General features: G+C 38.7%; 2 protein-coding genes and 1 long non-coding RNA gene across 26 annotated transcripts; 1 reads left to right on the forward strand and 2 right to left on the reverse strand.

Moving 5' to 3' along the window:
* Positions 1-12893: 12893 nt before the first annotated feature.
* PANK1 (pantothenate kinase 1) lies at positions 12894-132465 on the reverse strand. 20 transcript variants are annotated; one of them, XM_065521128.1, is made up of 9 exons: positions 132104-132465; positions 130543-130670; positions 123344-123421; positions 40509-40861; positions 29202-29455; positions 23711-23887; positions 23092-23215; positions 18530-18655; positions 12894-14350 (listed from the first exon to the last, which is right to left on the reverse strand). In XM_065521128.1, exons 3-9 carry the CDS (start codon positions 123390-123392, stop codon positions 14291-14293), a joined length of 1143 nt encoding a protein of 380 aa, XP_065377200.1. In that variant the 5' UTR covers positions 123393-123421; positions 130543-130670; positions 132104-132465; the 3' UTR covers positions 12894-14290. The 20 variants fall into 20 exon arrangements, 19 of the variants coding, with proteins under 19 accessions (XP_065377200.1, XP_073858276.1, XP_005565981.1 ...); XM_074002175.1 differs by having other exon boundaries at positions 123344-125352; XM_005565924.4 differs by having other exon boundaries at positions 132100-132465.
* On the reverse strand, positions 97883-108329 carry LOC141407708 (uncharacterized). The gene is made up of 2 exons (XR_012417925.1): positions 107435-108329; positions 97883-98942 (listed from the first exon to the last, which is right to left on the reverse strand). It is a non-coding gene; the product is annotated as an uncharacterized lncRNA (long non-coding RNA).
* A 120-nt stretch (positions 132466-132585) lies between the features above and the next one.
* On the forward strand, positions 132586-201768 carry KIF20B (kinesin family member 20B). 5 transcript variants are annotated; one of them, XM_005565917.5, is made up of 33 exons: positions 132586-132680; positions 136233-136380; positions 140116-140202; positions 140294-140410; positions 140867-141005; positions 141908-142092; positions 144981-145017; positions 145888-146115; positions 147365-147476; positions 148352-148423; positions 148506-148652; positions 149629-149791; positions 150337-150624; positions 155196-155335; positions 156289-156427; positions 157564-157792; positions 159133-159173; positions 160358-160477; positions 164127-164280; positions 168293-169529; positions 169870-170008; positions 174727-174846; positions 176778-176838; positions 181395-181520; positions 182613-182737; positions 184591-184746; positions 188820-188996; positions 190579-190689; positions 192674-192871; positions 195548-195649; positions 195997-196147; positions 199934-200076; positions 201529-201768. In XM_005565917.5, the coding sequence occupies exons 2-33, from the start codon at positions 136234-136236 to the stop codon at positions 201604-201606; spliced, it is 5469 nt and encodes a 1822-aa protein (XP_005565974.3). In that variant the 5' UTR covers positions 132586-132680; position 136233; the 3' UTR covers positions 201607-201768. The 5 variants fall into 5 exon arrangements, with proteins under 5 accessions (XP_005565974.3, XP_005565976.3, XP_073858272.1 ...); XM_005565919.5 differs by having other exon boundaries at positions 157684-157792; XM_074002171.1 differs by lacking the exon at positions 140867-141005.
* Positions 201769-288358: the final 86590 nt, after the last annotated feature.

Below are 288358 nucleotides of genomic sequence, written 5' to 3' on the forward strand. Positions count from 1 at the left end.
TTTAGGCTGATGTTAATGAAGATGTCCTGTGTCACTTCTAACTTCTACACTTGGAAGGAGAAAAGTGGCTCACCTGAAACGAACCCTAAACAATCTCAGAGAAACTGCCCCATTATGAGATTCTTTCTCTCCTGCAAACTAAACTCAGCATATTGCCTTCCTCAGGCCAAAGGAAGTACAGGATATTAGAAAAATGTGGGAGCAGAACAGAAACCAAAAACTAGACTACAAAAGTGTACTGGCAAAATCAGTTTCAACATATTGTGAGGGACACACTTGCCTCTATTGTTTTAAGGAGCTTTAGTTATCATGCTGCACACATGGTTGAATGACACTTGCGAGGTGCAATCATTTTGAACCTAGAGACAGCAGTTGGACTGGTTTAGTCGGTAGTTGATCAGCACATAGTGCTGGTTTCTGCCAATTGGGCATGGCCTGCCAAAGAATCAGGAAGGGTTATTTTAAGTGTGGATATACTTTTAAATGCTGGTAGTGATATATCCTTTAAGACAGGCATGGGACTTCACAATAGACTCAAGTATTTCTTCCTAGACAAATTTTAAGTGTTTAAGGATTATGTGGGGAGCTTTATTTAAAAATGCTTTTGGGGCCCCACTATAAGAGATGGATTCAATGCGTCAAGGGAAAGGCTCCCAAAGAGGCATTTTAAACAAACTCTCCAGGTTATTCTAAGGCAGGTGGGTCTAAGCTACACTTCTAAGACATTCTGTATTAGAAGCATCTCCCGGAATAAATGCCACTTGAATCTGAGACACTAGTGTTAAGCAATCATGTTGGGCTAAATTATTAAGAACATAGGATTCTATTTAAAAAGGAAAGCTATCTTTACTTACACCATTTCCAGGGATTAAAAAAACTGAACAGAAATAAAAATAACTCAACTCTTCTTAAAATAAACTTTAAAGATGGCAATGGATTTAGGAGACAAGTTTCTCATAATATAAGTTATAATGAGGCCAAAGTGGTAGGTCATTTAAAATATTAATTAGTTCTTGAAAGCAGGTTTACTTTCTGAAACCGAAAATTATCCTTAATTTTTTTTTTTTTTTTTTTTTGATGGAGTCTCACTCTGTCACCCAGGCTGGAGTGCAATGGCACAATCTTGGCTCACTTCAACCTCCACCTCCCGGGTGCAAGTGATTCTCCTGCCTCAGCCTCCCAAGCACCTGGGATTATAGGTGCACACCACCACGCCTGGCTAATTTTTGTATTTTCAGTAGAGATGGGGTTTCACCATGTTGGCCACTCCTGACCTCAGGTGATCCACTCACCTCAGCCTCCCAAAGTGGTGGGATTACAGGCGTGAGCCACTGCGCTTGGCCTACCCTTAAACATTTTAAACCTGTTGAGAAATACTAAAAGCCAAATACCATAATTTCTATATATCCTTCTCTTAACATGTAATAATTGAAAAATAAGAAAAAAGTCACATGAAATGAACTGGTTAAATGAGAAACACAAATATTCAAAATCAACATTAAAGCTAAGAAATGAAAGTTATTGAATAAAACAGAAAATATTTATTTCAAATTATAATAGAGAAAATTGATATAGGAATCAATAATAATTCTATTTTTCAAAAATAATTTCGGAGGCTGAGACAAGAGGATCCCCTAAGACCGGCCTGGGCAATATAATGAGTCCCTGTTTCTAAAAAAATAAAAACAATTAGCCAGGCATGGTGGTATGCACCTGTAGACCCAGCTACCCAGGAGGCTGAAGTGGGAGGATCACTTGAACCCAGGCATTCTAGGCTGCAGTGAGCTATGATTGCACCACTACACTCCAGCCCATCTCTAAAAATAATAACAATAATGATTTTGGCACAAGTCTTCATAATAGACTCAAGCGTTTCTTCCTAGACAAGATGGAATATATATTATTTTATCTACACAGAAGTTTAGCAATAAGGTTTTGTTTGTTGTATAAGTACTCCCATATGTACAAGTCTAGCATCAATGTTTGCGTAGAGGTAACGTGTAGTGGAAGTATGATGAAGGAAAGAAAAGAAATGGGCAAGTGGAAGAATTTTATTTTATTTTGTTTTGTTTTTTTGAGGTGGAGTCTTACGCTGTCACCCAGGCTGGAGTGCAGTGCCACAATCTCGGCTCACTGCAACCTCTGCCTTCCAGGTTCAAGTGATTCTCCTGCGTCAGCCTCCTGTGTAGCTGGGATTACAGGTGTGAGTCACCACATCTGGCTAATTTTTTGTATTTTTAGTAAAGACGAGGTTTCACCCATATTGACCAGGCTGGTCTCGAACTCTTGACCTCAGGTGATCTGCCCGTATCGGCTTCCCAAAGTGCTGGGAATACAGGCGTGAGCCACCGCACCTGGCCAAAGAATATTAACTAACTGAATAGCAGTAGGAGGAAGGCACTTGAGCTAGAACTTCAGACCAGCCAATGTGAAATTTTAAGCCTGGATATGCAGAAATTTCAATAATATGACTGATAAGGGTGTAGACACACATTCAGACATTGCCTTTATATACAATACCTTTTAGAAAATGGAAGCAAAGGCCGGGCACGGTGGCTCAAGCCTGTAATCCCAGCACTTTGGGAGGCCGAGACGGGCGGATCACGAGGTCAGGAGATCGAGACCATCCTGGCTAACACGGTGAAACCCCGTCTCTACTAAAAAATACAAAAAACTAGCCGGGCGAGGTGGCAGGCCCCTGTAGTCCCAGCTACTGGGGAGGCTGAGGCAGGAGAATGACGTAAACCCAGGAGGCGGAGCTTGCAGTGAGCCGAGATCCGGCCACTGCACTCCAGCCTGGGCGATAGAGCGAGACTCCACCTCAAAAAAAAAAAAAAAAAAAAAAAAGAAAATGGAAGCAAATCTCTGGATCATTTAGTCCCAAAAAAGCCTTGATTTTTCCCAGAAAGCCACTTCAGGAATTTTGAAGATTTGTTCATGGCATATTTCTAGCATGTTCCTTTGCCTCTTCAAGCTTTAGTCTTTTCTCCTGTAAAATGAAGATAAGAATCCCTACATTATTCATCATCTGAGTGGATTAATGGAGATTAGGTACATGGGTGCCAAGCACGTGAAAGGCTTAATCCATCAGAGCTGTCATTATTGTTGTGGACTTTCTTTCCTGAAAACATCTTTTATTCCCACATGGTAGCTTTGTGTTTTTTTGTTTTGTTTTGTTCTGTTTTTGTTTTTGTTTTTGAGACAGAGTCTCACTCTGGCGCCCAGGCTGGAGTGCAGTGGCACAATCTTGGCTCACTGCAAGATCTGCCTCCCGGGTTCACGCCATTCTCCTGCCTAAGCCTCCCTAGTAGCTGGGACTACAGGCGCCCGTCACCACGCCCGGCTAATTTTTTGTATTTTTAGTAGAGATGGGGTTCCACCGTGTTAGCCAGGATGGTCTCAATCTCCTGACTTCGTGATCTGCCCGCCTCGGCCTCCCAAAGTGCTGGGATTGCAGGTGTGAGCCACTGCACCTGGACCCCACATGGTAGCTTTGTAAAGGACAGGGTCAAGGCCCAGCTCTCAGACTTACAGAAGTCTGAGAAGTCTGGGAAGGATATTAAAGGTCACTTCTGGTCCAGGCCCTACCTCTCCATCCAGTGCCAGGTCAGAACTTGTGATAGTTCAATGCAGGTTAATAATTTGGCATCTTTTCTTACTGATATTCTCCAAATAGTTGTTCAACATTTATTTAGAAGTTTAAAAATTAGAATAATAGCAAAAAGTGTAATTTTCACTTCTCATACTTGGTAGGTTTATTTTGGGAGGGACCTTTAACCTATTTTGCAACTTACTCCTTAGTGATTAAAAGGAACTTCTCCTGAGTTGAAATGCAAGACTCAGTTAATATTTCCAAAGTCTCTTCTGCAGGACTGGATCAATGAATAAAAACTGACACTAAAACGTAAGTAGCGATTATTCAATAATTAATACTAATGAATTACTAAACCTCTACATCTTAAAAGTTTGAATACCAGTGTATTTAGAATTTGGTTTCCAAAAACTATGCATGGCATGGTGTTTTATTTTAAAAATTCAAATCCTAACGCTATATACCCTTTTTAAAGTGTTAATTTCTAATTTCTAAGTGTGGCTATATCTTCATAAAATCTCTCTCTATGGCCATTAAAACAGATTATGCCATAGATGAAATGGCCCTGAACATTTCACAGAGAGACACCCCTACAGCTTGATTTTGCTGAGCTAATCTTCATAGTTAATTAAGGACCACAGAAGACTACCATGAGCAGCAGAAGTCCGACGTGGACTGTAGAAACACAGGCTAAAGGACACTAAGGTACTTGACTAAATGTTCAGGGCAGAGCCAACAAAACTCAATTGTTCTGGACAACCACACATTTTCTCTACAGTTGCTGAAAGCTGTGTGGGTGGGATCTACAGATAATTGCCCCACTTCTCCATTTCATTTTGCCTGTCTAAACATTGCATAAATAACTACTTGATAAGTTCAATGTTGATGTTGGCATATGAACAGACATACAGAAAAGTGACTGCTCATTTTAAAATTTATAAAGCCAATATAAATAGTAATCAAATATCAAAGGAGAATACCTAAAAATGTTTAAAATTCAAAATGATGTTTAATTTGCCAAATTTCAACCCACTTATAGAGCTTAATTCAAAAATACTTTTGGCCGATATCTAAAATAAAGTGACATTTGACAGACTATTCAAATATTAAGTTTAAAAATATACTTTTCCTAAATAATAATTTTAATACAAACTCTAGATCCACAACTTGTAGGATTAACTATCTCTTCCCCAATATGCCGAAAACATGTACACATCCAAATATGCACATAGAATATGAATGCTAGAAAAGTTTAAGAATATATTATGAAAAAATTTCATGTCAGGATAAATAAACTTCAGTAGTTAATGAAAAATAATTATTTTAAAGTTTAAGTTGTCTTTAAAATTAAATTTTACGTATCTTTTCAAGATATATGAGAAGACATACCCCACCTATCTCACTATGGAATGTGGTAAAACAAACATAATTTATAGCTGTGTCATGGCAGCCAAATGGCATAAATTCTTCAGATGCTGAACCTTGCTAAAATAGCAACACCAAATTTCATGAACAAAGTGAAGTGGAAGAGCAAAGAGAAGAAAAATCTAATACAAAAACAGTTCTAATCTAATCTAATACAAAAACATTTCTTTCTGATTGCCTTATAGCTTAAAAGAAAATTTAAAACTCTCCTTAAACTGTAACTGCAAAAAATTTATAAAGAAAATCCATTAGTTAAAACAAATTAGGCAAATGGTATTGAGGCTACTTGAATTTATGTCACAGTGCCCTTAGTATATTAACCACACCAACCGTGGGCCACACACATTTGACTAAATGTACTTGGTGGTTGATTCTAGAAATGTCATAATTCAAGAAATGTACAAGGAAAAAAACTAGTGGAAAAGCAAAAGCAACAAGTGAAATATCTGACAAAATTGAAAATAATACCACACAGGTAAAAAAAAAAATCCAATTAACATATATAATTTCAGTTTTGTGCTATATTCCAATGGTTCTTTTCAGTCTTCTAATTTACATTGCTTTTCATATATTTCAGTAATATAGAGGGGTACCTTGGAGAAATTGCAACTTTGTTTTCAGACCCAGGCAATCAAGTCACATGAATTTATTTGTTTCATAGCAGATGTACATGTTATGTTCAGAATATACTGTAGTCTGTTAAGTGTGCAATAGCATTGTCTTAAAAAATGTAGATACCTTAATTTCAAAAATACTTTACTGCTAAAAAATGCTAATAATCATCTGAGCCTCTAGCTAGTACTAATTATTTGCTGGCAGAGGGTCTTCTCTCAATGTGTTTGGCTGCTGACTGATCAAGGTGGTGGTTGCTGAAGGTTGTGGCAATTTCTTAAAACAAGACAAAAATCAAGTTTGCCACATTGGTTGACTCTTTCTTTCACAAAAGATTTATCTGCAGCATGTGATGTCATTTGACGGCATTTTATCCACAACAGGAGTTTCAAAATTGATGTCAATCCTCTTCAACCCTGCTGATGCTTTATCATCTAAATTTATGCAATATTCTAAATCCTTTGTTGTCATTTCAACAATGTTTACAGCATCTTCACCAGGGGTAGATTCCATCTCGAGAAACCACTTTCTTTGCTCATCCATGAGAAGCAACTCCTCATCCTTTCAAGTTCTATCATGAGATTGCAGAAATTCTGTCACCTCTTCAGGCTCCACTTATAATTCTAGTTCTTTTGCTCTTTCTACCTCATCTTCAATGACTTTCTCCGCTGAAGTCTTGAACCCCTCAAAGTCATCCATGAGGGTTGGAATCCACTTCTTCCAAACTCCAGTTAATCTTAGTATTTTGACCTCTACCCATGAATCACACATATTCTTAATGGCATCTAGAATGGTAAAAACATTTCCAGACAGTTTTCAACTTACGTTGCCCAGGTCCCTAAGAGGAATCACTATCTATGGCAGCCATAGCCTTACAAAATGTATTTCTAAAATTATATAACTTGAACATTGAAATTATTCCTTGATCTGTGGGCTGTAGAATGGATATTGGATTAGCAAGCAGGAAAACATTAATCTCCCTGTACATTTACATCAGAATTCCTGCGTGAATAGGTGCATTGTCAATGAAAGAAATCTTTTGAAAGGAATCTTTTGTCTTAGAAGCAGGTCTCAACAATGAGCTTAAAATACTCAGGAAACCATGCTATAAATAGATGTGCTGTTATCCAAGCTTTGTTGTTCTGTTTATAGAGCACAGGCAGAGTAGACTTAGCATAAGTCTTAAGGGCCCTAGAATTTTCAGAATGGTTAATAAGCATTGGCTTCACCTTCAAGTCACCAGCTGCATGAGCCTCTAACAAGAGAGTCGGCCTGTCTTTTGAAGTTTTGAAACTACACATTGACTTTTCATCTCTAGTTAGGAAAGTCTGAGGTGGTCTTTTCTTCTAATAGAAGGCTGTTTTGTCTACATTGGGAATCTGTTGTTTAGTGTAACCACCTTCATCAATGATCTTTGCTGCATTTTCTGCATAACTTACTGCTTCACCTCATACTTTTATGTTATGGAGACAACTTCTGCTCTTAAACTTCATGAACCAACCTTTGCTAGCTTCCAACTTTTCTACTGCAGCTTTCTCACCTCTCTCAGACTTCAGAGAACTGAAGAGAATTAGAGCTTGGCTCTGGATTAGACTTTGGCTTAAGGGAAAGTTGTGGCTTGTTTGATCTTTTATCCAGACATAAAACTTTATATCAGCCATAAGGCTGTTTTGCTTTCTTATGATTTGTGTGTTCACTGGAGTGTACTTTTAATTTCCTTCAGGAACTTTTCCTTGTATTCACAACTTAGCTAACTGGCACAAGAGGCCTAGATTTTAGCCTATCTCAGCTTTCAACATGCCTTCCTCACTAAGCTTAATCATTCCTAGTTTCTAATAAGTGAGAGATGTGTGATTTTTTTCCTTTCACTTGGACACTTAGAGACCATTGTAGGGTTTGTAAGTGGGCTAATTTCATCATTTTTGAGTCTCAGGGAATAGGTAGGCCAGAGGAGAGGGAGAGAGATAGGAGGACTGCAGGCCAGTGGAACAGTCAAAACACATACCGATTAAGCTCAGTGTCTTACATTTGTGGCACCAAAAAACAATCACTGATCACTGATCACTGATCACAAATCACCATAATAATTATGATAATAAAGAAAAAGTTTGAAATATTGTAAGAATTATCAAAATGTGACCAAGAGGCATGAAATGACCTCAAGCTGGGAAAACAGCACCAATAGATTTGCTCAAGGCAGAGTTGTCACAACCTTCAATTTGTAGAAAAAACAGTATCAGCAAAGCACAATAAAACAACATATGCCTGTAATTCACATAGCATTCAATTAATCCATTCAAAGTGTACAATTCAATGACTTTTAGTTGAATTATGCAATCATCATTACAATCAATTTTAGTATATTTTCATCACCACAAAAGAAACCTCATACATATTAGCAGTACTCCTCATTTCTACCAAATTCTCAGCCCTAGGAGACCACTAATCTACTTTCTGTCTCTATAGACTTGGCTATTTTGGAGATCCCATATAAACGGAATCATACAATACATAGTCTTTTGTGACTAGTTTCTTTCACTTAACATGATACTTTCAAGGTTCATTTGTGTTGCAATTCTTTTTTATGGCCAAATATTATTTCACTGTATAGAAGTATACATTTTATTTATACATTCATCTGCTGATAGACATTAGGGAAATCTTAATTTTTTAGTTATTATGAGTAACATTACTAAGAATATGCATGAACAAGTCATATGTACATGTATATCTCCATTTCCTATGGGTATATACATATCTGAGAGTGGAATTGCTGGATCATATGGTAATTCTGTATTTAACTTTTTGAAGAACTGACAGACTGTTTTCCAAAATGACTGTATTGTTTTGAAATCCCAACACTAATGTATGAAGGTTCCTATTTCTCTATTATTGCCAAAATAATAGAGCCATGCCTTCAGAATTCTGAAGAAAAGTGGTATCTAACATAAAATTCTGTAGTCTGCCAAACTATCAACTAGGCATGAGAATAGAATGAAAATATTTCTAGAAATTTTTAGATATGCAAATACTCAAAAATTTTTATCTCCATCACCTTACCCTTGGGAAACCACTATGTCCACAATGATAAAATAAAATATGAAAAAGGAAAACTTGTGTGCTGCTGTTTTCTGTAGTCTTGTGCAAGTATTTGACTTTTAAAACTATATGCATGTAAAATGTTGAATTAAAAAAAAATACTTAAATTTGAAAAGAAGATGAACTCTTCTTATGGACTGGTTGAAAACTGTTTAGTGAAAACATTAACTGAAATCACCTCAATTAATTCTAGTTTGGAATGTTTATTTACTTGATAGAGCATTAAAAAAAGAGGCAAAGACTTTTATACAAATTTCCTTTTTATTTTTGTATTGCAAGTGACGAATACTTGTAAACTAGCCATTTGAAATTGACTTTAAAAGGCTCTACATAAATGGTTACACTAAGGAAACACCTTTTGGAATGTGAAATAATTGAGCTCATCATGGGAATAGGTGTTTGTGGCTGGGTTTTTAAAAACCCAGTGGTCAACACCATCACAGACAGATTAAAAAGGTATTAAATTCCAAACTTGTGCTGTGGAAACTATTAAATGACTCTGGTCATGACAAAATCATTAACAATAAAGATTCAAGTAAACAATTCAAATAATATTGTTTCATTAAATGAGCAGGGGGAAAACGTGCATTGCTAAATCAATATATTATTTTACGTGATAACTTTATTTTAAATACATATTACCTAAATTAAATATTCTAAGAAAAAGAAAATTAGCTATCAGTTTCCCAAAAACATCTTTCATTTTCATTGAGGTGGCAAGAATGAAAGCAAGGTGAGCGCATCATTCCTTAAAAGCTGAGGCCATGACTTAATCAAACTTGCATTTTATGACCATCTGACTGAGGAAGTCTCTCTCCTCCCTCTCTATCCTATCACCTTGTTTCTTTCCTTCATAGCACTTATCACTCCCTGATATTTTCTTGTTTATTTCTTGGTTTATATGCTTCAAGTTTATCTCTACCAACTAAATGTCAGCCTAATGAAAGCAGAGCTCCTGCAGTCTTGTTCACATTGGAATGCATCCTCAGTGCTACCCAATGCCTCTCAGATCATTGATATTTATTAAAAATTAAACAGATGAGCAAAAGAATGGGCAGCTGGTAGACATAATAAACAATGCACACTAATGAAATCTTTTTCACAAATGTGGGGTCATCTTCTGATCACTGCGAGGAAAACTGCTTTCTAACAATTCTTGTGAGTGATAGTCTACGATGCTCCCAGTATTGAAACCTTCTTACTCACTGAATAGACTCATAGTGGGGTTGTAGCTATTAGTAGCCTGTGTTCTCTGAGAAAGTTCTCAAGAATTTTTATAACCATCCTACTTACAGCGAAAGCATGGTTCACTCTGCAGCTACTGCATGAGGTCTGGCACAATAGGGAAAAAATGGAATAATGTTAGGTATTCAAAAGCACATAACTTGTTTACTCATTTACTTCAACAGGGCATTTTGCTTTACCGCTTTGAAGCCAGATCATTTCTAGTTTCACTTTCCTTGAAACTCTTTGATGGCTCCACAGTGACTATGGAAAAGTCCACAATGTTAGCATGGAAAACAAGTCCTTCCACAGTTGGGCTGCTTCCTCTTTCTCACTTTCTCACTACCTGGTTTCTCTCTCATGTATAGGATTTTGGAAGTGTGGACAAGGAGCTGTGGATATATATCAGCATACGGAGATTGGGGAAACCAGCTATAGCAAAGAGCTTCCAGTCCCTGAATAAGCCAAGGGGTTTCTTCCGTCAGCACTTCTGCTCACCCAGCTCCCTCTGCTTGGAAGCACTCCCTTCCTCTCCACTTAGGGGTTCCTATTCTTCGGTTAAGACTCCATGAAACCTTCTCTAGCACCTTCTGGAGGACAAATGACCAGCCTCTCTTCTGGGTGGAGGCCACTACCCTCACTTGCAGATTTCTCATAGGACCTGGCTCAAGGTTACTCCCAACACTACATCTCCCATCACTTTCTATTTTTCACTCCAGACACTGACCTCTTTGCGGTTCCTCAAATCCCTATTTTCATTTGCCAGTAGTGAAAAACATCTTCTCAGACATTTACACAATGTGTTCTCACCTCCATTCAACTCTCTGCTCAAAGGTGACTTCCTAGGAGAGGCTGTCTTTGTCCACCCTGAGAAATTCCTCCATTTCTCATTTTTCTGAATAGAACTACCCCTTCTTTAGCCTTTACACTAACTTACTTTTTCTTTGTAGTACTGATCTAACATTATATATTTAGTAATGTATCTGTCTTCCCTTCTAGAATATAAGCTCTGTGATGGCGGATCTTTGTTTTGTTTACTGCTGTGAATGTGAATGAACGAATGATTGAATGGCACTTGTGGCACTTGATGACTCATGTTGGCTTTGAGATTTTGCTGTCTTTCTCTGCAGGGATTGTATCCTATGCCTCTTAGTCTCCAGTTCCTTCCTGGCACAGGGTAACTTCTTAATATTCCTTCTATGACTGAACGACATCAAGTATAAGTTACCTGTAACAATTGTTCCCAACAGAGACTCTGAATCCATGTATACTGCATAATGTGAAGAACACAACTATATTTCCACAATCCCTTTATCTAAAACTCAGGACCAGATGTGTTTCAAATTCAGAATCATTTATTTATTTATTATTTTCTTTTTTGAGACAGAGTCTCTCTCTGTCTCCCAGGCAGGAGTACATTGGTGCGATCTCGGCTCACTGCAAGCTCTGCCTCCCAGGTTCATGCCATTCTCCTGCCTCAGCCTCCCAAGTAGCTGGGACTACAGGTGCCCGCCACCACTCCCGGCTAATTTTTTGTATTTTCGGTAGAGACGGGGTTTCACCATGTTAGCCAGGATGGTCTCGATCTTCTGACCTCGTGATCCACCCACCTCGGCCTCCCAAAGTGCTGGGATTATAGGCGTTAGCCACCACACCCAGCCAATTCAGAATCATTTATTACTTAACACCCCTGTCAGAGTCAGTATCCTGTTATCTAACCCATGAAGAGCCTTGCAACAAAACATGTGAAGAGCCATACTACATGTGAGAAATAATGCTCAAGTCAGAGTTTGCTGTCAAGTGAGTTGTCAAGATAGATTTCCTAAGTATGGGATTTTGGAAGTGTGGACAAGGAGCTGTGGATATGTATTAGCATATGGAGACTGGTGAAACATCTCCATAGTAACATGGGTTTCCCACAATCCAGAAGGTTAAGAATTACTGATTTAATACATTAGTTTAAATAATTTATTTTTTCATTGTAGCTAACATTAATGAAGCATTTACTTTATGTCAACCCCTGTGCTGAGCTCTTTAAATATGTATGTAAAACTATTATTTGTCCCATTTTACAGGGGAGGAAACTATGGTTTAGAAAGAGGCTTAGCATATCTTTGCACTGGTAACTGACTAAGCTGGACCCAGACTGAAGCTGCCTCACGATAAAAAGCCATGCTCTTACTTCATATTGCACAAGGTCAAAATTCTTTAGTCTTTCCAGTTTCTTTGTGATGTTGGGTCTAAGAAAAGTTTCTGTAATTCAAGTGAATGTGAAAATCCTCAGGCTACACGTTCTCTTTTGTAAAAAACAGGCTGGCTATATGTAGTCAACATTTAACTGATATTTGTATAATGGAATAATATATTTTCTCAGCTACACCAATGTTTTAAATGTTTGTCATCAGAGATCAAGTGATTTCAGATAATTAAAAAAATATACAGTCACACTAACTTGCCCTGATTTCCTTTGTAGAACCATGATCTGTAGAACCAAGGTCTGCTGTTACCTGATAGATGAGAATAGGAATAGTAGAAGAGGCCATCAAAAGGCACTAGTTAGAAATAATATGTAGATTTTTAACTTACCCTTTTCAAGAACACTTTAGCTGCCTGAATTTTTTAAAAGCCAGACAGAAGTTAATAAAATATATTTGTGATGACCAAATTTTGAAACTCCTTTGGAATTAACAAATATAGCAGTGATAGTTGGCATTAAGGAGTCACTTGTATAGAAACAATAAAGCTGTATTTTAAAAATCTATGCATAGGGCTACAGCTTCACCTGAAGACACAGTGTTTTGGAACATACCACACTCATGGGAAAGCCTCCGATTTTGAAATGTAGAGTAGCAAAAACACAACACACAGTCATTTCATGGTACAAAGCCGATACTATAAACATGAGAATTAAGAAATGAAAATAACATATACACTAAAAACATCACAACAGAAACAGGCTTTATTTCAACCAGACAAATGAGTTCTTCAATTAACATCAACTTCTTCAAGACTTGAAGATATGGAAATTAAAGGCGGTGCTCAGAAGGCAGAGAAAGGAAGATTCATCATGGAGTAATTGTTCTGTCCTTCAAAAATCCCTTTCAACAATAAGCTCAATACACAAGATCATGGGATCTCACGCATTCCGATATTTGTACGTGACCCTCATTTGAAAGTTACCCATCAATCTTAATGAAATCTTTCAAAAAGAAAAAATACATAGATCAGTATAAATTATTTTTAATTTTAGAAACTGAGATTGAAGTACAGTTTTTAGTTTAAAATATTAAAAATGAAAAAAACTTTAACATTATTAAAGATGTATTGTTACAAATTTCCTAGATATATACATGTACAAAACAAACAGATATTACTATCTGACACCTCAATCCATGACTTACCCTAAATCTCCTGATATGAACAATTAATCAACTGGGAGGCTTTTCCCAATAAGTTCCAAACTTCTTGCACAAAGATTTGCTGCCATTCATATTCTGTGCATGGATGAGGACATTTCATCATAGACTATTTCAACTTAATATCACCTAGCATAAAATAAATCCAATGAAACACTACATTTATAAGGGATAAGACAAACTTGCTAGACTCATTAAATTCATTAACATTCAGTCTTCTCTTCACCGGCATTTTCAAGAGCTTTAGATCTTGTGCTTAACTTTGTATTGAGCTGGTCAGCACCTTCATTGATATGAACAATTATGTCAAAGAAAGTTTACAGGTAGGGGAGGGAGATCATCCGAGGACAGAAACAGAGGGAAGGACTCTCTTTTTTCAAAAGACAACTAAAACAGAAAAACAAGACAAAAAAGGGTAAACAAACAAATAACAAAAGTGTTCACAGTAAAACATGCCAGATTTGTAGTTTCATTTGAAACCAACAGCAAATCATGAAACGTCATGAAAAATATGAGTCAAGGTAAAATCTCCTAGAGTAATTACTAAATGAAGTTAAAATCACCACACTGATCAGTAAACCCCAGAAGAAAAATGAACAGCGCTTACATATCAGGTCCTTCTTAAACATCAAACAACTTTTCAAAGTTAATGCATACAATTGGTAGGTTTGGCCACGCTGCACCATTTTTTTAAAAAAATACAGTATACAGAAAAAAACCTTTTATATTCCCCCGTTTTGAATCATTAGCTCAAAACCTAAGAGTAAAAGATCATCTGGAAGGATTTTAAATTATTTACAAATCCAGCAGGTTCATCTGCCATAATGGCTTGGTTTCCGTCCCAAAGCGACTTTCACCTTCTCCAGCAGCAATTTTTTAGTTCTCTGTCCTTTGGGGAGGCTGTTCCCTCCACTGCTCATCTCTACTTGTCATCGGTCATTTTGAACAGTTCCAACAGGGCCCCAACGGCTCCAAAATAACCCTATGAAAACAATACAAAACGATGATCTCTGAACCTTAGCCAAATACCTATTGTTTTTAATAATTCTAGGAATGCCATTAATGTAGATAAAAGAGAAATTTAAAACCTAAATTGTGCGTCACAAAACATGGCAGAATAATAACAACTATAATTTATTGGACACCTACTTATATATATTAAATAAATTCACATATGTAAGTGCTTAGAACTATGTCTGGCACATGTGTGCTAAGTGTGTGCCGGGGGTTGTTAGTAGTATAACTATTTCATCTTTATCTTCATCATGGCAAAACTCTGATTATTATTTCACATATGAGAAATGGAAGGTAATAAAGTAAATTACGCTTGCAGGGTCACAGGTCTTGTACCAGGGCTCAACACCAAATCTGTCTGACTTCAAAGTTATATTTCATGGGAGAAAACCCTAAACTTCCCTCAGTAGCTCTTGCATAGGCACTTAAATTAGTCCAAGCCTCACTTTGCCCATCTGTAAAATAAAAGACCATATGTCTATGAAAATGAAAGGAACTAAAAAAGATAAATTTGTAGAGAACTGTGTGTTAGTTTGTTCAGGCTGCTATATATAACAAAGTACCCTAGACTGGGTGGCTTATAAACAATAGAAATTTGTTTCTCACAGTTCTAGAGGCCGGGAAGTCTAAAATCAAGGTGTCTGGTGAGGACCCATTCCTCATAGATAGCTATCTTCCCATTATAATCTCACATGGCTGGATTATGTGGTGGAAGGGGCAAGGGAGCTCTCTTAGACCTTTTTTATAAGGATGCTAATTCCATTCATGAAGGCTCAGCCCTCATGACCTAACACCTCCCGAAGGCCATCTCCCAATACCATCACCTTGTAGATTACGATTTCAACATACACATTCGAAGTTGGTCGGGGCACAAATAATCAGTCCATAACAATCTGTTTCCAAAAGGCAGGAGGCTCCATGCTTCTGGCACTTGCTGAACTTAATAGTTATAACTGCAGCAGTAGATGTGAGTGTGGCAGGACGTGGATGGATCTTTGCTGCTGCTGCTGTCAGCTCACATTTATTGAGGCCCCACTAATGCTACAAGTGGTTCTAAGCACTTTACATGGATTTACTCATTTACCTATCACAATAACTCTATGAGACAAATATGATAATTGTCCCATTTTAAAAATGCTAAAACAGAAATGGAGAGCTAGAGTCATTGTCTAAGATCTCAAAGTCAGTAAAAGGCAGTGTTCTTAAGTATCTGGCTAGATAACATCTCCTAAGAGATGTTCTGTAACATTAGTTGAATGAATAAGAAATTAAGTGAGGACTCCTAAGGCCAGGGCAGGTGACCAGAAAGCCACCATACCACTGCTTCTCAAAAGTTGTCTCTCCATAGTATTCTCTAGTAAGGCCAGCGTAAGCCACAGTGAATTTAAGAATGTAGAGAATTTTCTGAGGACCACATTATGAGGGTTACAAGAGTATTCCATTTTCACTGGCCATAAAGACTGAGTTATGATATAGGGTAACAAACCAAAGCCAGAGTCCACAGAGGCTTAGGATTGTACAGGGTGATATAGGTGACTACATTTTTACCTATAGAAGTGGCTTTCCCCAAAACGTTGGATTTTACTTCCTATCTTACCACCACCTAACTTCCCACATGATGTTATAGAAGACTTTTTATCCCTGACAGTTTCCAGGCTTTGTTGTCTGCATTAGGCCAAGAAGATCTGGACTTATGGTTGCCAGATAAGACACAGATAAATGGCAGATAAAATAACTGGGCACCCTGTATTTTTTATTGCCAAAAATGGCAACACTATCTGGACTAGAACGGGAGTTTTCTTTTTCCTTTTTAATTATTTTTTTAAAGGCTGAGGTGGTTTTTTCTTTTTCAAACAAAACTTTCATGGAAACTCCATAAATAATCAGATATTCTGGCTCTGGGGGCTAGGGAGTGGAGGTTCTGGGACCTCATTTCCCCTCACTCAATGCCAAAAGCCTGCTTTAAAAACAAGAGCCTTCTTTAGTATGAATTTCTATCATTGGGCCTTAACTATTTAGTATTTAAGTACCTGTTTCATATGCTTTAATAAAACAAAATACAGGCATAGAGAGTTCTAAATAACTCTAAATGCACTGGTAACTTCTTACATAAATAGCTCAGTTTGAAGATGAGAAAAAAAATGGCACAGTAGTTATTCATTACAATTGAAACCGACAATACTAGCTCTCTCAATGTTTTTCTGCTGCAGTATACACAAGAAATTAGATACCTCCGATGATAGCTCATTACAGCACTGCAGCACTGATTTTAAAGGAGGGGACAGAGGAGGTGGAAGAGAGAAGGGCTTTTTTTTGTTTGCTTATATTATGGTAGAAACTCCAAGTAAGGGGGCCAGGATGGCTCACAACTGTAATCCCAGCACTGTGGGAGGCTGAGGCGGGCAGATTACCTGAGGTCGGGAGTTCATGACCATCCTGGCCAACATGGTGAAACCCTCTACTAAAAATATGAAAATTAGTCTGGCGTGGTGGTGCACGTCTGTAATCCCAGCTACTTGGGAGGCTGAGGCACGAGAATTGCTTGAACCTGGGAGGCGGAGGTAGCAGTGAGCTGAGACTACGCCACTGCACTCCAGCCTGGGTGACAGAGGGAGACTCTGTCTCAAAAAAAAAGAAATTCCAAGTAAGGGACTCTGAATTTACTGACACTTTCCATTTCGTTTGTAAACAGGTTCACTAATGGTCACGTACACCGACCTCTTAAGGCCAACAGGCTACTCTTAGTCGCCCAGGCACTTCTGTTCTTACCAGCTGAGTTGCTTACTTGCCAAGAGTCAGCTGTGTTTATTCTTAAATTTGTTTATGACAGGTTGATTGTAATGTAATAATCTAGTTTAACTATATACCACCTAAATCAATAAAAAGAGCACAAATTGATGGTCAGTTCTATGAAAATTCAGTTAAATTCTTGAGAAATATTGAGAAAGGTAGTCAGAAATAACTGCTGTCTACTTAGGTGGATGCCACAATGTGAAAGATAGAGAAAAAAACCTATACGAATTCTGCAACCAACTTGCTTCATAAGTATCTTTAACTTCTTAATCCACTTTAAGGAAACAAATTGGAAACCAAAGGAGGTGCATAATATTGTAGATTATGAAAGAAATATAACCACAGGACTCCAATCGGCAGAAACCATGCTCAAAAATAGGTGTTGGTCTCACATCAAAAGATTGGTAAGTGCACATTTACACATTTTAAGGTTTAATAAAATGTTTGAAGAAAGATTTTTTGAATGATTACTCATTTTATCTGACTTTAAAACTTTTTTAAAATGTTATTATAAATTGACAACTTATAATCATATATTTATGGGGTACAAAGTGAGGTTATGATTTATGAATATAATGTGAAATAACTAAAGCAAGCTAATTAACATGTATATAACTTCAAATACTTAGATTTTTTTGGTGAGAATATTTGAAATTTACAAGTTTGAAATGTATGTTCCCATTTCCCCTACCCTCCAGCCTCTGTAACCACCATTCTACTCTCTGCTTCTATGAGTTTGATTGTTTTAGATTCCACAAATAAGTGAGAATGCATATGTCTTCCTGTGCCTGGCTTATTTCACTTAGCATTATGTTTTCCAATTCCATCCATGTTGTTGCAAACTACATAATTTCTTTTTAAGTGCTGAATAGTATTCCATTGTGTATACGTACCACATTAAAAAAACCCATTCATCTGCTGATAGACACTTAGGATAATTCCGTAACCTGGTTACCATGAGTAGTGCTGCAATAAACATGGGAGTGCAGACATCTCTTCGACATACTGATTTTAAATCTTTTGGGTAAATACTCAGAGGTGGAACTGCTCGATCATATGGTAATTTTATTTTTAGTTTTTTTGAAACTTCCATGCAGTTTTCTATAATGACTGTCCTAATTTACATTTCCAGTAACTTTTTAAAAAAATTAAATTAACCAACTACCAGTCCTGGTTGTTGGATAAGAATGCTTCCATTTAATATATACTTTTTTATTATCCTTTGTGTAAATGCAAAGTGTAAATGGCAACTTTTCTACTTGACCAATTTAAAAAACTAAGAGACCTGCTGATAGGTTAGCCAAACCAAAATATACTCCACATATGACAGTAAGTCTATGCAAGCTCAACCTACCTCATGTTCCAAAAATAGAGCTTTTAGTTGTCCTTTGGACCAAAAATCCATGGCATATGCTAGCAGCTTCATGGAGACCATATTGATTCTGAGAAAATTTCCAACAAACACAACTCTGTCTATATTCTGGAAAAAATGTTAAAGAAAACAATTGAATCATGACATAAAAATAGCATTTGGCAAAGACCCAATGTTATGTATGTCTCTGTACAGAACCTTGAAGAGTAAATTTTCCTTGTTTTTTTTTGGTGGAATTATTTCTACGTTGCCAAAATGAAGTTAAACCAACCTTATAGTACATTCCACAAGAACAAGAGGCTGAGATTTTTGCTGGGCAAGGCAGAAACTGATATTGGACTTATTTGCAGGTGCTATGTCAGACTGCCTTAGGTCTGACATGAAATTAAGCTCCCAAAACACACCCATATGTACAATTTTAACTGGAGTTCAAGTTCAGCTAAATTTTCATGTGTAATACCTCAATCCCCCAACTTGTAGGTATAAAATACTCTTATAACCAACTCACAGATAAAATGGCTATGGTATGGTTTATTCGTGTAATGAATAATGCTCAATTTGCTCTGTGCTGGACACTGGAAATACAAAGAAGAAAGAATACTCAATCTCTGCCCTCAGGATATATGGTGGAATATCCTGTTTGGTCAACAGAGGAGTTAAAATATGGTCACAAAAAATACTCTATTTTTGTCATCATGGCTCTGCATTCTGAACATACACTTATAAACATTCCTCTCCTATCCTGTTCATGCAGACATTCTTTAAATCCCATAAGCTTCCAGCTCCAGTGCACTCGTTATACTTCCCACTCCCCCAGATATTTCTTAAGTTCAAACCAGAGCTCAGCCTGTCTACCATGCAGAGGCTGCTCACCACTCACTCACTCACTCACTCAGAGCCAGTTGCTATGGTCACTCACTCATATCAAAGGCAAGAGAGTCTTTGAAGCTGGTATTATTTTCTGCTTAGTTTATCGAGAGTAATCACGGTCTGGGAACATTACCTTTTAACTGCCTCAAGTTTTAACAATGAATGTTCATGAACCCATTAGCCACTGAACATTTTCCGTGGGTGGAGGAGTGGAGGTAGTTTTAATAAATTTTCATTAAGAAAAAAAAAACTAGCCACCCAAACTAAGAGGTGGCAAGGAACACTCTAAGAAACTCAGGCTAAAAAGAAATTTAATTAAATTGAGGAGCTTTGCCCTTTCTCCCAAAACAAGGGAGTCCAAGGGAGGATTTGCTGAAAGCCCATTCTTGCATTACCCTAATAGAAAGTCAGAAGGAGTAGAAGTGGCATTAAAACTAGAAGAGCATTTCATGTTTCAAATAAATTCCAGGTGGGTCAAAGATGTTAAAAAAAAGGGGGGGGGGAGGAAAAGAAAGAAAGAAAAGAAAAAGAGATTAGGGAAAAATATGGAAGAATTGGAAAAAAATGTTGAAGTAGAAAATGCATAATAAAGGAAATCATTTCAAAATAATTGCTATATTTACTTTAAAAAATTAAATTTATTTGGGGAAAAACATCACCACAAACAAATCCAAATGGGAAGCAATAAATGGAAAATATTATCATACATTTCACATCAAATGGATTTGTTACTTAAGAGTTCCATAAATCAATAAGAAAAAAAGGCCAACAACCCAATAGAGTAATGAGTAAATAATATTAATAGTTAATCCCAAAATAAGGTATAATTTTTAACCTATTACATTGAACAAAATAAAAAAGTTTGATAACTCTCTGTGGAGAAACTTGTACCCTTATAACCCTGCTTGGTGGGAATATAAATTTGAACTACCTTTATGGAGGGAACTTTATATCTGTTAATACTACAATCAACATATCCTATGACTCAGCAAGTTCCCTTCTAGGAATTTATCCTATTTATATACTCACATATAGGCAAAATGATATGTGTGTATACATATATGTGTGTAAACCATATATAAATATACCATGAATATTTAAACAATAGTAAAAGACTGGAAAAACCTAAATATCATTAGGAAATTGAACAAATCAATAATAGCATATCTATATGTTAAAATGCCATAGGGCCGTTAAAAATGAAGCAATTTAACATATACTGATATGATCAATTTCAAGACGCATTACTACATCAAAAAGCAACAGGCAGTATTTTTAGAGGTGCTTATTAAAACATATAGGGTAGATTGACATAATATCTTGGATTTGTTTTCTAGTATTTTAGCAAAAAAGAGGGAAGGAGGAGGAGAGAGGACCGGAGGGAGGAGGAAGATGAAAATACAGAGAGAGAAAGCATGTGTTGTGAAGCCTTAATGATTGCAGAATCTGCACTGATGGATATATGGAGGTTCTTTATACTGTTCTCTCTCCTTTACATATGTTTATGCATCTTCTTAATAAAAAGCTGATAAAGCAAAATGTAGAATAGTATATGCAGGGTGAATTGTATAGCATATAATTATATTTCAATAAAACTATTATTTTGTAAAAAGAATGTTACAACAGAATTTGTTACCTTTAGAAAGATAAATGTATCCTACATTACATACAATATAAACTAAAGATATATTGTAATACATACAATAAAAACAAACAAAAAAACCCTAAAAACAATGGCAGCTTCAACTGAGGTTAACACTGACAGACAGAAGTGGAAATGGTGACTCACTTCCTTGTGTATCCTTCTAATGTCTTAGTAGTCTGTATTATGTGTTTGTATTATCTATTCAAAAATTTGAATCAGAAAATTTAAAATTGATGGGGAAGCATTTCACAGCATCTCAAGAATCACGGCAAAAATGTTTTAGATTTGATAAATGTGGTGTCCCTCAATGAAATGGCTGAAATCAAAGGGTCTCAAATCAGTGACTCCAGAGAGCAAAGCAAGGACTGAGGGACTTGGTGGCTGCTCTCATGGGGAAACGCAACAATGCCAGTCACTGGCGCGGCCACTGGGAGTCTGCACTGACTGGACACCCTCTGGGGGAGCCTTGGCCCCAAGGCAACTGGTGATTCCCTTCACTCATTCAGCCCCACAGAAACATATAAAATAGTTGCTCAAACCAGTGTTTGACGTGAAAATGTAACATGGCTACATTTTCAAATTGGCACTCTTGCTATACTCCACCAATCGATAATATTGAAATTGAAATCAAAAGTGAATAGTAAAGTCAGTCGCTCTCTCCCAAAGGGATTCTGATACCTGTGAAAAGACCTGCTGACCTGCTGGCTCACTCCAGCCAAAAGCACAAGAAGCCAGCTCTGTGGAAAGTAGGGGAAAGGGCATCTATTGCTCTGTGGGGCAAGGGGTGTTACCAGCTGACCTTTGAGAGCCCATGAGTACAGCCAGCTACACACATATTGGTCTTGGGGCTTGTTTCATTACTTGGAAAAATTCCCTTTAAAGGTTAATGTCAAGAAATAAACTCTGTTACATTGAGTCCCAAGACTCAAGTGGACTTTGAAAAAACATCTCTGGAATGCTCTTTTCTCTCAGTATCAGCCTCCCATTTAAACTCCATCTGAACTGAGGGCTTCCGAAAAGGTATGTCCCTGATCTGCAGGCCAGTAACATACTCTGTTCAGTGTTATGCAAGGAGAGTGTGTTTTTTGTCAACCCAGAACTCAAACGCAGGGCTAACACCCATGTATCATAAAGACTGCCTCATACACTAACATTCAACTATTCAACTGGGAGGGGGCTCAAGGGGCTTTCTGAGTACCTATAATATTCTATTTCTTGATCTGAGTGATGGCTATATAGGGGTGCTTGTGTGGTGTAAATTCAACTGTAAGCTTATAATTTGAGCTTTCTTCTGTGTGTATATCACCTCTCTATTAAAAGCTATATTTATCAAAACTCCATTACAGAGCTACTATGGTTCTTTAATACTCTCCTATGACCTGTTCCATGCCCCAATTCTTCTTTCTTGTCTTTCTAATACACCTCAGTGTGAAGAGTTCTACTTTACACACCTTGTATTTCAGAAAAGGTTCAATTTTTTCCAAGCGAATCTTGCAGTGCTTCAAAACATGTTAATAAAACTTTGTCTGTCACCAGCTCCACCCCTTTTTGTACCTGGGGCTCTGGCTGGCCTTGGCTGTAGCAAGCTCTCTGTGCTTTGATAGCCCTGTACAATGCTGCTTGAACTCCATGCCACAAGGCAACACTGTAAAGAAGCTGAAAGCAGAGAGAATATCGAATATTGCAAGTCGAGCATTTTACCTGCAGTTATGTGCAAGGATGCTCAGACCTTTTCCTCACATTTCAGTGGACACATGGCAATAATGACGGTTAGAGAGACTATGACATGGGTTGTAATTGTATCATGTTTCCACATTATCATTCATTATCATCCAGTGCCTTCTTAAAAATAAAGCATATATTCTTCCCCCTCCCCCAACACACACCCCTCCTGTTCTGTAAAGTGTGACTATAGTAAAGGGAAGCTTTCCTAAGGATATGCAGCTGTGTAAGAGTCAGCAGGTATTGCACTGCCCAGATGATGTGTATGAATGACAAACAGCTTTCACCAGGTTGAGTAAGGCCTTACCTCATTCAACGCACACATCCGAGCAATGGAGCCAATGTTGTTGGTGATGGTGACCAATGTGGCCCGGGCGAGGTCTTCCTTGCTGATGGAATCTCGCTTTTCTTTACTCATCATGTTGCCAAAGCTATGTTGGAAATATTAGCGAAAGTGTTCAAAATCGTCCTCAGGCAGGGCCCATCCTTCCACCAAAGTACTGTGGAAGGCTCTATGAGTAACTGTTCAAACTCAAGTGATCCAATTTTGCTACTATGGTTTATAAGCAGACAAGATTATAGTATGCATGGCTGACTGCCCTTTTCTTAATAGGGACAAAGTAGCATGTCCATTGATGGGGGAAAAAACTTTAATGCCTCTAGATATCTGGACAAGAATGAAACAGGTGAAACTATTGCAGTTTTCTAGAACCTTCTTTCAAAGTTGCCTTATTTTAAGAACAAGCATCAAGAGCTAAATATCTCAGTGCTTCATCAAGGGCAGGAGATCAAGTCTGAGCTCTGATACAACAGGTATCTGCACCAGGCTGGTGGATTGACATTTTAAAACATAACTTAGTGAATGGCCAGGGTGGAGAGGCTGCCTTGTGTTTAATCACTACTGCTCCTAGCTACTTAATCTCTACCTTGATGCTACAGCAGATCCTTGAAGGCCAAATCGTTCATAGTCTCCTCCGTAAATGTCCTTCACCAGCTTATCAACATTGGTGCTGTCGCCTTTAGCTGCCATTTCCAGAGCTTCTTCAAAGGTCTCACAACCAGTCAGCAAGCAACATAGGCCTAGGAATGTTCCACCTCCAAGACTGAAGGAACAATAAGGTTTATTTTTAAATTTTACTTTAAGATATGCCCATCCAAGTCCCCAACTACGTCAAGACTATTAATATGGGTGAATAAAAGCAGATGAACAAAGGGGCACTTGAATTAAAGTGCTAGGGTGCAACAGAGCTTTAGGGTAGACTGGATATGAAAAGAGGGCAGAGACTAAAAATAAACATCAAGGAAAATTTGCCCCTAAATTTGAGAACAAAACCAAAGAAAGACTCTCACTGATTTCTGTTGTGAGACCTTCACCTAACCACTAACCTGAGTGCTTTGTTCAGCCTTCCCACCTACGAAATGGGGCCAAATCATGATCTCTTCTATTTGGGTGGTCTGAAAGCAGCAAACAACCAAGAAATAACTCCTATTAAAAAACCATATGCAGCTGAATATAAATACCTAGAAAAAGAATTTGTGTGTACATAAAGCATAGTTCACAGCTATGAAGCCAAACCCTCTGATGACAAAACTGACACAGGATTGTGCCAGGACTGGCCAGTTTTAAAAGCTGTCTTTGACCTGACCTTGCTTCTCTAGCAGAGATAATCTCATTTAGCCTCCTTGAATATTTCTAGAAGGGAACCATTGATCTGACACTGAATTTTTTTCTAGTAGACTCTCCAGAAGGTTTTTTAATATATTACTTACCACTCAATAGTAAAAAACAGTAACAAAGGTCATAAAGTGGTTCCAATGGTTGAACTACATTTAAAAACCTTTGACTTGTTTAGGGGGAAATTTCCTCTAAAATAGCCTAGACAAAATTAGAAAGTAATTACAGTAGCCAAGAATGAACTCAATTGTGTATTAATATCAAAGTTACCTAATGGAAAGAAAAGCAGATTCAGAGTAAAGTATTGCCAGTGAACTCCCAGCAGGAAAAGAAGCATTGATTCTTGAAGCTAATGGACATAGGTTTTCCTATTTCTTTACCATGTAGAAGAGTAAATGAAGAAGAGCTGCTCACATCCATCTGTTCTAAAGCCCCAAGAAGCTACTAGCTTTGGAAATTCAATTTGTGTTTGAGCACTGGCTTTTACTTCTAAGAATAAAATCAATTTGGGATTAAGGTTATGTTTAAGGTCAATAACTGTTAACAAGAAGGTACAAAACTGTAGACAGGTACATAGTTCTTGAAGATGCATCTAAAACGAAACTGACTGGGTGTGGTGGCTTATGCCTGTAATCCCAGCACTTTGGGAGGCTGAGACGGGTGAATTACTTGAGGTCAGGAGTTTGAGACCAGCCTGGCCAACACGGTGAAACTCCGTTTCTATGAATAATGCAAACATTAGCCAGGTGTGGTGGTTCACACCTATAATCCAAGCTACTTGGGAAACTGAGGAAGGAGAATCGCTTGAACCCAGGAGGTGGAGGTTGCAGTGAACCGGGATTGCACCATTGCACTCCAGCCTGGGCGACAGACAGAGCGAGACTCCATCTCAAAAAATAATAAAATAAAATAAAATAGCGAAACTATGTGTAATATTCTTAAATTGTCATTTGTATAAAAATATATGTGATTGAAGCCAGGCGTGGTGGCTCATGCCTATAATTCCAGCACTTTTGGAGGCCAAGGCAGGTGAATCACCTGAGGTCAGGAGTTTGAGATCAGCCTGGCCAACACGGTGAAACCCTGTCTCTACTAAAAATACAAAAATTAGCCAGGTGTGGTGGCATGCACCTGTAATCCCAGCTACTCAGGAGGCTGAGGTGGGGGGATTACTTGTACCCTGGTGGAGATTGTAGTGAGCCAAGATTGCACCACTGCACTCCAGCCTGGGTGACAGAGCTGGACTTCGTCTGAAGAAAAAAAAAAAAAAAAAAAATATATATATATATATATATTATATATATATATATATATTTTATATATATATATATTTTACTTAATTTACTCATATATATATATACACACACATACACATACACATACACATATATATATATATGATTGAAATTATGGGTTTTCATGGAAAATTATGTAGCTAGGCACCACCAGTAGCAGCCAGCCAAACTGTAGATGCAGTTCCATGAGTAAAAGAAGAGGTCCATGTACATTATTACCTTCACAACTTAGTCACAGTAGAAACTTTGGATTTCCTCTAAGAAAGTTTATCTTTATTTACATTTAATGCAGTATGTCATTCTACATTGCTGGTTTCAGCCTACCTACAAAGCTAGTGTGGGAACATGTTCTGGTTTGTGTGCCATTTGGATTTGGTTTGCTTTCTCCCTGTGTATTTTTAGAAAGACGTCTTTGCTCCCATTTCTAGCTTCTAAATATCTTTCACCCCCACGAATAACCTTTCTTTGGACATTAAGGATTTGTATTAATCGAGGCATTCAACAACCCACTCAAAGGTAGGCAACTGAAGACACTGGCTGACTTAGAAAGAAGGTAACTCATTGGCTGATGTGTTGGTATAAATGAAAAAGGGCAAGTGCCTTGTATGACTGGAAGATGACAGACGATTCCACATAAAGAATTGGAACAAATGAGGTAAAGCGAGCATGCATTTGACAGCGAGTGCACTGCAGATAGGAGGAAAGAATGCACAGCTGCAGAGGAGCCAAATGTCTCCCAGCACTTTATTAATGTCCTCAACCTGCTAACCATTATTTAATCAAGTGATTTCCCTGCTCACAGTCAGATACATCTGTTTGTTTCAGTAGGCATACAGTAAAAACCCTCAGTGTATAAGAGACAAAAAAAATGCAAGAAAAAGCTGTAGAATATTATCACCATTTAAAAATCAAACAAAACAACATCATAGTGGGGGATTTTAGGAAACAGCAGAAGAAACCTTCAGTTAAGTGCTCATGCCCTTAAAACAGATTCCAAAATAATGAGATGAGATGTACTGCTACTTTCACCAAAGTTTCAAAATCATGTGCATTCCTCTTTTAACAAACTACACATTCTAATGTCAGCTATAAAGTACTATTTTTTCCATTGACTTCTATAATTGGAGTTGTTTCACTAGGAAAAAAATGTTGCTACCCAATCTGGGATGCAACAAAATTATATGTAACACTGAAATAAATCATTTGAAATCATGTTTAAAAGGAAACATCCTGTGTAGCTTCTTGAAAATAAACAACTTTAAAGTTTAATGGGAAAATCAGGTATAATACAATAAGAAAAAACCTGGAGTGACAGCTATCAGTTCACAATAGGAGTAGCAAAACTTAAAGCTAAGCCATTTGCTAAAACAGTGGTTCCTAAAATGTGTTTTACACACTCACGCTAACTGTAGATACTAACTTCACTGCCAACTGTAATCGTTTATGTCAGAGGTTTCCTAACTTGAATTAAAAGAAACCTTTGGCAAAACAACTCTGGATCAGGATCACAGCCCCACAGACTTGATATTTCATTCCCCTCCCCTCTCGTGGTAGCCCTGAAAGGGTTCTCTATTAACCTGCAGGCTTCGGTAGCACCTTTCCAAAGCTACTGATTGAAGAGAGAGTTTATAGGGAAGCTGGAACATCCAGACAGAACTTGTTGATGACTGGAGGATACTGGACATTAAAGGGCATTTACCAATATTTATAGACATTATTACACATATAACAGAAGCCAAACACGACAGTTTGCTTCTTCGCAGCTATTCAAGATGACCCAGATCCATGGAGCCTCCAAGTTTAAGAAAGGGTCCCTGTGATGTAATTCATTAAATTGTTAAGTGTTGATAAAACTGTAAATATCTCTAATTGTGAACAACGCATAGCTTGCTCTTACCTTGGGACTAGCTTTACCAATTCAATTACTCCTTCTGGGAGGATGTCTGTAGTTTCTTAAAAATTATATGTTTATCAAATCACTCCCTAACGTTAAACCAGCTAGGCTGAAATATTCATGTCTCTGATACTCCTGATAGTCCTCATGAGGTCACGGAGTCAGTTTTGTTTCTTGTGTGAGCAAGCAAGCTTCTATATTCTCAATAAGAAAATGTATACTTGGTAGCAATTAACTTACAAAACAAAGCCTATACTCTGGACACAAGTAGGCTTCAGTTAGAATGTGTATATGTGTGTGTGTGTGTGTGTGTGTGTGTGTGTACATGCATGCCAGGGTTTCTCAACAGCAGCATTACTGATATTTGGGGCTCGATAATTTTTTGTTGCCTTATGTACTACAGGATTTTAGCAGCACCCCTGACCTCTACCCAGTAGATGCCAGTTGTAACAACCAAAGAAAAAAAATGTCAAACATATCCTGGGGGACACTGTTAAATCTTCGCCTCTTCAGTGGGGAGCCACTCATCTATCACAAGTCATGGAAATGTACTGCAAAAGCAATGTTCTCCTCCTAATGGGTGAGTAGTCCTGCAGAATTTCAGTACTGGAGAAGTCTGTAGAAGTAATCTAAGAAACAACCCCCTTCATGGCAGAAATGATGATACTGAGACCCAGAGAAGTGACATATCTGCAGCTATCAAAAACCCAGGTTTCAACACCAAATCCCAAAGTACATTCTGCATGGCACTAATCTCCTAAGATGCTCCTCTAAAAATGGGTTCTACGGTTCCACATGCTGGAGAAATGCTTCATACCAAATTCTCCTCCTAGAATTAAGGAAAACCTATTTAGTTTTGTTTACACTGTGATGTTTTAGAGAGATCTGACCCCAGATGTTTTTCCCATGTTGAATCCCCATTAACAGGAAGCTGAGCCCCTTGGCTCTTACATGGGCCTTGGGGTGTGTGCACTAAAAAACAAGTCCCTCTGCCTCACTGTGGCCATGGTGCTGTTTCCCTGTCTACTCCACTCCAAAATTCCCTACGAGGTGTGCTGACTATTCCCGTTTTCAGGTGGAGCATTTGGCTGAGGGTAAAAAGACATTCTTTGTAGACCAAATTTGGTTTGTTGTTTGGATTGGTATATTATTTCAAGCAAGTCATTCCGAGCTAGGCATCAATGAAGGTCCAAAAGAAGGTTTCTTCTGAAGTCATCTCTGACCATCCCAAGTATTCTTCCATCTGAATTCTACTGACCCTGCCAATCATCTGACACTTAATGTATACCCCCTTGTTGGCAAATTTCTGGTGTGTGCAATCCTTCTTCCCTCAATCTAACCAAAATTTCTATCAAGGCAAGGACTGTGTTTTATTAACATTTATATAAATCACCCACATACCACTTTAACACACCATTTGAGATATTCTTTTTGGTTGGCCAAGGAGGTCAAGATATTTCTTTTAAAGATGTATTCAATATGCATAAACTTTTACTATAAACTGATCATCAAGAAAGAGGTCTGGGTTCAAGCACAAGTGGAAACATGTTTACCTGGTCCCTGTAACTCTTTTATAGTTGTCCTTGGAGTACACAGCTAGAATGCTGACACCTGAGCCCATGTTAACCAGCAACATAGGGTATGGGTTATCAAGGCAGTACGGCTTTTTTTGACACAATTCAGGATTTGTGGGATTTTCAAAATAGTAACATTCTGGCTTGCCGTTGAAGCCAACAGAGTCGACATAAAGCAGGCCCTGAATCAGACAGTCCAGTTCATCCAGTTTATGCAGCTGCAGGTCAGCAATCTAAAACAAAACAAACAACAAAATAAAACCTTTTGAGATAGGCAACCACTTAAGGGGAAGCCCCAGAGGTTTTAGTTCTAGTTAAGTTGGGGTCATTCATATTAAAATCTTGGAGACACCCTTAAAACAAGTTGTAAAATCTTGCAGATAATCAGCCACTGCACAGGAAAAGTAGCTTTGGCTAGATGTCATACCTGCCCACAGTGCATGCTAAAGGACAAGAGCTTGCCTGGTTGCTTGAAATGCACCCATCAGCATGTGTCGTGGGTTGAATGGTGGTCCCTGAAAGATGGCACTACGTCCTAATTCTCAGCACCTGTGAATGTGACTTTATTTGGAAAAAGGGTCTTTGCAGATCTAACTGAGTATCTTGAGAAGAAGTGACCATCCTGGATTATTGGGGTAGGCCCTGAGTCCAATGGCAAGCATACAGACACACAGGAGAGATTTAAAGGATGCAGAAGAGAAGGCCATATGAAGACAAAGGCAGAGACTGGAGTGCTGCTCAACGGGCCAAGGAATGCTGACAGTCACCAGAAGCTGGAAGAGCCAAAGAATGGCATCTCCAAGAGCCACTGAAGGAAGTACGGTCCCGCCAATGCTTTGAATTTGAACTTCTGGCATTAAGAACTGTGAGCAAATAAATTTCTGTTGTTTGAATCATTAAGTTTATTTGTTACAGCAGCCACAGGAATCTAATAGGGGATGCTGCCAATAAAGAGGTGCTTGCACAGGGTGAGCAGACTGAGAATACTCAGAAAGCAACAAAAATGCTATACTTCCTTGGTAGAGCATGAAGTCCCGAGGGACTGGGAACTGGGGTGAATCACCTTTGAGCCCACAAAGCCCAACTCCCCTTTTTCCAGGCTTCGGCTTTGGAGTTAGATCTGGCTTTGAATTCTAGCTCTAAAATTTACTTAACTGAAAGATTTCTCAAACCTCAGTGCCCTCATGTGTAAAATGGGGAAGATAATCATAACACTCATTGCAGAGTGCTGCTGTGAAGATTACCTAAAAATATAGGTAAAGTGCTTACATAGGCCTTGGCAAATACAAAGGGTTAAAAAAAAAAGTTGGCTCTTTTATTAATGTCTGGGGTGGTCCCCGAGTATCCTATTATGTTCCTGTGAGACAAAAATGGACAGGGGCAAAAAGGTAAAGGGGAATGACCTGGCTGAGGGCTAGGCTTAGGGTCTGGTAGCCATTTTGCATTCTCAAAAGTTTAATTTATGATCCTCAAATGTATTACTACTGGCCCAGAGATCTGGATTCATGATCATTTTCCATGGACCAAAGAAAGAAAAAAAATCTAACAACCACAAACATGAAACTGAACAAATGAAGATAATTTAAAAGACCCAATATAATTAAAAAAAAAAAAACTCTTTAAAAATATAATAGCAAGTATTTACTGTTTACTACATGCCAAACCCTTGTACCAGATTATTTAGTTCTCCCTAAAACCCTAAAAGTAGGTACTATCAACCTTATTCTATGGTTAAGATTCACAGAACTTAAATAACTTTCCTAGGTGACACAACTAGCAAATATCTCCCAATGACTTGCTGTGTACTTCTCATGTCTTCATTGTCATAATGGGTACTGCTTCTGGAGTCTGGAAACAGCCTACACAAGTGCTAGACTTAGATATTTTGTCAAAAAGATATTATCTTCATTATAAAAGTTAAGAGCTAAAAACGGGCTGGGGTGTGGTAGTTCACACCTGTAATTCCAGCATTTTGGGGCGCCGAGGTGAGAGGATCACTTGAGTCACGGATTTTGAGACCAACCTGGGCAATATAGGGAGACCCCATCTCTTAAAAAAAAAAAATTTGCCTGACGTGGGGTACATGCTGCTGGTCCTAGCTGCTTGGGAGGCTGAGGTGGGAGGATCACCGAGTCTTGGGAGGTCAAGGCTGCAGGGAGCCATGATCATGTCACTGCACTCCAGCCTGGACAACAGGTTGAGATTCTGTCTAAACAAGCAAAAAAAAGAGCTAAAACATTTTTGAATTCCTGTTACTCATTTGAATTTCCTATTTAACAAAATCCTCTGATTATATACCTGCAGAACAGAATTAGTTAGAATAGGTTACCAACCAGATAGTGGATGTATTCTTGAAATAAACACTCTAAATGACCCATGGTGCTAAGTAAATCTACCTCATAAATGGTTCTAAACATTTCTTTTTTTACCAAGTGAAACTCCTGGATGAGATATACATAATTATACATGTTTTAAGAAGCAAAATTACAGACATAAAACTATCTGGAGACCTGAAAGACTATAGCAGGGCATAGCAGTGTAAACACTATTTCCTCTGTTCTCCCTGATTCCACAGCCTTCCATTGCACTTACAGCACAGGTCACACTCTGGCTTGGTTTCTGGGTCTCTCGCTGCCCCTTAGCACTATGCTCAAAGGCCTGCACATAATAATTGCTTAATAAACATTTATTACGTGGAACAGGGAGTTATTATCTCTTGGATCACCCCAAACTGAAAAGTAGCAATTTCATCAGCCAGTTTTGGAAGTATAGTTTAACTGCTTAAAAATTAATCAGAGGTTCATCAACAATATTGACAGCCAATTCCAGAGCCAACATAACAAACACAAACACAAAGTCTGCCCTGCTGGACCTCCTGAAACTATACTAGGAAAAAAAGAAAAACCTGCCAAGGCAAATAATCTACGCATGTACTACTTTGACCTGAAAAGAAACATCATTATTTTACCTTTTCCCTAAAAATCATTTTCTAACAAAGTACTAGCAGCAAACAAACATCTCCTCTACACATTTCACTGAGGGGTGGATATCTCAAGCTTGAGGTCATGCATCCTCAGACAGGGAAACAGATACATGTCACTTTCACTGAACCCTACAGAGAGCTCCCTCAAAAACCTTCACCATCTGGGAAAAATGACAGGGTGCAGGCAGTGAGTCACACTGCTACTTGGATTTTCATATAGGCCATCTGAAATTCAGGACAAGTTGGGAATCAATTATCAGACTTTGCAGTCCATTAGTACAACTGAATTAACTTTGTGCAAAGCTTAAAACAGCATGTTGAGATTTCAGCTAGTGAGAAACACTCTCTCTCAGGGCTTAGTTTTCTTTACATCAAGGGCCACAGACTCAAATGCCTAAAGGAGACTGTAAGAAAACAAAGGAGCAAAGGCTTTGACTAGATGTAGAGTCACAGAATAAGAACTGTAGCAAATAAGTCAACCTGCACCTATTTAAAATTCACCTGCCGCCCACTGTTGCCATGCGATGTTAGGGGCCCAGTGTTACCAGATGACCCTATTTTTTAAGAGCCAGAAATCCATAAGAGGGTTCTTTTCTTTTCACAAAGGAGACCTACAGAGACCTGAGAGAGACGAATTTCAAACATGCTCGGTGACTGAGAAATATAACAAAAACCTCAAGGATAGCTTTTTCCTCCCTCTATCAAATGATGACGGGGGCCATCTATGAGTGGTCAAGTCTCAAGCCAGAATGAAATTGAGAATGATAGTGTCTACCAAATCTTATGCTCCTGCAATATCACAAATCAGTCCTCAGATTAATAACAGGGACCAAGGTAACAAGTGTTCGTAAATGATGCTCTTAGGTTTAGACATTCCACAGATCCATAGGTGTCCTACCCGCTCATGATGACTTTTCCACCACTATACACTTTTTAAGACTGGTCCCTTGGAGATTTCTGGCATAAGAAAAGCCAATTCTTAAGTCCTCACACACTGAAAAAAAAGTGATGAAAGTAATCAGAAAACCCTTTCTGCTGCCCTAAGTTTCATGTCAACCGAATAAGACTATTGTTATATCCTACTTGTTCTAAAGGTAGGTAATTTTTTTACATTTAAAGTAACTAAAAGAGTTACTTCTGACTTCTAGTCAATGTTAGGTTTGGACTGGACAAAACTCACAAGTATCTACATGCATACTTCCAAGATGTTGCAGGTTGAGTTCCGGACCATCTCAGTAAAGTGAATACTGCAATAAAGCAAGTCACATGAGTTTTTTGGTTTCTTAGTGCATATAAAAGTTGTTGACACTGCCAGGGGTGATGGCTCATGCCTGTAATCTCAGCACTTTGGGAGGCCTAGGCAGGCAGATCACTTGAGGTCAGGAGTTTGAGACCAGCCTGGCCAACATGATGAGACCTCTGTTTCTACTAAAAATACAAAAATTAGCCAGGCGTGGTCATGATGTATCTGTAATTCCAGCTACTTGGGAGGCTGGGGTAGGAGAATCGCCTGAACCCAGGAGGCAGGTGTTGCAGTGAGCCGAGATCACGCCACTGCACTCCAGCCTGGGCACAAAGCAAAACTTCGTCTCAAATAAAATAAAATAAAATAAAAAAGTTGTTTACACTATACTGTAGTACATTGAGTGTGCAATAGCATTATGTCTTTTTTTTTTTTTGAGATGGAGTCTCACTCTGTTGCCCAGGCTGGAGTGCAGTGGCACAATCTGGGGTCACTGCAAGCTCTGCCTCCTGGGTTCATGCCATTCTCCTGCCTCAGCCTCCCGAGTAGCTGGGACTATAGGCACCTGCCACCACGTCTGGTTAATTTTTTTGTATTTTTAGTAGAGACGGGGTTTCACCGTGTTAGCCAGGATGGTCTTGATTTCCTGACGTCATGATCCACCTGCCTTGGCCTCCCAAAGTGCTGGGATCACAGGCGTAAGCCACCGTGCCGGTCTACAACTATGTCTAAAAAAAAAAAAGTACATACCTGAATTTTAAAATATTTTATCGCTAAAAAATGCTAATAATTTAGTAATATTTTTGCTGGTGGAGTCTTGCCTCAATGTTGAGAGCTGCTGACTAATCAAAGTAGGGTTCGCTGAGGGTTGGGGTGGCTGTGGAAAGTTCTAAAAATAAGACAAAAATGAAGTTTGCTGCATTGGTTGACTCTTCTTTTCACAAAAGATTTCTCCACAGCATGGAATGTTGTTTGATAGCATTTTACCCACCATAGAACTTCTTTCAAAATTGGAGTCCATCCTCTCAAACCCTGCCACTGCTTTATCAATTAAGTTTATATAATATTCTAAATCCTTTGTTGTCATTTCAACAACGTTCACAGCATTTTCACCAGAAGAAGATTCCATCTCAAGAAACCATTTTCTTTGCTCATCCGTAAGAGGCAACACCTCATTTATTCAAGTTTTATCATGAGATTGTAGAAATTCAGTCATATCTTCAGGATCCACTTCTGATTCTAGTTCTCTGGCTAGTTCTACCATATCTGTGGTTACTTTCTTCACTGACATCTTGAACTCTGTCCATGAGGCTGAAATTCACTTCTTCCAAACTCCTTCTAATTCTATTTTACTCCCCCCACTTGAATCTCAAATGTTCTTAATGGCATCTAGAATAGTGAATCTTTTCCAGAGGTTTCTAATTGATTTTACCCAGATCTATCAAAGGAACTGTAATCTATGGCAGCTATAGCCTGTGAAAAGTATTTCTTTTAAAAAAAAAAGTATTTCTTAAATAATAAAACTTGAATCTTGTAATTATTCCTTGATTTATGAGCTGCAGAATGGATGCTGTATATTAATAGGCATGAAAACATTAATCTCCTTTTACATCTCCGTTAGAATTGTTGGGTGACTAGTTGCATTGTCAATGAGCAGTAAAACTTTGAAAAGATTTTTTTTTCTGAGCAGTAGGTCTAATTAGTGGGCTTAAGTATTTAGTAAACCATGCTATAAACAGATGTACTATCATCCATGCCTTATTGTTACATTCGTAAAGCACAGGGAGAGTGGATTTAGTATAATTCTTAAGGGCCACATGATTTTCAGAATGGTCAATAAGCATTGGTTTCAACTTCAAGTTACCAGCTGCATTAGCCCTTAACAAGAGAGTTACCCTGTCCTTTGAAGCTTTGAAACCAGGCACTGACTTCTGTTCTCTACTATGAAAGTTTTAGGTGGTCTCTTCTTCCAAAACAATATAAGGCTATTTCATCTACACTGGAAATCTGTTGTTGAATGCATCACCTTCATTAGTGACTTTAACTCTATTTCCTGATTAGCTTGCTGCAGCTTCTACATTGCACTTGGGACTTTATCTTGCACTTTAATGTTATGGACATGGCTTCTTTCCTTAAACCTCACAAACCAACAACCTCTGCTACCTTCCCACTTTTCATGTTTTTTTTGAGACAGGGTATCACTCTGTCACCCAGGCTGGAGTGCAGTGGCACAATCATAGCTTACTGCAACTTCTGTCTCCTGGGCTCAAGTGATCCTCCTATCTCAGCCTCCTGAGTTGCTGGGACTACAGGGGTGTACCACCCTATCTAGCTAATTTTTTTGTTTTGTGTAGAGACAGGGTTTCACTATGTTGCCCAGGCTGGTCTTGAACTACTGGGTTCAAGCGATCCACCCACCTTAGCCTCCCAAAGTAATGGGATTACAGGCATGAGCCACAGGACCCCGCCTACCTTTCAACTTTTCTTTGGCAGCTTCCTCACCTCTCTCAGACTCTAGAGAATTGAAGAGTTAGGGCCTTGCTCTGGATTAGACTTTGGCTTAAGGGAATGTTGTGGGTGGTTTGATCTTTAATCCGGACAACTAAAAGTCTGTATCAGCCATAAATCTGTTTTTCTTTCTTATTATTTGTGTATTCACTGGAGTAGCACGTTTAATTTTCCTTTGCATTCACAATCTGGCTAACCATATGGCACAAGAGGCCTAGGCTTTGGTCTGTCTCGGTTTTCAGCATGCCTTTCTCACTAAGCATAATGATTTCTAGCTTTTGATTTAAAGTGTGGGACATGTGACTCTTCCTTTCACTTGAATATGTAGAAGCCAATTAGGACAACAGTAAGACTATTAACTGGCCTAATTTCAATATTGCTGTGTCTCAGGAAATAGGGAGGCCTGAGGTAGGGAGAGAGATGGGGGGACAGCCTGTCAGTGGAGCAGTCAGAACATACAACATTTATCAATTAAGTTTGCCATCTTACATGGGCATAATGTGGTGCCCCAAAACAATTACAACAGTGACATCACTGATCACTGATCACAGATCACCATAACAGATACAATAATAATTAAAAAGTTTGAAATACAGCAAGAATTACCTACATGTGACATAGACAAATGTGAGTACAAGCCATTGGAAAAATAGTGCCAATAGACTTGCTCAATGCAGGGTTGCCACAAACCTTCAATTTGTAAAAAACGCAGTATCTGTGAAGCGCAAAAAATGAAGCATAATAAAGCAAAAGGCAATACAACAAGGTATGTCTGTATTGTAATGAAAAGCTACATGGGCAGAACTAATGACTTTTGAAAAATAAATTTTCTGATGTTAAAAATACCTTGCATTCTTGAGAATACGGTTGTTGAAGTTAGAAGTGTGGTTGTGAATAAAAATACTAGAATCTGTACATAAAATATTCTGCCAGGTTATTTAAAACAAAACCCACAGAATATAGACAATGGGAATAAACACAAAATTCACTGAAACCTACAGGGCCTTGGTGCACTGTCATGCAGAGTTCTCCATCTTGAAAGCCACTTTTTAAATGGTGGGAATTCCTCATCGGCTTATCAACATCTTAGCCTATTTGAAGTTAGGCTAAGTTTTTCTTCTGTGTTCCATTGTGATAAATCATTGATTTTGAAGGCTAATTTTTGCCAGTCAAAAATTTGGTTGTGATAATGATCCTAAAATGTTAAAAAAGAAAACAAGAAAGGAAAGAAGGAGGGGAGGGATGATGGGAAGAAAAAAAAGAAGGAAAGAAAAAGGAGGAACAAAGTGCAGATCTGTTCAACTGAGAGTATTCTACACAGGTCTAATTTAATGATTGTGTCATGGTTTATAGTTCTTTCTTGTATATTTTAAATGGAATGAAGAATAGTTACATTATCTAAGGATTCAAGTACATAGAGTATGTATTTTAAAAAAATATTATTCAAATATAACAATTGCTTACTATTCAGGGTCTGTTGAACATCTTTTACCTAGCCCTAATCACTCAAATAAATCACACAGATGGACTTTTCAAACTCCTATCTGCAAAGTTGTGTTATACCAAAAACAGTGATTTTATGCAATAACAAGAACAGGACTTTATAGGTATGTAGATGCACTTCTGTATGATTTGTCAAATTGTATGAATATGTACAGTAGTACATATTGATCCTTTACAATTAAGTTAACATCTTTGATTTTCTATTCTAGAAATGAGGAGAGCTTGGATTAATAGGACACTAAGGGCCTTAGCACTCACTGCTCCATCTGCTTAACATACTCTTTCTTTGCATGATTTGCTGTCTTATTTCTTCAGGTCTCTGCTCCAACATAACCTAGTCACATAAAGACCCTGCCAGCACTCCCTATCTTCTTTGCCCTGGTTTTTTCCCTCCATTCATAGTAATTATCACCATTTGACATATTCTGTATTCACTTTGTTTTTTGAGACAGTCTTACTCTGTCACCCAGGCTGGAGTGCAATGGTGCGATCTCGGCTCACTGCAACCTTGGCCTCCCAGGTTCAAGACATTCTTGTGCCTCAGCCTCCTGAGTAGCTGGGATTACAGGCGTGTGCCACCTCGCCTGGTTTATTTTTGTATTTTTAGTAAAGACAGGGTTACGCCATGTTGGCCAGGCTGGTTTCAAACTCCTAGCCTCAAGCAATCCACCTGCCTCAACCTTCCAAAGTGCTGGGATTACAGGCATGAGCCCCTTTCACCCGGCTCTATATTCTCTTTTTAATTTGATTATTGACTGTCTTCCCCCACTAGAATACAAGATCATGGTGAGCAGGGGCTTTATTTTGTTCATAACAGTACTTGGTGCATTGAAAGTGCATGATAAAGTATTTGTTGAGTGAGTGAATGAATGCTTAGGAAGGAGGATAGCACCTATTCATCCTCATAAAATTTGGAAAGACTCAGGCACATCACTAACATAATATCAAACAGGCTATAGGAAAAGATCTATCTATTTCAATTCTGTCTTCACTTTGGCTGAGACTCAGCCTGGATACAGAAGGCAGTCCATAGACTCTTCTTTAACAGATGGATGCCCAACCTGGCCAGGCTATTTAACAAATGCTACATACTTGCTCCCTACTCCAGTCTCCTCATTCGGCTTCAAAAGCCTGTCCAAAGGAGGAGAGGCTTCTTTATCTTGGTCGTAATGAGATGTGACTTTTCTCAGCTAAGAACCTTGAGAAATACACCTGCTCGTGGCCAGCACATATTGAGTAACTTTCTCCCAGGGTATACATTACCCCAGGGGGGAGATGGAGGCATTGACAGAGGTTGCATAAATCCTCTGGGTCACTCTGGTTCACTTCAGGCTCTCCAGTGCAAATGGACAGATAGGGTGTCCTTGAGGGACCTGAGGAGCTCAGAGCAGTAAGAGTGGATCAGTATTTCCTTATGAATCAGAATTGAGTCCAAGTCCCAGCTCTTACCTAAGTGGCATTGCTAGAAGCTTTTGATCTCTCTGGCAGCTTTAGTTTCTTATCTATATAGCACAAGAATGCTACACTTTCTCACCTCCAGAGGTTACCTTCAGTTCTGAAGTCTTACTCCCACCTCTTTGCAGATGACAAAATGAGGCCCAGAGGAGGGACAGGTCTTGCCCAGTCACCTAGCTGATGAAATCTAGAAACAGGACTGGAATTCAGGTTCCATTATGGACTGAAACTTAGTTCTCAAGCCCATGGATCTCAAACGTCTCAGTTTTAAAACTCTTTGATCATGAGCCTCTTTGGTGAGAAACGGATTCCATGGGTCATTTAAGTAAGTGGCAAGTCAAACTCTATGATGGGTAATAGGAGGGGACATAGAAGAAAAAAACAAAACCTGAAGATAATTAGTCTCACTTAGGATACTATTCTAGGACTCTGTTGTCTGCTCTTACAGAAACTTACTATAATCAATGAGGTAAATGGGGTTACTTTTGATGGCACAAGTAAAATTTGCATTTATAGCTTTATTAAATATCATGAATGTGCACTGATTCATTAATGACAGACTTTATAGCAAGACTGGATTACATTAGTTGGGCACAAAATGGCAGTAATTTGTACTACAGGCTTTGAGAATATGTGTTTTATGACTTACCTAACTATATGTTCGACTTTGTAGTAAGACTAATCCTAAAATCTCCCAACCCTTCCTTCTTCTATATTCAATCACTTTTGTTTATCTAGCTTCCTTCCCTTCCTTTCCAAGATATATCTACATCTATTGTTTCACTTTATTCTCACTTTATAAAGACTACACAGTATGGAGATTATTATATTGATGGTAGAAAATGAAGAAATTGGAATGCACAGATGTTAAAGGAATGCTAAAAAAAAGAGAAACATTGGACTGCATGTTACCTATCCACGTCTTCCATTTAGCTTCATTTGTTAAATCTAAATAAGCAACGTACAGTTTGGTATGTACTACCAGTCAGGATACAGCATTGTCTTATCCTTACTATATAAAATTATACTCCCTAAATGGTATTCATTAATGAAGGAATTCACTGATAAATAATATTACAGACTTCACTTCTGTTTGTGAGCAAAACTTCTGAATGGCATTCATATGCTGAAAAAAGGCACTTGAGAGCAAATGCGTAGATAGAAGTAATCATTTTTGATAGGAGTCATAGAAGCCTTCCCGTGGGTCTCTGTTTATATACGCATAAAATTGGCATCATGATTATATAGTAAAAGTCTGTGGATAATTCTAACTGAAATACTTCAGAAGGGATTTTAGCATCTTGCCTTTAGCATATTACCCAGTAATAATTGTAATAGAAATGATGATGATGATAACTATATTGAGCACTTACTAAGTGCCAGGTACATATTATCTCATTTAATCCTACATGTAACAACCCTGTGAGGTAGGAGCTGTTTTTATTCCTGTATAGGTGAGAAAACTGAGGCACAGAGAGGTGACATAAGCTTGTCCAGAGTCCCAAGGCTAGTAGTCTGGTTCTTAGGTGTGAGTGGCCATGATTATGGACATGTGAAAGGTTTTGCTGTTTTAACAAAGACAAACCCGACCTACCATTCTGAAGTCCTCTTCAAACTTGAAAGCTCCACCTCCTGTAGCACACAGGGTGGTGTGAAGGCTAGAGAAGTTTTTCTCGCTGCCCATCTGAATGAACCTGTGCATAGCACAGCTGGGAAAGCGGATGAAGTGCAGGTTCCCTTTGCGTCCACACATGGTCAGGTTTTTCAGTTCCAGGTGGACGTCCCGGATCCCAGTTTTCCCATAAGCAGTATTAGAAGTCAAATACTTCCGGATGCTCTTCAGGTTCTCTACTTCCTCTTGCTCCTCTTCGGCTGTAATATCCTTCGGTTCGAAGTAGACCAATTTAACCAGCGTTCCACCGATGTCCATGCCAAACCATGGGAATGCTAAAGGACAGAAAGAAAGAGCGCTGCTGAAAGCTATGCATGCAAAGAAGTGTTCAGTTTTTCAATATTAAATAAGGAAATGCAGTGGTGTCATATCTACATGTGCATTTAACATTCAATTTATTTGAATTCAACTATATGTGCCTAGAAGGAGTCACAGATAGAGAAAATTTTACAATTGAAAGAGTGCCCATGGCTCTGCTCACACGCCACTGCACTCCACTCAGAATTGAGTGAGATGAGAAATAGGATTCTGCAGTTTCCTAAGGCAGTCTCAATTCCTGTGTGCTTCCTAGGGTTCAAGTATCTCACCAAGCTGAGTGTTATTCTAATATTTAAATATAGATATATATATTTTTTGCATACATCCTGGATCCCAATTGCTAACTATTTTTTGTCAGAATCTTCACCAAAGAAACTGATCTGCTTCAATCCTAGAGGAAAAATTGACCATGCTGGGTGTACCAAGAGATGGTATGTTGGTCTCTAACCTAGGGCGCATTTCGATGATTCCATTTTTTTGCTTTATGAACTGACTTTAGAAGATGTGATTCCACTGTTTTAATCTATACAATATATAGAATGGGGAAAGAGAGAGGAAGTAGACTACGAGAGATGATGCGCAGACACGAAATTCTAAAAAGAACAACTCGCATTATATCTGATTTCTTTCTGCATCAAACAGAGACATACTGTCTATTCCAAATAGCCTGCTCAGAAATTCTCAACCTGGCTGTCTTTTAGAATCAGCTGAGAAGCTTTTAATATTCAATTTCTGGCCTCCTCTCGCACATACTCGTTTAATTCAGGCATGGTATCCAGACATGAATATCTTTTAAAAGTTCCCTAGTGGTTCCAATCTGCAGACTTGGAAACTAGTAAACCAGAGGAACCATGGCCAGGTCTGAAATACAAAGGCATGCCTCTAGGTGAAAGTATACTTAATGTGCTTGTGATGCTTATCTATGATAATATGAATCTCCATCATGATGATTTTTATTGTTATAAAAGTTCTTTATTGTTAAGAGCTGACATGAGCAGAGGTGAGCTACCTAAACAGTCTGACTTTATTTAGAGACAGCCTGGAAAGTTAATGCCATACTGTCAAATGCTCTGCAACGAACACAGAGCAAACCCAAATGGGAACCCAAAGGCTGGAGTCTTCCTTTTTATTTCCCTCACAGAATCCATTGGCAAAACCTGAAACTGTAATATTAAAGCTGAGTTTAAAGACTCAGGGTGCAAAAATAGCTTCCTTCCAAGTTTCTTTTATTTCAGCCCTAGAGAACATCCATATAAACCCTTGTCAAATTCTCTACACTGCCAGAAACATCAATGGGCCCTACAGAAGGTCTTTTTTCTAGGCACCCCTACTAATACTTAGTTTTCAATTCAGGAGGGCAGAGGGAGGACGGCCAGGCAGGAAACCATTTCTGTAAACAAAATCTTCTTTCCTCTGCCTCACTATTGTTATTTCGGTTATGATCCAAGATAGCTGCTTCTCGCCTGTTGAGCAGAAACTCTAGCATTATAGAAAAGTAAAATTCCAGGCCCTCAAAAGATTAAGAGCAACAAATTTCACTGAGAAGACCAAGTTAACAAATGTCTTGTTTTCTTTGCAGACGTTTGCAAAGCAAATTCCACAACCAGTGTAGGCTGGGAAACTCGCTTGTCCTAGCAGGAGATGAAAAAACTGGAAACTGGTCATCTCCATTTGTTGATTCAGCTCACAGATGAAGTCTGTTGGTTTATTCGCTAAAACTCACTGTCAGCATGGGCCCCAGTGCAGGAGCAGCATGTTGTAATAAGTAAAGCCCCAGACTGGGATTCGGAACATCTGCTTCCCTGAAGCAGCAAACAGTAAGTAGCTCACTGTAACTCCTTCCACCTCTTTGGATTTTAATTTCCTTATCTGTAAAAGGAATGGATTGCATTAAAATGATCTCGAATTTCTTCCCTGCTGTCAACTTTCTATGAATTCTTTAAGAAATACAAAAGAAATATTGCAAGTAACCCAAATCAAGAGTCTGACCACAGTTTTTTTGGGTGGAGTTTTAAACTCCCCGGAAATATACTATGGCATGTTAACAAATGCCTGGGCTATGCCACCAGTGCTGCAGTTGCAATCCCTTCTTATCAGAGCGGGGAAGCTGCCTACAATGGATAGGATGGGGGAAGGGTATTTTGGAACATTGCTGGGAAATATTTTGGAAATATTTTGACAACATCTATTACAATTGAAAGTACACATGCATTTTTAACTCAGCAAAGCCCTTTCCTGGGCCATAAAAAAAACACAAGTATTCCAGGATAGGCATAAGAATGTTCACTGCAGCATCTTTTATCATGCTCAAATCAAAAAACAAAAACAAAACCAAGGCAAATTGGAAATAAGATGAGTGTCCTTTAACAGGGAAACTGTTCAATAAAATATATGACTTCCAAACTGTAGAATATTAGGCAGCTATTAAAAAGAGAGTGAGGCCAGGTGCAGTGGCTCACACCTGTAATCCTAGCACTTTGGGAGGCTGAGGCAGGCAGATTGCTTGAGTTCAGGAGTTTGAGACCAGCCTGGGCAACATGACGAAACCCCATCTCTACCAAAATACAAAAATTAGCCAGGTGTGGTGGTGCACGCCTGTAGTTCCGGCTACTTGGGAGGCTGAGGTGGGAGGATCACATGATCCAGGGAGGCAGAGGTTGCAGCCAGCCAAGATTGCACCACTGCACTCCAGCGTGGGTGACAGAGTGAGACCCCCCCAATCCTCAAAAAAAGAATGAAATCTATTCCAGTAGGCTAGAAATATTTCCCGAATCTTCTGTTAATAAGAAAAGCAAGAGATGCCTATAAATGTAAATAACTTTTTAAGCCTATTTGGTTTAGGGAGAAGAAGGGAGGAAGGAAGTAAGAAGGAAGGAAGGGAGAAGAGAAGAAAGGTAGGAAGCATAATCTCTAATATGTTCATGATTATATGAGCCTGCGGAAAAGCATAGAAGGCCCCCAGTTGTTAATATGTATAGGAGTGGCAGAATGAGTAGGTTGTATAGCTGGTGGCTAGAGATCCAGGAAAAGGGATTCTACACTTAGAGCTTTCAGTACATGCAGATAAGAAAAAAAAAAAAAAGAAAGAATTATGCAGTAATGGAAAATAGGAGATACTTCAGCATAACAAGAACTGAACAAGCTGTGTAAACCCCAGAAAACAAACTAGTTCTGTACCAGAAATGCAGAACTGGCCCAGGTACAGCTGCTGTCAGACGTCTGGAAGGAAGAGCCCGCACATAACCTTTTACGTGGTTGGATGTTGGTAAATACAGGTAACTGAAAAGAGGTCTCACTTTTAAAAACACTGTAGGTGACGCCTGAACATTTTATGTTGTTCAGAACCCTGGTTCCTTCTTCCTGCTTCATCTCCAGCTCGTTCTGAAACCATTTCAAAGTTTTTCTTAGCAACTCAACAAAACAATTGGAAAAAGTATAGAGTTTTGAAATTTCAGCTAAATGTTATATCATTAGTTTGGATTAAGGTAAGAGAGATAAGAATTATCTTATCTCTGGGGTTTCATCATGTTGCCCAAGCTGGTCTTGAACTCCTGGACTCAAGTGATCTGCCCACCTCAGCTTCTTAAAGGAACTGTAGTATTGGTTTAAGTGGCAAAAGAAATTGGCTTTTCTTTACCTATGTTTATTTCTTACCTTCATGAAAAATCTAATGCTCTTCTAGTCACATTTATTGCTTTTTCAGGACACTGTCTTACATTAAATGTACAATTTTATTCATCTTCCTGATATCAAGATCTACCTAAACCTAGGCTTCCCAGGCACAAGCTGTGGATGGAGACAGGAAAGAAGGAGAAGGAAGAACATCCTAGTGCAGCTATGATCCATGACTCACGTTTTCTTTAATCCAGGATACTCAGATGCTTTGATCAATTCAGCTGAACAACTAATAAGAGCTTATTCTGTGTTTGCCAAGAGGAGTGATGTTGGTTTTAGATACAGGAAGTTTGTATTCACCTCTTACTCCTCCTTGAACCAGATGTCATTTTAAAATATTTCTAGAGTCTTCATCAACAACGTACAGCAGGAAACCAGGCTCAAACTTCACAGGAAGACTTTTGCAAACAAATAAACTGACCCACTCATTCAAAATGGTTTTCACTGTGGTGAGATACGTATAAGCCAGAAACTGATGTTCATAAAACCAAGTGCTACAGATAAAATGGCTGTACATCCATCTTTGATCAACATATTTTAAATAAAAAGAACTAATTCCTAGAGAAAATTCTGTACATGTGCATGAGGAGACATACGCAAAAATGTTCACTGCAGCAATTTGTAATAATAAAAAATGGTAACAATCTAGATGTTCATCAATATGTAAGTAAAATATGACATATTTATATGATGGAATACTACATCGTTATGAAAATCAATTATATTTATATACCTCAAAAGGCATTTTAGAGCTGTTTGCCTGTAGTCCCAGCTTCTCAAGCAGCTGAGGGAGGAGAATCTCTTGAACCCAGGAGTTCAAGGTTGTAGCATACTGACTATACCTGTGAATAGTCACTGCACTCTGGCCTAGGCAGCATAGCGAAAATCCATCTCTTAAAAAAAGAAAAAAAGAAAAAAAAAGGACAGGCGCAGTGGTTCATGCTTGTAATCCCAGCACTTTGGGAGGCCGAGGCGGGTGGATCTTGAAGTCGGGAGTTCGAGACCATCCTGGCCAACATAGTGAAATCCTATTTCTACTAAAATACAAAAATTGGCTAGGCGTGCTGGTGGGTGCCTGTAGTTCCAGCTACTTGGGAGGCTGAGGCAGAAGAATTGCTTGAACCCGGGAGGCGAAAGTTGCAGTGAGCCGAGGTCACTCTACTGCACTCCAACCTGGGTGACACAGCGAGACTCCATCTCAAAAAAGAAGTATCTTACTGGATAGGAACTCAAAAACAATGTTGAAGGAAAACTTTAGTGGTAGACAAAGGTGATAGATACATTGTTACTTCCAGGCCAGAGCATTTAATTACAGGCATGAGACCCTCCGGGGCTTTCCCTCTGCTATGGCAATGGGAAGCATTCCAGGTAGTGGCTGATCTGTCAGCCTAGGTCCTGAAGTGAGGCCACAGCTAACCCACAATGAACATAGAGCATAGGCACAAAAGAAACCTTTGTTCTTTTAAACGATTGAGATTTGGATGTTGTTTGTTACTGCAAAAGATATTGTTTGTCACTGCAAAAGAACCTGGCCTGTTCCAACTGATAAAGTGAAGTGCTGCTTTAACCACAACAAAATGTGGTAGTGGCTTAGCAACAGGGAGTGAAGAAATTGATTCTGGAGACTGGCACAGCATTTAGTAAAACGATCATGTATGATAACTTGGAAGGCAGATAATACACCTAAAGAATGAGCAGATCTAGTGAAAGACGTTGAAAGTCTAATGTTAGTAGCATGTATTGATTACTATTGACTGCATTTTAAAAGGTATAATGAAAAAAGAGAGAGATGAGCTCGTAATTGACTGGTTTATAGATGAAAGAAAAGGGAATAGAGTCCATTAAGTTGCACTTGTATGGCTGGAAAAAGCAGCCGCTTCTCTCTCCCAACAGATAGAATGGCTACCACACCCACTGTTAACACTCTGAAAGGGTTAAGATGTCTCCAATAAAGATATAGTTGACATTGTGGCTTCTTGGTTAATTCTTTCAATTAGAATAGCTTAAGGGAAAACATGCTAAACTTGTAGCTCTCTCAACAAAGCCATCATCAATAAATAAAGGCATGGAAACAAAAACACAAAGGAATAAGCAAATACAAATATGCTTAGAAGGAATTGAGGGCTTAACTCTTGGCATATGGAAATAAATTGGAATAAAATAGATGAGAAACCAATTTTCTTTTGAAAAACAATTGTACTGCCAAAGAAACTGCAATCTCACACCTAAAACAGCTGGGAAAACTGTTCAAGACCTAAAAAACCTCTGGAGCCCTCAACTCTCTAAAGTCAGGAAGCAGCCGAGAAGGCTGCTCAGTCTCTAACACAGGCATATTCTTCAGTGTTCACTTTAGATGCAATCAGAGTCTACCGGGAATAAAAGATACCTCTCAAGGGGTGGAGCCAAGGGCTGAAGACAACAATGGACTGGGAAGGCTCTTCCAGGGAGAAGAATCGGGACCCTAAAGGACCCTTCACCTACAAGGCAGGGGGCCCAGAGGGATTTCAGAATTGCTTCAGCATTTTAGAATGACTGAGCACCAGTGACTGCTGGGTATCTCCCATTCACCCCCTTTCTGAATGTGAGTATAGATTAATTTTCCAATCTTTGTTTCACCATTATATACTAATATACAATGTGGGGGGGGTGGTGAAGAGCAGATAACTTGCCACTTTAAATTCAGAAGTCTCTAGATCAAGAGGAATCACATCCAGAGTTGATGTAGAAATGACTTTATATCATCCCCTGAGTAAGAGCCTAAATTAGGCATCATCCAGATACTGTGCTGGGTGAGACTTTGGGTCAGTCTCCTTTGGGGAACAAATGAATGTATTTTGCCTGTAAGAGGGAGAGTGAGACAAATATCTGGTAACCAGAAGAGCAACCTGTGTCACTAGTACAGCTGGCCAAGTATTTCTGGTCTCTTCCTTCCAGGTCCATGGGGTCAGAATGCAACTCTTGGCCATTTTATACTTGAGCTGGGCAATGTTCCTAACCTAGCTGGTAAGTTGTGAATGGAAATGGTGTACATCACTTTCAGGCAAGAATACTTCTGGCTAGTGTGAGACCCTTCCAGATTCTTTCTGTTACCTTAACCAGCAAAATTTAAGACAATTGTTCTATCATCTGGGTCTCAAAATAAAGATGAGTCAGCCACCTCTCAATGAACTTGTGCTGCAAGAAATAAACTTTTGTTGTTTTAAGCCACAGAGATTTGAGGGTTATTTGTTACTGCAGAATAACCTTGCCTATACTGACTAATATACCCCTAAATCAAAATCTTTTGCTGTTTTTAAAGCTGGAAAAATTCCCTCTCTGGCAGAACTAGATATAAGAACTGTCATGATCACAGACAAACATGTGGTAGCTGAGTGATAGAAAGGTATATAGGTCCTGTTATATTTATTTCTGTCTAAAAATTTCTTAAAATACAAACCAAGATTGTCAATCTGGTAGTAGTTAAAACTGAAATAAATCTGCATTTCAAATATTGTGGCTAAAACATTTTAAAACTTTATTGGTAGTTGATGTTTTAAACAAAGCCTATTTCTTGAAGGCTTTTTGAGAATTCTAGAATAGTCTCTGGGGGTCATTTATGCTTCCTGCAGTAGCTATCAAGGGTATACAGTGAACTCCAAATAGCCTAAATGAGCAAAGACATGAGGTGAAAAAAAACCCGAAAAGATTTCCTATCAATCGAGAAAAAAATTTTAAAAAGCTAAGGGAGCATGGCATGAGAAAATCAACCTCCTCTTGGTTTCACAGTATAAACTAAATGTAAAATCTCAGTCTCTCTATAACCAGCTGCAGAGCTTTAAGAAGTGTTCCTGGTGAGGGACAAGTGTTCCTGGTGAGATTCCCTAATGCCAATGTCTTCCTGAATGTAAATCAGGCACCCAAGGGCTCAAGATGAGCTTCTGTGGGCATGGATCTGACTCAGCAGCCAGTTGCTGCCATGGAGAGTAACAATTCTCTCAAGGTTCTACCAAGTTGGAGTTATGTGTGATTACTGTGAATAGGGGGCAGCAGGACTGAAATTTCTTTTTCCAATATTTGTAAAGATTTGTTAAGCAAACCAACAGAGGGGAAAGATGTTTAAGGATCATGTGATCAACAGAAAAAAAGCTTTAAAGCACTTCTGTTGCAGGAAGTCAGGGACCCCAAACGGAGGGACCAGCTGAAGCCATGGCAGAAGACCATAAATTGTAAAGATTTCATGGACATTTATTAGTTCCCCAAATTAATACTTTTATAATTTCTTATGCCTGTCTTTACTGCAATCTCTGAATGTAAATTGTGAAGATTTCATGGACATTTATCACTTCCCCAATCAATACTCTTATAATTTCCTATGTGTCTTTACTTTAATCTCTTAATCCTGTCATCTTCGTAAGCTGAGGATGTATGTCACCTCAGGACCCTGTGATGATGGCATTAACTGCACAAATTGTTTGTAAAACATGTGTGTTTGAACAATATGACATCTGAGCATCCTAAAAAGGAACAGGATAACAGCGATTTTCAGGGAACAAGGGAAATAACCATAAGGTGTGACTGCCTGAGGGGCTGGGCAGAACAGAGTCATATTTCTCTTCCTGCAGAAAGCGAATAGGAGAAATATTGCTGAATTCTTTTCCCAGCAAGGAATAACCCTGGGAAAGGAATGCATTCCCGGGGGGTGGTCTCTAAAATGGCTACTCTGGGAGTGTCTGCCTTATGTGGTTGAAGATAAGAGATGAAATATGCCCTGGTCTCCTGCAGTGTCCTCAGGCTTGCTAGGATTAGGAAATTCCAGCCTGGCGAATTCTAGTCAGACCGGTTATCTGCTCTCGAATCCTGTTTCCTGTTAAGATGTTTATCAATGACAATGCGTGCCCAGCAGGACATGGAACCTCATCAGTAATTCTAATTTCGCCCTGGCCTTGTGATCTTGCTCTGCCTTTCTGCCCTTTTGATCTTTTATTGCCCTTTCAAGCGTGTGATCTTTGTGACTTGCTCCCTGTTTGTACCCCCTCCCTTTTTGAAATCCCTAATAAAAACTTGCTGGTTTTGCTGCTCAGGGGGCATCACAGAACCTGCCAATACGTGATGTCACCGCCAGAGGCCCAGCTGTAAAATTTCTTTCTTTGTACTCTTTCTCTTTATTTCTCAAACCAGCCAACACTTAGGGAAAATAGAAAAGAACCTATGTTGAAATATTGGGGTTGGTTCCCCCAATACACTCCAAAGATATTTTACACCAAATGAATATTAATTATGTTCAAGTTGCCTAAGGATGTCCACAAGTTTAAAAAAATTCCTTGTTAAGGCCGGGTGTGGAGGCTCACGCCTGTAATCCCAGCACTTTGGGAGGCCGAAATGGGCAGATTATCTGAGGTTGGGAGTTCGAGACCAACCTGACCAACGTTGAGAAACCCTGTCTCTACTAAAAATACAAAATTAGCCTGGTGTGGTGGCACATGCCTGTAATCCTAGCTACTCAGGAGGCTGAGGCAGGAGAATTGCTTGAACCCAGGAGGCAGAGGCTGCAGTGAGCCGAGATCATGCTACTGCACTCCAGCCTGGGCAATAGGAGTACAAACTCTGTCTCAAAATAAATAAATAAATAAATAAATAAATATCCTTGTTAAATCTAATTGTGTAATAAATTATGTCTTTAAAAATTTCCTATCTCTGAGGACTAACCTTCCTTTCACTACGTACAAATTTGGTTGACAGTATAACAAAATTATTTGATAATATATTCACAGAAACATTTAATGTTAAGAGGTGGAAGGAACCTTAGGTTGAGTCCAACATCCTGTTTACAAATAAGAAAACCGAGACTTAGAAAGATCAAGGAATTGTCCAAGGTTAGTCACAATAGGTATCTAAGCCCATTTTCAGTTTCATGAACCAATAAATCCCCATTTTGGTAAGTTGGTCTGAGGTTAGGTGTCTATTGCTTACAACCAAGAATATTCCAACAGTCAGAATTTGTGTGGGCAAGTTTCTTACTTGAGCCATTTACTAGTCTTTATTTTTACTTTTGGGGGGATGGAGTCTCACTCTGCTGCCCAAGCTGGAATGCAATGGCAAGATCTTGGCTCACTGCAACCTCAACCTCCTGTGTTCAAGCAATTCTCCTGTCTCAGCCTCCTGAGTAGCTGGGTGACCTGGTGTGTCACCACGCCTTGCTAATTTTTGTAGTTTTAGGAGAGATGGGATTCTGCCATGTTGGCCAGACTGGTCTTGAACTCCTGACCTCAAGTGATCCACCTGCCTTGGCCTCCCAAAGTGCTGGGATTACAGGCATGAGCCACTGCATCTGGCCCATTTACTAGTCTTTAAATGGAGGTCGACTAATCTATCACTAAAGTTCTGTCTAGTTCTCACATTCTATCATCCTAAATATACATATGCAAAGACCTCCAAAACCATACTTTTAATAGCATGAAACACAGTTGAAAACCTAATAACTATTTAAGGACCTTGAGGAAACTGTGAATATAAAATTTAATAAAAGTGTTTCTCTAATACTGTAAAGAAACCCATAATTATCGCACACAGAGCAATCTGTTGAACATTAAATACTCTATGAAAAGAAATTTGAGTCATGGGTTCTTTCAAATTAATGCGTACCAGATTTCCTTAGTTTGAATTTTAGTTACAAGGTAATTACCCAGTGTTGGCAAGGGTACAAGCTCATATACTACCACTGGGAATGTAAACTGGTGTAATCTTTCTATGGGTTTATTTGGAAATATATATTAAAAAGCTCCAGATTCCTATACCCTTTGGTATGTTGGTTCTATTTTACCCTAAAAGAAATTACGTGTGCATCCAAAAATTTAGCTTTAAAAAATACTGAAAATATTGAAGTTGTATTTATAATAAGAAAACTAATTTATTGTCCAACAACAGAGGGCTGATTAAACAAATAATTATTCATTAAAACAAAGGATAGCACACCACCATTAAAATCACTTTGTAGGACATCATTTAATGATGTGAGACAAATGTTCATTATCTATCATTAGGTGAAAAGGGCAGGGACTAAATGGTACATTTCATGCGGTTATAATTTTGTCTAAAAATTAAATGGCGATTTGGACACACACAAAAAAAGACTACAAACTCTAGACCAAAATATTAATAGCTAGATCATGGATTGGAGTGGTTTTTTTCTTCCTCTGGCTTTTCTGCCACTTTTCTTTCTTTCTTTTTTTTTTTTTTTGAGACAGAGTCTCGCTCTGTCGCCCAGGCTGGAGTGCAGTGGTGCAATCTCGGCTCACTGCAAGCTCCGCCTCCTGGGTTCACACCACTCTCCTGCCTCAGCCTCCTGAGTAGCTGGGACTACAGGCGCCCGCCACCATGCCTGGCTAATTTTTTTATTTTTTTAATTTTTAGTAGAGACGAGGTTTCACTGTGTTAACCAAGATGGTCTCGATCTCCTGACCTCATGATCCGCCCACCTCAGCCTCCCGATAACTTTGCTTCAGTGAACAGATAGCAGATCTGTGGTCCTGCCCATAGAAAATAGTATGTCTTCATTCCCTAACTCAACAATAGTTCCTTCTCTTCTCATGCAACAGCCTGCCCATATCAAACCAGTGATCAAAATCCACTGAACGCAAGCCATCGAGGATGGCAGCGGTAAGCCCAACTCCCAAGAGCAAAGTTGTTCAGCCTGTTAGAGGCTCGATACCACGAGGGTTCCCTCAGGGTGGGAAGAGGCTGATTCACCCACTGCACCACTGCCAGGGCAAAAACTGTATGTCAAACTTAGCAAAAACTGTATGTTAAACTTACACTGAAGAGGACACACACATGTTTGTGGGATGGAATCGCTGTGGGAAAGTGTACAGTCACAACCTCGTGTGACAATAATCTTTATTCAACTGGCACAGCCCCAGATTCCTATCAGCTTTCTCCTCTCACCCAGACACGGGCTGATCATATTCTAGTATTTGAGAAGGAAAAGGAGAACAGCAAGAATTCCTTCCAGAACTTTCGAGGCATGTGGAAATATTATCATTGGAGTCACACAGAGACTCAGGTCTGAATTTCATCACCGCTGCTGCTCAGGGTTAACCCATCTGTTAGGCTCAAGAGGCATAGTGGCTAGGACCTGCCATACTTTTAGGCACCCATGAAATAGTTTAATTTATTTTAAAATCAGAAGAAAATATATGAACTTTTAGGTTAAGGAAAATATAATTTACTATATAATATTAATACATTCATCTTTACGCCAACAATAATAAAATATAATTTTTATTTATTTTGTATGGAGGAAGGGGACCCATGAAGGCAAAAGTTCCTAGGCCCATAAAAGGCATCCTCTACATTTTGCTCCACACCCATCTTCAGGTTAAAACTGGCATGATACCATACCACCATCCACTTTGCACTTGCAATTTGAACCTGGCCTCTGTGACTTGTTTACAATCACATTTCCATAAAGCAACTTTAATTTTACTATTTAGTACAACTAAATTTTAAAGTCAAAGTTTTAGTTATATATATATTTTTTTAAATAACTGGCCACATTTAAGTTTCTCAAATTTGCCTAATCATAAAAAATCACCTAAGGCACTTGTTAAAAATACAGACTCCCAGGACATCACCTAGAGATTCTGATTCAGTGGGATAGGAGTCACGTCCCAGAAAATGCTTTCAACAAGGGGTCCCTGTAATTCTCGTCAAGTTCAGAACTACTATTCTAGTTGAAACAAAATGAATACTGTAAGTAGCTGGACTACATTTGTTTGTTTGTTTTTCTGAGATGGGGCCTCACTCTGTTGCCCAGGCTGCAGTGTAGTGGTGTTATCACAGCTCACTGTAGCCTCAACTTCCCAGGCTCAAGGGTTTCTCCCACCTCAGCGTCCTGAGTAGCTAGGACTATAGGTATGCACTACCATTTCCGGCTAATTTTTACATTTTTTTGGTAGAGACGGGGTTTAGCCATGTTGCCCAGGCAGGCCTTGAACTCCTGGGCTCAAATGCTTCTCCTCCTCAGCCTCCCAAAGTGCTGGAATTACAGGAGTGAGCCACCATGCCCAGCTTGGACTACGTTTTAAAAGTGAGAAACTGTAGTTTGAAGGAGTAGCTCTTGCTTGAAACTGAGGGCAGAACTCTGAGGCAGACAGCTGAGGGCAATGCACAGCCACCAACTGGCAGGTGTTCCCATTCCCAGACACACGTAATTGCTTGTTAATGAAATTACTTATTGGCAATTTATAGCATGAGTGCCATAGGTGATTTTCAAATTTTAAATACAGTTTTTGAAGTACTAGGTATTATCCAGCCATGACTAAACCCCATGGCTGTGGTTTAGAAATATTCCACATATAATTAAATTCCCTAGATGGGCTCCTCTCTCCCCCTGACTGCCATCTTAAAAGTAAGCATGCACTCCTCCATCAAGAGGTTAGCTCTGGCAACAGTACTCACGTATTTAGGTCACGCAGACAGACATTCTTTGATTTGCAACCCACGTGGCTGACCTTGACACAGACAACCATGTGAAATTAGAACAACAAACAGAAACACCAACATGAAAGCTATGTTGCTTTTATTTTATTTTTTAGGTTGAGAAGAAAAAAAAATAAGCTCTTGCAGGGGCAAAGGAAGCCATGTCATTCTGATAGCACCATGAAGTGTATTGTTAGCTTGGATCTGGGCCAGGAGGAAGCAGGAATAAGATGAAGCTAGAGATGAGGAGACCCCAAAAAATGTCAAATCCATGAGGTTAATAAAAAATTTGTTTTCCTTCAGTCTCTTCCTTAAGTCCCTGAGTAGCTCAGTGAGACTGGTTTCTTTCCCAAGGTCCTGAAACCTCTCCATGCCATCCTTACAGGAAAATCAGAGAAAGATGACTGTCACTCTAGGGACCAGTGAGCTCATCTTTTCCCCTTCATGCCTACAGTCAAGCTGTGTATTTCTGCTTCAAGTGTTAAGGAGAGGAAATGGTAGGCAGATGAAATTTGTTTCCCATTCCAAAGTTACATTTTCACGCTGTCCAGAGGAGGTGGGAGGAAAATACACTTATACAGACAGCTACAGTCATCACCCCTATTTCTCACCAAGAAGCTGCCAGTTCTGCCCAATCTAGAGGCAATAGAAGATAAGTATCAACTTTCTGTGTGGTCCTCAGCTTTAATTATGCCACTTTCTTCATCAGAAGTAGTCCCTGGACAAAAAAGAAGACTCCACAGTTTTGACCATGCAGGTGTGCCAAGGGACATGACCACCATGCGTCTATGTGGCTGTCTCCAATGTGATCATTTCAGCAACCAGAGCTGAGCACAGCATCCACCCAGGAATGGCTCCTTCAACCTCCTAATGCCCAGCACTAAGGCTCAAGATGGTAATCTCATTACCTGCTTAAACAAATCCCCACTTAAACCAGCAAGAGGTTTAGCTTTCTGTCTTGACAAGCCACCAGAGTGTGACTGCATACTCTAGGGATACTATTGACAATTTAATACCAGAGTGTGGTTAATTAAAGAGGCTTCAGGGAGAACAGCATTGCTGTGTGGCACAACCAGGTGGAACAACAGGTCTACCAGAAATGGGCCTTGTTCATTTATTTCTTAACTGTGAAAGTCTGGCAAATCTCTAAAGTTGAGCTCGGGGGCAGAGGACTGAGGAAAGGTATGCCAACTGCTCACATGGCAACGCAAGCTGACAAAAACACCTGCTTTAAATAATCTGAGACCAACTACAGTCGCTCCTTCATATCTGTGGCTCCAATCACAGATTCAACCAACTGCAGACTGAAAATATTTGAAAAAAAAAAAAAAATTCCACGAAGTTCCAAAAGGCAAAACTTAAATTTGCCACGTGCTGGTGCTATAAAGAATCCATGTGAATAAGGTGACATGTAGGCATTGTAGTAGGTATTAAATCATCTAGAGATGATTTAAAGTATATGGGATGATATGCATAGATTACATGCAAATACTATCCCATTTTATACAAGGGAGTTGGGCATCTGAGGATTTTGGTACCCATGGGGGTCTTGGAACCAACACAATGGATACTGAGGGAAAATCGTTCGGGCTTATTCACTCACCGATTGAACAGATACTTATTTTGTTCCTAGACAGTGTGAGGCACTCTGCTAAACAGAGTCAGGAAGCGGCAATGAGCCAGTCCCCTTGGCAGTTACATTCTAGTCCACAAAAACTGGTCATTAATTGAGAACAGTCTGGGAAGGAGTGAAAACTCTGCTGTGAGTGAAATCCACATTGTTAGAAAATCAGACATGACTTAATTAAAACAATTCTTTAATATTCACTAATGGTAGCTCTATGTAGGGCACCCTCCTAAGCATCGTAACTATCACAAAGTCAAGTCTGACATTCCCTAGCCATCAAAGAAACTTGTAATTTCACTAGATATGAGACTAAAACTTATACAAGGTTTAAAATAATAAGATATTAATGTTGGAGAGTATAAGAGCTCTGGCCCACAACAGGCAAATGAAAAGATGCTCAACATCATTGGCTATTAGGGAAAAGCACATCTAAACCACAATGAGATACGACTTAAAACCCACTAAGATTATAAGTTTTGAAAAATTGAAAACAACAAGTATTATGAAGATGTGGAGAAATGGGAATCCTCACACACCACTAGTGGAAATGCTAAATAGTACAGTCACTTCAGAAAACTGGCAGTTCTGCAAGAGGTTAAACAAAGAGTTACTATATGATCTAGCAATTCTAGGACTAGGTATATATACCCAAGAGAAATGAAAACTCATGTCTACACAAAAACCTTACATGAATGTTTATAGCTGCATTATTCACAATAGCCAAAAGGTAGAAACAACCCAAATGTTCATCAACTGATGAACATGGATAAATAATGTGATAAATCCACCCCATAAAATATTATCTGGCAACAAAAAGGGACAACATACTGATACATACTACAACATGGATGAATCCTGAAAACACTATGCTAAGTGAAAGCTGCCAATCAGAAAAAAATCATGTATGATATGACTTTACTCATTTGAAATGTCCAGAATAAGCAAAACTCTAGAGACAGAAAATAGATTAGTTGCCTAGGGTTGGGGATTGTGGGGGAAAAAGAGGAGTGACTGCTAATAATTTTCTGGGAGGGGATAAAATATTCTAAAGTTAATTGTGATAGTTGTACAACTCTGTGAATACACTAAAAACCATAGAATTGCATCCTCTAAATGGATGAATTGTATGGTGTATGTGAATTATATCTTAATTTTCTCATTTCAAGATACATTTTTAACATATAAATGCCAATTATGTTAGTTCTTGAAGATAATCTTTCTAAAATGCACAACCCACTTCCCCATATTTTTAAACAAAACAGACTGAATGACATTTGAGGTCTTCTTGATGATTCACGGTCAAACGAGAATCAATTATTGTGCTCACTGTACACTGATGTCCTCAGGAATCATGTAAACTTGTGCTTCCCTGGGTGCTACGGTTTGAATCTTTTGTCTCTATTATAGTTTTCTACGTCTTGCTTTTGGGCTAAAGCTGTTAATTTCTCACTGCTGTCAGTGTTACTGTAATATATCTATCCAGAACCTGCTGTGTCTGAATGCAGAGAAACCAGGAAAGCAAGTCTGTTGAAACTGCATGTACAGTTATTATTTGTCAATGTAAAAAATAAAATTAAAAAAGAAGAGTACATAGATTCTGAGGAGAGCACAGGAACCACTCTCAAGTGTAAGATGCATGAGCATCTCTGACTTTATCTACTTCCTAACAGTGATTTTTTTTTTTTTTTTTTTTTTTTTTTGAGATGGAGTCTCACCCTGTGGCCCAGGCTGGAGTGCAGTGGTGCGATCTTGGCTCACTGCAAGTTCTGCCTCTCGGGTTCATGCCATTCTCCTGCCTCAGCCTCCCGAGTAGCTGGGATTACAGGTGCCCACCACCACACCCAGTAAATTTTTTTTTTTTTTTTTGTATTTTTAGTAGACATGGGGTTTCACTGTGTTAGCCAGGATGGTCTCGATCTCCTGACCTTGTGATCCACCCACCTTGGCCTCCCAAAGTGCTGGGATTACAGGCATGAGCTATCACGCCCCCAACACTGATTTTGATCACTCGGAAGTGTTTGCTTCCGTCCAGTGCTCAGCTGCCTTCAGGGTTATCACTGGCATTCCCTGGGGTTATATGCATTGTAGTTAGAAGTGACGGGCATTGTAGTTACAAGTGAATTCTTTTTTACCATAATAATTTTTATCAAAGGCACAGCTAGATGTAATATCTGACTGAGAAAAGGGATTAAAACTTTATAAAATATAAATATGAACATTCAAAATATTTTATTCGCCTGGGATCATTTAGTTTGGGGGCATAGTGTTCTTCCATACCATTAAGAGTGAGATTTTTTCAAATTCTTTAGCGTTGGAACTTTTAAAAGTTCTATCTTAATTCTAATCCCAGATATGAAAGAGAGAAAAGCGACATCTTATTTGCATTGTCTCATTTTACAAATCATGTCACATCTAATGTAAAGTTAATTAATGAGAACAATGATGCTTGTTCAACATAAAGGCTAGAAACTGTCACTTACGGATGATAGCTGCAGTTTCATGAACTTCACCCATTTATTTCTGTACTTTATTTGGATCACACAATTTTGAAGAAAGTTTGAATCAGAGAGAGCAGCTGCAAATCATAACTGTTCTTTTGAACAGCTTCCTTTGCAATCTCAGGGATTTCTTGAATCAAAACTGATTCAGCAGCTTGAAAAGATTTACTGAAAATGTTTCAGCTTCTTGCTGAATACTAAAAATATCTAACAACTCCTCACTTTGCTTGCAACACATATAAAAATAAAAAAAAACATCCAAACCTTTTAATTAGTGCTAAAACTCTAAGATAGCATTACCAGGACTTGACAGGTTACCCATTTACTTGTTATGTAACTGACCTAAGCCAGGGTGAGAGGGTTTGCCAAGAAAATATGTCTAAGCCTTGACTAAAATTTAATTGATTCTGGTACTCATGTGCTGAAGTAGTATATTAGCTTATGCAATCTTAAGTGGACAGATATATACAGGCCAAACTTTAAGACTTTAGAGCTACAAACTTACCAATAAATAATTTATAGGAATTCAGAAGAATTTTATTCCAATGACTGTGAAAAATGAGTTAACCCAGCAGCCGCAGCAACAGTATATCAATTAACATTTAGGGCACACTATGTGCCATGTGCTAGCAGCGTTTCATGCATTATTTAATTCAGTTCTCAAAACCCAGTGAAGTTGGCACTATTATTACTCCCATTTTACAGATTACATAATTGAGGCTCAGAGAACTCCCCCAAACATTAGGTGATCTCTAATGTGCTTTTTTTTTTTTTTTTTTTTTTTTTTTTTTTTTTGAGATGTTGTCTTGCTTTGTCGCCCAGGCTGGAGTGCAGTGGTGCAATCTCGGCTCACTGCAAGCTCCACCTCCCGGGTTTATACCATTCTCCTGCCTCAGCCTCCCTAGTAGCTGGGACTACAGGCATCCGCCACCTCACCCAGCTAATTCTTTGTATTTTTAGTAGAGACGAGGTTTCACCGTGTCAGCCAGGATGGTATTGATCTCCTGACCTCGTGATCCACCCACCTCGGCCTCCCAAAGTGCTGGGATTACAAGCATAAGCCACTGCGCCTGGCCTCTAATGTGCTTCTTAAATTATAGCTTTTAAATAGTTAAAAAAAATTTTTTAAGGTTTTTGTATTAAACATTTGGACCCTTTAAAAGTTGCAACCAAGCTGGGTAGGCTGGTGCTTCCCTATAGTCTCAGCTACTCAGGAGGCTGAGGCAGGAGGTTTGCTTGAGCCTAAGAGTTGGAGATTAGTCTGGGCAACACAGCAAAACCACATTTCTAAACAAACATGTTTTTTTTTACATGCTGTATATAACTGTTGCACAACAAATATCCATGAATGAATAAACCCAAATGCTTATACACCATTACCTAAGACTTTCCTGTATTACAACCCAGTATAAAAGTTGATACTAATGATGTCCCTAAATTATTAGAATATGTTAAATGATACTACCTTGTCAAAGAAGGCAGTGATGTATAAAATGCATCTGAAGCACATTTTCATAAAACTGACAAGAGTAAACCAGTTCTGGCAGTTTATACAGACAGGAATTCACTGATATTTAACTAGCTTGATCCCAGGAATGTTCAACAACTTTAGTGATACTGATTCAGGATTTTTTTCTTTCCTCTTGTGGTAAATTAAAACACAGAGTCGTAGGTCTAAAGATTGCTTGAAATTGCAAATTTTAGCAATACCCCTTCTATCAACCCTTGGTTCAATCCTGAATCCAGCAACTCCAGATTCCTAGGCCTGAGGCCAGTCCTACATCCTAATTGTCTTCAGAGAGCTAGCTTGCCTGCTCCCACTGGCCCCATCCAAATGGCTTCAGAGCAAAGGAGAAGGGTGGAATTCTTTTAATACTGTTCTTTAGTTCTTAATCTATATTTCGAGACAAAAATTTTGTAGGAGATACCAATCACTCCTAGTCCAGTGATAATTGGGTGATTCCAAAAAAGCTTTTTGGCACAGGACTATTTCATTCTAAGAATGAGGTTTCAAATCTCAGACCATGAAGAAATGGTAAAAAAAAAAAAAAAAATTGATCATAAACAAACAACAACAGGTATGGGCAAATGAAAGAATTCTCCAGGGGCAACACAAATCAGGTTTTCATTTATCCACCTACGAATGAGATGTAACAATTTTAATTGTGGTTAGATAACTGAATTTATCTAATTGTGCAACATAAAACACTATAGTCTCAACTGGATATAGTACACTACTAACTTTTACAGCAAATAACAGATTGTGGGTTTTTTTTTTTTTTTCAAAAAAAAGTTCTTTTCTTTTGGAAATAAAGACAAAAACATTTAATATTGAACATATGATTTCTGAGGTCGGCTTCAATATTATAAAATTGGACATGATTTGGTAATTATAGAAGCTGAGTGATAAGTACTTGGCAGTTCATTATGCTATATTCTCTAGTTTTGTATAATGCTTAAAATGCAGAAATAGTTGTTAAAATCCCAACACTTTCCAAGATGCTCACTTAGGACAGTAAGAGGACAAGTGGAGCACAGTCAGTCACCTTTGGAATAAAAACCATGAGTCTGAATTGGGGAAGTCCCTTTTTTGCCACACAGATCCTGCTTATGGAACCAAATATATCAAACAGGTTTCCCTTTAGCTGGGACAAACTTCAATCCACTTATCCTAACCAGAAACATATAATGAAAATATTCTGGCAATTCCACCCTGACATTTCAGCAGCAGTAAATAAATTATAAATCACCCTAGAAAGGTACAAGCCTCAACTGGGGCCAGGTTTATATCTATTTAAGAAAAAAAAAATTTGGTGTTCCCCAATCCACAATGAACAAATAACTCAAAATAATTGAAGTCATTAAAAAACAAAAACAATAGTGAATTATGAAATAAGTATATAAGTCCAAATTTATAATTTTCCATGATTAATACTTAGGTGCATGCATGTCTACATATCCATACACAAAAAAGCACATGTATTATTTTCTGCTAGCATTGATAGAACAGTTAACACCTGCTTGGTCTACCTGCTGGGTAATCCAGCACTAAGCCCAGCTACATTTACAGTAGGAATTTAGGAAGGAGGAAGGGAGGAAAATAACGATGTGATTCTAAAGAAATTCTACCCTCATACTAACCATAGTGAGCCCTGAGGTATTTGTTGAATACTTTCTTTCCTGAGAATAAGCCTTCCTCATCAAACTTCTCATCTTCAGAGATTGTCCTACTTAGCAAAGGACATGCTGACCTTTACTCCCCTTCTCTACGTCAAATGCTTCAATAATTCAATTGGTATTACTGATGCCCGCTGGGACTTTTCTATGAGCTTCTTCTGTGAACTGTGTCCCAGTCATTGTGTACTGGTAAATGTTTAACAACTGGTTCTTTGAAAATAAAGCCCTGATTTCCAGTGTTTACCAGTTTCCATGGTGTATATATATATATCCATCATGGCCAATTTCAAGGTATCAGCATAAGAATATTGAAATGCAGAGTTGGGAAGTCATGCATATAAACACCCATAGCCTGTATAAGTTGGCTTTAGCACAACGCTGAGACTCCTGGTTTGCCTAGGATAGTCCCAGTTTATATCTGTAGTACTGGCATAATTAATGGTACCCCTACCACTCTTCAAAAGTGTTAATGAAATATTATGTGGTAACCCCAAAGAATAAATCACTTTTGGACCCTTTCTCAAAGTAAAAACCTTCCACAAAAAAACATAAGACCTTCCATAAAAGGTAAGAAGATGTGATTATCTCCTTAGTCAAATGTATACTAACTTCCTAGTATGGAACATCCTAAAAACACAACATCCTTTTAACTTTTTTTTTTAAATCAAACATAGGTAGTTGGGGGAGTATGAATAGTAAACAGGTTCCACTATGTTCAGGTCCTGACTCACACACAGGGTTTAGTGATTTCTGGAGCTATTACAGCATCTGAGTGAAGAAATCAAGCCATACAGTTGGCTTCAGGTTACACTCTAGCTTAGAGTCACATGAAACCAAATATCACATGCAGAGTCTAGCACAGTGCCTAGCCCAAAGAAATTAAAAACTGGTTAGTCCCTGTAGGTTTAATAGAAATCATTAAATCTCAGAGTTCAAGGCTACCCAGGTCAATACTTACTTGATCTCCTTTATGACTACCCCAAGAAGTCATCCTCCAAACTTGCTTAAATACTTGTCAGCAACCCAGTATAACCTGCACTGAGTCACATAGGTAGAATCTGGCAGGCAAGAGTATTGGTCTTGGTTCTTCAAAGAGGAGAACCCAAAAAAGAGTCAAGATAACATAACTATCTTTAAATATCTCATGAGCTGTTATGTAGAAGACGAATTGGATGTATTGAATTGTCCATGGGGTAGAAGTTATAGGAAGACAGATTTTGAGTTAGTATAAGGAAGAACATCTAACACCACCACAGTAATAATAGCTAACATTTATTGAGTGCTTCCATTTTGCTGGAAGCCTCACCATACTGCTAACTCATGTCAATCTTGAAGTCAACGAATCTATTCCTATCTCTGGTCGCCCCTGATGATCTACCTTGGGCTATAAAAGAGTTGTTTGTCCAGAAGCCCCGGAGGGATCCAAGTAACTGGCTGCCCAGGCTAACTACAACTCACAGAGGTTCATACAGGTCCAGTCTGTCCTGAGCCTCTATCTAAAGTCCTTGCAGCCTCAGATTCAATGTAGGATCAAGGCCAAGAGTACTAGAAGGTGCATGTGCTGGTGTTGAAGGCAAGCACCTAGAAATAGTCATCTCATTCATCATCTGCCAGAGGAAGATTCCAGAGTCTTGCACATATTTGCAAGGACATTTTTTCAATTATTGGAGAATGGGTTAAAAAAATGACCCAAGAACTGGATGTAGCTGTTCTGAATTCTGAAGTTTTGTTCAATCACATGGCTTTTATAAAGGAAAAATACTCACTTTTCTTATCTTTCTCATCTCCTTTGCATATAACTGCCTCACTCAAGGGCTGAGATATCAAACAGTTAAGATCAAAAGAGGATACTTCCTTTTTAAAAAAATAACCATGTCCTGACACAAGATTAGCAATCAAATAAATTCCACAGTCCTCTTATTCACTAATTTGCCAGCATCACTCTCAGAGAGGGTATGCTATACTTGGTGAGGCAATCTATGACAATCAGGTCAAGACTTGTGACATAGGTCATGTGTCCTGCTTCTAGAAACATGAGAGGGTATTAGGGAAGCTTCCATTGAAGAAATGGTATCAGATCGGGTTGGGGAATCCTCTGAAATCCAGTCCCCAAAAGATTCCCAGTCAGGGCAAGATGAGTTTGTGGAAATCCTGGTATTTCAGAGTCTTGGAAGCCTCTGTAATTAAATAACAGCAATGACATTAATATTAAATGTCTACACAGTTGGTCATTCAGCAAATATATATATAGATATATATATATAGAGAGAGAGAGATAAAATGTCCTCTATTAATATAAATAAAACTAGTATTAATAGTGACTTAGTCCATTTTGTGCTGCTATAACAGAACACTTGAGACTGGGTGATTTGTAATGACACAGAAATTTATCTGGCTCACAATTCTAGAGGCTAGTAAGGCCAAGACTGTGGGGCTGCATATGGCAAGGACCTTCTTGCTGCGTCATCCCATGATGGAAGTGTGAAAGGGCAAAAGAGCATGCATGCACAAGAGAGCAAGAGAGTGAACTCACAGCCTCAAACCCTTTTATAATGGCACTAATTATTCATGGGGATGGAGCTCTCATGACCTAAATGTCTCCCATTAGGCTCCATCTCCCAACACTGTTACACTGGGGATTTTCAACACATGCTTTCTAGGGGACACATTTAAACCACAATATTCCACCCTGGCTCCCCAAATTCATGTTCTTCTCACATAAAAAATACATTCATTTCATGCAATAGCTCCAAAAGTCATAACTTTCCAGCATCAGCCCAGAAGTTCAATGTACAGAGTCTCATCTGAATCAGGTATGGATGAGATTCAAGGCAGGATTCATCTTGAGGCACATTTCCCTCTAGCTGTAAGCCTGTGAAATCAAACAAGTTACTTGCTTCCAAAATACAATGGTGGAATAGGCACAGGATAGACATTCCCATTCCAAAAGAGACAAATAAGCAAGAAGAAAGGGATAGTCTTAAGTCAATCCAAAACGTAACAGGGCAAACAACACTAAATCTTAAGGCTCCAGAATAATCTTCCTTGACTCCACATCCTACCATCTGGGAACACTGGAGTGGCAGTTGGGCTCCCAAGGCCTCAGGTAGGCAGGCCTACCCTTATAGCTTTGCTTGGTGCTACCCATGCAGCGACTCTCACAGGCTGGTGTCAGATGCCTGTGGCTCTCCTGGTTGGTGTTTCACGCTGGTAGTTCTGGAGTTCTGGAGTGTTGGTGTGAGCCCACTCCTTAGGCTTTACTAGGCATTGCTCTAGGAGACTATCTGCGGTAGCTCTGACCCCAGGTTATGCTGCACATTGCCCTAGTAGGGGCTCTCTGGGTGGCTCCACCCCTGCAACACGTGTCTGCCTGGGCCACGAGGCTGTCTATGATATCCTTTGAAATCTAGCTGGAGAAAGCCATGGCTCCACAATTCTTTTTTTTTTTTTTTTTTTTGAGATGGAGTGTTGCTCTGTTGCCTAGGCTGGAGTGCGGTGGCGCAATCTTGGCTGACTGCAACCTCCACTTCCCGGGTTCAAGCGATTCTTGTGCCTCAGCCTCCTGAGTAGCTGGGACTACAGGTGCATGCCACCACACCCAGCTAATTTTTTGTATTTTTAGTAGAGATGGGGTTTCACCGTGTTAGCCAGGATGGTCTCCATCTCCCGACCTTGTGATCCGCCTGCCTTGACCTCCCAAAGTGCTGGGATTATAGGCGTGAACCACTGCACTCTGCCTGCCTCCACAATTCTTGTATTCCACATGTCTGTAGACTTAACACCACATGGATGCCCAAGATTTGCTGCCTGCACATTCCAAAGCTGTGGCCTGAGCCACACCAGAGCACCCTTGAGCCATGGGTGGGGTGAGCAAGAAGCACTGTACTGAAATGTGGAGAGCAGAGACTTCAGGCAGCCCTGAGCAGTGAACTCCACGATCCAGAGGGCACACTAGGTCTCTCTTTTGATATACAGTCATACGTCACTTAATGACAGGGATATTTTCAGAGAAAAGAAGTGTCATTAGGCAATGTTGTCATTGTGCAAACAGCATAGAGTGTACTTACACAACCCTAGATGGTATAGCCTCCTACAGACCTAGGCTATATGGTAAACCCTATTGCTCCCAAGCTGTAAACCTGTACAGCATGTTACTGTGCTGAGTATTGTAGGCAATTGTAACAATGGTTAGTATTTGTGTATCTAAACAGATCTAAATGTAGAAAAGGGACAGTAAAAATACAGTATAAAAGACAAAAAGTGGTGTACCTGTATAGGGCACATACAGGAACTTCCAGGACTGAAAGTTGCTCTGGGTGAGTGAGTGGTGAGTAAATGTGAAGGCCTAGGACATCACTGTACACACTGTAGACTTTACAAACATTGTTCACTTAGGCTACACTAAATTTATAAAAAGAAATGTATTTCTTCTGTAATCAATTATATTTAGCTTACTATAATATTTTTACTTTATAAACTTTCTAATTTCTAAAATTTTTTTACTCTTTTGTAATAACACTTGGCTTAAAACACAAACACATTGCATAGGTGTACAAAAATATTTTCTTTATATTCTAATTCTATAAGCTTTTTTGTATTTTAAAAATTTTTTATTTTTATTTTTTTTACTGTTTAAACTTTATTTGTTAAAAACAAAGACACAAACACACACATTAACCTAGGTCTACACAGAGTCAGGGTCATCAATTTCACTGTATTCCACCTCCACATCTTGTCTCACTGGAAGGTATTATGTATTATACATAATTGAATGTGCTATATTTTTATATGACTGGCAGCCAGTAGGTTTATACCATCATCACCAAAAACAGATGAGCAACACATTGAGTTATGATGTTACAATGGTTATGATACCAATGAGCAATAAGAATTTTTCAGCTCCGTTATAATCTTATAGGACTACCTTTGTATATACGTGTTCCTTCCTTGGTGAAAAGGTCTATATGTGGGACATAACTGTACTTCCTTCTTCGAGGTCATGGCACCGTGTGCCTGTGATGGGAGGAACAGCATCAGTCATTTCCAAAATGCCTTCAGAGTCATTCTTCCATTGTACTAATGAACAGCCTCTGGTTTCCTTCTATCCCTACTGATGTCCTTATCAATTGGTTGCTTGCCCACACCCTTGGTCTTCTTTCCTGAAAATGTTCTTTCATTCTCTACCACATGGCCAGGATGAGAATCCTTCAAATCCCTAAATTCTGTTTCCTTTTTAATTATAAATTTTATCTTTAAATCATTTCTCTCTTCTCTTTTCCTGTATGCAGTTAATATTTTGCTTAGAAATTTCTTCCATCAAATATCGTAGTTTATTGCTCTTACATTCTGCCTTCCGTAAAGCCCTAGGGTACAGACACAATTCAGTCAAATTCTTTGCCACTTCATAACAAGGCTGGTTTTTACTCCAGTTTCCAATACCTTATTCCACTTTTCCATCTGAGAGCTCATCAGAATTGCCTTTTTTGTTCTTATTTGTACCAACATTCTCATCACTATCACATAATTAATCTCTAAGCAGATTTAGACTTTTACTACAGCTCTCCTCTTCTCAGCCTTCACCAGAACCACATTTAATGCTCTGTTCATAGCAACACAGGTTTTTCATAGCCTGCTTCCCCACATTCTTCCAGTCTCTACCTGTTACCCAGTTCCAAAACCGCTTTTACATTTTCAGGTATTTGTTATAGCAGCAGCCCTAATTCTCAGTACCAGTTTTCTGTCTTAGTCCAGTTTGTGTTGCTATAACAGAATACCTGTGACTGGGTAATTAATAATGAACAGAAATTTATTTGGCTTACAGTTCTGGAGGCTGAGAAGTCCAAGATCGAGGGATTGCATCTGGTGAGGGCCTTCTTGCTGCATCATCCCATGGCAGAAAGGTAAAAGAGCATGCTTGAGAAAGAGCAAGAGATTGAACTTGCAGCCTCAAGTCCTTTTACAATTGGCATTAACCCATACATGAGGGTGGAGCCCTCATGACCTAAACATCCCCCATTACGCCCCACCGTCTAACACTGTTGCATTGGAGATTACATTTCCAACACATGGGTTCTAGGGGACACATTCAAACCATGATAAATAGTAAGATATCTTTTACTACGCATGTACTAGGGTCCAGGCATGGTACTACACTTGATATCCATTTTCCACATTTGGTTCTTACTACAGCTGATAAGATGGCCACCATTATCTCTATTCAACAGTGAGCCTTGATGAAGTTAAGAATCTCACCTAAGGCTTCACTGCTAGTAAGCAGGAAATGAGGATCTGAATCCAGGTCTGGTGGCAACAAAGCTCTTTACACCACAGAACCCAACCCATACTTGCTTCATGGAACCCACCAGGGCCCTGCCCAGGAGAGTCAAAATCTTAACTCAAATAGTTTTACCCTGAGTCCTGAGCCCTCAGTTTCCTCATTTGTAGAAGGAAGATAATGACAGCACCTATCTCACAGGCTGCTGGAAGTATTTGATGAGAGAATCTATATGTCTAACTTAGTGCCTAGCACATAGTAAGTGCTCCTCAATGTTGGCTACTGTTACCTCCACAGACACATGGATGAGCTTTTTGCCAGAGGTGTACAGATTACATGCACCTATCTTTTCCGAAAGTTTGACAGAACACATATCCTTTCCCCAACATAAATAATAGGCTTATTGTGGTAGAAAACAAAGCCAGTTGGCAAGGAAGATAGACTTGGGTTACAGTTTTGGCCCTGTCATTCACTGATTACAGGTCTTTGGACAGGTTGCTTTGCTCTTTTGAGCCTCTCTTTGCCCATCTTTAAAATAGAGAGCAGGAGTGGGAATTGCATGCTTTTGTAAAAGCACATACAGAACGGACACAGAGATGTCACTCAATAATAGCTACTCTCATTACTGTGTAAATCGAAGCTACTGTCATGACTTTTTCCACTTTCTTTCCTAACTATAGAGAAATCTGCTAGAGGTCGAGGTCATTATTTTGATGTAATTCTCTTTAAAAATAATATTTCTTTGCCCCTTTGAATCATCTGCTACTCTCAAATATACTCTCAAGGAGAGAATACACATACACATACACACACACACACACACACACACACACACACACACACACACACAATTACCCAACAACTCCAGGCATTTAAAAGGTGTCATAAATTAAGTAATGAGGTACCAAGCTTGACAGCTGTACTATCTAGAGAAAAGGTCTACTTAGAAATTCTGTACGCCACAGTGGTTACACTAAATACTTGTCATTCCAAGGTTCCAAGATGAATACTGGCTTACCTATTAAACCTAAAGCATATGTAATTAAATATATTAGAAGTCAAACCCTGATTAATTTTCATGATAATTGGTTCATACTTAACATATACACACACAAAATATTAAAACGCAGGCTATCACACACACACAAAACAGCTTGTCAGTTAAAACCAATACTCCTTTGTTTCCCCTACTTATTCTGTCTCCAAAACTGTGATAGGTTTTGTTTTAGTCACTTGTTAAATGTCTCACATGTCAAGAAGCAACAACACTGTTTGTGTCTTTGGTCACCATGCCAAATAAAATATGCTTTGTATTATATTAATGTTGAAATTCACTTATTGGTCTTTTGGAGGAAAAGCAGTGTTCTTATGTTTAATAGAATCCTGATCCTTAACCAGTTGGACACTGGACACTGGGGCCTTAAATTATTATGCAACAGTTCAAATGTGTATTGTACAATTCACAGCTTAATTGACAAACTTGGGAATTTGACCACGCCCTAGAAGGTAGCAATACTAGAATGTGCTCCTGCTTTCCATTTTAGTCTTTTGTGTTTTAAGTTGCAATGTCTCTCATTCATGTAGAAGTATTGATTATGTTAAAATTAATTGTTAAAAATACTGTATGCATCCATACTCTATGCAGATACAACCAATTTTCCTTATTTATCTTTATTATACTGGTTTTTCTAATTAGCCTGATTCAAGGGTAATGTAAAGTCCAAGTGCCAAAGCTAAACATCCCAATATTTAGGAACTTAAAGCCTTATACTTTCACAGTGATGGCTAAAACTGGTAACAGATTTGGGGTTTTTCAGTCTGTACCCACCAGTATGCTACGTGCATAATTAACTCTCATTTTCTGCTATCTGGATGATTTGAGAAGTCAGAACCTCCGACCAGAAGGCTGACTGCATTCATCTACTCATTATTCCTGCCTGTTGCCACACACTGGGATGAGACGGAATAAGGTAGCACATGTCCTTGAGCCCTTCAGATGATACTCACATGTTTGCCTTTCTGCAGTGTAGTGGTCAGTGACTCAATTATTTCCTTTACATTCTTCTCCTGTCTCCACTAGTGTTATGGCTTTTCTAAAACAGTGTCCTTGGTGTCTAAAATATCCAGGTTTTCAAGACAACATCTATATACCACTTTGTGTCATTTCTGTTCCTCCTCTAAAAAGTATATATTCACCAATATTATTGAAAATAACCTTAGGGAATAAGAGTTATGTAAAAAGTTGTCGCTGCCATACTTCTGCTTTCTAATACAGCAAAAATACTCCAAGTTCTAATCAAGACTACAATGTTTGAATTAGTGAGTCAAAGTTTGTGTTTGTGTGTGTGTGCTTTGTGATATAAAGACCCTGTGTGTAGCCTAAAGCTGCAAAAGATAGGTTAAATAGATTTTGGAATATCTATATAATGGAATATCAGAAATATAATCAACCATTAAGGATGATGTTTAGATGCCATAAGAAAATGCTTATACTAAAATTTTTAATAAAAAAGTTATGTTAGTATGATCCAAAATTATCATTAATATATGGTACATTTTAAACAGCTGCTTTCTCTAAGTGGTGGGATCACAAGTACTTTTTCCTGCTTTGTTCCTACATTTTTTGTGCTATCCAATATTTTTAGCTATATTGGGGGAAAAAGACCAAAAGACCAAAAAAAAAAAAAAAAAAAAAAAAAGAGAGAAAGGAAGGAAAAAAAGGAAAAGAAAAAAAGAATTGTGGGATAGGAATAGTATTATAGCTGATCAAATACAACTCTTTGATCTTTCTTATTCTAAGCCTGTATTTGTTTGTTTGTTTATTTATTCAGAGACAGGGTCTTGCTTTGTGTTCCAGGCTGGAATGCAGTGGCACAATCATGGCTCACTGCAGCCTCGACCTTGGAAACTCAAGCAACCCTCCTGCCCCAGCCTCCTGAGTGGCTGGTACCACAGGCACATGTCATCATGCTCGGCTAAACTTTTTTACTTTTAGTTTTTGTAGAGATAGGGTCTCCCTATGTTGTCCAGTCTGGTCTTGAACCTCTGGGCTCAAGAGATCCTCCTCCCTTGGCCTCCCAAAGTACTGGGATTATAGGCATGAGCCACTGAACCTGGCCTGTAGTTTTCTAAAATGAAGAAAGTCAGCCTGAGGTTGTATGTGCCAGCTCAAATGCCTTGTCCTATGGATTAATGGTGGGCAATGTGTAGTGTGACAGTGATGATGAGAGCTGCCATTTATCAATAAGTTCTACGTGCCAAACAGGATTCTTTATATATATTATCTCATTTAATCCTCATAGCAGCCCCACAAGGTAGTAAGATTATCTCCATTTTGTTGATAGGAAACTGAAACATACAGGTAAAGTAACTGGCTAAGATCATCCAGCTGGGATTCAAGCCCTTGAATGAGCATACCATTTACAACACATTAGCATTCACAGCACCTCAGCATTAGTTTCAAAATATTTGTTAAATGAGGTGACCCTATGAGGTGCTACTTAATTGTGCTTCAGAGAATCAGCGCACCAAGGAGCAGATCAAAGGGATCTCCCTACTGATACCTCAAAGAAACTCCACTGAAGGACTTTTATCAAAGTCTGTTGTGGAGGTGGAGATGGCTTCCTCAATGAGGTAGTGATAGGGTTACTTGTACCTTTTTTTCTGTGACATCAGTCATATACTCCTGTACCCAAGGTGCAAGGCATATGAGAAAAATGTATTGTCTATAATCAGACATTCAATTTAATTGGGGAGACAAGTAACACATAGAACACACATGATAAAATCAGCAAAAGGCGGCTGGGCGCGGTGGCTCCAGCCTGTAATCCCAGCACTTTGGGAGGCCAAGGTGGGCGGATCACAAGGTCAGGAGAAGAGACCATCTTGGCTAACACGGTGAAATCCCGTCTCTACTAAAAATACAAAATATTAGCTGGGCGTGGTGGTGGGCGCCTGTTGTCTCAGCTACTCCGGAGGCTGAGGCAGGAGAATGGCGTGAAGCCGGGAGGCGGAGCTTGCAGTGAGCCAAGATGGTGCCACTGCATTCCAGCCTAGGCAATGGAGCGAGACTCCGTCTCAAAAACAAAACAAAACAAACGAACAAACAAAAAATTAGCACAAGGCAAAAAAATCCATTTATAATTAAATGTTAAGTCAATGGCAGAGCAGATAACTAGTGTCATCTAGTAGGAGGAACTGTCAGCTCTGAAGTGTCATAGAATTCTGAAGGTACAGGAAACAGCACTTGGAGATCACCTAGCCTAGCTCCAGCAGTTCAAGATTTGACCTAGTAACTTGGTTAAGATCACACTGCTGCTAAGTAGCAGAGATGGGTAAAGTACCTAAGGAAGCCTGATATTAAGTAGTCTAAGAAAAGCCTTTCAAGGACAAGTAGAGTGAGGTGATGGCACTTTAGATGAAAAGAGTGGACAACATTCTCCTTTCCTGGTTTAGCAAAATTAACCTGCCACTGGTCTGATTTTTAGATTGCAGGATGGTGAATAGTCTCGGCACTGAGAAGTCAGATTAAAATTTGTTAAATAATCTAAAAATACTGATCTGTTTTATTCCATCCATCATTTTCAAACATGAAGTATTTTAATGTGTATTGTCCTTTGCCAGAATATTACAAAATAGAAACACACCTATCCACATATGTATTCCAGATGCCTTTACAAGTGTTAACACTGGCTGTCTTAACATACATCTTGTTTGGACAGAGGCCAAATTGTTGTAACTGACCAGGAGGAAATAATTATTTGTCTAGTTGATGCTTCGCCACTGGCACACACTAAAGTTTGCATTTAAAGCACCCAACTACTCTTTGCAAAAATTATTCCTGTAAAATCTGTCAGTCATCAGCAAATAGGAATAAGCTTAGAGTATGTAAATACTCACAGAGTGCGTAAATGTTCCTCTTAGAGTAACTACTTCCTCTTAGAGTAACTAAATATCAACTGATTGGACAATATTCTTTTTATAAAGATATGTGAATGTCAATAGGCAAGGCACAAAGATATTAAGTTAAGCCATTTTTAACTAAGAAATTTTGGTAGTGAAAGGCCAGATTTGACTCCTCGGAACATGTAAAATTTATTTTAGAAATGGTTGTTCAAATCTGAGAGAAGAAAACATGGTAAATAATGTAAATCCAATTTTAACAAACCATTTTTAAAAAATTATAAGTAACAATCATGTTCATGAAACTTAAAACAACTAGGATTTTTATTTTGTAAGAAATATAAACCACTTTAATTTCTGACACAAAGCACACAGGCAGATAGTTACACTTTCTTGTATTTTAAAATAATTTCTGTGGGTTTGCAAGCACAAGTTAAGGCTCAGGTTAGTTTTTCTCTGTCTTCAAGGTATTCTTAGAAGGTGTATTTTAAATTCCTCAGAAGTTATTTCAAGAGTTGTTATATCCTCAATTAAACATAGAAGATTAAGTTAGAAGCTCCCTTTCATTATATTTTAGCTATTTTCATTGCAAACTCTAGTACAATCTGTCAATGTAGAGCAGAGAAATAACTGAAATGTAGCTTCAAAATAAGTAAAACAGGTTTATAAACCACAGGTAATCAATATTAAGTCCTGACTTTTAAAATATTAATACGAATGAAAGTCATTTTCTAACAAGTATCAAAAACAAAAGCAAATAAAAATTCAGGTGCTAGATTACAACCTTACACCTTACAACCTTAGCCAAATCTGCTGTTTGGCTTCAAAGTTCCACACAAAATCTTAACCTACAAACTTAACATTTCGAACCCACAAGATACAAGTACCAGAGTCACCCACAGTCATGTCAAAGTCCTTTCCAAGGTCTTAGAAACCTTAATCCAATGCAGAAAAGTTAAGAGTCAAAAAGACATAGAAACAGGGAAAAGTGAAGGTGTTATTTGCCAAACATTAAACTTTTACAGAAATCCAAAACCTACTTAACAATTTCCCTATATCGAACAGCATAACCTCTATGCAAAAGGTGTGTGCTCAAATGCAGTCATTTATTAGCATTTACTGTACTTACTTTGATTTTTGCCATTTATAAGCTTCGTTAAAGATACCCACAAAGAAGTAACCAGTTGAATGAGGTTCAGCTAAGAAAAACCAGCTGTAAACTCGACCTACAAATTTACATCCCACAACGTCCTGTGGGGAAGGTACACTTTACAAACTACCATTATATATACAAGCTTTAGATTGTGAAATAATGCACTTCGGCTTTCTCCGGTGTACATTACAATTACAAACCCTCAACTCAACCTCCTCCCTTTGAAAAAAAAAATCCACCTCCAATCTTCATTGGTCCACATAGTTCCGGCCCACATGGTATCAGTAGGTGTGTCCCTCCCAAAAAACCCTGTCATTGGCTGTGAAGAAACAGCGTCTAATAGGCTGTGATTTTTGGGGGTTGTTAAACTCCACGCCTCCAGACTTGCGCTTTCCAATAGACCCGAGACGCTGCCGGCTACTCTGTGATTCAAAGGGCAGGCAACCCCAGCAGGACGCGCTCAAAGAAGCGAGAGGGGTGAGAAAGGAGAGGGCACCCTCGGTGTGCTGCCCACTTTATCCTCACTCCTGGACCCCAGCAAACGTTCACACACATGCTTTTCCCAGCCACCAGTTAGAAGGGCGGACAGAGAGCGTTCGCCTATTATAGATCCTTGACCTAGGGACCCGCTCAAGCTCCATGTCCAATCGCCCCATTCTACGGATAGAAGCGAGCAAAAGGCAGGCTCAGGCAACGACCTGTAGTGCTTGATGCCCCCTGGGAAAAGAATGAGTCCCAGGAACCCACTCTGTGCAGTCCCTCGACCGCAGACGCGGGGGCGCACGGGACGTGCTGCGGCGTCTGATCCAGCCGCTCCCAGTCCCGGGCCCCGCACGCTGCGTCTGCCTTGCGCCCGCGCTCCCCTCCCAGCGGGACTTACGCGGCCTGTTCTTTCTCCCCGAGTCCATCCTCCTCCGCAGCCGGCATTTCTTGGCCGGGGAATCATGCTGAGGGAGCAGTGGCTGCGGCTGGAGCTCCGGTAGGAGCGGGAGGCGCTGGGGCACTGCGTCGTTGCCGCCCACGGGACCCCGGCTGCAGACGAGCGGCGGCTGGACTGGCGGCGGATGGAAGCCGTTGTGCAGCAGCCCGTTCACAGCGGCGGCGCTGGTGCCCACGGGGGCCCCAGGGGATTGCGGGGCCGAGCGCTCCGGCTGCCCGCCGCGGTCGCCCATGCCGGGTGCTGGCGGGGCTGCGCGCGGGCCCCGGCTCAGGCGGCCTCGCTGGAGGTCATTCTCGGGCGTCTTTATTTCCCCGGATCCTCCCTGCGGCTTCCGATTCGGCAGCCGCAGAGCCGGCGCCTGGGGATGGCGAACCCGGCGCTCCTCCCCTCCTCCTGCCGACTCCCCCACCTCCTCCGCGCCCTGCCCCCCGCGCGCCGGCCCCACGACGCCGGCCTGGAGCACGCCAGCCCAGGGCTCGGAATCGGGGATCCCCGCGCACCCCCAGCCGGGGCTCCCGCCGCCCGCCTTCCCCCGATCCCCGGGCCGCGCGACTTCAAACGCGGCTTCCTCGCCTCCCAGACTGGTCCCCGCCACTGAGCATGCCCAGTCCTGCCCGCCACCGCCACCGACGAGTTTCAACATGGGGAATCAAGTTCTCTGGGCTTGCAGAGAGGAGATGGGCGGGTTGGGCTTTGTATGGCGGAGTGAAAACGAGAGGGGTCTGGGAGAGACAGCGAGAGGAGCGAACCGCTTCAGGAGGAATACGGGAGGAAGACAAATATTTGCAGAGGTTTCAGGTTTGCTAATCCTGTCCCCAGTGGGCAAGATACCTTTGCAAGGTCATTCACGTTATCCTCCCCGCTTTGTGAGTGTGTGCTTACGCGCGCGCGCGTGTGTGCCTGTGCGTTTGGTTAAGTGACCAAACTACTTAGAGGCCTGAGGGGCGGGAGGAGAACAATTATTTATAGAAAAGTAGGCAGACTTGGGGAGGGAGGGGAGTGAAATTTCTTTGCTGGCACACACACACACAAACACCATGTGGTTTCATGGAGTTGTCTTTTGCAGGGAGGAAACCTAGGAATACAGTGTAAGGACAGTGAAGGACAAAACTGTAGGCAGGATTAATCGGTGCTGAAAGAGACCAAATAAACAGGAGCAATTCCATGCTATAAAAAGCACTTTCCTCACCCAGGAAGGACTTCAAAAGACAATGTCATGTTATTTATAGAGTAAGGAGTTGCCTCTTCTAAGAAGGCATCACGTGGTGACCAACACCATGAGCTTTGGAGTCAGCAGTGGGTTCAAATTACAACTCGGCCACTGAGCAAACACAGATAACGTTATTGCTCAAGGTAACACTTCTGGCAATAGGAAACGGGACTGTCCATGCTCAGTATGCAGGACTAATTTGAGTGGTGAGTACCTTCCCAAAGTTATGCAATCTCTTGAGGCCTCACTTTCCTATCCATAACAGGAGGCTGTTGTGAGAAAACCTACTAAAAGTACCTGGTACAATCCTGGCACATAGTAAATGCTCAGAAAGCTAGTTTTCCTTATTATGCTGTTCGCCCTTTGTTTCGACGGAGGGGAACAAACCATGCTTACAGCCGTATTTATTGTGTGATTTATTTTGTGATATTCTCCATGATTTGCAATTAATCTACAGAGGAGTTAGAGTCTGGCAAGTGCTGGCTGGCTACTGGGTTGCTGGGCCCCTGGGTTTCAGTGCATTCAGCAGCATCTAGGGCTTGCATCTGGCAATTCCTTCCAGCAGAGCCTCACCTAGAATCAGAGCTTCAGAACCATGGGGGCCACTGGAGCACTCTGGTCCATCCACTCTTGCACACTTTTTTCACATCAGGAAACTGAGCTGCAGATAGATGGCTGAGATTAAGAGCAAAGGTGGAACTAAACCCTCAATCTCAACTCTCTTGGCTTCCCTAACCTTATGCTATTTAAAGGCAGACAAAAAAAAAAACCCCAGGTGATCTGGCCCCTCCCTACCTCTCCTGTCTCATCAGGGGCTCCCTGTGCTGCCTTCAATTCCTTAAACAACATTCTACTGTTTCCACTGCCTGCAGGTCTCTTCTCTAAGACCTCTTTTGTCTACTAGACTCCAACTTTAGATCTCCTGTTTAACTTCTCATATTTAGAGAATGTTCCCTCACCCTTAGGGCTACGTTAGGTTTCCCTGCCATATCCTCTTCCTACTCCTTGTACTCCCTTTATGACTCCTTATCAGTTTGTAACTATACAATGCATCTGTTCCCTCATTTGTAACTTAAGAGTAATAGGACACCACTGAGTTGTTAGACTGATGAAATGCGTAACACATGTGTAAAATTAAATAATTCAAACTTCAAGCTGTTGGAACTTTATTGTGAGACTTGAGAGAAATGTGGCTATGCAGCTACAACTTCTGCTTTTTTTTTTTTTTTTTTTTTTTTTTTGAGACAGGGTCTCACTCCTTCACCCAGGCTGGAGCATAGTGGCACAGTCTGTAACCTCCAACTCCTGGGCTCAAGTTATCCTCCCACCTTGGCCTCCCAAAGTATTGAATTATAGGAATGAGCCACCATGCCTGGCCTTGCCTTTTTTCCTTGTAAATAATTAGGAAGACCAAGCATGGCCAGAGATATGAATCCCTTGGATCATTGCCTCTCCTCACAGAGTAATAATCTTCCTTGGAATGCAGCAGTCTGTAACCAATCAAATCGCTGTGGCATATGCATTGGTTTTGTATGTTGAATGTAATTCTGCTGGAACTTCTCCATCTCTGCCGGTATAAGTGAAATCTTAACTTCTCCACTTTGGAGCACTGATCCCACTCATTTGGAGTTAGTGTTTCCAGGTGGCTATCCTCAAGCTTTGCACTCAAACTTCATAGTTAATCATATTCTCTAAATCTCATTATTTAAGGTTAACATATGTAAAGTGTCCAGTACATTGTAAGTGCTAGGAAAAGTTAGACGTTATTATTATTTGATTGCCCATCTCACCCCACTTCACTGTAAGCGTCTTTAAGGCAGATGACTTGTTCATCACTCTGTCCCTAGAAGGCACTTGGTAATAATTTGTGATTGGATAAATGACTTATATCAAGCTCGTCTAGCCCGTGGCCCACAGGCTGCATGCGGCTCAGGACGGCTTTCAATACGGCCCAACACAAATTCATAAACATGAGATTTATTTTTGCAACTTTTTTTTTAGTTAGCTCATTAGCTATCATTAGTGTTAGTGTATTTTGTGTGTGGCCCAAGACAGTTCTTCCTCTTCCAATGTGACCAATGGAAGCCAAAAGATTGGACAACCCTGACTTAGATGATATTTCACACAGAGTCCCCCTCACTTTCTACTGTAAATTTGCTAAAAATCACCAGTCACTCCTAAATATTCAAATATATCATTTTCAAATTCCCACGTAATTGAACTGAGTGGCTTAGGAGGCAACTTACATCAGAGATGCAAATAGAAGCTTTAGCATTGCAATATCTCCAAGGACATATTTTTTCAGCTTGATTCCCAGGCCTGCTGAGGAAGGCCTGAGCCAGGTGGCTCAGACCCAGGCAGGGCAAAAGTACTGGTACTGGGACAGAACGTCCTCCACCTGCTTCCTTTCTCCTACCCTTGTCAGGCTGGGTGCTTGGATCAGTTACACCCAGCGTATGGTAGGGAAGAAGCCAGGTGGCATCTCACAGGTTTATTCAGGGGTGTGTGTAGGAGGTGTAACTTTGGGGCGTGAGCTGTCATGTGCTCTAAGAGGGGCATGCAACAAATGTTTGGAAGACAGTGAGGGAGAAGGGAACCCACAAACCAGCGCACTCCCTTGGGTCTTATTCATTTATTTATTAATCATTTACTGTGTGTACTATGTTGTAGGCACTAAAACATGCTGGGAATACAAAGACAAGATAGATGGCTTCACTGCCCTCAAAAAGCTTACAATTCAGTAGAGAGAGAAAAGTCAGTGATTCTCCAGCATCAGTGTTATGTAAGAATAACCTAGGGAATTTTTCCTTTTTAACTTTGTATTAAAACTGACATACATACAGAAAAGTATGCATATCTTATAAAGCTCAAGGTATTTTGCAAAAAATGAACATGCAGTGTAACTTGCAACCCAGGATATTTTGTAAGCACAGATTCTGGGTCCAGTTCCATAGACTGATTCATCAATAGGTGATGACGATGATAACGATGATGATAATAAACATTTTTTAAATTAAAAAAATAACTTTTTCAAAACCAGGGGATTTGAGGCAGATGATCATCACGGTTTGGAGAAACAATGAAGGAAGCAAAGTATGCCGTCTATACTGCGGGAGGTAACTCCAGAAGACCCCAGAGAGTGAGCAATGACAGAGTCAGGGGTGGGGGATTGTGGGGGAGTGGTGCTGAGGTGGAAGCTAAAACAGGGTTCAGGGAGGAAATGACCCTTAAACTGAATTTTGAATAATATTGGCCTCTCTTCAGGTGAATAGGGAGAGAAGGTTTAAAAGAATCCACTCAGAACTGAAGGAGCCAAGACTCTGTGGGTGCATTTGAAACAACCTGGCATTTTTGGGAAACTGCCAGGAGTTCCACAGGCTGAAGAGCAGCTTGAGAAGGGAGAAGGTGAGTAGTAACGGCTGAAAAGTTTATGTAACCAACCAACAAGCTCATTTTATCTGCTGCCCAGATACAGCCGATTTATCAAGACAGGGGAATTGCAAAAGAGAAAGAGTTAATTCACGCAGAGCCAGCTGAACAGGAGACTGGGGTTTTATTACTCAAATCAGTCTCCCTGAAAATTCAGAGGCTGTGGTTTTTCAAGGATAGTTTGGCAGACCAGGGAATGGAGTGCTGCTGATTGGCTGGGGATGCAATCATAGGAGTGTGGAAAATGGTCCTGCTGCATGTGTGCTGAGTCTGCCTCTGGGAGGGGCCACAGGACAGGTTGGCAGGTCACGTGGAGCGACTGTTTGTCAAAAATGCAAAACCCTGAAAAGACATCTCAAAAGGCCAATCTTAGGTTTTACAATATGATGTTATCTGCCGGAGTATTTGTGAAAGTTGTAAATCTTGTGACTTCTGGAATAATGACTGGTAAACATTTATGTCTACACTTTTAGCAGAATTCAGGCTCCTCTTATCTGCCTAACCTATAAAGACGGTTTAGGGCGGGGCGCTGTGGCTCAAGCCTGTAATCCCAGCACTTTGGGAGGCCAAGACGGGCAGATCATGAGGGCAGGAGATCGAGAACATCCTGGCTAACACAGTGAAACCCGGTCTCTACTAAAAAATACAAAAAACTAGCCGGGCGAGGTGGCGGACGCCTGTAGTCCCAGCTACTCGGGAGGCTGAGGCAGGAGAATGGCGTAAACCCGGGAGGCGGAGCTTGCAGTGAGCTGAGATCTGGCCACTGCACTCCAGCCTAGGCGACAGAGCGAGACTCCGTCTCAAAAACCAAAAACCAAAAACCAAACAACAACAACAACAACAAAAAAAGACGGTTTAGTTTTGGGGAAGGGCTACTATCATTTAAACTATAAACTAAATGTATCCTAAAGTTAGCTTGGCCCAAGCCCAGGAATGATTAAAGGCAGTTTGGAGGGTAAAGGCAAGACGGTGGTTGGTTAGATCAGATCTCTTTCACTGTCATAATTTTCTCACTGTTATAATTCTTGCAAAGGTAGTTTCAATTGAATGGGACCCAAATCTCAAATAGCTTTCTATCCCATAGGAACGAGTTTGGACTTTTAACTGAGGGCTGTGGGAAACTATTGAAGAGTTTTAGGCAGTATAAAAACTACCAGATTTGCATTGTGGGAGTATCCTCAGCAGAAGCCTGGAAAGGAGATTGGGGAAGGAGATCCCTAGTCAGGGAGACCAAGTAGACTACTGAAAAAAAAACAGGTAAGAAGTGATAAGGGACTGAGTAAAGGACACAGCAGTTGGAATAAGAGCACTGGGTGGATTCAAGAATTATTTAAGGATAGAATCTATAGGACTTGATCAATGGGAGGGTGAGGGAGAGGTGTGGCTGGCTGATTTCTATGTTTCCAGGTTGTGCAGCTGGGGATGTGGTTTCAACATTCAAATCTAAGCAGATCCCCATTCCATCCTGAGCTGCATCACTCCCAGGCTGGGTTGGGTGCCTCTCTGGTGTAAGCCATATCACTCTGTGTATCTCAGTCTAATGCTACACTTAACATGTTTCATTGCAATTTTTTTTGGCAGGGGGATCCTCAAGGACCTGCAAACAATAAACCAAATCCTCCCACTCAAAATCCCCAAACAAAATGTGTTCATTTTGACTAGCTGTGTGTGTGTTTTAAATTAAAAGTTTGAATTAGAAAGCAAGTAGGATAAATTTATACACTTATATGTATAAATTTAAATACCTGGCCTCCAAAGCACTTCTGATAGGTCTCAGCTACCCAAACAAGAAGAAAGGAATCTTTGAATCCCCAGGACTCAACACAGTACTGGACACAAAATGGGAGCTGAAAAAGTGTGTGTGGAATCAATGAAGGATGCAATTTCCCTCCGTTGTAGAGGTGAAGAAGCTGAGGCTGCAGAGTAGAAGAGGAACAGACAGTGGGGATTGTCTTCAAAGTAGGTTCCTAGTTCCTGGCTCAGAGGTCCCAGTTTTTGTTGACCATGGACAGTAAAACTCCCTGGGAAAGTGGGCCCAGACTCAGGAGAGCAGTTTTGATTGGTCTAAGTTTGTGATTGACTTAGGAGCTGTCTGGCCAATGAAATATGAGGGAAAGCCTGGGGGATTCTGGGAAAGGTTTTGTAAACCAAAAAGTATTTGAGACAAGTCTCAATCAATTTTAGAGCATTATTTTGCCAAAGTTAAGGACCATTGCCCATGACACAGCCTCAGGAGGTCCTGAGAACATATACCCAAGGTGGTTGAGGTACAGCTTCATTTTATACATTTTAGGGAGTCAGAAGTTACAGGCAAAGACATAAATCAATACATGCAAGGTATACATGGGTTTAGCCCAGAGAATTGGAACATCTAGAAGCAGGAGCTTCCAGGTCATAAGTGGATTCAAAGATTTCCTGATGGGCAGTTTGTTGACAGCGTTAAGCTCTGCCTCAAGAGTTGATGTCAACTTAAGATAAGGGGGTGCTTTGTGGAAGCCAAGGGTCTTATCATGTACATGAAGCCTCCAGGCTTCAGAGAGAATAGATGTGAATGTCTCTTACTGAACCTTAAAAGTTGTCAGACTTTCTGGAAAAGACCTAATAAGGGAATCTTTACAGAATATAAATTTTTCCCCCACAAGTGACAGCTTGGCAGGGCCATTTCAATATAGGTAAAGAAATATAATTTGAGGTGAAATAACTTGATTTCCTTCAGGGCCCACTGGCTGTCATGTGATGTTACACCAGAATCAGATTGGAATCTGTTATCTTATTGCTACAAAGATTCTGTCTTGTCAGCCTTAAGATCCCTGTTTTAATGTCAGTGCTGGTCAGTTGTGTCTAAACTCAAAAGGAAGGGGAGGGTATAATGAGGCATGTTTCACCCCCTCTTTCCCATCATGACCTGAACTAGTTTTTCAGGTGTTTTTTTGAATCCCCTTGGCCAAGGGGGGTCTGTTCAGTCAGCTGAGGGCCTTAGAATTTTATTTTTGGTTTATAGTTTCCTCTTGATTAAAGAAGGAAGTCTGCAATGTGGGTTTGTAACTTAGTTTTTAGTAACTTTACATCAGACTCGTAATTTATTGTTACTTTCTGAAGACACACTGATAAAACCTCTGTACCACGATGTCATTGCATGTTTTCACTATAGAAATTCTAATTATTTGCTAAAGTGAAAATAAAGTCAAACATGCCCAAGTCTTTATCCACTTAACCACATAGCGATGGTGTGAGCATGGAAAAAGGGCACATGTCAAGACATAGTTTTAAAATAATTATTAGAATGTTGACTGCCAGAATAATATTGACCCAGGATGAACTTCTTTTTTTATTTTTTCATTTTTGCTTTTTTGTTATTGGTGTTTATAACTTCCTCAGAGATTCACCATGGGGTTTCCTCATACAAGAGACTACCTTCAGGTGTGGATTTTCATCACCGTACTTTCTGTAGATGCCCCAGGCAGTCAGAGCTTACCACAAACAAAAATACTTTGGTGAGTGGTGTTATAGTGAGATTCTGGTAACTCATTCATCAGAGCCTCTCGCTTAGGTACCAAGATAAGTACCAGAGTTACAATCCTGAGCAAAAGCAAAGTCCCCTGCCCTCATCTGTATTACAGAAAAGACAGGCCTTAAGCACACACTCACCAAAAAAGCAAAGACATTAGTGCATACTTCAAAATGCATAAAATATAAGACCCCCTAGTGCCATGAGAGTACATACCAGGCTGACCTGGCCTAGATACAAGCTTCATCAGAGAAGTGGTATTTAAACTGAGTTCTGAATATTGAATAGAAGTTAACTGAGGTTGGAGTAGATATAGAAGAGGTATTTACAGTGTATCTCACATCATAAATATGGTAGGTAATTCATAAAAACTTGTTGATTGAAAGAATGAATTGAACCTGTCTCCCCCAATAGGGCAAATCAAGTGTAAGAAAAATTATTTACTGGAACAAACCACTGGAGAAGGTTTAGGCCAGTTTGTCTAATCTTCCAATAATTTGTTATAGACCAGAGGCTCCCGATGTAATGAAAATTAACATGGGGCCATGCGGATTTCTCAGACAAAGCTTTCATCTGGGGATTTGTGCTTGAGTTCAAGGGAGACAGCAGAGGCACAAGGACCCTCTGGTGACTCTCTGAAAAAGAGCTGGTAGGGATTTTTTATGAGACAATGTGCTGGAATTGACAATAGGGGTAAGATATGCAGGCTGGGCTGGACAAAGCATGTGAGAGGTAGCGTATGTAGCATAGCTGGTTGCCATGGCTTTATTGAGTAATGGGCCAACTGGTTATCTGGCAGCAGCAAAAAGGGTTTAAATCAATTTTTCAGCATTCCTTCCAAGGTAGGACACTCTGCAACCTTGGTTTGATTTTGGATCCCCTAAAGCCAGTTTCTGAAATTCTGTAGGTAAAAGACATGGTTAAACATTATGAGAGCAAAGAAGAATGGCTATATTCTTTGTGTGACTAAAGCCTTGGAGTTAGCAGGTATAGCATCAGTGAGGTAGTGGTGTGGGTTTTGTGGTCAGTGGGAACGTATGAAAGAGTGCTCTACTGGGGCAAGCTGAAGTCAAGCCCAGGTCTTATGCTTTCTCAAATTGACCACATGAGAGTAATCTCTTTCTCTTTACTATTCTTTCTCTCTTCGTAATGGAGTACTTTCTTCAAACACATACCCAAGATACTCTTGTGGTCTATTTTTTTATTTTTCGTTTTATTTTGGTCAACAAAGAGGGGAAAATATAGCATCAGCAGCTGCCACTACCAGTAATAACTGTGGGTGCAGGAGTGAAACACACCCTACATGAATAAACCTCTAATGGAAAAAGGGCACATGTCAAGACACAGTTTTAAAAGAATTATTAGAATATTGACTACCAGAATAATATTGACCCAGGATGAACTAAGGCACTAATATTTTTTGAGCACCTACTAATTATGATATGGAGGGGGATGGTGCATGGCTGCCTAGAAATTTGATAGGCTATAATCAGAATGACCCCAAGTATTGGACATAATTTCAGGAATGGAGCTGAGTTTAGCAAAATTATAATAGTCATATTATCTAACATGTATTAAGTCCTCATGTGCCATATACTATACTCAGCACACTATAAATATCACAATAGCCATGTGAATTGGGTACTATTATTATCCTCATATTCCAGATTAGGGAACTGGAGCTTATAGAGGCTCATTAGTTTATGCAAGTTCACACAGTGGATGGCAGTGTCACTAACATTTGAACACAGCTCTGGATGGCTCCAGAACGTACTGTGGTATAAAACAAAATATTTTGGTCTTTGTCCCAATTCCTGTCAGAGATCCTAAAACACTCAAAATTTCCCAGAGTGTGGGGGAAAAAAAGGAGCGTTTTGTTATTCATAATGGTCTCTTTTTATCATACCTGACTTTATGCTAATAAGTTGACTTGTGGTGGGCCCCCTGTGATAGACTCAGGATAGGGCCAGACATCAGAAAAATCAAGTGATTAGATAATTAGAGGGTTGGAAATTTCAACCTCACCCACCAACCTCCAGGAAAGGGGTGGGGGCTAGAGATTAAGCTCTCTAAAACTATTGAATAATGCAATTTGATGAACTCCCAGGTTGCTGAACACATAAAGGTGCTGGGAGGGTAGTCGCCCATCCATGCCTTGCTCTATGTATGTATTAGTTCATTCTTGCATTGCTATAAGGAAACATTTGAGACTGGGTAATTTATAAAGAAAAGAGTTTTAATTGGTTCATGGTTCTGCAGGCTTCACAGGAAGCATGGTGCTGGCATCTGCTTGGCGTCTGACGAGGCCTGAGGAAGCTTTCAATCATGGCAGAAGGTGAAGGGGGCACGGGCATATCATATGGCAGCAGCAGGAGCAAGCAGGAAAGAGTGAGTTGGAGGGAGGTGCTACAAACTTTTAAATGACCAGATCTCACGAGAACTCACTGTCATGAAGACAGCACCAAACCATGAGGGATCTGCCTCCAGGATACAAACACCTCCCATCAGGCCCCATCTTCAGCACTGGGGATTACAATTCAAGATGAGATTTGGGCAGGGACAAATATCCTGACTGTATCAAGGTATCTCTTCATCAGGTTGTTCATCTGTATCCTTTATAATATCCTTTGTAATCAACTGGTAAATGTAAGTAAAGTGTTTCTCTAAGTTCTGTGAGCTCTCCTAGCAAATTGTTGAACCCGAGGTGAGGAGTCATGGGAACCTTAATATATAGCTGGTGATATGGTTTGGCTTTGTGTCCTCACCCAAATCTCATGTCAAACTGTAATCCCCAGTGTTGGTGGAGGGGCCTGGTGAGAGGTGGTTGGATCATGGGGTCAGTTTCTAATGGTTTAGGATCATCCCCCTAGTGCTGCTTGTTTAAAAGTGTGTAGCACCTCCCCTGCCACCTGCCAGCCATCTGAAGATATGCCTGCTTCCCCTTCACCTTTTGCCATGGTTGTAAATGTCCTGAGGCCTCCCTAGAAGCAGAAGCCTCAGAACCATGAGCTGATTAAGCCTCTTTTTAAAATAAATTACTCAGTCTCAGGTATTTCTTTATAGCAATGTGAGAATGAACCAATACAGAAAATTGGTACCAGAGAAGAGGGGAACTGGTATAAAAATATCTGAAAATGTGGAAGCACCTTTGGAACTGGGTAGTGGGCAGAGGTTGGAACAGTTTGGAGTGCTCAGAAGACAGGAAGATGAGGGAAGGTTTGGAACTTCCTAGAGACTTGTTAAGTTGTGACCAAAATGTTGATAGTGATATGGACAGTGAAGTCCAGGCTGAGATGGTCTCAGATGGACATGAGGAATTTATTGGGAACTTATTTGGAGCAAAGGTCATTTTGTTATGCATTAATAAAGAGGTTGGAGGCATCGTGCCCTGCCCTAGAGATCTGTGGAACTTTGAACTTGAGAGAGATGATTTAGGTTATCTGGTGGAAGAAATTTCTAAGCAGCAGTGTGTTTAACATGTGGCCTGGCTGCTTCTAACAGCATATGCTTATATTCATGCAAATTTTTGAAAATTTGCAGCCCCATGATGTGGTAGAAAAAAAAAAAACATTTTCTGGGGAGGAATTCAAGCCAGCTGCAGAAATTTGCATAAGTAAAGAGGAGCTGAATGTTAATAGCCAAGACAAAGGGGATAATGCCTCCATGGCATTTCAGAGACCTTCAAGGCAGCCCCTTCCATCACAGGCCTGGAGGCCTAGTAGGGAAGAGTGGTTTCATGGGCCAGGCGCAGGGTCCCAATGCTCTATGCAGCCTCAGTACATGTTGTCCTCCATCACAGCTCCTCCAGCTCCAGCCATGGCTAAAAGAGGCCAAGGCACAGCTCAGGCCGCTGCTCCAAAGGGTGCAAGCTGCAAGTCTTGGTGTCTTCTATGTGTTATTAAGCCTGCAGGTGCACAGAGGCAAGAATTGATGCCTGGAAACCTCTGCCTAGATTTCAGAGGATGTATGGAAATAGCTGGATGTCCAAGCAGAAGAAGTCTGGTGCAGAGGTGGAGCCCTCATGGAGAACCTCTACTAGGGCAGTGCAGAGGGGAGATGTGGGGTTGGAGTCCCCATATAGAGTGCCCACTGGGGCACTGCCCCTAGTGGAGCTGTGAGAAGAAGGCCACCATCCTCCAGGCCCCAGAATGGTAGATCCACCAACAGCTTGCACCATGCACCTGGAAAAGGCACAGGCACTCATTGCCAGTCCGTGAAAGCAGCCACAAGGGCTGTACCCTGTAAAGCCAAAGGGACAGAGCTACCTAAGGCCTTGGGAGCCCATCCCATGCATCAGTGTGTCCTGGATGTGAGATATGGAGTCAAAGGAGATTATTTTGGAGCTTTGAGATTTAATGACTACCCTGCAGGATTCTGGACTTGCATGGAGCCTGTAGTCCCCTTGTTTTGGCCAATTTCTCCCTTTTGGAGTGGGAGCATTTACCCAATGCCTGTACTGCCATTGTATCTTGGAAGTAACTAACTTGTTTTTGATTTTACAGGCTCATAGGCAGAAGGGACTTGCCTTATCTCAGATGAGACATTGGACTTGGATGTTTGAGATAATGCTGCAATGAGTTAAAATTTCGAGGGTCTATTGGGAAGGCATAATTGTGTTTTGAAATGTGAGAAGGACATGAGATTTGGGAGGGGCAGGAGTGGAATGATATGGTTTGGCTTTGTGTCCCCACCCAAATCTCATGTTGAATTGTAATGCTCAATGTTGGAGGAGAGACTTGGTGGGAGGTGATTGGATCTATGGGTTTAGCACCATCCCCCTGATGCTGCTTGTTTAAAAATATGTAGCACTCACCCTTTTTCCAGCCACGTAAAGATGTACCTGGTTCCCCTTCACCCTCTGCCTGATTGTAAGTTTCCTGAAGCTTTCCCAGAAAGCTTATACAGCCCACAGAACTGTGAGCCAACTAAACCTCTTTTCTTTATAAATTACCCAGTCTCAGTATGTCTTTATGGCAATGTAAGAACAGACTAATACAGCTGCTTATTCAGGAGCACAAGTCACAACTTAGGACTTGACTTGCAATGGCTATCTGAAGTGGCAGCAGTCCTGTGGGACTGAGTCTTCAATCTTTGGAATCTGGCATTATCTCCACGTAGAAATGTAGGACACTCAGTTGGTATCTACTGGAGAATTGCTTGGTATGTGGGGAAAACTCCCACACATCTGGTCACAAAAGTGTTCTGTGTGGTGAGTATGAGAGTAGAGAGAAAATCAGGGTTTTTTTCCTGTTTACACCTATACATTCCATAACTCAGCTGTAGTGCCTCCCAAAAGGCAGTGTATCTCCCTTTACCCGCAGACTTTACATCACGGTTGCAAATGCCTGGTATAATATTCCACTGCCTACATAGCATTACCTTTCATAAAAATTACTAGGTTCCTTTATTTCTCATTGATATTCTTCAAGCTATTATTTTTGTTTCTGAAAGAGCCTTTTTGCCCTTAAATTTTTTTTCTAACTATTAATATAATGATTTCTATTTGTATAGATAGTTCCCAACTTCCAATAATTCAACTTACAATTTTCAGCTTTACAACGCTGAAAAAGTGGTAGGCATTCAGTAGAAACCATATTTCAAGTACTCATTCAACCACTGCTTTTTACTTTTAGTAAAATGTTCTATAAATTACATGGCATATTCAACACTTTAGTACAAAATAGGCTTTGTGTTAGATGATTTTGCCCAACTATAGGCTCACATAAGTGTTCTGAGCACATATAAGGTAGACTAGGCTAAGCTATGATGTTCGGTAGGTTAGGTGGCAAATGCCTTTTTCACTTATGATATTTTCAACTTATGATGGGTTTGTTGGGGTATAACCCCACTCACTGCAAGTCAAGGAATATTTGTATGTGTGTGTGTGTGTATACACATATAGTCATGTTTCTGAAATCAAATTTCAAGTATTTTCAGGATTCTGGTGAATAGGATGTATGCACAGTTCTTAAAGAATGACAGCAGTGATAAGGAGAACCTTATATTAGGGTCCTAGCATGCTAGACATTCAGATTTTATTCAGATTTCTTATAGCTGTCTTGCTTCCCAGATGAAATCCCCTTTGAATAGTAAGGGGTCATCAGCTGCATATAATAATAAAAATCCACTTGTAAGGGAAAAAAACAAACTTCCTCCTTCTCCTCTCATACACAACACAACATAGAACAACCCTGTGGCTAATATATGTGGAGAGTTTTCCCCATACACTAAGCAGTTCTCCAGTGGACACAACTGGGTCTCCTACAATTCAGTTCTTACATCGGCTACCTGGAGATAACATCAGATCCAACAGGTTAGGGGCTAAGGCCCACAAGATTGCACCCTACTTCAAATGCCAATCACAAGTCCCAGGTTGTGACTTGTACTTCTGGCCAACCAGCTACGAATTCCTCAGGTCTGATTGCTAGGATGGCTTTCAGAACTCAGGAAAGCACTTTATTTATACTTACCAGTCATTTTACAGAGTATTATAAAGAATACAGATGAACAGCTAGATGAAGAGATACATTGGGCAAAGTATGTGGGAAGGAAAGCAAAGATCCCATGATCTCTTCAGGTTTACTACCGTCTAGACATCTCCACATGTTCAGCAGCCTGGAAGCTCACCAAACCCCCTAGTTCAGGGATTTGTATGGAGGCTTCATCACATAGACATGATCAATTAACCCAATCTCCATCTTTCCCCAAAGGATGGGGGGTGAGTTGGAAAGTTCAAAGCTTCTAATTATGGCTTAGTCTTTCTGGTGACCAGTCTCCATCCAGGAGTCCACCAAGACTCGCTCCATTAGAACAAAAGACACTCCTATCACCCGGGAAATTCCAAAGGATTAGGAGCTTTGTGTCAGGAACTGGGAGAAGAAACCAAATACACATTTCTTATTATATCACTATATCTCACCACTTTAACTCGTTTTAGCATAAAATGAATTAATATGGGAAACTGAGTGAGTAAAAATCACTGGAAAAGCTAAAGGTTCAGCCATTACTGGCTTGGCTCCCAGTAATGACTCTCTTGGGTGGTATTCTTTCCATGACAGAATCATTTTACTAAGGGAGTAGCTACTTCTGTTACAATCATAAAACAAGAAATCAGGGAGTCAATGCTCCTGTTGCTGGCTTCAGGACTGACCATCTCAGGTCGAATCTATACATGCAAAACACATGCCCCATATTCTGCCTCTCCAAGTCCATGATATTAAGGACAGGACACTGAGACCTCTGCTGCCACTGCACTGCCTTCCAGACAAAGCAGCAGAAGTGCAGCCTCCTCCTCAATCAGGCCTTCCGGATGTTGCCCAAGTGCATCTGCTTGGCAGAGCTACCCCATGTACAGGACCAAAGCTGTAAGGAAATCTGGGAAAAGACTTCAACTTTCTCACTTCTAGCATGCAATAGGGCATATTGAAAGTGGTTGAAATGGAGTTGAGTGAACCCATCTATTTACCTGCCACAAACCTCAATAAAGATTTTGATAATTAGGTAGCATGGTTTGCTGAGACTTTTCTGCATCCTGGGAACTTCTTCAGCCCAGGCAAACTGAGATAGTCAGTTAACCTATGCGGTAGTGAGGCTTGAATCCCCCTAAATTCCCCTAGAGAGACTGAAATTGAAAGCAAGACTAATCAAGTAATAACAACAGTGATGACTATGTTATGGTGTTATGAGTTCTATTTCTGAAGTCACTCAGACATAGCTTTGAATCCAGCTCCTTCTCTTAGTAGCTGTGTAATCTTAGTAACTATGACCTTGATTAAGTTGATTTATCTAATAGCCAGTTTCTTCTTCTCTCCAGCATTATCCAATAGTATTCAGTGATGGGGGAAATGCATTGTATCTACACTGTGCAATGTGATAGTCACTAGCCACACATAGCTTTCAAGTATTTGAAATATAACTAATGAGATTAATGAAATGGATTTTTAATTTTCTATTGTAATTAATTTACATTAAATTTAAATGTAAATAATGGATACTGTATTGGATGGTGGATACAATAGGAATAAAATGGTCTCTACCTCATTTGTTTTATTAATTCGACATATATTTATTAAGTAAATTTTATGAGCACCTGCAAATGTTGTGCTAGGGAAAACATCGTGAAGCTTACAACCCAGTGAGGGAGTCAGACCCTTAACAAATGAACAAATACAGTAACTACAGTTTATGATTACTAGTATAAAGGAAATAAACAGGATAGCATTCTGCAGAATAATAGGGGGTGCATTCTTTAGGTGGGGCATCAGGGGAAACCTCTTTGAGGAGATTATGAATGATCTAAACTCCATCCACTGCCATCTTCCAGCTCAGGGTGGCCATTTGACACAATTCAGGCCAGTGAGATAAGAGAAGAAACTGTCCAAGTGATGTTTCCGGAAAGTTTTGGGTTTTCTCATGAAGAAGGAACTCATAAATCAACTTGAGGACACTCCCAATGGCCAAAATTGGACTATTTGAATATCAGTAAGGCTAATAACTGCAATGCATTAACACACATCCAATATGTTTAAATCAATGAGTTCACTAAGATAATTTTTTAAAAGTCTGATTGGTTACCATTGGAGGATGCTAGTGAATCAATTCACTATTTTGAAAACTGGTGACTGGGCACCGTGGCTCATGCCTGTAATCCCAGCACTTTGAGAGGCTGAGTCGGGTGGATCACCTGAGGTGGGGAGTTCGAGACCAGCCTGACCAACATGGAGAAACACTGTCTCTACTAAAAATACAAAATTAGCCAGGCATGATGATACATGCCTGTAATCCCTGCTACTCGAGAGGCTGAGGCAGGAGAATCGCTTGAACCCAGGAGGTGGAGGTTGCAGTGAGCCGAGATCATGCCATTGCACTCTAGCCTGGGCAACAAGAGTGAAACTCTGTCTCAAAGAAAACTGGTAAACTAAGGAAAAGTATCAAGCATTAGTCGTTCCTTTATTGTTTGTACCTGTTGGGTAACTTAAAAATAGAATGGGAAAGTTTCTCTTTATAAAAGTATTCCAACTAACAAATGAAGAAGGAATGATAGACTTAAAACATTATCATTTTATAACATAAGGAATTAATGGATTTAGACATTAATCATCAAAAGCTGTTAATGTCACAAAAAGAGAGACAACCACTCATTAGGCACCTCTGGATAGCAGAACATAATACCTCCTACGAAGTAGTCTTGCCAAGAAGAAAAAAGGAACAATAAAACATCTGAATCTAATCAAACATGTATATTCAACTATTAACTTACAACACATACAGAGGACACCATAGGGATGCAATCAGAAAAATCCAGATTGTGGGAAACTCTATAGGACAAATGACCTAGTTTCTTCAAAAAATAAGGGGAAAAGAAAAGAGATGGAGGGGGATCCTATGGATTAAAAGGGACTTCAAGGACATGTCCACTGCATGGACTGCAAATAAGTCCAAATACTTATTTGCAAGTATTTGGATACTTTAAACTGTAAAAAAAAATGTTGCTTTTATTGAATTAGACATTTGAATTATTGTGGAATAATTGGAAATCTGATGATATTAAGGAATTGGTTTTCTCTTTCTTTTCTTCCTTTCTTTCTTCCTTCCTTTCTTTCTTTCTTTCCTTTCTTTCTTCCTTTCTTCCTTTCTTTCCTTCCTTCCTTCCTTTCTTTCTTTCTTTCTTTCTTTCTTTCTTTCTTTCTTTCTTTCTTTCTTTCTTTCTTTCTTTCTTTCTTTCTTTCTTTCTTTCTTTCTTTCTTTCTTTCTTTCTTTCTTTCTTTCTTTCTTTCTTTCTTTCTTTCTTTCTTTCTTTCTTTCTTTCTTTCTTTCTTTCTTTCTTTCTTTCTTTCTTTCTTTCTTTCTTTCTTTCTTTCTTTCTTTCTTTCTTTCTTTCTTTCTCCTTCTTTCTCTCTCTCTCTCTTTCTTTTTTTTTAGACAGAGTCTCGCTCTGTCACCTAGGCTGGAGTGCAATGGCACTTATCCTGGCTCACTATCCACCTCCTGGGTTGAAGTGATTCTCCTGCCTCAGCCTCCCGAGTAGCTGGGACTACGGGTATGTACCATCATGTCCAGGTAATTTTTGTATTTTTAGTAAAGACGGGGGTTTCACCATGTTGGCCAGGCTGGTCTCGAACTCCTGACCTCAGGTGATCCACCCACCTTGGCCTCCCACCTGGGATTACAGGCGTGAGCCACTGCGCCTGGCCAGGAATTGCTATTTTTTGTGTGACAATAGTATGCTGAAAAAGGGAAAGCTTTATCTTTTAGAATACATAGTGAAATACTTTGGAAAACAATGATAGAATGTCTAGATTTTCCTTCATAATAATGAGGAGAGAGAGAGAGTCAAGTGGGGGTGGATAATAGATAAAGCAAGATTGGCCACAAGTTGATAATTATTGTAGTGTGTGGTATATCCATGGGGGGCTTTCTATACTATTCTATGGTTTTTATATTTGCAATCCTGCATAATACAAAGTTAAATCAAAACTGGGTTTTACCCCTTTGCTTTCCCCCTTCTGCTTTAACAGTGCAGCAGCTGTCTTGTGATCATGAGGCAGCAAGTATGAAGTCAGACCTATGAGGCTATATGATTTGACTGTATCCCCTACAAGTTTATGTGTTAAAAGCTTAATCCCCAATGCAACAGTGTTGGGAGTTGGGGCCTACTGCTCTCACGGATGGATTAATATTATCATAGGAGTAGCTTAGTTATGAGAGAGGGGTAGTCATAAAAGGGAGTCTACCCCTCGTGCTCTCTCTGTCTCATGTGCTCATTTGCCCTTCCGCCATGTTATGACACAGCACAAAGGCCCTCACCAGATGCTGGTGTATGCTCTTGTACTTCCCAGCCTCCAAAACTGGGAGAAATAAATTTCTTTACTTTATAAATTACCCAGTCTGTGGTAGTCTGTTATACCAGCAGAAAACAGACTACGACATGAGGTCAATACATGAAGCATGATAAAACTGAAAGGTAGGAAGAAGCTAAGTCCCTATGGTCTCATGGAGCTGCTGTGCCGGCCCTAGGATGCTTACTTCTGGAAATTGTATAAGAAACAGACAAACTTTCCTGTGTTTAAACCACTCTTAGATGGGATTTATTTTATTTGCAGGCAAGGCTGTTCATAACTGACACAGCTAAAATACAAAATATGAAAAGAAGCTATCGAGGTGAAGAGCAAGCTAGATGACATCACAGTCAAAAGGGATAGGAAGGAACTGGAAACGTGCAGAAGGCCCATGTGATTGGAGCATCATGAGGAAGATGAGTGGGGTGAGATCAGGTTAAGGGTAGGCAGAGGCTTGAAGGCTTGGGACACTGTGGTCCATGGTAGGCAGTCTGGATTTCATCCAAAGCATTACAAGAAACTGCTGACAGTTATGAAAGCAGACAGATGACAGAAATTGATTTATGTTTAGAAAAATAACTCAGGCTGCTCCATAGAGAATGGACTGGGGCAGGGGCTAAAGGGAACGCATAGAGAGACCAGAGAGGAGGCAGCTATTCAGAGGAGAAATGATGGGAGATGGACAGAAGTGAACAGTTTTGAAATCTATTTTGGAAGTAAAATTAACAAATTATTAAATGAATGTGGAAAATTAAGAAAACGGAGAAGTCAAGGATGATTGCTTGTTTTCAGGTTTTAGCAGCAAAATAGAAAAGGTAACCATCAAATGTCAACTGGATATCCCAGTGACTAGGTCAATTAGACAATTAATTATGTGAAACTGGAGATAATGAGAGGCCTGAACAATCAGTATACATTTGGAAGCCATCAGCATAATATTGTATTGAGGATAGTGATAAGGAATATAAAGTCATTTGTGAGACACTCAGTAAACATTAGCTATCATTTTTATTTTTTTTATAGAGACAGGATCTCACTCTGTTGCTCACACTGGGGTGCAGTGGTGCCACTGCAGCCTCGAACTCCTGGACCCAAGTGATCCTCCTGCCTCAGCATGTCAAGTAGCTGGGACTACAGGCACTCTCATTATTTTAAAATGCTAAGTAAGTAAGGCTCATTTAACCCTAATTACAAACTTACAATGTTAGATGTTGTTATCCTCATTTTAAAGATGAGGAAATTCAGGTACCCCGAGTTCACTAAGCTGCCTGGAATCATGCAACTAATTCAGGTGGTAGAGCTGGGATTTGAACCCAAATTAAGCTACTATTAGAGCCAGAGCTCTCATCACCATCCCAGACAGGCTGGTAGTTTGGGGTATCCGGCAAACATCCTGAATGGCTAGAGCACCCTCTGGCAGTTGGAGAAACACCAGTTTTCATAGATCACTTGTGGTCCTTTGGGTTGAAGCAGCTGAAGAAGACTGCCAGGATAAGCCTTCAGCTGCCATCCTTGCTGCGGCTCTGGAGAGGTCATACACGTGACTGGATCAAAGTCAGTGCCACTGGTGAGCAACTGCTTTGTAACATAGTAACAAATTCTGTAGCTAGGATAGGAGTAGAACTTATTTTATTTTTTAGTGGCATTAAACAACATTTATTATACTCCCTACTTTATGGGTCTGGAATTCAAACAGGGCTCAGAAGGAATAGCTTATGTTTGTTCCATGATGACTGGGATGACTGAGATGACTCAAAAGGATATAAATGGTTGGAATCATTTAACTGGGACCACGTATCTGCTATGGTTTGATTGTGCCCCCCAAAATTCACGTTAGAATCCTAACCCCCAAAATGGTATGAGGATATGGAGCATTTGGGAGGTGATTAGGTCGTAAGGGTGGAGCCCTTGTGAATGGGATTAGTGTCCTTATAAAAGAAACCCCAGAGAGATCCTCCTCCTTCCACCATGTGAGGACACAGGGAGAAGTCACCAATCTGCAGCTTAGAAAGAAGAGGACTCCCATCAAAACCCGATTATGCTGGCAACCTGATCTTCGACTTTCAACTTCCAGGACTGTGAGTTTGTAAGCCACCCAGTCTATGGTATTTTGTTATAGTGCTCCGAACGAACTAAGGCAAATACTGAGGCCTTAATTCTGGCTATCAGTTGGGTTTCACGGTTTTCTCCACATCATAGCTACTGAAGCTGAAATGTACAAGGTGGCTTCATCATTTCCATGCCTGGCATCTAGGTTGAAATGACTGGGCAGCTTAGGCTAGCTGGTCATCATTCTCTCCACATGGTATCTCTGCTCAGGTAGCTTGGGCTTCCTAGTAGCATAGCAATTTCAGGATAGCCAGACTTACATGGTGGCCAGCTTCAACAATGTACAGTCATACTGCATAGATTAATCTATTTTATGGCATAAAAAATGTTATTGTGAAAACTGGTGCTGCAGTTTAACCACTAAATCAATATTTGAACATTTTGAAGCAGCAGCAACATAGAAGGGCTTTCCATTCTTTCATCCTAAAATTAGATTAAAAGCTGTATTGTGAAGCTAGGCCAACTGCTGGCCAGGGCTAGTTCACAGCAGTCTGCACCTTCCTGCACTGGTTCTGCAGCTGTCTTCAGAGTTCTTGATCCAACTTGCCCGATCATATCATGTCAGCCTGGGATGGGTGATGGCCTTGAAACTTTCACTTCTTTGGCATGTACTATATTATGTTAAGTAAAGTTCTCATTGGACATATGAAGATCCAGAAAAATGTCCTCATCTTGTAAATACATCTTAAAGCTCTACTCCTGGGAATTTATCTTAAGCCAAATTCAAAAAAGTCAAAAGAAGAAAGGTGGGGTGATTGGGAGGAGACAGACAGAGTACAAGTAGCTTATGTATTAGGCAATAAGATAATGGATTATACGTTCAAGTTTTTTTATGTAGTGTAGTTACTATGAACATGAACTCCAGAGTTAGAATCACACTACATGAGTTCACATGCTGGTGGTGCCACTCACTTCCTAGCTGTGCGATGATTTGGGGCAAGTTACCTAAGCTGTGCCTCAGTTTTCTCATCTTTAAAATAGTGATGATAATAGTATCTACATTATGGGATTGTTTAGAAGACTAAGTGAGATAATATGTGAAAAGCAACGTGAACAGTGGCTGGAAAACAGTGCTGAATTACTAGTAGTTATTAAGTTATTGAAATAACATTTACTGGAACCTACTATGTGCCAGATGCTGAAGTGCTGGAAATACCAAGTTGAACAGACCATAATTTCTACTCTGGTGAGAAAGATAAGCATGAAGCATGCATGGGAAGTACAGAACAAAATGGAGACATGTACAAAGACATCTAGGAGTGTGGATGTGGGAGCACCTCCTTTTTTCTGTGGAGGAGAGGAGATGCTTCCCATAGGAGGTGATGTTTATACCCAATGTTAAAGGGTGAGTAGGAGCTTGCCAAGTAAATAGCAGAAGGAGGAGTGGGAGAGTTATTCTGGGCAGATAATACACTACACTGTGTGCTTTTCAGGGAACACAGGAAATATGTACTGGAGAGGGAATGGGGAGGACAGTGATGAGGCTCAAAGTATAGGCAAGAGCCCATATCCCAAGGGCTGTGTGAACTATTAGAAGCGGTTTGGCCTCCAATGGGTAGTTGGTTGGGAGTCATTGAAGAAACATGTTTTAGGCCTGGCTGCTACATGATGTGTAGCTGCTGCATGCTGTTTGACAGATTGATAGAAGCCCACCAAAAAGCAAGGGCACCAGTAAAGAAACATTTGCAGTGATCTAGGTGAGAGAGTATGCTCTGAACTAAATCAGTGGCAGGAGAAACTTAGGCATAACTCAGGTTTCTGGCTTGGGTGCCTGAGCAGATGGAGGAAAGTGGTAAGTTAGAGGGAATGTCATATGATCTCTAAAATGATTATTAAAAAGGCTTCATAACACTGTGGGAAAATGTTCATGATCTAATGTTAACTGACAAAAGCACCCTAATCATGTTTATACCATTATGACTACAAACCAAACAAATATATTCAAAAATGAGCTGAGGAGGGGACAAAAAATAATCAAAATAGTTTGATTCTTAGGATATTAAGATTGTAGATAAAAATCTTCATGACTATCTCATAACTTTGAAGAGAAAATTAGTATAGCAAAATTATGAAATATTGTATTTGAAATTTTGCCTTTGTTTTAGATTTTAATTCTTTAACTTTTTAAATTAACACCTTAATGGAGATATAACACATATAACATACAATTCACGCATTTAAATGGCATTAATTCAATGGTTTTATTATATTCAGAGTTTTGCAACCATCACCACAATCAATTTTAGAACATTTTCATTACCCCCAAAAGAAATTCCACATCCATTAGCAGTCATTCATCATTATTCCCTAGCCCCCAATATGAGGCAAACACTACTTTCTGTCTCTATAGATTTGCCTCTTCTAGACCTTTCATAAAAACGGAGTCATACAATGTGTGGTCTTTTGTGACTGGCTTCTTTTACTTAACATAATGTTTTCAAGGTTCATCCATGTTGTAGCAGACATTGGTACTTCATTCCTTTCATGGCCGAATTATATTCCACTGCATGGATATACATTTTATTTATCCATTTATCAGTTGATGGCTATTTGGGTTGTTTCCACTTGGGGGCTATCACACATAATGCTACTAAGAATATTTACGCACAAGTTTTTGGGAAGGTATGTTTTAATCACTCTTGGGTATATATTGACTTTTAAAGTATAAAAATGCAAAGGGGCATGAGGAAATTTGGGGGGCCATTGATATATTCTATATTATGATTGTGGTAGTAGTTATATATCTGTATACATTTGTCAAAACTGAGCTGTACACTTACATTAATACATTAATTGTATCTCAGTAAAACTGACTCTGAAAATAAATGATGGAATGGTAGGGAGACAGATTTAAAGGCATGTTAATATGTATAATGTTTCAGCACTAGTATTTAATCCTTTTCCATATACCAATTATTTTCACATACATTATTACCTCCTAGAAACAACCAACCACCCAAACACTATGATCATTCCAATAACCCAGTGAGATAAGTAAGAAGGTATTATTATGTCCATTTTGGATATAAGGAAAATAAATGTGGTATGAGTGGTTTGCCCAATATCATAGAGCTGCCAAGTAGCAGAGGCAGAATTTCTCCCACCTTGCACCTCTATAGCTTTCAAATGCTTAATCAAATTTGCTTACTAAGGTTAAGGGACAAAGGAGCTACTTCTGTATAGATTTTATATTTGGATAGCAGAATAAAGAAGTTTCCCCCACATGCTGGGTCTTCCATGACCTAGAATAAAAATGAAAAAAAAGTGGTAACTTAAATCTCCAAACTAGAACAGGACCTCTAAAATGCAATAAAAATGTTAAATACCCCACTTTTGATTGTAATGCTCTTTTAAGTTGCTCTAATACTTGAGCTTTGATATTACTTAATAGAATGTCTTACTGTCTTCACCAGTTTCTGCTGGTCTTAAGCTGAATGTGTGCACAGACCCTTTGCCTGTCCTCAGTGTACCCTGCTCTGTAAGGAAGGAGAGCTGACTCCGGCAGGCTGTGTTTCTCAGGGTCCACTGCCAGCTGTCTTCCAGTTGGCGTTAGCCAGTGAGAGTCACTGGTGAGAGAATAGCAAAGTTTTTCTCTCCTTCCCTCACTGCTTTGGACAGCGTCACCAACAGCTGCTGCCCCTCTTCTGGAGTCTCTAGCACCTACAGGACATGTCTGCTCTGACTCTGCCTTCCTAACTCCTGGGCTCTGATTATACCACCTTTACCCCTTGCCTTGCCAGACCAATAGCTTCCTGCTGTTGCTAATGTCTGGGTTGCTGTCATCTAATTAGCTTGTCTGCTTCTTCCTACATCACATTCCCTGTCCCCTGAATACCCAGGGTGGTTTCTGTTCTCCTGGCTGAACCTTGAATGATAGACCATTTATAATGCTGACTCAGGATGTTTTTTTTTTTTTTTTTTTGAGATGGAGTCTTGCTCTGTCACCCAGGCTGGAGTGCAGTGGCCGGATCTCAGCTTACTGCAAGCTCCGCCTCCCGGGTTTACGCCATTCTCCTGCCTCAGCCTCCCGAGTAGCTGGGACTACAGGCGCCCGCCACTGCGCCCGGCTAGTTTTTTGTATTTTTAGTAGAGACGGGGTTTCACCGTGTTAGCCAGGATGGTCTCGATCTCCTGACCTCGTGATCCGCCCACCTCGGCCTCCCAAAGTGCTGGGATTACATTGAGCCACCGCGCCCGGCCGACTCAGGATGTTTATTAGTCTGTTCTCACACTACTATAAAGAAATACTTGAGACGGGGTAATTTATAAAGAAAAGAGGTTTAACTGATTCATGGTTTCACAGGCTATACAGGAAGCACAGTGGCATCAGCTTCCGGGGAAGCCTCAGGGAACTTAGTCATGGCAGAAGGTGAAGGGAGAGGCAGCACTTCACATGGCCAGAAAAGGAGGAAGAGAGAGAGAAGGGGAAGGTGCTACATGCTTTCAAACAGCCAGATATTGTGAGAACTCACTATCACAACAGCAACACCAAGGTGATGGTGCTAAACCATTCACGACAGATCCACCTCCATGATCCAATCACCTCCCACCAGGCCCCCACCTCCAACATTGGGGATTACAATTCCATATGAGATTTGGGTGGAGCCACAGATCCAAATATCAGGATTAAACCTAGGACCATACCTGAAAATAGTTTTAAGGCTTTAACCACTTCACTTGGCATCCCTTTCTGGTCTAACCCTTAGGCACATTTAGATATGACATCCATTATTCTAATATGAGTGGGTATATTTGTGTCAGAAATGCAACTGTTAGAAAATGAAAATGTATTTTTCAAATAGGCTGATCTGCAATCATCTAATAGCTGAAATAAGACATTTGTAGGTCTGGAATCTTAAATAAGTATTTAGCTGGCCATTTTCTCTTGTATAATTTTTCATATTAAATTAGTATAGTAAGAGATTTATTAGTTGCTCACAAACTGTTCAGTGTGGTCAGCTGAGGGTTTCTGCACCATGCAGTTATTTAGGGACCTTACGTGTTGACATCTAGCTAGCAGATGAGGAGCAAAAGAGAGCATAGAGGATTGTGTGGGATGTGTTTGGGAGCAGGTCTGGAAGTATTATACATCAACCTTTCGTACATCTAATTGGCCAGAACTCAATCACATGGTCCCTAATTGTAGGAGAGGCTGAGAAATGTAGTTCTAGTGCTTAGGAGGAAATGATTTTGGAGAACATATGACCAGTCTCTACCACAGCCTGCCCTTTTGGTCAATAAATTTTTATTTTATTCTTCATCTCATAAATAGAGTACACTCCCCCACCAAACTCGCCTGGAGGTTATTCCCAGTCATTGTGTTCAGCTAAAAGCCCTGGGACTCATGTCCATCTGGTATAGATGTGGTTCTTTCTGGTTGAGCAATTTATAAACTAAAAAGAAGAGCTTTCTATCTCCTGCTCCTTTCCCATCGCCAAATATACAATAGTAAGCAGAGACAAAAGAACTGCAGTGTCTCATTTGGAAAGGGGAAAGATCAAAGACACAAAGCCGTCACTTGTCTAGAGCAGGCTGGTAGGCACTGTGAAGTTTCACTAACCAAGAAGCATTAGGAAATTTACGTGGACTGTTTCTGTTCTATGGCAGAAATTATTTTGCCCATTTTTTTCTGTGATCCCTGGCTCCACTCTTTGGGAATTCTCTTCATTGCCATTATCCTCTGTGGTGATATCTGAAGTGGGTGATAGGGAGTAAGCTATCTCTGGGCTACGTAGATTTTGGAGTCAGCTTCCTTCTCATGGAAAGCTGAGAGCCCAAGGGTGGTTGTTGTTTTATGCCTTGACTATTCTTTGTCCCAGACTTACGTTTTCTTTGGAAATAAAATTTCCTCAGAAACTTAACAGGCTTCTCATTGACTTCTTTCTAGACAGATCCTGTGCCACAAACAACATCCCAAATACTTTCCTGACATAGCTTTTCATCTTCTTTATGTCTTTTTTCCCATGCCTCTCCCAAGAGACAGCCTACCTATTGGCAGCCACCTTGATTCCGTTAGGACCGAGTGGGAAGGCCACAACTTTAATGTGATCTTTGCCATAGGCAGTGACCTCGCAGGCCTTGGTTTCTCAGAGTTTGCCCAATCTCATTTCCTTCTATTTGGGATCTAGAAGTAGGAATCTACTTTAAGACTCCAAATTTATGTAACTTTCTTATTTTCTTTCATTTCTCTTTGTACATGCCTATACTCGCCAGCCAGTAGTAGCCAATACACACTAACAGTTTGGTTCTTTCCAACTGCTTCTCTTGGAGCTGACAGATTAGTAAACATATGGCCTTTCTATTAAGTTACTATAAGCGAGAATTTTTGCCAAATGTTTTACTGCTGCATAGCATGGATTGCCGCCTTTTCTGCCTCTGGCATTAGTTTCCTTTCTTCCCACAACTGGTATGCTAAGCCAGTGGCATCTATTTTAGGTTTTTGTTTTAGGAGCAACCTACTTCAAGGTCCCATTTGTGGTTTTAGTCATAATAGTAGTGCTAGTTGTATAAAAACAATCTCCAGATCTCAGTGGCTTAACACAGTACACACATAAAGTTCAGTTCCCACTCTACTGTCCAATGTAGGAGGGTGGGGTGGAGAGAGGGAACTCTGCTCCCTTCAGTCAAGCAGGGCCTAAGCTAACAGAGGCCCCACCATCTTTAGTGTATGACTCCCAAGGTTCACCAACATGCAGCCAGCAGCTAGGAGAGGACAGAGAACATGATCACACAGCATGTTTCAGGAGCCAGGCCTGTGAGTAGCATATCACTTCTGTATACTTGCTAGAGTCTATCACATGGCACTACTAACATCATGGGAGAATGGGAAATTTAATTGTATGTCCAAGAAGAAAACGAAATAGGTTTGATGAAAACATAGCATTTTCTCTGCCACAGACACTATTAATTGGCTTGCTCAATTTCCATTTCACCTTTCTAGTATTCATTTCTATACTTCCAAGGCTGGGAAGCTAAAAGTTATTATTTCTTAGGCTCCTTGCTGCTAGAGTTCTGGGGGCTAAGTTGGGTCTGCTAATTTGGTTCTGCCAGTTACCCAAATGAAATCTGGAGGGAGGAAATGAGGCAAAGGCCATCTTACCCTCTGGCTGCTTTCTACTGGTAAATGCATTATAAAAAGCAGAGATTTTTTTCTGCAGCACAACCCCCAGTGTCAATTTTTCAGCTTTCTGGGTACCAAGATTTAGTGGCAATTGCAGTGGCTTTGTGATTTCCAATATGTAGCTCACAGATACAATGGAGTGTTCTTGAATTCAGTTGTCTTGGCCTCCCATGTAGGGATTCCCCATGTGGTCAATTAGGTAAGGGCTTCTGGAAGCTCCACTGAGAGCCTAGTCTTTCAGTCCTTCTAATAAAATATATATTTTTTATTTCCTACTTCTATTTATTTATTTTTATTTCTGTGTTTATAATGATGCAATTAACATCCATAATTAGCATCCATGCACCCATCTTGAACTCAATAACCAAAACATGGCCAATAACTTATATGTCCTGTCTATGTGCTCTTCCTTCAGCCCATCTTCCTACCCCACCTCAAAGATAAGCACTATACTGAGTTCCCTTCCTTTTATTCTACAGTTTTATCTCATATGTATGTAATCCTAAACAAAATATTGTTTACATTTTGTTTCTGTACTTTACAAAGATGGCCATCTTCTGGGATTTGTCTTTTTCACTCACTATTATTCAGATCCATTCTTGTGTCCATGGTGTTGCATATAGCTGAAATTCATTCATTTTCACTACAGTATAATATTCCATTACACAAACCACAATTCTTACCCCAATATACAGTTAATCAGCATTTATCCGAGTGTTGTGTTATCAACAATGCTTCTGTGAACATTATTGGAAATAGGTTCTACAATGTATGTGTAAAAGTGACTTTCTGAATACAGGAGTGCAGTGCAGCTGCAGTATCCCAAGATATGTGCAAGTTCAATATTATAAACTCATGTCACCAGGTGCGGTGGCTCACGCCTGTAATCCCAGCACTTTGGGAGGCCAAGGAGGGTGGATCAAGAGGTCAGGAGTTCAAGACCAGCCTGACTAACGTGGTGAAACCCTGTCTCTACTAAAAATACAAAAATTAGCTGGGCATGGTGGTGCACGCCTGTAATCCCAGCTACTCAGGAGGCTGAGGCAGGAGAATCTCTTGAACCCAGGGGGCATAGGTTTGCAGTGAGCCGAGATTGCGCCACTGCACTCCAGCCTGGGAGACAGAGTGAGACTCTGTCTCCAAAAAAAAAAAAGATCATGTGAAATGATTTCTAATTTTCTAAAATGAATTTTACAATCTCACTCTGCAAAAACTCCACTGCTAGGTATCTCAGTTGCTGTCCCCTACCTGCTCTGGGGTCAGCTTTCATTTGCTAACTTAGGAGCATTGCTAGAGACCTTTCCAACCTTCTTGAGATAAGAAATTCTTCACACAGTGTGTTGTGTCTGGAATCTAGTTGTTGTGGAGTGGCAGTGCCCACACATTGCTCCTAGTTACTCAAAATATCGAAAGCAGAACTCCCCCAACCTTAATAAGTGGAATTGTATGCAAATAATTCAATGTATTAAGTCAATGTAATAATTCAATGTATTAATATTTGCAGTGGTCTCTACTTCCTGATCCCTGACTGACACAAATGGCAAGAACTCTTAAGCTTGGTGCAGATGACATGCCTTACCTTAGTCACTTAAAAAGTGGCTGCTTTGGGCAAGTACCTTAACTGCCCTGAGTCTCAGTTTCCTGATTTCTTTTTTTTAAATCTTTTCTTTTTTCTCTTTTTTTTTTTTTGAGACAGAGTCTCACTCTGTCACCAGGCTAAAGTGCAGTGGTGTGATCTTGGCTTACTGCAACCTCCACCTCCCAGGTTCAAGAGATTCTCCTGCTTCAGCCTCCCAAGTAGCTGGGATTACAGGCATGTGCCACCACACCTGGCTAATTTTTGTACTTTTAGTGGAAAAGGGGTTTCGCCATGTTGGTCAGGCTGGTCTGGAACTCCTGGCCTCAAGTAATCCACCCACCTTGGCCTCCCAAAGTGCTAGGATTACAGGCATGCGCCACCACACCCAACTAATTTTTGTATTTTTAGTAGAGAAGGGGTTTCACCATGTTGGTCAGGCTGGTATGGAACTCCTGGCCTCAAGTGATCCACCCACCTCGGCCTCCCAAAGTGCTGGGACTACAGGCATGGGGCATTGCACCTAGCCAGTTTCCTGATTTGTAAGTTGAAAAAAAAAAACACGAGTACCTTCCCTTCCTGTGAGGTGTATATGGAAATAAACAAATCATTGTACAGGATAGAATCTCTGTGAACAATGAAAATATATACTGCGTGCCTTCTGTCTACAACACACTATATTAAGTATTTAATGATGTTATTTCCTTTAATGCTCACAGTAGTCTTACGAGGTAAGTTCTACTGTTATCCTCATTTTACAAATGAGAAAATTAAGAGCTTAAAATGGCTAAGGTACTTGTATAGGTCACATGGCTAGTAAGTGGCAGAGCCAAAACTGAAACTCAAGGCCGTCTCATGCATGGATTTGCTGTATTATTCAGTTCCCAGCCAATTTCACATCTGCAACCTCATGGGACACCCTGAGTCAGCACCACCCAGTTATAACACTGTGAGAAAATCGATTTTTATTGTCATTTTAAACCACTGTTTTTTATTTTTATTTATTTATAAATTATTATTTTTTTAGAGACAGGGTCTCACTCTCTCACACAGGCTGGCAGGCAGTGGTGTCTTCATAGCTCATTGCAGCCCCCTATCTCCTGGGCTCAAGTGATCCTCCCCCCGCAGTCCCACAAGTACCTGGGACCACAAGTGTGTCCCACCACACCTGGCTAATATTTTATTTTTTTGTAGAGACAGGGTCTTGCTATGTTGCCAGGCTGGTGAAACCACTAAGTTTCTAGGTAATTTGTTCTACAGCAATAGGTATTAATAAAGTGCACAAGGAATTTATACCACTTAAACATTGTGCTGGTAAAAAAAATTTCCTTGGCCTGAATTCAGGTTGCCAGTTTATAGTATCTATAGAGAGAATGCCACCCAAAATATGCCATTGTGGTACAGGGATTCATTCTGAGATAGTATCTATAGAGAGAATGCCACCCAAAATATGCCATTGTGGTACAGGGATTCATTCTGAGCTGCAGGCAGTTAAGAAAAAGCAGACAAGGAAAACTCTCTGCCCTCACCTTCTCTACCAAGTAGGGCAGGATATACTTAATCACCAAACTCTAGACTCTTACCAGCCCAGAATGGCACCAGAGAAATCTATATTACAAACCTTGCTACAACAACATTTCTCTTCCATTAGTTTTTCCATATATTCACCTTCGTACAATTTGTTCCCCTACGAACTGCAAGCCCCTTTCCTTTGTCTTGTCACTTCTCTATAGGTTTGTTCTTCTGTGAAGATGCTAGATGAGCACCAAGTTCTAACCACCCCTTTGAGTTACGCATCACTGATGAGTGTTAATAAATAAATGTGTAAATAAATTTCTGTTTTTCTCTTGTTAATCTGTCTTTTGTCAGTCTAATTTGCAGGGCCCCAGCCAATGAACCTAAAATTGTAGAGGAAAAAAAGGTTTTTTTCTTACCTAAACTTGCTTTGAGTTGATTTTTTTTTTTTTTTTGAGACGGAAGTCTTGCTCTGTCACCCAGGCTGGAGTGCAGTGGCACGATCTCGGCTCACTGCAAGCTCCGCCTCCAAGAGGAAAACTGATTCAATAAACTGAATTATTTTTCCAGATTCAGTTAGACTTGTGTTCACATATGTTTCTACCACTTACTGGTTATGGGACCTTGGAAAATTTACTTAATAATTTCCTCACTTGTAAAAGGGGAATAACAATAAAAGTACTCAGGAAAATTTGTGAGATACTTTGAAAAGAGAGCAAAAAAAGATTACTGGATGTCCTATCTAGCTTATACTTCTGGATTTTCTCTGCATTTCATTGTCTTTCAGGTACTTTATGACTCTATAAATTGCAAAAAAACAGAGTAATACAAATAATTCTTATTCAAAGGAATGCAAATTGTGGGGGCCCGACCCTGTAATCCCAGCCACTCAGGAGGCGTAGGTGGGTGGATTCCTTAAATCCAGGTGTTAGAGACCAGCCTGGGCAACAGGGAGAGACCTTATCTCTAAAACAAAACAAAATTTAAAAACCCACAAAGAACTAGTGGTATGCCATTGATGATTGTCCTGTGGCTGTCTATCAGTTTTGTACCTATAAAGTAAATTCATTTTAGCATTCTTGATGGGTTACTTTGTCTGCTCTTTGGATCCTCATTTTAATATCTTACTGATTTAGTCATTGACATAAAATCATAGACACATGCTTATTTTATATTTGTGTGTGAATCATGATTCCTCTTACAAAACTTATCCTTCAACATATTTCAGAGTGTTATTATGATTAAATTAATCAATGCATGTAAATCAATTAATACAGTGCCTGGTACATAGTGTACAATAATGTTAGCTAACTTATAAGAAAGGAAAAAGGTAATGAAGAAGTGATAATGTTAGGTCCCAAGTTAGGTAAGACAAAGGTCCATTAGTCTACCTATCCTACTCATTTCTGTTTTCCCAAAACAGATATTCAGAGATAACAGTTTTGTAAATCAACAAAACAGCAATCACAATTCTAACAACACAGCTATTACACAAGAACAAGATCTCAGAAAAATCAGCTAACCTCTTGGATCCCAATGAGAATAATAATGTTCACTTCAGTAGTTGCTGTGGAGGCTTGCTGAAGTAAGGTATGTGAAATGGGAGTCTGCGAATGAGCTGGAAACAGATTTAGGAAGCAAACATCTGAGTGTCTGTTCAAATTCTATGCCTTCTGGCAGGTAGCTGAAATGCCTTAGTGGGCCAGGTATAAGAAACAGGCAGCTCTAGCCATCTATTTTTATTTTAGGTAAACATCAAATACTTGATAGAGATACAATATTTTTCTATTACAAGAAAAACAATAGAACAAACATGATGATAGATGGAAACAAATATTCTAGCTTAGAGTCAGAGAAGGAGCGTAGAATGGGATGGTGTACTGGGAGGGAGCAGCTCCGGTTATTTGTTGCCACCTAAGAATTCAGCTCCAGAGTTTTAAAAGAGCAGCAAGAAACCTTAATTATTAGTGATATTTATATGAGCTCAAGCAAGTTAGTAAACATACATGGTAACCAATCCACATTTATCATCCCTTTGTTTGTGACCTCTCTGTTAGGCCATTTTCTTGTGTGTGTTCTTTGGGTGGCAACTACTTGTTGCTGACACTCATCACGAGTTGCTTATCACTGAAGCCTTTTTTTACTGGCATGAATAGAAGATGAATGCCAGAGAACTGCGTGGTCATTTTGTTAATCAGGCTGGAGTTGTTAGTATTTAATAAAGAGAACATGTAAGAAATATTTGTAGTTCTGAGTCAAAGATATTGGATACTTTGTTTTGTCCATCACAGGTTGCTTTGCCATCACAATCTGTAGATGTGGGGAGAAAGGGTTCTAAATATGTTCATCCTTTTAGGAAACTTTGAAATATAGTAAAAAAATAAATAACTTTGAGGTAATATAAACATGGATTTGAACCCCAGCTCTGCGGTTTAAGCAGTAACTGACCAGGGATAATCAATGTCCCTGATCCTCAGTTTCCTCACTTATAAAAAGAGAATTAACAGCTGCTCAAGGAATCAGCCTGCTTTTATCTTCCTGCTCTGCTGTCTTCAATGTGGAACTTTCAGCTCTTTGATAAGAAGGTGGCTGTTGCATCTACAAGCATTGCTTCTGAGTTCTAGGCAGGAAGAAGGGAGAAGAGTGAAGGTTAAATGACTAGGTCAGGTGAGCATGCTTTCCTTATCAAAATTCAGTAGCTTTCTTAAAGTCACACCTAGTGGACTTCTGCTTATCAGCCATACTAGCCATCATTGGTTGCAAGGGAACTTGGGAAATTAGGATTTTTTTTTTTTTAGCTGGGTACATTTCCATTCACCTGGATGGCAGAGTTTTAATACTATCAGTGAGAGTTTGGCTACTGGGTAGAAAACAAAACAAAGAAAAACAACCAGCAGTATCTGTCACAGGGCTCAATAATCCAAAATATTATTTATATGGTGACTTTCATCTCAGCTAGTCTCTCTTCCTTGTCATATTATTCAAAATGCTGGGCATATAATGTGTGTGTGTGTGCGCACATGCATGCACATTCAATCTAGTTTCTTTGCCCATTTAGCTGGTGCATCAGAAGTATATTCTTCCTAGGTAATCTTCATAAAAAGTTAAAAATTAAAAAAAAAGAGAAAGGGTATTTTTTATGTAAGTATGCTAAGAAAGTAACTTTGGGTTTTCTTTATGCTGAAGGTTGCTACAATAACAACAATCATTTTCATGTCATAAGAACTAAAATTTACTGATAATTTACTATTTGCCAGACATTGTACAAAATATTTTATATTCACTATGTTCACCATGAAAACTCCATAATGTAGACTCATAATCCCTACCCTACTAATAGGGAACTGATGCTCAGAGAAGATAATGTACTTAAGATTATATAGCAACTGTACAGTGGAGCCAATATTTGAATTTGGATCTGTCTGATAGCAAAACTCCTGCTCCTGGTCACCATATTATACCATCAGCTTGCAAGATGTTTAACACCTACTTCTGAGGACTCTTTCCACACTTTATTCTAAATTTCAAATCTTGGTCTCACCATGTGACCAATACCACAATAATAATTGTTGTAGATAAGAATCATCAATCATTTCTAAAACTAGTGGGGAAAGTATGATGAGAAACAGAATATATGCATATTTTCAAAGTATTTCCACACATGATACTAGAGATACTACAAAGAGAATAAGAGTAACTTTATAGTGGAGAAGTCAGGCACACATCACCATAACCAAGTAATCAAACTTAACATCACTAGTAATGAGACATACCAACATCATGTGATTCTGGAAATGATGCACTGAGAAGAGCACGGCATCACTTAACGTGGTATCCTTATTGAAAATGTGTAACTTGAATTTAATCTTGAGGACACCACACACCCACCTTACGCGGCATTCTACAAAACAACTAGTTAGTTCTCTCTTCAAGGGTCAGTGTCATGAAAGGCAAAGAAAAAATGAGGAATGTCTTAGATTGAAAGAGACTAAGAAAATGTGACCGCTAAGTGCAATATATAATCCTGGATTGGATCTAGGACCATAAAAAGAACACTAGTGTGACAATTAGTAAAATATGAGTAATGCCTGTATATTAGTTAATAGTATGATATCAAAGTTAATTTCCTGGTTTTTATAATTGTACTATTATTATGTAGGGTGAAAAATATATGAGAACTGTTATATGCTTTCTTTGCTGATGGGTTTTTTTGCATCATTTTTGTAAGTCTGAAGTTATTTCAAAATAAAAAGTTAAAAAAACTTATCTCCTAGTTGACTTGTTTACTTATTAAAATTATGTCTGAACTAAAAGTAAATGGACTCTAAGTATATCTCCAGCAGCTTTCTCATCTGCTCTGCATTTTGTGTTCTGTCTCTCTCTAATAGGGTGCCATCTTCAGTGGTGGCAGATCTGACAGAGAGCTATTTATACCCTAGATAGCTTTTGTATGTTCATTATGAAAATTTTCTGGCAAATGAAAGAAAAATGTTTTGCTCTAACAAAATTAATATATTATGACAGTTTGCCATCATGTGAAAGTAGTGTCTTGGGAAGAAGCTTTAAAAAAATTTACATAAAAGAACTGTATGGGCTAGCAGTGGCCCTGCATTCTATCCCTTCCAAAGCCACCACCAAGGTACAACCTCTACTCTTCTAGATTAGATCTAGTCACATACTATCTCCTGGCAAGAAGAGATAATCCCTTTCCTTATCCCTCCTTCAGCAACAGAATGGAAACCTTTTCTCAGGATTTAAAAATACCTGAGGAGTGACATCCCCAGGTTGGTTGTTGAAAGACAACATTGACCAGCCAATATGTAAAGAGGAAATGTAGCAGGAGCTATTGTTAGACCTCAGAGGTGTAATACAGATGATTCTAAAACTTTCCCCCAAGTGTCCTGAACAGCAAGGGAGAATTGTATCAGGTAGGATGCTTTCGGCTGCAAGTAACAGAAAACTCAGCTCAAACTAGCTTAAACAATGAAGTTTACTAACAGACCATCCCGAGCTCAGAAGGGTTCCAGGCCCAATGCTATAAGGGCTCCATTCCATTTCTTTGATATTCTCTTGGGTGTATCAGGTTTGTCTCCAGATTAAGGCCCTAACTGTTAAGCAAGGGCTTTCAGCAGCAAATAGGTACACGTTTCTTTGTTCATATACTACAGAAAAAAAACAAAACCTTTTACCCAACCATACTACAGAAACCTTTCCCTTCAGTCTGACTGGGCCAACTTAAGTCACATGCCCACTCCTCTACCAATAACACTCCCCAGGGGAAAGTCATATATGAAATAAATGAAGTCTGAGTTTCAAAACCATTCACTGGTAAGGTGGTGGGATTACCACGAGTGGTTAAGAGTAAGCAAGATACATTGCTAAAGCTGGCGATGAGGTTAAATTCCTTTGAGTCATGGGCCTTGTGAAGGAAAAGTGGACACCTAAAGAAAACCAGGGCTCTGTCAGGGGAAGGAATGGGAGCAATGGAAGCTGAGGAAGTGAATTCCCGCCCTTGTCAATCTAGAGTGTTGGTCCAACAGAACCTTCTACCAGCAGAATATTTCTGTGATATCTCTCTTTTTAAAAAAGGGTTATACTACTGTGGAAATCAGTATGTCAGTTCCTCAAAAAATTAAAAATAGAACCACTATATGATTGAATAATTCCATCTCTGAATATACATCCAAAAGAATTAAAAGCAGAATTTCAATTTCCACACTCATGTTCATAACAGCATTATTCATGACAGTGAAGAGGTGAAAGCAGCCCAACTCTACATCAACAGGTGAATAGATAGCAAAATGTGGAAGACACTCACAATAGAGTATTATAAAATGGAAGGAAATCTTGTCATGTGTTACAACATGGATGAAGACATTAAGCTAAGTGAATTAAGCCAGAATTAAGCTAAGTGAATTAAGAAGACCAACATTGTGAGTCCATTTATATGAAGTACACTCATAGAAACAGAAAGCAGAATGGTTATTACCGGCGGCCAGCCAGGGAAGTGGCTGATAGGTGGAGAAGTGGAAGTGGAGAGTTACTGTTTCATGGGTATGGTTCAGTTTGCAAGATGAAAAAGTTCTGGAGATCTGTTCTACAACGATGTGTATATGTTTAACACTACTGAACTATACACTTAAAATTGGTTAATGTGGTAAATTTTATGTTGTGTCTTCTTAATCAGAATAAAATTTTATAATATGGAAAAAGAAGTTATAAAAGCCGCTTTATAAATCAATTCTTAAACATAAAACATGTTTCTGATAAAAAAGAAAATGATACAGAAAAGGAATAAAACTCATTTCAAATAATGCAAAAAGAGAAAAAATAAGGAAAACAATGCCAAAGTACTGAACAAGAAAGAGTTTCTTGTTTTATTATCTAAAATACAATCAAAGGATAGACATACTTAAAATAGAGCAGGAGTACAGATACACAGTTCTAGAAATCCTTCAGTGAAAGCAAGGCAAGGTTTTGTTTTCTTATGTAATCATACAGACTCTGCTTTCTTTTGTACACCTACAAAAGATGTAAAATTAAGTATCACAAAAGACCCTACACAGTTCTATTCATACAGGTTGCATCTATAATTCACAAATATATACACAAAATAGTTTTCAACCACATTGAATGTTTAAAATTATTTTCCTGGTTTATCATAAAAATTCATACACATTTCTAATTATATGTCATAATATATCAGAATTGGGTCTATTTTAGATGAATCTCTGCTTCCAATTTTGTGAACAATTTTTGAGTCTAAGAAGATACTTATCCTTTGGTATCCAGAAACTCCTGAGACTTAGCCACATACACCAAGGCTAATTTGAGAGGCAAAGCACAGGAATGAATTTTCTGGAAGACAATTCTTTCTGTGTACAATAATAGGGAATTAGTTAAGTAAATAATGCAGCCACATGAACGATTATTAGCCATTAAAAAGGATTATGAAGAGTCTATTTATTAAATGGGGGAAATACTTATAATAAGAAGTAATAAAGGAAGAAACAGAATACTACATAAATACTGTTTGAACATGACTATAAAAGAAACAGGCCAGGTGCCATGGCTCATGCCTGTAATCCCGTACTTTGGGAGGGCAAGGTGGGTGGATCACCTAAGGTCAGGAGTTCCAGACCAGCCTGACCAACATGGTGAAACCCTGTCTCTACTGAAAATACAAAAATTAGCCAGGCATGGTGGTGTGCGCCTGTAATTTCAGCTACTGGGGAGGCTGAGGCATGAGAATCACTTGAACCTGGGAGGCAGAGGTTGCAGTGAGTCGAGATCATGCCACTGCATTCCAGCCTGGGCAACAGAGGGAGACTCCGTCTTAAAAAAGAAAAAAAAAAAAAGAAAAAGAAAAAAAGGAAACAGACAATATTAACAGTGGTCAATATTTGAAAATATATATAAGAAGGGCCAGCGTGGTGGCTGACACCTGTAATCCCAGCACTTTGGGAGGCTGAGGCGGGTGGATCATGAGGTCAGGAGATCGAGATCATCCTGGCTAACACGGTGAAACCCCGTCTCTACTAAAAATACAAAAAATTAGTAATACTAGCTACTTTGGAGGCTGAGGCAGGAGAATAACTTGAACCCAGGAGATGGAGGTTGCAGTGAGCTGAGATTGCACCACTGCACTCCAGCCTGGGCGACAGAGTGAGACTCTGTCTCAAAAAAAAAAAAAGAAAAAATATATAGCAAAAGACTCCAAAAGAAATAGATTTAATAGATCAAAATATTAACAGTGGTAGTCTTTGGGTGGTGTATCTTTGGAGAGTTATTCTTTCTACCCTTGCTTTTGCTTTTGTCATACCCCATAACACATCTAAAAGGTTTACTGAGAGAAAAAAATGGACTAGGGTCAACAAAATACTGTTGGTCCAAAGGTCTCACTTACGAAAACCTCAACTTTATTACTTCTCTTTTGGCTGTTCAGAGGATCCACACCACCTCTTCCATCCTGCATTTTTAAATTTTTAACATGTTTTTATTAGCTGAGGTCAATATAAAAATACTATTGTAAACAAAAATAAAGACAGATATAAAATTAAGTGGCTCTGTTTTCTCAGAGCCTTTTGCTATTTAAAATTTTGTTTCTGAGTATAACAAATCCATATTATACTGCAAAAGTTAATTTAGAACAAAATGAGCTTCTTGGTTGTTTGAAACAGTATTAAAATAAGTCTTCTACCTGAAAATATGAAAATTATTGTTCAAAGGGATATACAGTAGACACTTAAACAACATGAGTTTGAATTGTTTGGGTCCACTTATACGTGGATTTTATTCCATCTCTGCTGCCCCTGAGACAGCAAGACCAACCTCTCCTCCTCTTCTTCCTCTTCAGCACACTTAATGTAAAGATGACGAAGACCTTTATGATCCAGTTCCACTTAATAAACAGTAAATCTATTTTCTCTTCCTTGTGATTTTCTTAATATTTTATTTTCTCTAGCTTTATTGTAAGAATACAGTATATATTTTGTACGTTTGTATACATACAACCTTACAAAATATGTGTTAATCGACTGTTTATGTTATTAGTAAGGCAGTCAACAGCAGGCTATTAGTAGTTAAATTTTGGAGGAGTCAAAAGTTACGTGTGGATTTTCCACTGTGCAGGGGGTTGGCGCCCCTAACCTCTGTGCAAGTATTAATATTACAGTTTGAGAAGGTGCCTAAACTTCTTCCATTTAAATGGTCTTTAATAGCGCTGTCATTCTGTTTCTGACAAGCACATCTTTACATAACCATAAACTATGTGGAAATTCCAAGATCAGAATAATTTAGATTCTGTCCTTGGGAAACACTGCATTTATCTGGTGTAAGATGACTGAATGTCCTGCTGTAGATGAGACAGCTCTGGGTTTGAATTGCAAACCCTAAGACTCAAGTGTGTGTATCTTGCCCAACTGTGGTCTCAATCAGAGTGGTCACAGGGCAGCTGTCAGCTAGAATCTGCAGCTGCTGCTTTTCCCTGCCCAGGAGCACCTGCCCAGCAACAACTGGAGCTCAACCTTCACATGAGTTTTCTATTTAGGTGGTGTGCATAACTGAAAGAGTGATTTTTAATTTTAGTTCTGCCTCTTATTACTGTGGGGGCATTGGATTAATTTTTGTGGCAGGAAAGTGTATTGAGATAATTAAATCTTCATATTCTCCATCCTATGCTCACTATCTTTTTTCTAAGCGGAAGACCCTTGGCATTTTCTTTCCCCAAGGTGTTTTGCACAAGGAAAGCAGAAGTTATCATGGAGCAGCTTTTATCATGTAATCGTTCAAACTCTTCTAGATTCTGCTATGTGTTTCCAGAAAAGAAGAAACAGACACGTTGAGAGCAACAAGAAGGATGAGACAAATACTCCCTATCACTAAAAAGGGGGTTTGTGAGGATGAGAGGATTCCTGTGATCTTGAATACCCTTGGTATAGTGGCCAGAGGAGAAAGCTCAGACAGGAGAGCTATGTGTTGAGGTACAGCTTGAGATACTGTGTTCTAAAGACTGGGATCCTAACCTCTCAAATATTTTTGGCATTGTAGATCACACAGAAGCCATGGAGCAGCACAGTCTAGAGTAAGCTTTTCTGGGCACCCTGCAGATACTCATGCAGACGGAAGACAGATGACAGGACAGGCACTCTCCATGCTTTGGCATGTTGGGCAAGATCCTAGGATCCCGAGTCATGTCTTGTGACAGAAGCCCTCAAATGGCTGAGATGTCATTTCCTGCCATTCCAATGTAATCATGCTAGTAGTTGGTTTTAATTAAAACTTAGGAAAATATCTGTACGTTTCTTACACATTTGAATTTGTACACATTCCTGCTATGCTTGTTTGAGCCTCTGTTTTTTCATCTTATCCTGTAGATCAAAACACTTGCCTCATTGTGAGGATTAAGTGAGGTGGCATGTAAGTTCCTGGGATGGTGCTTAGGCATATTTAGTAGAAGCTCAGCTGTTTATTCTTTTTTCGTTTCTTTTTTTTATTTTGAGAGTCAGAGTCTCGCTCCATCGGCCAGGCTACAGTGCAGTGGCATGATCTCGGCTCACTGCAACCTCTGCCTCCTGGGTTTAAGCGTTTCTGGTGCCCCAGCCTCCAGAGTAGCTGGGATTACAGGTGCCCGCCACCTCGCCCAGACAATTTTTGTATTTTTAGTAGAGACGGGGTCTCACTATGTTGGCTAGGTTGGTCTTGAACTCCCGACCTCAAGTGATCCACTCGCCTCGGCCTCCCAAAGTGTTGGGATTACAGGCATGAGCCACCGTGCCCAGGCTTTTCTATCATTCTCTCTGCAAGATGGGACTGGGAGGACAAACGGCAAAAGCTGGTATCAGGGCTTATAGCTGGCCTTGGGCTAGGAAAGGATGAGGGGCAACATTTTCATAGTAATAAATATCATTTTCATGATAGCTCCCACTTCTTAAGGACCTATCAGTGGTTTTTAAACTGCCCTGCAGAGTTCTAGGATTCCACGGACGGTCTCAGGAGCTGCAGTGAATAGAGGGGGGACCAGCAGTTCACGTTCAGGGCTGCCTCCTCTGCTTCAAGCAGATCAGTTTTGCTTTTACCTAATATATTGATCCTCTACATAACATTTTATTTGAAAAGTAGTGTATCTGTTAAAAATGTTTGAACATGTCTACAGAAGTATTGGATCAAATTGATAATATAAACAAATACATGTTTGTCCAGGTTTCTTCCTTTCCAAGCTTAGGAAAAGCAGATATGGGGAACAAGAGGCAGTCCCCAGTCAATATTCAGTGTGATTTTTGTAATGTTACAATAGTAGGAACAATTAGGCAGTTCCTCCCTTCATTCTTCCACTTGTGCTATGCAGCAAGCCGCAAAAGCAATATCCAGTGAATGAGAACACTTGGGTATTGCAAGCCGGGAGTACTCAGCAGGCATATATACCACCAAAAGAAAGTGGGGGTTCCCATGCCCAGAAGATGAGCTGATGACCCCCTTAGCTTGGTGGTATGTCCTACCTCTCCTCTGTAACCACAGGAAGCAGAACACAATACACAGATAAGCACTCACAGACAGAGAGACAGGCAGATTAGCAGGTAACTAAAAATGTAAACCTAAGGACACAACCAAGAATCACTACACATTTGAGGAAAACTGCAGAGGCGTTCCAGGAGAGAATGGTGGGAATGGATAGAGAGGGAGTATACAAAGAATAACAGAATAAAATCTCTTTTTTTCATTTTTTTTGAGACGGAGTCTTACTTGTCGCCCAGGCTGGAGTGCAGTGGCACGATCTCGGCTTACTGCAACCTCCACCTTTTGGGTTCAAGCCATTCTCCTGCCCCGCTCCCCAGTAGCTGGGATTACAGGCGCACACCACCATGCCCAACTAATTTTTGTATTTTTAGTAGAGACGGGGTTACACCGTGTTGGCCAGGCTGGTCTCAAGCTCCTGACCTCATGATCCGCCCGCCTCGGCCTCCCAAAGTGCTGGGATTACAGGCGGAAGCCACCACACCCAGCCTTAAAATATCTTATTATCAATCGAAGAAATAAAACTGCCAGTGAAAGGGCCCATGAGCTATTTAAAATAAATACAAACACAAACTGAAAGACTCCAGATCATACCTTGACAGTTCATGTAAAGTTTCAGAAAACTAAAGAGGAAGATCTTAATACTTCTGAAAAGAAAACAAAGCAAAACAAAACTGGATTACTTAACAAAGGAATGGAGGCTTTTAAGATAATCCAACTATATTCTCCAAGTATAAAATGAGACAATTTTTAGATATGCCATCATTTAAAGAAAACAACTAAATAGGCTCATAGGATCCTAACAACCTTAGGAGTGTAACATAGAGAAAACAGAAGTGTTATTTAAACCCAAACTGACCATAGTAACATCTGAATTCCAAAGATGGTGGTTGTGACAAAATTCACATCAATGAGGAAATCAATCTTTATTCTGATCCTCTCTTCTCAGGGCCTGGGAAATGGAGAAAGGAAAGTCTAAAATTATGAAGCCTCTGCTGGTTCCCCTGGGCTGCTGAAGGAAAGACCTGGACTACATTACCCCGCGTTTCAACATATTAATGAGTTTTTGAAGGTTAGCCTTCAGTTAGTAGAGGAGAGACAAGTCATTCTGCATGATAAATTGAGACGGATGACCTTAGGGAAGCCTGGAGGATGAGAGGTGTGGAGTGAGATGGGCTTGCATATCACGGCTGGAGCCTGAACCTGTAGAAAACAGTGGCTTGGAAGGAGGCGTTCCCTTCAGATGGGGTGGCTGACGGGCTCTTTATTTTCAAAACATCATTTAACTTTTTACTGTGAACAAACTTTAAGTTCATGAAGAAGATGCAAAAATAGTATAGTGGCTTTCCATACACCCTGCACATAGCTTCCTTAAATGTTTAACATGTTACATAATCATAGTACTATTATTAGAACCAGGAAATCCACATTGGTATAATATTACTTATTATACTGTAAGCCCTTATTTGAATTTTGTCAGTTTTTCCTTCAGTGTCCTTTTTCTGTTCCAGAATCCTACACAGAATCCCACATTGTATTTAGTTGTTATTTATTCTCAGTCTCCTGTTGACTGTAAGTTTCTTAGTCTTTCCTGCACTTTCACGACCTTGATACTTCTGAAGAGTACTGATCAATTATTTTGTTGAATGTCCCTCAGATTGTATTTTCTTTTCTTTATTTTTTAGAGACAGGGTCTTGCTCTGTCACCCAGGATGGGTGCAGTGGTGTGATTATAGCTCATTGTAATCTCGAACTGCTGGGTTCAAATGATCCTCCCACTTCAGCCTCCTGAGTAGCTGGGACTACAGGAATGCGCCATCACGCCCTGCTAATTATTTTTATTTTTAGTACAGATGAGGTCTTGCCACATTACCCAGGTTGGTCTCGACCTCAAGCGATCCTCCTGCCTCAGCCTCCCAAAGTACTGGGATTACAGGCATGCACAACCGTGCCCGACAAGTTTTCTTCTGAGTGGACTGAGGTGATGCATTTTTTACAAGAATGCCACACAAATGATACTGCGTCCTCACGTAATATGATGTGTGTATCACGTAATGTGATTCATGATTGTTGTACTACTAGTGATGTTGACCTACCACTTGATTAAGGGGGTTTTTGCTGAGTTTCTCCACTGTAATATTTTTCTCTGGATAGTTAGTAAATGTCTGGAGAAAATGCTTTGAGACTATGCAGTCTGTTTCAACTCAAACTTTCGCTCACAGATTTTAGCATCCATCTATATATCCTTTCTGCTACAATTATCATTGTGATGTCTGCCTAGTGGTCATTTTCTATTTCTCTCTATTCTTCTACCATTATTAGTTGGATTTTTTTGTGGTGGCCAGGTCTGGGCAAACCTGCCCCCCAAGTCCGAGGAAGCTGAGAGGCCAAAGAAAGATGCTAACAAATCCATTTTCTTCTTAGAAACATTTAATAAAACATCCAGTTTCTTAGAAACATTAAATGAACAGAAGCCATGTCTCTGTCTCAGATGGGCACAAGATGAGATGGTGGGTCCCCACGCCATTACCCCCAAGACCCAGGTCTTATATACCATAAAGGAGGGGTAGTTCAGAAAGGATGTGTAGGATAATTGAAGTATGATAACATCAAGGTTGTTTAGCCTAAGGTCAGGATTAAAGTGCCTGTTCTTGCAGAAAAAACAACAGATAAACTAGAAATCTTAGAGGCCTTCCCAGAGCAGGGGTTAATCAGAAGCCAACGTGGCAGAGCATCATCCAAGATGGAGTTGCTTTGGCCACCACAGAATTCTACTTAAAGGAAGAGTTGTCCCTTCTCCCCCACTTCTTTATTTAATCAATTACTTCAATATATGGTCACAGGAATATTTATTTTACCATGTGGGTTATAATCCACTATGGTCAATATGGTTATTATTTAGCTTGTTGTTCAAATTGTTCCAGCTTTGGTCTTTTGGAGATTCTTTAGGTTGATGCCTGTGTACCTCTGACAAATCTTACTTTATTTTAAAGCATTTCCTTACTTTCTGGCACCACGAGATATTACAGGCTCATTTTGTAATTTCCCTGACCTGCCTGGGACCAACAACTTCTTGAAGGAACCCTGGTTCCTTTTATTTAAGAATGGTATTTAAAAATCAAATCTGGGTACTAGGCATGCTCACTATTACTGGAGTATCATTGCTTTTAGGTCCTATGACTGGGCATATACATATACAGTGTATACTAACCTGTTAGTATACACTGACCTGTGTACAGTGTATACTACCTGTACAGTAGTATACACTGTATACAGGTGTACATACCCCTGTGTGTATACACTTCTATATTTCTGTATAAGTACTAAAAATGATGAGTTGACAGGTACAGTAGCTCATGCCTATAATCCCAGAATTTTGGGAGGCTGAAGTGGGAGGATCTCTCAAGGCCAAGAGTTTGAGAACAGCGTGGGTACATAGCAAGGCCCTGTCTCTAGAAAAAAATACAAAAAATTCACCTGGCATGGTGGCATGCACCTGTAGTCCCAGCTACTTGGGAGGCTGAGGTGGGAGGCTCGCTTGAGCCCAGTAATTTGAGATTGCAGTGAGCTATCATCATGCCACTACACTCCAGCCTGGGTGACAGAGTGAGACTCTGTCTCTAAAATAATAAAAATCATGATTTCATACGAATACATTAGATTCCTATTCAATATCAGAATGTTCATTTCATCTGAAGGACTTTTAAAGACAGGTGTGTCCAAAGTTAAATGTCTGGTTTATGTGAAAGTACCCTTTCCATCACTACAGCCTTTTAATTGTGACCAATATACACACAAATGGCTTGTGTGTATGTCAAGGAAAAGGGGTCCCTGTCCATGGCTAGAGCAATATAATGCAGAATAAGAATATGAGATTGTGAGATGACTTATAAATTACACCAGCTGAGCAAAGCAAAAGGTCTGAACCAAAGGTAAATAGGAAAACGTAAGGCCCCCATAAGGGACAGACAGCGTATGTTCTGCCATTTCTACTTTCTGTACCAATGGCAGATATCAACAAATGACCACCACACACTGACTGACTAAGCAAAAACATGGCTCCAAATTTTCAGACATGCATTTCAGACAGCCACTACTAAGCAACTGGAATTCACACTGTAGATGACTCCTATCCCTAGGTTAAACAAATGAACAGCTCATGTAAACCATATTAGCTGGGAGAGGAGGGAGAACATTATCCGTCATTAGATTTTTGCACAAATTACAGAAAAAGCCTGACACAACGTGGTCAATGATGTTCAAAAATTCAATGACATGAGGCCAGTTCCTAGGGTTTGGCTCATGATACAAGGTTTCATATCACCTGGTGGCCAGTTCTTCATTTTAGTTTAGATATCAGTGGGACAGACTGTTAACCATGTGCATAGCTGAGATTTCCAGGTCAGCATAGTGACTCCAGGCATCTTCCAATTGAATGGGACTTGTTTCTATGACCGATCCTAAGAGAATGGAATGGATAACATTGTGGACACAGGACCCACCCTCCATATTCCTACTTACTAAGATGGAGTTGCTGCTGTTTCTCTCCCCTCTGGGATTCTCTCTACCTTCCATGTCAAGCCTCTCCTGTGCAAATTTAGCTCACCCCAATTGAAGAAATATGTTGAGTAGAGAATGGGAGCCAATCGCCAGTCAGGTTGTATATGAGTTTACATGATGGTGACGGTTTCTTATACCTGGTAAGAGTAACCAGCAGAAAGCTGTGGCATGAGCTAATGGGAAATAAGAGGGACAACTATGATGGAAAAATGATGAGGACAATAGAGGAGGTAGGTACTCTGGCAGAGGGACTGCAGAATAATGCTTACCCTTGGGCCTGTGAGTAGAAAGTCCCAAAAGAAAAGAGGGTAAGTTGAATGCAGTGTAGAAAATCTGGCTTTGTCAAATCAAATAGAATTCATACGGAAAAATGCTCACAATACAGTGTTCACTAAAAGTAATGTGGCCAAAAAACCCTGTGAATATAGTTTGGTCCCTAAGTGTATGAGTGTGTGTTTTCTTTAAATGTGTTACATGCCTACTACAGTAAGACGGCAAGGACAGGGTGGAGAACAGGAATGAATGGACATGGTTTCTGCCCCCATAAGGCTTACAGTTTAATACAACAGATAGCTTTGAAAGTAAACAAATGTTAAGAGTGATTATATCATTGGCTATCACATTAGGGATGAGTTTATTTTCTTTATAAATTGTATTTTCCATGTTTTCTACAAGAATGATGTATGCCTTTTATAGTGAGAGAAAAGCAACACATCTTATATTTTAAATGAACAAACATTACAAAAAATAAAACAAAACAAAGAAGACCAGGCTACAGGTATCAATTCACATTCATCAGGCTTATAATAACAGCTTTCTTTACAAAACAGAACACCAATTTTATGTATTCAGCTATGTCAAGGTCTTACAATAGTAGCTGAAATTATACAAACAGGGTTAAAAAATCAATCTTTGCTCACAAGGGAGATTAAATTATTGTTTGTGTGGTGTTTGTGGCACAGGGAGGTGAGAGGATAGTTAGCATCAGATAAAAATATTATATTTCTTTGATTAATAAGAGCTAACTAGATGTGTTTATATTTTATCAACATGCAATTTAACTTGATGTAGCGTAACATTTTCTATCCTCTGACTTGCAAAATGTTTCCATTCTTGGATGAAGATTTAGGAGATACTCTAATACACTTTATCAGCATCACACTGCCAAAGCATCTCTTAGAGTAAGAAAACTTGAAGAATGTTTATTATTACCTATGCTATGTCAACTTCCTAACTTCAATGCCAGAAAAAGCTTGTCTTACATTTTAAAAGTAGAGTAATGGAATATTAATAATAGCAACTACGCTTAATGAGTATTTACTTTGTGCCAGACATTTTACATTGATCACTTCACTAGATCATTCACAACAAAAAAGAATCACAGATCCACAATCTCTTATCTAAAACTCTGGGGACTGGATGTGTTTTGGAAATGAGAGGTTTTTGGAATTCAGGAAGAAATTGGAATCCTTTCGAATACAGTACATAAATTGCATATATTTTGTAACATTCCAAATGGGTACAGGATAGTACTATGTAATGAAACACATTAATCTTACTATTTCTGCAAATAAATGTATGAAAATTCACACTAAATGAAACAAAACCATAAGTAATATTACAATTTACTTACAAAAATATATTAGTAAATTTATTGGTAAATAACATTTTTACATAAATAAGTTTCTTGGTGTATGAAATAGGAAGATAAATATAGACCACACATACTATAAGCTTTTAATGTGTTTTGTCACTTGTGAAAAAGCTTCTTATTTCTAAAGAAATTTTAAGTAAAATTTAAAACTTATACTGATGAAAACTAACCCATATCACATATACATGCAATGAATGTTCATTACCTCTGACTGCCTGAGAATCTTGGAGAAGAGGTTGTTCCAGTATTACCATGTCTATGAAACCAGGTTGGAGCTGGACATCTGATGAGCCAGAAACAGGATTGTCAAGAGATGAAGCGGCATTACCACAGAGAGCTTTATTAAATACTTTCCCAGTTTCACCTGCCTCCTTAACACTGGTTTCTGTCTAAGCAGTTTCTCTTTAATTGACTAAATTGTCATCAGCTCTTGCTCACTGATAAATGTACATTGTTCAAGGCCAGCAATTAATCAGTCACACATTTTCACCATATGATCTATGGAAATTTTTTTCACCCAAATGCATAATGTCATCATCATGACTACTACCACCTTCATATTGATCTGCATTTAACATCATCTCAGCAATTTCCCCATCACTCTTAGGGTGCACTATGGGTTCATCATTATCAATATTAACCATTTCTTCAATGTCAGCTTCTTTTAACTTATTTACACTTTTGGCTGATAAACTTTTGGCAAAGGTAATGAGTTATGCTACCATTGTCTTCTCATTAGAGTCATGAAATCCTTCAAAATCTTCATCAGCTAGGTCATTTTCAAACATCATTGTAGCCTAAAGTCTGTGCCAACCATTTGTTAATGTTGACTTATCAACATCATTCCAAGCATTAGCAACTGTGTAGATGGCATCCTTAAGACTAAATTCTTTAAGGAAGTCCTGGATTTTCAGGCCTCTGTTAACTGAAGCAAGCATACTTTAAAAAAAAAAAGTGTTTATACTTGCTCTTCACAGAGTGTAGAATTCCTTGGTCACAAGGCTGTATTACAGACATCACACTGGGGGAAAAGTCAATGCCAAAAGCATTGCTCTTCACAAGATGTGCAGGAGGGGGATATGCAGAACCGTTATCTAGAAACAATAAAATTTTGCAATTGTCTTCTGGTCCAGTTTGCAATGAGCTCATGCTGCTGGCACAAAGTGCCTATCAAACCAGTTGCAAAAGATTTTCCATTACTGATGCTTTCTTGTGTGCATAATAATGTACAGGTAAATTATGCACACCTTTTAAACAGCTTGGATATAGGCTATTTCCGATCACTGCCAATTTTATCTTGTGTGTGCCTGCAGCATGAGCACACCCAAGAACAGTTAACTTTTGCTTGTTATCTTTGACATCTGTTGTTGCTCTTTTGTTAGCCATTGTTGAGGTTTTTCTAGGAACACAGCACCAGTACAGAGCTGTCTCATCAGCATTGTAAATCTGTTCAGGGCTAAGATTTTCATGAGATATTATCTTAGCAAATTCATCAATGTAATTTTCAGTAGCTTCATCATCAGGAGAAGCTTTTTCACCAAGATTTTAAGATACTTGATTCCATGACACTTTTTAAATTTCTGCAGCCAGCCTTCTGAATATTCACACTCTCCTTCAACATTCAGTTCTTCATGGTATATTCTAGCTTGTTTCATGACCAACAAACCAGTCAGTGGTATATCTTTACTTCTTTGTTGTCGAATTCATTCACTCAACACAGGGTCAAGGTCTTCATTTTTGGCTCTATGCGTTATTTTTCTAATTTTCATTAGTTCCTGGTTATCACTGTCACTATAAAATTTCAACACCTTGTCTGTTTCTTGAAGTCATATATCGTGGTGGTTCCCATACCATATTCTTCAGTAAGACACCTCACAAACATACGAACATCAAGTTTCTGCAATAACTCCACTTTCTGAGATACTGATAAAGACAGATGCTTCCTTTTCTTCTTCTCACTGTTACCCGTAGGTATATCTTTAGCTCTTTTAGACATTTTCCATGGAATTAATCCCCAAGTCAGAAAATGTCAGCAAATAGAGGAATGTGTGACTTATGGATACAAGTGCTGAGACAATAGAGGCCTCATATTTGTTTACAGTAGGTTTTTTTTGAGCATATAATCCTGGTGCCAAACTTACAAAAACACTTTTGGGTTTCACAGTGTTTTTGTTTTTTGTCCTGTTTTGGAATTGCAGAGTAGAGACTGTAGACCTGCATTAAAAATATCATTTTAATGATGAAAAGACTGAGGCTCAGTTAGTATCTTGCTCAAGGTTATGCAGCTACTACTTGTCTTTTCTGCTTATATTTAGTCTCCTAATATTTGGTCACTTTAACAGACAGAAAAATGTTTGTTTTTCTGGTATTGTCTGCCAAGATGATTTGAGCTAGAATAGTTTTAGCACAGGAACCTGATACTCTTATTTGACTGACACAGTCAGTAGTTGAGCCCCAATGCTGAATAACATGGAGATGCTGTGGCAAGAGGTTAGAGTTCCTAAATTTATAGTTATTGAATATAGATTTTTCTTTTTGTACCAAATGATCTGTTTGGTACTTACTGCCTGTTACTTACTGCTTCACAATGAGCAATCAGGAAAAATGAAAGAGCTCACTGCAAATGTCCCAAACACTCCCACAAGTATTCCCTAAATATCCACTCATTTAAAAGGCTTTTTTGTTTGCTTGTTTCTAAACTGTTCTGAAAATTGTACATCCCAACTGTGACTCAGAATTGTTAATCAAGTTCAGAATTAAAATACATTTTATACATTCTAATAAAATGTTCTTTTAATTTAGAATTCAAAAAGAATTCATTAGCATTTTTAATGACTTTTAAGCTTCTGTGGTTTGAGCCTTATTTCATGCACTCTTTTATAAGTTCCTACTGGAAGGCCAGCTTTTCTTCCTCATTCTCATCTTCCCCATATTTAGATCTTCTTCATATATCTAATATGAACTGTTACAAATGCCTGAAGTTTACTGATTCACTCCCAAGTCTTTCTTTTTCTACTGGGTGTAACAGCAGTCCTTTTGGCTGGACTGTTATAAAAATGAGTAAAAGCACAGTTCTGTAAGACAAAATTCTAAACCCCCCAACTGACTGAATGAACCCCTCTGTTGGCCAAGGGCATTCCAAATTAAACCTGAAAAACTAGTTCAGGCCTTGATGGGAAGGGTGGTGGTTGGGCATACCTCATTGTACCCTCCTCCCTTTGGAATTCAGGCACAAGTGATCAGCGTTAACAATAAAACAGAGATCTTAACACTGGCAAAACAGACTCTTTGTAGCAATAAGATACCAAATTCTAACTTGACTCCAGTATAGCATCACATGACAGCAGGCCCTGAAAGAAACTGAAGTATTTTACCCCAAAATATATTTCTTTGACATATTTTGAAATGGCTCTGCAAAGCTGTCTCTTGTGGGGATAAGGATCCTATAGATAATCCTTTTTCTTTTCTAGATCTTTTCCTGATCCAGGAGAGACTAACTAAAGGTCTTACATAATACCTTTTCAGGTCTGATAAGAGATGTTTGCCATCTACTCTCTCTGAAGCCTGCTACTTGGAGGCTTTATCTGCTTAACAAGAACCTTGGTCTCCACAACCCCTTATTTTAACACAGACATTCCTTTCTACTGATTCCAGGTCTTTAGATAATAATTTAGCTCTTTCAACCTATTGCCAATTAGAAACCGTTTGAATCCACCTATGACCTGGAAGTTTCCCTGCACTGCCCACCGCCAATTCGAGTTGTTCTGCCTTTTCAGACTGAACCAATGGACACCTTACATGTATTGATAGTCTGCCTGTTAACTTCTGCCCCTCTAAAATGTATAAAATCAAGTTGTAACCCAACCACCTTGGGCACATGTTCTCAGGACCTCCTGAGACTGTGCCCCAGGCTTTGGTCACTCATATTAAGCTCATAATAAATCTCCTCAAATATTTTCCAGAATTTGACTCTTTTTCATTAACGGCTAGTATAATTCAGAAATGTTTCAATTCTAGTAAATAATTGGGTATTACGTGGAATACCTGGGTGACAAAAATTATCTGTACAATACCTGTGACATGCAATTTACTCATGTAAGAAACCTGCACATGTACCCCTTGAGCCTACAAGTTGGAAAGAAAAAAATCCTAGTAAATATGAGAAATGTATAACATTGAGACTATGTTATATAAAAATATATCATATGTAATATATATTATATAATTTTATATAATATATTATGTTTCTATATTATATATTACACATTTATATAATATATATTTTATTATAGATTATATATAATATACAAATATGTAATATATAACATAAATATTTTATATAATACACATGTATTATATAATGTATATTATATAATATATATTATATATAACATACTGTTATATATAATATATAACATATATAACACAACGTATTATGTTATATATTATGTTATATATAATTTACATGTTATATATAATATATAATATATATAATATATAATTTTACTCCTATAAACGCTTACATTTCTTTTAACTTTCTGACTCTGTAATCACACTTAGTTTAAAACACAAACACACTGTACAGCTGGATAAAATATTTTCCTCCCTTATATTCTTATTTTATCAACTTTTTTTAATTTTAAATTTTTAAAATTTTTTTTACTTTTAAAACTTTTTTGTTAAAAACTAAGATGTACATACATTGGCCTCTCCCTACAGAGGGTTAGGATCATCAATATCACTGTCTTCCACATTCACATTTTGTTCTACTGGAAGGTTTTCAGGGGCAGTAACATACTTCAAACTATCTTCTATGATAACAATGCCTTCTTCTGGAATAACTCCTACAGGACCTGTTTGAGGCTGTTTTACAGCTAACCTTTTGTTTTTCTTTTTAACTGCGTTTTTCCTGAGACTAAAGCTAGTCAAGTTGACTCTGAAGAAAAATCACCACCACAGCTTACAGATTCCTTCACTAAGGAGGTAATGGGATCTCATAGCCTAATACATAGTGAATGATTAACAAAGAAATGCTTCTTTTTTTCTCACACATTAAATTTTCTTTTCTTCTCTTTTTTTTTGGTGGGGGGGACAGGCTCTGGCTATGTTGCCAGGGTGGAGTGCAATGGTATGATGTTGGCTTACTGCAACCTTCGCCTCCCAGGCTCAAACCATCCTTCCACCTCAGCCTCCGAAGTAGCTGGGACTACAGGAGGACACCACTACACCTGGCTAATTTTTGTACTTTTGGTAGAGATACGGCTTCGCCATGTTTTCCAGGCTGGTCTTGAACTCCTGGGCTCAAGGAATCTTACTACCTCAGCCTCCCAAAACATTGGGATTACAGGCATGAGCCACCAAGTCCAGCTAGGACACATTAAATTTTAAAAAATGTTTATCACAAATTCAAAAAGATCTTATAATAAAAAAACTCACCCTTTCACATCTCCAGGCCTGCTTTCCAGGGGCAACTATTCTTATAATTTGTTTTTAGTATTTCTGGCAATTACTATACCAAATACTGTATCTTTAAATGATACGCTCCTCCTAATGTTATTTCTTCATGTATCAATTATAGATATCTATGTACTTCCTACAGACAAGCACTTAGCTCTAGATAGTTACATATATTTTTTCCTGTACCAGTTACCTTTGCACACTGAAATGATATGCTTAAACTTCTACATCCTGTTGTCTCATTTCTTGATTTGCACTTTGTAAGATTCTGGTATTACAGACTAAGACTCAATCCTTCTTGTTTCTTCTCTTCCTACACTTTTCCTTCCTACCTCTGCTGAGCAAAACCTAGGCCTTAGAGAATATAATTCTAGCTCTTCTTTAGCATGTCATACAGGGCCCTTTATGATCTAGCCTCTGCCTACTTTTCTTATCTCCTGCCATTACCCACTTCAGCTAATGTTCACAGTCATGCTGAAGTAGGTAGTTTTTGGAATCTTTTGTGAACTCTTGTTCTTTTTATCATTGTCTCACAGCTTTCCATGGCCTGGAATGGCCTCCTCCTACAATTCACTGGCAAATCCCAATCACTTTCTTCAGCCTACATGCTACATTAAGAAATCTTCCCTAGTAGATGTCCCTTATTACATCAAAAAGTATTTATTGAGTACTTGTTTTGTGCAAGGTACGGTTTTAGATGTGGGGGCTATAGAGGACCAAGATAATAATGAGCTTGGATTCTAATGACTTAATAAACAGATTTAATAAATATTACTACCTTACTACCATTATGAAACCTACTATGTGCCAGGATTATACTAAATAACTTACATAAGCTATTTTAATCCTCACAACAATTTTATGAGCCCTATGAGTGGCTGGGCTTGCACTCAATCTCAAGTCTGACTTCACAGCATTACCTTTAAGCTATGCTCACTCTGCTCCCATTACTCCTTGTTCATTTCTATTACAGCATTTGTCATGTTTTGAAATACTTTGCATATGGATTTCCCCATATGAACCACAGGAGATAAAAAAATTATTTTCAGGATGGTGTAGAACCAGTGCCATTCTAGATGTATACGAAAGAAGTTAATACATTATATATAATGGCTGCCTAAAGGCTTAGGGATTAATTGTCTCTTGAAATCCCAGGTTGAGAAGGGCTGCTTTAGAAAAAGGCCTGTTAAGGGCCTCTCAAGGGTAGAGAAATCTGCCACTTAGTGGGTGACTGATAAATTTTTGTTGAACTTGTTATTTAAACCTTTGTAATTAATACATCCTCAAAAGTATTATTTTGGGATTGAAAAGTGAGTTGCTTCAGTCTTGCTTCTAGAAATGGCTTTGCAGTAGGAGTTAAGCACTTAGTATTTTCTTAAGAGAATTCCAGGGGTGTTGGATCCAAACTTTGGGAGGAGAAAGAATGCATGGACTCTAAAACCAGATGACCCAGATTCAAATTCCAGTCTCACTGTTTGTTATATAAATTGAAACAAGTTATTATTTAACATGTGCCAGATACTTTTATAAATACTTTACACTATTACCTGATTTAATCTTCAACATTTCTATTTAGTAGATACCTTTACTCTTTCCTTACTAGCTCCACGCCTCAGTTTCGTCTTCTATTAATAGGAGTTAACAACAAATTGCCTTACAGAGTTACTCTTAGGATTAAATGAGTATAAAGTGCTAAGAATACTACCAGGCATAAAGGAAGTTAGCTATTACTAACAGTAGAGACTGTGGCCAGGGCAGAAAATCACTTTGATGTAACTTAACTTACCAAATTTTTCATTTTATGTTAATATTCACTTCAAGGGCACAGATGGAATTCTTTGGAAAGGGTACTAAATCTTAAGCACTTCCCAATCAAGCTGGCTCTGCATCTCCCTAAGGGAAAAACCCAGCAGCTGGTGCTGAAATGAAAAACGTAGGAAAAAATACCTCTAAAATCTGGTCACTTTTCTGCAACTCCTCTGCCATCTTCCAAGTCCACATTATCATTATCTTTTCCTGGAATCTCTTGCAACAGCATCCTCCTTGGCTGCCTCTAGTTTCTCCAGGAGATTAACCTTTTCAAAAGATAGACGCACATTGGATTGTACCATGCCCATGCTTAAAACCGGTTATCCAGTAAGCATTTCATAATACTCAAGTCAGTAACTTGGCTAAGACTCACAGGGTCTGGCCTCCGCCCATGCCTCCAGATTCACTCCCCCGACTCCTCCCCATGGTCTCTACCCAGCCACATAAGCCTTCATTCATTGTTCAACAAAGATTGATTTGCTTGTCTTGTGTTACAGTCATTGAGGATACATTAGTGACCAAACAAAACACAGTTCTTCTACTCACAGAACTTACATTTTATGGGGCAGGGGAAAAACAACAATTGCTAGTTGTAAAAAGTATAAAAATGAAATTGAACCTGCAAATAAAAAAAGAGTGCTCACTTGAGATACAGTAGTCAGGAAAGTCTTCTTTAAGAAGGTACTATTTTAGATGTAATCTAAAGGATAAAGGGAAGTGCCACGTGTTGAATGGCGAAGAGAGAATTCAGGAAGAGGGAATAACCCATGCAAAGGTTCATACATGCTGGAAAGAAGTTGTGTTTGAGGTATCCAGAGCAGATCACCTTACTGTACAGTTAGTGGGCAGTGAGGTTGGCTGACACCTGATTGTGCAGGGCCTGGGAGGCCATGGTAAAGATCAGAATTTTATTCCTTTTTCCCCCTTCTCTTTTTATTTTAGAAAATCTCAGTTATTTTAGAAAGTTGCAAGACTAGTACGATGTACACCATTATACCCTTCACCTAGATTCACCAATTACTATTATTTTGCCACATTTGCTTTCTCTATTTTATTTTTTTGCCATATCTTTTGAAAGTAAGCTGCAAACACTGTGACACTTTGCTAACTACTTTAGCAAGCGCCAGCGCCTTCCAAAAACAAAGGCATTCTTCCACTTAACCACAAATTCATTCTCACATGCAACCAATTTAAAACTGATTCATCTAATATGTAGTTCATATTTAAATTTCCCCAATTGTCCACAAATGTATTTCGCATTTTTTTTTAAATCTATAAACCAACTAAGATTCACAGATTTCATTTGGTTTCTTTTGACTCTCGACTAAAGCAATTTTCCACTTCATTTTTTTCTTTTTCCTGTCATGACACTGACACTTCTGAAGAAGAGCCTAGGCCTTTTGTCTTGTAGAATGTTCTACATTGTTTTTTTCTGATTGTTTCCTCATGATTAGATTCATGTCAAACATTTCTAGTACAAATAGCATCAGGTGCTATTAGCGGTGCTAAGTACCTTCACTTGGTTAAGGTATGCCTAATAAATCCCTTCAGTGTAAAATTCTATTTTCCCTTTATAATAAATGATCTGTAGGGTGAAATTCTTTGAGATAATAACATCCTCTTCCCCGACAACCTTTCAGTTAATGTTTTGTTTTAGCATCTTGCATTCATTAGTTTTAACATTCATAAGCTTACCTACATCAATTTTGAGACTGGCAGTTGCACAATGGGGATGCAGCGAGGGAAGTGACCCTCCGGATCCCGGGATGCCCAGTCTTTTCAGATCCCGTAGGGACAGGACTGGGAAGTGGCTAGCCCGCCATTCCTCGGCCAGTCCTTGGGGAGTCGCAGGACTAAGTGCAGTGGCAGCGGCCTCACTTCGGGCCTTCGCCACATCTTTAGTGCCTCGAGGACAGAATCGGAGATCGGTGTCACAGTCAACAGCGTGGGACTTAACGACAGCCGCGAGGAAGCACACTACTAGTGCCCGACTAGCCGAGCTGCTAGGTAAACGAGACCGTCGGCACCCGGGCTTCCCACGCCTGCTTCCGCTCTTTGGCTGCCCGCTTTTCAAGACCCGCCCCCACATTGGAGAGCTTCTTCCGGGAGCCACTAGAAAGTCCGCAGCGCCAGCCGGCGGCGCTCCCTGGCGGAGCTCCGGACGCCACACCCACTCCCAGCGTTCAGTGCGGTGCCCTGGCCGCCATTGTTTGAATTTGAAAACGCTAACATCGCAGTGCTTCTCGCGGGTCCGGCTAACCAGGCGACGTTTGCAGGTGAGAAGGTGGCCCGGGGGAAGGTGTAGGGAAGGAGGTGGGTGACTACATATTTATGGGGCCTAAGGTGGGGAAACGGCTTTGGCAATGTGGACATGTTCCGACAGTGCTCGTACCCCCGTGGAGGTTACTGTCAGGAACTGGGTTGCGGAGTGATGGGAACACCGGGTACGCAGCGAGCATTGAGTCATACTATTTCGGTTAGGGTTTAAATCTCGCCTCCAGTGCTTATTAGTTGAGTGACGCAAGACAATTCATTTACTCTCTCTGTATCTTAGTTTTCTTGTCGGTTAAAAGGCGGCAATAAAGTATCGATTTCTTTCGGCTTTTGTGAAGATTAAATGGTAATGTGTAAAGTTGTTAGTGCTGGCACACAGTAGTTACTAAATGTTTGCAGTCATTAATGTTATTATTGTTGTTGCTTCTGTTGTTGAGAAACAGGCCTCTTTTGCCACAGCTAGTTTTCTGAAGCTCTGAGGTGAGCAGTTTGCTCGGCAGGTAGGTAACACGGCCTTTTTGCGGGGGGAGCCGTGTGGTGGCCTCTGTGCACTTATTTCCAGACTACTCCTACTGGTGCTTGAGGCTTGCCCTTCTAGGGTTTTGCAGTGCCAGGCTGAAGAGTTCGTGGCACAGTGACTGCTGTTATTTCTCAGTTTAGAAGGCTTTCTCCATCTCGATTCGCTTCCTGGTTCAGTGATGCCTGTCTGGCACAATTCTCTAATATTTTTTGCTAAAGTACTAGTTTACACAAGTTCATGCCTTATGGGTTAGGTAGTGTAACAGTGTATGTGTTTTATTACATGTCCAAGACTCCAGATTTTAAATTGTAAAATAACGTAAAATACTCATCAGTTAGTTGTGAAGACTTTTTGAGGCTGTGTGTTGTAGACCACATTTAGAAACCTCATTCAGTAACAGATTCTACTATTTTTCACTAAAGTCTCCAATTGCGAATTCTTATTGGAGAGAAGATAAATAAAGATGCAGTTTTCCAGTCAGAGCAGCCTTTTGAAATGAAAAATGAGGTCTTGAAGCCTGCTGTCACGAAATATAGTATTGCAGATTAGGACCGATTTTTTGGGGGGGGGAGGGGAGAAGAGTTTTTTCTTTATAACCATTATTTTAAGTCATTAGTCAGAGAGTCTTTATCCCTACATAAGTCACTGAATTTGTTGTAGGGGCTACAGAGTGGTATAAGATAAGGTTCTTGCCATCAAAAAGTTTCCAGTTTAGTTGGGTAGGCCATGTATAAGTAGTAGTCATATAAAATTGCAAGAAGTTACATCTCAACACTTTTAGAAATGCTAGGAAGTAGTTTGTTCATTGAAAAATGAGCATATGAACAAATACTTTATTATAACTGCTTTTCGTACACAGGAATATTCTTGAAACCACAGATGTTTTTTAGTTTTCTGGGCATTTCCATGAACTCTGTGTTTTGAAATGTCAAGCCGGTACTTTAACATTTTGCAAATGCTCCCCGCTCTGCACCCCTTTCCCCATGATCTAGATCGGTGCTTTCCTTAGTCCTTTTGCAATTTAGGGGAAAAAATCCAGCCACGTTCTTGTGATACGTTTAGGAATTTCAGCCTGATCAAGGAAAAAGATTGTCAACAAGGTGACAGGAATAAACAAGGACTTTGACAGAATTGTAGGCAAAGGAAATCCCTCTCAGTATGGGACGTTTTCTAGACCAGGGTGAGGGGCCACCATCCAGAGGGGAAAGAGGGCAAGGGGGATGGGGAGTGGGGAGGAAAGAATCATAGAGGGGCTTACATGTCTAAGTGATGTTGCACAGTGGAGAGTCTCTAGATCATAGAACTCTCAAGGGCAGCAGCAGCTTGGGGGTCTTGATAATCCCAGGTTTTATGTGTCTGGCAAATGTTGGGTGCAGTTTCATGGGGCGTTCAAACCTGGCAGGCTCTAAATGGCTAAAAATATGCTTATTTTGGGCCATATTGAAAGTAAATGGATGCTTCAGAATTTGAGTTTGGCACCCCAGCAGGCTTTTTTTTTTTTTTTTTTTGAGACAGAGTCTTGCTCTGTTGTCAGGCTGGAGTGCAGTGGCACGATCTTGGCTCACTGCAACCTCTACCTCCTGGGTTCAAGTGATTCTCCTGCCTCACCCTCCTTAGTAGCTGGGACTTCAGGCGCACGCCACCACACCCGGCTAATTTTTTTGTATTTTTAGTAGAGATGGGGTTTCACCATGTTGGCCAGGATGGTCTCGATCTCCTGACCTTGTGATCCACCTGCCTTGGCCTCCCAAAGTGCTGGGATTACAGGCGTGAGCCTCTGCTCCCGGCCATAGGCTTTTTAATTTTTATTTTAAACATTTATGGTCTTTGATCCAGTGGGCGTTTGAGCTCAGATCCCTACCAGCTGTGAAGAAGTATACAATTTAGGGCCGTCATGCAAGGGCCATCTTTGGTTCATTTTGTATAATACCTGTGGGTTTTGCTCGTTACTACTTTCTTGAGCTAGGGACCTTAGTTTGGGAGTCACTGATCTGGATATTTTATAATCTTGTCAAAAAACAGCTCAGAGTCCTCCCCCTCTCTCTGGTATTGTACATCTAGTAGATTCTCAGTAAATATTAGAATGTTAGTATTTTTTAGTTAATGTTATCCTTAAGTTTACCTTTTAGTTTAGTGATTTTATGTTTAATTCAATTGTAATAGTTTACTGATGCATTATTCCTATTTAACTTAAAACCTGTGATGTGTCAGGTACTGTTTTGAATGTGTTTACATATATTATTTTACTTTTTACCTGAATTTGAAATTGAAAGTAATTTTTCAGATAGCTGAGTGTTTTTTCTTTTTCCCCTTGGCAGAGTCTCTCTCTGTCGCCCAGGCTTGAGTGCAGTGGCGCAATCTCGACTCACTGTAACCTCCACATCTGGGGTTCAAGGAATTCTCTGCCTCAGCCTCTCGAGTAGCTGGGATTACAGGCGCTCGGCACCACGGCTGGCTAATTATTTTGTATTTTTAGTAGAGATGGGGTTTCACCATCTTGGCTAGGCTGGTCTTGAACTCCTGGCCTTGTGATCCACCCCCACCCCCTTGGCCTCCCAAAGTGCTGGGATTACAGGCGTGAGCCACCACGCCAGGCCCAGATAACTGAGTTTTAACTTCTAAATGCTAAAAGAAAGTCTGTAAGTAACATTCTACAGGAGTCACTAAGTAGAGAACACAAGGTTATAATTTACTCTGTGATCTCCTTACTATTTGAGTTTTGAGAGGATTTCAGGGAGAGAGTAAACGTTTTATACCATCTTTACAGATTACCTGTACTCATGAAACCTCTTTGAATGGATATTATATGAAAATAGTAGGCTGTGTTCAGTATTATTAGATTCAGAGTCTGTAAATATAATTTGATCTTTTGTCTTTCCTGTAGGCTATTGTGTTATAAATGAAGAAATGTAATGCTTTTCTTTTCTAAAATCTAGTTATTTGGAAGGAAGTAGTGGGCTAGACTTTTGAAAGTGTGGGTGGTTTATATGCTGACTTACTAATGTTATTAAAGAAGTTACTGTTATTCTTGCAGAATGGAATCTAATTTTAATCAAGAGGGAGTACCTCGACCATCTTATGTTTTTAGTGCTGACCCAGTTGCAAGGCCTTCAGAAATAAATTTTGATGGCATTAAGCTTGATCTGTCTCATGAATTTTCCTTAGTTGCTCCAAACACTGAGGTAAGTACAAGAAAAGTATTGTGTTGATTATCATGCCTCCTTCTAATGCAAGGGTTGGCAAACAATGGCCTATTTTTGTATTACCTGTTTTTGTACTTAGATACAAGCTAAGAATGGTTTTTATATTTTTAAATAGTGGAAGAAAAATCAAAATAGGAATAATATCACATAACAAAAATTATATGAATTTCAAACATCACTGTCCATAAATAAATTTTTATTGCATCACAATTGTACTTTTTGGTTTATTTACTACATCCGTTGTGGCACTATCATGGCAGAGTTGAGTAGTTGTGACAGAGACTATAGGGTCTCTAGAACCTAAAATATTAGCTATCTAGCTTTTTACAGAGAAAATTTATTGACTCCTGGATTGACATGACGTTTTTGAGATTTGTCATGCATCATATATCGTAATTTTTTCCTTTTTATTGCTAAGTAGTTGTCTGTTGTTCAGATACGCCACATTTCCATTTATCATTTGATGGACGTTTAGGTAGTTTACAGTTTGAGGCCATTATAGGTAATGCCACTCTGAACATTCTTGTGCAAGCCTTTTTGTGGACTTGCGTTTTCATTTTTCTTTGGTAAATACCTAGGAATACAAACTGTGTAAGTTTAACTTTATGAGTAACTACAAAACTGTTTTTCAAAGTGGCTGTTCCAGCACCAGCAATGTGTGTAGGTTCCAGTGCTTCTACCTCTTTGCCCACACTTGATAATGTAAATCTTTATTTCTAGTGGATGTGTAATGGTATCCTGTTTTGGTTTTAGTTTGCTCTAATGAGCACTCTTTCAAGTATTCTTGGCCATTTTTCTACTTTCTTTGTAAAGTGTCTCTTCAGGTCTTTTTCCCATTTAAATTAGGTTGTTTCATTAGTGTTGTGTGAGAAATCTTTGTGTATACAAATCCTTTGTCAGCTTAATAGTGTCTTGATCAGATGTTTTAAAATTTAAAGGCATTCAATTTAACATTTATTTTTCTTTTTTGGTGAATTTGTGTGTGTGTGTTCTCTTTAAGAAACTTTTGCCTTCCCCGAAGTTTTTGTCTTACTTTTTCTAGAAATTTTATAGTTTTCATTTGAGTAGTTATATCTATGGTCCATTTTGAACAGTTTTTGTGTGCAGTTGATACAGGGACCCAGGTTAACTTTTTTCTTTTTCGTTTTAGCTTCCATACATTTTTTGAACTACATAAATAGTTATTTCAGCATTATCTATTGAAAAGACTTTCCCCATTGTTTTGGTGCCTTTACAAATGACTGTATATATGTATCTGTTTCTGGATTTTATTCTCTTCCTTTGACCTATTTGTCCTTATTTCAACACAACACCATCTATTTCTGTAGGTTTATAATGATTCTTGAAATTAGGTAGTGTGAATTCTCCAATTTTGCTTTTCTTTTCTAGGAAAATTTTGGCTTTTCTAGGTCGTTTGCATATTCATAAATTTTAGAATCAGCTTACCAGTTTCTACAAGGCAGCATCTTGGGATTTTTGATTGAGTTTGCATTAAATCTGTGGATCAATTTGGAGAGAATTAACATCTTGACAATATTGAGTTTTAATCCATGAACATGGTATTCTTCATTTTATTTAGGTCTTTAATGTCTCAGCGGTATTTTTTACTTGTCAGTGTAGAGGCCTTTCATGTCTTTTTTCAAACATATTTATAACATTTTAGGTTATTTGATGCTATTGTAAATAATATTTTTAGTTGCTTTATTTAGGCATAATGAAAAATTGCATGTATTTCAAATATGCAGTTTGATAAGTTTTGACATATGCATACACTTGTGTAACTGTCACCAAAGTCAAGCTAATGAATATATCCATTACCCTCAAAAGTTTCCTTGAGGCTCCTTGTAAGTCCTCCCTCCCATCACACCTCCAAGTAACCTCTGATTAGCATTCTGTTAGTATACGTTAATTTTTTGTAGATTTGTTGGATTTTGTATGCATATGTTCATGTTGTTTCTAAATAAAGAAAATTTTGTTTCTTCCTTTCCAATTTGGATGACTTTTGTCTTTTCATTTCCTTTTTTTTCTTCCATTTTTCTTTTCCTTTTCTTTCCCCTTCTTTCCCCTCCCCTTCTTTCTTTCTTTCTCTTCTTCCCTTCCCTTTTACCTTTTTCCTTTCCTTTTCTCTTCCCTTTCTTTTTCTTTCCCTTACCCCTCCTTTTTTCTTCCCCCATTTCCTTCCCCCCCCACGCCCAACTACACCAGCTAGAACCTTTAATACAATGTTACTGGAAGTGGGGAAGCAGAAATCCTCTTATTACTCATTTTGCTACTTATCTTAGATTGAGTCTTTCCTGTTAAGTGTGTTGTTAGCTATAGATTTTTTGTAAGTGCCCTTTATCAGGATGAGGAAGTTTGCGTTCATTACACTCTGCTGAGATTTTTTATTACAAATGGATGTTGGATTTTGTCAAATGCTGTTTTTCCATCTGTAGAGATAAAAGTTTCTCTTCATTTATTCTTTTAATATGGTTAATTGCCTGGATTGATTTTTGAATGTTAAACTGACTTTATAGTCCTAGGATAAACCATTCTTGGTCAGATATTATTATCCTGTTTTATATATTGGCTAGTATTTTGTGTGGGAAATTTTGCGTGGGAAATTTTGCGTATATCTTAATGTGCTATTTTGTTTTCTAATTTTTTTCTGAGGCTATCTTTGTCAGTTGTGTTATTCAGGTTATGTCAAACTCAAAATTAGTTAAGATATTTTCTCTTCCTGTATTTTCTTAAAGAGTTTATGTACAATTTGTGTGGTTTTTTTTTGAGTTGGAGTTTCGCTCTTGTTGCCCAGGCTGGAGTGCAGTGGAGCCATCTCGGCTCACCGCAATCTCAGCCTCCCAGGTTCAAGCGATTCTCCTGCCTCATCCTCCCGAGCAGCTGGGATTACTGGCATGCGCCACCGTGCCTGGCTAATCCATGCCTGGCTAATTTTGTATTTTTAGTTGAAATGGGGTTTCTCCATGTTGGTCAGGTTGGTCTGGAACTCCCGACCTCAGGTGATCCACCTGCCTCGGCCTACCAAAGCGTTGGGATTACAGGCATGAGTCACCGCTCCTGGGCTGATTATTTTCTTAAATGTTTGATAGACTTTACCGTTAAACTACTAGGGCCTGGATTTTTTTTGTGTGTCATTATTTAGTTTGAAAATGGATTCAGTTTGCTTAATAGAAATTGGGTTATTCAGATTTTCTAGTTATGTCTGTTTTGATTAAGTTGCATTTGTCAAGTAGTTGTTTCCTTTTTTTTTTTTTTTAAAGTTAAAACATTTCTTTAAAATTATATTTTCTACGCACGTTTCTTCCTCAGAAAAAGTAACAAGGAGAATGGTACATAGTAAAAAAATTCTGAATGCCTCATGGAATTGAGCATTTGAATAATAGAATATTCTAGTTACTTTTGATTTATTCTAGAGTTATATTTTCCAATGACTTAGGGCCTCATTAATTATATTAGGCTTTTGTGGAATAAAGGCTTTTTGTAAACTTCACGTATAAATACAGGAGATGGAGGAAATTGGATCTTTTTTGGTGTATTTTGTTTTTATTTAAATAGATTTGTTTTTTCTAATATGATTAAAAGCCGGATAGTGACTGCTTAGAAATTCTTTATGATCTTAGATTATTATGTAAAAATTAGCTATGTTAAGGAAAGATGGTCTCTGAAAAGCCATATCTTTCAAAAACACAATATTGTTCTCCTTTATTTTTTAAGGCAAACAGTTTCGAATCTAAAGATTATCTCCAGGTTTGTCTTCGAATAAGACCATTTACACAGTCAGAAAAAGAACATGAGTCTGAGGTTTGTGTTGAATTTAATAAAATTTTAATATTTTACTTTCTTTTAAATTGGCAAAATACTAGTTTTTATTTATTGGGGGTATGTATTCTAGGGCTGTGTGCATATTCTGGATTCACAGACTGTTGTGCTGAAAGAGCCTCAATGCATCCTTGGTCGGTTAAGTGAGAAAAGCTCGGGGCAGATGGCCCAGAAATTCAGTTTTTCCAAGGTAAAACTGAAGTGTTTTTGTTTTTTGTTTTAAAGATAAAGAGACTTGGCTTAGGCTAAATTGCTATATAATTATATATAGTGAACTATACATTTTGTGCTTATGCAACTTAGATTTTAGGTTCTAGTATTTTTTCCTTAAGGATAAGACTCAAATCTCAGGTCTGGAAATACATAATTGGATGTAAACAGATTACTGTAGTGTTAAAATTATTATTAATATATTTTTAAGAAATATTCTTTTCAAAACTTAGGTGAATACTTGATTCCTTGGTATAGATTTCTATCTTGAAAACTTTCTGGTAGTAAAACTATCAAATGTATTTGTGGGAGTGGGAATGTGGCACCTGTTTTAAGAATGAATCTTTAAAATTTTTAAACAGTGTGTTGGGTTGGAACGTACTATTAATATTAACTTGAATTTTCTAAAAATAGTTTTTAAAAAATACTTGCTTAGGTTTTTGGCCCAGCAACTACACAGAAGGAATTCTTTCAGGGTTGCATTATGCAACCAGTAAAAGACCTCTTGAAAGGACAAAGTCGTCTGATTTTTACTTACGGGCTAACCAATTCAGGAAAAACATATACATTTCAAGGTAAATATTGTTTTATTTTGGTTGGAAAGGATAAGGAAGCAGTAATAATCACTCAGTATTTTTATAATACATACATGTAGTTATGTCGGTATTACCTAGTATGTGTTTGCTCTATTTTTAATAGTACTAGCATATTGATTATGTATTGCTGTTGGTTTTTTTTCTGGAGACAGTCTCACTCTGTCGCCCAGGCTGGCGTGCAGTGGTGTGATCTCGGCTCACTGCAACCTCTGCTTCCTGGGTTCAAACGACTCTCCTGCCTCAGCTACTGAGCTTCCCGAGTGGCTGGGACTACAGGCGTGCGCCAACAGTTTTTTATATTTTGCCAAGCCAATTTTTATATTTTTGTAGAAATGAGGGTTCACCATTTTGGGTAGGCTAGTCTCAAACTCCTGACCTCAGGTGATCTACCCACCTTGGTCTCCCAAGGTGCTTGGATTGCAGGCAAGCGCCACCACGCCTGGCCTTGCTATTGGCTTTTACTTCAAATTTATTTAATTCATTTGCAAAAATACCCATTGATAGAGATTTAGATGATGATTAAAATCCATAAAAAGTATTGATGCGATACAGAGAATTAAGCATAAATGACCAGGAAGAAATTTTATATTTCATTTTACCTTTATAGTTTGTGGTTATGGATGATTACAAATCTTAATATGGTTGCATTATCTGAATGTAAAATTTCAGGTTTACATCAGAATAATAGTCAATAAAATGTTGGTAATTACCTACAGTGAATAACAAAGTGATGGAAAACTGAGTAATCCTCACCTTCTAACATTTTCGTTTTAATTGTTGACTCTTGCCTATTGGTAGTATAAAAGGAGCTTTAATAAACAAGGAAAGTTTCCTCTTTCCTAGTAGACTGAGAAAGTGCAACACAAAAATTCCTTTTGCAGGCACAGAAGAAAATATGGGCATTCTGCCTCGAACTTTGAATGTATTATTTGATAGTCTTCAAGAAAGACTGTATACAAAGATGAACCTTAAACCACATAGATCCAGAGAGTACTTATGGTTATCATCAGAACAAGAGAAAGAAGAAATTGCTGGCAAAAGTGCATTGCTTCGGCAAATTAAAGAGGTATGAAAATATTTTAGTATGTAAAATATGTACAATTCCTGACTTCTTATAAACCCTTTAGATTGTTTCAACATATATTGGAATCTGTTTTGTGGTGTTAGTGTTTTTTATTATTTATTTTTTCGAGAAAAATAAAGCTTAAAGTTTGAAGACATCTTTTCTATTTGTACCAACAGCAAGAATGTTTAAACAATACAAATGTAAATGGTTCTGAAATCTTTTTTGATTGTTGTAGAGCCAGCATTGTGCTTTTTATGTAATGATTTTTTAAAATTCTGTTTTTTAATTGTGAAAGTAATATGTACCCAAAATTTAAAATAGGGAATGTGAGAAGTAAAAAGTAAAAGTTTCCTTTAATTTCATTCCTAAAGAAAAAATTATTAATAGATTGGAAAGCATCTTTTTTGGGCCTTTTCTCTCTCTGTATAAAATCCATACGCAGAGCTTTCTATCTGTATATACACAAACATATATATGATGTGTATATCTTCATACCTTTGTCTTTATATGTATGATACAGGTTTTTTTTTTTTTTTAAACAAAAAAGAGATCTTACTATGCTTACCATTCTGTGACTTGGTATTTCATTTAGCATATCCTAAAACTTTTCCAACCTTAAATCATGTACCTTTTATCTGTTACGTCTTTAACGTCTTTTTTTAAATTTTAAATCAGCTTTTAAAGCCAAGTCTCCATTGATGGCCATTTGTATTGTTTCTATGTTTTGCTATTTTGAACAGTGTTTCAGTGAAGAAACATTCCATTGCAAATATGTTTGGTGCTAATTTTCCCAAACTCAGGCCAAGATTGGATATTTAATAATGTCTGGTTTGATAGGTAAAAAATGGCTCACTTGAGCTTACTTTATATTTCTTTAATGGTAAATTAGGTGATTAGTACATCTTAGAATTTTTTCCTGTGATTTGTCACGTACATTCTTTGTCCATTTCTCTAGTATTGTATGACTTGTTTACTGATTTATTAAAATGTATTTAAAAAATGAATACATTATTATTGTATTACTGTATGGGTTGCAAATTTTCTGGCTTATTGCTTGTTTCTCCCCTGCCCCCATTGTGTTTTTCTTTTTTTTTCTTCCTTTTTTTAGTTTTTAGAGACAAGATCTTCCTTTGTCCTCCAGGCTGGAGTATAGTGGTGTATGATCATAGCTCACTGCTGTCTTGAACTCCTGGACACAAGTGGTTCTCCTGCCTCAACCTCCTCTGAGTAGCTGGAACTACGGGGCATGCCACTGCTCCTGGCTGTTTTGATTTTTTTGTAGAAATGGAGTCTTGGTATGTTGCCTAGGCTGGACTTGAACTCTTGGCCTCAAGAGATCCCCCTCCCTTGGCCTTCCAAAGTATTGAGATTACATGTTTGAGCTGCCAAGCCTGGCCCATTGTGTTTTTCAGTATTCATCTACTCAACAAATTTTATTCAGTCACCTATTTTTTTTCCAGGCAACATTTTCAGTTTTGAGGACAAATGGTACTGCCCTCATGGAGACTGACAATAAATACATATGTAAAATACTGTGAGGAGGAATTATTTTATAGAAGGTGGTACCATATCAACTTTAAAAAATGAAGTTATACTGGTCTGTTTATTCCTCTTGTGCCTTCTGGATTTTGTAGTATATTTTCAGACATTATTCTATTCAAGGCTGTTAAAAACTACTAATTGTTTTTGTAAATATTTTTAACCTATTAATGCGAATTTTTCTTTTTTAAAACATTTAGAAACCAGGGTTTTAAGGCAGTAAAAAGTGTGTTACCAGTGGAGTTCAAAGTTGAGTCTAAGACTATGGTCTCTGAAAGTAACATTGTATTTTAACAAAATTTATGGAGATTGGTGGATAACTCCATAGCCAATTCATAAAGGAAATTAGAATCATTAATAATGAAAAAAATTTTTTCACTGAGCATGGTGGCTCATGCCTGTAATCTGAGAACTTTGGGAGGCTGAGGCAGGCAGATCACTTGAGACCAGGAGTTCGAGACCAGCCTGGCCAACATGGCGAAACCCTGTCTCTATTAAAAATACAAAACATTAGCTGGGCGTGGTGACTCACACCTGTAGCCTCAGCTACTTGGGAGGCTGAGGCACAAGAATCTCTTGAACCCCAGAGGTGGAGGTTGCAGTGAGCTGAGATTGTGCCACTACATTCCAGCCTGGGTGACAGAGCAAGACTCTGTCTCAAAAAAAAAGAAAAAAAGAAAAAATTCTAACAAGTTATCCAGTTAAAACATGATACTGTTTTGCCTATGAAATGATTAAAACGTTAAAAAAAAATCAGATCATGTACTTTCATACATTGTAAATGGTTCTAGAAAGCAAATTGGCAATACTATGTTAAGAGTGAGAACATTAAAATATTTTATATCTTTTCATCCTCCAGTTCAGTTTTAGGTGTATACTCCAAGGAAATGGGTTTATTTCTATTTCTAAGGAAATAATTAGAATGCAGAAGAAAATACAGAAAGATATTTGGCAAAACTTGAATAATTTAAATGTTTAATAATAAGGGAATAATTAAGTCATTTCACATGAGTTATATAGCCATCAACTGTTGTAAACAATTTTTAATTATAAGGAGAAAAAGCTTACAACATAAGTGTGGGGAAAACCATAGAAGGGGAATATATTAAAATATTGATAGTAACCAACCAGAGTGGCAGGGATTATACATGATAATATTTTTCATAGTTCTCTGTATTTTCCCGTGAAACTATATTATTTAACTGGGAAAAATTAAAGAATTCATTGAATTGGGTGGATGAAAGGTTGTGATTTGGTAGTGACTTATTTGGATAGGTAATTAATATCTTGATTATTTAACCTTAATGAAAATTTTTTAAAATTCTTTTAAAACAATCTTTCTATTTTAGGTTACTATGCATAATGACGGTGATGATACTCTTTATGGTAAGGTTTCATTGCTCACCTATCTTTGATATATTGATTATATGAAGTACATTTGAAAAGCTTTTAATTTTTAAATCACTTCTAATGTTTTATTTTTATTATCAAAAAATTTTTAGGCCAGGCGTGGTGGCTCACGCCTGTAATCCCAGCACTTCGGGAGGCCGAGGCGGGTGGATCATGAGGTCCTGGCCAACATGGTGAAACCCCGTCTCTAGTAAAAATAAAAAAATTGGCTGGGCATGGTGGCGTGGGCCTGTAGTCCTAGCTACCCGGAAGGCTGAAGCAGGAGAATACTTGAACTCAGAGGGTGGAGGTTGCAGTGAGCCGAGATTGCGCCACTGCACTCCAGCCTGAGGACAGAGTGAGACTCCATCTCAAAAAAAAAAAAAAAAAAATTGTTTATACATTGTGTTTATTTTTTTTCTATAGACCTCTTCTTTGGTTACTAAGGATTTACTTTCTGTAATGACATAGTCAGTAATACCTGGAAAATGATACATATTTGTATGAAATGTCAGTCATTGTAATGTTTTGTTTGTATTAAATATTACAGATACCCCTTTTACTGGTTACAACTTTAATATTGAATTTGAAAGACAGTTTTGTTTTTCTTTGTCCTTTACATTTAATTTCTGTTGGTTCATTAACATATTTTGAAAAAGAAAGGAATGATAGGGAGTAGTCTAACTCTGGTTACTCCAAATATTATTTACATCTTCCTTTGTTCCAAAAAGTGTTTAACATAGATGGTCAAAAGATTAAGCATACTTGGTTTTTCAAGTCTGGGAATCGATCTGTACTTTTGTCACATTTTTAGTCAGTTGCTTACTTTTGTGATTATTGTTTTTTCTTTTTCTTTTTTTTTTGTAGGAAGTTTAACTAACTCTTTGAATATCTCAGAGTTTGAAGAATCCATAAAAGATTGTGAACAAGCCAGCTTGAATATGGCTAATGATATAAAATTTTCTGTGTGGGTTTCTTTCTTTGAAATTTACAATGAATATATTTATGACTTGTTTGTTCCTGTATCATCTAAATTCCAAAAGAGAAAGATGCTGCGCCTTTCCCAAGATGTAAAGGGCTATTCTTTTATAAGAGGTATACTCTGAATATTTTTATTTTATTGTTCTGAAGTTCTCTCCTTGGGCTTTGTGCTAGCTGTAAGACTAAAGCAAATAGAAAATTGAAAATTGTAATGCTAATTATTAACATTAAGAGAAGAAGATAATTTTGTGTTTTGGAAGTATGTTTTGGTGTATTTATTAAACTTGAATATAAAGGGGTCTATTTTGGTATTGTATTTGCTTGAGTATCATTAATTGAATTTGTGGTGATGGGAAAAGCTATGTATGATTATATTCACGTTATTCTCCTACTTTGTAACAGTGTCCAAATTTTGCAGCTATGACATGTTACTATCCTTCCAGAGTGTTTTTTCTAATCTTTTAAAACAATTCACAGTAGGAAATACATGTTAATAACATCATGACTCAGTACCTACATGCATGTATATATATACATATGTAATATTTACAACGAAAAATTTCCTTAATTATACTTCTACTACAAGGAATGCACTGTGATATTTTCTATATTCTTTGTCATTTCTATAAAATGCTGGCCAGATGCAGTGGCTCACACTTGTGATCCCAGCACTTTGGGAGGCTGAGGTGGGTGGATCACTTGAGCTCAGGAATTCGAGACCAGCTTGGGCAACATGGCAAAACGCCATCTCTACAAAAAATACAAAAATTAGCCTGGCATGGTGGTATGCATCTTTAGTCCCATCTACTCAGGAGGCTGAGGCAGGAGGATCACTTGAGCCTAGGAGGTCAAGGCTGTAGAGAGCCATGGTCACACTTTTGCACTCCAGGCTGGGCAACAGAGTGAGACCCTATCTCCAAAAATAAAAAATAAAAAATAAAAAACAATTAAAATACTGGTCATTATTCAATAAATCTGATTTTATGATTCACTAATAAATTACAAATCTTCAGTGTTTAATAACTAGGTAATTTTACAGGTTTAGTCTGTACTGTATTTTGCCTCTCTTTTTTTCCCTGAGTGTCTAATTCTAAGGAATTGTTACTGTATTTAATTTTCCGTTTGGCAGACTCTGTTGACAAACATTTACTTTGTGTGTTTGTGTAATTTAAATTACATTGAACATTGTTATAATCTTCCCCTCTGGTGTGACCTGAAATAACTGAGTTGACTCCAGCTAGGATGTGTTGTCAGAAGGAAGATTTCATTATATGTCACTAGGAAAAGACTTCCAAAGAGATTGCATTGTAGAGCACATTCTTTGTCTTAATAAATTAATATATATCCTCTTTATTTTTTACAGATCTACAATGGATTCAAGTATCTGATTCCAAAGAAGCCTATAGACTTTTAAAACTAGGAATAAAGCACCAGAGTGTTGCCTTCACAAAATTGAATAATGCTTCCAGTAGGAGGTAAAGAATAAACTCTGTAAGAGTAAACTTGAATCACCGATGGTATGGTATTCTATGCTAATTTAAACACAACTAATTTTACATTAAAGTCGGCAGTAGGTTCTCGTCTGTTAAATAAATTTATAAGGCATAAAAAACATTTGGTAAACAGAATAACACTAAACACGTTTATCAATACTGTTTCCTGTCCTGACAGGTTTATTAATTTATAGGAAGTCTCTGAGGTATTGTTACTTTTTCTTTATGTCAGTATCTAAGCTCAGTATTTTTGGAGTTGGTAATAATGGTGGCCTTTTCTCTGGGTCTTTCTCACTTATCCCCTGAATACTATATAAATATACTCAGTGAGGGTATAATCTCAAGGGGTTAAGGAAATATGTTTTGATGGGTTTGGGGGATGAGAGGCAAAGGAAATAAGTTTAAGCAGTGAGATAATTAAAGCAGGCTTTTTCTTAAGAGAGAAGGAGCCCTGTTCCCATAGTCAGTTGGGCATGGGACAATACAAGATCTGGATCTATAGGTCAAATGTATGCTTTGCTTTTGTGTGTATTCAGAGTATTAGCTATATATAATACCGTGTTAACTAATACTATCTTTTCAAACAAATTGTGACTTTGTTATAAATGATACTGTTAGTAGAAGTTGAACTGTCAGGAGGTAATTTGAGGGATTTAGAGCTAGGCAAAAGGTGATTTTAGGCATTTGGGTATATAAGTGACAGTAGAACACTGGGTTGAAATATCTAACAGCTAATTGGAAAATGCAATGGTGGACTGTAGTTAATACTAGGGTATAAATAAGGTTGATTTGAATACCTGTCTCTCCTATTTAGAATGCAGAAATTAAAATGATAACATTTGATCTTTGTATTTCAGTCACAGCATATTCACTATTAAAATATTACAGATTGAAGATTCTGAAATGTCTCGTGTAATTCGAGTCAGTGAGTAAGTTGAATCTTCTTTAAATTGTAATTATTTGTAATTGTTTTGAAGAACTTTTAAAGTAATTTTTCTTTTCTTAATTCAGATTATCTTTATGTGATCTTGCTGGTTCAGAACGAACTATGAAGACACAGAATGAAGGTGAAAGGTTAAGAGAGACTGGGAATATCAACACTTCTTTATTGACTCTGGGAAAGTGTATTAACGTCTTGAAGAATAGTGAAAAGTCAAAGTAAGTTTCTGAAAGTGTTATTAGCTTATTAAATATTATAGTATTTAAACTTTCAAATTTTTTGTTTTTAGAAAGTTCTTTTTTGATTCTTAACCTGCTTCTTATGTAATGACTGTGTATAGATTGTGATTCAAGTGCTTAAGAGATCTTGGATTAAAGACAATGATAGAAGTGTCAGTTGATGCCAGTAACTCATCAAGTAAAGTCAGTATTTTCTATGGCAAATCTGTACCAATAGACACTGTAAATGAGAAGCTTCTAATGCTGGTTTAGGATCTAAAACCACCTTTTTCTTATTAGTGCATTGTGTGTGGTTCTAGATGCAATAGATTTTTGTATTAATTAGCATTTTAGGCTGAGTGAATATAAATCAGCCTTCACCATTTCTACTTAGGGTGTTTCATGACATCTCTTATATACTTGCTCTATACTAGAGAACATAACCCAGTTAAATGTGGTTTTCTTTATATTTTACATAGTGAATTATTGTTAGTAAGTAGCAGCAGTTAAAACAAATAGCCAGGCCTGGTGGCTTATGCCTGTAATCCCGGCACTTCTGGAGGCCAAGGCAGGAGGATTGCTTGAGCCCGGCAGTTTAAGACCAGCCTCATCTCTACTAAAAATAAAAATAAAAAATTAACCAGATGTGGTGGCAGGCGCCCATAATCCCTGCTAACCTGGAGGCAGAGGCGAGAGGATCGCTTGAGCCTAAGAGATTGAGGCTGCAGTAAGTTGTGAGTGCCACTGTACTCCAGTCTGGGCAACCGAGCTGGACCCTGTCTCAAAACAAAAACAAAAACAAGCAAGAAAAGATAAAATGAAAACTGAGAAGGACTATTACATCTGGAACTAATTGCTACCCTAAAGTTTAATTTCATGATAGGTGGCTTAATTATTTCTTTGTAAAATTTGTCAGCACCCCGACTTCATGAGATGTGTTTTAACTTACAGTGTTTTCTGAAAATTTTTTCCATAGGTTTCAACAGCATGTGCCTTTCCGGGAAAGTAAACTGACTCACTATTTTCAAAGTTTTTTTAATGGTAAAGGGAAAATATGTATGATTGTCAACATCAGCCAATGTTATTTAGCCTATGATGAAACACTCAATGTATTGAAGTTCTCAGCCATTGCACAAAAAGTAAATATTTATTTTATTAAGCTTCTTCTTAGAATATTAATACTTTTTCTTGAAATAAATATGTTGTACTTAATACTGTAAGCCTAGGAAATAATTGAACATTAAAAAGGTAAATATTTGACCAAGTAGGAAGACATGAGAAAGGATTGAAAGTTGCCCATGCTAGGATTAAAATGACCTTTAGTAATAAGAGTTAATAATAAACATCAGTTACAAATTAATGAGTATTTTTGGAATGAATTGTCTGCTCTGCCATTCATCTTGTTCATTTGGTACTTCTGGGTAATTAGAAAACCCTCTACTAAGATTAATACTGAGAACTTAGCCCAGGAAGATAGATTTTTTCCTCTAGTTTGCATGTGTAAGTAGCTTTTTTCCTATCAGAATGTTCATTTAGGGATGGTGATTCCTGTTTGTATGTTTGTTTGAATAGTTTTTCCTTTAACACTTGAGTTTTCATTTGACTTAAATTTATAAAATAATCATTTTCTAGTGGACAGTTCTTGTCTTTTCTGTTTTAAAAGTCACATTGAATATTTTAACAGGTTTGTGTCCCAGACACTTTAAATTCCTCTCAAGAGAAATTATTTGGACCTGTCAGATCTTCTCAAGATGTATCACTAGACAATAATTCAAATAATAAAATATTAAATGTAAAAAGAGCCACCATTTCATGGGAAAATAGTCTGGAAGATTTGATGGAAGACGAGGATTTAGTTGAGGAGCTAGAAAACTCTGAAGAAACTCAAAATGTGGAAACTAAACTTATTGATGAAGATCTAGATAAAACATTAGAGGAAAATAAGGCTTTCATTAGCCACGAGGAGAAAAGAGTATGTATTAAGAACTCATACTTCTATGCTTGTCTTCTTATTCTGAAGTTAAGGTTAAATCTTAAGGCGCTCTCTCTTCAGTTTTTTTCGACAATACACTGAAGTTTTTGTGTTCAATTTTATATTTTGAAAAATTTCAAACCTGTAGAAAGACTAGTACAATGAATACTCATTTATCCTTCACCTGGATTCTCCAGTTACCATTTTATGAGTATGCAAATACACATCTTTTGCTCTGTACAATTTGAAAATAAGATCCAGACATAATGACACCTTACATCTAAATAGTTGAACATATTTTTCTAAGAACATGGGCATTTTCGTCATGATCACAAGACCATGAAATTTTCATACCCAAGAAATTCAACATTGATACACTAATATAACCTCATATACTGTTTGTATTGAGATTTCTCCAGTGTTCCCGATATGTTCTTTATTGCCACTTTGTTTTTGTCAACAGCCAGAGTTAACAAATTGCTTTTGATTATTGTGTTTCTTTAATTATTTCTAATCTAGCACTGACATTTTTGAAAAGTGGGTCCTAGTTTTCTCATAGAATACCTGCAATCTAGATTTGTTTGATTATTTCTTCATCACTTAGGTTTAATACATTAGGGAAGCTTTTTATGTAGGTTAAGTTGTAAATTTTCCGTTGCATCACACTAAGAGCCACATGATGTCTGATTTTTCCATTCTTAGAGATGCTAAGTTTTGCTCACTTGGTTTAGATACAGTATTTCAGATCTTTATTGCAAAAGCATGTTATCTATGGGGTGATACTTATAGACCATGTGATTATCCTTTCACTAAGTGATTTTATGTATTCCATCAGACTTATTTTGCAGTCTCAAGTACAAGTGCTAAAAATATCTACCAAGTACCTGTGATCCCATATCTTCAAAAACAGTAATTGTTTGTCATCTTATTATGATAAATAAGATATAACAGTTGTTTTTTCAGCTTCTGTCCAATTATAGTGTGTGTGTGTGTGTGTGTGTGTGTGTGTGTATATTTATTTTTTTATTTATTTTGGAGAGAGCGTCTTGCCCTGTTGCCCAGACTAGAGTGCAATGACACAATCTCGGCTCACTGCAACCTCCACCTCCTGGGTTCAAGTGATTCTCCTCCCTTAACCTCCTGAGTAGCTGGGATTATAGGCATGCGCAGCCATACCCAGTTAAGTTTTTTTGTGTCTTTAGTAGAGACGGGGTTTCGCCATGTTGGCCAGGCTGGTCTCGAACTCCTGACCTTGTGATTGCCTGCCTCAGCCTCCCAAAGTGCTGGGATTACAGGCATGAGCCACCTTACCTGGCCACCTAATCCCCTCTTTAATTGGCCATAACTCCATGAGTATACATGGAGTCCTCTTACCAGTGTCCTAGAAACACTAGTAGACCTGTCTTCATGGGTGTGCTTTAATGTTGTTGACATATCACAAATCAGTACTTTTTTGGATTGCAGAAGTATTAGTAGATCGATGATGTATTGGGCTAAATACTCTCATTTTAATAATTTACCTTCATGTCCCTGAAAGCGATTATTGAACATATGTTTGGAAACAAGAATGATAGCTTCAGATGTAGTACAAGTCCCACTTTATCTGGTCACGATGTGATTAGACCTTGTTACTTGGGCTTTTGTAATGTATTAAATAGTACCTCCTCAGGGACGAAAGGAGCCATTAATAGTCTAGTTTGGCTGGTATAGTGGCTCACACCTGTAATTCCAGCACTTTGGGAAGCTGAGGTAGGAGGATTGCTTGAGCTCAGGACTTCAAAACCCAGCCTGGGCAACATAGTGAGACCCCATCTCTACAAAAAAATTAAAAAAAATTAGCCAGGCATGATGACGCACTCATGTAGTCCCAGCTACTTGGGAGGCTGCAGTGGGAAGATTGCTTGAGTCCAGGATTTCTAGGCAGCAGTGAGCCATCACTGTACCACTGCACTCTGGCCTGGGTGACAGAGTGAGACCTTGTCTTAAAGAAACAAACCAAAAAACCCAGTTTTATTTTTTTTTCCATCTCAAAGTTGAAATTTTTTATAATGTTGGTTAGTAAAATTTCTGAAACTACTAGAGAAAAATATTTAATGCTATAGTTTATGATAGATTATATAGTGTAAATGCTTATCTGATTGGCTAGGTATTTTAAGGAAATTCATCAAAATGTTGTTTAATATTTGACATTTAAAAATCAACATGATTAGGTGTTGGCATGCTTTATTTGTTTTCTTCTAGAGACAAAGTCTTGCTCTGTTGCCCAGGCTGGAGTGCGATAGTATAGTTACGGCTCACTGCTGCTTGGAAATCCTGGGCTCAAGTGATCCTCTTGCCTCAGCCTCCTGAGTAGCTAGGACTGCAGACGCATGCCACCACCCCTAACTAATTTTTAAAAATTTTTTGTAGACACAAGGCCTTGCTCTGTTGTCCAGGCTAATCTTGAAATTTTGAGCTCAGGCAATCCTCCTGCCTTGCAAAGCGCTGGGATTACCGATGTGAGTCAATGTGCCCAGCCCTTTATTCACATTTTAATCAAAGGATTGGGACTTCTAAAAACCATTATAAAATACCTTAATATTAGCATATATATACTTAAATTCATTTAGCTATAATAGCCAGCCTGAATTTTTTCAGCAAAAACTTTATCAGATGCTAACAATGATAAAATCTAGTTATTGAAAACTATTAAACTTCCGGCTGAGTGCGGTGGCTCACAACTCACGCCTGTAATCCCAGCACTTTGGGAGGCCTAGGCGGGCAGATCATGAGGTCAGGAGATTGAGACCATCCTGGCTAACACGGCGAAACCTCGTCTCTACTAAAAATACAAAAAATTAGCCAGGCATGGTGGCAGGCGCCTGTAGTCCCAGCTAGTGGGGAGACTGAGGCAGAAGAATGGCGTGAGCCCGGGAGGCGGAGCTTGCGGGGAGTGGAGTTCGCACCACTGCACTCCAGCCTGGGGACAGAGAGAGACTTCGTCTCAAAAAAAATAAACTTCCGAAGGTTTTTCCACATGCATTCTGATTTCTCCTTCAATAGTTATTATTTATTGTTTTACACAGAAAGTGTGTAGTTTAAAATTATTAAAACAGTGTTATATATTTATAGTAGAATGAAAAAGAAAATTTAAATATAAGTATCTTTCAAATCTACCACTCACGTTAATGGATTTTTATTATATATTACTGTTTTGTAACCTGGTATTCTTTATATAAAAATAAATTGTGAAAAGTATGAATTTTTTAATTTAATTTTTATTTTTTTGAGATGAGTCTCGCTCTGTCGCCCAGGCTGGAGTGCACTGGGGCGATCTCAGCTCACTGCAGGCTCCACCTCCCAGGTTCACGCCATTCTCCTGCCTCAGCCTCCCGAGTAGCTGGTACTGCAGGCGCCCGCCACCTTGCCCGGATAATTTTTTTTATTTTTTAGTAGAGGTGAGGTTTCGCCACGTTAGCCAGGATGGTTTCGATCTCCTGTCCTCGTGATCCACCCGCCTCGGCCTCCCAAAGTGCTGGGATTACAGGCGTGAGCCACCGCGCCCGGTCCATGAATTATTAATGTAGGTTATCATTATTGATTATAATAGTTTGCTGTATGATAGTACCATAATTAAACCAATCCCTTAAGGTTGGTTGAGTTGGGTTCACTTTTTCTTTATTTAAACACAACTACTACCACAAAACAACAACACTGATCAGCATTCATACAGCCAGAATGTAGGGTTATATTATAATTATTTCTTCAGTATGAATTCTTGGAGGCAGAGTTTCGAAGTTAGGATATCTATAGAACTATTTTCAAATATAAAGTTGATACCTTGGAAGATCTGTAGCTTAGAGTTTATTATTTGTTGTTGAGTAACTTAAATTAGAAGCATTAAAAAGAATATGTAGCTGTTAATGCTACAATTTATGTTGAATAATGGTCATGTTAAGTGTTTTATTTATTGCTTTATTTACATACTATACATTTCTCATGATTATGTATGTGTTTCAAAGGCTATAGAATTGCTGTTGACATCTGGATAGTTATAAAGCCTAATAAGATAAGTTTATGTAACATCTTTCTTTGACAGATTAGTAAGTGGGTGTTCTTAGCAACTTCTCTGCTGTGTACAATCCTTGGGCTTTAGACTTTTACAGGCCACTTTTAAACTCAACCTTTAGCACTTACCAGATATCTGATGGTTAGGCTTCCCACCTATGAAATATGGATGATACCAAGCTCACAGAAAGTTGTGTGGATTAAATGAAGCAAATATGGAACTCGCCAGAGTAGTTCTTGATAGATAATAAATGCTCAAATTAACTTTGCTTCTTTTCTTAGTATAGGTAGACGGTGAGACATTTCAGTTACCAAAGGTCTATTTCTTAAATATGGAGAGGCCAACCTGATTTTTCAGAATAACGAATCTCTGCAAGCATATAATTTTCAGTGAGAACATTATCACTATTAAAAAGGACACATAATTGACTAAATGAAAAGTTTTATTTTTTGGACAGTTGGACGGTATTTCTCTTGGGATATATTTATTCTTTTATAAGAATTTTATCATTTACATGTTATAGAAACTGTTGGACTTAATAGAAGACTTGAAAAAAAAACTGATAAATGAAAAAAAGGAAAAGTTAACCTTGGAATTTAAAATTCGAGAAGAAGTTACACAGGAGTTTACTCAATATTGGGCTCAACGGGAAGCTGACTTTAAGTAAGTTATTTCTTTCATGTCCAGTTAAAAATTGAGAATTTTATTTACTTTTTTAGAGTTTTTTTTTTTTACTTAATTTACTTGTTTTTATATTAGATGGCTTCTGAATTCTGATCTCTTTATGCAAGCTAGAAAACAGCTGTTATTGGTCTGGTGTGGTGGCTCATGCCTGTAATCCCCGCATTTTGGGAGGCCTAGGTGGGCGGATCACTTAAGGTCAGGAGGTCAAGACTAGCCTGACCAACATGGTGAAACCTCGTCTCTGCTAAAAATAGGAAAATTAGCTGGGCATACTGGTGTGTGCCTGAAGTCCCAGCTGCTTGGGAGGCTGAGGCACAAGAATCTCTTAAACCTGGGAGGTGCAGGTTACAGTGAGCTGAGAATGTGTCACTGCACTCCAGCCTGGGTGACAGAGCAAGACTCTGTCTCAGAGGAAAAAAAAAAAAAAGAAAAAAATGAATATACCTGTTGCTAATCCCATGCATGGCTATTTAAATTTTCTCTCCCTTTTTTTTTTTTTTTTTAAATTTTAACTTTAATTTTTATTTTTTGAGATGGAGTCTTGCTCTGTCACCCAGGCTGGAATTTAGTGGTGTGATCTTGACTCACTGCAACCTGCACCTCCCGGGTTCAAGCAGTTCTTCTGCCTTAGCCTCTCCTGCCTTAGCCTCCCGAGTAGCTTGGATTACAGGTGCACACCACCACGCCTGGCTAATTTTTGTGTTTTTAGTAGAGACAGGGTTTCGCCATGTTGGCCAGGCTGGTTTCAAACTCCTGGCCTGAAGTGATCCACCCACCTCCACCTCCCAAATTACTGGGATTACAGGCGTGAACCACTGTACCTGGCTTAAATTTTCTTTTAATCCAGAATATACTTAATCTTAGATGTTTAAAACAAAAACACAAAGTAGTTCCGTTTCTGTTTCTTAATGGGATTAATTTGTATTCTGAAGGGAAACTCTGCTTCAAGAACGAGAGATATTAGAAGAAAATGCTGAACGTCGTTTGGCTATCTTCAAGGATTTGGTTGGTAAATGTGACACTCGAGAAGAAACGACGAAAGACGTTTGTGCCACAAAAGTTGAAACTGAAGTACGTTAATTGAAGTATTTAAAAATATCCAATGAGGTTTTGGTACCAGGGTTTAGTGTACCACATCAATGATGAGAAACATCAAGATTAGAATTAAAACAATGCTTAGTGTGTAGCTTTATTATAATTAGGCATGTTTTGTTAGGAGTATAAGGCACCAAGAATTTAAATATAGTGATTGGTCATTGAAAAATTTGTACCTCTGTTATATTTATATCTTATTTTGGTATTGCTTGAATCATTGTATTGTAGGCAGATAGATTCTTTGTTGCCTGATTACAGAATAACCCCCTCAGATTTGTCTCACTTTTAAATTAAAAATATTTTAAAGGTATAAGAGACCTAAGACGTGATTTACTTGCTGTTCTGTTTAAAACAAAAATGTTTATATATATAAAAAGGGTTGCCCTTGCTGGGCAACTACCATTTCCTACTCTTAAAATTTTATTTGTTTATTTATTTATTATAGTTTTAGAGATAGGGTCTTGCTGTGTTGCCGAGGCTGATCTTGAATTCCTGGCTTCAAGCAGTCTTCCTGTCCAGCCTCCCAAGTGGCTGAGATTACAGGTGCATGCCACTGGGCTCAGCTTATTCTCTGCTTGTAATATAAGAAAAATTATCCTTTTCTGCTACTTACACTGAAGCTGAAATTGATCAGTTTTTTGGGGGAGTTGTTTTTTTTGTTTTGTTTTTTAATCACTCAGTTCAGGGGCCTGTGACAGTGATGTCCAGACGGCTGCTGTGAAGCAAACCTTATGTATCCTTGACATGGTTTGGGATTGACTGAGTTGTGAAAATGGAGGTTTGTTTTGTGCACCATCCCAACAAAACCTTTTAAGTCTCATTATGTAATTGAAACTGTACTTGAACTAGGTAATCATAATTGTTTTATAATGACTTGTCACAGTTTATAACATTGTTTTTATGAGAAAATATGCCTCATGATCCATACAACAGAAAATAAATAATGGAACACAGGTTCTTCATATTTGGAAATGCTTCTATATAATTTATTTTAAAGAATTTCTATTGGTGAATTTTTTGCTTTTTTAAAAAACTGTCTAAATTAGATGGTGCCACATGTAAACGGTGAACCCTACTGTTAATATTAGGCATGTGGTTTTTGCTATTTTTAGGAAACACATAATTATGTAGGATTTGAAGATATTATTGATTCTCTTCAAGATAATGTGGCTGATATTAAGAAACAGGCTGAAATTGCTCACTTATATATTGCATCTCTTCCTGACCCCCAGGAAGCTATTGCTTGTTTAGAACTAAAGTTTAATCAAATTAAAGCTGAATTAACTAAAACCAAAGAAGAATTAATCAAAACGAAAGAAGAGTTAAAAAAGAGAGAAAATGGTAAGTGGATAAATTTTACCTCTATGTAGATATTGTAAACACATAAAAAATACTCTTGGTAAGTATGAGAGATTTATGTAGCTCATTTACCATAGTGACCAGAAAATTCTTTTATCTCGTTAACATATTTTAGTATTTTACCATTTGTATGACTTTGTAGTAATTTACTACTAAAAATATTTTTTGACCTTCATTTATTTTAGACCAGTAGTATTAGAAAATGAGCTTCTCAACAACAAAAAAAAAATCAAAAAAGTGTTAACTTTATGAGTAAAGCTGTAAATTTTAAATGACAGTGTCTCACTCTGTCACCAAGGCTGGAGTGCAGTAGTGGCATCACAGCTCACTGCAGCCTTCTACTCCTGGGCTCGATCCCTCCTCCTGCCTCAGCTTCCTGAATACTTGGGACCGCAAGTGTGTACCGCCACAGCGGCTGCATATTTTTTTTTCTTTTTTGTAGAGATGGGGTCTTGCTATGTTGCCCAGGTTGGTCTTGAACTCCTAGGCTCAAGCAATCCTCCCTGCCTCAGCCTCCCAAAGTGCTGGGATTAGAGGCATGAGCCATGCTGTGCTTGGCATTGTTCTATATTCTTGATGAAGTTTTGCAGTATAGAAGATTCACTCCTGGGAGAGAGTAACTACTGTGGAGTGGTTTAAAGTAGATTGTTAGTTTGATACTTCATTCTAATTCTAACTAGGAGGGCATTTTCTTTGTTTCTTTCCTCCTTTTTTTTTTTTTTTTTTTTTTTAATGACAGGGTCTCACTCTGTCACCCAGGCTGGAGTGGAGAGACATGATCATGATCATGGCTCACTGCAGTTTCCACCTCCTGGGCTCAAGTGATCCTTCCACCTCAGTCTCCTGAGTAACTTGCATTACAGACATGTGCCACCACGCTGAGGGCATTTTATATTCCTAAATAAAATTGTTTGTAATATCTGCATTTTAAGAATTAGTTGCAATAACTGGTCTGTCCTTTTTTGTGTGAAACAGGATGGGTAGAAAATAACATGTAAGTGGTACCTCTGCATTATGAGATGTACTAAGAAGGCACTAGCTCCTTTTCTTCTCTGACGTTATGCCAGTTCTTTACTATTTAGCATATGCTACGTATTTTTATCCTGAGTTTTAGAAGTGGCTTTTTCTGAAACATTACCCTGTTGTGGTTGAATTAGCAGATTTTTTTTTAATGAGTAGGGTGTGCATTTAGTGCTATCAAAATCCTTTTTATTGAATGTGACAGTAAAGTGTCACTATAGCAGCATATGTTTCATAGTTATTCAGTGATACATATTTTCAGATGCTTAGATATTTATTTTCAAAATTCTTTACTTTTTCAGAAACAGATTCATTGATTCAAGAGCTTGAAACATCTAATAAGGTAATGCTTTAAGTTTTATTTTGTCTTGATAAGGTATTTAATTAACAAAGGAGTATGAATGATGACTAGATGTTTTTATTTTAAAAAATAAACAGTAATATAGTCTCTTGGTATACATGGGGAATAGTTTTCTTCTGTTATTTTTTCTGTTTTCTGGCTTGAGTCTTCTTATTTCAACTTACATTTATCCTTTCAAAAAGCTAAATATTTTAAAATATGATAAGATATAAATAATTCAAGATCTTGGTATCTAATATCCAGTATTTAAAGAACTAAAATGTACTTAGAAGACATTACACCTACTGTTTATACAATTCCTATCTAGTATTTTTTCTACTGAATAGTAGACACTAGTTGTACCAATTATATTAAGCTATATAAAATAGAAAATAAAGAATTTCCCATAATCTTCCTAAATGTAAAACGAAACCAAACCAACTTGTTTGGAAGCTTTTTAGACTGTTACTTTATATATGTATTTATAGAACACTTACCATTTACCAGATACTCTTTTAAGTGCTTTTTATTAACTCATTTAAATGTTAGAGCAACTTTATGATGCAACTTGCCCCGGCTGACATGGTTTTTTTATTTTTATTTATTTATTTCTTTTGAGACAGAGTCTCGCTCTGTTGCCCAGGCTAGAGTGCAGTGGCGTGGCTTACTGCAGCCTACACTTCCCAGGTTCAAGTGATTGTCCTGCTTCAGCATCCTGAGTAGCTGGGGTTACAGGTGGCCACCACCACCCCAGGCTAATTTTTGTATTTTTTAGTAGAGACGGGATTTCACCATGTTGGCCAGGCTGGTCTCAAACTCCTGACCTCAGGTAATCTGCCTACCTTGGCCTCCCAAAGTGCTGGGATTACAGGCATGAGCCACTGTGCCTGGCCCAGGGTGACATATTAAAAGTATAGCAGCTAGGATTTGAACCCAGGCAGCCTGGCTCCAGATTCTTCTTACATGCTATATAGCTTCTCTTTTCTTTGTGTACGTGTGTGTGTGTGTGTGTGTGTGTGTGTGTATGTAATTTTTTTAAAGGCAAAAATAAGATGTGCGTAGTGTGTTGCCACCGATTATTTAACTTTAAAATCTGAAGGAGTTATGAAACTGCATTATTAATCATGTTTGCTTTCTAGTTATCCCAAAGTATATTCATGAAACATTGCTTTTTCTTCTTTCCAAAGAAAATAATTACACAGAATCAAAGAATTCAAGAATTGATAAATACAATTGATCAAAAAGAAGGTATTATCAATGAATTTCAGAACCTGAAGTCTCATATGGAGAAAACATTTAAATGCAATGTAAGAATTTAACTTTGTGTTATATTAATAAATTAGATAAACAAGTGTATGTTTTTATTGAAAGGAAGTAGTTTAAAATAGCTTATGCAACTAAGACTAATTTACCGAGAATGTTGAATTGCGTATGCAACATTGAACTCAATTTACTGTTCTCCAAATCTGAATTTTTGAGAACTTAAACGAGGGTGTTTGACTCCTTTGAACATACTTTTCCACAAAATATGCTGGCAGTGCTTTGCACGTAAAAAGGAGAAGAATATGTAGCCTTTGGACGTTTAAGCCTCAGCTAGTTGGAAGGGGACCTTTGAGGAGAAAGGAATTTAGACATACTTAGAAAACCAGATTATAATGTTTCAGTGAACTATAACATGAAATTCAGTAAAATTAGGTTTTTCCTTAGAACTTGTTTTTATTATATGTCTTGTTGCTATTGTTTATATGCTTAATAATAGGGATTTTTTCTAAAAAGTTATACACTGTGACGTGTAAAGACTTAAAGGGTTCTTTGTCTTTCATACAAATTTAGATAATTTCATATTTAGTTCAGCTTAGAATGATCAGCTTGTCTTTTAATCCTTTTTTGAAAAAATGGCTTTGGTTTTCTTTTTTGGGGGTAAGCTCCTTCAAATTATTTTTTTATATAGAAATGGTAAAATATATGGTAATAATGTAGTAAACTGAGTAAACTTAGAGCCAAACATTTTGCTTTGTTGAAACGTGTTTTTTTCTGTCTTTTCTATGATCAAAAGAAGCAGGCATGGTATCTTATAAAAAGTGACTGTTGAGTTTCCTTTGTATCTCGATAGTCAAACTCTAATACCCACCAACATTCCCTGAATCATCTGAACTTTAGATGGGCTTTTGAAACCACAGGGATAAATGAGGAGCATACTAGAAGAGCACTCTATATAATCTCCTGTAGCAGGCCTTTCTTTTGGTATTTGTTAGATACATTATTCAATCTCTGGCTTTTCTGTACCTGAACTGGGAGAAATATCCTAATATTTAATATGTTAATAATTAACTATTTAGTAAATAATTAGTATTTAATAAGGTGGAGGAGCAAGAAACACTTATGGAGTGTCCAGTGTGTGCCAGGTACTATGCTAGATTATTGGAATTATACAGATTAATAAAATCTACTCCCCTAACAATCCCCCAATAAGAAAAAAACAGCATAAATATAGTTATAATACAGTGTGCAGTCGTAGTCAATGTGTGAAGCTGAGAGTGGGTGGGGAGTTAGGAATACTTTGTGGAGATGAAAATGATTAAGTTGAGCCTTAAAGGGTGAGTAAAATTTAGCCTTTTGAAAGTAGAGGAAGGGGACAATGGTAGTCATGAGAGACAAGAAGATACATTGGCCTTCTGTGTACCAGAATCGGAGTGCACAAAGTCGTGGAAATGAGAAATCTTTCAATGAGTGCAGAAAAATACAAACAATTTGTTTTTTAGGAAGAAAGTTTGAAGCAAGGAGAGGTGAGAAATGAGGCTAGGAGTAGTAGAATAGGATAAGATGAAAGACCTTGAATACTGCATTAAAGAGTTCGGGGAGTCAGTGGGGAGTCATTTTCACCAGAGGAATAGCAAAGAGGAGTTTTTCATTTGAGTAGATATTTTTGGAAACTTGGAAGATAGGATTGAGATGGAATTAGACTACAGGCAGAGACCAAATAGCTACCTCTTGGTAGAGTTCAGCTAATAGTTGATGAGGACTTCGATTTAGGGTGGTAGCGGTAGAGATTAAGGAAGAGGAAATTGATTTGCGAAGTAAGGGGATGTAAAACTTTTGAGACTTGGGGCAGTAAATTAATTGCTGGGCCTCCTGGCTCTCGGAACTTTTATTTGGTTAGTCATCACATGCTTTTTGCTCTCATCTGTTGATCTGGATTTTAAGTCTGTTCTTTGATTTGGTAAATAAAAACAAAAAGGAAAGCCAGAGACGGATCATTTCTGGCGACTACAGCTTCAAAGAAAATAGTTGGAAATTTCACGTGGGATTATATTTATTTCTGTAGTATGTTTGCATACTATAATATATTAGAGATATTTAAGGAAGTGATAGTAAAAAAAATCAATATTTGTAAATTAGTCCTTGCTTGTAAATAAACTTTATAGATTCTAGACGTTGTTTTATCAACTAACTTAATAACAGTTTGCTAAATTTAAATTGTTCACTTAAATACATAAAAATATGCAACGTAGTTTGAAACTTACCTAATTGTTTAACAGTTGATGTAGGGTCACTGTTCCACATCTTGTCTTGAGAGCAAACTCTTTCCAATGAAAAAATTTAGTTTCAATTCTTTGTTTTATCTACTCAAGCATACCCTGGGAGCAGAAAACCCTCCTTTCAATAACTATGACTTCTGAAGGATAGATTTTTGGTGAGGATTGTGTATTTTGAAGTGGGGGAAAATGACGGGATCATTCTGATAGGTACTAAGGATCGGGAAAGGAACAACTTGGACTTGTTATGGAGCTGTGTCAGAGGTGTGATCTGCCTGTCCCGTGATTTTCATTTATCAGTGACACTAAGGGACTAATAGTGAGAAAGCATGGAGATTCTTCTTTATGACATCCTTTGTTTAGGGATAGCTAGAAAAACTTTGCCTTTTTTCTTAACTCATTACTTTATGACTTTAAAAAGTTATTTTTATCTGTATCTCCTGCTAATAAAATGTTTGCTGATTAAGCGGCACTCTTTATCATACACTTTGTTTTTTCAAATTGATTGCTACAAGTTTCTGCCTTTACCATACATTTGATTACACTATAGACTTGCACTTAAATGCTGAGTTTTACCCTTCTTCTAAGTTCATATTATACCCTTTTTTTGGGAAGTTCCCCCTCCCCCCGCCCCCAGTTCCCCCTGTTTCTTTCTTTTTAGAGGTAGGGTCTCATCACTCTGTTGCCCAGGCTGAAGTGCAGTGACGTGACCATGGCTCACTGCAGCCTTGAACTCCTGGGCTCAAGAGATTCCGTTGCCTTAGCCTTCTGAATAGCTGGGACTGCAGGCCTGGGCCACAACACCTGGAATTTTAATTTTTTGTAGAGATGGGGTCTCACTGTGTTGCCCAGGCTGGTTTCAAACTTCTGGGCTCAAGTAATCCTCTGGCCTCAGCCTCCCATAGTGCTGGGATTACAGGCATGAGCCCCTGTGCTTGGTTGCTGCTAGCCTTTTTAAGGGAGGCAGTCTGCCTTAAAAAAAAAAAAAAAGTCTAAATGACGTATCTAGAAGCTCAGTTGCAAAGCTGTCTGTAGACTGTATATCTTTGAATATATGTCTACTTAAAGCTAAGGTCAAAACTATTTTTCTAGGAGTTGTTAATGTTTAAGACAATGCTAATTTTTAAGAGGCTTTGGCTACAAAACAAAATAGTTGAGTCTCATATTTTTCTTTTCAAAGCACATTTCTGATGTGACTTCAGGGATTTATCTTCTTAAGATTCTCCAGTTAACCCCAAATGTTACTTATTTGCTAGAGCCATCAGTTATTTTAGGACGAAACTTAAGAAATAACTTAGAAAATGTCTCAACAAATTTGAAAATAAAATTTTTGTGGTACACTATTGAAAGTAATTTATGTGGTTTGTACATTTTTTGTGGCTTTCTCTATGTGAATTATTTTTAATTTATTTTGCTTTAGGACAAGGCTGATACATCTTCTTTAATAATAAACAATAAATTGATTTGTAATGAAACAGTTGAAGTGCCTCAGGACAGCAAAACTAAAATCTGTTCAGAAAGAAAAAGAGTAAATGAAAATGAACTTCAACAAGATGAACCACCAGCAAAGAAAGGTACTACTTCAGCTGCCAGCAGCAGGCGTTTAAGAAAGCTAATTTCTAAACCAGTAAATAGAACAAGGCAAACAGAGGGACATTCACTTGTCTAAGGAAAAATCTTGAGAAAATCTAAATGTCGTGAATTTTTATTCTGGAAAGTTATAAACTGTCTAGGGATGGGCATAGTTAAAGCTTTTATCTTAATAAATATGCTTTTAGAAATTGTGCTTTTATTATTTCTTTCGCATGTCTGTAATAATTTCTGTGCTTATAATAGGTAAAACTCATTACTTTGATTTTTATAAATACAATATTTTCTGCCTAAATCCCAGCACATTATTTTGTTTTCTTAGTTTGCATTCTTTATTCATGTGGAGAAAAGGATATTTTACAGTAAGACTTTGAGCTAAATATTACTAATAATAAATGTATTCAAGCTGTATTTGTGATGCCAGGACACAGTCTGATGAAAGATAATATATGTTGAAGATTATTTTAAAAAAAATCTTTAAGAGTAAGTGGGCAAGTTTGTTTTAAATGTAAAGAAGGGCAAACCTTTGAATTTTAGAGGAGGTAGGCTCTTTAGAATAAACTGAAAGTCTTGAGGAAATGAATAGGAAAATGTAAACTGTAAACTTAAGAAAAGCTTCAAAAATAAACTTAGCAGCTTTTAAGAAAATACAGCAGGGATAATGCCATATTTTACCCCTTCCTCTTTGAGGCTGGAGAGAGAGTGTAAATTATAGATAATAAAACCTTGTCCAGTGAGCTTTTAAAATTAATCTGTTTAAAAGAAAAGAGACCTTGGAATCCTATAACGAGATTTCTCAATTACAGCTTCCCAAGAGCATTTAGACAATTGAGTGAAACAAGAAAGAACATGGATTGCATTTGAAAAATAAAGACTTACAAATAAAGGTTGTTTTACATATATACAGTATCGAAGGTAAAACTAGATAAATTCTAGATGGGACAGGGAGGTAAGATTCCCATATTATATAGTGATTCTTGGGTGGGGGCATATTCTCACTGGGGGGAAATCAGTATCTTGAGAGAGCTAGGGGATTTTAATTTATCAAAAGGGGTCATAGGCCGGGCGTGGGGGCTCATGCCTGTAATTCTAGCACTTTGGGAGGCCAAGGTGGGTGGATCACCTGAGGTCAGGAGTTCGAGACCAGCCTGACCAACGTGGTGAAACCCCATCTCTACTCAAAATACAAAAAATGAGCCTGGCGTGGTGGCGCATGCCTGTAATCCCAGCTGCTTGGGAAGCTGAGGCAGGAGAATTACTTGAATCTGGGAGGCGAAGAGTGCTGTGAGCCGAGATTGCGTCATTGCAGTCCAGCCGGGGCAACAAGATTGAAACTCGGTCTAAAAAAAAAAAAGTGGTGGGGGAGTGGTCATAGTATTAAAAAACCTTGAGAACAAATAATCACATAAGTTTTTTATTCTCTACATTGTAGTAGTACCTGAGGGACCTTTCATAAGTGCTTTGACTTTTCCTTTATTTTGCTCATAACTTCAACTGTGATTAGTATATAGGGAAATAGAAACTCATTTGTATATGGCATGGCAGATTTCAATTTAATGAGCTTTTTAATGATCTCAAAAGTGCTGCCTTCTTCATCAAACAGATTCATTACATGTGCATCCCATGGGCTACTATCATCTCACAACTAGGATGTACAAGAGCCTGTGAGAGGCAGGCTAAAACTTAGGAGTTTGAATCTCATAACTACAAGAGGTTTGACGTTTGGCTCTTAAGGAACAATTACATGCAGCAGTGCTGTCAATTAAGGACTTTGTAATGTAACAAACTGATATGTTAAGATCCCAAAGGTATTACAGAGGTCCCTGTCAACTTCTTGAAATTTTCAAAAATAGTACCCCAGAATACTAATTCTCAAAATGTTGCATGTAAAATACATCCTAGACTTACCATATCAGTATATTTGGTGTTTGGTAGGAATCTGCATTTTAATAATCTCCCTGGATAATTGCTCCCAAAAAAACTAGAAAATCACCCTTGTGTAAATAAATGTTTTTTAGTGTTTAAAGAGAGAACATTAAAATTTTAAACATAAAGTTACCATAAAGTAACAAAATTAATATAACTGGAATATGTCAGATTCATGAACTTACATACATCTAGAAGCAGAATAAATTACTATTGCAAAAACCATATTTATAAAGATTGTTTTCTGTACCATGATATGTCTTAGAGATAGAAAAGAAGAACATATGTGGTGTAGTTAAGTTTCCAAAATATTACATTTAGGATTATTATTTTATTTAGGTTTATTGTTTGTGATGAGTGAGATATAGGGAGTCTGCCATCAGGGAGTTTAAAATCTAGTAGATGAGAGAGACAAACATATTTCAATAAAATATAAAGAGCTGAGATGCGTAGGATAATATTCGGGACTCATTAAAAAGAAAACTGTACAATATACTTTTTAGAGTCAATTAGATACCAATGGAAAGTAATAGATTTCTTAACTAGAAGGATTTCAAGCCAACCCTACCTTGTAATTGTCTTCTGCTCTTATAGATTAGTAACCCTTGTACTTCATATTATATCTGGGATCATTAAACATGGAGAAGTTGATTCTTACATACTTAGTGAGGATACCACATAAAAATACAGGTTAATTAAACAAAAATGGTCAATGAGGGAGTGAATGGGGGTCAGAAGAACATATGGAATTGATTGTATTAGAGCAATGTCGTGCAGAAAATTCACATACAAATTATACCAGAACAATGTTGTAAAGTCCACTTATAAACATCATATAGACATCAAACCGTGAAGTATAACAAAACAGGAAAAAATTTCTAAAAATGAAGAGTCAGATTCTGGCCTGTTTTGAAGTAAGGTTTCAAGGATCTGAGACACTCATCTGACCCTTAATGGAAATTGTATGAAATATAAAAAGATATGTAGATATAAATTTATATATCTAGAAGATTGTTAATTATATTTCAAGATTTAATCATGGAATCTATGAGGAAAGTTTAAAATTGTGTAATTTATACTGGGCACTTACGTGGGGTGAGTTTATTTGTCAGAGTGAACTTATGAATTAAATTGTAGCTAATAGTGTATCTGTTCTGGGTATAATTTAATTTGTATTGATTATAATGGTTAAAGTTCTTACATGTGCATAACATTTACAAAGTCATTTAACTTAAATTATATATTAGCTCATGTTAGTCTCTTAGCATTATTCTGTAGAGTAAGTTGGGCAGGTAGGGATATCCTTATTCTAGAAATATAGATACTAAGCCTGAAAAAGGCAGACTTTTATGCATTTTCAATTAGTTGAACCCTCATGTACAGATTTTCAGGTTCTATTAATAGTTAAATCCATCCAACGCACAGTGTTGTAAACTCATTTGTCTTCTTGATCTTCACAACTTTGAGATAGGTGGTATTATTCCTATATAACATTTGAGGAAACGGTTGTAGTATGAAGTAGTTTATTGATGGTTATAGCTAGTAAGGCTATATTATATGAATTCCCAAAATTTTAACATTTCCCTTCCAATTTTAGCTATGAAAATTTAAGATATTCCATTTGCCTATCACTAATATAGTAAAAGCTGCAATATAATTATAGTTTAAAACTGTTCTTTAGGATCTGGAATGTCTGCCTAGGGTTTCTCGTCATCTCCTCCTCTCTGTCCCATATTAAAATGATAATAAAGATTTTTGGTACAAAATTTAAATAACACTGAAAGTTAGAAATAGCTGGTAATGCTACTCAGAGGTAGGTAGCTACGATCATTTTGGTGTACTTCCTTTGCTAATTTTGTATTACCTTGTGAAATAATAATTTTTACATAAATGGGCTCATACCATACGTTTTGTAACCTGGTTTTTCTTTTTTTCTCAACAGCTTATTTCATTTTTTTAAATTAGAAGTTTACTTTTGCATGTTTTGTATGTTTGAATATTGGCTTATATGGTGACTTTTTGGTTTTATTAAGGTTTGCCAGATTAATAACAATTTTCTTATTTTTAAAGGATCTATCCATGTTAGTTCAGCTATCACTGAAGACCAAAAGAAAAGTGAAGAAGTGCAACCAAACATTGCAGAAAATGAAGACATTAGAGTTTTACAAAAAAATAATGAAGGACTGAAAGCACTTTTACTCACTATTGAGAATGAACTTAAAAATGAAAAGGAAGAAAAAGCAGAATTAAATAAACAGATTGTTCGTTTTCAGCAGGAACTTTCTCTTTCTGAAAAAAAGAATTTAACTTTAAGTAAAGAGGTCCAACAAATTCAGTCAAATTATGACATTGCAATTGCTGAATTACATGTGCAAAAAAGTAAAAATCAAGAACAGGAGGAAAAGATCATGAAATTGTCCCATGAGATAGAAACTGCTACAAGAAGCATTACAAATAATGTTTCACAAATAAAATTAATGCACACGAAAATAGACGAACTACGTACTTTTGATTCAGTTTCTCAGATCTCAAACATAGATTTGCTCAATCTCAGGGATCTGTCAAATGGTTCTGAGGAGGATAATTTGCCAAATACACAGTTACACCTTTTAGGTAATGATTACTTGGTAAGTAAGCAAGTTAAAGAATATCGAATTCAAGAACCCAATAGGGAAAGTTCTTTCCACTCTAGTATTGAAGCTATTTGGGAAGAATGTAAGGAGATTGTGAAGTCCTCCTCCAAAAAAAGTCATCAGATTCAGGAATTGGAACAACAAATTGAAAAATTGCAGGCAGAAGTAAAAGGCTATAAGGATGAAAACAATAGACTAAAAGTAGAGGAGAATGAGCATAAAAACCAAGATGACCTACTAAAAGAAAAGGAAACTCTTATACAGCAGCTGAAAGAAGAACTGCAGGAAAAAAATGCTAGTCTTGACATTCAAATACAGCATGTAGTTGAAGGAAAGAGAGCACTTTCAGAACTCACACAAGGTGTTACTTGCTATAAGGCAAAAATAAAGGAACTTGAAACAATTTTAGAGACTCAGAAAGTGGAACGTAGTCATTCAGCCAAATTAGAACAAGACATTTTGGAAAAGGAATCCGTCATCTTAAAGCTAGAAAGAAATCTGAAGGAATTGCAAGCACATCTTCAGGATTCTGTCAAAAACACCAAAGATTTAAGTGTAAAGGAAGTCAAACTGAAAGAAGAAATCACACAATTAACAAATAATTTGCAAGATATGAAGCATTTACTTCAATTAAAAGAAGAAGAAAAAGAAACCAACAGGCAAGAAACAGAAAAGTAAGCTAAATGTTATTCAAAATATTTTAAAATACACAAAGCATTCATTTTGCTATGCAGCTTTAAAAAAATTAGATGGTCATACTTAATCTGGTAAAGCGTATTATGTATGATGAGTGAAGAACTTGAACTTTGTCCATATAAACCTTTGGACCATAGGTTATATGAAAAGATCAGCTTATAAAAATCATATGAAATCTTTTCTGAAGAACTCATTCATAGTTTGGATATTCCAAATTTGTGAAAAGATGTAATTATGTAAAGATTGTTACCATTTCACATGTGTGGTCCTAAGTAGTTAATAATACATTACCATAGAAAAGCGGTTTGTATTTTTTAGATTGAAAGAGGAACTCTCTGCAAGCTCTGCTTGTACCCAGCATCTGAAAGCTGATCTTCAGAGGAAGGAAGAAGATTATGCTGAGCTGAAAGAGAAACTGACTGATGCCAAAAAGCAGATTGAGCAAGTACAAAAAGAGGTAGATTATTTGAAAAGTTATGTGACCAGTTTATGATAAAGATTGTTTTCCTTATATATCAAACTTAGACATTAATCTTAGGATTGAATAGAACATTTATCCACTTTATAATTTTTCTTAAAATTACGAGAACAGTTACTTCACAAGAGAAAATTTAGCTGATTTAAACAAGCTGAAGAATGTCCAACATTAAGAGAAGTATGTGCCTTATGAAAGATTAGTCTTTTTCTTCTTTAAGAATTGCTAAATGTAAGTCCTTACAAAAAAGTGGAAAGCAACTTTTGTTTACAGATAGTACTTAGGAGAATGTGCAGTATGATTTTTTAGTTTTTATTATAATTTAATTTTTAAATAGGGAATGCAAACACATTATTCCAAATTTGAAATATAATAAGATGTATACAATGAGAAAGAAATACTTCCCACTCCTTCGAGCTGTCAGGTTTACCTTCATGGCATCAAATGTTACCAGTTTCTTTCTTTTTCTGCACTTCTCCCTCCTTCCCTTTCTCTTTTATGACCACTTCATTTTCTGTTGTACTTAGACCTTCTCGAAAGATTGGAACCCTTTTTTTTTTTTTTTTTTTTTTTTACTTTGAGGTAGTTACTAAAGAATACTTAAATGTGTATGGTCTGACAAATATTAATACAACAAATGCTGTTTCTGCCACTATAAAAGTGACTACAGAAAGTTGTGTTTATCTCAACTTTAAAAAAAATAATTTCACCATATTTGGTTTTTAATTTCTAAACAGTGTTTTCTTCTCAGACTTTTGTTTTTCACATCATATTTCTGAGACTGATTTATTTTATAGTCGTAATTAATCATTTTCACCTCTCTATAGTATTCTGTTGTGTGACTTACCGCAATTTATTTCATCTCTTGCTGATGACCATTTAGATGGTTTATGATTTTTTTGCCCACAGCAATAGTGCGAATATCTTCTATATGCTCTTGGTACACATATGCAAAAGTTTATATACCAAGTGGGGAGTTACTGGGTCAGAGGATATGAAAGGTTATCTCATGGTAGTTTTAATTTGTATTTTTTTGATAGCTAATGAAGTACAGCTTCTATTCATATTTCTGTTTGCTATTTGTCTATCCCAGTTTCTGCTGTGTGAAGTCATTTGTTCATTTTAATCGTGCTGTCCTTTTTTAAAAAAAAAAAAAGGAGTATACAGTTTTTATTTTGTATTTATTTATTTATTTTTTAAAAAATTTACTGGTTTATTATAAAGAATATAACTCAAGAACAGACAAATAGAAGGGATGCACAGGACAAATTAAGGGGGATGGAGGGTGGTGCAGAGCTTCTGTGCCTTCTCTGGCTGTACCACCCTCCCATGTGCTCACCAAGTGGGGCGCTCTCTGAACCTCACTGTACAATGGTTTTCATGACTCCATCTCCAACCCTGCTCTCTTCCACAGAGGTTGGTGGGTGGGACTGAAATTTCCAACTCTTTAATCATTTTTGGTCTTTTGGTGAGTAGCCCTAACCTTAAGCTATTTCAGAAGAGCCTCCAGTCAAAGCTATTTCATTAGCATAAATTCAGGTGTGATAAAAAGGGGGCTCTTTTTTCTAAGTTTATTTATTTTGTTTTGAGACAGGATCTTACTCTGTCACGCAATCTGGAGTGCAGTGGCATGATCATAGCTCACTGTAACTTTGAACTCCTGGGCTCAAGTGATCCATCTCCGCCTCCCTAGGAGCTGGGACTACGGGTGTGCCACCATGCCCTAGCTACTTTTAAATTTATTGTATTGTTAAAGTCTTTTTGTATTGCTACTTATAGAGGTATCTGTTTTCAAGTAATGTTTTATTGTATAGATAGTGAGTCCCCAGCCTTTTCGGTACCAACGATCGGTTTTGTGGAAGACAGTTTTTCCATGGACCAGGGTGGGGGTTACTTTAAGGATGATTCAAACACATTACAGTTATTGCGCACTTTATATTATTATTACATTGTAATATATAATGAGACAATTATACAATTCACCATAATGTAGAATCAGTAGGAGTCCTGAGCTTGTTTTCCTGCAAATAGACGGTCCCATCTGGGGGTGATGGGAGACAGTGGCAGATCAGCAGGCATTAAATTCTCATAAGGAGTGCCCAACCTAGGTTCATCGCATGCAGAGTTCACAATAGGGTTTGTGCTCCTATGAGAATCTAATGCCTCTGTTGATCTGATAGGAGGCAGAGCTCAGGCAGTAATGTGAGCGATGGGGAGTGGCTGTAAGTACAGATGAAGCTTCACTCCCTTGCCTGCTGCTCACCTCCTGCTGTGTGACCCAGTTCCTAACAAGCTATGGGTAAATACTTGTCTGTGACCAGGAGGTTGGGGATCCCCCCTCATATAGGTGACTATTTAACATTACTCTAGTAATGGGTATTAAGAGTATTTTCTATTTCTCAAATGTGTAGTTTTAAAGCAAATGATAATAATTGTAGCAATTTAGTCTAGGCCAGCTACTAAGCTGAGTTGACAAATTATCTTAATCCTCACACAATTTGGGGTATAGACACTGTTTTTAACTTCCATTTTGTTGACGAGAAAACAGACATTGAGAGATACAGTAGTCTCCCTTTACTGGCAGTTTTGCTTTCTGTGGTTTCAGTTACCTGTGGCCAACCATGGGCTGAAAATACTAAATAGAAATTTCAGTAATAAACAGTTCAGTTGCAGGTCATTCTGAGTAGTGGGTCAAAAGCTTGTGCTATCCTGTCCTGCCTGGAGTTGGAATTATCCCTTTGCCTAGCATATCCACATTGTTTGTGCTACCTGTTAATCACTTAGTCATCTCAATTATCAGATCACCTGTCATGGTATCAGGGACAGTGTTTGTGCTCAAGTAACTTTTATTTTACTTTATAACGGTCCCAACATGCAAAAGTAGTGATGCTGGCAATTCAGATAAGCCAAAACGTTCTTGTAAAGGGCTTCCTTTAAATGAAAAGGTAAAAGTTCTTAATAAATAAAGAAAAAAAATATTGTAACCTGTGATTGCTAAGACCTATGGTAAGAACAAATCTTTCATCTGTGAAATTGCGAAGAAGGAAAAAGAAATTTATGTTAGTTTTGCTGGTGCACTTCACTGCAAAAGTTATGGCCACAATTCATGATAATTTCTTAACTAAGATGGAAAAGGCATTACATTTGTGGGTGGAGGATGCAAACAGAAATGTGTTTCGATTGATGGCATCTGGGTTCAATACTATCCATTGGGGATCTTGAAATACTATCCAATGTTTCAGGTATCCACTGGAGATCGTGAAACATATCCCCTGTGGATAAGGGGGAACTTGTCTAAGTTCACTTGTCTTAGTCTTAATATGACTTGTCTGAGTTCACTCAGTAATAAGTGCTAGAGACAGAATGGAAACTGAGGCAGTCCTTACATGCATCTTTGTGCAGCACATAGCCTCTATTATTATTAGTTATATGGTTGATGAAGATGGTGTTTATTACTTGAAGCCTCATATTTTTAAACAAAATAAGCAAATATTGTGAATATGTGATTATCATGTATGTATTATTGGAACATAAAGCTTAATGTAAGAATCCCCTGAAACCATACCACTCTGACTGTAATAAGGGCATCTTCATGCCTTTTTTTTTTTTTTTTTTTTTTGTGGGGGCAGAGTCTCACTGTCGCCCAGGCTGGAGTGCAGTGGCATGATCTCAGCTCACTGCAACCTCCACCTCCCGGGTTCTAGTGATTCTCCTGCCTCAGTCTCCCAAGTAGCTGGGACTAAAGGCACATGCCACCATGCCCAGCTAATGTTTTTTGTATTTTTAGTAGAGACGGAGTTTCACTGTGTTAGCCAGGATGGTCTCGATCTCCTAATCACGTGATCACTTGCCTCCGCCTCCCAGAGTGCTGGGATTACAGGCGTGAGCCACCGCACCTGGCCTTCTTCATGCTTTTTATGGGGCATCTTTTCATTTAATTTCCTTCCATTTTTGAGCTCTCTAGCGGGTGTGAAAATGGAGTTTTGGCAGTAAAGCTCCACAAGGGAATAGAAGAGAAGGCTCTGCTCCCAGTTAGATAATTTCCCTCCGGAAATCCTGGCAAGATGTACTGAAAGGTTTCAGACAGGGTTGGTATGATGGAATCTGGTATAAGGATGTACCTATATTAGCTTTTTTGGGTGAGGAATTATTTATTAGTCCATAGTACCTCGATTTCCCTATGTTTATGGAATTAGATTACTGGCAACCGCAGAAATCAATTGACCTTCACTTGCGTGGCTACCTTTTGATTTTGTGATTGTTTCGTTTTCTTCTCTTCATGTCATTATTAGCTTTTAAAGTATTTCTTGTATTCCTGGATTATATTACTCAGTAAACTTTGGAAATTTGAATCAATATTTTACCCTCAGAATATCTTTATTGATTTCTCCTTGGTAATTATTTTCCTATTGTGTACAGATGTTATGATTCTTTTTTGAGAGAACTTACAAAGTTTGAGATTCTTAAAATAATGGAACGAAAAATTGAATTTTTCATATGCATTCTTCATTAGAGTATTAAAACATTTTCTAATAATTTGAAGCTATAGTGTGTTTGATTTGTAGTATATTAGAATCTGTCATTTTTTTTTAGGTTTTAAAGGATGTGAACTTTGAACATAGTTGCCATGAATTTTAAATAACAAAAAGCAATTGGTATTTTCAAAATATTCAATTTGTTTTATAAACATTATTTTGTAGGTATCTGTAATGCGTGATGAGGAGAAATTACTGAGGATTAAAATTAATGAACTGGAGAAAAAGAAAAACCAGTGTTCTCAGGAACTAGATATGAAACAGCGAACCATTCAGCAACTCAAGGTAAACAGCTTTGTTTTTAAAGATGGTTTAAATGCATTCTCTTGGTATATTTTAGTGTACAAAAATGTACAAGTTTGTTTTTAATAACATCCTGTTTTGACTTTTTCTAGAATCTAGAAATAAATTATTTAAAATTAAATAGGCAAAAAAGAAAAAAAAAGATAAAATTAAGTAGGCCAGTAATGACTCTCTTCTAACAAATAGAATATGGAAAAGAAAAAGTAATATCTTCATAGTGAAGAAACCTAGCAAATACCACTTTAACCAAGTGTTTAAGAATAACTTTACCGTTAGTCATATTGATGCTATGTGCTTCCTGGTTTGATGTGACCAGAAGGGCACATCCCCTCTTTAGTATTCTTTCCCTAAATTTATAACCTCAATCTCTTCATGAGAACACATCAGACAAACCCAAATTGAGAATGTTGTAGTGCTTGACCAGTATGAAGTATAAAGTGTCAGGGTCATTAAAGACAAGTAAAGACTGGGGAACGATGGTGAAGTCTGGAGTGTAATTAATAGTAGTATACCAATGTTAATTTCTTGATTTTTGACAAATGTACCATGGTAGTGTAATATGATAACATTAGGGGAAGCTAAGTTCTTTGGAACTCTTGCAAAGCTAAAATTATTTTGAAATAAAATGCAAAAAAACAGAAGTAGTCCAGGTCTTACAGCAAATTCCTTTTAAAAATGATACTTAAAAGGCAAAATCCCTTTATTGTATATGGTTATTTCTTGCTTGTTATCAACCAAATGGATGAGGCAACAATAAAAAATATAATTTGTCATATTATTTTCATGTTTGCTTTTAAATGAAGCAAACTAATGAATATTCAGGTATAAATACATGATTTTAATTCTTAACTGAATGTAATCGTAATAAAGCATTCTATAACAATAGGATCCTAGATCTCCGTGTTCTGTAATGATTCACTCTTAAGACTTACAAAGTGAGGAGATAGTGGTGACATTAGATAAGATTGGGGGTGAAGTTTGGATTACATGATAAGTTAAAACTAGAAGTGTAGGATATCTGGTCCCCATAATTTAATCTTGCCTCTTAAGGCTTATTTTTTTCCAATCCTGCAGCTACTTTCTAGGTAAAAGGGGTGGAGAGCTCTTTTTTTCCTCCATTTTGAGTTTAAGTTTACCAGTGAGGAATCTTTTAATGGTTTTTCTTGTTCCTTCTATGTTAAATACACAGTAGAACTTCATTTTCCCCTGTTTCTGGTTTTTGTGGTTTGTAAGAAAATATTTACCTAAAACGTTGAATAAGTAAAATAACTGGGTCATAACTCAGATTAAAAGTATAGGTCAGGTGCAGTAGCTCACGCCTGTAATCCCAGCACTTTGTGAAGCCAAAGCAGATGGATCACGAGGTCAAGAGATCGAGACCAGCCTGACCAACATGGTGAAACCCCATCTCTACTAGAAATACAAAAATTAGCTGGGCGTGGCAGCACGTGCCTGTAATCCCAGCTACTCAGCAGGCTGAGGCGGGAGAATCGCTTGAACCCGGGAGGTGAAGGTTGCAGTGAACTGAGATTGCGCTACTGTGCTCCATCCTGGGCGACAGAGGGAGACTCCATCTCAAAAAAAAATAATAATAAGTATAAAGTGGTTCTAAATTTACTTTTATTTTTATTTTTGAGACCGAGTCTCGCTCTGTCACCAGGCTGGAGTGCAGTGACGTGATCTTGGCTCACTGCAATCTCAGCTCACTGCAATCTCTACTTCTTCTTTCCCCTGCTCTCACCCTACTCTTTTCTCCAAGATGAAAGAAAGTTGGAAGACTGGTACTAGCTGGTATACCAGCCATATAGGAGACTGATTTCAAACTTAATATTGAGCCCTGTTTTCAAGATCCACTGTTAAATATTGTGTTTTTAAGTTAATTTGCATTTAATTCATATTCTCTCAATTTGTAGGAGCAGTTAAATAATCAGAAAGTGGAAGAAGCTATACAACAGTATGAGAGAGCACGCAAAGGTCAGGAACAAGTTTGTACTTCTAGAACGGAAAAAGTTCCCTTATTCCCCTTGCAGGGCATGCGATGGGGGTATGGCTTGCTTCATTGGTGCCCTGCAGCTCAAACCCCTAGAGGGGGAGCATGCAGATGGGCAGGTCTTGAGTGTGGGCTCCGACCCCATGGCAGCATCTAGGGTTGAGTGTTTACAGCTCCTGAAGCCCCAGTAGGCGTGTGTTACAGGGTGTTCTTTCAGCCTAGCCATCCACAGGTGGCTTGTGTTAATCAGCTCAGTTAGACCCTCTGCCTTATCTCAAGGACAGAGGGCTTTCTGTATCCCGGGATTCTTGCTCTATCGTACTGGAAAAATCGGATCACACGTGGGCGTGGAGAATGAGTGCAAGGTTTTATTGAGTGGAGGTAGCTCTCTGCGGATGTATGGGGAGCCAGAAGGGGATGGAGCAGGAAGGTGGTCTTCCCCTGGGCGGCTGGACTCTCATCTGACTGCCCCCAACCGAATTCCGTGTCGTCTCACAGTAGATAGCCTGCCAGCATCTGCTGGTATCTGCTGGTGTGTTCTTCTGCCAGTGTGTTCCTCTAGACGTTCAGCTGCTTGTGTGTGTGCCTACCAGGGTCTCAGGGGTTTTATAGGCACAGGATGGGGGTGTGGCAGGCCAGGGTGGTCTTGGAAAATGCAACACTTGGGTGTGAAAACAGGAGTGCCTGTCCTCACTTAGGTCTGTGGGCACAAGCCCGAAGGTGGAGCCCTCGCCAGGGACCCTGCCTTTCTGTACCCAGCACTTCCCTGCCTGCCTCCCGTATCACTTGTAGTACTAAAATGATTACAAAATAGGTAGTTGCAATGACAGTTGGTTAACATTTCCTTTGAAAATTCTGAAGTGAAGTGAGGGCAACATAAGATGCAGCTTTATTAAAGGAGAAAAGTAGTGATACTAATGAATAATTTATTAACTTAAAGCTTATTCTTAGAAAATTAAAATAAATAGTCAAAGCAACATTGATTTCTTGTAATGGCCAGTATTTTGTGAAAAATAAAGCCAGTCAAAGTTTTATATAGGTCACAATGAATGGTGTAGATTTCTGGACAAAATTGTGTAAAGAATAAACTTCAAATAAAATATCTTTAAAATTAAAATGTGTATTTTAAAAAAGTTTTAAAAAGCTGCTTAGTAATTTATATTCAAATCCTAGGTGCTGAATTATGAGTTATGCTTTTCTTACTCAGATTGTATTGATTTGTTGCTTGAAATATTGCAAAATTACTTTTTTTTTTTTGAGATGGAGATTCACTGTTATCGTCCAGGCTGGATGTAGTGGCACAATCTCAGCTCACTGCAACCTCCGCCTTCCTGGTTCAAGTGATTCTCCTGCCTCAGCCTCCCGAGTAGCTGGGATTACAAGCACCCGCCACCATGCCTGGCTAATTTTTGTGTTTTTAGTAGAGATGGGGTTTTGCCATGTTGGCCAGGCTAGTCTTGAACTCTTGACCTCAGGTGATCCACCCGTCTCAGCTTCCCAAAGTGCTGCAATTACAGGCGTGAGCCACTGCGCCCAGCCACGGAATTTCTTTTATAGATGATACTTATTTCTGTTATTAAAATGATACAGACTCCTCTCCTCCTCATTACCCCTTAACTTCTTTGTTCTGTGAGTGAGAGAACTAGGATTTGAACCCAGGTGTGCTTCACTCTTAAGTCTCAGACTCTCTTTTACTAATCCATGTTATTTGTACTTAGGCAACAAAAGAAAGGGTAAGACAACCAGATTATTACTTATTTAGCTGACTTGTACATTGGTGGGGTTAACTTGGATGGATAACTTGGATGTGAAGATATATCTCTGCACACAGTACTGTTTTCTTCTGCTTTTCTCAGGCCTTGTCACCCTAACAGCTCCTATTTCATAGGAAATAATTCATAGCTCTCTTTTAGGATTCCCCTTTACTCTGGCTCCTTGTCCCTGTTGGTGAATGTGGACACATCTTAGATATTCTGGAAAAGTCTACCCTTGGACCAGGTTGCCCTATAGCTTTTATCGTATTTTAATTTTTGTTTTCTTTGCCAAATGCGGAGAAGTATGGCGTAGGCCTACTGTGACTATTTTAATCTGACTTCCACCTTTTCTATGCTTCTAAGTCACTTGTAACCTACATATGTTAAAATCTGTCAGCATTTTGCAATCCCTCCTTTTTATTTTTATTATTTGATGTTATTGTACACTCTTCTTTTCCTCAGTTATGTTTATAAAGTAGTATTTATTGTATGTGTATTTTTTCTAAATATCAAGGTAATCTATAGCTCCTCCCACCTTTTGAAATTCTCTTGTCTCAGCTTTTGTGATCTATTATGTACTACTTACCACCTTTCTCTCAGAGTGAGTCTCAGCCACTCTGGCAACTTTCCTGATTAAGATGTCATCATCTTTTTTTTATTTATCTTTTCCGTTAGAGAGAAGATGCTCCTATGATTTTAGTTGCGTATGAGACATTTCCCTACAAACAGACAATAAACAAAACTATGTCTTTAACTTTTAAGGCTTTCCCTGCCTTCTAGATTTCTGTTTATTTACGGAGTGCCCTTCACGTACCTATCTTTAATATTGAATTATTAAGCAATGGAGATCTAATACATATAACATAAAATTTACCTTTTAAAGGTATACAGTTTAGTGGGCCTTAGTACTTTCTATTCACAAAATTGTACAACCATCAGCACTATCTAATTACTGTATGTTTATAGTTACATAAAGAAAGAAACCCTTCAAAAAGAAACCCTGTACCTATCAGCAATCATACCCCATTTACCTCTTCCCGCCAGCTCCTATCAGCCTCGAATCTACTTTCTGTCTGTATGAATTTGCCTATTATGACATTTCATGTTAAGTCAGTTCATACAATATATGGCCTTTTGTGTTTGACTCTTTTACTTAGAATAATGTTTCCAAGTTTCATCCATACTGTGTATGTATCGGTACTTTATTCCTTGCTATGGCTGAATAATATTCCACATTTTATGTATCAGTTGATAGACATTTGGGTTGTTTCCACTTTTGGCTTTTATGAACATTTATATGCAAGTTTTTGGGTAAACTTATATTTTTAATTTTCTTGGAGATGGTCAGCAAGTGCTGAATGTGCAACACTTGATTGCTTGTTCATTTAGTAGTCATTTATTTCACTATGATTGCCCATAGCTTTCCTTAGATAGTATCTTTAGATAGCTATGATGAGATATCTATCTCAGACTTCTTTACTTTGCTTTATTTTCCATTTTATCTTTGTTTATTTTGGGGTTCCTTCCTGAAATAAAATGTAAATTACTGGAGTCAATGGCTGATTAAATAATTATCTTTTTGCCTTTACTGCTCTAGTTTGCAAGCTTTCAAATAATAGGTGACTAGCCATTAGTGAGGTTATCATTGGTGTTCTGGAAATTTTTTAATTGATAACTAGATTTGTAAATTGTTTTTCTAGTCCTCAGTTTAGAGTCAAAAATGCAAAGTGTAAGAGGGAGGGAATTCTTTGAATAAAATTATAATTGTGTAATATGAATATATTTGAAAATCATGCTTTTTGAAAGAAAAGATTTATATGATAATATGAAGGTGACTTTAATCCTAGGAGGAATTCTGTTTTACTAGCATACCTGAAAGCCTGCATCAATGGAAAAATACTAAAAACTGCTCATACAGTTTTCTCTTACTGTTTAGTTTGTTTTACCTTTGCTTTATGTGCACTTTGAGGGAGCCATCTTTGGGTATTTGTGTTACTAAAAGCATCCTGATATGCATTTATAACTTTATCACCTCTGACATCAGTAATGGTTGGTAAGAGTTCTCTGAAATGAGCCCTGCTACTATGTGCCATCACCAGAGGCGACAAACTGATCTTCCCTCTTTATCCGTTTCCTCAGACAGGGTTAATATAGAGTTGCTTACAATTAATTGCTGTAGTCATTCTTCAAGGGCCAGAAACAATTTTAGGAAGACTGTTAATACTAGCTTTTCAAAAGCCATTTCTGAGGAGCTGGTTTTAAATAAAAATTTAAAATAGAAATAAATGTTTGACTCTGAATATTTTTCTAGAAAAAGTAATTACTTGAGATTAAAAAAATAGTTCAAATTGGGATTGAGCTTTTTTAGTTTTAGCAGGTAAAGGTTTTAGTTTGGTTGGAGAATATTAACACTGAAAATAAATATTTTGCCAAATAATGTTTTTTCCCCCTAAATCCTAAGATTTATGTTTATAGTAATAGTTATATTGGAATAGAGTAATTGTATTAGAAATTGTTAATTTTACCTGAAAAAACTTTTTTCCATTCATGCACTCTTGCAATCATCCAAGCATCCATCTTTACACCAAATATATATTTAGTATGTCATATATACCAGTACTGTTGAGACATTGAGGATATAGCAATGAATAAGACAAAGTTTCTGCCTATGTGGAACTAATATTCTATTACAGTTAATAAAAATGTATTTTAATTTTAGAAGAACTTAAGAAAAATTGGATATCTAGAGGCTATTAATTTCTAAAGTGTTCTCCCCCAATTTTTAGATCTAAATGTTAAAGAGAAAATAATCGAAGACATGCGAATGACACTAGAAGAACAGGAACAAACTCAGGTAGAACAAGATCAAGTGCTTGAGGCTAAATTAGAGGAAGTTGAAAGGCTGGCCACAGGTAAAACAAGATTGCATACATTTCTCTAAATATACTTTTTCATTAAAAAAAATTTTCCTAGATTGCTTCCCTTGTTAAAGTAGTATGTATTTATAATGATTCATAATGGAAAAGTATTTGGTGTTTTTCGAATGTCCTATTACTTGTCATTTTCCACTGTGATGAAAATTGTTTCAGTAAAATTATATGCAGTAAAGGAGTAAGGACAATCCATGATAACTTACGAATTATAAATTGCAAATTATGGATGATAACTTGCCATGTTCCCTAGATGTTAAGAGTACGCTTTGAACTGAGTTTCACCTTTGTCAGGCTTTTAGCATTATCTTGTATGTTGATCTCAATAAATACTTTGATTTCATTGCTTTCAGAATACCATCAGAGTTTTTCTAGAGTATATGGAAAAATAGAACATTTGCAAATAAAAAAGTTATGTGTGATTTTTGTAGAAAGGGCAAGAAATTTAGAATTAAGAAATTGTCTATGCCATTTTATATATAACCTGGACAGGGTACTTGTGCTTACTCAGTCTAATTTTCCTCATCTGTAAAATGTGGTTGATGATGATAATGCCATATATACTGTTGCACATTATTCTTTTTTTGAAATCATCTGACTTGATTCATATTGTATATTATTCTTGTCAAGATCAGATGAGATGAAAAAATGTAATAGTACTGTGTAAACCCTAAAACTCTTTTATAACTGTATTTTGGTGAATGAAATTGTGATGAGGATGAGGACAGTGAGTCTATGTGACTTCATACTTTTCTAGCCACTTTCATGGACATGGGAAACTTTTTTCTTGAGAACTGCATGAAGTTTTCTATATAATAAGGTTGATAATGAATTTATTATACTATACTGTGAATACTATTCATTGGGTTCCTGAGAAGTCCCTGTAGTTCCTCTTCACTAAGAATTTAGTAAGAACTCCTAAAAGTTAAACTATAGAATAGCCTCAGTTCCATCTTGGTCTGTGTTCTTTATCTGGGCTGTACTGATTTGTGTCTGCAGCCCGTGTCAAGTGTATCTCTACATGGTATAACTTTTGAGTATGCTTTAAAACATAATTTTATGTCTTCAAATCAGAATTGGAAAAATGGAAGGAAAAATGCAATGATTTGGAAACCAAAAACAATCAAAGGTCAAATAAAGAGCATGAGGACAACACAGATGTGCTTGGAAAGCTCAGTAATCTTCAAGATGAGTTACAGGTATGACTTTATATATGTTTTTATGTTTGTATGTGTCTGTCTTCATTATATTTCTAATAGGAGAATTTAGTATTTTATGTATTTTATATTTTGTAATTAACTTAGATATGGGTGAAATAATACCTGGCAAATGTTAATATGTAAATATAACTTTTCAGGGCACATTGAAATGATATGGGGAAGAAATTCCAAGATACAACCTATTAAGTGCCATTGAAATATAGTGATTGGGTCCTCAGTTTTATATTTTACATATATAATTCTTAAACTACTGCTTCTAATGTCCTTGTGCCCATTTTTCTACTCCTTAAACTTCTTACTCATCAAATACTGCTGTGGAGAAAATGACCAGGAGAATTATTTTGATTACTGTAAATCTCTTCAAAGTTTAATTATTAAATTGGAATAGAATTGTGTATCTGAACACTGACATACATATAAAACTATACTATGTAGTAGATATTTTATTGTGTGTGTGTGTTTTTTTCTTGTTCAGCTTTAACATAAAACATATAGGGGAAACTTTTTTTCATAGGATGTACCAAATACTGTTATATTTTGTACATTTTATTAGAAGTGGCATTCATAACAGAAGCTGTGGGATTGAAGGAAACATAATAATAATGGTTTTGGGAGATTGGCTGCATCTAATTTTTTTTAAAATTCTGGCTGTATATTAATCATATGCTGAAAACAAATACAAAAAACTACTTTTTTTGTTACATATTATATATTCTAAAATTTACCCTTTTCATTGTGAAATTCCAAAAGCAGTTAGAACAAAATATTATGAAAAAAGTGTATCAACCATATTGAGAATGTTTGCATTCAAAAGTATTTGTGTATTTTGCATTGTTCTAAGATGATATAATCACATTAGTGTAGATTATAAACTTTGTAATCCTGGAGTGGACTGCCACACTTTGTAATATAGTGATTTTAGACATTTTCTTTTTTTTTTTTTTTTTTTTTGAGATGGAATCTTGCTCTGTCACCAGGCTGGAGTGCAGTGGTGCGATCTCGGCTCACTGCAACCTCCGCCTCCTGGGTTCAAACGATTCTCCTGCCTCAGCCTCCTGAGTTGTTGGGACTACAGGCGCCTGCCACCATGCCCGGCTAATTGTTTTGTATTTTAGTAGAGACGGTGTTTCACCATGTTGGCCGTGATGGTCTTGATCTCCTGACCTCATGATCCGCCCGCCTCTGCCCCCCAAACTGCTGGGATTACAGGCGTGAGTCACCTCACCCAGCCTAGAAGTTTTTTAAGTGGTATTACTCTTTTTATTTCAACTTAAGTTCTACTTGGGTTTTTAATATATAATATTAAATGCCTCTGAACCCAAAGAATCTGTGGTACCAGTTTGAAAATTACTGATCAGCAGTATTCTCTGTCCAGCTCTTCTGGATGTTCTTTTAATAAATACCCTGTTGCACAAGTTATTTTTTATTTGGCATCTTGTAGGCCCAGGAATATTTTATTTTTAAAACTATCCAGTTAGAAATGACCACCATAAACAAAGCCTTTTTTATTGTTTTGGCATTTAGGAAGATTTGAGTCAGTTTAACTGTTTCAGAAATTTGAATTGTTTATTTTTTCTTAAGGTCACTGATAAAAGTATTTAAATGGACTTCATAGCAAAATAAATTTATAAAGGAAATGTGTTCAGGAAAGCAAACCAGTTATTATTATTATTTTTAAATAATCTGAAACTTTGATCATGTCATTATTTAAAGTAAAACATTTAAAGTTTTTGTAGAGGTGAAAAGTAATGGATTGTATGAAAATGTCATAGAAGCATGTATTGACTACTTTGTAGGCATGTGATAATAACTTATACCATTTATATATATAGGAGTCCGAACAAAAATATAATGCTGATAGAAAGAAATGGTTAGAAGAAAAAATGATGCTTATCACTCAAGCGAAAGAAGCAGAGAATATACGAAATAAAGAGATGAAAAAATATGCTGAAGACAGGGAGCGTTTTTTAAAGCAACAGAATGAAGTGGTTAGTAACAATTGTATCTTTGATGTATTTCACCTGCTTTCCTTGGTGTGTTAAACGTATTTCTGGAATTACCAGTTTCTACATGGTTTTCTGTTTTTGGTTTTTTAAAGGCAGGTTATCATATTTATAAGATAACTTTTCTGTTCCAGTTTATCTTGATATTCACTGACGTTCTTGTTTTAACTTGTTTCAGTTATTTAGCATGTTGAGAGAATACCTTATTGCTTCTTACTGTCTAGATACTGAAGTTAAAAATCTCTTCCTTTTGACCGTTATGGAGTATTCCCTATTATATTTTAAAACTTTTTGCATTTTGAACTGTAGATTCTAATATTGTGTACATTTTATCACATAAAGTCACCTAGTTTCTAAAAGACTGTATATATAGTAGAAATGACCGTCAGTTGTAAAATGACCTACAGTTTACCAGTTGTAGCTCTTGTAATGATTCTGTCTTAGCCTGTTCTTTTTTTCTAATTGGCACTTAGTCTATTTGACATGCAATGTTGGCAATCAGAAAAAAGAAGCTAAACGTTATTGTTAATCCAAGGAAAGCTATTGAGCAACAAATATTTTAAAATGAAAAACCAATGTCTGTAAAAATAGTAACTTGGCAGTATCATATTGTCATCTGTTGGCATTTCCTTTTTTTATGACTGCATTTGACTAAAGACAGTTAAACTTTCCTGTAAAAACTGGAAGATTTTCCTTCCTTCCTTCCTTCCTTCCTTCCTTCCTTCCTTCCTTCCTTCCTTCCCTCCCTCCTTCCCTCCTTCCTTCCTCCCTCCCTCCCTCCTTTCCTCCCTTCCTCCCTTCCTCCCTCCCTCCCCCCCTCCTTCCCTTCCCTCCTCTCCCCTCCCTCCCCTTTCGTTTTTCCTTTCCTCCTTCCTTTCCTTCATCCTTTCCTTCTCCTTCTCCTTCTCCCTTTTCCTCTCCCTTCCCTTCCTTTCTTCTTTCCCTTCCCCATCCCCATCCCTTTCCCTTTCCCTTTCCCGTTTCCCTTTCCCTTTTCTTTCCTCTTTTAAAGAGACAAGGTCTTGCTCGTCACCCAGGCTGGAATGCAGTGGTGCTGTCATGGCTCATTGCTGCCTCAAACTTCAGGGCAAAAGCAATCTTTCTGCCTCAGCCTCCCAAGTAACTGGGACTAGTAACTGGGACTACAGGCACATGCCACCACACCTAGGTACATTTTTTATTTTTTGTAGGGACAGAGACTTGCTGTGTTGCCCAGGCTGGTCTCAAACTCCTGGTCTCAAGCAGTCCTCCTGCCTCACCTTCCCAAAGTATTGGGATTATGGGTGTGAGCGACTATGCATTGTACCTGGCCTGGAATGTTAGTTTTCAATAAGGTAAGGACGGTTTTTCCACTTTTTTTCCTCCCTAGCTTTAAAGCTGCTTTTAACATTGGATATTGAACAGAGTTGGCCAGTTTTTATTAAAATGAGATTGTTGTGAGCTAAACTTTCCAGCACACTTGCTAAACTCCAGACCATACATGTATTGTACACCAGAAATCAAGCCCTTGGTTGAAGTATGTGTCCTTTCTGAAGCTAGAGAGTGTACCATTGAATGCTCTGTCCTCATAAATTTGCTCCCATAAAAAAGTTTACTTTTTTATTTTGAAATCACTTTCTTTACAGAAAAGTTACAGAACTAGCACATAGAATTCCTGTATACCTATCACCGAACCTTCCTGACCCAGTAGTAAGAGGCAATAAGTGAAATCAAAACAGAAGCCTGTCATAGTTGCTCCAGTTCCAAACCAGTGGTTTCTCTGGTAGCAATGCCAGCAAGTAATCCCACTTTGAATTTTTAATCCTAGGGAAAGCTAGTTTACTCTTTTCTCTCATATGTTTCTTTATAATCATACTTAGGTTGTGTATGTGTCTGCCATATTTAGAAAACACGTTTTTGATGTAATGTTAATTTTTGATGTAAAAGTAACATGGAAAGCAAATAGAACATAGGTCAGTGAGTTATTGTAAAGCCAGTACCCACTTAACTAATACCTATTTCAAGAAGTAGAACACTGCTGCACCCCAGAAGCTCCTTCTTCTGCCTCTTTTCCAGTGGTAATAACTAATCTGTCCTTCAGTGTTACACTTCAGTTTTGTCTGTTTTTGGGTTTTATGTAAATTGAAATATATGAATACATTTGATTGTATCTGACTTCTTTTCATTCACTATTTTGTATTTGTGAGAATCATCCATCCATGTTTCCATGCATGTATCTGGAGTTAGTCCACTTTCATTGCAGAATATTTAAGTGTATGAATAAACCACTGTTAATTCATTTTAATGTTGAAGATATTTGGATTGTTTTCTGGTTTTGGCTGTTATGAGTAAATTTTCCTATAAACATTTTTATACATTTATTTTGGTGCACATTTGCATGTATCTCTGTTGTGTGTATATATATATATACAAGACAATTGCTGGATGATGGGGTATATGTATGTGAAATTCTAGTAGAATGCTGCACTGATTTTCAAAGCAGTTGTACCCATTTATACCTCAACTGCTGTTGCAGTAGCTGTATAGTCCCACCAAGGTATGGTATTGTCAGTCAGTTTTTAAAATGGTCTTAATTTGCTTTTCCCTCATTACCAATGAAGTTGAAGATTGTTTCATTTGGTTATTGGCTGTGTTTATACAAGTTCCCTTACCTGTTTCTCTGTTGGATTGTCTAGCTGCTGCTGCTTTGTAGGAATTCTTTTATAGTTTTCAGGATAGAAGCCCTTTTTGTAATGTTTTGCAAGTACCTTCTTTCTATCTCTAGTTTGCTTTTTCTTTCTTACTGCCTTTTTGTGAGTAGGAGTTCTCATAAATTATTATTGTAGATATTGTAGATATTACAATTATTGTAGATAATTTTATAGTATTGTGGATAATTGTCCTAACATTTTTCTTTATGAAGCCCAAGGACTTGAAGATGGTGTGTTATATTATTTCCTGAAAGCTTTGAAGTTTCATCTTTCATATTTAGATACTAGAATTGATTTTTATGTTGGTGTGAGACAGTGGTCAAAGCTCTTGATGTTTGTTTTAATGTGAATTACCACCAATTGACGTGGAAATATTTATTGAAAAGACTGTTTCTTTCTCATTGCTCTGCCACTTTTGTCATAAATCAGTTGCCCACGGGTTAATTTTTTACGTGATGTAAGATTAGGGTTGGGGTTCTTTTTTTTTTTTTTTTCATTTGGCTATTCAGTTGTTCCAGCACCGTTTATTGGGAAGATTGTCTTTCCTTTCATTGAATTTTTTTGCCACTTTTTTAGGTCAGTTGACCATACATTTGTAGATTGTCTCTTCTGTCCCATTGATTTCTCTGTCTTTACACACTGACTTGATTAATGTGCCAACTTGAAATTATAGATAATTGCTCTCATTTTGTTCTTCATTTTCAAAATAATTTTGAGTATTCTAGATGATTTGCATTTCCATATAATTTTTAAGAGTCACCTTTTCCATTTCCACACACATTCACACATACCAGAATTTTGATTAAAAGTGCTTTTACTCTATAGATCTATTTGGAGGAGACATCTTAACAATATTGAGTATTTTGATCCTTGAACACAGACCAATCTCTCCATTTATTTAGGTGTTCTTTAATCTCTTTCAGCAATATTTATGGTTTTTCATATTTAGGTTTTACACATTTTCTATATCAGTATTTCATGATTTTTGAACTGATTGTAAATGGTCTTGTTTTCTATTTTCATTTTTCTATTGTTTGTTGCTGTTACTGTGATTTTACCCACTAATTTTCCAAATTTTGGCAGAAATGTTGATACTAGTTTGAAAGCTATAGCTATAATTGTGTATTGAAAGAAGTTACCAGTAAACTGATTTTTGGAATGAGATGGAATATTGATAAAAATAACGTGGACATTTATAAAATGATATGTATTTTGTTTTATAATTAAATATTTTATCTAGACTACTTAATTTGTTATGTAATCTTGTTTGCAGCTATATTTATGGTGTTACATGTACTAATTTCTAAACATTCTTAGATTCATACTATATCAAGGTTGATTTTAATATTTTCTTTATTTCTTGATTAGGAAATACTGACAGCCCAGCTGACAGAGAAAGATAGTGACCTTCAAAAGTGGCGAGAAGAACGAGATCAACTGGTTGCAGCTTTAGAAATACAGCTAAAAGCCCTGATATCCAGTAATGTACAGAAAGATAATGAAATTGAACAACTAAAAAGGATCATATCAGAGACTTCTAAAATAGTCAGTAGTCTTTTTTGCTATGCCTTTTTAATTGAACATAGTTAATTGACTAACTCTTAAAGGATAAAAAAGTATAAGTCTCAATAGACCAAAAAGGAATCAGAGTATTTAAAATGTGGAGATTTTTCATGATTTTGAGTTTTGAAATTTATCATTAAGATTGATTTGTCAATCAATGACTGAGATGTAGCATTTTCTACAATATTTTGGTTATATCTCTCAAGTAGAGTAATTAGAAAATCAACAATTTATGGTTTAGTACCTAATCTACCTTTAAAATATGGATGTGTGATTCAACATGAACTCTTGGTGATTTGAATACTTGGACCCATCCTTAACTTTATTTTATAAAGGTACAAATTATTTTGAAAGTAAGCCTAATGGTAGAGAGACATGAGTCATTCAGCTGTTACTTTTATATTACCTTGGAACTGGAAATCCTGAAAGAGGAGAGAATTGCCTTTTAGAGATAGTAAATAGAATCTGGGTATATCTGAAGCTAGTCTTTCTGGAGTAAATAATCTTACTTAAAAATATGCTGCTCTAAAGCCTTCAGACAATAGGAAAAATATGTATGTGTGTGTCACATCAAAAGACTATGACTGTAAGAGAGATTACATGCTTTAAAAAGAGGTAGTATTGTGTTGTTTAATAATATAGACTAGAAAGTCAGAAAAACTAGGTATCAACTGCTGTCGCTGTGGTTTTGGGACCTTTGAGAAAAATTACTTATCATTTCTGATCTTTATCTAAAACAGATAATAGTGTTTTCCTAACAGAGTTGTGAAATTAATGAAGATTGTAAAACAAGTAGCACAGTTCTTACTCCAGTGGAAATCAATACATGCTACTTCCCCTTTTATGAATTCAGTAGAGTCTTTCTTATTTGGCAGTAATGGGGAGGTGACATAAGAGGTTTACTTGACTTTTGATTTTGATGGCTGTGATGAGAGGTCTGTGTACAGTTTATTAAGTTTTAAAATGTAATCTGATATTTCTTTATAAATTGCCTAAGTAGAGTTTAGAAATAGAACTTTATGACTGAGAAAATGGGATGAAGAATGTGCTGCAAGAAAAGGTTTAGCTTTCCTTATGGTCTTTTATACTCTAATGCTATAGTTGCATTCCTGAGAAGCCTCCAGTTTTTCAAAATTGTGTTATCAAAAGCAACTGTTGGGATACTGAGCAATTCTAACTCAGTACACACCTTGACCATGCCATTTAACGTGTGTAGTTCTCTATTTCCTCATCTGGCAGGTAGGAATAATGCTTCTTGCCAGACCTACCTGCAGAGTTGCAATGAAAGTAAAGCAAGAAAATGTGTGCAGAACACTTGGAAGTTGCAAGCAATCTTTCAGATTTCTCCTTAGATCAGAGTCAATAAACTGGAAAGTGCCCCAGCCTTTCCTGAGTCTCTGAGGATGAAAGAGAAATAGGAGGGCTAGATGGTCATTAAAGATGTCTTTACTTATTTCCACTGTTTAGTTTCACACAAATCTTGATTTTATATTCTTTATGTGAAGTGTTTTCAATATATTTTCAGGTTACAATGCCCTGTTGCTTTAATATTGCCTTGCTTTAGGAAACACAAATCATGGATATCAAGCCCAGACGTATTAGTTCAGCAGATCCTGACAAACTTCAAACTGAACCTCAATTGACAAGTTTTGAAATTTCCAGAAATAAAGTAGAGGTGGGTATTTGGCAGCACAGTCCACTTATTGATTCTCTTTATCCACTATTGCTAAATAACACTTGCAAGTGTAATATAATCAGTTGCTGAAGATACCTTACTGCACAGTTAGCTTTATGTGCTCTGGGCTATGTGAAAGAAACTAGAGGCTTTTGAGGAGAGGTGAAATTCTTTTGGGAGATCATATCCCCAAATGATGTTAATCTTATCTTAAAAGCACTAGATCTGTTAATATAAACAAACATGATGGTCAGAAATAGGAAATCCTACAGAAGAGAAAATAGGGATAATTTGCACTCATAAAAGGTTGCTTTAATAAACATTGTGTTAAATAGTATTTTTTGGAATTGTATCCATTTAATAGCTTTGTCACCAGTCTTCAGTAACAACTCATGAGTTTCCTTAATTGTTTTGGACTTAGGGTTCTGTGAATAACTTTGGATAATATAGAGATTCTGCGGTTGGATATGAAATAGATAAAAATTCTATGTTACTTAAAATTTTTGAAGATAAAATTACTTTTTAAAACACATTTATTGGGAGCATTCAGAGTTGGGAACCTTTTTAAGCGCTGAGGATACAAACATCAATAAGACATGATTGTCATCCTCAAGGAGTGTAAGGTAGATACATAAGTGACTGACTTGTTTGATTTTACTTATGGGCCAAGTGTTATAGTAGAAATATAAAATCAGTACCATAAGTAACACTGAGGAAGATGAAATGAATTTTGCCTGAGTGGTTGTGGAAGTGGATTAAAGAAGGTGATGCCATATTGTATCTTATGAATAGAAGCTTATTAAGCAGACAATGGAAAGAAAAAGTCTTAAAAAAAAAAAAAAAAGGGTTTCACTATGTTTCTCTGGCAGCTGGACTTGAACTCCCGGGCTTAGGCGGTCCTCCTGCCTCAGCCTCCTGAGTAGCCGGGACTACAGGCATGTGCCACCATGGCCAACTAAGAAGGACATTTTAATCTGGGAAAATAACATCAGCCATTCATTTTCTCTTGGTTTTTCCTTGACAGTTATTAGCAGTTTCAAATAATTAGCACTGACCTTGGGGACTAATACAAATCATAAATTTCACAGAAAAGTTTGAAGTTGATCCATAAACAAGGCTTAATTCTTGATTGCATGGACAAACACATATAAAGGAACATTTCTTTCTCCATAAATGATGTATGTTGTCCTAATTTCCTGGTTCCAGTTTTCTAATTCCAGCAGTTATTGTATATTCCACAGTTTGGGGAATCATATTGTTAGGCTATTTTGTATTGTTCTTGCCTTCATGTAATCGATATACTTAACCAGGCTGAAAGTCCAAAATGATTAATTCACTTAACTGGTAGTTGATTCTGGGACTTCCCCTGGACTTAATTTGTGGCCTCTCCCTGTGGATTGGACCTCTCATGGCATGGTAGCTGGTCTCAGATGGGGCATTTTGAGGGAGAGTGTCCTGAAAATGTTCTAAGAGGACAGGACAGAAGTTGTAATGCTTCTTATGATTGAGCCTTAGATGACCATAATGTTATTTCTACCACATCCTATTGGCTATAAGGCCCAAATTCAAATACAGGGGAATGAGAGACTCCATCTCTCAATGGGAAGAGTAGGAAAGTATTTGCAGCCTACTTTAATATAACCAGGCTGTTTGTCAAAAATCCCAGCCTCCTCCCTTGGAGGTTTCTGATTTACTGGGTTTGTGGTAGGGTCCAGGAGTCTTATAAACAAATTCTGTAAGTAATTCTTATGATCATATAAGTTTGGGAAATACCGATCTCTTAAGTTGCCCCTAATTTTAACATACCATGTGTGAGCCTGAAGAAGGTAGATGATAACTCAATCTTTCTGTCTTGCTGTGACCTAGCACACTTTTTGTCTTTCCTGATGCATTGTCTTGAATAGGCATTTGAGAGAACTAATTCTTTGTGGTTTATAAATATATACTCTACAAATAATATTTTTCCTTTTAAATTCTGTTGTAGGATGGATCTGTAGTCCTTGACTCTTGTGAAGTGTCAACAGAAAATGATCAAAGCACTCGATTTCCAAAACCTGAATTAGAGATTCAGTTTACACCTTTACAACCAAACAAAATGGCAGTGAAACACCCTGGTTGTACCACACCAGTGACAGTTAAGATTCCTAAGGCTCGGAAGAGGAAGAGTAATGAAATGGAGGAGGTAAATACTTAACTGATGAGTATATTTAACAAACAAATCTTATTATAAAGCTGTTACAGTGTAGAGTTAAACTCTGCTATATTGCCCTCCTGTTCATAGGCACTGCTGTTAGAGACCAAAATCACAATTTATGCTATATTTTATACCCTTCAAGGGTATCACTATGGGCCAGGCATGGTGACTCATGCCTGTAATCCCAGCACTTTGGGAGGCTGGGGCTGGCAGATCACTTGAGTTCACGAATTCAAGACCAGCCTGGTCAACATGGTGAAACCCCGTCTCTACTAAAAATACAAAAATTAGCCAGGAGTGGTGGTGCACACCTGTAATCTCAGCTACTCAGGAGGCTGAGGCAGGAGAACAACTTGAACCCAGGAAGTGGAGGTTGCAATGAGATGAGATGGCACCACTGCACTCCAGCCTGGGTGATAGAGCAAGACTCTATCTCAGAAAAATAAAGAATATTACTGTGGTTTAATGGTCTTCAGATAAAAAGCTATGTATATTAAAAGATACAGCTTATCCTTTGCTTCAGTTGAACTATAATACATCAAATGATGGTGGATTTTACTGGAGAGCCATTTCAGTATACCAGTCCTGTTCATACTTAGTCACTTTCCCTGTAATGGAAAAGAGGGTTATGTAGAAATCAGAGAAACTGAAATGGCTAACTTGCTTGAGTATAATCTTTGTCATTTAACTAAAATCTTTAGTCTCTATGGTCATAGCAAGTTTTAAAAGAGAAATTCTTTTTTCATCAGCCAATGTTAAAATTTGGGCCTCTATATAGTGGTAGGCTAAAAACTATTAACCTCTTAAGCTGCAGTTTCTTGATTGAAAGGTTGCCAAACCTACCATGTCCTAGTTGTGGAGATTTGGCAAGTCAGATAAGGTTTCTGATCCTGTTTTCTCCTTTTCGAAACACTGGATTAATGTGTTTAAAATGCTTAGCTTTTGCCCTGCAAGTGGCAGATACATAATAAATAGTAATATTTATTTTTAAAGTAACTTGTTTTAAGCTTAAAACTAATTACAAGCTCTCTAGCAAAATAATTTTTCTTCAACTTTCTTTTACTTCTTTAAAGAGTAGTATATTTTCAAGCTGGTGGAAGAGCAGAAATAGTATTAACCATACTCCTGAGGCTGTCTGTCCGGTAATAATTTTGCTGAGTGAATATTGTTTAGCGCAGTTTTTCTGCTACACATGTAACACCTTCAGAGATTGTTTTGTGGAGTCTTACTAGTTAACTTTTGTTTCATATTTATTTAATTTTTAAAAATACCATTAAAACACTGAGTTTCATCATCTAGTTGGCTTTTTCTTGATCCATTTTTTTTCAACGAAGAAGGAAACAGTGTAGTTCTCAAGAATGTTAAAATATAAATATTTTATTAATTTTACTATTGGCATATATCCTTCATGTCTATTTCAGAAAAGATTTACAGATTGTTGTAGATACATCATGTAGAAACTTTAAATTTTTAAACTGATTTTACTACATCTTCACTGCTATAATAAACTAAGTATATGGGCTCCCATGAAAATCATTTATGCAATGCTATTTTCTTTTTTTCTTCCACATACTATTATTATTATTAAGTTCTGGGGTATGTGTGCAGAATGTACAGTTTTGTTACATAGGTATGCACATGCTATGGTGGTTTGCTGCACCCATCAACCTGTCACCTACACTAGGTGTTTCTCCTAATGCTATCCCTCTCCTAGCCCTCCATCCCCCGACAGGCTATATTCTAATCCGGTGAAGACTCTAAAGTGCTCCTTACTGACCTCTATGTGTGGAGGTAGCCTCATGGCCTCTTTTCACTTGCATCCCGTGATTACCATCTGTCTTTTCCCTGTCATGGCATCTGCTTCTTATGACCCTTATAACTTCTGCTTTGTAACTCGAATTCTGAAGTTCAGTCATGATCTTTTCTCTGCTTCTCTTCTTGCCCCCTTTTTCCGCTTTTGTCTTTGGTTCAACTAGGATTTGCAGCAGTTCAAGTCAGTGAGTATATCTGTAAAGGCTTTGTCCTATGTGAGGTTATTTGGGAAAAAGAAGAGTAAGATGCCATACCCATGTTATAGAGAAGAAAGATAATATTTTAAAAGTTTTCACATTTTACATGTGGTTATATGAAGTTTTGTTTTTATTTTATTTTCGATATTGTCAAATGTCAATGAGAGAACTTAGACATAGATGCTTACATTATTTGGGAGTTAGGCAATAGGTAGGTATATTGCTATGCTGTATTTTAAAGCTCAGTTTCAAATAAAAGATACTATTCCTTCCATGTTTTTCATTTAGCTTATGTAATGTCATTACTTGTGATATGTGTGAAAAATTTACACCTTCAATCAGGGTTTCTCAACTCCAGCACAGTTGACATTTTGGGCTGTATACCTCTTTGTTTTAAGGGCTATCCCATGCATTATAGGGATGTTTAACAGTATTCCTGACCTCTACCCACTCGTGGCCAATAATATCCCCTTCTCCCTGGCAAAGACAACCAAAAATAACCTCAGAGATTGCCATTGTCCTCTGAGTTCAAAATTGCCCTCGGTTAAGAGTCACTGTTTTAAGTGATAATATAGCTTTTTACATATTTTCTTTTTTGAGTCTAGAGAAAGAAAATATTGTCAAATTAACCGGTGCTAAAATTCATTATTTTTAGGACTTGGTGAAATGTGAAAATAAGAAGAATGCTACACCCAGAACTAATTTGAAATTTCCTGTTTCAGATGATAGAAATTCTTCTGTCAAAAAGGAACAAAAGGTGTGTCTTTTAATTTGTCCAAAATTATAGCAATTATCCAGAAATCCAATCGTGTTCCATTATAACTCATTTATCTTCTCTTTCCTATACGTCTAATTCAGTTGAGATGTAACCTTTAGCATTTGGCCAGTAGCAGCTACTTTATGTGTTTACTTCTGACTTTAACACTCTGCCTGAAAAACTCTTTTTGCCATTGTCTGACCCTTTTATCGCTGTCCTTATACACTAAATCTCAAGTTTCCTACCTGAGAATTCATAACCTGTCTCTGGCCTCTTTAATTCAGCTATGGCCATAACTATTTCCTTCTAACACTTATCAACAATAACAAAAAATGTTTGTTTATTAGGTTCCCACACATCCATCATCTAAGAAAACGTATTCTTTACGGAGTCAGGCATCCATAATTGGTGTAAACCTGGCCACTAAGAAAAAAGAAGGAACACTACAGAAATTTGGAGACTTCTTACAACATTCTCCCTCAATTCTTCAATCAAAAGGTTTGCAGAAAATTAATATAATGACCTTTTTTTGTTAGATGTGGGGTACATTTTAATACCTAATTGATATATAAACTCAACAACTGTTCAGTGAATATTATACTTCAAATAGGCATTGTCCTGTACTAGGTACTGTGGGAAGAAACATGTAAAAGGATGATAGATCTAGGTGTTCACTATATAGTAGAGGAGAAAGGCAATATTTAAGTAACTGATCCAGAGCTGGCTACTTAATATAGTAATAGGGGTACAAGCAAAGGTATGATAGTATTGGAGGGAAAAGAGCTACTCTGATTGGGGGGCTTTGGGAAGATTTTTATGGGAGAGATAGGATTTACCCTGTGTATTGAAATGTGGGCAGGACTACACTCTCTAGGGTGTCCAAGGGTGAGAATACAGTCATGGGTTCTTAGTTTCTGTTTTTGATTGGGCCAGGAAATCCCGTTCCTCATCCCTGTTTTCTGCTTATCACTAGAGACAGAAACTAAAAACCATGGCTTCAGGCTGCTAAAAGCCTAAAACAAAACAAAACAGAACAAAAACAACAACAAAATAAGGGGGGTTGGACAAGTTTGCCAGTATTAGTATTATAGTATATATCCTTCTAGTGTTTTTTTCTATGCATATGTAAACACTATCTATTTATGTATATGTCAAAACACGTATTTTCATAAATACCTATTGAGTTTAGCTGCAAAACAGTATGATTAGTGCTTTTTTTCTTGATAATATAATGTGGACATATTGATACCTGTGTGTATATTAAGATATATACACGTGTGTGTGTGCACATATGTAGAAGGAATGGTTTTAACACAGGTGGAGTATCAGAAAAATGTAGGAAATGTTCATGCAATTACAGGCAGCAGTATGCATCTGGCATGTAGAATGTGGAAGGACTATCTTAGGGGTGAGATGGAGGAGTGGGTTTTTGTGAGGTTACCTGAGTGACAGCAATAGGATGAATTAGAGACCAGAGTGAGGAGTATAGGGAGGTAAAGGAACTAGAAGCAGGGGGCAGTTAAATTGAATCAAATAGGTTGTGTGAGAATACTTTTTGTGAAAACTTACCATAGACGTTTCCAAACTTTGTTGGTTCACAGTGCCCTTAATGTCTCAGTAATTAATTTCCATTTTGCCTCTGCACCCAAAGAACCACTAGCAGTCTCATGCATTAGAACTTAAGACCAAACAACCACTGAAAATTCAGCTTCTGAAAATCCAGATTGCAAAGAAGATGTCATAATCAAAAGAAATGTAATTCAGTATCATTTTGAAACTGAACAACCTTGGGCTATTGAGCATCATTGTTTCCCCTGTAGATTGAAAATATCCTGAGGTGCTTCTGTAGGTTTGCTGCAGCATGCCTTAGTACACAGTTTGGGAACTTCTGACCTATCAGACCCATTTGTATATTTATATACATTTAAAAAATACATACATTTAAAAAATGTGTTTGTGTAAACAGATAAAATATCTGGAGGGACAAACAGCAAACTGTTAAATGTCTAAATTTGGAGAGGAGGGGCATCTTTTCTTTAGAGTCCTTTAGGCTTATTGATCACTACTTTTATATTAAAAAGCAATGTATTTTCAAGGAGAGGTAGGTAGCTATAATAAGTACGTAATCAGGTAAGGGTAACGATTCTCTTACTTCATTGACTTGGTTCCTTAACAGCTTCCCTACCAATGCACTTGACATACATTTTTTTTTCCGTTTTTCTTTTTGTTTTCACTTATTTCTAGAAATATAAGATATCCATATTTTGGACTGTAACTGTAATACATATTTGTTGTTTTGGGCCACTTGGAAATATAGAGAGAAAAGAAAAAATGGAGATTAGTTCTTAAAATTCTGCTGCTCCTTGTAACCACTGTTAATCCATCGCTTAGTATCACCGGTCTCCCAGCTTGCCCCTCTTGTCATCTCCCATCCATTCATACATGACAGAATGTTCCCTTCAGAGTGCAGATTGAATTTTGTTACTCCTCTGAGCCTTTAATGATTTCTCGTTCTTCTGAATGACCCGATTTCTGACTCTCTCCAGTCTATCTCTTATTATTCTACGGTTTGATAACTAGCCAGCTTCAATCCTGCTAGCTTCTGACAGTTCCTAGAATTTGCCAGTTTCTTTCTTACCTTCATATCATTGATTTCTTTCTCTTTTTCCTGTGCTTTCTTTTATCTGGAACACACCCTGGCTTTTCTCATAGCTGCCCTCTTACACTTGAGCCCTCATAGCTGATGCAACTTTATTAGGGAGACACCTTCCTTCATCAGCCTTTCACTACACCTTATCCCCAGCATCGCTTAATCTTTATTGTTCATTCCTATTTTTTGTCTTAGCACTTTTTAAACTATAATTCTTTGCTTTCTTATTATCTTTTACACTAGAATATAATCTGCACAAGGACAAAATGTCTTGTCTAGTTCATACTGTCAGCTCTTAGTACAGTGGCTAGCACATAGTGGTGATGAGTTTGGCTCTAGGCCAACATATATATGAGTTTTAAACATTTCTTTTTTTTTTAGGCTGTACCATAGGCAATTACAAAGACTTACCTGACAAGCCTCCCTTTCCACACCAGACTTGATGCATAGATAGTGCGTTATAATCTCTTAAGGGAGTTATAGTCAAGGATCCAGCCCCCGCCGAAGCTAGTCATGCTCTTACTCATATTTGCATATTTACCCTGAGTGCCTCCATTCAGAGCCTCTTTATTGAGGCCTTTGGTAGAGGCCTTCTTATGGAGGGGAACGGGAGGGGGAACCTTGAAGACACTTTTCTCTACTGTAACTGGGTACTTTTTCACGTATAGCTCCCTCCAACCTCCAGCCCTGAAGTCTATAAAACTGCAGGAGCCTTTTGTTTGGGGCTGCCTGGGTAGTAAAATGATCACCACTTCTACGCTGATCTGTATTATTCTGTGGGGGACTATAGAAGAGGGTGGGTAGGAGCTGGTGCTTTCTCAGGTTTAGCCTCTTGCATATACTGTTGAAATAAGTGGTTAAAAAGCTGGGTTGTTACTTTCATTTTGGTTTGTTGTCTTAATTGGCTCCTCTGATACCTGGACTCAGCTCTCTCAAGCCCAACTCAGCCCTTAACAAGTAGTCTCTCAGTTTAGTCTATTTCCTTAAATGTTTTTTCCATTTAAAAAAATATATATTTGATACCACATGTGTGTGAATTTCTATCCAGGAATTTTCCCAAATGGAAATATATTTTCTATTAAAATTTAAAAAAGCAATGTACATAGTAAGGAATTTTAAAATTCCTATTCTACTTCCTAAAAGCAATCAGCTGTTAACACTTTGGTTTCTGTCCGCTTGCGTGTGGACTCCAAGTAAAGGGTTTACGAAGTATTTTCACGCAGTACTCATTGTGCATAACTTTATGCATGAGCATTGAAGTAGATCATCTACCACCTTATTTTTAATACTGCATGATCCAGTATGTGTGTATCCTGCTTTTTTGCTTAACATAGCATAGACATTTTCCAGGTCATTAAAGATGCCTGAGATTTTTTACTACATCGAACATTAACCAAATACTTTATTTGCTTTTTTTTTTGCTGTTGATCATTATTTCATGTTTTTTTGACATTTACTTTTTTTCTTTGTGATTTGTCTATTCATGCCCTTTCACCATATATGTATTGCAGTGTTTTTAGTTTGTGTATGTTCATTCTTTATTAAGGATTTCAAACCATCTTTATTAAGGATTTCAAACCACCTTTGCAGCTAGAAAATTATTTCAGGAACTAATTAACATTTTTATTTTATAGCAAAGAAGATAATTGAAACAATGAGCTCTTCAAAGCTCTCAAATGTAGAAGCAAGTAAAGAAAATGTGTCTCAACCAAAACGAGTCAAACGGAAATTATACACAACTGAAATTTCATCTCCCATTGATATATCAGGCCAAGTGGTAAGCTAGTATTTCCATTTTCATCAATGTAAAACTGTTCATGTTCTTTTTAATTTTTTACAGTGGTTTGAATTTCAGTTCTTTAGATCTCTGAAAACACATGCTTTAAAGGTCATGCTTTTAGTCTCACATGTGTTAAGTTTATACTAATTAAATATAAATACTGTATTAATGTATACAAGTGTCATGTATTTGCATTTGAAAATGCATCAGAGGAATTTATTTCCAATAATAGAATTGTCACCATTTAACTTACTTGCCTCCAAAATCTTTTTTTTTCTTTTTCTTTTTTAAATCACAAGAGTTGTGCAAATCTGGGCCCAAGTGTTCCTGGTAAAAATATAAAATTGACATTCAGCCATTTCCTCCCACCTTTCCCCTAAGCCTTTGAGGATCTATTAGGAAGAGACTGTAGCTATCACCGACTCTATGACTCATTCTTCTGATTCTATGTCCTGCCACAGGGAAAGCTCAAATTTTCTGTCATGCTTGCATTTGCTTAGTGGATGCAAGTGAAGGTAAAAAAGCAATTAAAAGAAATTAAAAAAAATGAAAAGGAAGTGGCCAAGAAAAATCAGGAGAAACCTTTTTTGCAACAACAGCTTTCAGATATGAGATTATTTGAATGCAAGATGTAAAGAGTTAGGGTAAATTAGGGCATGGTGTTGTAAGTATTATTCTGTCAGTCATTTTTGAGCATCTCTTTGATTAGTACATAATTTCTTCCCTTGGCTGAAAATTGTTTTCTTAGTTACTATGTAATGTGCCTTCTACTTTCTTTTTTTTTTTTTTTTTTTTGAGACGGAGTCTCGCTGTGTCTCCCAAGCTGGAGTGCAGTGGCGTGATCTCCGCTCACTGCAAGCTCCGCCTCCCGGGTTCACGCCATTCTCCCGCCTCAGCCTCCCAAGTAGCTGAGACTACAGGCGCCCGCCACCACGCCCGGCTAGTTTTTTGTATTTTTAGTAGAGACGGGGTTTCACCATGTTAGCCAGGATAGTCTCGATCTCCTGACCTCGTGATCCACCCGCCTCGGCCTCCCAAAGTGCTGGGATTACAGGCTTGAGCCACCGCGCCCGGCCAATGCCTTCTACTTTCTAAGTTATACATTTGTTGCCATGAAAGATCATTTCTTAAAAATTATTTGAGGCACTTGTCTCCAAATATTTTCGTAATTATTTTAAGCTATATCTGCCTTGAATTCAATAGAGTCTAGGTTATTTTACTTCTAGAATTTGATAGTGTTGAATCTTTTACAAAGTCTATTTTTTAAAGAAATTTTTATAGAAGATGGTATAAGTACCATCTTCTTATAAAAGTTTAAGTAAAAAAGTTCTCCAGTGTATCATTCATTTCTGTTATTAAGCACATGAACATGTCTTATTCATTATAAATCAGCTTTGATTTTTATTTTCACTTACAAGCTTTGAAAAACTATGGAATTTTTAATTTCAGATTTTAATGGACCAGAAAATGAAGGAGAGTGATCACCAGATTATCAAACGACGACTTCGAACAAAAACAGCCAAATAAATCACTTATGGAAATGTTTAATATAAATTTTATAGTCATAATCATTGGAACTTGCATCCTGACTTTGTAAAGATAATTGTATATATTATGCATTAAATCACTCTGCATATAGATTTGCTGTTTTATACATAGTATAATTTTAATTCAATAAATAAGTCAAAATTTGTGTATTTTTATAAGCCTTTTTTGTAATAGCTTCTTTCAAACTGTATTTCCCTGTTATCTCAGGCATTGGATCGGTGAAGAGCCTAGGAAAGAGGCTGTCATTCTCATTTTGCTATACAGGATGTAATAGGTCAGATATTTGGTTTACTTATATTTAACAATGTCTTATGAATTGTTTTTTACTTTATCTGTTATACAACTGGTTTTACATATCTGTTTAGATTATAGCTAGGATTTGGAGAGTATGTACAGATCACAAAACATGTATATACATTATTTAGAAAAGATCTCAAGTCTTTAATTAGAATGTCTCACTTTTATAAAAATTTTGTGGGTACATAGTACATTTATATATTTACGGGGTTCATGAGATGCTTTGACACAGGCATGCAATGTGAAATACGTACATCATGGAGAATGAGGTATCCATCCCCTCAAGCATTTTTCCTTTGAATTACAAATAATCCAGTTACATTCTTTAAATCATTTAAAAATATACGAGTAAGTTATTATTGATTATAGTCACCCTATTGTGCTATCAAATAGTAGATCATACTCATTCTTTTTATTTCATTTGTTTTTGTACCCATTAACCATCCCCACCTTCCCCTGCAACCCTCAGTACCCTTACCAGACACTGGTAACCATTCTTCTACTCTGTATGTCCATAAGGTCAATTGATTTTATTTTTAGATCCCATAAATAAATGAGAACATGCAGTCTTTGTCTTTCTGTGCCTGGCTTATTAACATAATAATCTCCAGTTCCATCCATGTTATTGCAAATGACAGGATTTCATTCTTTTTTTATGGCTGAATGTTTGTGTCCCACATTTTTTTTATCTAGTCATCTGTTGATAGACACTTAGGTTGCTTCCAAATCTTAACTATGGTAAACAGTGCTGTAACAAACATAGGAGTGCAGATCTCTCTTCTGTTTCCTTTCTTTTGGGTACATACCCAGCAGTGGGATTGCTGGACCATATGGTAGCTCAATTTTTAGTTTTTTGAGGAAGCTCCAAACTGTTTTTCATAGTGGTTTTACTAATTTACATTTCCTACCAACAGTATACAAGTTTTCCCTTTTCTCTGTATCCTCATCAGCATTTGTTATTGCCTATCTTTCTGATATAAGTCGTTTTAACTGGGGTGAGATGATATCTCATTGTAGTTTTGATTTGCATTCCTCTGATGATCTGTAATGTTGATCACCTTTTCATATGCCTGTTTGCCATTTTTATGTCTTCTTTTGAGAAATGTGTATTTAAATCTTTTGCCTTTTTTTTTTTTTTTGGTCAGTTTATTAGATGCTTTCCTATAGAGTTGTTTGAACGCCTTACATATTCTTGTTATTAATCCCTTGTTAGAGGGATAGTTTGCAAATGTTTTCTCTCATTCTGTGAGTTGTTTCTTCACTTTGTTGTTTGTGTTCTTTGCTGTGCAGAAGCTTTAAACTTGAGGGGATCCCGTTTGTCCATTTTTGCTTTGGTTGCCTGTGCTTGTGGGGTATTTATCTAGTAGAAGTCTTTGCCTAGGCCAATGTTCTGGAGATTTTCCTCAATGATTTATTATAGTAGTTTCATAGCTTGAGGTCTTAGATCTACCTCTTTAATCCATTTTGATTTGTTTTTTGTATAAGTGAAGAGATAGGGGTCTAGTTTCTTTCTTTTACGTGGGGATATCCAGTTTTCTCAGCACCATTTATTAAAGAGAGTGTCTTTTCCCCATTGTAAGTTTTTGGCACCTTTGTCAAAAATGAGTTCACTGTAGTTGTGTGGATTTGTTTCTGGGTTATTTATTCTGTCCCATTGGTTTATGTGTCTGCTTTTATGTCAGTACCAGGCTGTTTTGGTTACTGTAGGTCTGTGGTATAATTTGAAGTCTGGTAACGTGATTCCTCCAGTTTTGTCCTTTTAGCTTAGGATAGTTTTGGCTATTCTGGGTCTTTAGTGGATCCATATAGATTGTAGGATTGTTTTTTCTATTTCTGTGAAGAATGTAATTGGTATTTTGATAGGGATTGCATTGTAACTGTAGAATGCTTTGGGTAGTGTGGACATTTTAACAATACTGATTTGTCCAATCCATGAACACGGAATATTTGTTCATGTTTTGGGGTCCTCTTCAGTTTTCTTCATTAGTGCTTTATAGTTTTCTTTATAGATATCTTTCACTTCTTTGGTTAATTTCTAGGTATTTAATTTTATGTGTGGCTATTGTAAATGAGATTATTTTTTAAATTTCTTTTTCAAATTGTTTGCTGTTGGCATATAGAAATGCTACTGATTTTTGTATGTTGATTTTGTATCCTGCAACTTTACTAAATTTATCAGTTCTAATAATTTTCTTGTAGTCTCTCGGTTTTTCAAAATATAAGATTATATCATCAGTGAACAAGAATAATTTGACTTCTTCCTTTTCAAGAATGCCCTTTGGTATCTTTTTCTTCTCGGATTGTTCTAGTTAGGACTTCCAGTACTATGTTGAATACCAGTGGTGAAAGTGGGCATCCTTGTGTTCCAAATCTTAGAGGAAAGGCTTTCAGTTTTTCCCCATTCAGTATGATACTAGCTGTGGGTCTGTCATATATGGCTTTTATTATGTTGAAGTATGTTCCATCTATATCCAGCTTTTTGAGGGCTTTTATCATGAAGGGATGTTGAATTTTATCAAATGCCCTTTCAACATGAATTGAAATGATCATATGGTTTTTATTCCTCATTCTGTTGATGTGATATAGCACATTCATTGATTTGTGTATGTTGAACCATCCTTGCATCCCAGCAATGAATCCCACTTGGTCATGATGAATGATCTTTCTAATGTATTGTTGAATTCAACTTGCTAGTACTTTGTTGAGGATTTTTGCATCAATATTCATCAGAGACATTGGCCTGCAGTTTTCTTTTTGGTGTGTCTTTGTGTGTTCTTGGTATCAGGGTAATACTGGCCTTGTAGAATGCATTTGGAAGTATTCCCTCCTCTGTATTTTGGAATAGTTTGAGTAGGATTGGTATTAGTTCTTTAAATGTTTGGTAGAATTCAGCTGTGAATCCATTGGATCCCGGGGTTTTCTTTACTGGGAGGCTTTTAATTATGACTTTGATCTCGTTACTTACTGGCCTGTTCAGATTATGGATTTCCTCCTGATTCAATCTTGGTAGGTTTTGTGTATCTAGGAATTTTGTCCATTTCTTCTAGATTTTCCAATTTGTTGACATGTAGTTGCTCATAGTAGCCTCTAATTTCTGTGGTATCAGTTGTATTATCTCCTTTTTCATTTCTGATTTTATTTGAATCTTCTCTTTTTCTTAGTCTGGCTAAAGGTTTGTCAATTTTGTTTAACTTTTCAAAAGCCAACTTTTTGTTTCATTGATCTTTTGTATTTGTAATTTCAATTTTGTTTATTTCTGCTCTGATCTTTATTATTTCTTTTCTACTAATTTTGGGTGTGGTTTGCTCTTGCTTTTCTAGTTCTTTAAGGTGCATTGTTAAGTTGTTTATTTGAAGTTTTTCCTCTTTTTTTGATGTAGGTAGGCACTTAGAGCTATAAATTCCCTATGAGTACTACTTTTTCTATATCTCCTAAGTTTTGGTATGGTGAGTTTCTGTTATTTGTTTCAAGAAATTGTTCAGTTTCATAATTTCTTTATTGACCCATTGGTCATTCAGGAGCATATTAATTTCCATGTATTTTTATAGTTTCCAAAATTTCTCTTGTTATTTCTAGTTTTATTCCATTGTAGTCAGAGAGGATGCTTGATGATGTTTCAATTTTTTTGAATGTGTTAAGGCTTATTTTGTGAGCTAAAATGTGGTCTTTGAGAATGCTCCATGTGCCGAGGAAAAAAGTATGTATTCTGCAGCTCTTGGATGAAATGTTATATAAATATCTGTTTAATATTACATCCATGTGGTCTGTAGTACAGATTAAGTCTGATGTTTCTTTTTGATTTTCTGTGAAGATCTGTCCAGTGCTGCAAGTGGGATAAAGTCTCCAGCTATTATTGTATTCAGGCCTATCTTGCTCTTTACTTTTAATGATATTTGCTTTATATATCTGATGTGCCAGTTTGGATTCATTTATATTTACCATTGTTATATCCTCTTGCTTAGTTGATCCCTTTTTCATTATGTAAGGACTTTCTTTGTCCCTTTTTATAGTTATTTTGTTGAAATTGATTTAGTCTGATATAACTGTAGTGACTCCTGCTCTTTTGGTTTCCATTGGCATGGAATATATTTTTCCCTCTCTTTATTACAGTCTGTGTCTTTATAGGCAAAGTGTGTTTCTTGTAGGTAACGTATCAATGGGTCTTGTTTTATCCATTCAGTCAGTTCATATCTTTAGATTGGAGAGTTTAGTTCACTTACATTTTGTGTTGTTATTGATAAGTAAGGGCTCACTGCTGTCATTTTGTTGTTTGTTTTCTGGTCTTTCTTTCTGACTTCCTCTAGTGAAGGTGATTTTTCTCTGGTGATAATATTTAATTTCTTGGTTTTTATTTTTTGTGTATTCATTATATATATATATATATATATATATATATATATATATATTTTGGTTTGAGGTTACCATGAAGCTTGCAAATACTATCTTATAACCCATTATTTTGACCTGATAACAGCATTATTTATTTACATAAATGAGCGAAAATAAAACTAATAAAAACTACTTTTTAACTTCATACCCCTGCTTATTAACTTTTTGTTGTTTCTATTCATATCTTATTTTATTGACTATGTCTTGAGTTGTTGTAGTTATTTTTGATTGGTTTGTCATTTAGTCTTTCTACTTAGGATGAGAGTAGTTTACACACCATAGGTACAGAGTTATAATGTTCTATGTTTTTCTGTGTACTTACTGTTACCAGTGAGATTTGTTTTTTCAGGGGATTGTTTATTACTCATTAATCCCCTTTTCTTTCTGATTGAAGTACTCCCTTTAGCATTTCTAGTTGGACAGGTCTGGTATTGATGAAATCCCTCAGCTCTTGTTTGTCTGGGAAAGTCTTTATTTCTTCTTCATGTGTGAAGGATATTTTCACTGGATATACTATCCTAGGATAAAAGTTTTTTCCCTTCAGCACTGTAAGTATGTCTTGCCACTCTCTCCTGGCTTGTGTGATTTCCACTGAAAAGTCTACTGCCAGATATATTGGAGCTCCATTGTATATTATTTGTTTCTTTTTTCTTGCTGCTTTTAGAATCCTTTCTTTTTCCTTCACCTTTGGGAATTTAATTATTAAATGCCTTGAGGTAGTCTTCTTTGAGTTAAATCTGCTTGATGTTCCATAACCTTGTACTTGGATATTGATACCTTTCTCTAGGTTTAGGAAGTTCTCTGTTACTATCCCTTTGAATTTCTATCCCTCTGCCTCTTCTTTAAGGCCAATAACTCTTAGATTTGTCTTTTGAGGCTGTCTTCTAGATAGATCCTGTTGCCATGCTTCGTTGTTTTTTATTCTTTTTTGTCTCCTCTGACTATTTTGAATGTTTGTCCTCAAGCTCACTAATTCTTCTCCTTGATCAATTCTGCTATTAAAGGACTTGGATGCATTCTTCACTATGCCAATTACGTTTTTCAGCTTCAGAACTTCTGCTTGATTTTTAAAAAATTATTTTAATCCCTTTGTTAAATTTATCTTACAGAATTTATCTGAATTCCTTCTCTGTGTTATCTGGAATTTCTTTGAGTTTCCTTAACATAGTTATTCTGAATTCTCTGTCTAAAAAGTCACATATCTCTGTTTCTCCAGGATTGGTCCCAGGTGCCTTATTTAGTCATTTGGTGACGTCGTGCTTTCCTGGATGGTGTTGATGCTAGTAGATGTTCTTTGAGCCATGAAGAGTTAGGTATTTATTGTAGTCTTCACTGTCTGGGCTCATTTTTGTAGCTGTCCTTTGGTAATGCTTTTCAGATATTTGAAAGGACTTGGGTGTTGTGATCTAAGCTGTATCTACTTTAGGGGGCACCTGAAGCCCACTAACACTGTGGTTCTTCCAGGCTTACAGGAGTATAGCCTTGCTGGTCTTGGACAAGCCCTGGGAGGATTCTTTGGATTACTAGGCAGAGATTCTTGTTCCCTTTTCTTATTTTCTCCCAAACATACAGAGTCCTCTCTATTCTGAACCACGTAGAGCTGGGAGTGGAGTGACTCAAGAACCCCTGTGGCCACCACCACTGTGATTGTACTGGGTCATACCTGAAGCCAGCACAGCACTGGGTCTTGCCCAAGGCCTGCTGTAACCTCTCCCTGGCTGCTGCCTATGTTGGCTTAAGACCCCAGGGCTCTACAATCATCAAGTGGCAAAGCCAGCCAGGCCTGCGTCCTTCCCATGAAGGCGGTGAGTGCCCCTAAACCCTGGATGGGCCCAGAAGTATTGTCTGGGAGTCAGGGACTAGAGTCAAAAACCTTAGAAATTTACTTGGTGTTCTGTTGTATTGTGGCTGAGCCAGCATTCAAACTACATAATGCAGTCTTTCTAACTCTTTTGTCACCTTTCCAAAGGGAGTGGAGGCTCACCCTGTAGCCGCCACCACCCCCTGCCACAAGGAGTACTGCCAGAGTGTCACAGAGGTTCCCTTAAGGCTTAGGGTCACTTAAGTCAGCTTGTCTTGAATGCTGCCTGGCCTGGGACCCACCCTTGAAAGCAGTGGGTTCCTCTCTGGCCCAGGGCAGTTCCAGAAATTCCCATCCAAGAGTCAAATCCTGGAATTGGGGACCCCAAAGGTCCGCTTGATGCTCTACCCCATTGTGGCCGTGCTGGTACCTAAGGTGCAGGATAAAGTCCCCTTCACTTTTGCCTGTGCTTTCTCAGGCAGAAGTTTTACCCCATAGCCAACAAAGCTGGTTATGTGCTGAGTCTCAACTGAAGCCAGCAAGCCTCAGAGATTCACCCAGGGCCTTCTTGTGGTATCTGGGTATTGCACTGGTTATTAAGGGCCCAAGGGCTCTTCAGTTAGCAGGTGATGAATGCTGGCTGGGATAGGTCCTTTCCTTGAAGGCGTTGGGTTCTCTTCTGTCCCGGGGTGTGTCTAGAAATATCTTCTGGGAGCTATGGCCTGGAATGGGTGCCTCACGACTCTGACTAGGGCCCTTCCCTGCTGTGGCTGAGCTGGTATCCAAGATTCATGACAAAGTACTCCTCATTCTTTTCTCACTTCTACTCAAGTGGCAGAAAGGGGTCTGTTTTGGAGCCATGTGCTGTGTAGCATGGTGTTAGGGGGTAGGGGTTATGCTGGCATCCCCTTGGCTGCCCAGATGTCACATGCCCCTCCTGTCCACTGTCTCTGGGCCTAATTTGGCACTAAGACTCTCCCAGGAGTTGCTGTCCTTACGGCCTAGACTGCCTTTCAAGTTTACTTGGAGAGACAGAGTCCTGTAGCTGGCATTGGTGAGATTTGCAGGAACTCAAGTTCTGACTGCTGATTTTGGTGGTTCTCCTCTGGCTACGGCTGGTTTCATTGCTTTCTCCATGGTGGGTGTCAGTTGAGTTTGGCTCAGCTTTCCTTTCTGCTCTAACAGACAGCACTGAGTTCAGTGCCTCATAATTTTCTGTGTTCTCCCTTCCTCAGTGCCCAGAGAAGCTCTCAACACCATGCTGCTGCTGGGGGTGGGGGAAGGGTGGCATAGGTGATTCAGGGATACTTTTTTTTTTGTCTCTTCACTGCCTCTTTCAGCTATATGAAGTTAAAACCAGTTATTATGAGTTCTCACCTGATTTTTGGTTCTAATGAAGTGTAGATAGTTGATAATTGTTAACTTGGTATCCTTGTTGGGGTCGATTGGTGGGTCTTTCTATTCCGCCATCTTGCTCCACCCCCTCTTGTCTTTTATTTTTTAATAATACAGTTGGTTTTCTGATTTTTTTTCAGGACACAGAAGATTAGACTTAGAAAATTCGAAAGGAAGAAGAGAGAGCATCTAGAAGCCAAAACAGTGACAGTAAAGAAATAGAATTTAGACCTAGGGGGACATTAGAAATACATTTTCTTCATTTTACAGATGAGAAAACCCAGAACCATAAACTTTACTTAATTCTGCAAGGTCATACAAATAAGATGTAGTGAGCTATTGGTTTAAAAAAACACCAATAAGAGACAAAAAATACAAGGTAAATAAAGCAGAAACCTTAAGAATTGTTGCCAACTGGGGCTTTTCAATTTAAGAACATACATTTATACATCTAAAACAAAGCTTTTATTGAATTTTAGCATTGTTGACTTGATTATTAAAGAGATGACCCTGAGTCAATAAGGCAAGTTATCTTTGATTCTTGTTTAGGAGCTCTACACATTATATTTAGGGAAATTTTCCATTAAAGTCATTATACACACAGCCTTTTTAAAGCATTAAAATGTTTTCATTATGCTATCCAGAAAAAAAGTAGTTGGTCTTCATTATTCATGGATTCTATATTTGTAAATTTGCTGACCAGCTAAAATCTATTTGTAACCCCTAAATTAATGCAGTGCTTTTGTAGTCATGGATATGAGCACAGTGGCAAAAATTTGAGTTTCCCAACATGCACATTCCCAGCTGAGGTTGAATAAGATAAACACTCTACCTTCTTGTTTCAGCTATTATACTGTAAATAAGTGTCCCTTTCTAGAATATGTATTAAAATCAAGCCTTGATCCACAAGGGAGTCAGAATTTACAGTGTGAGTCCTGCCAAATTAAAAGGACGTGTGAAACACCTTGAGCTTTTCACAGATCTATACTAACAAAGCATAAAACTAAGCCTACTTAAGTTGAAAGCAACAAGCTAGTAATCAAAATGCCTGCTGGAACAAAAATCAGCATTTTAGAGGAAGTACAATGCAGATTTTCGACAACATATCTTTTTTTTTTGAGACGGAGTTTCGCTCTTGTCACCCAGGCTGGTGTGCAGTGGCACGCGATCTTGGCTCACTGCAACATCCACCTCCTGGGTTCAAATGATTCTCCTGCCCCAGCCTCCCAAGTAGCTGGAATTACAGATGTGCACCATCATGCCCCACTAATTTTTGTATTTTTAGTAGAGATGGAATTTTACCATGTTGGCCAGGCTGATCTCGAACCCTTGACCTTGGGTGATCCGCCTCCCGCAACCTCCCAAAGTACTGAGATTATAGACGTGAGCCACAGCGCTCAGCCGACATTATCTTTTAAAATGTATGGTATATAGTCAAAAATTACTAGGTATAGAAAGAAACAGGAAAATCCCGTAGTAAAGACAGAAGGCAGTCAAGAAAAAACCTTGACATTGCTTAAATGTTGAATTTCGCAAAATCTTTAAAGGAGCTATTATGCACATGTTCAAGGATATAAAGGAAATGCCATCTTAATGAGTAAAGAGATAAGGGAAGAGAAATGGAAAGTACAAAGATAAAAGCAAATGGAATTGTACAACAGAATGGTAAAATAATGGAAAATCCACTAGATAAAATTAACCACACGTTGGAGGTGTCAGAAGAAAGTGTCAGTGAACTTGAAGGCAGATCAATTTAAATTATACAATCTGAATAAAGGAGATTGAAGGGAAGAAACAGAGCCTTGGGGTCCTGTGGAACAATATCAACAGAGCTAACAACACATGTAGTTGGAGATTCAGATGGATAAAATAATGAAAATAAGGCAGAATAAACTATTTGAAGAAATAATGGCCCACAATTTTTCCAGCTTCTATGAGGATGTATTGACTTAGAAGCCCTGCAAATCCCAAATAGGATAAATCCAAATAAAACTGCACTTAGGAAGATCATTGTCAAACTGCTAAAAACCCCATTAAGATATTATCTTGAAAGCAAAAGCCACCTGAAAAAAACACAACACATTGCATACAAGCTGCTGACTGGAAGGAAATATTTTTTGCAATACATTAATCAAAGGATTTATGTGTAGGAATATATAAGGATCTCCTAAAATTGTAATGAGAACACAATTCAAAGAAAATTTCATAAAAGACTTAAATAGGTGCTTCACTAAAGAAGATATAGGCAATGGTCAGAATGCATATGAAAAGATACTGGAAGTCATTTGTTATCAGGGAAATGCAAATTGAAGCCAGAAGGAGAGGCAAATTTATGGGGAGAAAAGGAAGATTAGGAATTTCCTGGAGGCTGGGGTCAGGATGTGGGATCAAAGGACATGAGAACCGTTAGGGAAATGGAGCTGTCCTATACTTTGATTGTTGTGTATACAATTATTAAAAATTAAGCTGTCCTTTCAAATTGAGTGAATTTTATTGTATGACATTCTACTGCAATAGAAAGCTGGAAAAGGTAATATGTTTTTTCTTTCTCTCACACACACTCTCATGATACTCTTCCTTGGAGATTAGAAGGTAAAATTAGAAAACTGGCATTACCAAGTAAAACTTTCTGGCTTGTAGCACATATTTTTTTCCTCCTTGCTATAGAGTTAATGTTTATTATAAAAAGAGATCATATTGTGGATAAGCTTTCTTACACACATCTTTTGACAAAGAATTATAGGATGTGGTGAGTTAGAAATACAATTTATAATTGAAGCATTTTATTAAAGTTCACTTTAGAATACAAGTTTTAATAATTCCACTTGATGAGAAGCAGATTTTGGGATAATTTGAAATTCCACAGTGTTCTGGGTGGAGGGTGTCCAGGTTCCTGGCATATCAAACAAAGAATTGGATAAAACACAAAAACAAAGTGAGGAAAGAATGAAGCAACAAAAGCAGAGATTTATTGAAAATGAAAGCACACTCCACAGGATGTGAGCAGGCCCAAGCAAGTGGCCCAAGAGCCCAGTTACAGAATTTTCTGGAGTTTAAATACTCTCTAGAGGTTTCCCATTGATTACTTGATGTACACCCTATGTAAATGAAGTAGTGGCCCACAATCAGTCTGATTGGTCGAGGGAGGGGACCAATCAGAGGCTGAAGTGAAGTGACAAAGTTATACCATATGCAAATGTCTGATTGGTTGTGGAGAATGACCAATCAGAGGCTGAAGTGAAGTTACAAAGTTATGCTCTATGCAAATGAAGACTTGGCCTGCCACAAGCCTGATTGGTTGCAGAAGGGGGCCAATCAGAGGTACTTTCAATTTTTCATCTGCCACACAGAAAAAGTGGCAGAGGTTGCAAAGGGAGTAGCCTCTGGTCCTTTTGTTACTTGGGTGTGGAAAGTTGGAGTTTTACTTTTGATTTAGTTCTAGGAAGTCTGTATGAATCGACCTTAAGTTCCCTGCCTCCAGACCCTATTCTACCTCAATAGATAATACTGGAAATGGTGTATAAGTTGAATTAATTATAAATGCCGTGAGGAAGATCATTAGAGGAATCCTGGTGTGAAGCCTTTTGTAAAGGAAATAAATTTTAATTATTAGTAGAACCACTTTGTAATCTGTTTTACAAGTTTAAAATTTTATTTTTTTATTGCAGAAGGTTACGACTGTATATGATTACAAGTCATTTAGCAAGTGTTTACCAAAAATTGATGATAAGCGCTATCTAAAAGCACAAGAGAGCCGTTTATTTTATATCTAAAAATGGAAATAAGATATGTGCTACTTCATTCTTCTTTCATTATGATTTTTTAGTCTTCAGTAACATTCAAGAGAGATTAAGAATATTAAAGTCGAGGGAATAACTTCAAAGAAATTCAGGAAAATATGATTTATTGGTGGGCATGTTAAATTATGTTTTATCCCAATGGCTTTTCAGAAAGTTTGTTCGTCACTTGGTCTACTTGGTTTTTGTAAAGTCACAGTCCAATATGCTGAATATTCTCACTGACCTGAGTCTCCTATTTTCACAGCCCGAAGGAGGAACAATAAATGAGAAGTCTTTGTCACCCTAATCTATTATATGAAATTACACTTCACCTCCTGACTGCCTGGCCTTCCTAATCTTGATCTTCACTACATTGGATCAAGATAGAAGTGCTTTAGATATTACTTCACCTCTGCTTCCAGCCATCACTACAGCTGTAACTGCAGCGATTGCAGTTTAATCAAAATGGACATTTTTCTTTCCTCTCCATACATTTTGTAAAGCAGATAGGCTGCAATATGCTTATGCAGGAGCATATAGATTGCTTTGGCCAAATTCCAAAGTGTGACCAGATGGGACATTCCATGGGAATTTTTCTTACTTGCTGATTTGATTCCTCAAAGTTGTTCATTTATTATAGGTGACTAACACCTTTGAAAAAATATTTGGCCTCTGTCAGAGTTTTGCATACACATGAAAGTTCCTGGTCTCCCCAAATATTGAATTCACTAAAATATTTTTTATATGTACAGATCAGGAAGCCATTAATTCAAACTGACATTGAATGATGATCCAAACTCTTAAACTCTCACTAGGCTTCAAACTAGACTACTTCTCCACAATATTTATCCCAGTAGCACTATTTGTCACCTAACATATTGTGGAATTATCAATATGATACATAAACTCAGACTATGACATTAATCGATTTTTCAAATATTTACTTATTTTCCTCATCACAATATTAATTCTGGTTACCTCCAACAACCACTTTCAAGTATTTATCGGGTGAGAGGGTATAGGAATCATGTCTTTTTTACTAATTAGCTGATGGTACGGCCAAGCAGATGCTAATACAGCAGCCCTCCAAGCAGTTCTGTACAACTGCATCGGAGATATTGGCTTTATTTTAGCTATAGCATGGTTCCTCTTATCCTCCCTTCTGCTCCAACACATGAGAGCTTCAACAAGCATTTATTCTAAATCCTACCCCTGACTCCCTTCCATCAATTAGTCTTCTCTTAGCAGAAGGCTAATTGTGAATTGTGCAATTGTGAATCGTGCTGCTATAAACAAAAGTGTTTTTATTTCCTACATTGCTTCACTTATAACGATAATACCTGATCCTCCAAATGTGCCCGATGTTTTTCATTTTCTAAAAGTAGAGATCTTCTGAGCATTTTTTTGTTTGTTTTTTAAACTGTGTATCTATGAATACTTTTAACTACATGTTATAAATAACAAAAACAATTTAAAAAGAATTGTTGCTAGTGACAACTCTAACGTCAAGGAAATTTTGTTTAGATTGGGAAAATAAAACAGGTGTTTCAGTCCTAAATCAAGTAATTTTATTACTCTTAGTCTTGATAGACATATTGATTCTTCATGAAAAATATAAATTCTTATCATTACTTTAGAAGACTTTTTTCAATATGCTATTAAAATGTTCATAAAAAATTAACTATGAGTATCATAACACCAAAAAGTCATACTTGAGATATAGTATGTATATCGATTATTAGTCAGCTAAAGTTAAAACTCATTTTTGAAATGTTTAACGGAAAGAAGAAAAGTAGATTTTAAATCTCAAGTGTTTCTCAAGTGTTTTGTGGAAATTTTAAGACAAGGTACATATCTATGACTGATGATCCAGTAGACCAGGGGTCTGTTTATTAGGCCACAGCCATGTCCATCCACTTACACATTACCTATGGTTGCTTTCCTGCTATTCAGTAGTCTTTTACCCTTGGGGATAAATCCCAAGACCTCTACTGGATGCCTGAAATTGCAGATACTGAACCCTATGTATATTACGTTTTCCTATACAAACGTACCAATGATAAAGTTTAATTTATAAATTAGGCACAGTAAGAAATTAGCAATAATACTAAAATAGAACAATTATAACAATATGCCAGCATCATTACTGTGGCACTTTGGGGCCTTTATTAAGTAAGTACTGTGATAACTGATGGTCAATCTGATAATCCAGAGGGCTACTAAGGAACTAATGGGAAGTGTTCACAGTATGAATGATTCATATCCTGGATTGGATGGCGTAGGATTTCAATATGCTATTCAAATGGGGCACAACTTAAAACTTACAAATTGTTTATTTCTAGAATTTTCTATTTAATATTTTCAGACTGTATTAAACCATGGTTTACCACGGGTAACTGAACCTACAGAAAGTGGAACCATGGATAAGCAGAGGAACTACTATATCTTGATGAAGATTGAGCCATTATCCATTGAAATTGGTTTGAGAAACTTTTAAAAAGGATAACGACATTTTTCAATGTATTTATCTGTGTGTCTTCCAGAATATGTAATAAATAATAAAATGGACCTTCCGCACTACATGCATAATAACTTCTATAGTTGTATATGTGCCTTGGATGTATTTTCTCTTAAGATTATCAACTGTGTGTTTGACAAGTGAATATTAAGTATATTTGTGACCATTTTTTTTTTAAGTTGAGCTCAGAAAGAAGCAGATCCTGGCAAAGTCAGTTTTAATGAAGAGAAGATGGAGGAAAAAGCAGGGCCTGAGCGGGCACCCAAGGCACTCGAGGGCCTTGTGCTCTTTGGCAAGTATTGGCATTCATGGGAAGAAAGGAGGGTTAAATGAGAATATACATAAGAAAGTTGCCTGTTAACACATAAAATATCAAAATCAGATGGAAACTGCAGTTGTCCCTTGGTATCCTTGGTACATTGGTTCCAGGACTCCAGCAAATACCAAAATCTGTGGATGCTCACGTCTCATATAAAATGGTATATAGTATTTGGACATAACCTACACACATCCCCTTATATACTTTAATTCATCTCTAGATTATTTACAATACCAAATACAATATAAATATGATGTGTAATTGTTATGCTGTGTTGTTTTAAAATCTACATTGTTTGTTTAAAAAATATTTTTGATCTGTGGTTGGTTGGATGTATGGATGTGGAACCCGAGGACCTGAAAGATGGACTGTACTTGACAGTTTGGCCCAGGGACAAGTCTGATTGTGTATTTGTATGTCTCTGATAGCACTTTCTGACTCATTATAGGGAGAGTTGCACAAGAAGAAATTTGGATTTAGATTTAGATTTCTTACATTGCTAGCTGCTCGTTGGTGATTTCTGCTCTGGAAGATGTAAAAGGGCCTTTGGAAGATTATATAGTTTACTTATATAGATTGCTCTTTTTACTTTACAGCAGTCTTACACAGGAATCGTTGTCCAACATTCATCACTGATCTAGAACTTCTTCTAACTCAATGGTTCTTAATCTTATTTACGCCATAAAGTTGCCTACAAGTCTTAAAAAAAATACTAACCCCAATTCTATATTACACCCTCTCACTGAATTGATCTGGGGAGGGCATAGGTATTAGACTGATTGCAAGCACCGCTCTGATCCTAATGTACCTCCAGGCTTCAGAGCGTCTAACCGCTAACATTGCAAAGTTATAATTGTCCACCAGATGGAGACAAAGCACTTCTCAATGAAAAAGACCCCAGCCAAGCCTCGCTCTCTGGCCTTAGGTATGCAACTCCAATTTATGTAATATACTAAACAGGGCAAAAATGTGGAAAGATAGGTAAAATTATCTTTGGTACTGTTGCTTGCCAACCAAATAAATTCTTGCCACCACTGGGGAAAATTCCAGGAACTAATTAAAAAATAACATGTGGCCAAAAATATATTTCATTCATTCAGTTACCTGAATTAGCATGTACAAATATTTTCACACCTTTTCCTAGTTTACTTTGATAAAATAGACCATATAAATGAGAAGTGTAGTATTTTTCATATATTATAGCGTGGAAATTTTTGAAATAAGATCACCCAAGAATTATGCAAATGGATGTCAACATCCACACAAGTAAATTAGCGTAAGATGTGTTGCTCATAGGATTTTAGGAAATATGCAGATACGATAATATGGTTTTGATTTTTTCTTAAGTCTGAAGTACTTGATTGGCACCTCCCACTTTCATTTCTCCCATCTCGCTTGTCTAGCTCTGTCATAGAAGCTGTAAAACCTGCAAACTCCATCTCTCTGTTCCCTTGCAGGGACAGATGGTCAATGAGATGTAAGTGGAATCACTAAGGAGGATTTCCCTTCCTGAATAAAATGACAACACCTCAGTACAAGAAATGTCTTTTTCCCTTGTCCCTCCACCCCCGACCTCTTGCTACCATCTTCCCGGGGACATGAAACTTAGAAGAGGAGCAGCCACCACTGTCCATGAGATGACAAGTCTGAGGACAAAAGCCAGTGTAACTAAGAAGGGCAGAATGGACAGGTGAGAGCAGCCCGGGTCCCTTTTTATGGCGACTCTGAGCAGCTACTATGCTGGTGGGGGACTGCCTATGTTTGCACTTGCTATGATGGGAAAAGCAATTGTTGATCAGGCTTCCTATTGGTCTCAGATAAATTTTATTCCTAACTGATCCATCACTGAGAAGGTACTATATTGGCATATAGACCATAAATATATTTATAATATTGACTTTAGACATTATCCTTTCTAAAGAAGCCCTGTGGGTTTTAGACAAGGCTAAGACTTTACAAGTTCAAGCTTCTTTGTGGTTATTTCTAAAAAGCATGTATTAAGTGCCTAATTGTCAATACCAGGCAATCTGCCAAGTGTTCCTGCTCTAACAGTATTTCCTGAGCCAAAGACATAGTTTGACATAACACCTGATTATGGGGTGAATATTTTCAGCAGAACTGTGCTAGAAAATCCAGTCTGTCTGTTGTTCTACTTGACACAGTCTGTGATTTCTTCAGGGTAGGCACCAAGTCAGAGCAAACACATCACTAGAAACAATACATGAAATAGCAACAGACAACCAGGAGTTTGCATTATGACAGGCCAAATTTGATCTTAAGGGTAAACAACAAACAAAGGTATCTAATTGGAAAAAGAACTGAGAAAGGGTAAGAGTTCCACATTTTGAAAAGCAGATGGGTAATTCGTTATATGATGCTGAGGATATTCAGGAATAGTTGCTGTTCTGTGGTTCACAGCAGGACAATTTCATGGAAGAGGATTTCCATGAATACACAGGCTGTTTAAAGAACCGGAAAGAACTGAATTGGCAAATGGGGGAAAATATTAGGTTGGTGCAAAAGTAATTGCAGTTTTTGCCATTACTTGCAATATATTATAGGCACGGGATGCTTCTTTGGAAGGTCTTAAAGACAAAGGTTGGCCTTCCCTGAAGCAAAACATAGAAATATGTCCACTGGGGCCATGTCATATGCCAGTCCTGTGAGCAGCATAGGGGACAGTGATGGTCTACTTGTATAAGGCAAAAGTGATTGACTGAGAAGTAGAAGGAAGTGAATCTCATTAAATGTTGAATTTCACTGGGGTCTGTTTCCGACACACTTCTTACTTTTATGTCTTTAATTACGTGCTGGATAACTTTCAGATTTTTATTTCTAAACTGTCTTAGTCTGTGTTGCTGTAGAGGAATATCTGAGACTGGGTCATTTATAAAGGAAAGAGCTTTATTTGACTTATGGTTCTGCAGGCTGTACAAGAAGCCTAGTACCAGCATCTACTTCTGGTAAGGACTTCAGGCTGCTTCCAACCAAGGCAGAAGGTGAAGGGGAGCTTCTGTGTGCAGAGATCACATGGTGAAAAAGGAAGTGAGAGTGAGAGAGAGAGAGAGAGAGAGAGAGAGAGAGAGAGAGAGAGAGAGAGACTCTTTTTAACAACCAGCTCTGGCAGGAACTAATAGAGCTAGCGCTAGAACTCACTCATTACTGTGAGGACAGGCTGCAAGATCTTCATGAGCTATCTGCCCATGACCCAAACACTTCCCATTCATGGCCTCTCCTCCAACATTGGGGATCAAATTTCCACACGACGTTTGGAGAAGTCAAATATCCAAACCATAGCACAAACCTAATCTTCCCAAATATTCCAGCTTTCTCCTGGTTATCTCCACCTGGATTTTTGCAGTTACTTCTAATTCACCATATCTGCAAATAAACTCATTAAAGTGTATTTTCTTCCTGTACATTACATTTCTCATTCTATATTTTTGACAACTGTTTATTGAGTGCCTACTCTGTGCCACTCAGTGTGCTAGGGCTGGGGATACAAGGGAGAACAAGACCAGACACACTTCTACCCCACTATATTTTTGGTCTAGAGGAGTAGACTGCTGCTAAACAAGTAAGCACACAAATATTAACATATTTCGATTAGTGATAATGAAGGAACAGACTTGAGCTAAGAGTCAACAGGGAAACTTCATGGTTTAATTTGGCAGAATTTTTATCTACCTAGTCACCCATACTAGAAAACTAGGTGTCATCCTTTCCTTTCCCTCTCTCTTAGCGGTCACATAAAACCAACCACCGCATCTTGCCTATTTGACTTCCTAAATATTTTTCAAACCTATCTTCCCTTTCCTTTCCTCATTATCTTAGTTGAGACTGTCACCATCTTCTATATGGAGCATGCATTACTCTTTGATGCCAAGCTTCATATACCTTCCTCCCTTTCCTTCACTCCAACTTCCATCCTTTTCCATTCTGCTTCCAGGTAGCTGTATCCAAAACCCATGTCTCTTTTTTTTTTTTTTTTTTTTGAGACGGACTATCACTCTTTGTCACCTAGGCTGGAGTGCAGAGGTGTGATCTCGGCTCACTGCAGCTTCTGCCTACCGGGTTCAAGCGATCCTCCCACCTCGGCCTCCCCAGTAGCTGGGATTATCAGTGTGTGCCACCATGCCCAGCTAATTTTTGTATTCTTAGTAGAGACACGGTTGTCCAGGCTGGCCTTGAACTCCTGACTTCAAGTGATCCACCTGCCTCAGCCTCCCAAAATGCCAGGAGGAGCCACCGCTCCTGGCCATGTCTCAAATTTTTATATTCATACTATCTTAGTGTATTTGCATTGCTATAAGAGAATATCTGAGACTGGGTAATTTATAAGGAAAAGAACCATCTCACTTACCTGGCTAAAGCTTTTCTAGTGATTTAGTGTTTTATATTATAAAGTTACTCTAGATTTTTAACTTAGTTGTTGTTTTCTTCCTCTTGAACTTTACATTTGAGCAACGCCAACCTATTCACAGTTTCTTGAGCACACTATGGCATTTCATGATTCTGAGCCTTTGATCATTCTGTACTGTCCCTGTAGATCCACTTTCTTCTTTGATTTTGGTTTAACTCCCACTTTACTTCTGTCTCACATGCCTTTTCTATGCTCATGGTGGTTCTTATTTACCCCATTATAGCACTCAGCACATGTGGAGAAAAAAGTTAAATATTAAATTTGAACTCAATTGAACATGGACACAGTCAGTGGTCACCAAGTCCTGGAACAGGTTGTGTGAGCCCCTTGAGGCATTCATTCAGCACTGTTTCAGAGAAATCTCTATTTCAGTCTATTCCTATATGTTAGTTATCGAAAAACAACAAACAATCGCAAAAACAAGCTGACCTTTTTGTGTTCCTTGAGCCAAGTCGCGAAGGGCCCTCGTGACTGGGCCTCATGCCAAACCACTCTTTACAAAAAGAGCTAGGGTCCCAGACCATGCTGAAGCTTCATGAGACCTCTACTTGTCTGTGCACGGATGAGTGGTTGACTCTGGAGCTCAAGCTGTTGCTTCCCGGTCTGGTGATGATTCCTCCATAGTCTGGTGAATGTGTATCTGTATCTTTTCCCTTCTTCCCTTCCCGTTGCAATTTGCTTATTATATCAATTTGCTTATTATATCTGCATTGCCATTTATGTGGGATAAAGGTTGTTTACCCTCAAAGGTATTGTGTGTGTGCCTTTTCTTCCCTCTTCATGCGTCTCACGCACAGAACAGCACATTACACTATATTTGTATATTTCACATTTGACTCCTTTTCTGAATGTGTGCACATTAAGGAGGGAGACCTTACTTTATGTCCAGCACTATGCTTGGCAAATGGAATTTGTAATGAAGCCTATTACTGAAGGGAATTGGAAGTGAAGAGATATTTTACTTGGAAAGAAAACTAGTTTGATGCCTACAACAGGAAAGCAATAGATGATTTAAAGTTTGATTGTCCGGTTGGCACCAAAAGTTAACAGCACAAATGTTACAACTTCCTTAAACAGACACATATTCTTATCAGCCCCAACAGGGCACATCCACCTGATCCACTAAATTGTGAACATGTGCAGAGTATTGTATTTAATACTGATCAGTTATGCCTTCCAATTTTAAAAGGAAATCCCTCATTTTACCCTAACATGTGGTCAGGATTATTGTGGTAATGGCTGTTTGATCCTGAGTCAGTCCATGATAGCACACCTGAGAGTATGATTTATGGGCTGAGTTTTTGCAGTTCAAACTGAGAGTTGAGAAATAGTCTCTTGATAGCAATACACTGAAAGCATAGATGCTACAACTTCTAAGATGGAGTGTTTATGGACCCAGGTGTTTGGACAGTGGGATAAGTGCAGCTGTATTTGAGACATACCTATATGAAACATTTTTTGTTGTTTATCTGAAATTCAAGTTTAATTGGACATCTGGTGTTTTATCTGGCAACTCTACATAGAATTGACTTGAGAAAACATATCCCAAATTAGGGGCTGCTTGATGTGCTAGGAATAAATACTGTTTTTTATACAGAAAAACTTTTTTAGTTACAGCAATGCATCTCTTAGTTATCGCTTTATGAAGTGAGAGTTTCAGATTCAATCATTTTTAGATTTTGCTTAGCTTCACAAGCTTTGAGCAAATAAAATTTTCCTAAAAAGACCAATATATAAAACAAATAAGAACTGAGTTACTTATTGAAGCTGAGTGTAGGTCCTTCCCGACCCCAACGTGGAATAATGGAGCACAACCTAAAAACTCCTAGATTTGATGATTTCTAAAATTCCTTCTACCTGCAACAGTCTGTGAGTCCAAATGCACTCATTTCATAGGGAGAAATAATCTAGTTTGTGGTTAGTCATAGCCTGTTCTTCCCTATTTATAGTAGAAAAGGCTGGAAAGATAAGGAAAGAAAAGTATTTTCAATAAAAGTGGCATTTAGGAAGGATAAAATGGACTTATTAACTATCTTCATTTATTCCTCAACAGACATTTGTTGAGCAGTCTCTAAAGACAAGGTAAAATACTATGTACTTTGAAGGGAGAATATCAATAGAAATTTTTAGAATGACCTCTTGATTTAGTCAGTGAGCTAAAATTTGTGCACAAGTAATTGTATCTGCTGTTTTGTGAGGTTTACTGTGTACTGGGTATTTTACTGCTTACAACTTTATAAAATATTTGCCTGAACATTGGTCCCACTCACAGTTCCTGTTCCTTTGCATTTGTTCTCATTGAAACCTTACTTCCTTTCAGATATTTTTCCTAAAACTTATAAGGAAACAATTCTTCTACTTCTTATTTTTATCTCTGAATCTGTCTGGGTGATATAGGACATTTCTCTTTATTAGAAGTCCTGTCTTTGTTCAATTTTAGGGTGATGAAGTCATAACAAGTTTTTCTCAAAAATGCATTACTGAGACTCAATCTCCTCCAACAGTGTGATGCGTCCTCAGGTCTGCAGTCCAAGAGGTAATTTTAAGCATCATCCTTATTTTCAATTGCTATTTTCTTTTATCTTTCCCTTTAATATTTTACATGACTCAGCATAAGTTCTCTTTAGGAACCCCTAGGCTCACAGCAAAGCTGTTTGAACCCACTGCTTTGTCTTTGTGTTCCTGCCACTGACAATTCTGAGGTGCACGTTTGAACAAACCTCAACATTTTGACACAGCTTTAAAAGATCAGTTATTTTTCATTCTCTTTTGGTTTTTAAAAAACATTTTTCTGAAGATGTCAGACAGATGATGGCATAGGAAGCTGAGCTGCACATTCTTCCACAGAAACACTGATAAAAGAATGATGCTGATGCAAAAATACCTTGAAGAGAAATTCAGAGCCCAACTAAAAAGCAAAAGCACTCAACAGGAGCATAAACAGAGAACAGTAACATTTATCTGGGTAAGAAGAGCAATTTCACTTTACCCACATCAGTTACTTCTGCAAACTGCCTTAGCTAAACACTGAGAAGATACCTCTGTCCAAGATTTCTCTTGTGGGGGCAAGAGATTTGTTTGGAGGGTGAGCTTGGCTGTTTGGCCTTCTGGCCTCTCAGAGCACCCTTTGAAAGGCCAGTTTTCATTTTGCATCAGAGTAAGCACTGGATGGTCTGTGGAGCCTGGTTCCCTGAGAGAGTGAGCCCTTTACACCTGCTACTGCTCTTTAAGATTAGGAATAGGCACAGAACTGACATTTTTCTTCCACAAAGGAGGGAAGGAAGTGATGGGAGTCTGTCTGCGGCATCTCAGGGTGCCCTCTGTGGAGTTGGTTTCCATCTCACCTCATAATAAGCCCTGAAGCTGACAGATCTCAGCCTCCTGGGACAATTAGTAACTAAGAAAAGGGGCTGCATCCCTTAAAGCCAGAGCTACTCTGTTTATTGGGAAAAGCCATAAACGAGGCTTTTTCTTTTAGTGGGAGAGAAGGGAGTAAAGAGACCCTTGCTTTAGTCTCACAATGCACTCCCTCAGTTGTCAGTCACTATGTTGCTTCAAATTAAGCACTGAACTGGTAAAGGTCTCTCCTGGTCAAAATTTGCCCATAAAGACTGAGAGAAGTATCTGCTTCTTCCAATATTTAGACAACAATGCAAACATATAAGAAATGTGAAGAATCAGGAAAATATGACACAATCAAAGAAACAAAGTGAATCTCTAGTAACCAACCCAAAAGAAATGGAGATCTGTGAATTACAAGATAAATAATTCAAAAATACTCATCTTACAGAAGATCAGTGAATTTCAAGAGAACACAGATAAACTACTAAATGAAGTCAGGAAAACAAGTAATGAACAAAAGAAGTTCAACAGAAAAGATAGAAACAATACAAAGAACCAAACAGAAATCCTGCAGCTGAAGAAAACAATGACTGAACCAAAAATTCACTAGTGAGGTGCAAAAGCAGACTTAATCAAGCAGAAGAAATAATCAGTGAATAAGACAGGTCATTTGAAATTACCCAGTCAGAGGAGCAAAAAGAAAAAAAGAGTGAAGAAAGTCAAAGAGACTTATGGGATACCATCAGGTGAACCAATATGAATATTAAGGGAGTCCTAGAAGGTGAAGAGGGAAAGGGGAAAAAAAACCTGTTCAAAGTAATAATGGTTGAAAATCCTGAATTTTATTGTATATATGTGTATGCATACGTATATAAAAATACACACATACGGCCGGGCGCAGTGGCTCACCCCTGTAATCCCAGCACTTCGGGAGGCTGAGGCGGGCAGATCATGAGGTCAGGAGATCGAGACCATCCTGGCTAACATGGTGAAACCCCATCTCTACTAAAAATACAAAAAATTAGCCAGGCATGGTGGCGGGCACCTGTAGTCCCAGCTACTTGGGAGGCTGAGGCAGGAGAATGGTGTGAACTCGGGAGGCGGAGCTTGCAGTGAGCCGATTTTGCACCGCTGCACTCCAGCCTGGGTGACAGAGCGAGACTCTGTCTAAAAAAAAAAAAAAATACACATACACACAGGCATACGTTGGAGATATTGCAGGTTTGGTTCTAAACTATCACAAGAAGTGAATATTGTAATAAAAATAGTTATACAAAATTTTCATTTCCCCAGTGCATATAAAAGTTATGTTTACACTATACTGTAGTATGTTAAATATACAGCAGCATTATGTCAAAAAATATGTATACTTTAATTAAAAATAATTTATTGCGGCCGGGCGCGGTGGCTCAAGCCTGTAATCCCAGCACTTTGGGAGGCCGAGGCGGGCGGATCACAAGGTCAGGAGATCGAGACCACAGTGAAACCCCGTCTCTACTAAAAATACAAAAAATTAGCCGGGCGCGGTGGCGGGCGCCTGTAGTCCTAGCTACTCAGGAGGCTGAGGCAGGAGAATGGCGTGAACCCAGGAGGCAGAGCTTGCAGTGAGCCGAGATCGCGCCACTGCACTCCAGCCTGGGCAACAGCGTGAGACTCCGTCTCAAAAAAAAAAAAAAAAAAAAATTTATTGCTAAAAATTGCTAATGATTATCTGAGCCTTCAGTGAGTTGTCATTTCTTTGCTGGTGGAGGGTCTTGCCTGGATTTTGATGGTTGCTGATAGATCAGGGTGGTGATTGCTGAAGGTTGCGGTGACTGTGAAAATTTCGTAAAATAAGACATCGATGAATTCTACTGCATCGATTGACTCTTCCTTTCATGAAAGATTTCCCAGTAGCATGCAATACTGTTTAATAGCATTTTACCTACAAAACTGCTTCCCAAATTGGAGTTAATCCTTTCCAAACCAGCTGCTTGCTTTATTGACTAAGTTTATGTAATATTCTAAATCCTGTGCTGTCACTTTAACAATGTTCCCAGCATCTTTACCAGGAGTAGATTTTGTCTTGATAAACCACTTTCTTTGCTTATTCGTAAGAGGCAACTCTTTCTCTGTTTAAATTTTATCATGAGATTGTAGCAATTCAGTCACATCTTCAGGACCCACTTTTATTTCTAGTTCTCTTGCTATTTCTGCCACATCTGCAGTTACTTTCTCCACTGGTCTCGAACCTGTCAAGATGATCCATGAGGGTGGGAATTCACTTCTTTCAAACTCATTTATTTTGGTATTTTGACCTCCAATGAATCATGAAAATTATTATTATTATTATTTTGAGACAAGGTCTCACTCTGTTGCTGGTGCTGGAGTGCAGTGGCGTGATTTCAGCTCACTGCAACCTTGACCTCACAGGCTCAGGTGATCCTCCCACCTCAGCCTCCTGAGTAACTGTGACTACAAGCACACACGACCACACCCAGCTAATTTTTGTATCTTTTGTAGAGAAGGGGTTTCACCATGTTGCCCAGGCTGCTCTCAAACACCTAGGTGCAAGTGATCTGACCACCTCGGCCTTCCAAAGTGCTAGGATTGCAAACGTGAACCGCTGCACCCAGATGTGAATGTTCTTAATGTCATTTAGAATGGTGAATCCTTTCTAGAATGTTTTCAATTTACTTTGCCCAGACCCTTTAGAGGAATCACTATTTGGGGCAGCTGCAGTCTTACTAAATGTATTTCTTAAATAGTAAGACTTTAAAGTCAAAATTATTCCTTGATCCATGGGCTGCAGAATGGATGTTACGCTAGCAGGCACAAAAACAACATTAGTCTTTTTGTACATCTCTGTCAGAACTCTTGGGTGACCACGTGCATTGTCAATGAGCAGTAATATTTTGACATGAATCTTTTTTCTGAGAAGCAGGTCTCAATGGTTAGCTTAAAATATTCAGTAAGCCATGCGGTAAACAGGTTAGCCGTTATCCAGGCTTTGTTATCCCATCTATAGAGGCAGAGCAGGTTTACAACAATGTAGGTTTAAGGGCACTAGGATTTTCAGAATGATAAATGAGCTCTGGATTCAACTTAAAGTCACCAGCTGCATTAGCCTCTAGCAAGAGAGTCAGCCTTTCCTTTGAAGCTTTGAAGCCAGGCATTGACTTCCCTCTCTAGCTATGAAAGTCCTAGATGGTATCTTCTTCCAATAGAAGGCTGTTTCATCTACATTGATAATATGTTGTTTAGTGTAGCCATCTTCAATTATCTTAACTAGATCTTCTGGATAACCTGCAGAGCTCCCATGTCAGGACTTGCTGCTTCACCTTTTATCTTTACGTTAGGGAGATAACTTTTTTCTTTAAGCCTCATGAACTAACTTCAGCTACCTTCAAACTTTTCTTCTGAAGCATCCTTACCTCTCTTGGCCTTCACAGAACTGAAGAGAGTTAAGTCCTTGCTCTGGATTAGGGTTTAGTTTAAGGGAATGTTGTGGATGGTTTGATCTTCTATCTAGAACACTAAAGCTTTCTTCATATGTGCAATAACGCTGTTTCACTTTCTTATTTGTGTGTTCATTAGAGTAGCACTTTTAATTTCCTTAAACTACTTTTCCTTTACATTCACAACTTAGCTAACTGTGTTGCCCAAGAGATCTATATTTTGACCTATATGGACTTTTGACATGCCTTCCTCACTAAGCTTAATCATTTCTACCTTTTGATTTAAAGTGAGAGATGTATGTCTGTCCCTTTCGCTTGAACACTTAGAGGCCATTGTAATTTTATTAACTGGACTAATTTCAATATTGATGTATCTCAGGGAATAGGGAGGTTTGAGGAGAGGGAGAGAGATGGAGTAATGGCCAGTTGGTGGAGCAGTCAGAATGCATACAACATTTATTGATTAACTTCACCATCTTATGTGGATGTGGTTTGTGTCACCCCAAAAGAAAAGCAACAGTAACATCAAAGATCACTGATCGTAGATTACCACAATAGACATTCTAATAATAATGAAAAAGTTTGAAATATCGTTAGAATTGCCAAAACGTGACGCAGAGACATGAAGTGGACCATACGCTGCTTGGAAAATGTTGCCAATAAATTTCCTCAACTCATGGTTGCCACAAATCTTCAATTTGTAAAAAATGCAGTATCTGTGAAGCACAATAAAGCAATGCACAATAAAACAAGATATACCTGTATATGTATACACACACATACAGACACTATTTATTAAGAATGTATTCATCCTTAATAAGGAAATCTTGTCATTTGTGATAACATGGATGAACTTGAAGGACATTATACTAAGTGAAATAAGCCAGACACAAAAAGACAAATACCATATGATCTCACTTATAAGTGAAATATAAAAAAGTTGAACTCTCACAGTTATGGAGTAGAATGGTGGGTTACAAGGGCAGGGGATGGGGCAGAGGGGAATGGGGAAATGTTGGTCAAAGGATACAAAATTTCAGATATGCAGGATGAATAAATTCTAAAGATCTATATACAGTGTGGTGACTATAGTTAATAATATTGTGTTGTGTCCTTGAAATTTCCTAAGAGAGTAGATAATTGTTTTCACTTGAAAAAAACGAGAAAGGTAACTATGTGAGATGACGGATATGTTAATTAGCTTGGTTGTAGTAAACTTTTCACTATGTTTATGTGTATCAAAACATCATATTGCGTACCTTAAATATGTACCATGTACAATTTTTATTTTCCAATTATACCTCAATAGAGCTGAAAAAAATGAAAAATTTTTATTTTTCATGTATTAATATGTTAATTATGGAAATTTAAATATATATCAAGTTTTTAAAAAGTAAAAGAAAGTAATCTGTAATCCTACCTCACCGGGGGTGCAGAAGAGAAGTAAAACATTTAAGGTATATCCTCTTGAAAGTTTTCCCATATCTGAATATATATTTTTTCCTTCAACAAAAATAGAAGCAAATAAACATACCAGTTTGCAGCTTATATTTTCATTTAACAATAAATAGTGACTATCTTTCCATTTTATTACACGTATTCCCACATAGTCTTTAATGACTATGTACTCTTCCATCATAGAGATGTACTATAATTTATTTACCCTGCCACAGTTTTTGGCCATCTAGGTTTCCCAGGTTTACCCTATTAAAAACAACCCTCTACTGAACAGCATTGGAGCCACAGATTAAGACACATAAAGCACCGAGTTAATTCCCCTTAGATTAATTAATAGATAAAATATTTACATTTATTTATAAACCCACTTTTATGGCCAGGCTTTACTCTGTGTTTTGTTCAATGTTTCTCACGCTAAAACTAATCAATTCCTTGTTCTCTCCCTATTAACCATCTAAGACCTGCTTTATCTCCATGGCAGTCCCACTTTTCTCACTTTTAAACCACAGCTGTGCAGCAGATTTTACTTGATGAATATGACTCATTTTTAAAATTCTATATGTTAAAGGAAAGAAGAGCTGTTCATTCCTTTCTCTTTCCTACGTTACTGTTACTTCAGTCTCTCTCTTAAGAGCATAGGAAGATGAAACTAACCTGAGCATCACAGCGCTTCATGGAGGTTGAAACCTCTGCAATTACTATGTAACTGATTACACACCCACACAACCACACACACACCCACACACCCTAAAGAGACTCACACAGAGTCACATACAGAATTAAAGGAAGGAGAAAAGACTGAGAAAATGTCTGTGTGATGATTGTTACTATTTACACAGTCTCAATCCCACTCACTCTCACACCTCAGCTCCACTCACACCCCAGCTCCATGTTGCCAATGATGCTCCCACATGGAGTTGAGTCTACATCAAGCCCCACAAGGAGGCTAGTTCCTGTCTCTGGCTGTGAGAAGAAAGCTGGGCACTGAGCAGTGTCACTTCAGGAAGTCTCAAGGCTCATTTTATGTTATAATGTAAAAATTCTTTAGTGGAGGAAGAAGAAACTGTGGATTTTCAAAATGGACTCTACCTCTCTAGGGTTCTACCTCATTATCTCGGGGGTTATTCCTTGTGGAGAGCAGCAGGCAACGATGCCTGAGGGAAACTGAGCTGGATCATCTTTTCTGCTGGCTGGAAAAGTAGATATGAAGAGTGCCAGGAGGAAGCAAGGGGCCTTCTGAGGTGAGCACAGGACCCTAGTCTCTCTCTCCTTTTCCCTTTTCTGAGTGGGTCAGGGGACCTGGACCTGGGAGGCAGCCCACGGGAATCTGCCACGAGGTTGTGCACCAATTTGGAGGTTTGGGTTGATTCTTCCTGGTATCTGGAACCTCGTGAGTACTGAGCGTGGAGGACTGCAGAGGGGTGCACCTGAGAAGATGCAAGAGGGAGAAAGGGAGCAACTGCATCTCCACTGCAGCCCGTAGTGGAGACACATGAACTTGCCTCAGTCCCTGAGGGAGCTGTAAAGTGAGTGGAGAGTGGGGACTGTCTTGTCCCGTTACCACTGCCAGAGGCCTGTGCTGTCCGTGGGACAAGCTGAGCTACTTTGACTTTGATAGGGGAGGAAACAGGACTGCCTCTGGAGGTCATCTATGACAGCTCATTGAGTGAGAGACAATTAGCAGAGGAACAAACAAGAATCTGATGAATAATGCTCTATCACCTCCATGCCTCCAGAGGTTTGGATTTTTCTCCACAACACTGTAGACTTGTGGCACTGCAGTCAAGTATAAGGTTCCCTGGAAGTTTATAGACAAATGATTAGGGCTCAGGTGGGTCAAGTGGGAAACTTAGGACTGCATGGTGACTCATAACAAGGATGACAATGCTGAAGAAAATGACATTTAAACCTGAAATGTTAGGAGAATTACTAGGCTAGGCAGTTTTCCACTTTGGCTTATATTTAGTTTTGTCATTGCTAAGAATGGATGAGTACTTGTAAAAGAGACTTCAAAATATTTATAAAAATAAAGTGAATGTTATGCTTGCATATAGACTATTTATGATTATCCAAGTCACATCTGCTATTCTATTTTTTGGATGATAAATGGTGCCCAAAAAAGGAGAGTGATTTCTTTTATAGAAGGTGGTTTATTCAAGGATTTAGTGTTACTGAGCAGCAGAGTTGTTTCTGGAACTTATTTACTCATTCACTCCATCAGTGGCCTCAGCGGGCAGCCACCAGGAACACACCTGCAGCCAAATGGAATTGGGTTTATTGACTTACAGTGAGGGAGAATGAACACCATGGAGAAACACGGCAGAGGAAAGATATGTTGTAGGGTGGACTTACAGGTATTGGGCTTGTGAGTGATTTGAGGCAGGTTCAAGGAAGTGGGGCTTGGCTCTTAATTGGATGCTATCTGAAATAAGACATTGCTGTCAAAGACAGCAGATGATGTAGCTCAGGAAGTAACTTACAGGTCAAATATACTTTGGGGCATCTTCTGCTAACACAAGCAATAAGCTTGAGTAAAATACTCCCAAGTTAAAAAGAATAGCAGATAATTTACAGCAGACGTAATTTGATGCTGTGAGTTTTCCTCATTTTGGGAGGAAGAGGAGAAGCTGGGATGTATTTTAGAAATTTGAACAATGTTTAAGTCAAGAGTTAGATTAGGTTTGACATCTAGCCTCCAACCTTAATATGTCATCACAGAGAGTAAGCTATCCAAAACCAAGAGATCTAAACGACTTGTTTGTCCTCTATTTTGCTAATGGAGATGTTTTCTGCCTTTCTTCTCCATGGCTCTCAAAATGTAAAAATCTGAGAATCTCTGCTCCCTATCAGATTAGATTATGGAGTCCAGGACCTAGCCTGCACTGAAAAGCGACTGTTGAAATAAAGGGCTTGTACTTACATTTTATTTTTATTATAATTATGGTTATAATTAAGATCTAGGTTTTTTGGCCAGGCGCAGTGGCTGGTACCTGTAATCCCAGCACTTTGGGAGGTTGAGGTGGGTGTATCGCTTGAGCCCAGGAGTTTGAGTCCAGCCTGGGCAACATAGTCAGACCTTGTCTTGACCAAACATTTTAAAAGTTAGACAGACTTGGTGGTGTGCGCCTGTGGTTCCAGCTACTCAGGAGGCTGAGGTGGGAGTATCACCTGAACCTGATGTGAAGGCTGCAGTGAGCCAGGATCACCTCACTGCACACCAGCCTGAGTGATAGACATGTTCTCAAAAAAAAAAAAAAAAAAAAAAAAGTTTACGTTTACTGGGGATAGTAAGAGGGTATGCAGGGCTCCTCTTGGAAAGGTCATTTGCACTATACCTCAGCTCTGTGGGGAAGAGGAATATAAAACATCGCAAGTGGACATGGAGAATTTTTCCAGGTTCCCTAGTTGGTATTTAAGTTTGGCTGGAGGAGAATGGGCTCCTTAGAGGCAATGTGAGTAAACCCTAAGTTTCAGAGTGGGAGGACCGAAAGCCTGTCTTCCAGAAAAACTGGGGAAAGCTTGTGGATGTGGTGTTTTGTGGGTTGGTACAGGCTAATTCCTGGGTAAGCTCTAGGACCTCAGTGAACAATCTGTTCTCAAACAGTCTGCTTGAGAACCACAGGCAGACCAACCTACTTCTCCATACATCAGTCACTTTATAAAGAAGCACACTTTCTTTGTAAGCCTGATTTATCAAAAGCAGGGGAATAATGGGTAGGGGACTCTTTAAGGAAATAACCTCAAGTGCAGAGGAAATATTTCAGAACCCCCTGGAAATGCCCAGCAGCTGAAATAGCTAGGCTGGCAGCTGGGACTGATGAGAGGAGCCTGGCATTGGCAAGAGGAAGATCACGCATGAGAAAGGCAATATTGAATCCCTACCAGAGTCAGAAACCAGCAGGATAAAAATGAGCTGCTTCTGGGAGACAAAGTGGAGAGAGTGCCTGCATGCTGTCCAGCTGTCTAAGAATCCAGATGCTGCTCAGAGGAAGTGAGAGATCCTGGGAGTTCCCCTGACTGAGACTGGGTTTTAAAAATATACCCCCTTTCCCATTCCATGTTAATTAAACTGAACATGAGCAAGGTGCTGGAACCCTGTGGGGAGACCCAGAGCATGCCCAGTGAAGGAGAAGCTGTTGCTCAGACAGTGCAGACTGTTTCTGTAGGTTGGAACTCTGCTCCACATCTTCTAAGTGTGTAGCCTTGAATGCTCTGTGCATTGAGTTCCTCATTTGTAAAAGGAATTGTACATTCCTTCTTTCTAGGTTTGATTTGGGGGATGGCAGGAGATTGGGTTTTTAAAATAGCTGTGACAGGTCCTAATACATAGATGGTTCTCAATGAATATTGGTTCATTTCTTCTTGCCTGAGCAGAAAGTGACACTTTCTCACGAGGCAGCCATCAAGAATGCAGAATTGGACTCAACTTGGAGGGAAAGGGATTTCACACATAACCTTTTAAAAGATACTTGCTGTAACACGGATTACAAGGAACAGAGCAGTTCTTTGCAGGAGACCCAACCATTTGGATCAGCTACAACCTTTCAACCCACAGGACTGAAGACACATTATTCTTAATTATCTAAAGCCAGAAAAAGAAAGATCTGATTGAGTTGATGGACAACACTTAGGAATGTGGACACTGGTTTATTAATTATTCTCTACCTCCAAACAGCATTAGGGTCATGTATATCTTAGCATTTCTAAGTCTCTGCAGGCAGTGAGTTAGATTGACAGGAGAGTTCCAAATTCTAGTTAATAACCTTGTTACTGCTCTTGTTTCCATAGGTCTGGGCGGAAGTTGGATGGATGAACACAAAGAAGGCTTAGAAATGATTGGGTAGAAGAAACCAGACCTCTAGGAAGGATTAACGATTTTTGTTTTTGGCCCTGATCCACCATTCTAACACTTCAAATACATAGTTGTTTATTGAAAGCCACGCTTCTTGCTAGGATGACGAGCTCATTCTGTTCCACCTGGAGTTTTCCTGGAGTTGGCATTGAAAGTCCCAAGTTGCAGTAAATCTCTGTTTCAGACCCACTGGGGTAGTTGGCTGCCCTACTGGAAAGGGCCAAGACAAATTATAGAGGAAGACACAACTTTGAGGACCTCTGGAGCTACAAACCAGGGACAAGGCCGAGGGAAGCCCAGGTGAGGGTTTAGATAGCAGAAGTGGATCCCTAGAGTCACAAAGTAGAAATCGTCGCCGGGCACGGTGGCTCACACCTGTAATCCCAGCACTTTGGGGGGCCGAGGTGGGCAGATCACGAGGTCAGGACATCGAGACCATCCTGGCTAACATGGTGAAACCCTGTCTCTACTAAAAATACAAAAAATTAGCTGAGCATGGTGGCAGGTGCCTGTAGTCCCAGCTACTTGGGAGGCTGAGGCAGGAGAATGGCGTGAACCCGGAGGCGGAGCTTACAGTGAGCCAAGATTGCACCACTGCACTCCAGCCTGGGCAACAGAGCGAGACTCCATCTCAAACAAACAAACCAAAGTAGAAATCTTCATTTATTGGAGAAATCCAGAAGATGGAGAGGTCACTTAGGCTACTTTCAATAACCAATAAGGAAAATATTCAAACGCCACAAAAACACATAAACAAACAAAATTCACTCCCTATCCTAAGTTTAAATGGGGACTAGGATCAAAGGCCTCCCTTGGGACTGGTGGCAGAGTAAATAAATTACCCTCTAAGGAACTGATCTGCAGAGCAGTACTCATCAAAATTACCTGGAGTGTTTATTAATTAATTTTCTGTAATTCACCCCAATCTACCAAACATGACTGCTAGAGGAGAGGACTGGGAATCTGTCCTTTTATAAAGCATCTTGGGTGACTCTAATGTGAAATATCTTTGCGCTAGGATGGTGATCCTCAAACACTTTTGATTATTCACCTCTAGCAGTAAAAAATTAAAAAAAAAGATCTTTAACATATGTATATTATCTGTTATCTATCTATCTATCCATCTATCTATCTATCTATCTATCTATCTATCTATCTATCTATCTATCTATCTATATACCTGTATTACTCTTGCTCATCCTTTAGGTTTTTCATTTAACACCTTTTAGGCATGGTAAAATCTGCTTTATTTATCTTATCATACTTTGAATCTTTCTTTTCAGAATACATTCCAATCTGCTAGACTGGAGTTTCCTGAGGACAAGAACTATGTCTGTTTCATTTACCCTTGTATTCATAACAGCAAAATGCTTGGCCCAATAAAATATTGGTTTGAATTGAATTTAGGATTCCTCTTTAAATGAGAGAGATAGCTTGTCGTCTGGGGCTGTCCTGGTTAGTTGCTGGCATTGTTTGTCCAAACTGTTTCACGTTTCCATGGAAACAGAACCAGCAGTTCATGCAGGCACCACTACCTGTCAGTGCCAGGTACCCAAAGAGAGTTTAAAATCCCATTTCTTCCAGTTGGTTTTCTCCTGCAGTGCCAGAACTTCTGCTGCAGGAGAAAGGACCCTCCATTGAAAGAGCAGCGGGAGCTGTCACTAAGAGGCTTTCAATCTAGACAAGTAAGGAGAAAAGGAGTGGAGCAGCTTCATGGATCAAACAACACCTCTCCTCAGGTGGCATGATCTTGGGGGAAGCCTCCTTGGACAGGGAGGGAGAGAACAAATCCACTTCATGCTCCCTGGGGCCTTTATTGTTGAGTTCCAATGATTGCTAACATCAATTATGCTGTAACTACTTCATAGCACCTTTGAAAACAGGGATTGCTGGCTTTGGAAAAACCCTGGAGCTTTCTTTATCTCCTGTTGGTGGAAAAGATCAATACTAAAATGAAGATTGTAAGACCAGGAGCAGTTTCATGGTTATATAACTGCTTCCAAGCATGAGAGGTAGATGCAGTACACATTTTAGGTAAATTGAAAAACTGTGGAATGTTGTAGCTGAAGAGATCGTCAAGATTGTGACCTCCAATGTGCATCATGGAGGCAGGTGTTGTGAAATGGCCAAACTAATTTGCTCATGCACAACCATTGGGTCCTTTTTGGGAAATGTCTGTCGTCTCTAAGGATTAGAGGCTGATGGAGGTTATGGGCCTTCTGCTCACAACTTTCTACTAGATTATGATAGAAGTAAGTTTCAGGCCAAATTTTGCCATACATAGTGACATTTAGTAGCAAGCAGGTTACCAAATTATCAGATCTGATCTTTGAGGTTCTCTGACTATATTTGGTATGCAAGATACATGAGAGGAAAATGTGGCGATATGTAGCTAATGATATTTTTAAAAAAATTATTTTATTTTTTATTTGTAACTCACATAGTTATTTTTTGAAAAATAAAAATTGTATGTATTTATTATGTGTAATATGATGTTTTGAAACATGTATATATTGTGGAATGGCTAAATCAGACTAATTAACATATGCATTACATCACAGACTTATTTTTTAATGGTAAGAGTACTTAAATCTACTCTCTCAGCAATTTTCCACAATATAATACATTAACTATAGTCACTATGTGTACGATAGTTCTCTTCAACTTATTCCTCCTAACTGAAATTTTGTACCCTTTGACCAACATATCCCCAATCAAACCCTCCCTTTCCTCAATAACCACCATTCCGTTCACTGCTTCTTTTTTAGATTCTACTTGTGAGATAATGTATTCATCTCTCTATTCCTAGCTTATTTCACTTAACATAATGTCCTCAGGTTCACCCATGTTATTGCAAATGACTAGATTTCTTTCTTTTTAAAGGCTGAATAGTATTCTATTGTGTATATGTACCACGTATTCTTTATCCATTTATTCATTAAATGGGCATTTAGGTTGAATCCATATCTTGGCTATTATGAATAGTGCTGCAATGAACATGGGAGTACAGTTATCTCTCTGATATATTGATTTCATATTCCACGGATATATACCCAGTAGTGGGATTGCTTGAGCATACTAGCAGTACTACTTTTAATTTTTTGAGGAACCTCCATACTAGTTTCCATAATTGCTGTATCAATTTGCATTCCCACCAACAGCACAAAGGGTTTCCTTTTCTCCACATCCTCACCAGCGCTTGTTATCTTTTGTCTTATTGGTATTAGCCATTCTAACAGGTGTGAGACCATATTTCATTGTGGTTTTTAACTTGTATTTTGCTGATGATTAGTGATGTTGAGCACTTTTTCATATGCCATTGGCCATTGGACATTTGTATGTCTTTAAGAAATGTTTATTCAGTTCCTTTACCCACTTTTAGCCAGTTTGTTTCCTTGCTACTGAGTTGAGTTCCTTATATGTTTTGGATATTAACCCTTTATCAGACATATGGTTTGCAATCTTTCCCCCCATTCCATAGGTTGTCTCTTCATGCTATTGATTGTTTCCTTGGCTATGCAGAAGCACTTTACTTTGACGAAATTCCATTTGTCCATTTTCACTTTTGTGGGCTGTTTTTTGGGGGTCATATCCAAAAAAATCACTGCCAACACCAGTGCCTTGGAGGTTTGTGCCTGTGTTTTCTTCCAGTAGTTTTATAGTTTTAGGTCTTATGTTTGAGTCTGCAATCCATTTGGGGTTGATTTTTGTATATGGTGTGAAATAAGGGTCTAATTTTATTCTTCTGCATGTGGATATCCACTTGTCCCAACATCATTTATTGAAGAGAAGGTCTTTTCCCCATTGTGTGTTCTTGGCACCTTTGTCAAAAATATATTGACTGTAAATGGGTGGATTCAGCTAACTCTATAGTTGGATAGAGACAGCAAGAATCCGCTGAATCAGTAGCTGTTCTGTCTGCAGTCAGGTGTGGGGCACATTCCAAAAGATACAGACTAGTGCTTGTGCTAGATTTTTGGTTTTATCCTACTTGTGCAAAGAACAGAAAGAGCCTTTAAATACCTTTAGCCAATGCACACATCTTGAAGACCATTGATTTCACTAGTGAAAAACCATTGCTGATGTAGGGTCTCAGAAAATGATACCCCAAAATGAAAACCTCAGAAGCAGCTCTCTCTGACCCCCTGCCCACCTGTCTGGCCTCTCATTCTCCCCGGAGGCTAGCCATAGAAACTAGAATACCTCTTCCCTAAGGTGGGTCATAGAAACCAGAACCAGAACCCTTTGCCCCCAAAGACAGCCATAAAACGTAAAAATATTGCTCTAACTTCCTCCCTGTCTTTTTGTGTAAAAATTGGCATAGAGAAATCACCTGACCTATCTTGATTCCCTGTGGGTCATAAGACCCCCATTCCGGAAAGGGTCCTACCCCACACCCAGAAGGAAGGAACGCTGTACAGAGAGGCCACGAAGAATCTAAACAGACAGGTCTTGCTGGCTTTCCCTGCTCAGTTTTCTAGCATCAGATTATACTCTTTTTGTTCAACCATAATTTCTACATGCTGTCTATACTTTGTCGAACCTAAGCATAAAAATGGAAAGTTACTTTGTATCTTTGGGTTTTCTTCCTGAAGGCTATTGTGTCACATAAAATTAGAATCAAATAATAGTGTGTCTTTTCTCCCATTAATCTCCATTTGTCAGTGATTTTCAGAGAAACTTCACAGGGCAAAGGGGAAGTTTTCTCTTGGCCCCTGCACTAACCTTCATGATGTTCTTTATCCCAGGCTATGGGAGAGTGAGGCAGGAGAGCGCGGCAAGCCAAAGCTGTCTGGTTATGCAGATAAAGATCTCTCTTGTAATCTTGGAGCTGCCCTCAGATGGAATAGACAGAGCCACTGTTTCTCTGTCAGACCTTTAAAAGTGCCAGACCTTCTGAGTTAATCTTCACTAGACCTAGATAAGGCAGATGAAAGGGGCCTAAGAGAAAGCCAGTTTGCATCTGCTGTTTGTTTCACTAATGTAGATTTTCTCTGCAGATCCTTTGAACAGGACAGCGATTCAAAAGCTATTCCTGTGGCCTGCAGCCTCTTTGACTAGCTATCTAAAAATATGCCAAAGAAGTATATTTTGAGGTGAAACAGTCTGATTGCCTTCACTGGGATACACTGGGAGAACCCCCTTATCAAAAATTTCGAGCCACGGACAAGCCATGGATGCTTGAAGTTCCACTGAAGGTAGCTCATTCTTGTGGTATAGCTTTCTCATCAAGTGCAGTCCACTTCAAAAACAAATCAGTGAATAAAACCGAGGCAAGGTGGGGAGAGAGCTCCACAAAGGTGGTCACCTCAAGGGAGGTGGAAGGGGAAATGTTTGAGGGGAGTAACAGATGATGGTTTTTAAACATTTTTGCAGTATTATCTTACTGAAAATTTAGCTTCAACCTAGAGAAATCTAAAACATCCCATTTTTGCTCACGCACTGGTGTATCCAGTCTACTTCTTTCCTCTCCTAGGAGTAACTCCCTTGTACTTACCTGTATACCTATAGGCCCGTGAATGATGCTCAGTACCTGGCGGTGGAAAGTCAGTGGCTTCTCCAAAGCTATTCTCAAGCTCCTTGAATCTGCTGATCAGGAGATTCAGCATCTGGGTCACAGCACTTCTTGGGTAGGAGCCTATACCCGAGCTTTTCTGATATGTGGAGGTAGTGAGCACTCCTCTGCAGGGCTGCTATGCTGCTCAACCCGAGAGGCCACGCCCCCTACAGTTCTCAAGGGCTCAAGGGGATGCTGTGCACTTAGAATACGCCTGGATGCTGCCCCTCCCTTCCCTGGGAGCTGTTCCTGGCCAGGTTGACACGCTTCTCTTTCCTTTCAAAGGCTGCTTGAACTTTCCCCTCCTCTTTGGTCACTGGGTGTGTTTCCTGCATAGTCACGAGTGTGTGGAGAGGCCTGTGCTGTCGCAGCTGTCTCTCTCTCTCTATTTTTTTTTTCTCACCCAGGCTGGAGGGTAGTGGTGCAATCATAGTTCACTGCGCAGCCTTGAACTCAAGCGATCCTTCCACCTCAGCCTCAGGAGTAGCTAGTGCACCACCAGGCCTGGCTAATTTTTAATTTTTCTGTAGAGAAGGGGTCTCTCTATGTTTCCCAGGCTGGTCTCAAACTCCTGGCCTCAGGTGATCCTCCTGCCTTGGCCTCCTAAGAGTGCTAGGAGTATAGGCATGAGCCACTGTGCCCAGCCCTGTCCTAGCTCTCTTGATCCCTGAAGTGGGGGTTCTTTCTGAATCCCAGGGACAGCATCAGAAGCTGTTCGAGGGGCCAGACTGGGCAAGAATCAAAAAAGTAACATGCTTTATTCAGGAAAACCCTCTCTGGAGCATCTTGTTTTCCTCTACCCAGTAAACTTTTACTTATCCTTCATGAACCAGCTCAGATGTTACCTTCCTCATGACATTTTCGCCACTTCCACTGGCAGGGTTACAAGGCAAGGATCGGTCTTTTTTTTTCCGGGCATCCTTAGTGCACTGCTCATTCTCTGTAGTAGGAATAGTCACACTTATTGGTCACATCCTGTGTCAGGCATCTTCCCGGTGCTTACATGCATAATCTCATTTCATCAACTCCAGAATGCTCTGAGGTGATGTGATTTTTCAGGTGAGGACACAGCCTCAGGAAGGTCAGTTTGTCTGAGGTTACCCAGCCAGTAAGCAGCAGATCTAGGATTCAAACCCAGGTTAATCTGTCTCCAGAAGACACAGATTTGTGTTTTTCTCTGTGCTGCATGGATTCACTGTGGCTTCTGCATCACTCTACATTGTAACCTAGTAGTTGCAGTCAACACGAGACCAGATCTCTGAGGTTAGAAACCATGTTCACTATCTTTGAATCTCCAGAACTTAGCTTGCTGCTTGACTCACACAGAAGACGCTGAGTAAATGCCCAAAGTGTCACTAATTAGGAATTCAACTGCATTAAGCAAATACCCAGGGAAGGATGCAGTCTGAGAGGGACTGTTAGTCTTCAGTGAGTGTGGGATGACTTCCGTGTTGCTAAATCCAACTGCCAATGCTTCATCTCAACTTATTTGACCCATTTGCATTTGGAAACATTAATGGTTCCCTACTCTTAATACTTTCTCTACTTGAAGCATCCGTGCCTTTTTTTGCCTCCTTCATTGTCACTTCTTTGTCGACTTGCTGGCCCCATCTTCTCCCCTGTCTTATTGCTGGAGGGCCCTGGGCTGGGTCCTTGGTCTTCTCCTTGCTCGCTCACTCACTTGGGGATTTCAGTTTGCCTTATGCCTTGAATAAACACCATTTATCTGGCCAAGTGTGGTGGCTCACGCCTGTGATCCCAGCACTTTGGGAGGTCGAGGCAGGTGGATCACGAGGTCAGGAGATCGAGACCATCCTGGCTAACATGGTGAAACCCCGTCTCTACTAAAAATACAAAAAATTAGCGGGGTGTGGTGGCGGGTGCCTGTAGTCCCAGCTACTCAGGAGGCTGAGGCAGGAGAATGGCATGAACCCAGGAGGTGGAGCTTGCAGTGAGATGAGATTGTGCCACTGCACTCCAGCCTGGGTGACAGAGGGAGACTCCATGTTAAAAACTAACAAACAAAAACCAACAAAAACAAAACAAAACAAAACAAAAAACCCAACCATTTGTCTATAGAATTTATATTTCCAGCCCCAATGCCTTTCCTGAATCATGACACATATAACCAACTGCCTGGTACACATCTCCCCTCAGATGTCTAATAACTGTCTCAGTTACAATATGTTCAAAGCTGAATTTCTGATCCCATCTCCTGCTCCCCATCCCTAGCCCTGGATAAAGAAACGCTGCTCCTTTGCTGACTCCCCAGTTCCTGCAGTCTTTCTCGACTCTACTCTTTCTTCCACACCTCTCATCTAATTCGCTAGGAAATGCTAAGGAATCTGATCACTTCCCATCATTTCTCCACTGCTAAGCTGCAATTATCTCTCACATGGGTTAGGAGACAATAGCTTTCTAAATGTTCTCCCCTTAGCTCACCAATCAAAACTCCATAACGTTTCTTGAACACAGTAGCAAGAGTGATCTTTTAAAATATAAATCATAGCATGTCGTTTCTCTGTTCAAAATCCGGTTACACTAAAAGTAAAAGCTAAAGGTCTTAAAATGGCCCACTGCCACCCATCCTCATTGTTCTTACCTCCCTGACCTCATCTTCTAGTGTCCCCATCTCTCTTCCAACTACACTGGCCTCTTGCTTCTTCCCCAGTGCCAGTAGTGCCCTGGTCATGAGTCTTTACCCTCACCATATCCTTCGCATTTCTTTACACCCAACATATATACTTGGCCCAATCTCCCACCTTCTTTATAACTTTTCTAGAATGTTACTTTCTCAATAAGGCTTACCAGGACCACCCACTTAATATTGCCAACTACCTTCACACCTGCATTCGTCCGTTTTCATGTTGCTGATAAAGACATACTCGAGATTGGGTAATATATAAAGAAAAAGAGGTTTGATGGACCCACAGTTTCACGTGGCTGGGGATGCCTTACAATCATGGTAGAAGGTGAAAGGCACATCTTACATAGTGGCAGGGAAGAGAGAGAATATGTGCAGGAGAACTCCCCTTTATAAAACCGTCAGATCTTGTAAGACTTATTTACTGTCACAAGAATAGCATGGGAAAGACTCACTCCTATGATTTAATTACCTCCCATAGGGTCCCTCACATGACACGTGGGAATTATCAGAGATACAATTCAAGATGAGATTTAGATGGGGACACAGCCAAACCATATCATTCCACCCTGGCCCCTCCCGAATCTCATGTCCTCACATTTCAAAACCAATTATGCCTTCCCAACAGTCCCCCAAAGTCTTAACACATTTCAGCATTAACTCAAAAGTTCACAGTTCAAAGTCTCATCTGAGACAAGGCAAGTCCCTTCCACCTATGAGCCTGCAGCATCAACAGCAAGTTAGTTACTTCCTAGATTCAAGGGGGTACAGGCATTGGGTAAATATAGCTGTTCCAAATGGGAGAAACTGGTGAAAACAAAGGGGCTACTGGCCTCATGCACATCTGAAATACAGCAGGGCAGTCGAATCTTAAAGCTCCAAAATGATCTCCTTTGATTCCGTGTCTCACATCCAGGTCATGATGATGCAAGGGGTGGACTCCCATAGTTTTGGGCAGTTCTGCCCTTGTGGCTTTGCAGGGTATAGCCTCCCTCCTGGCTGCTTTCATGGGCTGGTGATGTCTGCAACTTTTCCTGGGGCATGGTGCAAGCTGCTGATGGATCTACCATTAATGGCTATGGAAGACCGTGGACCTTTTCTCATAAGAGTGCCCCGCTGGGGATTCTGTGTGGGCGCTCCAGCCCACATTTCCTTTCTGTAATGCCCTAGCAAAGGTTCTCTGTGAGGGCCCCACCCTGCAGCAAATTTCTGCCCGGGCATCCAGGAATTTCCATACATCGTCTGAAATCTAGGCAGAGGTTCCCAAACCTCAGTTCTTGACTTCCATGCACCCACAGGCTCAACACCACATGGAAGATGCCAAGGCTTGGGGCTTTCACCCTCTGAAGGCCATGGTCCAAGCTGTATCTTGGCCCCTTTTGGCCATGGCAAGAGCAGCTTGGATGCAGGGCACCAAGTTCCCAGGCTGCACACAGCAGGGGGTTCCTGGGTCTGGCCCACGAAACCATTTTTTCCCCCTAGGCCTCTGGACCTGTGATGGAAGGGATTGCCATAAAGGTGTCTGACATGCTGTGGAGACATTTTCCCCATTGCCTTTGTCTCCTTGTTACTTATGCAAATTTCTGCAGCCAGCTTGAATTTCTCCTCAGAATTTTTTTTTTTTCTATCACATCATCAGGCTGCAAACTTTCCAAACTTTTATGCTCTGTTTTTCTTTTAAAACTGAATGCTTTAAATAACACCCAAGTCACCTCTTGAATTCTTTGCTGCTTAGAAATTTCTTCCACCAGATACCCTAAATTATCTCTCTTAAGTTCAAAGTTCCACAGATCTCTAGGGCAGGGGCAAACTTTCACCAGTCTCTTTGCTAAAACATAGCAAGAGTACTTTTACTCCAGTTCCCAACAAGTTCCTTACCTCCATCTGAGACCATCTCAGCCTGGATTTCATTGTCTATATCATTATTAGCATTTTGGTCAAAGCCATTCAATAAGTCTCTAAGAAGTTCCAAACTTTCCCACATTTTCCTGTCTTCTTCTGAGCCCTCCAAACTGTTCCAACCTCTGCCTGTTACTCAGTTCCAAAGTCACTTCCACATTTTGGGGTGTCTTTACAGCAATACCCCACTACCTGGTACCAATTTACTCTATTAGTTTGTTCTCATGCTGCTAATAAAGACATACCAGAGGCTGGGTAATTTATAAAGGGGAGAGGCTTAATTGGCTCACAGTTCCATGTGCCTGGGGAGGCCTCACAATCATGGCAGAAGGTGAAAGGCACATCTTACATGGTGGCAGGGAAGAGAGAGAATATGTGCAGGAGAACTCCTCTTTACAAAATCATCAGATCTCATGAGACTTATTCACTGTCATGAGAACAGCAAGGGAAAGACCTGACCCCATGATTCAGTTACCTCCTACTGGGTCCCTCCCACAACATGTGGACATTATGGAAGCTACAATTCAAGATGAGATTTGAGTGGGGACATAGCCAAGCCATATCAACACCCTACCTTCTATCTCCCTTACTTTTTGTTTTTTCTTTTTTCCAGAATACTTAAATCTTTTTAACATATGTCATTTCATGTCTCCTATTTCAAGTGGGGTGGTTACTGGGGATATTCATGCATTTATACATTCATTCATTCCCATATTTTTCAAATATGTGGTAGGTACCTACTAGTCAGGCTCTAGTGATATAGAGATGAATACATTGTGATTCCTATCATAAAAAAAGTTATATTCTGGTTGTTAAGAAGTATATAAACAGGTCATGGGTAGTGGCTCATTCCTGTAATCCTAGCACTTTGGGAGGCTGAGGCAGGAGGATAACTTGAGCCCAGGAGTTCGAGATCAGCCTTGGCAACATTGTGAGACTCCATCTCTACAAAAACTAGTAAAAGAATCAGCCAGGCATGGTGGCCTGTGCCTATAATCCAGCTACTTGGTAGGCTGAGGTGGAAGGATCACTTGACCCTAGGAGGTCAAGGCTGCAATGAGCCATGATCACACCACTGTACTCCAACCTGGCAGCCAGGTTGACAGATCTTGTCTCTAAAAAAAAAAAAAAGAAAAAAGAAAAAAGAAAGAAAGAAAAAGAAAAAGAAAACTGCGTGGTCTGGGTGCAGTGGCTCACGCCTGTAATCCCAGCACTTTGGGAGACTGAGGCAGGTGATGACATGAGGCCAGGAGTTCAAGACCAGCCTGGTCAACGTGGCAAACCTCATCTCTAGTAAAAACAAAAAAATTAAGCCAGGTGTGGTGGTTCGTGCCTGTAGTCCCACCTGCTTGGGAAGATGAGGCAGGAGAATCATTTGAACCTGGGAGGTGGAGGTAACAGTGAGCTGAGATCATATCACTGTACATCAGCCTGGGCGACAGAGTGAGACCTTGTTTCAGGAAAAAAAAGAAAATGTCTGAACAGGTAATTACAGTCTGAGAAGTTTCCATTGTAGTGGAGGCAGCAGAAAAGGAACTGCACAAGAGTAGCTCTTGCATATTCGTTAGTGAATACTGAAGAATTAACGAATGCCAAACTTAGCACAGGAATAAACTGAGCCAAAGTGTTTGTTTCCGTTCATGTATATTAAAAGTCTTAAGTTCATGCAGAGTCCCTCAAAGTTTCTATAAAACAATGCTTGAAATCTCACTGCAAAAGAGGCAACATTCTTAAACGGACATATCTTCATGCTGAAGTCTTCAGAATTCTGAAACTTCATCTACTAAACTAAAAGCTGACATTATTTGAAATAAATACTCTTGTTGAAACTTGGGTTTGAAATATTCTGTTGCATCCCAGATCTGTTGATCAACTGTTGTGACTGAATTTCTATGGGGACAATATTTAACCTTTGTGTTAAGTGGTTCTTAAATGGCACTGTGAGGAGGGTAGTGTCACATCAGCACACTACAAAGTGCCTCTGTCTCCCCAGTGACATTTTGTTCTTTGTGAGACCTCTGAAGTATTGCTTAATGGCAATTGTTGTCACCATAGGGTGGGTAAAGGTATTTTGTCACAGATTTAGAACTAGCTTAGAGACAGGAAACAAAGTGAATCAGTAGAAATGCACATTTGTTTGGAAGGAAAAGGGTAAACACAGTGGGGTTCCTCAGGGATTGGTCTGGCTCAGTCTTATTTAAAACATTTATAAATGATCCAGAGAAGGGATCACACAGTGAAATCTCCAAAGTCTGCAGCTAATGCTGAGCTACTCTGGATACAGAAAAGCTAAGTGGATGAGTACCAATGCAGGAAAAATTTAGGAGGCTGTTCTAATACGTAGGAAAGCAGTAGACATAGCCTTTTTTTCTTTTTCTTTTTTTTTTTTTTTGAGAGGAGTTTCACTCTGTCCCCCAGGCTGGAGTGCAATGGCACAGTCTTGACTCACTGCAACCTCTACCTCCTGGGTTCAAGTGATTCTCCTGCCTCAGCCTCCTGAGTAGCTGGAAATACAGGTGCATGCCACCACGCCTGGCTAATTTTTGTATTTTTAGTAGAGATGGGTTTTTACCGTGTTGGCCAGGCTGGTCTCAAACTCCCGACCTCAGGTGATCCAGCCGCCTGGGCATCCCAAAGTGCTGGAATTAAAGCCATGAGCCACTGTGCCTGGCCAACACGGACCTCTTAAGTGTAGACATGTGCAATGTAATGCATTTAGAACAGAAAAATTCGAAATATTTTAAAAGGATGATTCTAAAATATAACACAGGGAAAAGACTCCAGGGTGGAGCAAATCTGCAGTTATAGAGATCCACAAATATAATTATTTTCTCTGTGAAGACAGAAAACCATGATAATCAGTATGACATTAGATTTTCCAAAACTTCAGCTCTTGGCCACACATTCATTAAATTCATATAAATTAAATTAAATTAAATTCATATAATTTATATGTTTATTAAATTAAACTCATGTAATTAAAATTTATATGACTAAATAAATATATAATATAAGTAAATTCATATAATTTATATGTTTGGAGAGCACCCACTGTGCAGGACACCTTGGGCGCTGTGCTAGATACTGAAGAAGGCTCCGAGGGACATGACCTGAGAAGTAGGCAGTGAGAGTGATGGGAGGAGACAAGTGAGGGTCTTTGACATTTGGGAACCTAGTGGTCAGCCTGGAGTGAGAAGCGGGCAAGGATCTCAGACATTCCTGGGAGCAGCTGCTACCGGGAAACTTCTAGTCGTGTCCAGGGAAAGGTTGCCTTTTCTGTTTATTCTAAACCGTTTTTGCCAGTTAGAAGTGCCTATCATGTTATTGTGTGCTCTTAGTCTCTGTGTTATATGCTTTGCATATTTCATTTGGATAATGTTGAACTTTATCTGAGCCTTGTGTTTTTGGAAAGCAGCACCTGTTGAGAATTTTGCCCATTCTTTTGTATCCTGGGAAATGGTTAACTGCAGAAGAACACCTTGTCCTTACATCTTGCCAAGGTAGGAACTGTCTCCATCCCTTAAGCTGCAAAGGTAACTGCTCTCTCTTGTGTTCCAGGATTCAGTGAAACAGTCTCTATTGATAGCCAGATCAGACTATGAATGAATGACCTTTTAGAACAGCTAGGTGTTTATCTCCCAGTGCATCCTTCCCTCTTTTCAGGATCCCTCCCACGTCATTTTTCCTGAAAAATTCCGCTTGGCCTTTGAGAAGTGACTCGCAACCATCTAAGGAAAAAGATACTCCAAAACAGGGCTCCAACTGGGTGGGCCTAGGCCATCTTAATGTCTCTGGTCCAGATCAACAGGGAATAGAAATACTGAGGGGTGGAAGAAATGATGAAGAAGCAGGGAGGAGGTTGGTAAGCAGTAGGCAGGTGAGGGAATCCACATCCACTGGATTGATAAGAAAGTTCGATTCCATAGCAAAGACACCAGTCTAGAGTGTTCACGAAAACCCTTCAGACATTTTAGTTATTTATGGGCATTGTCAAAGTTTGTTACAATCTTGCTTCAAGGGCAAAGGCCTCTAGTAAGTCAATCAGAAATATTAAAACATTCTTCATAAGAATATTTGATACGAAATACAAGAAGAAAAGAATGTTAAAAGTCACTAGATTGTTGAATGTCAGTCAGTGGGGTGGATAGGTGACTGGTTTCCTAGAACAAGACTTTGGTCCATTAATGTTTTCCAGAATGTTACTTAAGCATTTTGTCAGAAATGTTAATTTCTTCCCAGAATGAGGTTGCAAATTACATCGCGTAAAAAGATTCCTTCCCACACCAGGTTTGGGGCAACTTCTCTTTTATAGTAGTCAATTTCAAGGTAATGCCCAGAATTCATATGACAGTCAAGAATTGGAAACAGCATAGCAGAGTGTGAGTTTTGCAGTCAAAGGGATCTGAGTGGTGAACTTTAGTCTTAGCTGATTCATGTGTAAAATGAGGGTAAAATAATAACGACCTTGTTAGGAGGAGATATTAATTAATACTATCTTATTCTTGTTATTCATTTTCTCTGAATTTTTACAATTGATCACTTTTATATTAATCATTTTTATTCATCGTCTTAATAATGAACAATATTTGTTATTTTAAAGCATTATTATTTAAATATATTTATTATTTTTAAATGCTCATAACAGCCAGGACCTGTATCTCCACTTATCATTGCCTATTTCAAGGTCCTGAGGTAAGTTTTTAAAATTTAGAAAACATTTGAACACCAGAATCTTAGGCAATGTTATTGAAACACTGAGTTCCCCACACTAGGGAAGTCAGGCAAAGTCCTAGATCAAATATTATTCTGAGCAAAATTTTCACATACAAAATAATGTGTTAGTAGAACTAACTGTCTCTTCCCAATAGCCCATTGCCATGGTAATCCACCAGACAAAATAGGATCGAAGAAAATATTTCTAATGCTTTCTTGTTCCAAGGCCTTGGCTTGCCATTTTGTCTTCTCAATAGACCATTAGCAAGTTCTTAGTGCCCTGTGCCAAACATCAAAAATTCATATAAACTCAGGTTTATGTGTCAGTCATATTCTTCCCTTTTCCACCTTCAACCAGGGAATCCATGTGGCCATTTTCCAGCCATTCTGGGAGTCCTGTGAGCAGCCAGAACAGAAGCATGGCCCAGCCTCCCTACAGCTGAGTCAGGCCCTATATGATGAGTCTTATTGTTCCTCCATAAAAGCAATTTCTGTATTTCAATATGTAAGTCAAAGAAGCATTTAATGGCAATGCAAACACTGCATTTTTCAATGCTGGGTTAAATTCTTTTTTGTTTTACAATCGGAAATTCATTTACTTCACCTATATACCTATCACAACACTCAATCCACTGTCTCATAATTCCTTGTTTGATAATCTCATGCTACTACTAGCCTGTGAGCTGGGGGGCCAGGAGAGGGTCTGCCTTGCTCAGTGCTTTACATCTGCAGCCCAGCACAGTGCCTGATGGCAAAAGCACAAAGCATAAGTGATCAAGTAAATATTCTATTAAAATTGATTACTTGAAATTGTGAAAAACAAAATTCACCAGACAATTAAGGAGATGATTTTATTTAGGCTGTTGCAAGGAGGAGAATGTTCATGTTGTGAAAGAAAGGGAAGGTGTTCTGGGCTTTTATAGAGTTGGGTAAACAAAGAAGCTATCCCCTCCCTTGTGACCTCATTTAACCTTAATCACCTCATAACTATCCCATCTCCAAACACAGTGATATTGTGGGTGAGGGATTTAACGTATGAATTTTTGGAGGACACAATTCAGCCCATAGTAGCTTGTTATGTTGATAGAATGAATGTAGAATATAAGTATGGAGCGAACAGCATTCATCTCTTCATAACATAGGGATAGCCTAAGAATAAAGCAACTTAGAAGGAAATAGATCTGAGAGAAAAGCAATGTCTTAATGACACTGTCAAAGCTGAGAATTCTGCCATGTCTTTAGCCAACTGTACCCCAAGACTTCCAGGCACATAAGCCTATTATACAATTTTTGAGCTGGATGTTTCCCACTTGAAACCAAAAATTCTTGACTAATTGTGGGTTATTGAGAAGATAAAATGAGATTACATATATAAAATGCTTAACACAGCACTTGGAGGAGAATAAGTGCCTGATAAATAATAGTAGCCATTGTTATTATTATCAGTGATTGCATCAAGGATACAGTCAAATGGTTTTGGATTTTCTGAGACATCTAATGGAAACACAGAACATCTTATCATCTGAAAACCATTGTGAGAGTAATTTAAAGAACTTGGAGTTTGTGGAAATTCAGTTTTGAAGGGTACAGGGTTGTTAGAGAGATTACTCTCTGCAAAAAAGAAACAACCATGACCACACATAATTCATAACTTTTAGACGATGTGATTCATCTTGCCAATGAGTTGAAGGAAAAGCCAGTGGAGATATTTTAAAGGAGAGAGCTGAAGTTACAGAAGTTGATTGCTTTCATTCTTCAAATCAATTCAACAAAGTATGATGAGTAGAAAAGAGAGGAAGAAAAATACATAATGTTGCACCAAACAATTTGGTTATTTGAACAAAGAGAAAAAAACTAGTGGTCTGACATTTTGGTTTTGTACTTGGTAAATAGTATATTGGTAGAAAAACAACAACAACCCTGACATCAGTTCTGTCAAATTTATGATTAACTTTAATCAACATTAGTAGGTTTACTGGTTTAATGTCAGTAAATGAAAATTCTTACTGTTTTGCTTAAGGAAACATTTTTCATCCAGGTGTTTTTAAAAAGAACCTATGTGTAGTCCATTTTAAATTTAAGCTGCTCGATCTCTTTCTCTCTCTCTCTCTCTCTCTCTCTCTCTCTCTCTCTCTCAGTACAGGCGAGGTGAAAATTTTAGAAAAGATTGTAGAATTTTCATCTAGAGTTTGGGTAACTCTAAAATGCTTCAGAGGTATTTACAATATTGCAATCTTCACCAAGTGAGAAAAACCTACAAAAAATGTGTGTTTAGGTGCAATGAGAAATTTTCAAGTCAATGTAAACGTGTTATGAGTATAAGAGTGGAGAACCTGGAATTTTTAGAAGTAACTCAGTCCTAACACTTTCTGTTAAAATATAGAAGGCCAACAGTTTTAGAAAATAAATACAAAACCTCAAACTTCTGTCACTTTGAAGGATAAGAAAATGTGAAACATAAAAATAAAATATCTGGAAAACACAGAGACATTTTGTTTTGCATCTTCATTTTTTTTATTATTGACAAATTAAAATTTCCTGTTTTGTATTAAGCACCATGTTTGCTGTCATGAAACTTTTAAGCAGTGTGATCTGGGTTTATTTTTTGGAGTTGCCATCAGGGAAGACAGATTCTCTTTTTAAAAGTTACATTTCACTTTTTAAACCTTGAGCTAAAAAGCCTTTGGAGAACTGGGGGCACTGTCAGTGAGGTGCCTAACTCCTAGGGAATAGAAATAGAATGGCCTGGATGAAATATTTTTGTAACCTTCTCAAAATTCAAAAGTGTAACTATATGAATTTACTTTCTATTTAGTCCAGCAGAAAAAAAGTGAAAGTTTGCCTTAAGGTTCAGAGTTTTGTGCTAAATTTGTTCCAAATTTGATGTGAAATAGTTACCAAATGGATACTTCCCCCACACTTATCTACTTATGGTATCTGGTATTAAAAATAAAACCAAAGGAAGAAAAAGGCTGCTAATAATGGCAATGAAAGTAGCTCATTCATTGGCTTTATTCCTTAGGCAAGGATTTCCAGAGTACCTTGATAGGTCTTAAGGATGTTAGATAGTGGGCATAGAGTGATGAGGAAGACAGGCACCATCCTTACCCTCATGGAGCGTCTAGTTTAGTAGGGGAGGCAGGCCAAAGGTGCAAAGGCCTGCAGGAGACAGGAAAGGGACCTAAATTTGTGAAATGTGTGAATTGATGGCAAGTATGGCAAACCAAAAAGAGAATGCACTGTTTAAAGTTTTTCAAAAGAAATACTGTGTGGACCATGGAATGCATCTGTAAGCAGATTAGTCCTACATACCATTTGAAACCTCTACATTAAAGGAATAATTGCACAAATAGCCATGCAGGAAATAAGGACTACAAGGCATAGTCTAAGATGTCATGAGAGAGTACAGTCATGGTTCCTGACTATAATTCCTGAGGAAGTTACATTTTACCAGAGACCCGAAAGATTTGATCAGTAGACTTAGGCAGTAGAGACTGGGGACAGAAGATTTAAGGTGAATCTAACAGTAGAGGGCACAGGATATCTGAAACTTCCATGTGATTGGAGCCCAGTGAGTGAGGGGGGAAAGTAGCAAGGGATGAGCTGAAGTTTCAGGAGCCAGACAATGTAAGATTGAATAGGCTATGTTGAGAATTTAAACTTACTCTAAAACTAATAGGAATTTCATAAAGGATTGTAAAAAAAGGAAGGATTTGGTCATATATATATATGACACACATACTTATATATATTATAAGCATGTTCTTATTGAGGTGTGGAGAATTCAACAGAGGGAGAGGTCAAAGTGGGAGGTGGAGAGAACAGTTAGGAAGCTGTTGCAGCAGTTCAGGTGAAATGGGCTGGACTTGGGTCAGGTGTTGGCCATTGAAATACAAAAACATTTTATCATTTGGGATTTGGAGTAGCTGTAACTGAAACTCCAAATTATAGCGGCTTGGACAGGTATTTATTCCTCTCTCGTATAATTGAAATCTGTACATAGCCTAGAATTTGATTGGTGGCTCCACCATTCTTAGGGACCAGATTCCTTCCATTTTGTCAATACGTGACTTCCACCTCCTCGTTGAACGTTGCTGTTTTAATTCCAGTCATGTTGTTTTCATCTCAGACAACATGAATGAGGAAGGGAGGAAAAAAGATACATCCCTTTCCTGTAAGATAATTTCTAGAAATTATACGTGAAGCTTGCAGTTACAGCTCATTGGAAAGCACTCAGTCTCATGGCCCCATGCAATTGCAATGGAAGATAGACAATAAAATGGTTACTCTAGGTTACTACAGGTCTAGTTGAAAATCAGGAATTGTACAACTAAGGTGGAAAGGAACAAAAAAGGTTGAGAAATAGCCAACATCTGTAATAAAAGTAGACAAATTTGAGACATGTTTTGGAAATAAAGTTAGCAGGATTTGATAATTGATTTAATGGGCATTGGGTGAGGACAAGAGAAGGAACAAATCTCATTTCTACTTTTCTGAGACAACCAATGGTAGTACCTTTTTGGAAATGAAAAAAATGAAAGAAGGGGCAGGTTTAGGGCAAAGAACAAAAATTAATTAGCTGTTGGGAGCTTCCTCAAAATTATAGAGGAAGCAATTTATCAATTTTTTTGTTGTACCATTCCAGAGATGTTCTATGCCCATATAGGAATGTGGGTGTGCATACCTGATATGTGTGTATACACACATATTTTATTTTTACAAAAATGGTAAGGTTTAATTATACTATTACATACCTAAAATCCTTTACTTACTATATATTGGGGATCTTTCCATATGATTGCATGAAGAAGTGCCTTACTATTTTTAATCATCACAGAGTATTTCATTGTATGGCTTTGCCGCAATTTATTTAACCAGCTCTCATCTGTACGTTTGTTTCTGTTTCATTTCAGATTATAAAAAATGCTGCAATGAATGTCTATACTTTTAAGTAAAATTGTTGGGTTTAGGGGCACATCATTAAAAATTTTGGTTTGTGTACTTTTTTCATAGAGGTGTCAGCAATTTATACTCCCACTGGTAATATATCAGGTGCCTGTTTCCCTTCACTCTTGTCAATTCAACGTGTCAAGCTTTCTGATGGTTAAAATAATATTAGATTTTTGTTTTAATTTGCTTTCTCTTAGTATAAATGAAGTAAAACACTTCACATATTTAAAATGTTTTATTTCTTTTTTCAAACATGTCCTCATTTTAGCTATTAGATTCTTAATTATTTTTCTATTTATTTGAAGGAATTGGTTATACATTAGATTATCTGTTTTGCAAATATTTTCCTGTTTATCCTTTTGTTTTTTCCTTATAGTAAATTTCTTTCTATAAATTCAACTTATTTATTATTAATAGTTTCTTGTTTATTAAGTAGGTTTAATATAGTTACCATGTTGGTGTACATACTTTAAACTTTATTCTCCTCTGCAAAATTCATCATTTTATAGAAATGAGCTCATACTGAACGTATCTTTTAGGTTTCTGCTTTTATTCCCACTTAATAATAAAAATCTTTCTAAGTCATTCATTGTTTAAACAAATTATTTTTAATAGTTTCATGCATTCTTCTGTTATTTGGAGTTAACAATAATTTACTCAACCAACCCTCCCACTGTTGCATAATTAGGGTATTTTCATGAAAACAAAAAACAAAAAAAGATATAAGCTACACAGCCATGGTAATTTCACTATGGTAAAGTCCTCAAAGTAAAATTTGGAGGTCATTGTGCAAAAGTCTCTCCTTGTGCTTCAATGCTTCCCGCAGCTAGACCAAGCTCCGCGGCCCAGAGCCCAGGTCACAAGCTGGGGTCACAAGGACTTTCCGGGCCCATGAGACGAGAGGAAAAGAGGGCCCCTCGGCAGCTCCGCGCTTGCGCGCCAATCACGGCAGTTACGGATTTCCATACGTTACCAAACGGTCGCCTACCCAGGCAGAAACCCGTTTAAGTATTTCAGAAGGATTGATTTTTATTTTGGGTACTCGCCTTGCAAATATAATACTGATTCATTTTCTTTCTCTTCATCCATCCATGCTGCTATTGAATATAAAATGTGTCAATAGTATTGTAGTTCACCATGTATCTCAGGATTTTAAAAGGGCAGTGTGACTCAGCTAGAAAAAGGATGAACTTTCCCCAAAGATAAAGTGACCTATGCGGTAGGTCCTACAGGACTTCAGATCCTCATTGGAGAGAGGTTTAGGGTGTTTCTAGTTGTAGCAGGGTTAGTTGCACCTTAGGTTGAAGCAAGATTTTGCTGCTGGAAATTAAATATGGGTAAAAGAGGTGCTCTCCGCTGCCAATTTGACAAGGGATGGACCGTGCTGGTTTTGTGTCAACTGGCCTAAGCTAGAACTTCATTTCCATTATGGCTCCTTATTAGAGTTGGCCAAAAGATGTATCTATGCCAGGTTTGGCAAGCAGAAGTGAAAGAGTAACCCTTACTCTGTGTAGCTGGTGCAAAAGGAGAGAAGTGCAGATGTACTGATTGTGGACTCCAGCTTGTCCTTGCCTGCCTCTATCTTGACTCTAGCTGGTGTCCTTCTTTGCCTGCCCTGTGGACTAACAGCAGCCTCAAGCCCACAGTTAACGCAGAGGCAACAGCTTTCCATGCACTTCTTCACCAGCTCCTGTTGTGGTCTCACTCTTGCAACTGGATGTTCCCAGTTCTCTACATGTAAGCTGTGACTTTTCCTTCACTTGACTACTTCAGGAGAGGTGAGTAGAGACTTTCCTCTGATTCTCTACCTTCCAACCGGGGCCTTACTTCCCTGTCTCCTCCTGCTATTGTGCAAGGTCTAATTTTTTAATCCTTAGACTATAAACTCTGTGGAGGTAGCCATCTGTTTAGTTTACAGCTATAGTCTCAGTGCCCGGTACCCAGAAGACACTCATTAAATGTTTGAAGAATTATTAAAGCCCCCAATAATTGACAGTCCTTACTATTTATCCAGTACTTAGATTCTCAAGTATGAGGGTGTGGTTTGAGAAAGAGGGCACATGAACAACTTGGTTTCATTATCTGGCTTAAAAAGCTTATCAGGGAAAAAGTTTTTAAAAATATATTTTGGGCAGCATTTGAGTCATTTCCTGCACCCCCAAGCCTATGCCAATCCATAGGAAGTCTGAAATTGCCTTGAGTTCTGTAGGCAGGACACTTCAGTGGGCTGCAAAGTGTTGGGCTTATACCTCACTGCTCACTGCTCATCATAGCTCTTCCCCGCTTTGCTTGGATTTTTTTTCTTAAATATGCCATGGTCAGCAAAATTTTATTTCCTTTCTTCTGTAAAGTGACTTCTTTAAAAACCCTAATTATCTTATACTACCTAAGTTTTAAATTGTCTGAGAGAAATACTTTTTTTGTTTTACCTAAGAATATCTTTTCCATTTTCGTTTATTCTCTTTTCAAAACCATATCGCTCAACTATCTACAGCTTAGTGTACAGCATTGTGGTATGAATATGTGGCTGGAAAGTCATTAGGGTTTTAAAAGAACTATGAAATATATATTTTGTCTTTTTGGGATAATTTTCTGGGAACATATTTTTAAATATTTCAAGGCTTTTTTATATACTAATATCCTACCAAATATATACCATTTTAGCAGCTCATAATAGTTATTAATAAAATATTATGGTTTTTATTCTATTGTTTAACTCTTCCCTCATGTCTTCTCATGAAGAGCTCATGTATATAACATATATTCTTCCATACTGACTATAACATATTGACTGTTCCTGACCCTTCTGTTTAACCAGTTTTAGCATTTTTCACTTTCCTCATTTTCAGTCATTCTTCTCTTTTTGAAGTATTCCCTGTTCACTTCCATCAGGTTAGAGTTTCACTCTGGCTTCACAGTCTACTCAATCTCTTTAATGTCCCATGAGCACATCTTTCATGGTATCTAAGTAGGCTACCATGCAAGTCAATCATTTTTCACACTTACTAAATGTTAAAAAATTTAATAAACACTTAGAAAAGTAGAAAATTCTTCATTTAATTATATTAACTCTCAACAATCCTTAAAGTTCTTTAATTGTAAATTTCATTAAGGTAACTTAGGTTCTTGTTCATAAAGTCAAAAAGTTATATGTCACATAATGCAAATTACACCATTATCCACTCTTCTCCATCCCTGATTCTCACTCTCCAAAGGCAACAACTTTCATCTCTTTTAACTGTTTTTCTTTCTGTTATTTACCTTCACAAACCTGTAATATACCTCTCATACTATTTCTTGATTTTTCAGTTTGGTTCTTATCTATTGCCTTTCTTCTACAAAAGATGAGGAGTTGGCTGTCTTACAACTGGGCATGTAGCTTCTTTTATTTTCTTAATCTTGCAATATCATATTTTTAAAAACCTTATCAGTGTTTAGGATTTATTTTGACAATGTAAATATTATTAACAGATGAACTTGTAGTGTATTAAGTTTACTTCTTTTTCATAGACTTTTGCTTTTGTTTTTCCTTGACTATGCATTGCCTTGATTTTTCTTCAGTTTTCTGAGTAGTTATTATCAATTCATCCTTTTGATACATTCAAGTGAAACTATCCAGTTTATTTTCCTTTTTTTCCTGGAGGCCATGGTCCTAGGTACATTGCCTTCATGAGCTCCTTCCTCCATAAAAAATATAAATTATTTTACAGCCACATTGGTATAAAGGTTAATATAATCAGGGTGGATTTATTATCACGTAGTCACTGTTATTAATTTTATCTCCTAATTTTAAAGGAAATTAAAATGACAACATTTTTGTAAGTTCCTAAGAGTGTCATGGGCCCTCAGCACTATGCCTACTCAGCCTAATGGATGAGTCGGCCCTGCCGAAGGCATTCTTTGCTTCTGAACCCCTCTTTTCTCTTGTTCCAATCTGGACTACTTATTCTGTAGGCCCTGAGATGTTTTATTACTGTTATCTTGACAATTCAATTTTTTTCTCTTATATATTGGATCCCCTATTTCTGTGAATATGTGGTTGGTTGTCTTCTGGTTGTATTCCTTCATTTTGATAGAGTGCATCTTTCAGAAGGCTCTGATATAGGGTGTCTGGAGGTAAACATGAGGCCTTGCATGTGAAATAAACGTTTCAATCTCCTCTCGTAATTTGTTGTATAGAGAAAGAGTAATCATTATTTTCTTCAACAGTAAGTTCTTAGTTGAAACAAACTGCTGTAATACAAGACAGATTAACAAGAGAAAAACAGTTTATTAACGTGTGTATTTCATACATACAAGGGAGACACCCAGGGAATGAGTAGTTCTCAGAATTGGCTTTGAATTCTGGCTGACACAGCATCTTCAGTAATGAAAGCAAATTTCTGGAGAGGTAAAGGAAAAGAACTTTAGGAGTGGCAACTTGTAGGAAGGCAAATGCATAGCAAATAAAGGCTAGCTAGTAATGTTTGTTAATGGAGACTTCCCTGGTATCATCTCCAGATGATAAAGGTTTAAAGTTGTCTTCTGTGGTTACCTTTTGGTCTCCCTGGTAGAAGGGAGGCAGAATACTTTCAGTTTTTGTATGTCCTGCTTTTAGGCAAATAGAGGGACGGCAGAGAGCTTCTCCGCGTCTGCTTCTTCTTAATTACCTGCAGCTCAATAATCCTATATATTTTGGAGTAGCACAACAGATAGTTTGGCTGGATATAGAATTATGGATTGAAAATTATTCACCTCCTGGATTTTTTTTTAATTGCGTGCATAATATATGTTCATTGTAAAGAATGAAAAACGTATAGAAAGAAGAAAGTAAACTAAGCCTGAATGCTGCACCCTAAATTAACCATCAATATTCTGGGATCCAAGTCGATAAAGGGGCCAAAGAGTCTCTCTGTTTGGAATGTACCCTGTCACTTGTTCCCTGGTTTTCAGAACAGTCTTACTGCCTTTAGGCGACTCTGGTCCTAAAGTCCAGAGCTTTGCTGAATTGACATCTCTGGAGAGCAAACCAGTTTACTGCCAGTGGGGAGTGGCTATGGACTGCTAAGTATTGTGACTTCAGTTAGTTCCCCTATTTTTCATCCTATCTGCTCCACCATCGGGCACATGCCACCTCCAGTTCAGGGCTTTTGAGGGATTTGCAGCAAAAACTACTCTGTTTATACTTCTGCCACTGTTGGCTTAGGTTCTGGCTTTCTCCTGTTTGCTAAAAACTACTACTAAAACATCTGCATTGTTGCTTCCAAAATTGTATTGCTGTTATCTCTTTGCCACTTCTATTCATTCTGTGGTTTGACCTTTTAAATGAATATCTTTAGGATACTTATAGTGAGCTATAGGAGGGAATAAAGGTATATATGTCCATGTTCGTTTTTTGATGATTAGTGGGAAGTGTCTCATAACATTCTTGTACACATTTATTTTTTATTTTTTTGAGATGGAGTCTGACTGTCACCCAGGCTGGAGTACAGAGAATCTCTGCTCACTGCAACATCTGCCTCCCAGATGTAGGCAATTCTCATCCCTCAGTCTCCTGAGTAGCTAGAATTACACAGACACCACCCTGCCCAGCTAATTTTTGTATCTTTAGTAGAGATGTGTTTCTCTGGGTTGGCCAGGCTGGTCTCAAACTCCTGACCTCAAGTGATCCATATGCCTTGGCCTCCCAAAGTGCTGGGATTACAGGCATGAGTCACCATGCCTGCCGATTCATGACTGTAATCCCAGCACTTAGGGAGGCCTAGGCGGGCGGATCACTTGAGGCCAGGAGTTCAAGATCCACCTGACCAGTATGATGAAACCCCGTCACTACCAAAAATACAAAAATTAGGTCGGCGTGGTGGCACATGCCTGTAATCCTAGCTACTTGGGAGGCTGAGGCATGAGAATCACTCGAATCTGGGAGGTGGAGGTTGCAGTGAGCCAAGATCATGCCATTGTACTCTAGCCTGGGTGACTGAGCAAGACTGTGTCTCAAAAAAAACAAAAACAAAAAACAAAACACAAAAAACTGTATATATAGAATATTTACAATATAAAACTTTATCATAGCTGTAGATATAAAAATAAATCTATAACCATTTCAGTTTTTAACTCATTTACTTCTGATACTAATTAAAAAACTCTCATATAAGTCCATTTATAAGTCCAAATAGAATAAACAAATGTTAAGTATCAATAATATTTAAACATGTGTATTTTTATTCCAGACTCTGTTGGGTACAAGTGACAAGGAACGTCATCTCAAACTAGCTGAAGCACAAAAGGTAATTTATTTGTTTCAATACCTGGAAATTCCAAGAGTTTTTTTTTTTTTTTTAGCTCTAGTTATAGCTGGATCAAGATGAATGTCAAATGATATAATGATATTGTCAGTGTTTGAGTGACTTATCTGTCACGTATCTATCCATACATATCGATACCTATACAAATATCACACACGTTTTATAAAAATTTTATCATGTTGACAATAATATTTAAACCAATACCCAAATAAATATTAATCATTGAATTTTTTCCGAAGGCTAAATCACAAGCAAAATGGAACATTTTTATATTTTTGTAATTTCCTTTTGGTACTGTGGATCATAGCCCCAGAAAGAGATCAGTCTAATAATGGTATAGGACATTCACTGGTCCCAATCTGATTTACATTTTCTTATGAATATTTGTGAATTTTTAGGTCTGCTTAGCATCTGAAATCCAGTGTACGTTTGGAATCTTTTTCAACGTTATTAGCCATAGTGTGGAGGAGAGACTGCCTCACCCAATGGGAGATGAAAATGCCAAACTCTTGCTTGCCTAGACTCCCTTGGAGCTAGGACATGGCCAAGTGAGGTACATTCCACTAATCAGATTCAGCCATGGAAGCAGGAACCAGTGAGTCAAAGAAGCAGGGACTGGGAGCCTCCATTCAGACTGAATTCCTAGTGCAGCTGTGGCAGCAGAGCTAGGGGCAGTGTCAGAGTGCAGTAGTGGAGGGGTTGGTGGTGCAGGCTGTAGAGTCTTTTGCGTGTTAGTGGTGGTAGGGATGTCCACATTAGGTGAGTTGTGCCTTGTCTTGGTGAGTCTGTGTTTCATAGAACCTGGCTCTTCATACATGCTGGCCATGTAATCCACCCAATATCATTATCATAAACTCCTTTTCCATTGAAATTAACCTGAACTGGTTTCTGTTGCTTGCAGCTGAGATCCATGAATGGTTGGCCTTCTCTTCCACTGTGTCATCTCTTCTTTAGTTATGTATTAACTTAAATCTCATATTACTCTCTTTGGCCTCTGCTACCTGAATCTTCTGGTATCAGCTGAAGAGGGGGTCTGGGAGGCAGAGAACAAGAAGTAAGGCCATACTGGCCTGGGAGGCAGAGACAGTCCTACTGGAGGGCCCTCAGAAAGTGAATTCAGCAGGCACCAGCCTCCAGCCACAGGGTCTTATGCCCACACTTGCTTCCTCAAGCCTGGTCCAGGCCACCATCATGTCACCTGGACCATGGCCGTATTTCCTAGTGTCTGCCTACTCCTGTCCTTGTCCCTGTAAATACTTTATCAAACACAGGGATATTGTTAAAACATAATCAGATTATGTCAATTCTCTGTGAAAACCTCATTCTCTCAGAGTAAAAGTCCTTATAGAAGCCTGAAGGTCATACGTGGTACCCGCTTCCTCCAAAAAAACCCCATTCTCTTTATTATGCCTTTGATCCCCAGGAGAACCTAAGTTCAAGAGGGGATGCTGGGCAGGGAGGGGCCACTTGCTAGGGCCCCTGTCCGCTTCAAGAGCCAAGCCATTTTCTCCTGGATCCCTCCGAGCTGAAGACAGGAGGAGCCGGGGGAGGGGGATCCCTTGGTCTGCACCTCAGTTTCTCAAGAACAGCCACAGAGAAATAAATTGAGAGATGCAGGGGCTACCACCATCCAGTGACCACAACCATCCACTCCCATGCCGGCGTGGGGTTAGCAGACGGGCGCCACTTTGTTCTACTTTTCCTCCGCCCATGGAGGAGGACACCGCCAGGAAGGGAAGGCCAGGAAGACAGAGGGAAGAGACAGCGGGGTGGAGTGGGAGCAGTCGCTGCTGTGAACTCACTGGAGCCCAGACGCACGCAACTAAGGGGCTGCAGTGGGAAGAGAAACGGAGGGGTGGTGGGGAGCGGGCGCTCTGAACGCCTGTTCCTGCTCTTCAGACTAGTCTTTGTTTATTTTGCAACGCAGGAAGGCGGAAGCGAAGGCGGAGACCCGCAAGCGAGGGGAGAAGGCTCCGGGAAGACGCGTGGGGCAGGATGCGGGGCCCAGGTGCGAACGGCGGACCCTCTCGGTCCCCAGGCGGTGGTGACCTGGGTGGCGACGCTCGTGGAGACCAAGGAGCTTCTGGACCTGTGCTTCGGGGGACCAAGTGGAGAGGCTGCTGGAGTTGTCGCCGGAGTCCTCCCCTAGTTCTTCGCGCCGGCCTCGCCCGCGGCTCAGGGTCCCGGCCGCCATTGCAGTCCTCGCAGCACCGAGCGGGGCTCCACGGACTCGCGACCTCCAGCCTCCGCCTCAAGGGCAGGGAGCGCGGCTGGGTCTCTGGAAAGCCATTTTAAAATCACTGCCTCTACTGCCCCCATGTGAGGTCGGAGTGTCCTCCCCGGTCTTTGCTTTCAGGTTGTTTCAGGTTCCTTCGGGCAAACCCGCAGCTAAGAGTCCAGCCTGTGAACTTAAATCTAAACTTGCTGAAGCAGCTCCCGGCGGCCCCCTGCTGGCGGCGGCCTTTGTCTGAAGGAGAGGCTGGGGTCACTCGGTTGGGCCGCATTTCCGGGGCCGGCACCTGTCCAGCTGCCAGGCCGCGCGTACCTGGTCCCATCGGGGGCTCTGCTCTGCCCCCTGCGCTGATGACGCGGGTGGAAGGGAGGTAGCAGGGACACTCTGGGGAGCTGTGCCGGGCGGTCACCCCCCAACTGCTCACCGTGGGGTGCGGCACCGAGACCTGGTTGGGCTGCAGGGAGACCGACTGAGATTTCCGGGATGGTGGCCGGGGAGGCGAAGGCGCGGGGGGCGGGGTGAGAGGCAAGAGCCCAGGAAGCTGCAGGCCCAGCGCTGTGGGGCTGCCGTTGTCGTTCTGGGTGGAGGTCTGGTCAAACTGGCTTTTGCCCCGAGTGAGGAATTCCTGCTCTTATTTGGTGTTGGTGAGAGGTCGCTGTTCACAGAGGGGGTGGGGTTCGTCACCTCCAGGCGAGTACAGGGCTGGCGGGCTCAGTGCTGCCTTTCTGCTCTGTCTCCTGATCCTGCTCAGAATCTTTGTGGCTCCTCTGAGTCTTCTCAGGGAGGCGGTGAAAGATGGGAAAGGCAGGTTGTTGAAACGCTGCTGCTTGGGGCCGACAGAGACCCTGAGCTGTACCTCCTGGTATGGGGAAGGTGCACCACTGTGGGTCAGATCAGCTGACAGTACGGGTTTCAGGTGATTGGGGTAACCTTGCAGTTCGGATCTCTTAGAACCCAGGAGTAGGTAGGCGATCGCTGCTTCATCATACTTCGCAGGGAGTCCTGGGTCTTCCTGTCTGTAACCCATGGACACCATGATTCAGTATGGCAGAGGTCCGGGGCTTAAGTTCCTGGGGTTCGTGCTTCCTAATCATTAATGGATCCATCACAATGTGCTCTGAAGGGCCTCTCTTGCTGGGTTTGAGAAGGATACGTTTCTTGAGCAGGTTTTTATACTCAATGGACGTGTAGAAGGGAATATATTCTACTCAGTACTCCTCCAGCAGCTCCTTGAAATTCTGTCCATCAAAGACAGGGATCTGCTGACCAGAGGTGACTGCCACAGAAGGTATCTAGTTTGTAAAAGCTGAATTTGTTGCTGAAGCCAGAATTTGCAATCTTGATGTTTGTGTTAACATCCAAGAGCGTGTTTTCTGCCTTTAAATCTCTGTGGACAATACGTTTCTGGTGACAGCTTGCACAGCAGACACTTTTGGTAGAATTTGCTTTACTCCTTTTTTTCTTTCCTGCTGCCATGAGCAGGTGTTCACAAACTTCTCCTGGCTAGTGTGCTTCCTGGCAAGGCAGAGAGATTCCTCAATATCGATCACAGCAAATATTTCACTATGTTGGGGTGATCCGAGCCTTCATGGTTCCTACTTTGTGGATGGTGTCTGGAGGAGATCTGCTTGAGTCTCATTAATGAATTTCACAGCTTCTGCTTTTCCAGTCAGGAGGTCCCAGGCCAACCTTACCTTAGCCAGGTTGTCCTTGAGGATGGATTCAAGGATCCCAGCTGCCAGTAAGGGTCCCTTCTCAGCAGAGTTGGCTGAGAGGCCCTGTGGCATGTGGGACTTACTGCTGGGCTTGGAGTCAAGGTGTCCCAGGTCGGCTTAATTGTGGGAAAAGCTGGTGAGAAGCTTGGTTCAAATCACTTGAAAAAAAATCACTTGCATAGTTCATCTGAAGAACTGATCTCCATAATGGAATTAAAGCACAATGCTGGACAAAAAGTAAGAAAAAGCAACAAACTGAAAAGGAAAAACTGAGTAAAGAGAATAAAGAAGAACTAGGACTGACAACCTCAGCCAAGCCAGGGACTTACATACATCTTGGAATTCCAAAGCAATGGTTCCTTATGAGGTCATAGGAAGAAATCTAATAACAAGGCTGGGATTAATTCATGGGGTTTTCTCACATGTTGATCTCAAGAACTTCTTACTCTAAAAAAATTATTGAGGACTCCAAAGAGCTTTGTATGTGGGTTATAATGATCAGTATTTACCTTATTAGAAATTAAAACCTGTAGGATGTTTCAGTGACCTTTTCTAGTTTGAAGAGTTTAATAATTTTTGGCTTTTAAAGAGCCCATAATATCTTCAATTAAAATATTTTTTTCCTTTAAATTGTAAATGATTGGTCTCATAACGATGCTACAACTTAACTAGCATTACAATACTGTACAAACGTGTTCTATTGTATAAGTCACAATAAGGTACATTATTAACTCTATAGCATTGAGGGGAAGATCACTTTTATCATATTATTTAAAGTTTTGCCTAGTTTCTTTGTAGTAGACTTATCTTTTCCACCAGCCAGAGAACCCGCTATGTCAGTTTCGGTATCTTTAAATGTACAGATTGCAGCTGTGAGTTGAGAAAGCACGTTTCACTTAGTACGGGACGGGGACTTCGAGGTACTGGATATGTCACTGGCACCTCAGGGGAGGAAACCAAGATGCCCCTATATGATTTTAAACACGCTTTATTGAAGTATAGATACAGAAAAGTACACAAATTGTCAGCCTACAGCTTGGTGACTGTTCACAAATTGAACTAATCTAACTAGCCTCCAGAATAAGAAACAGGCCTTTGCACACCTCACAAGCCTCCCAATCCCCTTTTCAGTCACCTTCTCTGCAGTGATAACCACTATTCTATATTCTGACAGCATAGTTTCACTTGTTTTTGAACTTCACATAAATGGAATCAGTATTGAATCCTTTGTGTCTGCTTCCTTCACTCAGTATTTTCCTGAGATTTTTCTATATTGTTTATTCTAAATGCCCATTGTATGACTGTAACACAATTTGTTTATCCATTTTACTGTTATTGGGCATTTGGGTAGTTCTCAGTGAGGATGCTAAGAAGAGTGTTACTGTAAAAATCCTTATTCAGGTCTTTTGGTAAGCATATATCTGGCTTTCTGTTGGCTATTTATACTTAGAAATAGAGTTGCTGGCTTATAAGGTATGCATATTTTTAGTTTCAGTAGACGTTGCAGTTTGTACCAATTTACCCACCCACCGATGTGAATATCTAATATTGCCTGCCTGTCTGTAGGTGTGTACTGGTATAGCACTGTGGTTTTAATTTGCATTTTCCAGTGCCTAATGAAATAAAGCACCTTTTAATATGCTTATTGGACGTATTTTTTTTTTCTGTGTTGTGTCTGTTCAGTATTTTGTCCATTTTTATGTTGGGTTGCTGGTATTTTTCTTATTGGTTTATGGATATTCTTTAAATATTTTAAGTGTTCTTTATTTGATATGTCCCTGTATTTCCTCTCTCCTCACACATCCCTGTTAACTCTGATGTCACTTCCTGCTATTTTACCCATGGATCATCCCTTTCTAGCACAAGAGGTCTTATTCCTTGAACATGCCAGCCATATTCCTACTCTAGGGCTCTGCACTAGCTCCAACTTATGCCTGGAATGTTCTTTTCCAATGGTCCACATACACAAAATTAGAAATATAAATACATAGGATATTAGTATAAAGGCCCTTCTTCGGGTATCTATCGTCTGACACCAATAATTACCAACATTTTGCAATCATTTATAAATACTTCAGTATTCATCTTTAATAGATAAATATATTTTTTACACACAGACACCATGCCATCATCAAATCTAACAATAGTACTATGTAAGACCAGTCCGTATTCAAATTTCCCAGTTATCTCAAAGACGTCTTGTTACAGTTAATATGTTTGAATAAAGGTATAAACAAGTTGTACATGTTACTTTTTTTGTATTGCCTCCTAGGTTCAAGCGATTCTCCTGCCTTAGCCTCCCGAGTAGCTGGGATTACAGGCATGTGCCACCACACCCGACTAATTTTGTATTTTTTAGTAGAGACGGGGTTTCTCCACGTTGGTCAGGCCGATCTCGAACTCCTGACCTCAGGTGATCCACCCGCCTCAGTCTCCCAAAGTGCTGGGATTACAGGTGTGAGCCCCCATGCCTGGCGACAGTTATCTTTTTATGTAATGATTTCTTTTGGTTGGATACTGAGTAGTGGAATTGCTGGGTCAAAGGGTAGTTACATGTTTAGTTCTTTGAGAAATCTTCATACTGTTTTCATAGAGGTTATACTAATTTACATTCTCAACCAGAATGTGTAAGTGTTCTCTTTTCTCCACATCCACACCAACATCTACTATTTTTTGACTTTTCAATAATAGCCATTTTGACTCGTATAAGATGATGTCTCATTGTGGTTTTTGCATTTCTCTGATGATTAGTGATGTTGAACATTTTTTCACGTATTTGTTGGTTGCTTGTATGTCTTGAGAAATGTCTGTCCTTGTCCTTTGGCCTCTTTTTAATAGGGTTATTTGTTTTTTTCTTGTTGAGAGGTCTGAGTTTCTTGTAGAGTCCATATACTAGTCTTTTGTTGGAGCCATAATTTGCAAATATTTTCTCCTGTTCTGTGGGTTATCTGTTTATTTTATTTTATTTTTTTTCTGTGCAGAAGCTTTTTAGTTTAATGAAGCCCCATTTATCTGTTTTTGTTTTTGTTGCATTTGCTTTTGAGGACTTAGTCATACATTCTTTGCCTGGGCCAATGTCTAAAAGAGTATTTAGGCTTTCTAGGATTTTTATAGTTCCAAGTCTTACATTTAAGTCTTTAGTTCATTTTGAGTAATTTTTGTACATAATGAGAGACAGGAGTCCAATTTCATTCTTTTGCATATGGCTAGCCAGTTTTCCCAGCACCATTTATTGAATAGGGTGTCCTTTTCCCATTGCTTATTTTTGTTTACTTGGTCAAAGGTCAGTTGGTTGTGGGTATATGGCTTTATTTCTGGTTCTCTATTTTGTTCCATTGATCTATGTGTCTATTTTTATACTAGTACCATGCTGTTTTGGTTACTATAGCCTTGTAGTATGATTCAAAGTCAGGTAATGTGATACCTCCAGCTTTTTTCTTTTGCTTAGGATTGCTTTGCTAATCTGGCTCTTTCCTGGTTCTGTACAAGTGTTATAATTGTTTTTCTTTTTCTGTGAAAAATGACATTGGTAATCTGATAGGAGCTGTACTGAACCACAGGTTGCTTTGCGCAATAAATTATTGCCATATTAATGAAAATGATTCTTCCCAATCCATGAGCATGGAATATTTTACTTTACTTTTTCTTTTTTTTGAAAGAGGTCTCACTTTGTTAACCAGGCTGGAGTGCAGTGGCAGTCATAGCTCACTGCAGCCTCAACCTCCCAGACTCAAGCAATCCTCCTGCCTCAGCCTCCTAGGTAGCTGGGATTACAAGTGTAAGCCACCATGGCTGGCTAATTTTTAATTTTTTTTTGTTTTGTAGAAACAAGGTCCCTCTATGTTGCCCAGGCTGGTCTCAACCTCCTGGGCTCAATGGATCCTCCTGTCTTGGCCTCCCAAGGTGTTGGGATTACTGGCATGAGCCACTGTGCCCAGATGGGATGTTTTTCTGTTTGTGTCATCTATGATTTCTTTTATTGGTGTTTTGTATTTCTCCTTGTAGGGATCTTTAACCTCTCTGGTTAAATATATTTCTAGGTATTTAATTTTATTATATGTAGCTGTTGTAAATGGAATTGAGTTCTTGATTTGGTTTTCAGCTTGAGTGTTACCGGGGTATAGAAGTGCTACTGATTTTTGTACGTTGGTTTTGTATTCTGAAACTTTATTGAACTTTACTGAAGTCATTTATTATGTCTGGGAGTGTTTTCAAGGAATCTTTAGGGTTTTCTGGGTATAGGATCATGTCCTCAGTGAAAAGAGATAATCTGACTTTTTTTTTTTTCCAGTTTGGATGTCTTTTATTTCTTTCTCTTGCCTGGTTGTTCTGGCTAGGTCTTCCAGTACTATGTTGAAAAGGTGAGGTGAACAAGACAAACTTGTTCAGTTTCAGTTCATAGGGGAAATGCTTTTGGCTTTTCTCCTTTCAATGTGATGTTGGCCATGGGTTTGTAATGTGTGGCTTTCATTATTTGGTGGTATGTTCCTTCAATGTCTAGTTATAACATGAAGGGATGTTGGATTTTTATCAGATGCTTGTTCTGCATTTATTGAGACAATATATGTTTTTTGTTCTTAATTCTCTTTACATGGTGAATCACATTTACTGATTTACATATGTTGAACCATCTTTGCCTTCCTGGAATAAAACCCACTGATCGTGCCATATTATCTTTTTGATGAGCTGTTGGATTCAGTTTGCTGGTATTTTGTTAAGGATTTTTATATTTATATTAATCAGGGCTTTGACCTATAGTTTTCTTTTTTTATTGCAGCCTTGTCTAATTTTGATATCAGAGTGATACTGGCTTTGTAAAATGAGTTAGGGAGGATTCTTTCTTCCTGGATTTTTTTGGAATAGTTTCAGTAAGATTGGTACCAGCTCTTTGCATGTCTGGAAAATTTGACTGCAAATCCATCTGGTCCTGGGCTTTTTGTTTTTGTTGGAAGATTTTTTTTTTATTATTACTGATCCAATTTTATTACTTGCTATTGGTCTGTTCAGGATTTCCATTCTTCCCAGTTCAATCCTGGGAGGTTGTATATTTCCAGGAATTTATCCATTTTCTCTAGGTTTTCTTGTTTGTGTGCAGAGATTTTTATAGTAGTCTCTGATGATCTTTTGTATTTCTGTGGTATCAGATGTAATCCCACCTCTATTATTTCTGATTGTGCTTATTTGATTTTTTTCTCTTTTTTTCTTGGTTAAATGTAGCTAGTAGTCTATCAGTATTTTTAGCCTTTCAAAGAACCAACTTTTTGTTTTGTTGATCCTTTGCATCATTTTTTTTGGTGGGGGGATCTCAATCTCTTTTAGTTCTGCTCTAATTTTTGTTATTTCTTTTCTTCTGTTAGCTTTGGGTTTTGGTTTGTTCTTGTTGTTTTAGTTCCTTAAAGTGCAATGTTAGGTTGTTCATTTGAGATCTTTCTATTCTTTTGATGTAGACATTTAGCACTATAAATTTTCCTTTTAGTACTGCTTCTGGTGTACCCAAGAGGTTTTGCTATATTGTGTCTCTATTTTCACTCATTTCAAAAATTATTTGATTTCTGTCTTAATTTCTTTGTTTATCCAAAATCATTTGGGAGTAAATTATTTAGTTTCCATGTACTTGGTGTGTTTTGAGAGATTCCCTTGGTGTTGATTTCTAATTTTATTCTGCTGTGGTCTGAGAAAATACTTGATGTATTTTGATGTGATTGCAATTTATTTGAATTTATGGAGACCTGCTTTATGGCCAAGCATATGGTCAGTTTTGGAGAACATTCCATATGCAGTTGAGAAAAATGAATATTTTGTAGTTGTTGGGTAGAACGTTCTGTAAATGTTTATCATGTCCATTTAGTCTAGAGTCCAATATAAGTCCAGAATTACTTTTTTGATTTTCTGCTATGATGATAATTTTATTTATTTGATTTAATTTATTTATTTGATTTTCTGCTATGATGAATATTTTCTGTCTAGTGCTGTCAGTAGGATGTTGAAGTCTCCCACTATTAATGTACTTTTCTTAGGTCTAATAGTATTTGTCTTATGAATCTGGGTGCATATACATTTGGGATAGTTAAGTCTTCTTGTTGAATTAAACCCTTTATAAATATAATGCCCTTTGTCTCTTTTAACTGTCATTGGTTTAAAGTCTGTTTCATTTGATATAAGAATAGCTACACCTGCTCATTTTTGTTTTCCATTTATGTGACATATTTTTCCACCCCTTTACTTTGGGTCTGTAGTTGTCTTTACCAGTTATGTGGGTCTCTTTTAGGCAGCAGATATTTTGTCTTATTTTTAAATCCAATTTACCAGCCTATATCTTTTTTTTTTGAAACAGAGTTTTGCTCTTGTCATCCAGGCTGGAGTGCAGTGGTGCAATCTCAGCTCACTCCAACCTCTGCCTCCCGGGTTCAAGTGATTCTCCTGCCTCAGCCTGCTGAGTAGCTGGGATTACAGGCACATGACACCATGCCCAGCTAATTTTTGTATTTTTAGTAGAGATGGGGTTTCACCATGTTGGCCAAGCTGGTCTCGAACTATTGACCGCAGGTGATCTGCCCGCCTCAGCCTCCCAAAGTGCTGATTACAGGCATGAACCACTGTGCTCGGCCTACCCATATTTTTTAACTGGAGCATTTAGGCCATTTACACTCAAGGTTAATGTTGACTGCAAGATTTTGTTCCTGTTGTAGTATTGTTAGCTATAGCTGCTTTGTAGTCTCATTTATGTAATTGCTTTTTAAGATCTATGAGCATGGTACTTAGATGTGCTTTTATGATGGCGAGTATTGTCCTTTCATTCCCATGTTTAGAACTTTGAGCATTTCTTGTAGAACTGGCCTAGTGGTGACAAATTCCGTTGATGTTTGCTTATCTGGAAAAGATTTTATTTCTCCTTCATTTATGAAGCTTAGTTTGGCAGAATATAAAATTCTTGACTGGAAATATTTCTTCTTTATGAAGGCTAATAGGAAGACCCCCAATCTCTTCTGGTTTGTAAGGTTTCTGCTGAGAAGTTCCCTGTGAGTTTGATGGGATTTCCTTTATAGGTGATTTGGTGTTTCTATCTGCCTTTAAGATTTTTCTTTCACTTTTACCTTGGATAGTCTGATGACTATATGCCTTGGTGATGTTTTTCTTGTATAGTATCTTCTAGGTATTTTCTGAATTTCTTGTATCTGAATGTCTACATATCTAGTAAGATGATGGAAACTTTCCTAGTTTATTCCCTCAAATATATATTCCAAATTTCTTACTTTTTCTCTTTCTTTTTCAGAATGCCTGTAAGTCATAGGTTTGGTTGCTTTATGTATTCCCATATTTTTCAAAGGTCTTGTCCATAAATATTTAATAAATTTTTGTCTTACTGAGTTAATTTGAAAGACCAGTCTTCAAGTTCTGAAATTCTTTCTTCTACTTGTTCTCATCTATTGTTAAAATTTTCATCTCTATTTTGAAATTCCTTCAGCAAATTTTTTATTTCCAGAAGTTTTGTTTCTTTTAAAAAATGTATCATCTTAACATTCGTATTCCGAATTGTTTTTCTGGTTTCCTTGTGTTGATTTTCAAATTTCTCTTGGATTTCTTTGAGCTTCCTTATAATTCATATTTTGAATTATTTTTCTTTCATTGCATATTTTCATTTTGGTTAGGATCTATTGCTGGAGAGCTTGTATGATCCTTTGGGGGTGGTCAAAACACTCTTTCTTTTTGTACAGCTAGAGTCTTTGCATTGATTGGTGCTCCACTGAAGGAACTGTCACTTATTTTTTTTTAAATTTGATATCATTTGAATAAGACTTCTAAATTTTTTATTAGTTTCTTCCTTGAGGACGTGACTGTAGTGCATGTTGTGTATGATAGCTTGGCTTCATTTACGGGTGATTTCAAGGAGCCAAAGCTCTGTATAGGCTCCTTGGTTACAGATATCTTTTATGTGGTGGCTTTCTCTTTTTCTTTTTTTTTTTTTGAGAGGGAGTCTCGCTCTGTCGCCCAGGCTGGGGTGCAGTGGCCGGATCTCAGCTCACTGTAAGCTCCGCCTCCCGGGTTTACGCCATTCTCCTGCCTCAGCCTCCCGAGTAGCTGGGACTACAGGTGCCCGCCACCTCGCCCGGCTAGTTTTTTTTTTTGTATTTTTTAGTAGAGATGGGGTTTCACCGTGTTAGCCAGGATGGTCTCGATCTCCTGACCTCGTGATCCGCCCATCTCGGCCTCCCAAAGTGCTGGGATTACAGGCTTGAGCCACCGCGCCTGGCCTGTGGTGGCTTTCTCAAATGCAGCTTGTTGTATCAATGTATTGACCATGTGAGCTGACTCACTATCTCCTGTGAGTCTGAGTGTGGAAGTCTCAGAAGCTTATCTTGTACCCTAGCACTGTGCCCTTTTGTTAGCATGTTTTTTATTTTTATTTTTAATTAATTAATTTTTTATTACACTTTAAGTTCTGGGATACATGTGCAGAATGTGCAGGTTTGTTACATAGGTATACATGTGCCATGGTGGTTTGTTTCACTCATCAACCCGTCTTCTACATTAGGTATTTCTCCTAATGCTATGCCTCCCCGGCCCCCCACTGCCTGACAGGTCCCCCAAAACCCGACAACCCTTCCCTGTGTCCATGTGTTCTCATTGTTTAACTCTCAACTATGAGCAAGAACACATGGTATTTGGTTTTCTGTTCTTGTGTTAGTTTGCTGAGAATGATGGTTTCCAGCTTCATCCATGTCCCTGCAAAGGACATAAACTCATCCTTTTCTGTGGCTACATAGTATCCTGTGGTGTATATGTGCCACATTTTCTTTATCCAGTCTATCATTGATGGACATTTGGGTTGGTTCTAAGTCTTTGCTATTGTGAACAGTACTGTAATAAACATATGTGTGCATTTGTCTTTATAGTAGAATGATTTATAATCCAATCCTTTGGGTATATACTCAGTAATGGGACTGCTGGGTCAAATGATATTTCTGTTTTTAGATCCTTGAGAAATTGCCAGACTGTCTTCCACAGTGGATGGACTAATTTACACTCCCATCAACAGTGTAAAAGCGTTCCTATTCCTCCACATCCTCTCCAGCATCTGTTGTTTCCTGACTTTTTCATGATTGCCATTCTAACTGGCGTGAGATGGTATCTCATTGTGGTTTTGATTTGCATTTCTCTAATGACCAGTGATGATGAGCATTTTTTCATATGTCTGTTGGCTGCATGAATGTCTTCTTTTGAGAAGTGTCTGTTCATATCCTTTGCCCACTTTTTGATGGGGTTGTTTGCTTTTTTCTTGTAAACTTGTTTAAGTTCTTTGTAGATTCTGGATATTAACCCTTTTGTCAGATGGATAGATTGCAAAATTTTTCTCCCATTCTGTAGGTTGCCTGTTCGCTCTGATGATAGTTTCTTTTGTTGTGCAGAAGCTCTTTAGTTTGATTAGATCCCATTTGTCGATTTCGGGTTTTGTTGCCATTGCTTTTGGTGTTTTAGACACGAAGTCTTTGTCCATGCCTATGTCCTGAATGGTATTGCCCAGGTTTTCCTCTAGGATTTTATGGTCATAGGTCTAACACTTAAATCTTTGATCCATCTTGAGTTGATTTTTGTGTAAGGTGTAAGGAAGGGGTCCAGTTTCATTTTTCTGCATATAGCTAGCCAGCTTTTCCAACACCATTTATTAAATACAAATTCTTTTCCCTGTCGCTAGTTTTTCTGAGGTTTGTCAAAGACCAGGTGGTTGTAGATGTGTCATGTTATTTCTGAGGCCTCTGTTCTGTTCCATTGGACTTTATATCTGTTTTAATACGAGTACCATGCTGTTTTGGTTACTGTGTAACATATACTATACTCTATATACTGTGTAGTGTAGTTTAAGTCAGGTAGCATGATACCTCCAGCTTTGTTCTTCTTGCCCAGGATTTTCTTGGCTATGTGGGCTCTTTTTTGGTTCCATATGAGGATTAGTTTTTTACAGTTCTGTGAAGAAAGTCAGTGGTAGGTTGATGGGGATAGCATTGAATGTATAAATTACTTTGGGCAGTATGGCCATTTTCACAGTATTGATTCTTCCTATCCATGAGCATGGAATATTTTACCATTTGTTCGTGTCCTCTATTATTTCCTTGAGCAGTGGTTTATAGTTCTTCTTGAAGATGTCCTCCACTTCCCTTCTAAGTTGTATTCCTAGGTATTTTATTCTCTTTGTGGCGATTGTGAATGGGAGTTCACTCATGATATGGCTCTCTGTCTGTTATTGATGTATAGGAATGCTTGTGATATTTGCACATTGATTTTGTATCCTGAGACTTCCCTGAATTTGCTTATCAGCTTAAGGAGTTTCTGGACTGAGAGATGGGGTTTTCTAAATATACAATCATGTCATTTGCAGACAGAGACAATTTGACTTCCTATTTTCCTATTTGAATACCCTTTATTTCTTTCTCTTGCCTGATTGCCCTGGGCAGAACTTCCAATACTATGTTGAATAGGAGTGGTGAGAGACGGCATCCTTTTCTTGTGCTGGTTTTCAAAGGGAATGCTTCCAGTTTTTGCCCATTCAGTTTGATATTGGGTGTGGATTTGTCATAAATAGCTGTTATTATTTTGAGATAGGTTCCATCGATATCCAGTTTATTGAGAGTTTTCAGCAAGAAGGAGTGTTGATTTTTGTCAAAGGCCGTTTCTGCATCTATGGAGATAATCATGTGGTTTTTGTGATTGGTTCTGTTTATGTGATGGATTAAGTTTATTGATTTGCATATATTGAACCATCCTTGCATCCCAGGAATGAAGCTGACTTGATCATGTTGGATAAGCTTTTTGATGTGCTGCTGGATTTCGTTTGCCAGTATTTTATTTTTTCCATTGATGTTCAGCAGGGATATTGGTCTGAAATTTTCTTTTTTTTGTTGTGTCTCTGCCAGGTTTTGGTATCAGGATGATGCTGGCCTCATAAAATGAGTTAGGGAGGAGTTCCTCTTTTTCTGTTGTTTCGAATATTTTACGAAGGAATGGTACCAGCTCTTTTTGTACCTCTGGTGGAATTTGACTGTGCATCTGTCTGGTCCTGGACATTTTTTGATTGGTAGGCTATTTATTACTGCCTCAATTTCAGAACTTGTTATTGGTTTACTCAGGGATTCAACTTCTTCCTGGTTTAGACTTAGGAGGGTGTATGTATATATCCATTTCTTCTTGATTTTCTAGTTTATTTGCTTAGAGGTTTTATAGTATTCTCTGATAGTAGTTTGTGTTTTTGTGGGATCAGTGGTGATATCCCCTTTATCATTTTTTATTGTGTCTACTTGACTCTTCTATGTTTTCTTTATTAGTCTGGCTAGTGGTCTATTTTGTTAACCTTTTCAAAAATCAGCTCCTGGATTCATTGATTTTTTGAAGGATTTTTCACATCTCTATCTCCTTCAGTTCTGCTCTGATCTTAGTTATTTATTGTCTTCTGCTAGATTTTGAATTTGTTTGCTGTTGCCTCTCTAGTTCTTTTAATTTTGATGTTAGGGTGTCAATTTATATATTCCCTGCTTTCTCTTGTGGGCATTTAGTGCCATAAATTTTCCTCTACACACTGCTAGCTCTGTCCCAAAGAGGCTGGTTCATTGTGTCTTTGTTCTCACTGGTTTTAAAGAACATCTTTATTTCTGCCTTCATTTTGTTATTTACCCAGTAGTAATTTAGGAGCAGGTTGTTCAGTTTCCGTGTAGTTGTGTGGTTCTGAGTGAATTTCTTTTTTTTTTTTAAAATTTTTTTAAAATTATACTTTAAGTTCTAGGGTACATGTGCATAACGTGCAGGTTTGTTACATATGTATACTTGTGCCATGTTGGTGTGCTGCACCCATCAACTCGTCAGCACCCATCAACTCGTCATTTACATCAGGTATAACTCCCAGTGCAATCCCTCCCCCCTCCCCGCTCCCCATGATAGGCCCCGGTGTGCTGAGTTCTAGTTTGATTGCACTGTGGTCTGAGAGACTGTTTGTTATGATTTCCATTCTTTTGCATTTGCTGAGGAGTGTTTTACTTCCAATTATGTGGTCGATTTTAGAATAAGTGTGATGTGGTGTTGAGAAGAATATATAATCTATTGATTTGTGGTGGAGAGTTCTGTAGATGTCTGTTAGGTCCACTTGGCCCAGAGCTGATTTCAAGTCCTGAATATCCTTGCTAATTTTCTGTCTCATAGGTCTGGCTAATATTGACAGTTGGGTGTAAAAGTCTCCCACTATTATTGTGTGGGAGTCTAAGTCTCTTTGTAAGTCTCTAAGAACTTGCTTTATGAATATTGGTGCTCCTGTATTGGGTGCATATATATTTAGAATAGTTAGCTCTTCTTGTTGCATTGATCCCTTTACCATTATGTAATGACCTTCTTTGTCTTTTTTGATCTTTGTTGGTTTAAAGTCTGTTTTATCAGAGATTAGGGTTGCAACTCCTGCTTTTTTTTGCTTTCCATTTGTTTGGTAAATATTCCTCCATCCCTTTATTTTGAGCCTATGTGTGTGTCTGCACATGAGATGGGTCTCCTGAATACAGCACACTGATGAGTCTTGGCTCTTTATCCAGTTCTCCAGTCTGTTTCTTTTAATTGGGGCATTTAGCCCATTTACATTTAAGGTTAATATTGTTATGTGTGAATTTGATCCTGTCTTGATGATGCTAGCTGTTTATTTTGCCCATTAGTTGATACAGTTTCTTCATAGTGTCATTGGTCTATATATTTTGGTATGTTTTTTGCAGTGGCTGGTACTGGTTTTTCCCTTTCATATTTAGTGCTTCCTTTAGGAGCTCCTGTAAGGCAGGCATGGTGGTGACAAAATCCCTCAGTACTTGCTGGCCTGTAAAGGATTTTATTTCTCCTTTGCTTATGAAACTTAGTTTGGCTTGATATGAAATTCTCTGTTGAAAATTCTTTTTTTTAAGGAAGTTGAATATTGGCCCTCATTCTGTTCTGGCTTTTAGGGTTTCTGCAGAGAGATCCAGTATTAGACTGATGGGCTTCCCTTTGTGGGTAACCCAATCTTTCTCTCTGGCTGCCCTTAACATTTTTTCCTTCATTTCAACCTTGGTGAATCTGACGATTATGTGTCTTGGGGTTGCTCTTCTTGAGGAGTATTTTTGTGGTGTTCTCTGTATTTCCTGAATTTGAATGTTGGCCTGTCTTGCTAGGTTGAGGAAGTTCTCCTGGATAATATCCTGATGTGTGTTTTCCAATTTGGTTCCATTCTCCCTGTCACTTTCAGGTACACCAGTGAAACATAGGTTTGGTTTTTCCACGTAGCCCCATATTTCTCAGAAGCTTTGTTCATTTCTTTTCATTCTTCTCTAATCTTTTCTTTATGCTTCGTTTCATTAAGTTGATTTTCAATCTCTGATATCCTTTCTTCCAGTTGATCAATTCAGCTATTGATACTTGTGTCTTCTTCACAAAGTTCTCGCGCTGTACTTTTCAGCTCCATCAGGTCATTTATATTCTTCTCTAAACTGGTTATTCCAGTTAGCATTTTCTGTAACCTTTTTTCAAGGTTTTTAGCTTTCTTGCATTGGTTTAGAACATGCTCCTTTAGCTTGGAGGAGTTTGTTGTTACCCACCTCCTGAAGTCTACTTCTGTCAATTTGTCAAACTCATTCTCCATCCAGTTTTGTTCCCTTGCTGGTGAGGAGTTTTGATGTTTTGGGAGGAGAGGAGACATTCTGGTTTTTGGAATTTTCAGCATTTTTGCGCTCTTTTTTTCTCATCTTCTTGGGTTTATCTACCTTCGATCATTGATGCTGATGACCTTCGGATGGGGTTTTTGCATGGGCATCCCTTTTTGTTGATGTTGGTGTTATTGCTTTCTGTTTGTTACTTTTCCCTCTAACAGTCAGGCCTCTCTTCTGCAGGTCTGCGGGAGTTTGCTGGACATCCACTCCAGACCCTGTTTGCCTGGGTATCACTAGCAGAGGCTGCAGAACAGCAAAGATTGCTGACTGTTCTTTCCCCTGGAAACTTCATCTCAAATGGGCACACACCTGATGCCAGCTGGTGCTCTCCTGTATGAAGTATCTATCAACCCCTGCTGGGAAGTGTCCCCCAGTCAGGAGGCATGGGAGTCTGTCCTCAGCAGAGCTCGAGCGCTGTGCTGGGAGATTTCCTGCTCTCTTCAAAGATGGCAGGCAGAAACATTTAAGTCTTTTGAAGCTGTACCTACAGCTGCCCCTTCCCCCAGGTGCTCTGTCCAAGGGAGATGGAACCTATAAGCCCCTGACTGGGGCTGTTGCCTTTCTTTCAGAGATGCCCTGCCCAGTGAGGAGGAATCTAGAGAGGCAGTCTGGCCACAGTGGCTTTGCTGCACTGTGGTGGTTTCTGCACAGTCTGACCTTCTTGGCAGCTTTGTTTACACTGTGAGGGGGAAATAGCCTACTCAAGCCTCAGTAATGGCAGACACCCCTCTCCCAACCAAGCTCGAGCATCCCAGGTCAACTTCAGACTGCTGTGCTGGCAGCAGGAATTTCAAGCCAGTGGATCTTAGCTTGTGGATCTTAGCTTGCTGGGCTCTGTGGGAGTGGGACCCACTGAGCAAGACCACTTGACTCCCTGGCTTCAGCCCCCTATCCAGGGGAGGGAATGGTTCTGTCTTGCTGGCATTCCAGGCACCACTGGGGTATGAAAAAACAAAAACAAAAACAAAAACAAAACTCCTGCAGCTAGCTAGCTCAGTGTCTGTCCAAACAGCTGTCCAGTTTTGTGCTTGAATCCCAGGGCCCTGCTGATGTAGGCACACCAGGGAATCTCCTCGTTTGTAGGTTGCAAAAACCATGGGCAAAGTGTCATATCTGGGCTAGATAGCACAGTCCCTTATGGCACCGTCTCTCATAGCTTCTCTTGGCTAGGGGAGGGAGGTCCCCGACCCCTTGTGCTTCCCAGGTGCTGCAACACTGCACCCTGCTTCTGCTCGACCTCTGTGGGCTGCGCCCACTGTAATGAGATGAACAGGGAAGCTCAGTTGGGAATGCAGAAATCACCCACCTTCTGCATTGGTCTCACTGGGAGGTGCAGACTGGGGCTGTTCCTATTTGGCCATCTTGCCAGATCTCTCCCCCAATTCTCTGATTCTGTCAACAAAGACACAGTGCTCAGATGGGAAGTGACTTGCTTAAGGTTGCACAAACATAACTTGAGTTTTAAGTAAGTTTGAGACTTAGGAGAGGAGAGAGGAGAGAGGCCAGGAGTGGCAGGGGTGGTGGGGTGACTGTGGGAGAAGGCAAATTCAATTTATGAAACAGAGTATGTGTCATACATTCAGGGAAGGAAGCAGGCCCTTTATCGGAGGTGGATGGTTTGTGTAATGGAGTTAGCTGTGAGACGAGATGGGTAAGAGGTCGGGGCCAGATTATGGAAGGCCTATGTATGAAATGATGAGCCACTGAAAGTGTTTGAAGGGAATACCAGGAGATCACAAGAAATAATAACTGAGAATTACAGCTGATCCTGAGGTTGCTCAGAGGGCAATGGCTTTCATTCTACTTTAACCATAACTTAACAATAAGAAATACATTTTACACTGAATCAGCACGTGCACACACACACACACACACACTTTAGAAACTTAAGCTTGACAAGACAAGGCTTAACCTATGTGTGCTATACTCTATTTTCCATTTCATTCCACTAAACTCTGAGCCTCCCTTTTTTGGAGACTGAATTTATCCGGGGGAGGGGACTGGTGGACGGCATCCTAAGTGAAAGGCACAGTGTGACAAGATCAGGGAACTTTGAGGGCAAAGTGTGATCTGGGTAGGGTTTCCAGTTTTAGTAAATTAAAATAGAGAACACTTAGTTCAATTTGAATTTCAGATAAACAATATTCCGTAGCTTGGGAAGGGCAAGACATTCTGTGTGGCTGGAACACAGGTGGGTGTGAGAAAATGGCAGAGGTGAGTCTGGGGTGTATTGGGATCATGCTGTGAATGCTTATGAGAGAATAACGATCTTTTCTGTAGCCTCTTGCTCATATTGAAGGATAATATGAGAATAATTATTGAATGCTTGAAAAGAAATTTAAAAAATACACACAGAAATATGTAACCCTTGAGTCCTTAGCTCATTAACAATAAAGGTGAAATCCTCATGTGTGGGTGGAATGATCATTAATTATTAACCATTGCATCTGAGTAATTCTTTCGTTTATCCTGCTGATTTTAGTTGTATCTAAGATGCCTTTGTCCAGGTGTTTAGTTGAGAAGGGAGAATGAGAACATTTTGCCACATATACTTCTTATTATATTCCAGCATGAAGCAAGAATTTAAGTTATTAACCGTAATGGAATTAATAACATGTGTATGATCAACTAAGCAAGTCTTTGCTCTGTTTAAGTACTTTTCCAGATGTCATCAATGCAGGTTGTCTATATTTCATGCCCGCTTCCCTGTTTGTGGAACCTGATCTTCACTATATCATAGGCATGGCTCCTGGCAGGCCAGGGAAGCCACCTGACCCAAGCTGGACCAGGCAGAATCTCATTTGTGGTTTTATTGGCAACTCAGGAGCTCGTGGTAGCCATATTTTTTTTTTCCGTATGCAAAATCAGAGAAAGCCAGTCAACATTATGGAATTCACCAAAAAAGCAATTCAGTGAAGGCAGGGGAGAGTATGTGCACTTGTGTTAGAGCAAAAGCATGCTAGAATTGCAGAATGAATAATGAAGACAAGCAAAGAAGGGGGAGAGAAAGAGGGGGTGAAAAGGAGGCAGAAGGAAGGAGGGAGGAGGAAGGGGAAGAGGAGAAGGGAGAGGGAGGGAGAAAGGCTGAGAGCCAAGCCCTACCAGTTGTGCAATCCCTGGGTTCATTACCCTCCTAAAGTGACTTGGTTACATTCTATCTGGATTTGTGAGATGACCTTTTACCTTCTGATGAATTGCCTTTATGCTTAGGATCACTACAGTGGGTTCTGTTACTTAAAACAAGAGTACTAATTAATAAATCAGATCACTGAAGTCATATTGACCCACTGTGATAATTATGGTTTGGTGGTGATTATGAGAAGGATATTTACTCAGTAGGTAGAACTTGACCATATAACTCCTTCATGGCAAATAGGAAGAAGCATGGCTTTTGTTAAACCAAGTGCATGCATTGCTGAGCATAACATTAACTACCCTGGTGCATAGTTTCCCTTTTCCGTTTAGAGCTTGTTCTGAATTTGTTGTAGGAATAGTCTATGGGTTTAATTTGGAGCTGGTTTATTTCAGTTGGTTGGAGAGTTGTTTTGTGGTAGTTTTAACACTACTCAAACAAATGTTTCCCAGGGTGAATTCTCTGTTCAAAGAAACTAGCTGTTAGTGGAAAAAAGAAAGAAGGTGGTTCTGTGGTCAGGCCATGTTTGGATTAACTGCTTTGTAGTACCTCTCAGAGCCTTTACTATGCTAGTTTGCATTGTAAATTTCTAAGAGGCAAATAGTTGATGTAGCATTTCCTAAGTCCACTTGACCACAGAGCGGGGTATGTCACTGAACTAGTGTCTCCCAGGACACACTGGGGATAAGATAGATAGCTGAGCACATATGACTGGACGGCCACCACTCCAGTGTGCAGGACCAACAGTGAGAAGAACCTGTCCAGTAGCTGCCTCTTACACATTGACCTTGATTTTAAGGTGACAAAAAAATGATCTGACTGCCAGTGATTCTTTAGTACTCTTGACATTTCTAAAGAACAAGTTATTAAAAAAACATCTAACACTAAAAGGGAAGCTTGGCTCAGTTTATATTCAGATCAAAGAGACTATGGACAAGGGATCCGTGGAGAATTCAGGCAGTCTGTGAACTTGAATGGGAATAAAAATTGCATCTTTATTTTCATTAACTTCAGACTGAAATTTAGCAGTTCCTTTAGTTATTAATGTAGCAATAGACCCCATAGTTTGAGCAGCACCCATTACTTTGTCAGTAATAGAAATCTTAAATGTATTCACATTACATCACAGTTCTTACAAGTTTCTCTAAATATTTATGTATCTTGTTACTTTGAAATTATAGTTAGACCTACCACTAGGCCTTGTTACTTTTCTTATTTGTGTGTGTGTGTGTGTGGAAATGAGGTCTTGCTATGTTGTCCAGGCTGGTCTTGAACTCCTGGTCTCAAGCAATTCTCCTGCCTCAGCCTCCTTAGTAGCTGAGATTACAGGCAAAAGCCACTGTACCTGGCCAAACAAAATGTTTTTGGTGATGTCACACATAAAGCACAGCACTTGGCCCATGATAGGGCTTAATGAATATTAACTGATGTTGTTAATCAGTTAATCACTACCATCATCATTGAACTAATCTCTCATAATTGTTGTGTGTCTTAATTTAGTCCCAACATCAGGGTATGAAGCAAAGTAGGCATTTAAAAAATACATACTAGTGAAACTAGACGGAATTACCTTCCTTGTCACTTCTTTTGGGTATTATTAGGTATCAGAAAATTTCAGGGCTGGGCATGGTGGCTCATGCCTTTAATCCCAGCACTTTGGTGGCACACGCCTGTAGTCCCAGTTACTCAGGAGGTTGAAGTGGGAGGATCGCTTGAGCCTGGAAAGCCAAGGGTACAGCAAACCATGATTGTGCCACTGCACTCCAGCCTGGGGGACAGAGTGTGGCCTTGTCTTAAAAAAAAAAAAAAAAGAAAAGAAAATCTCAGGCCTTTTAAAAACCATTAATTTGTCTATTAATTTATGCATTCACTTGTCAAATATTTACCTGCTAGGTACTCTACCTTGGTCTATCTGTTCAGGTGACTTATGCAGGGTTTAAGTGGAGGTGCAGGGGCCAGTAAATGGGAAGAAGTCTTTATAAGCTGTTTGTTCAAACTTCTTCTCTCCCAGTTCTCTCTGTTTACTCCAGAAAATTTAAGAGAAATGCTGCCATCTGTTTCTAGCACTGTGCTCTGTGCCTCAGGCTGCTAGAGAAGTTTAAAAACAGGGCAGGTAGCAAGGCATGGTGGCTCACGCCCGTAATCCCAGCACTTTGGGAGGCTGAGGCAGGTGGATCATGAGGTCAGGGGATCAAGACCATCCTGGCCAACATGGTGAAACCCCATCTCTACTAAAAGATAAAAAAAAAATAGCTGGGTGTGGTGGTGCATGCCTGTAGTAGCAGCTACTCAGGAGGCTGAGGCAGGAGAATCACTTGAACACCGGAGGCGGAGGTTGCAGTGAGCTGAGATCATGCCACAGCCCTCCAGCCTGGTGACAGAGTGAGACTCTGTCTAAAAAAATAAAAAGAAAAAAACCAACCAAACAACAACAAATAAACAAAAGAAACAAAAACAAAAAACCAAAAACAAACAAACAAACAAACACCCCAGCACAGGCACTGTTTACAGTGTGCTTTCTACGGGTCATTCTCAAGAGACTGAGGTATCCCCTCTTCCAGGTTATTTTGGGGGATTTAAGTGCCTTTGGTATAATATTCCTTGTGTTGGCTCAAAGAGAAAGTGGAGGATCTGGTCAGGCAAGAATACATTCTGCAGGGTTTGGTAGAGAATACATTCTGTAGAGTGTAGGTCCTGAAAGATATGTTCCAGTCATAACGTCTATGCCACATGCCTGTGAATGTGACCTTATTTGGAAATAGTCTTTGCAGATGTAATTAAGGTAAGGATCTTGAGATGAGATCATCCTGGATTTAGGGTGAGCCCTAAATCGAATGACATTGTCATTATGACAGAAAAGGAGAAGACAGAGGGACCTAGGGAAGGAGGTCATCTGAAGGTGGAGGCAGAAAGTAGAGTAGTGCCACCACAAGCCTAGGAACACCAGGAACCACCAGAAGCTGGAAGAAGCAAGGTAGAACTCTTTCCTAGAACCTCTGGAGGGAGAGTAGTCCTGATGAAACTTTGATTTTGGACATCCAGCCTCTAGAATTTGAAAAGAATAAATTTCTACTATGTGGTAATAATTAGGAAACCAGTACATTTTCCTCAGTCAGATGCAATGAAGAGACAATACCAGTGCTCAGCCAATTGCACATGGTTTGCATGACAAATATACATTCAGAAGCAGCATCACCATGTTTTCTACTGATCCAGAGTCCAGCCCGAATCCTTTTGAGCTTCATTTATCTATTTCTTCTAGCTTTCTTACCCATTTTTTTCTACTTTTATGGTAGAGTAAAAGGTGCCAAAATGCATTCAGAGGGTTGTGTCAATGAGTCAGTCTTATTGGAGTGACAATTTCTATCTGATTTGATGCTGTACAAACTAGTTTCCTTCCTACTGTGACAGCTTAGGAAGCTGGAACCTGGGAGGAGATCCATGTGATGTCAAGTCAAGAGTTGGAGGTGGAAATATTTCATATAGGAGAAAAGTGAGTGTGTGTGTGTGTGCACCTGTGTGTGTGTGCACCTGTATGTGTGTGTGTCTAAGAAAGAGGCAGGGTGGTGGCTTAAGAACCTAAGCTGTGCTAAGCTTGGCTATGGGGGTATTCAAGGACTGTGTTGGAATCTGGCATTTAATCTGATTTTGTGAATCCTACAGAATTTTTTATGTTAGAAAAGCAAATCTTGTTCCCAGAAAAACGTTTAGTTGAGAATTCATACAAACTTTTCTGTTTTCTGGGAACATGTGCAGTGTTTAACCTACACTAAAGAAACCAGTGTGTTTCACGGGGTCCCTGAACTTTACAGGGATAGTGTTTGGAGTGATAGCCTTTTGACACAAACTTTTGTGCCTTTGTCTCTGCTCAGGGTGGTAGTGAGTAGTCACAGATGGTGGTTGACTTTCTTTGAAACTAGAGAGGGAGACCCCTTCTTTCTCTGGGCATTACTCTACTTCCATTCCTGAGAATCTCACCCCTCCTTCTTGAGATCATTTCCCCTTCCTGGCAGGAGAAAGGGGACTTTGATATGCAGCAGTTCAAGAAAGGAGGGCTTCCCATGGAGGGCATATTTCTGGGTTGCACTGCTGCATGGAGTGGTGCCTTCCTGGGCACCATTTATAGAAATGACTGGAAGCCTCTTAGGAAGGAATTTAAGATAAGAAAGGAGAAAGTGGGGGAACACAAATTTGGTCCAAGGAAAATGGCTCAGGGTGAAACGGGAGGGGTGGCTTTTGCACTCCCTCCCTGCTGTTTCTAGAAACTTGTGCCAGAATCTTGAGCAGTGGAGATGGAAAGAAAAATACGCTGAAGCTCTTTTGTCATTGCAGTTTCCATAGGTTGGAGCTCAGCTACATTCAGAGGGTCAATGCAAAGCCCACATCTCTGGGGAGCAGAACAGCATAGCCAAGGCCCAGAGCAGCAGACAGCATGGGGCAGGGCGGGAGCCTGCTCCACAGAAGCAGGTGGAGCAGGGAAGAGAAATCCTACTGCATTCCAGGGGCCTCTCAGGAATATTTGGGGGGCAGGGTGGGCCAGGGCAGAGCTAGATTCTGCTATTGTGGGTGGGAAGCAGATTCAGGGAATCAGAGTTTTGTTTCTCTTACCTGTTTCTCTTATGGTGACCTTGATTTTGTATCTAAGCTGGAGAGACCTGGGAAACACTGGTTACATAGGATTATGAAGCCGGTCACATATCAGGGAGGGGAACATCACATTCCAGGGTCTGTTGGGGGGTGTGGGGCTTAGGGAGGGATAGCATTAGGATAAATATCTAATGTAGATGACAGGTTGATAGGTGCAGCAAACCACCATGGCACGTGTATAACTATGTAACAAACCTGTACGTTCTACACATGTATCCCAGAACTTAAAGCGTAATTACAAAAAAAAAAAAAAAACCTGTCACATGTACTGAAAGCCTGTCATTGCTGGTACCCATCAAGAAACAAGCTCACTTTAAAAAGCCAATAAGTCAATGAAAAGAACTTATGAGACTTGTTGTGATTTAGTGAAATTGCTTAATAAAAACAATTTACATAGATGTGAATAATAAACTTGAATTATGAAATAAATATTCAGAGTTACATCCCATTAAGGGCATCATTTTCTTTCTTCTATTCCCATGCTGTCTTATGGCCAAAAGCCACACCTGTAGCAACAAGATGATTTGGTCCCGCCCACCCGTGCTGCCTGGAGCAGCTCAGTGATGAGGATGGGTAATGCTGCTGGGCCAGAGCTAGACTCACTTCAGCCTCCCTCCTAATTCTTTGAGTCAAGGTAGTGCTCCGGAGAGCTTCCAGGAAATGTGAGTCTCTGCGGCCTTCTTCTTTACTCTCGATCTCTCTCACCCATCTCAGCTCTATTAGTCAGGAGGTTTCCATTATCTAGGGACATTTCAACATCTCCACTCAGGCCTCTACTGATCCTTCAGCTGCTCACTTCCTGGAGCAGCTGAGAATACTGAAGATCAAGGACTCTCTCCTGGTGGCCTTTAATTGTGAGGAAATATCCTGCCTTTTTAAATCAGTCCTGCAGATACTGAGTTCCTCTGTGCTAGGCAGAGGAACTGAGGACTCCAACACATACACTCTTAGGGGTATTGGGAAGAGAAAACTTACACTGAAATCAAAAAGGACAGAAGGGAAAAAAACCCAGGAAGGACAGTGTCATGTGATGGCTAAGAGCTTGGGCTCTGGAGTCAAATAAATTACATTCAAATCTTAGTTCCCAAAGAAACTTTGGTAAAGGTATCTTAACTTCGTTATGCCTCTAATTTCTTATCTATGAAATGGCAGTCATGACAACACTTGCCTGAGAGGTAGGATCAGACCGAGGCTGTGCAGGCCCCAGGCAAATATTACTATGGGCCCCCATCTACATAAACAATATGAGTCTCCCAAGTGAGCATGCAAGCACCATTCTGGGGGCCCAATCCTACAACATCCTGCAAAAGAAGTATAGCTCTAGGCAGTGGCAAGGATTTGTTCAATAGGCTACTCTTCATGAAGCAGAGCCTGGTCAATGGCCCTGGAATAAGAAATGCAGCTCTGGTGTCATGGCACCTGGTTGACCCCATGCTTATGTAAAGGCACTGCCAGCCCAGCAGGTTCTAGGCACTTGTAGGGACCTCGTGAAGTCTGAGGAAGGTGCTTCAGAAAAGCACAGGTTCCCTGTGGTGAGGCACTGGGGCCTGGCCCTTCACCTGCCTGTGTCTGCTCCTAGGTTGATGTGAAGATGAAAGAGCTGAGTCATGAAAAGCATCCAGACAATAAGCACAGCTAGCACAGAAAAAACTCTCAGAAATGGTGCTGTTATTATTACCAAGAGCAATAAGGCCCAGACTCCTGAGGATGGACAGTAATTCCTGTGGGGATTTACTAGCAGCAGGAAATTGAGGGGAGCAAGAGACTACCGGAGTGGGGGTACCTTTGGGCAGATGAGCTGTGAGAAGACCTTGAAGATGTCATCAGGATATCACCAAGTGACTGGCCCTGGAACTGCGGGAGGCAACCTTCATTAAAGGAGTATCAGTTGAGTCCTGCAGCCAGACAAGAGTGGAAGCTTTTTCAGTGTGCTGGTTTAAGGGCAGGGTGAAGTCTGGAGAAAACCAGGTCCAAAGCCCAGAAAAGTCAGGGGGTGTTTGGGGAATGGTAAGTAAATTCCCTCCGATCCCACGTTGGAGCAGAGAGACAAATGCGACAGAAGGGTTGAAGCGAACTGTGAAATTGAAGACAGCAGACTTAGGAGACTTTGGTGAGGGAAAAGAAAGTTAAGAGAAGAGAAGGGCACTCCCTGGAGGCCAACAGTGAGCACAGCAAGGAAGCCCCCTGGACAGTGGGGAGAGGAGAGGGGTCTTCCCAAAGCATAACTCACCAGGCGAACTATTTGATATGGTTTGGCTCTGTGTCCCCACCCAAATCTCATCTCGAATTGTAATCCCCATGCATAGAGGGAGGGGCCTGGTGGGAGGTGATTGGATCATGGGGGTGGTTTCCCCCAGGCTTCCTGATAGGGAGTTCTCATAAGATATGGTTTAAAAAAGTCAGTTTCCCTTGAGCTCTCTCTCCTGCTGCCTTGTGAGGAAGGGGCCTGCTTTCCCTTCATCTTCTGCCATGATGGTAAGTGTCCTGAGTCCTCCCGGCCATGTGGAACTGTGAGTCAGTTAAATCTTCTTTCTTTATAAATTACCCAAGTCTCAGGTGTTCTTTAGAACAGCGTGACATCGGACTAAAACACTATTTCTCCCAGTCCGAATGCTAGAGTGAGTGTATACGCAACTGATATCCCCAGTCACTGGGGGCTCCCTTTGGCTGCTAAGTGAATGGCAGGGAGGCTTGAGGCTGCGCTGTTCACTTTAGGAAACAGCAAGGTGTCTGAGCTAGGGAATCCTAAAAAGGATTACTGTCACAAATTGAATTGAAATTTAAGAAACACACAAACTGAAACAAGACCTTTTAATTTGTAGCCCCAAACAGGCAAACTGCTCTGTTGAAACAAGCAGCTGTGATGAGGAGGGGCAGCAGTACACAGTAGCTGCCCGGATTTCCAGGGAGGGTACAGAGAGTTCACGCTCTGTACTCGTCTGGTCGCTAAGACAAGGCCTGAGACATCTGGTTCCGCCCTGTTTACTGTCAGCAGAGCCAAGCTGAGAATGATGGGCCCGAGAAAAGGTCATTGGCTTTACAGGATGGGGATGCAGGTAACCTTCCTAAGGGCAGCTTTCGCACAGAGCAGGAGGCGCACTCACCAGGCCTTGCCACTAGAGGGCGCGCCGGGCAGACTCCCGGCCCCACCTGAGCCGGGCTGTGGTGGGCGGCCCGCCCTTCACCCTCACGAGGGAGGGCTCTCACCAACACCATTTCCATTGTGTTTTTAATTTGCAAAGG

Source organism: Macaca fascicularis, chromosome 9, assembly GCF_037993035.2.
Source record: "Macaca fascicularis isolate 582-1 chromosome 9, T2T-MFA8v1.1".
Taxonomy (NCBI): Eukaryota; Metazoa; Chordata; class Mammalia; order Primates; family Cercopithecidae; genus Macaca; species Macaca fascicularis.

Coding starts and splice junctions, on each gene's coding strand:
- KIF20B (XM_005565917.5), top strand. CDS start 136,234: ATGGAATCTAATTTTAATCAAGAGGGAGTACCTCGACCATCTTATGTT. Junction 142,093..144,980: donor TGCTTCGGCAAATTAAAGAG/GTATGAAAATAT, acceptor TTTCTATTTTAG/GTTACTATGCATAATGACGG. Junction 155,336..156,288: donor CAACGGGAAGCTGACTTTAA/GTAAGTTATTTC, acceptor TGTATTCTGAAG/GGAAACTCTGCTTCAAGAAC.
- PANK1 (XM_005565920.4), bottom strand. CDS start 75,249: ATGTTGAAACTCGTCGGTGGCGGTGGCGGGCAGGACTGGGCATGCTCA. Junction 40,862..74,546: donor GGGGAGAAAGAACAGGCCGC/GTAAGTCCCGCT, acceptor TCTGTCCTTTAG/CATTCCCATGGTTTGGCATG. Junction 14,351..18,529: donor CTCTATTTTTGGAACATGAG/GTAGGTTGAGCT, acceptor TTGTTTTCATAG/GGTTATTTTGGAGCCGTTGG.